General features: G+C 50.2%; 3 protein-coding genes across 4 annotated transcripts; 1 reads left to right on the top strand and 2 right to left on the bottom strand.

Annotated features, from left to right (window-relative positions):
- Positions 1–2,647: 2,647 nt before the first annotated feature.
- Positions 2,648–118,954, bottom strand: OLFML2B (olfactomedin like 2B). Its single transcript, XM_065408945.1, has 8 exons — positions 118,775–118,954; positions 117,018–117,281; positions 68,450–68,557; positions 37,458–37,634; positions 18,503–18,728; positions 10,573–11,193; positions 4,654–4,830; positions 2,648–3,249 (listed from the first exon to the last, which is right to left on the bottom strand). Exons 1-8 carry the CDS (start codon positions 118,952–118,954, stop codon positions 2,648–2,650), a joined length of 2,355 nt encoding a protein of 784 aa, XP_065265017.1.
- Positions 118,955–140,532: 21,578 nt separating this feature from the next.
- On the top strand, positions 140,533–144,799 carry CCDC190 (coiled-coil domain containing 190). Its single transcript, XM_065409000.1, has 3 exons — positions 140,533–140,707; positions 141,967–142,096; positions 144,190–144,799. Exons 1-3 carry the CDS (start codon positions 140,533–140,535, stop codon positions 144,797–144,799), a joined length of 915 nt encoding a protein of 304 aa, XP_065265072.1.
- A 29,509-nt stretch (positions 144,800–174,308) lies between these two features.
- Positions 174,309–186,949, bottom strand: HSD17B7 (hydroxysteroid 17-beta dehydrogenase 7). 2 transcript variants are annotated; one of them, XM_065409023.1, is made up of 9 exons: positions 186,817–186,949; positions 186,434–186,637; positions 184,779–184,871; positions 182,341–182,455; positions 181,559–181,753; positions 180,269–180,373; positions 178,210–178,266; positions 177,660–177,758; positions 174,309–174,714 (listed from the first exon to the last, which is right to left on the bottom strand). In XM_065409023.1, exons 1-9 carry the CDS (start codon positions 186,849–186,851, stop codon positions 174,613–174,615), a joined length of 1,005 nt encoding a protein of 334 aa, XP_065265095.1. In that variant the 5' UTR covers positions 186,852–186,949; the 3' UTR covers positions 174,309–174,612. The 2 variants fall into 2 exon arrangements, with proteins under 2 accessions (XP_065265095.1, XP_065265096.1); XM_065409024.1 differs by lacking the exons at positions 174,309–174,714; positions 177,660–177,758; positions 178,210–178,266; positions 180,269–180,373; positions 181,559–181,753 and having other exon boundaries at positions 182,347–182,455; positions 184,759–184,871.
- Positions 186,950–232,486: the final 45,537 nt, after the last annotated feature.

The raw sequence follows: 232,486 nt of genomic DNA, 5'->3' as shown, positions 1-232,486 counted from the left end.
GGAGGGAGTCCAGCCATAATCTGTCTCCAGGGGACTCTCATGGGGTCACTGCTGTAGGGCTGGACCGAGGTTCCATATTGCACCTTCTGGGACTGCCCCCTCTGCATAATGATTGTGCCAACCCTACAGCCCCCCTTCCTCCCCCCCCCCAGGCCTAGCATCATTCCCTGGCTACTGTCAGCTCAGCTCATGGCCTTGATGACCGTGTCAGCACATATGTGTTGGGGGGGTTGGTGTCACATTGAGCCTTAGCGCCTGGCTGCTGCCATGGGCTGGCTCAGTCTCATTTAGTGCAGGGTGGCCCCAGGGACACATGGGTGCCATGGGACTGCCTGGGCAGCCGGCACAGGACTGGCAGGGATTACTTCCTTTGGGGCACAGCCTGATAACTGGTGCTCCTGGGCGGGCAGATGGCAGCAGCCACCGATGGGCCTTTCCTGCCCTGGGAGGTGCCCGATTTCCTGCCACTGCCTACGTATGGGGTGGCTGTCGGTGTCATTGCCACTCCCTATTTGTGTGCATGTGTTCCCCAGTCCTGCAGCCATGTTGTGTGTGGTCCTGTGCGTCTCTGCTCAGCGCTGCTCCCTCTCCTTGTCCTGTGGCCCTGGGATTGGCTCAGGCTCTGCTGAAGGACACGGGAGGATGCTGCAGATGTTCTGTTCAGCAGCCACCACCTGTTCATAGCTGGCATCAGTGCTGGTCTAAGGATGTTCGCAGGGCAACTGGCTTGGGAGGGCGCCTGCTAGCGCTGAGCCTGGCAGCTTGAGGGGCAGCGTACTTGTGTCTCCAGGGGCTCTGTGCCCAGCAGTGCTCCTTTGCAGGACCTTTTTCCTGGGCTCAGGATACAGACGACCTGGACGCCGATTGCAGGTTGCCTTGACAATGGGCAGCAAGCATAACAGTCCATCTGCCCTGGCTGTATGTGCCCAGCCCTGAGATGGGGGCTGGACTCTCAGGCCCGGCACCCATAGCGCTGTTCAGAGATGACGGGGCTGCATGGAGAAAAGTGCCAGGCCCTGAAAGGCATAAACATTTGGAAATCCTACATCTGCATCTCAGGTCTGGAAATTGTGCTAGGGATAAAATCATTGGCAAAGGCACCAGCAAAGCCCAGGCCTGGAGCATCTGACTGGGGGCCTGTTCCCAGGGGCCTGTGCACCTGCTTAGCCCAAGAAAGTGAATTTTCAAGTAAGCAAACAGAAGGGCCTACTGCGGTCTCTGTGATGTTAGCCAGGCCCTGGCCTGATGCTCCCTGCTTCCTTTGCACACCCCAATATCTGGCAGGGCCGTGACTGTCAGCCACTGCTAGCCTGGAGGTGAAAGGATGCCCAGCATCTGTTCCCAGCTCCCTTGGCCAGCCCATCCCCAACCTGCGACCTGTACCTGGGGAGCATTTTCCGTTTATTTTTTTGCCACCCGAGAATATAACAAAGCCCAAAAATGCCCCCAACAATTGCAAAGGTACAAGAATGTTTATTACTGGATGTGTATAAATACAACAAGCTGCTGGCAGAACTGTGAGCGCGTGTCTGACAGGCTGTAAATGCGCCACAAAAGCTGAGTGGCAGCAGCAGGGGGGATGGGCCATATAAACAGGGACCCCCAGGCCAGGAGCAAACCTGAAGCCCAAGCTACTCTGCTAGGATGGAGCATTTAGTGCAGGTCTCCATAAAGCAGACATGAGAGCTGTGGGGCAGTGCTGCTCTCAGGCTTGGCTCCCACATGCATGGCGCTCCCTGGAAGTGCAGGCAGACGACCACACTGAGCATCTCCAGGAAAATGCAACCAAATGGCAAAGCTGAGCTGCTGCCCAGGGAGATATAAGTAAAAACAAATATTGCGGGGGTCTCCTCTGGGTGACAGAATCAGCTACATTTATTTACAAAACGACAAGGCATCCCACCGGTTTCTCGCAGGGTAGCTGCCAGCGTGGCTCCCAGCATGGCAGCGTCTGGTCATCTACGCGCTCTCAATAGCAGGACAGACGTGTGAGAACTTGTGCCAAGGGAGCTCTGGTCTGCATGTGTGGGCACGTCATATGAGCAAGGGGCAGAGCTACAGCGACAGCTTATGGCAGCAAAAGCAAATAACAGCACCGCCAGCTCCCAGGATGCCATTCACACGAAAGAGGCTGCAGAGCAGAAAACTGATGCCCCAGCTTTCAAATGACTGTCCAATTAACACCTGTGGCTGTTCGCAGGCCAATGGGACTGTCACCAGCCTGACTCAGTGCAGACAGAACAAACTGAGCACTCCCTGAAAGGAGAGGCCTCGCCACCGCTGCATGCTAGACATGTTTGTGCTGAGCAAGAAGGCTGCTTTGATTGCTTTTTTATTATTTATTGATTAGCAAAAAAGCAACTATCTGTATTTGTATTGTCCCTTTGTCTTGATGGTGCCACAGCAGCCACCCCACTGCAGAGGGACTCATGAAGCAATAGCCTGCCCATCCTTCCCGCTCGGCGTAGGAGGCAGCAGTGTCAGTATAAAAGAGAAGGAAGGTTACACCAAAAATAAAGGGTTTGATTCTGGCCTGTGGACTGATCTACAATCCACTTTAAAAACAGCATTTCCTCTTGGATTTGTACAAAATAATAATAATGATAAAAGGTGCTAGTGGTCCTTTCAGTGGCCAGTGGCCAGGGTCTCAGTAAGCAAAGATCACATGGTATGTGACCTGGTGCCCATTGTCCCAGGCATAGAGCAGGCGGTCCTTGGGGTTATAGTCTATCTGGGTGATGTAGGAGTACTCATTCTCGAAGAGTAGCCGCGGGATGATCTGTGTATTGGTGTGGGTGTCAAAGGCGTACGAGATGTTGGCGTTCCTGTGGTTGTAACTGTCCACAGCGTAGAGCACACCGCAGATAACGAAGCAGTTCCCGTAGAAGTTCCTGCGCAGGCCTGTCCGCCACGTGGTCTCCTTCTGGGTGCTCAAGTCGGCAGCATTCAGCTTGCTCAGGACGATGACCTCCTGGCTGAAGCCTTCGTAGTTGATGGCTGGGTAAATGATCCACAAGCCATTCTCGTCCACAGCAAAGTCCACGTCAGAGTGGCCCTGCCACCGCCATGGTGTGGCCTCCTCATAGGCCACATCATGCAGCATGGCCCAGGCAGCTACGTACCTCTGCTTCAGGTCGTATTTAATGATGTTGCGCGTGAAGGCCCGGTTGTAGTAGAGGGAGCCATTGTAGACAGCATGTCCTGTCCCAATCCAGCTATACGGGAGTTTGTAGGAGTTGCTCCAGCGCCCTGGACAGCAGAGACATTGCACCAATTAAACCCTTGCCCCTCTCTCTCCAGGTTCACCGCTTTCCTGCCCCCACCTGTCACTCAGCACCCTCCTTCCCTCAGCTCTTGGTGGCCCTTTTGCCCCATTCACAGGTCATCTGCATCCTCTCCACTTCAGCTGCTGGCACCGATTAGCACTTGCTGTGCCTGGGATGTGGCAAACCCAGGTCATGCTCTGCTGAGTCACCCGGCAGGGCCAGTTTCTCTCTTCCAGGCAGGTGACCCGTTGCTCCCCCACCACTTACCTTCCTCACCCAACCTGGCACAGAGTTTGCTGGAGTAAGTGACACCAGCCCAGCTATGACACCCAGACTATGTTCTCCAACCCACACTGTTCTAGTGCCTTCAGGTGCGTGCATGGCCCCCATCACCATGGTATATGGGCGCCATATTGTTCCTCAAGCACACAGAGGTGGGGCCGGGCCCTTTCACAGAGGGGGACTGAGGCCCAGCTCCTCCCCATTGGCTTTGGTGGAGTTAGGCACCTAAATACGTTTGACGTTCTGGGCCCCAGTTGCACAGGGCACCTGCCCCAGCAGGGCACTGAACCTAGGTCTCCCGAGTGATAGGATAGAGCCCTAATCGCTGGCCCTTCCTTCCTCTCCATCCTTCTCTAGCCCCTGCTCCCTCCCACACTCCCCTCCCTGGCTCCATCATGGAGCTAATCTGAGCTATGAACCGAGGCTCCTTCGCACTGGACCTATACTGCATGCTGCCTCCGACCTACTGCCCTGCATGTCTCCACCACCAGCCCTGCTGCACCTTTCCCTGGCTCTCTCAGAGCAGCAGCTATCACCTTCCCCCACACCCTGGTGACTTTCATCCCTCTGTCTCAGTGATCCCAAACACGCCCCCTACTGGCTAACTCTAGCTCGGCTTCTGACCCTTCTCGGGACCAAACCGTCCCTTTCCCAGGTGACTGCTGATCTGCAGCTTGGCTCTGATCAGAGGCTCTCTCACCAACAGCAGGGAAATCTTAGTGCTTCCCGGCAAGGAGCCAGGGCAATTGAGCTTGGCCTCCTGCCCCTGTCTGGAGCTCACAGGAGTCCTGTCATTACCAGCAACAGCAACAAGCAGAGAGCTGGATCTGTGCCACAAGCCATGGCTCATTATTATTGGGTGTATTGCTGTAACACCTAGGAGCCCAGTCATGCCCAGATCCTGTTGGGCTAGACACTGTACAAAGAGACATCCCTCATTCTCTGCTCAGCGGCCGGGACACAGACTAGGGACTAGGCAGACTGGTCCATGCCCCTCATGCACCGCTGGGAGAAGTACGTTCGTTTGTGCAGAGATGCTCAGTGACATGGTTCCAGCACAAGTACAGAGACTGGGGAGGACCAGGCGAGCAGCCGGAGAGCGTACCTTGTTTGAAGTTCTCCAGGTTTCGGAATTCTACCAGCGTGTTTCCATAGTAGTAGTTTGTGACATAGATCCGCTCATCTTTGGCTAGCGGATCCTTCATCCAAGCGCCTTCATTCCGCCCATAAGTGTTCTGGGTGGTGGGGCCCGAGATGGTGGAAAGCGTATCTTTGCAGCGTCCTAGGGCAGGGGAAAGGAGCAATCACTCACTCTGCAGTTACTGGGGATGCAGGGTCTACGCTGAGCCTCTTCTCTAGCCACAGACTGAGGCATCAGCCCACTTCACACAGCTCAACAAGTGCCATTTCCCACCCACCCCAACTGCTTCAGAAACCATATCCTCGAATTGTTCCCCATTGCCAGCCCTGTGAGGCCAGCAGATGTCCTGCCATGCCACGCTTCATAGGCACTAGCAGCCCTGTGCCTGGGTCCTGCAGGGTCCTCTATCAGACAGCCCCACTGCATTGAGCAAAGCCGACTCCCTTTGGTAAATTATCCCTGTCTGCTCCTGGATGAGATCAGCCCATTCCCCTGCAGCAGGGATGGCAAATGTGCCCAATGCCATTGCAGCATCCAGCGGGTGCTGGCACAGGAGCCAAACTCAGGGCTAGTGTCACTGCACAAGCTGCGGAAATTCACAATGCTTTCAGGGGAACCTTGGCCATGTCACTTGCCATCGAAGCCCAGAGAAATTTGCAATTTCTTGGGGTTCTCCAAAAATTGCTGAAATTCAGAGGGTTTAACTCTTAAATCCCCCCAGCACCAAAGCTGCAGTATGAGCAGAGCTACATTTGCTGTGTCTCAGCCATGGCCTCAAAGGGATGTCTGCCTGCTAAATGCTGACAGGCATTTGCGCAGGTGAGCCCATGGCCTGGACTGGCGGGACTGGTTCAGGACCAGAGTGGTAGAAGGTGTTGCAAACCAGGATCCAGGGGCGACAGTCACAAAGGCACTTGGGCCCCTAACTGCCTCTTTAGGCATCTAAGTCCAGCCGGTAGGCACCACTGACTCTCTCAAACCCAGACTCAGCTGCCACCCAGCCCTGCAGGCACTTCAGTGTCCCCCCAGAGACTGATGCTAAGGCCTGACATGACTGGTGCTAAGGACCATGTCCTTCAGGCCTGCCTAGAGAGGCTACAGGGAAGCAGCCACTCAGAGCGCAGCAGGTCCAGTTAAAAGGCGCTGCAGGGGCTGAGCAGGGCAGTTGCTGGCTGGGCCCAGAAGGGTAAGGAAGGAGTGCAATTGAGATCTTCAGCCCTGAGATGAGGGTGAAGACGAAGGAGCTACATGGGAAGTGGCCCGAGGAATAGCAGCAGCAGCTATTAAATGAAGCAGCATGTGGCTGCTATTTGTAGGGTCCCTGGGTCGGGACCTGGAGTAGTGGGCGGCCCGGGTCCCCCCACTGGCAGGGTGGCTTGAGCCCCGAGAAGGGGGTAGGGACTGCTTAGAGGCCCAAGTGATGGGCAGAACTTAAAGAGTCTCCAGGGAGGAAACCTTGGGGCACTGCTACCAGGGCAGATACGGACTTAGAACTAGGACAGAGACAGGACTACTAACAAGGGCACAGGTGCAGGCCCTGTTGCACTGCCTTCATGTGTTTAGACAGTGTGTGACTCGGCCAGAGGGCTGAGCCACTGAAAACCCACCTAATGAGGGCAACAGCTGACAGTGGGCACCACAAGCAGTGAGCACAGGTTCTCACCCAGCCGACAGGAGGCACTAACGAGAGGTATCAGGCAGCTTGGTATCAGAAGGGGGATCTTTACAGATCAGCCCCTGAAACAAGGGGACAATGGAGGAGGCAATCTGCCTGTTAGTGGCAGAACAGCAGCAGAACAGGACCCAGAGGTGAGCGACAAAGCTGATCAAAGGGATGGAATGCAAGTCATATGAGCAAAGGCTGAAGGAACTGTGTTTAGTTATGTTTAGTTTGGAAAAGAGGAGATTAAGGGGTGATATGAAAGCGGTCTTCAGATACTTGAAAGGCTGCCATAAAAAAGACGGAGAAAAGTTGTTTCTTGGCACAGAGGGCAGGACAAGAGTCAATGGGTTCAAATTACAGCACAGCAGATTTAGATTAAATCTCAGGGAAAACTTCCTAACAGTAAGAGCAGCAGGATAATGGAACAGACAGTCTAGGGAAGTTGTGGAAGCTCCTTCACTGGAGGTTTTCAAAAGGAGGCTGCATAGCCATCTGTCTTGGATGGTTTAGCCACAACAAATCCTGCATCTTGGCAAGGGGTTAGACTAGATGACCCTTGCGGTTCATTATAATCCTCTGGTTCTATGAACTACAGGGGGTATAGGTACCAACAGGAACCAGAAGAGACCTGCTCGTCATGGGAAAGGATCGTAGAGAGCAAGAACTGATCTGCCTCAAAGTTGAAAAGGAGTCTGGGGAACAGCAGTGTTTTCTGCTGCAAAAGGAGCTGACTAAGCTCCAGAACTTGCTCAAGGTCCAGCCAGGGTCAAAGCCCAGCTTGGCTAAGGAGAAAGATCTGGGAAGTCTCGAGGCTGAAGTGGCCTCACTAGAAAAAGAGCTGGAATTGTGTGGACTGAGGTCAGTACAGAAGGAAGATGGCTTGGACAAGGACATACATCCACCTGCTGAAGAAGAGAGCTACCCAATCGTGGGTCTAAAACCCCAGGATCCTGATATATTGGCAAAGCAAGGCCACAAGCAGGACCCTGTTTAAAAGGAAGGGGCCTACCTTGAGGAAGGAGAAAGACTCATATTGTTCTACGGCCCAGAATATCAGCCACAAGGTACTGTGGATCCAGCAGGAGAAGTGGGTGCAGCTGAGTGAAGCATTGAGACATGTTGGGAACAGGATGCCGTCCTTAGTGTTTGGAAGACCTGGACGGAGGTTGGATGTGGATAAAGACATTTTTAATTCTGAAGGCTGTGCTTGTGTTTGCATCCAGGGAGGCGCTTCTCTGAGACCAGGCAGCAGCCTTAAGTCAGTTCAACCTTGGTGAAATCCTGGTGTTGACTACATCAGAAGTTGCTGGGAACCAGATATTCACAGGGCGCAGCATGTGGTGAATTATGACATGCCCCAAGATATGAAGGAATATACCCACCATATGAAACACCTACAACAGAATTGAGCCCAAGTCCTGGTCATGTCAGATGATGTAACTGAGAAGAACAAGCACATTACCAAGAGTTTAGTAGACTTCCTGACTGCTGCTAATCAGGAAGTTCCCCCTTGGCTGCAGGACTTGGCCAAGTGTCGGCTATTGTAGAGCCCACCTATGGGTACAGTTTGGCTCTGCAGGAGAAAGTGTCACAGGGCTAATTAAGGAAGGACCCTGAACTGTAAAAGCCCTCCATAGTAGAGAAGCTGGAGAGAAGAAGACCTTGAGAAGTCAGGGCACAGATTGTGAAAAGCTCTCCAGACAGAGGGCTGGGAGAGAGAACCCTAAGGAGAGCAACAACTGTGAATAGCCCTCCAGGCAGAGAGGTCTGACAGGGGAAGCCCTGACTAACTGGGGCCTACAAGCTCTCCAGGCAAAGAGGCCTGGGTGAGAGACCCTGAGAAACCAGAATGCAGACTGTAAAACCTTTCCAGGCAAAGAGGCCTGAGGGAGAAGACCCTGACCAAAGAAGGGCAGAAACTGGAAGAGCTCTCCAGGCAGAAAGGTCTCAGAGAGAAGTCTGAGCATCCAGGGCAGAAAGTGAAAAGCTCTCCAGACAGAGGCCTGAGGATTGGGGGGCACCTGACTAACCAGGGTGGAGACTGGAAACAGAGTGAGAACCCTAACAAGCAGGGCAAAGTTGGTAAAAAGCTCTCCAGACAGAAAGGTCTGGGAGAGAAGACCCTATCTAAGAAAGGCAAAGCCTGGATAGGAGGGGACATTACCCTCCATAGTATCCCCCACCCCAGTCCTTTCTGCGTGGGGGAGATATGTGATGGGATGTATCAGGCCCTTTGAGGGCCCTCTGCTGGAGGCCTTGCAGTCCTACCACACCCTGCTCCAGAAAAGAAGCAGTGAAGGTGAGTCCTCCAGGCCTGCCTAGAGAAGCTACAGGGAAGCAGCCACTCAGAGTGCAGCAGGCCAGTTAAAAGGCGCTGCAGGGCCAAGCAGGGCAGTTGCTGGCTGGGCCCAGAAGAGTGAGGAAGGAGTGGAATTGAGATCTTCAGCCCTGAGATGAGGGTGAAGACGAAGGAGCTACATGGAAGTGGCCCAGGGAATAGCGGCAGAAGCAGCTATTAAATGAAGCAGCACGTGGCTGCTATTTGTAGCGTCCCTGGGTCGGGACCTGGAGTAGTGGGCACCTAATGAGGGCAACAGCTGATAGGGGGCAGGGCGAGCAGAGTGCAGGTTCCCACCCAGCTGACAGGAGGCACTAATGAGAGGGGAGTGCGCTTCATCACAGAGCCCCATTTCACAGAATATGCACAGTTCTTCAAAGAGCTGCCTCGGTTAGCCCCTGACAGCCCCATCTGGGAGTGGGTGTAGGGCAGAGCGGTCACTCTGGCTGTGTGACGGGGGATTGCCCAGGGGCGTCATTGGCCAGTCTCGTTCCCTGACCATTCAGCGCAGCGCTTCAGCACACGCTTCCCGAGGGCTGCTGTGCCCAAGCTGCAGAGCACCAGGAGACACTGAACCACTGGCTGGTGCCTGCAACTCCTCCGTTGCCCCTCAGAGCCCAGGCACTTGGGGTCGTCCACATGCTCCCCACACAGCAGGGGGCGTGTGTGAGAGTGTCGGGGGGAGCAGGGGACATATGTGATTGTGTCAGAGGGACAGCAGGGTGTGTGAGTTTGTCGGGGGACAGCAGGGGGCGTGTGTGCGGGGGGGACAGCAGGGTGTGTGTGTGTGTGTGTGTGTGTGTGTGTGTGTGTGTGTGTCAGAGGGGCAGCAGGGGGCATGTGTGAGAGTGTCGGGGGAGCAGGGGACATATGTGATTGTGTCAGAGGGACAGCAGGGTGTGCGAGTTTGTCGGGGGACAGCAGGGGGCGTGTGTGTGTGGGGGGGACAGCAGGGTGTGGGTGTGGGTGGCAGGCAGCACGTGTATATCAAGGGAGGGAACAGGACGGCAGGAAGGAGGGCAAGGGACGTGTCTGTGACCTATATGGGGTGGGAGACACACTACGTCCTGGTTTCCCTGCCCCCCATACCTTGTGCAGGAGTCACACTGCTCCCGGCTTGACTATTCATTGGGGACAATGGCAGCATGAGGCATTGTGTAGCCCAGTGGTCAGGGCACTCATGGGAGACTTGGGTTCAAGTCTCAGTGGGGGACTCGAATGTGGCTTTCCCCCAGCGGGGGTGAGTGTTCTGGCCGCTAGGTGTAAGGGGGCACCTCCACCTTGGTTTTCTGGGAGGAAGACTGCCCTCGATTGGTGCCTGGCAACAGGAGAGGCTTCAGAGAGAGTGGCCTCTCTTCTGTACTGAGGGTCCTAAGTCCCTTTGCTGGGCAGGGCTGGGGCCACACCCTCTCCCAGCATTTCCCACTGGCTCCTTTAGGCAGCTCCCTGCTCAGCATGCAGGCTGCTGTGAATCTTTTTTTTATTTTAGGTCCCTCACTTTCCCCATGCATCATACGGGAGCCTGGGCAGCAGGGCCCCTAAAGCCAGGCACCGCAAGACTCAGCCTATGTCCCAGGCCATGCAGGGCAATGCTAGCAGAGTGGGGAACTGAACACAGGTGGACCAAATGCCAGCCCGGTACCCTAAGCACTGGGCCACCCTTCCTCTGCATCCTTAACTCCAGCTGTTGTTGGCATCCTGCTGTGCCAAAATATTGCTGTTCATGCTTCTTTGCAAAAATAGCTTATAACACAAGTCCTGTAATGAGCCCTCCCCAACCCCTGGCGCACACACACATCCTGGGCAGCTCTTCCACACACTGGCCCACAACAAACTTACCTGGAGACCATGGCACAAGAGGAATGGAGGAGGGCAGACTCACCAATGATGCTTCTCAGATCCTCCTCGTCAAGGTTTTGTCTGGGCGTGGCAGGGAGCGTAGGGCTGACTAGCGTCGGAAGGGCAGTAGCAGCTGACTCCTCACTCCTGGAGGCATCCACACTTGTCCCAGTTGTTGTCGAGATGTGGACAGTGGTGGTTGCCACAGCAATTGTAGCTTTGCGGGGGTTGGCTGTGGGTAGGTTTGCTGCTGTTGTGGGTGCCTGTGTACCTGTCTGGGTCAAGATTGCTGGTGTCCATGTGGCTGGCTCATCTACTGACCCACTCATGGTGATGGCTCCAGGTGAAGTGGTGGTCTTCAGAGTGGCTGGGAGCTGGTCTACAATGGTGGTGGGAGCTGCAAGGGTCAGTGCTGGTGTCAGTTCACTGGAGAGGGACGGGGCAGCAGAGGGCAATGGTGGAGTCCTGGTGGCAGTTTCTGCTACTGGAGACCCAGGTATGGCAGGGGCAGCTTGCTCCATGGTAGGGGCGATGTTCGGGAGTGTCAGAGGCCCTCCCACTAGAGCTGGCGTCGTGGTGCTGCTCCGCTCATGGCTGTTGTGCCTCAAGAGCTGATCTTCAATCAGCAAATCAACTGTGTGATCCCCACTGAAAGACTCATCCTCTGCCAAGCAAGCAAAACACGCATCACTGGGAGGTGCACGGCAACCCCCGCCATGGTGGGACTAGAGCTGTGCAAGGGGCAAGGGGAGCCTGGACTAGCCTGTCATGGTTCTTGAGTGCTCCAGAGTCAGGCTTGTCAGAGGACACAGCACTAAGCCCTGTCTCCACTGCTCGCTGAGCCACCCCAGTACTTAGTCTGGGGGGACCTTGGGGATGAGCTGAGCTGCTCAAAAGGAAATCCCCAGGTATCAGCAGTGGATAAGTGGGGCCCATTGTGCAGCGCTGCTAACACTCACAAATAACATGATATGGGCTCCTGTTGAAGGCAGTATTGCAATACATTCCAGCCTTCCTGTGACTTTTGGGGAGCTCCTCTCTACAATGCCCTGTAGCCCATTGGAAGGTCTGCAACCACACAAGCCCAAGAGTTGAAGTCTCAGCTCTGTCATTTAGTGCTATTAATATTTGGCCATTACTATGGCCAAAGTTCATATCATGGGGAGTGGGGGAGGGGGACTGTTTTTCACCAATTTCAGAGATAAGATAGCTGTGATCTTGCACATGGTCACTGCAGACAGAGCTGGAAATAGAATTCAAGGGTCCAATACAGGTGCTGTCTTTGACCACCAGACCAAAACCTTCTCCCAGAACCAGAATCCTGATGCCCAGTGCCTCACTGCAGTATCACAGCTACTGGTGTAACCCACTGGCCTCATGGGTGCTGTGTCTCCCTGTGTGGGCTGGGCTGGTAGAAGAACACAGCTGTAGCTGACGAGGAAGCAGTCTATACTGTGGATTTGAAGGCTACAGGGTCAAACATTGCTAATAACGCATGTAAGTGGGGAAAAAGTACATCTTTATAAGAAAGTTAGTGTAGGGAGTTCAGAGTAATTATTGCAATGCCTCTGTATTGCAAGACATTGATTTAGCTATGAATTTGGATGTTGTGTTAATATTTGTTTTACTGTTGCATGTTTATTATTTGTATTTTGGTAAGGGGGGCTGTCCCTTTAAGAGAAGGGTGCAGTTGTCAGTGGGTTTGAGACTAAGAGCAGCATGGATTGGAGGAATATTTTGCCACTTCCAGTGTGCAGAGAGGAGAGCTCCTGGATGGTGGAACTGCTACACAGAGCAGAGGTCGCTCAAGGCAATCTGCTGTCTTAGGCAGGACATGTGTAATCTTCCCCTGCACTGCTCAGCCTCTAGGACAGAGGTTCTCCACACAGAGGTGCATCAGACTTTCAGGAGGGGAGGGGGGGCACGGTGAGTTGTTATGGTAGAAACGAGGGCCAACTCTCGCAGGTTGCAGCACCACTCAGGTTTGGGCCGAATCTTAGGCAGAATCTACCTCCCTAGGTAGGTGTTTAGTTTGCCTATAGCTAACTCCCATCATCCCCCTCCCCACTTCACATCCCCATCCTCCCAGGCAGCTCAGGGGAAGGGTCGGTGCCAGGATCTGTGGGAAGCTGTATGAACACCAGATTCCCTAGGAACGGCATGCGGAGCCGCGTGTGGCATAGGCTGTGACTGATGGACATCGCAGCTGGGTGCAGGGCCACGGCCTGGGTGTCATCACTTTGCTCTGCACTGGCCAGTCAGCTCTTCAGGGCAGGCACTGGCTCTTGCTCCGTTTGTCCAGTGCCTAGCACAATGCATCTCCAAGCTGAGATGAGCTCCTGCAGCAGGGGCCAAAACCGCCGGACTCGCTGTACATTTGTCAGCGCTGGGCATGTCAGGGAAGGGTAAAAACCAAAAAATGTGACGATCTTTAAAAACACCAAAACACAAAAGCCCCTGATTTTTGAGTAAGACTTGTGATTTCTGACTGTTTGGGGTGTGGGCTTTCAGCAGCTTGGGTTTTCTGAGCCCTATGGGGAATCAGCAGGCCACTTGCTTGTGTTTGCTATTGAGCAATTACTAGGCTGAGTTCCTGGAGATTTCAAAACTAACAAATAGGAACCTTTGTTCAATTCAAAGGCTGTAGAAGCCCCTCCTAGCCTTTGCCATTGTCTCTCTAGGAGGTCATGACCCAGGACTGGCTCTTTGGCGTATGCTCTGTAGAAGCAAATCACTTACCGGGCTGGGCATGGATGTAGGGCTCAGAAAACCTGCATTCTAGTCCTGGCTCTGCGAGTGGTCTGCTGGGTGACTGTGGACCCCTTCTCTGTGCTTCTGTTTTGGGAATAAAGATGCTGACCTCCTCTGTAACCCACTGTAAGAGCTGTGTATAAACCTGCTGCCTATTATATTATCACAAGGAACTGTCTCAGTGTGTTTCCCAGTCTAGTCCCTTGCCCTCCACATACAGTTTTCAATTCCTAGATAACTGCTGGGCACTTTCTTTCAATGCTGCTGGAAAAATCAGTCCTACTCGTTTAGGTAAGCGTTCCCCTTGCTAATTGCTTCCCTAAATAGCCAGTATGGTGTCAGTTTGGGACTTAGCCCTCCATGAGCGGCAGGTGAACCTCCCCTTTCGGGAGACTACCCCTCCAGGTGCACCCCTTTCACCCGAAGCCCCGCCCCCTTCAGCCAGAGGAGCCCTGAGCTGCGCCTGCGGCTGGAGGAGCCCTGGGCCGCCACCCCAGCCAGCTCCCCCAGAGCTGAGCTGGCCGCAGCGCCACACCGGGCTGCTGGCCCAACCCCCTGGGCCAGTCCAAGTGCTGCCCTGTGGTAGCCATGGCTGCTGGCAGGCCCAAGCTCCAGGCTGCAGGCTGGAGCTGAGCCCCCACCCGCTTAAGGGTAGAGGGGGAGGCCTCAGGGTAGAACATGGGCAGGGCCACGGCCTGGGTCAAGGGAGGCTTAGCCTGCCCTGCACTTTGATATCCGCCGCAAATGTAGCCCTGTTCTTTCTTTGGCTGCTCCCTGTAAATCTGTCTATTTCAGGTTATGCGAAAAACCACTCCCTACCCAAGAGAGGTCCTATTCATCAGTGCATTCAATCTGAAATTCTGTGAATTTGGAAAGCGTGCTAGGTGTCACACACAGGAGGTTCATAGTCATCAGTATGGCTGTTAGGTGGTGGTCTGTTTACTGCTCTGCTAATGTGTTCCATATAGCTTTGTAAATTCAACATCATACACTTGATTCATGGGGGTGTTAAACACACAGATTTTTTTTCCAGAAGCCTGTGGTAAGTGCCTACATGTGGTTTTTCTCATACTCATCTATGTGGGATTTAAGACAACACATACATTGCCAGCATCTGCTTTTCAATATGGAATTGGTTTCCTTCTTCCTTGTTTGGGGATCTCAGTGTGAATGCAGCTGGCTGCCCTTCCTGCATAAGGCTTGCACCTGGGCCTTCAGACGATGCCTCTACTTGACAGCACAGATGGCTGAATAACATCCGAGTACTTGAAAACTGGTGAATAGAGACCAGTATTTGATGGCTGTTTGGGTCTGACTTCCCAGGGCCAGAAAAGGTCATTCCCACTAATTTCCTTCCAAGTTTATGATCCACAGATAGTTTGGGCATTAATTTTTCCAATTAGTTTACTAACCTCCTAAACCTACGCAGACCCACTTTATATTGTGAAGCAGGCATTTCAACTCCGCTTTTATTATGTTTGGGTAAGCAGTCAAGACAACCTTGCTCACTTTATGTCCAACAGAGAACATTTCTATTACACCTCTTGCTCCCTACAGAATTTTGCATTGTGCTCGCTAAGATGTTCAGCCCAAATTCAAATACCATCCATTATCATTTAAACTTTTTTAATCCCCTCAGGTAGCTGTGCAAATGCTCTTCAGAATGCCTTGGGGCAGTATTAATTACTGGGACACATTGGTGGTTCAGCAGCTCTTGTCCAGCCTGACATACTCACCACACCTAACACTGGTGTCATAATCTGTATCTAAAAGGTGTTATAGAAGACATTGGAAAACTAATTACTCACTGATCATTAATATTCTTGCATGATGTACGTTCAGGCTGTGTACAAAGAGTTATGGACATAGGCTAGAATTATATTCTTAAAATGTGTTTGGCAAGCAATGCATAAAAAAAACCCAGCATGCCCTAGACAAAGGAATAAACAGTTTTCTGATCAGCCTGGTCCTCAGGCAAGGATAACGAAGGTCCATTTACATATGTAAAAGGTAAACAACTCTATCAAGCTAACAGGTGGGGGAGGAGACAGCATCTACACCCCAGCAGGAAAAAGAAGCGTGGTCTGTGTTTTACTTTTCAGAGCATACATTGCAAAGGTTTACTAGTCTGTAAAGATGGGGGGCTGGAGCTCTACTGATAAGCAATTACATCAGCTGATTGTAGGCAATGTTACTGTATTATCAAAGTGTATCAGGAAAGGGCTTGTCTGAAAGCTAATGACACTGGTAATTAATATCATTGTGAAGTGTCTATATTAGCGGAATAGGAGGAAATACAGATATTCACTGATATTTTGCTTTAAAAGTCTGTGACCAAACATAGGGAAAAATAGGTTCCCACCCAGACCGGAGGGAAGGCAGCTATCTATCTGTCTCCAATGAGGTTAAGCAAGGTGTGACCAAAATCAATGGAAGCACCATTGACATACGAATCATCAGGGGGCTGGGTAGGCCACAGGAAGGGAAGAACAGCACACAAACACTGAGTTTGGGAAGCTATATGGAGGGAAAAGAAGCCATCTTGGCATCCATCACTGGCCAGACACAAGGGGCCAGAGGTCTTGCAAGGTGAGAGAGCTGGGTCTTTCAGCCAAGGGGGGTGAAATCTCTCGGAATGGAAGGTTGGCAAAAGACTAGCTTGTTAATTTAGGTCTTTGCCATTAGAAAGCGTATTTTTACTTTTGATGGTTTACAATCCTTCTAACTTTATTCCTTCTACTTGGTATCCCCTAATCTATGTCCTTTTGTTAATAAACATGTTTTATTTTTCCAATAAACCAATTTCGTCCTGTACTTAAAGGGAAGGGTGTATTTCCCCCAGCTAAGCTAATAAACAGCTATGTGCTTTTGTCTCCTTACAGGGGTGAACACACGGTATTATTCCACTGAGTGTTTAAGCAGAGGGCTGGACACTTCAGGGCAGATGGTTTGGGGGACATTTGGGACCGATGTGTGTGTTGGGGTCACTTTGCCAGGTGAATGAGAGTGTGGCTGGGGGGTGCCAACCTGGCAGCTGGAATCAGAGCTGCTTAACCCACAGACGCTCAGTGCAGGCTTATCCGCTGGCTGGGCATGTCCAGACAAGAGAAGCACAGCAGCAGAGCCTTTGGGACACGTAGGTTCCAGGGTAGGCAGCAACACAACCCCTCATTGGTCTAGCTCAGCGGTTTGCAGCCCAATTAGCACAGAGCTGCAGCCCAGCTCAGCTGTGTGCTAAAGGGCAGTCCACAAGCCAGGGTCCGCAGCAGCCACGCGGTGAGGGTCTGTGGCTGCTGGCAAGCCCCGTGGGGTCTGGGACAGCTACATGGTGGGGGACCGGGGCAACTGCACGATCCCTGCAGTCCAGGTAACACACTGTGGGCCGCATATGTGGCCCACAATGTGTAATAAGTTGAGAACCACTGGTCTAGCTTGCACTCCAGAATATAACAGCCAACTGGCATTTGCTTAAACATGTAATGCAGAGGATATTTTGGCTTCTGAGAGCTTAGCAGCCACCTTACCAATAGTTTACATTGTGTGGCATTGTCTAACTTACCCTTATCAATGCACATCTGCACTTTAACTGCCTTTTTAATTCCACCCATGGCATTTACCCAAGTTTTTTACATTGTCAATTGCTCCCAGCTTTTCATATGTTCAAACTCTGTTTTTATTTCCTCCATTAAAGTCAATGGAATTTCTCTCATTGAATGTATCACTGAAGTTGTTTTGTGATTTGCAATCTCCTTTCAGATACCACAACCCTTGGGAGACAGATGGAATTCTACGTACTGTCTGTTGCCTCTGGTTCATAGTGAGCCATTTGCAGCAAATGTGTTTTTACCTAACTTCCTGGCTTGGCTGGTTTTCTGTCCTAACACAGGTGATGAATTTGCATTTATTGTATTGAGTTTTAAAGCAAACAGTAAGAGTTCCATATTCCCTTAGCTACTGCACTGTAACACTGTATTACTCTCCAGTGTGAAAGTTTAAAGTCATTGTGCCCATCAAATAATCGAGGTTATTGCTTTGCTGTTCTCCCAGTGAACAGACGATCTGGGCTCTAACTCTGTGACACACCTTAGCAAAATGTTTTTTCTGTTCCACGTTCTCAGCCACACCTAGTGTAGATGGATCTTTGCCTGTCAGAAACACTTCTATTTCAATGTTGATGTTATTTCAGTTTCCTTCATTTCTAGCTCTCTCTTTTAGAGAAGGTGGCACATGGACTAGCTGCTTCCTCTGTCCCAGGTCACTTGGGTACGTCTATGCAGCCCACAGTAGCAAGTCTCCCAGCCTGGGTTAATACACTGGGGCTTGCAGGGCTCGTGCTAGTGCTCTATCAATATCTATGTAGACCAGTGGTTCCCAAACTTGTTCCGCCGCTTGTGCAGGGAAAGCCCCTGGCGGGCTGGGCCGGTTTGTTTACCTGCCGCGTCCGCAGGTTCGGCCGATCGCGGCTCCCAGTGGCCGCGATCGGCCGAACCTGCAGATGCGACAGGTAAACAAACCGGCCCGGCCCACCAGGGGCTTTCCCTGCACAAAACGGCAGAACAAGTTTGGGAACCACTGATGTAGATTATGCTAAGATTATCTAAGATTATCTCTGCAGTCCATCACTTTGAGCAAGTCACCCCTCCTTTTCAATCCCTTCCCTGCTCCTTTCAGTGTCTTGTACTCACTCATCTTCACACATCTGCTCCTCCCCACTTCTCTCTTGTTTTTCATTGTCCCCGCCTCCTCTGCTTTGCCAGCGATACCAGCCCTAAATGCCCATTTGGCTGCTTCTCCCACAAATGTGTGGTGCTTTCTTCCCCACTGCTCCATATGCATGGAGCCAAGCCCCGTGCTCCTTCAAATCCCTCCTCACACTTTCTGCAGCGATGCCTGTATGATGTCAGACAGCCAATGGTGGGGGTAGGCTGAATGGCTCGCAGGGAACACAGATTTCATTAGAATGAAGAAGAATGAAAGCCCTGGTGATGCAGAACCTAACTGGCCCATGGAACCCATGACTCTAGCTTCTCTCTCACACATTCACTTATGACTATTCTCTCACATGGTCACATTTTGAAAAGGTACAGTCTTGTACTCAGCTTGGACAGCCAGGCTGCTGAGTGGGGAAGAGGCTGATTGGCTACAGACTTTACCCACCCCATTGCTAAGAGGCCCAGCTGGCCAATTCCATGAAGCCAGCCATGGCTGCAAACACAACTCACGTTCCTCTAGGTCATTTTCTGACTCAGTGGACTTTGCCTTGTAATAAGTGATGCCTCGAATGATGGTGGGCTTGGAAGGAAGCCGGCTCCGCACATGCATCTTCCTCTGCAAGGGCTGTTTTGGTTTCATTGCCTCTGGAGCGGGGAGCAGCTGCTGCAGGGACTCAACAGAGTTGATTTGCTGAGAAACCATCTCATCTTGCAGGAATCTTTCTTCGTATTTTTCCTTTATGAGATAAAAGAGGATGTTACATGATGGCCAAAATACACAGCTGAGTGTGTTTAGCTGGGAAATGGAAGAGTGGATCTTGGGTTACCATATTTCAGCAAGCAAAAAAGAGGACGGGAGGAGCCCCGCCCCAGTCCCGCCCCTGCCCCTTCCACTCCCTCCCACTTCCTGCCCCCCTCAGGACCCCCAACCCTCCCCCTGCTCCTTGTCCCCTGACTGCCCCCTCCTGGGACCCCTGCCCCTAACTGCCCCCCAGGACTCCACACCCTACCTAAGCCTCCCTGCTCCTTGTTCCCTGACTGCCCCCTCCTGAGACCCTCCCCCCATCCTAACTGCCCCCCTAGGACCCTACCCCCTACCTGCCCCCTGACTGCCCCAACCCTTATCCACACCCCCACCCCCAGACAGACCCCCGGGACTCCCACGCCCCATCCAACCACTCCCCACCCCCTGACAGCCCCCCCCAGAACTTCCGACCCATCTAAACCCCTCTGCTCCCTGTCCCCTGACTGCTCCGATCCCTCTCCCCACCCCTGCCAGCCCCCCCGCTCCTTGTCCCCTGACTACCCCTCCTGGGACCCCTGCTCCTAACTGCCCTCCAGAACCCCACCCCCTACCTAAGCCTCCCTGTTCCTTGTCCCCTAACTGCCCCCTCCTGAGACCCCCCCACCCTAACTGCCCCCCCCCCAGGATCCTACCCCCTACCTGTGCCCTGACTGCCCAAAACCTTATCCACCCCCCCCCCAGAAAGCCCCCCCCGAACGCCCAACCCCCCCCCCGTCTCTTGACTGCTCCCTCCAGAACCTCCCTGCCCCTTCTCCGACCGCCTGGCCCCCTTACTCTGCCACTCAGACCAGCGTGCTGGGGAGGAGGAGCAGGGGGAGAAGCTCCAGACTGCCGGTGCGAACGGCCAGCTGGTGATCTGCGAATGCAGGGAGGGAGGGAGTGCTCTCAGCTGCAGGGGAGAGGAGGGGGAAGTGGAGGAGGGGCTCTCTCTGGCTGTCGGAGCCCCATGTAAGTGGCACCATCCGTCCGGCTGCCCTGTCAGCAGCGCGTGCTCTGCAGGGGAGGGGGGGGGAAGTCCGGACATTTACAAATTCCCCCCGGACGCTATTTTTAACTCTAAAAAACGGACATGTCCGGGGGAATCCGGACGAATGGTAACCCTAGTGGATCTATACCATAGTTGGTCAACTTGTTGCCCGTTAAGCAGGATACCTTGTCCTTGTTTCATTTGTCAAGGTCATCAGTGCTTTATTTTGTGGTAGTGGAAAGACTGTTGTGAATAGTAGGGATGAGCAGCACTAGGGGCTTATGTTGCGTATGAGGTACAGTATGGGATGCAAGTGTGACAACAGGGACATACAGTTCCTATGATCTATTCTAAATTATATGTTGTACATACCAGGATGTTGATAGAATGTATGTGTTGTTAGGGTGTTTGCAGGGGCTGGTGCTTAGTGTTAGTGTAATACATGGACTTAGTGCTTGTGATCATGTTTCCATGTAATGGCTCATACTAGCAAATATATTGGCTTCTACCACCTCACAGCTAAAGGAAACCTCCTTTTAGCTCAAGAGGCAGTGCCTGTGTTCCAGGTGCTGAAAAGCTAGGGTTCGATCCCCCATAACGACTGTGACAGCTGTCTGCGTGTGAGGCTATGGTTGGTTACATTAGGGCAAACCAGCTGTTCTGCAGCACATTCATGGCCTACTCACTTTCTCTGATTCAATCGCTTCCCGCAGAATTGGTGCTTTTGTTAAAAAAATATTTCTAGCTTTACAACTGCAAAGACAACTCAATGAATGTGAAGCAATGCAGGGCTATCTTCCTGAGGCTGCAGACAGACACTGACCAAAGCAAGAGCGCTGAGCTATTCATTTTATTGTTCACTCTGAAGCCCAGCAATGACCATTGCAATTCCGACATTGTTAATATTTCACTAATGATCATTTCTGCAGAAACTTCCAGTCACTTGGAGCTGGATGGAGCTGGGGATTGTAGAAAGATCATAAATGCCATGATTTCCCCCCCTAATCTGGCCCTGAGTGTATGCTATGTGTGTGAGCTGAGTATACACTGTATATGAGGAATGCTGTATGTCAACAGTTGTATTGTGTATGTGATGATGGAACTGTATATTGAGTGTGGGTATATATTACACATGGGGCATGTGCTAGGTGTGTAATCATAGACAGCTGGGCTCTATATGATGATGGTACAAGTATGTGGTGCAGATGAGGTTCCAGCATTCCACAGTGTACTTGAGTGTTGGATCATAGAATCATAGAATATCAGGGTTGGAAGGGACCTCAGGAGGTCATCTAGTCCAACCCCCTGCTCAAAGCAGGACCAATTCCCAACTAAATCATCCCAGCCAGGGCTTTGTCAAGCCGGGCCTTAAAAACCTCCAAGGAAGGAGATTCCACCACCTCCCTAGGTAACTCATTCCAGTGCTTCACCACCCTCCTAGTGAAATAGTGTTTCCTAATATCCAACCTAGACCTCCCCCACTGCAACTTGAGACCATTGCTCCTTGTTCTGTCATCTGCCACCACTGAGAACAGCCAAGCTCCATCCTCTTTGGAACCCCCCCTCAGGTAGTTGAAAGCAGCTATCAAATCCCCCCTCATTCTTCTCTTCTGGAGACTAAACAATCCCAGTTCCCTCAGCCTCTCCTCATAAGTCATGTGCTCCAGACCCCTAATCATTTTTGTTGCCCTCCGCTGGACTCTTTCCAATATTTCCACATCCTTCTTGTAGTGTGGGGCCCAAAACTGGACACAGTACTCCAGATGAGGCCTCACCAATGTCGAATAAAGGGGAACGATCACGTTCCTCAATCTGCTGGCAATGCCCCTACTTATACAGCCCCAAATGCCATTAGCCTTCTTGGCAACAAGAGCACACTGTTGACTCATATCCAGCTTCTCGTCCACTGTGACCCCTAAGTCCTTTTCTGCAGAACTGCTACCTAGCCATTCGGTCCCTAGTCTGTAGCAGTGCATAGGATTCTTCCGTCCTAAGTGCATGACTCTGCACTTGTCCTTGTTGAACCTCATCAGGTTTTTTTTGGCCCAATCCTCTAATTTGTCTAGGTCCCTCTGTATCTGATCCCTACCCTCCAGCGTATCTACCACGCCTCCCAGTTTAGTGTCATCTGCAAACTTGCTGAGAGTGCAGTCCACACCATCCTCCAGATCATTAATAAAGATATTAAACAAAACTGGCCCCAGGACCGACCCTTGGGGCACTCCGCTTGAAACCGGCTGCCAACTAGACATGGAGCCATTGATCACTACCCGTTGAGCCCGACGATCTAGCCAGCTTTCTATCCACCTTACAGTCCATTCATCCAGCCCATACTTCTTTAACTTGGCGGCAAGAATACTGTGGGAGACCGTATCAAAAGCTTTGCTAAAGTCAAGGAATAACACATCCACTGCTTTCCCCTCATCCACAGAGCCTGTTATCTCATCATAGAAGGCAATTAGGTTAGTCAGGCATGACTTCCCCTTGGTGAATCCATGCTGACTGTTCCTGATCACTTTCCTCTCCTCTAAGTGTTTCATAATTGATTCCTTGAGGACCTGCTCCATGATTTTTCCGGGGACTGAGGTGAGGCTGACTGGCCTGTAGTTCTCCGGATCCTCCTTCTTCCCTTTTTTAAAGATGGGCACTACATTAGCCTTTTTTCAGTCATCCGGGACCTCCCCCGATCGCCATGAGTTTTCAAAGATGATGGCCAATGGCTCTGCAATCACATCCACCAACTCCTTTAGCACCCTCGGATGCAGCGCATCCGGCCCCATGGATTTGTGCTCATCCGGTTTTTCTAAATAGTCCATTTACACATAGCAAAGGTAAAAATACTTAATGAGGAAAGGAGAATCTAAGCCTGTTGAATGCCTGGGGCAGCCTCCTCTGGGGAGCAAGGAGTTCCCAGGGGCTGGCTTTAGGAGGTGAGTCCATTTTCAAACTGCAGGCTAATACCCATGATTTTCATCTCATTAAAAGGAAATGGAAAGAGAACCGGAACCACTGCAGCAATGGCTAGTTGGCTGAAAGGATGGCTCCAGGGTTCCTTTAAACCCTGGCTGAAATTAACTACAAGAAAAGAAGAATTTTTGGAAGCAAGGTCACTCAGGGTAACAAAAGTGCCGTGCTTTGCACTTCAGCATAGATGGGAATGGAATCTCTCCAGCATTCAACTGGCTGCTATTGAGAGTAACATACAAAAACTCCATTGTGAAGCAGTCTGGGTGGTGTCGCACACAACAGGCCTGACACAAACCCACAAAAGCAAGGCAATGTAAAGCTAAGCCACCTAACCCTATGAACCCTTCAGCTCCAGAGACACAGCATGCCATTACCCTAGACCAAACACCACAACTTTAATTTCACCCCCTTTTACTGTTGGGGATACACCACTTTACCAGAACATTTCCCCCCAACACCAGTAGTTGTGGGTGTTTGGTGCATTATTATGTGGTTGTGCTGGGAGAGGGCAGTTTGGTAAAGGGCTGTGTGCAGAAGGGCTGTGGGCAGGTGGGGCAGAGTTAAGGTTATGATCTGTGGTGCACAGTCCTTGTGGTTATAGCAAGGTGTGTGCCTGTGGTGGGAGGAGTGGAGGGTCAGGCATGCCAGGTGGCGTAGCTTTTTATTGCCTTTTGTGGGCTTCTGTCAGGCACATTGGGAGGTATTGCCAATTCGGAGAAGGATCGGGATATCCTGCAGGGAGATTTGGATGACCTTGTAAACTGGAGTAATAGTAATAGGATGAAATTTAATAGTGAGAAGTGTAAGGTGATGCATTTAGGGATGACTAACAAGAATTTTAGTTATAAGCTGGGGACGCATCGGTTGGAAGTAACGGAAGAGGAGAAGGACCTCGGAGTCCTGGTTGATCGCAGGATGACTATGAGTCGGCAATGTGACGTGGCCATGAAAAAAGCTAATGCGGTCCTGGGATGCATTAGGCGAGGTATTTCTAGTAGGGATAAGGAGATGCTGGTTCCGTTATACAAGGCACTGGTGAGACCTCATTTGGAGTACTGTGTGCAGTTCTGGTCTCCCATGTTTAAAAAGGATGAATACAAACTGGAACGGGTACAGAGAAGGGCCACTAGGATGATCTGAGGAATGGAAAACCTGTCGTATGAAAGGAGACTCGAGGAGCTCGGTTTGTTTACCTTAACCAAAAGAAGGCTGAGGGGGGATATGATTGCTCTCTTCAAATATATCAGAGGGATAAATACCAGGGAGAGAGAGGAATTATTTCAGCTCAGTACTAATGTGGACACGAGAACAAATGGATATAAACTGGCCGTCGGGAAGTTTAGGCTTGAAATTAGACGAAGGTTTCTAACCATCAGAGGGGTGAAGTTCTGGAACAGCCTTCCGAGGGAAACAGTGGGGGTGAAAGACCTCTCTGGCTTTAAGATTAAGCTTGATAAGTTTATGGAGGGGATGGTTTGATGGGATAACGTGATTTTAGTCAATAGGTCAATAACGTGCCGTCGCTGGTAATTAGTAACAATGGTCAATGATGGGATATTAAAAGTTACTACAGAGAACTTTTTTCCGGAGGGTCTGGCTGGAGAATCTTGCTCGCATGCTCGGGGTTCAGCTGATCGCCATATTTGGGGTCAGGAAGGAATTTTCCTCCAGGGTAGATTGGCAGAGGCCCTGGAGGTTTTTCGCCTTCCTCCGCAGCATGGGGCAGGGGTCGCTTGCTGGAGGATTCTCTGCGACTTGAAGTCTTTAAATCATGATTTGGGGACTTCAACAGCTGAGTCAAGGGAGAGAATTATTCCAGGAGTGGGTGGGTCAGCTTTTGTGGCCTGCATCATGCGGGAGGTCAGATCAGATGATCATAATGGTCCCTTCTGACCTTAAAGTCTATGAGTCTATGAGTCTATTGTGTGCATTGCACCCTGCACTGCTTGACAGCCATTTGTATTAAATTCCTAGGCTTTTGCAATGCTTAGCGAAGTTGGGGCTGGTGAGGAGAGTGAGGGATGGACCTCATGGGAATAGAAGTGCTGCTGCTGATGGAGAATATTTTATATGTCAGCAGCTGTGCTTGAGCCCTTCTCTGCTGTATGGTAAAATCAGACAGAGAAGCTCCTGTGAGAGAAGGTTTTATGTGCATCCAGCCCCATCAGTCAGCCTTGTGTGTGCCCATATGAACCCTGACCCATAGAGCACCTGCTCCTAAGCCCACTAAGTGCACCACTCACAATGGAGTCACTGCTGGCGCCGCTGCAATGCCCAGGGACAGCTTCCCTGCTTCACCTCTAAGGGCTTGTCTGCACTGGCATTTTACAGCGCTGCAACTTTTTCACTCAGGGGTGTGAAAAAAAACACCCCTTTGAGCGCAGCAAGTTTCAGCACCATAAAACACCAGTGTAAACAGTGCATCAGCACTGGGAGCCGCGCTCTCAGCACTGGTAGCTACGCCCCTCACGGAGCTGCACCGCAACCACACAAGGCACGTTAAAACACTGCCCTAAATCTACCTCCCAGATCACCAAGCGCACAGCAGAGGCTGCAGCTGAGCACAAAGCTGGGAACCACCAAAACACTCAGGGCAAAATCCACCTCCTCTGGGGGCTGTGATTGTGGGGCCCATGATCCTGGGGCCCGAGGCTGCCTTAGTCACAGACTGCAGCCTGAGCACACTACATGGTGTGAACATCACACACAAATGCCACAGCGCTTGCCATGCTGGGCCTTCCTCAACAGGGAGACATGGCTGCTCATTGGTGGAGTCCCCCAGCAATTCAGCCTCCTGGAGCAGCTCAGTTTGGTCCATTCCTTGGAGCTAGAGCTCAGAGCCTCTACTTGGCCTTGTGGGGCTGCTCCCTGTCCCATGGAGACCCCGTCTCTGCCAGCAGCACCATAACAGAAAGGGGGAGATTCAGAGCCACACTGTTGGCTCTGGGCACATAGTGCACAGCATGGATCAGGCTGGGAATGCTAAATCAAAGGGGCCATGACAGCAACTAGGGATTGCACAGGGAAGCCCCAGTCATGCCCCTTTTCTCCCACGCCCTCTACGACCACTATAGAGTGGGGATGGGGTAGGAACTGCTGTACCAATTCGGCACTGCCCCCTATGCTGAGCAGACCACACCAGCTTTGGGCCTGGCACCTGCCAGCACCAGGGGAGACTTGGTGCCCCCATCTCTTCCCTTTGAACTGAGCAAAATCAAACTGCAGTTTCTCTTAGAAACCCTAACAGCTGAAGCTGCGCTCTGTGCCCACTCAGCTGGGCAGCAGGGCTCTGCACAGCACGGGAGGTGGTGGTAGAGCCTGGCATTAGCTGGCAGGGGAGGATAGTTTCTCTGGATTGCGCAGTACCACGCTGTCCACACACTGGGCCCCCAAGCCGGGTAATCACAGGCTCTGCCTCACTGCAGCACAGACATTCCCAGAGAATTCCACCCGCCTCAAATTGCTGCTCCATGCTGCAAAGTGACATCATGATTTCCAGACACCAACCCTGCCATCCATCTCTGACCTCAAACCAGCACCCCTTGGGAGGGGCATGGAACGGGCTGGTCCTGCTCCCGCCTACACTCTGGGTTTGCTGGATTGTGCTGACTTCAGGAGGATGGGGTCTGAGGAGCGGAAATCAAGTTTGCTGAGCAAGGAGAAAAAGCATTTCAAACTAATTTGTCTCATCGGAGTGGCAACTTGCCCAAGGGAAATGTCCTCATGAAGCCACTACTAGTTCATTGACCCCCACCCTGCTGTTGTCGCACTCCCCACAGACCCAGACTCCACTCTTAGTGGGAACAGGATGGAGCGGAAATTCTCTGACAAAGGTCAAACGCTGGAAGTGACCGCTCTCTGGGATGTCAGCAGCCACACCAGGACAGGCTGGATGGGCCCATGGGAAACAGGGAGTGGGGCAGGGAAGCAGGCGCCAGAGGGGTTATGTAGGGAACACTAAGGGGGCAGGAAGAAGGCGCTGGAGGGGTTGTGTGGGGAACAGGCAGTGGGCAGGAAGAAGACATTGGAGGGGCTGTGTGGGGAGGGGGGAGGGGTGGGAAGCAGGTGCTGAAGGAGTTATGTGAGGAGTGGGGGGCACAGGAAGGAGGCGCTGGAGAGATTGTGTGGAGAGTAGGGAGGGGCACGAAGCAGGCACTGGAGGGGTTGTGTAGGGAGCAGTAAGGGGTTGGAAAGTAGTTGCTGGAGGAGTTGTGTGGGGAGCCGGGAAGGGGTGGGAAGAAGGCACTGGAGGGATTGTGTGGGGAGGGGGAAGGGGTAGGAAGCAGGCGCTGGAGGAGTTATGTGGGGAGAGGGGACGGGGCAGGAAGGAGGCACTGGAGGGGTTGTGTGGGGATCAGTGAGGGGACAGGAAGGAGGGGCTGAAAGGGCTGTGTGGGGAGCAGTAACGGGCAGGAAGCAGGCGCTCAAGGGATTGTGTGGGGAGCAGGGAGGGGCAGGATGCAGGCACTCGAGGGGTTGTGTGGGGAGCAGTAAGGGGGTGGGAAGCAGGCGCTGGAGGGGCTGGGTGGGAAGCAGGGAGGGGCAGAAAGCAGGCGCTGGAGGGGTTGTGTGGAGAGCAGGGAGGGGGCCGGAAGGAGGCGCTGGAGGGGTTGCGTGGGGAGGGGTGGGAAGCTGGCGCTGGAGGGATTGTGTGGGAATCAGTGAGGGGACAGGAAGGAGGGGCTGGAAGGGCTGTGTGGGGAGCAGGGAGGGCCAGGAAGTGGGCGCTGAAGGGGTTGTGTGGAGAGCAGGGAGGGACAGGAAGCAGGCACTCAAGGGGTTATGTGGGAAGCAGTAACGGGCAGGAAGCAGGTGTTCGAGGGGTTGTGTGGGGATCAGTGAGGGGACAGGATGCAAGCGCTGGAGGGGTTGTGTGGGGAGTGGGGAAGGGGTAGGAAGGAGGTGCTGGAAGGGTTGTGGGGAGGGGTGGGAAGCTGGCACTGGAGGGATTGTGTGGGGAGCAGGGAGGGGCAGGAAGGAGACATTGGAGGGGCTCTGTGGGGAGCAGCTAGGGGGTGAGAAGCAGGCGCTGGAGGGGTTGTGTGGGAGCAGGGAGGGACAGGAAGCAGGTGCTGGAGTGGTTGTGTGGTGAGTAGGGAGGAGGCAGGAAGCAGGTGCTGGAGGGGATCTGTGGGGAGCACCAACTGGGCGTGAAGCAGGGGCTGAAGTGGCTGTGTGGGGAGCAGGGTGGGGCGGGAAGCAGGCGCTGGAAGGGTTATGTGGGTAGCAGCGAGGGGGCAGAAAGCAGGCGCTGCGGGGATTGTGTGGGGAGCAGGGAGGGGGCAGGAAGCAGGCGCTGTAAGGGTTGTGTGGGGAGCAGGGAGGGGCAGAGACATTGGAGGGGCTCTGTGGGGAGCAGCTAGAGGGTGAGAAACAGGTTCTGGAGAGGTTGTTGGGGAGCAGGGAGGGGCAGGAAGTGGGCACTGAAGAGGTTGTGTGGGGAGCAGGGATGGGGAAGGAAGCAGGCGCTGTAGGGGTTGTGTGGAGAGCAGGGAGGGGCAGGAAGGAGACATTGGAGGCGCTCTGTGGGGAGAAGCTAGGGCAGGGGTCAGCAACCTTTCAGAAGTGGTGTGCCGAGTCTTCATTTATTCACCCTAATTTAAAGTTTCACATGCCAGTAATACATTTTAATGTTTTTAGAAGGTCTCTTTCTATAAGTCTATAATATATAACTAAACTATTGTTGTATGTAAAGTAAATAAGGTTTTTAAAATATTTAAGAAGCTTCATTTAAAATTAAATTAAAATGCAGAGCCCCCCGTACCGGTGGCCAGGACCCGGGCAGTGTAAGTGCCACTGAAAATCAGCTTGCGTGCCACCTTTGGCACGTGTGCAATAGGTTGCCTACCCATGAGCTAGGGGGTGGGAAGCAAGCGCTAGAGGGGTTGTGGGGGGAGCAGTAATGGGCAAGAAGCAAGCACTCAAGGGGTTGTGTGCGGAACAGGGAGGGGGGAGGCAGCAGGTGCTGGAGGGGTTATGTTGGTAGCATGGAAGGGTTCGGAAGCAGATACTGGAGGGGTTGTGTGGGGGGCAGCGAGGGGCAGGAAGCAGGTGCTGGAGGGGTTGTGTCAGGAGCTGGGAGGGGGCAGGAAGCAGGCACTGGAGAGGTGTGGGAAGCAGCGAGGGGGCAGGAACCAGGCTGTGGAAGGGGTTTGGTGGGGAGCAGGGAGGGTGCAGGAAGCAGGCACTGGAGCACAGTCGGCAAGGTATATGGGTCCGTGGTGCCCATGCTCCAGGAATATTCAGGGCCCAGAGGCCCAGCTCCACTAATGTTTGGGGCCAGGTCTCTCCTCCGACTCCGCCTGCCGTCCCCTCGCGCCTCCCCCGGCCCCACCTGCCGCCCACACGCGCCTCCCTCAGAGCGTATCCCGGCCCCACCTGCTGCCCCAGCCGCCGCCATAATCGCCACCAGTGGCAGTGTAGCGGGGCTAAGGCTGCTTCCTGCCCGCCCTCGCTCCGCGACACTCCCGGAAGCGGCCGGCATGTCCCTGCGGCCCTGGAGGCAATACTGGATTTATAATGGCGCCACGGGTACCATGGCGCCAGGCCCACGGTTGAAAGGGGCCCTGGCGCGCTCTTCTCCGCCCCCCCCACTCTCTCCTGTGGGGTCAGAGTTTGACGCTGCGGGCTGCTGCGGCTTCGTAGCAGTCTCTGCCTGAAGCCTGGCTCCTGCCCCGCCCCTTTCCCCAGCATGCTACGTTCCCTTCCCCCCCTCCCCCCCGATCAGCTGGATCAGCCTTGCCAGCAGGAGGGGGGAAGAGGGAGGAGGGAGCTGCAGCACGCTGCTCTGGGGAGGAGGAGAAGAAGAGGCGGAATGAGGCCTCTCCCCCGCCCCTTTCCCTAGCGTGCTACGTTCCCCCCCCCCCCGCCGGTCAGCTGGATCAGCCTTGCCGGCAGGAGGGAAAGCAAGAGAGGAGCGAGCCACAGCACACCGCTCCGGAGAGGAGGAGGAGGAGAAGAGGCGGGGGTGAGGCGTTGGGGAAGGGGCTGGAATTGGGGCATAGCCTCTCCAGCCCCCTGTGTGAGCACCCCCATGACCCCAGCCCACCTCCCCAGCCCCCTGCCCTCCCTAACCCCTGCACCCCACCACCCCCTGCTCCCCCTCACAGACCCCGAGCCCCCTGCCCTGACTCCTGCACCCCCCACACACCCAGCCCCCTGCACTGCCTCACACACATCCAGCCCCCTGCCCTGACTCCTGCACCCCCCTACACACACCCAGCCCCCTGCACCCCCTCACACACCCTGAGCCCCCTGCCCTGACCTGACCTGACCTGACCCTGCACTCCCCTCACACCTCAGCACCCCCTCACACACCCCCAGCCCCCTTCCCTGACCCCTACACCCACACCTCCCCAGTCCCCTGCCCTGACTCCTGCATCCCCCTCACACCTCCCCAGCCCCCTGCACCCCCTCTCACCCCCTCACACCTCCCCAGCCCTGACCCCCCACACCTCCCCAGTCCCCTGCCCTGACTCTTGCACCCCCCACACCTCCCCAGTCCCTGCCCTGAAACCTGCACCCCCTCACACACACCCAGACCCCTGCCCTGACTCCTGCACCCCCCACATCCCCACCCCCATCCTGAGAACCAAACAGGAGCTGTCCCAGGTAAGTGCTCCACACCCCAACCTCCTGCCCCAACCCTGAGCTCCCTCCCTCGCCCTAGATCCTGGCCAGACCCCACACCCGAACATTTTTTTACAATATTTGGAAAGATCGTTAAGTGGTCCGTCGGGCCCCTCCGTGGTTTTCAAGTGGTCTGTGGAAAAATAAATTAGACTACAAGAACAATCAAGGTACCTCACTTTATTTTCATTTACTTGCTATTACTTATGGGAGGAGGATGAAGAAAAAAAGAATGAAAAAGGGGGGCAAGGGGGGATAAGAGAGAATGTTCTTTTTCTTGACTGGGTCCCAAGGAGGAGCCCCAAAAATGAAGCTGAGCACAGGGCTGGGGGGCCCCACTAACTCTAAATCCACCACTAGCTGTCACGTCACCTGGGCTGGGGATACTGTCAGGGCCGGTGTAACCACTAGGCAAACTAGACAACCGCCTAGGGCGCCAAGATTTGGGGGTGCCAAAAAGCGGTGCCCCAAAATTTTTTTTTACACTACAGTGGAGTCACATCTTACATGGGGGTTAGGTTCTAAAGTCACCGCGTAAGAGGAAAATCACGTATAGTGAAAATTACCATAAAGTACAGTATACACTAGAACAGGGGTCCTCAACCTACGCAAGCCGATCGGCACGCAAGCCAATTTTTTTTTTAATGGCAGGCTGCGGGTCCCGGCTGCCGCTGAGCCTGCTGCCGACCTGGGGTTCTGTTCACTCAGCTGGCAGCGGGCTGAGCAGGGCCAGCAGTGGGCCGGCTCCTGCCAGCTGGGGTCCCAGCTGCCAGCCCCACTCAGCCCGCTCAGCCTCCTGGGGTCCCAGCCAGCTCCGCTCAGCCTCCTGCCGGCCTGGGTGAATGGTCTGGGGTTCCGTTCACCCAGGGTTCCGTCCGCCAGCCTGGGGTTCCATTCACCCAGGCCAGCAGGAGGCTGCGCGGAGCCGGTGGCTGGGACCCCAGCTGACAGCGGGCTGAGGTCCCAGCCGCCAGCCACACTCAGCCCGCTGCCGGTCTGGGGTTCTGGCTGCCAGCCCCTTGCCAGTCGGGGTCCCGGCCACCGGCCCTGCTCAGCCTACTGCTGGCCTGGGGTTCCGTTCACCCAGGCCGGCAGGAGGCTGAATGGATCCGGCGGCCGGGACCCCGTCTGGCAGCGGGCTGAGCAGGCTGAGCGGGGCCAGCGGCTGGGACCCCGGCTGGCAGGAGCCAGCGGATGGAACCCCAGACTGGCAGCGGGCTGAGCTGCTCAGCCCGCTGCTGGTCTGGGATCCCGGCCGCCAGCCCTGCTCAGCCCGCTGACGATCTGGGGTTCCGGCTGCCGGCCCCTTGCCAGTCAGGGTCCCGGCCACCGGCCCTGCTCAGCTTCCTGCCGGCCTGGATGAATGGCAGGAGGCTGAGCGGAGTCGCCGGCTGGGACCCCGGCTGGCAGCTGGGTGAACGGAACCCCAGGCCAGCAGCAGGCTCAGTGGTGGCTGGGACCTGCAGCCTGCCATTAAAAAAAAAAAAATCAGCTCGCATGCCACCTTTGGCACGCGTGCCATAGGTTGAGGACCCCTGTTCTAGTGTAGACAGTGTATACTATGTATACTGTAGTTTATGGTAATTTTCACTATACGCGATTTTCCTCTTACGTGCTGACCTTAGAACCTAACCCCCGTATAAGATGTGACTCCACTGTATTCATTTTTGAAAATTTATAATAAGCGATGCTCTGGAGAGGGGGGCGGGGTGGCACAAGGTGGAAGTTTCGCCTAGGGTGCAAAATATCCTTGCACCAGCCCTGGATACTGTGTCAGCTGATCCCCACAGTCTCCAGCCTACCTGGGCAGTACAGCAGACATGGCCCTGCCCACTAGCTCCTCTCCACTCCCTAGGCCACCCACCACTTGCCCCACCCCTCCTTAAGGCTTAGCCCTCTTACTTTTAAAAATGATTGCTTGCCCCTTCCCCCCCTCAGGCTTTTCTGGCAGCCCTGTTGCCAGGTATCCAGTTTTAGACTGGAAACTCCAGTAGAAAACGGAACCTGAGCGTCCGGTTAGCAGTGCTGACTGGAAACTAAATGTCCGGTTATAGGAGTAACCACATTAGCCTCTGCTCTTCCCACTCCCAACACCCACCCCAGAGGGCTGGAAGAGAACCTGTCCTGCTGCTGTGGGAGGAGGGGCAGCTCAGTGCAGAGAGAGACAAAGAGAATGGGCTAGAACCAGGTAGGTACCCGCTCCATGTGGGCAGGTGTGGGGGGGATCCTGTTTACCCCCTCCCCAGCCCTGCTGCGCTTGCAGTTTACCCCTGACCCCTCCCTTGCTCCTGCCCCACTGTCCTTTTACCCCCGGCCCCTTTTACAATTATTCCCCAGGGGGGCCCACAAATATGTTTGACGCCGGGCCCACAAAAAGTTAATCCAGCCCTGCCTGGAGGGGGTGTATCTCCACGCACTGCCCCCGCCCCAAGCGCCGACTCCACAGCTCCCATTGGCCAGGAACTGCAGCCAATGGGAGCTGCGGGGGCGTGCCTGCGGGCAGCAGCACGCGGAGACCCCCCAGGCCCCTCGCCTAGGTGCCGTTGCCAGAGGGGTGCGTGGGTCGCTTTCAGGAGCTGCCCAATATAAGTGCCTCACCCTCTCCCGCACCCCAACCCCAGGAAAGAGCAAGCTCCCCGCACCCAAACTCCCTCCCAGAGCCTGCACCCTCTATCCCCTCGCACACCCAAACTCCCTCCAAAAGCCTGCATCCTCCACCCCCTCGCACACCCAAACTCCCTCCCAGAGCTGGAACCCCTCACCACCTCCCATACCCCAACCCCCTGCCCCAGCCCAGAGCCCGCACCCCAAACCACCTCCCTCACCCAAACTCCCTCCCAGAGCCTGCACCCTGCACTCGCTCTTGCACCCCAACCCTCTGCCCCAGCCCAGAGCCCGCACCCAGTACCCAAACTCCCTCCAAGAGTCTTAGACAACTGTGATCATTGTTGCAACCAAGGTCTGTAGTGACACCAAATCTTGTATAAAGGGGGTCAAATAAGGTGTCTAAGGTTATGGTTTGCTGGTTATGATTATGCTATCTGAATGCATGTATCATTTTTGTATTTAAAGTTATAAGCATTGGCTCTATACTGTCTGTATTTCAAACGTATGCTGTGCTTCTGGGTAACACCCCAGACAATTTGGTGTCAGCAATGCCTAGCCTGCTTGATGGCCCATTAAGGACCATCAGCTATACAACTGACCCTGTGAGAGAAGGCAAATACACCTTGTGACTCAGCAAGGCATGCAGGGACATGCCTATGGCCAGAACTCTGAGGTTTTTTCATGTCATGTGCTGGGCAGCTTGTCTTTGGAACAAAGAAAGAAAGGCCACATGGCAAGAGACTATAAAAGGCTGCTGCAGCTCCTCCATCTGGTCTTCAATCCTGCTTCTTGCCTCTGGAGGGACTTTGCTACAAGCTGAAGCTCTGAACAAAGGACTGAATGACCCATCCCAGCTGTGGATGTACTCCAGAGACTTGATTTGAGCCTGCAATTTATTCCATCACTGTTACAAGCCTGAACCAAGAACTTTGCCATTACTGTATGTAATTGATTCCATTTAACCAATTCTAGCTCTCATCTATATCTTTTTCCTTTTATGAATAAACCTTTAGTTTTTAGATTCTAAAGGATTGACAACAGCATGATTTGTGAGTAAGATCTGATTTGTATATTGACCTGGGTCTGGGGCTTGGTCCTTTGGGTTCGGGAGAACCTTTTTCCTTTTACTGGGGTACTGATTTTCATAACCATTCATCCCCATAATGAATGTCACTGGTGGTGATACTGGGAAACTGCAGTGTCTAAGGGAACTGCTTGTGTGACTTGTGGTTAGCCAGTGGGGTAAAACCGAAGTCTTCTCTGTTTGGCTGGTTTGGTTTGCCTTGGTGTGCAAAGGAACCCCAGCCTTGGGCTGTAACTGCCCTGCTCTGAGCAATTTGTCCTGAATTGACACTCTCAGAAGTGTCCCACCAAAGGCAGCATTCTTACAGGCACCACCAAAAATTATACAGTACAGAGAGGGGCAGGAAGTAGGTGCTGGAGGGGTTGTGTGGGGAACAGGGAGGGGCAGGAAGGAGGTGCTGGAGGGGTTGTGAGGGGAGCTGGGTGGGGGTGGGAAACAGGTGCTGGAGGGGTTGGGTGGGGAGCAGGAAGGCAACAGGATGTAAGTGCTGGAGGAATTGGGTGGGGAGCAAGGAGGGGCAGAAAGCCGGAGCTGGAGGGGTTGTGTGGGGAGCCGGGTGGGAAGCCGGCACTGGAGGGGTTGTGCAGGGAGCCGGGTGGGAAGCCGGCGCTGGAGGCGTTGTGTGGGGAGCCAGGTGAGGGTGGGAAGCCAACGCTGGAGATTCTCTGTGGGGCTGCAGGGTGAGCTGAGAGCAAGGCAGGGATGGGAGCAGCTGCATGCAGAGCAGTCTGCAAACGGCAGCCCTTCAGCAGGATGCTGCTGTGTGCAGAGCAGAGACAGAGCCGAGAGGGCCTGCAGCCAGAGAGCTGAGTGAGAGGGGCTTTCGGGGACTCTCCACAACACAGAGCCAGCAGCTGGCCTTGGAACCCCAGGATCCAGAAGGATGCTAAAGCTCTGGGGGTCAGCCTAGCAAGGGGGCAGTCTCCTTTGCCTGGGGCTGAATCAATGGTATGTAGCCAGGCATGACTGCAGGCCTTTTGGGACAATTGGTCTATAACTTTTGCCTGCTTAGGAATTTACTATGGAAAGTAGGTCAAGTTATTTTCAATAAAGAATGTTCTAAATAGTGTGATACAGCATGGCCAGAGGACAGTAGGAGAGTGATAGAAAGGAGAGATATGTAAGCCCCAGGATGATGAAAGCCTTATTCCCTGTAGAGGGAAGAGAGGCTGCTACAGTTTAATTAAAGCACCTGAAGCCAATTAAGGCAAATAGAGCACCTGAAGCCAGTCACCTGATAAAAAAACCCTGCTTCAATCAGACAGTTGGAGGAGTTGAAGTAGAGTGGTTTGGTGCTGGAGCAGAGAGCAGTTTGAAGGGAAGCAGAGGAGAGTTTGGAAAAGTGCTGTGGTGGGCCAGAAGACCAAGACCCTAGGTAAAGGGAAACCCAGCTTGTACAGAGCAGAGGGACTCCACAGACACAAAGGGTTGGGAGAAACCTTGCCCAAGCAGAGAGAGGGCAGGAAGCCCCACAAGCTGAAGGGCTGGAGAGGGAAGTAGCCCAGGGGAAGGAGTCGCTAGTTCAAGTGGTTAGCTGTTATCCCTAGGTCCCTTACTGGAGCGAGCTTCACCATTGTGGCAGCCACCCCCACCATCTCCTGGGCCTGGCCCTTCTTTGTGCTAATCCTGAGAGGTGTCCTGACCCGACCAGGCCAGAGAGGGACCCAGATGACATCACCACCTCCACCAGCTGTGGATGAATCCCAGCTGCCACCTGGATTAAGTGGGATCAGACTGTAATAGCAGTGCCAGCCACTCTCAGCTAACTGCTTCTCTCTTCCCCAGAAGGACAGTTCCTACCATCTTGGATCCCATCTAAGAGACACTCCAACAAGGGGCTTTTCCTTCTAAAGCTCTCTCCAGCTAAAGGGAAAGGGACAAGGCCAATTGTTACAATGAAAGCCTGACTTAATACTCTACATTGCAAATGCTTTGCCTGGTTCTACTTCTGTCTTTTCTCTGTAAGAAGAGGTTTAAAGGCTGTATAGTGGAGTGTTTGCCATGGCACTGAGCAGGCTGAGGGCTCTGTATCCCAACCCAGACCTGGTTTAACACTGGAGAGGGACTGGTGTGCAGTAACACCTTTGGCCCATATATTCCATCTCAATTATACACCAGGCCTAGTAGTCTAATGGTTGCTCTGGCTGGAGCAGCCGCTAGCACCAACTGTGCAGGAAGTGCTGTTGTAACTAGAGGGGCCCCGACGAGAAATGCCATGGGCTGATCCTGGGGGAGGCATCTGCAAGTTCCCTGATTGCCTATCCTAAAGGACGAGACTGGAGAGGGCACCCCAGACACAAGAGGGCCTGAACCCTCAGCTGGGTGTCCCCAGGGCCAAGCCACGAATTCTACTGTTTTATCTTGAATTGTAACAGCTGAAGCTATGGCACCCAGGGTGTTTTCAACCCTTCCCTTTCCTGCCAGCCCTAGTAAAATACCCACTCCCCTCAGTCATGGCTCTGGGTGTTTACTGGGCCTAGCAGCTGAAGCACCTTCAGCGCATGCCTCTGAGTCATGGTGCCCATGGCACTGCCGAGTGCCTTACGGGTCTGATCCCACAGCTCTGAGCAGCTGTGCCAGTTAGTCCTGACAAGGGTGAGTGGGAGAACAGCTCTGCAGGGAAGAGAAGGGAGGGATGGAGCCAGCCCCTGCCAGCCTGTCCATGCTAACCCACTTCAGACCGGCAGGTACCAGCTGGAGGCTGTTTGGTGCTCATGGTAAAATCAGATATGTATGCCAATGAGGCCTCATCAGCTCCTCTCCAGTGGACTCAGTCTGAGCAGAGGTCGAGCACGCAATGAGTCATGGAAGTGGAACCCCGCTGTCCTCGGGTCAGAGCTCAGGCTCACATGCAGGGGAAGCCTGCAGTGCTACCTGTCTTGCTCTATGACAGTAAGTCTCCAGAGCCACCAAGCCTGCTCCTCTCCCTAGGGCCTAAAGCCACAGTGCAGTGTGTAGCTGCTGGTGACTCCTTCCCTGCCTGTAAGGGGGACACTGCATGGCAGAGTGGGGACTGACCATACAGAGAGGCCTGAGCTTGAGATGCAAAAGTCAAGGAACCCAAGCCTGGACAAGATGTGCCCCAGCCAAGGCCATGCCTGGTGTGTGGTGGCAGAGGAGGGGGGCTCCGTGGGGAAGCAGCTGTTCTGTCCTGCCACCTACAGGCACCAGAATAACGAGGGGATGCAACTCCCATCACATATTGCCATGTGAGGATGCCTAAGTCCACCAACTTCCAACCCTGATGTTCAGAGTTAACCCTGCAGCTCTAGTACATTTCTCCCTCAACACCTTTCGCCAGTCCTACTGCTGAGCATTGCCTGCACCAGTGGCACTGAGTGCTCTTGAACTGGAACGGGGCTCCTGGGACTTCCATGTGTAGCCAGGAGAAGGCAGCTGGCCTTACCTCAATGTGGGTGTACACAGCTGCAGCATCCCTCTGCAGGGAGCTCCGGATGTCAGGGAGGCTGTTGGAGATACTGCTGGAACAGTTTTCCTTGTCCCTTGTGTTTGGCTCACTCCAAATTGCATCCATGTTCCCTGTTGCATCCATGTTCTTTCTGGTGAGGTTTCTGGATACTTCCTAGGAAATTGAGAGAGAGAAAGAGAGAGCTGTGATTTTACTGCCACTGGCACTTTCCAAATTCAGGCCCTTGGTCACAACGTGCTTGGAGCTTGCATTATTGCTAGCCTGAATGGCACACCTTGACAGTTAGAAATGCCTTCACTAGACAGAGATCTGCTGCCTAATTATTCTTCAGGACCCCTTTCTGGGGCGAGAAGAGGGGACTTCCTATTGTTGTTCTTAACTAGCGGCCACAGAGAGAGAACAAGAAGCCCTAGACAAAACAAGCCACTTTCATCTCTAGTCTCGCCGAGAGACCACTCCCTTGGGCAGCGGGTACCATAGGCTGGGGAGGCTATGCCTCCCCAAACAGCCAGGCATGGTCCCACCCATGCTCCGCCCCCAGGGCTCCTGCTTCCGCTTCCGCTCTGTGGCCTGGCTCCAGGGGCTGGTAGGGCCACCCTGCCTGCGTTCCCTCCCAGTGCTCCAGGACTGGGGGTGCTAACCTGGGGCAAGGTCCAGTGACCACAGTGGGAGGAGCGGGCGGAAGGGGCGGGGCTGGGGGCTAGCCTCCCCCAGCCAGTGGTTCACGCACCACCCATGACCACTCCCCTTTCTGGAACTTTTAATACAGCACAGAGACATCTAGTGCTAAAGCATATCATTATAGGCAGGCCTCTGACCCATCCTGCAGCACCACCCGGCCGGGTGATGTTTTACAGAGAGAGACTGAGACTTGCCCTCAAAGTGCCCTTTGACTTAGTGCAGTGGTTTTCAACCTTTTTTTCATTTCTGGACCCCTAAGAAATTTTGAATGGAGGTGCTTTGGAAATCTTAGACATAGTCTGTGGACCTGCAGGGGTCTGTGGACCTCAGGTGGAAAACCACTGTCTTAGGGGAAAAGGCCCTGGGCTGGGAGCCAGGAGGCCATAAGTTCTAAAGTCTGTTCTTCCAGTGTGCACATCGCTACCCACTTCAAGCCCTTACTACCAAGCATGGCCATAGACCAGGGGTAGGCAACCTTTCAGAAGTGGTGTGCCGAGTCTTCATTTATTCACTTTAATTTAAGGTTTCGCGTGCCGGTAGTACATTTTAACGTGTTTTAGAAGGTCTCGCTCTATAAGTCTATATTATATAACTAAACTATTGTATGTAAAGTAAACAAGGTTTTCAAAATGTTTAAGAAGCTTAATTTAAAATTAAATTAAAATGCTGATCTTACGCCGCCAGCCTGCTCAGCCCACTGCCAGCCTGGGGTTCTGTTCACCTAGGCCAGCAGCGGGCTGAGCGGGGCCTGCGTCCGGGACGCCGGCTGGCAAGGGGCCAGCAGATGGGCCCCCAGACCTGGGGGGGGGGGTGTTCAGGGGTCAGGGCAGAGGGCTGGGAGTGTGGGGGTTTGGGGTCAGGGCAGTGGGGGTGTGGGGAGTGTAGGTCAGAAGGCTGGGTGTGGGGGGGTTCAGGGGTCAGGGCAGAGGGCTGGGGGTGTGTGGGGGTGCAGGGCAGAAGGCTGAGGGTGTGGGGGGGTTCAGGGGTCAGGACAGAGGGCTGGGGTGCTTGGCTCATGGGGGTGCTCCCAGCCCCCTGCCCTGAGCGGCTCATGGCAGGGGGCTGGAAGGGATATGCCCTGTTCCACCCCCTTCCCCATGGTCCCATCCCTACCTCTTCTCTGCCTCCTCTACGGAGGGCAGGGGGGCTGAGTGGGGCTGGGGGCCGGGACCATGGCAGGCAGCAGCATGCCACTCAAAATCGGCTTGTGTGCCGTGTTTGGCACGCATGCCGTAGGTTGCCAACCCCTGCCATAGACTCCAGGTCAGTGGCAAGTATTATTTCCCCTATTGTACAAATGAGTTGACTGAGCACAAGGTCGCTGCAGGGAGCAGAATCCCATTCTCTAATATGGCAGACCAAGTCTCATCCGCTTAGGTACAATGTCTTGCAGAATGAACATGCCAGATCTTGGAAGGTGGTAAGGTGATAGGGAACAGCCAGCATGGATTTGTAAAGAACAAATCATGTCAAACCAATCTGATAGCTTTCTTCGATCGGATAACGAGTCTTGTGGATAAGGGAGAAGCTGTGGATGTGGTATACCTAGACTTTAGTAAGGCATTTGATACGGTCTCGCATGATATTCTTATTGATAAATTAGGCAAATACAATTTAGATGGGGCTACTATAAGGTGGGTGCATAACTGGCTGGATAACTGTACTCAGAGAGTTGTTATTAATGGTTCCCAATCCTGCTGGAAAGGCATAACGAGTGGGGTTCCGCAGGGGTCTGTTTTGGGACCGGCTCTGTTCAATATCTTCATTAACGACTTAGATATTGGCATAGAAAGTACGCTTATTAAGTTTGCGGATGATACCAAACTGGGAGGGATTGCAACTGCTTTGGAGGATAGGGTCATAATTCAAAATGATCTGGACAAATTGGAGAAATGGTCTGAGTTAAACAGGATGAAGTTTAACAAAGACAAATGCAAAGTGCTCCACTTAGGAAGAAAAAATCAGTTTCACACATACAGAATGGGAAGAGACTGTCTAGGAAGGAGTATGGCAGAAAGGGATCTAGGGGTTAGAGTGGACCACTAGCTAAATATGAGTCAACAGTGTGATGCTGTTGCAAAAAAAGCAAACATGATTCTGGGATGTATTAACAGGTGTGTTGTGAGCAAGACATGAGAAGTCATTCTTCCGCTCTATTCTGCTCTGGTTAGGCCTCAGCTGGAGTATTGTGTCCAGTTCTGGGCACCGCATTTCAAGAAAGATGTGGAGAAATTGGAAAGGGTCCAGAGAAGAGCAACAAGAATGATTAAAGGTCTTGAGAACATGACCTATGAAGGAAGGCTGAAAGAATTGGGTTTGTTTAGTTTGGAAAAGAGAAGACTGAGAGGGGACATGATAGCAGTTTTCAGGTATCTAAAAGGGTGTCATAAGGAGGAGGGAGAAAACTTGTTCACCTTAGCCTCTAAGGATAGAACAAGAAGCAATGGGCTTAAACTGCAGCAAGGGAGGTCTAGGTTGGACATTAGGAAAAAGTTCCTAACTGTCAGGGTGGTTAAACACTGGAATAAATTGCCTAGGGAGGTTGTGGAATCTCCATCTCTGGAGATATTTAAGAGTAGGTTAGATAAATGTCTATCAGGGATGGTCTAGACAGTATTTGGTCCTGCCATGCGGGCAGGGGACTGGACTCGATGACCTCTCGAGGTCCCTTCCAGTCCTAGAATCTATGAATCTAAGATGGCTATCCTGACTGTAACCACAGCTCTAACCACTGGACAACACTCCCCCTCCCCAAGCCAGAACACAACCCAGAACTCCTGATCTCTAACATCCCACTGCTATCTAGCAGACAGCTGTGTCACGATTGTGTCACGTCCTCTGCTAGTGGCTAGGCCACACACAGGATAACACACTCCTTTGGCTCAAGTGGCACAGGTCTGTGTTGAGGAGCTGAAGGTCTCTGGCCTGAGCCCTGTTGTCCCATGGTGGGGTCCCTGTGGTTACATGTGATAGAAGTTCTGGTTTCAAGGATTTATATTGCCACTTTCATCTCACTGCATTGTACAGTCTATGGGTAAAATCCTGCATTCATAACGTAAGTCCCTACTCAGGCAAAACGCTCACTGAAATCAATGGAGGTTCTGTAAACCCTGCCTGGTATTTTGCCCTGTGCACACTGACAACAGTGGCTTCCTCCTGACACTTTGCACACACTGATGTGCATGTGTACAACCAATGTTTCCTTAGGTTAACTTTGGAGTTTGACACAGCACTGCCTCTCAGGTCAGGTGCCAGGCAGACATGGAGCTCCCAGCTCTGACAATGCTGGATACACAGCAGTCCTTCCACTGCTCTGAAGCCCCTTATGAGTACTGCTATTGTTGATCTCTGTGTGAGTTCCTTAAAATTGCCAAGTTTGTTGACTAAAACTCCAAGATTGTACTAGATTGTCTTGATGCTATGACTGTCATGCACCAGCTCTGCCTCTTCTATGCCTCTGTCACCATACATGCTCCCATGCTCAGAAGGACCGGGGGCACAGATCCTGCCAAAGAACTGAACTGCTTCATTATCTAATTACATTTTATCAGCTATGAAACTGGCAGAAAACAGGACACATCATCCTCCACTGCCCAGAACACAGACTGGTGGATCTTGGGCCCTAGTTCCTCTGTTACTATACAAGAGTTGGTGCTGTTCATTGATATTAATGGCAGAAGCAGGGCCGGCTCTAGGTTTCTTGCTGCCCCAAGCAAAAAAAATTTTGGCTGCCCCCAACCCCAGCCCTGGGCTCTCCCCCCCCCCCCCCCCCTTCAACTGCACCCTCCTGCCACCCCAGACTTGGGTCACTGGTAACTCGCTCCCAGGGCGGGTCATTCAGCAGGAATTTTGGATGTGCACAGAACACAGACAGGATTGGTTCCCATATGGCTACAGAACTGCAGTAAAGTGGAACAATTTTCAGCTTGTGTGATTGAAGGATATCTGGATGCATGTTATAATACTGTCCTCCATAAATGAGGAAAAGTTGAGGTGCCTTTATTATTCTTTTGTTCCATTCTTTGTTTCTATGGGGAATTTGCCAATGCACTATCACTGTCTTCCTTTTAAACAAATAAAACTTTAAAAAAAAAAAAAGCAATGGCTGTTGAAAATAGCAATTCCAGTCCTAATAACCACTGGGAAGCATTTCTTGCTCAATTTATTCTACTTTTTCTACAGCAAGTTACAGTGGATCAGTATATTTGATTTGGGAGAAATGAAGTAACAGCTGCCCAAATTGAGCTTGAGCACTCCTGAATTTTGAGGGTGTTCAAATCTGTAAGGCAGGTGCTAGATTCCCTCTCTGAATATTAGCTAAATCTGGAAAAAAAAAGTCAATTTCTGCTTCCATGGCTCAGAAATGGAAATCCTCCTACGTGCCTGGTACTGTATCTAAAGCTGTCCAGGTCCAGAGCCTCCCCTCCCTTACTTTTCATTTTAAATTCTAGTGGGATCCACGTACCTCCCTTGCTAGGCTTCAGATAGAGAGGTGCACTGTCCATTTAGTCCACCCAATTCTTTCTTTGGGGGAGAGCCCAGGGCTGGGGCAGCAGGAGGTGCAGGTGGGGGCCAGAGCTGGAGTGGCAGGGGGTGTGGTGGGGGGGGGAAGAGCCCAGGGCTGGGGTAGCAGGGGGTGTGGGCAGGAGAGGGTCCAGGGCTGGGGCAACACAGGGGTGCAGGGGGAGCCCAGGGCTGGGGTGGGGGGCGGCAAAAAAACCTAGAGCTGGCTCTGTCCCTACCATTCACAGCAAGCTGCAGGTTTCAGTTCCATACTCCTTCCCCCTCCCTTTCCTGTTACTAGCGGCCGAGGGAATGCTGGGAAATGCAGTTCTTTCCCTGCTCCAGGGCTGGCTCTATAGGCAGGGAGCTAACCAAGGAACTACAGCTCCCAGGACCCCCTGTTGGTTCTCAGCTCCCATGCCGGATTCTTGCGCCCCTGCAAATGTGCCGTCCCAAGCAACTGCTAGCTTTGCTGGTGTGACGTTGTGCAGTCTATATGGTTTTATAAAAACTTGATAATAAGTCAATATAATGTAACTGGGATCGTTTTAGAGAAAATACGGTAATAAGTGAATGTAACGTAACTGGGATATGCTTCATGCAAAAGGTCTCTTGTAAGGTATCATTACAAAGCTTATAATCTACTGAGTATGATCATCTGATTTGTATAAATGTACCACTCTTGTATCTAAAACTAGAAATATAAAATGTAACTCTGAGGGCCTATTGTAATTATGTAAAGTGTGGGCCATTAATGATGGTTTGGAATCTTGATGACTCCCATTGTCTGCAGAGGGCTGTTTACCTGTGAGTCTCCCTGTATATGTGTGTGCTGGCAAGTGAGTAATGAAGTCTTGCAGTGACATGTGATCATGTCACCTGAACTGGAATCCATCTTTAACCTGGTGCTTTTCCAGTGAGGGGGGGGTGGAAACCCAGAGGGACAAAGGGTTCCCGCCTTATGCAAAAGATATATAAAGGCGTGGAACAGAAGAGAGAGGGGAGAAGCCATCATGAAGAATCCCCTAGCTATCACCTGAGCTGCAACAAGAGCTGTACCAGGGGAAAGAATTGTGCCCAGGCCTGGAAGGTGTCCAGTCTGAGAAAAACTTACTGAAGCATCTCTGAGGGTGAGATTATCTGTATTCAGTTTGATTAGACATAGATGTGCGCATTTTATTTTATTTTGCTTGTGACTTACTTTGTTCTGTCTGTTACTACTTGGAACCACTTAAATCCTACTGTCTGTATTTAATAAAATCACTTTTTATTTAATAATTTACTCAGAGTATGTATTAATACCTGGGGGAGCAAACAACTGTGCATATCTCTCTATCAGTGTTATAGAGGGCGAACAATTTATGAGTTTGCCCTGCATAAGCTTTATGCAGGGTAAAACGGATTTATCTGGGTTTAGACCCCATTGGGAGTTGGGCATCTGAGTGCTAAAGACAAGCAAACTTCTATGAGCTGTTTTCAGGTAAACTTGCAGCTTTGGGACAAGTGATTCAGACCCTGGGTCTGTGTTGGAGCCGGACAGGAGTGGCTGGCTCAGCAAGACAGGGTGCTGGAATCCTGAGCTGGCAGGGAAAACAGAAGCAGGGGTAGTCTTTGCACATTGGGTGGCAGCTCCCAAGGGGGTTTCTGTGATCCAACCCGTCACAGTGGCGTAGTCGAGCAGGATCTGTGCACAGTTGATTGCTTTGTGATACTGGTAGTGATTTTAAGTGAGTTTTAAGTGTGGTGGCTGGAGAACAGACAAAGTGGTTACTGGTTTGTTATTTTCTGTTTGCTTATTTCGGGCAAGGGAAGTAGGGACAGAAAAGGAAGCAATTTAAGTAAGAATGAAGATCAAAAGAAGCTAAAACTAGACAAGTTGTAAATTGCCCAGAAAGACTGAACAATGGGCGCTGGGAATGTCTGTTAACTAAGAAGCCCCTGAGCTAAGTGCATCTCAGTTTCAGTGAACTGCAGATGGGTGTGGCCCAACCTCTGTCTGTGCTGAAGCTGACTGGAGTGTCTAACCTAGCAAGACAGGAGGGGAGGGGTGCCTGTTCTGGCAGGAGGGTGTTCTCTGTGGTATCCCAGCTCATCAAGTGATGGTCTCAAGGGAAGACAAATGGAAATTGATGTACAATTTGCCTGGGAAAAGGCTGACCTGGAAAAAGAAAAGGCTGCCCACCAGCCTGGACTTAAGAGACAAAGCAATTAAGACCCAGAAGCATGACCTGGCCGTAATGGAGTGGAAGAGGTGCACAGAGACATGTATCCTGGAGCTGGAAGTTGGGGTCCTGGTGACTGCTGCGGTGGGAACAAACCCCAAGGACTCTAGCTGGAAGCAAACCCAACCTGAGTGAAAGGGGGGGGATTTTGCCGGCCAGCGAAAGGTCTCTCATAGCTTGGAGCTGTGAGCCTACAGCTGGATCAGGGTCTCTTTCCCTTTTGGGGGACACAGGAGTGTCTGCCCCAGAGGGGAGCCCAAAAACGAATTTTAGGTATACTGCCTCCGCCATGGTCAGTGTCCAAGTCTCTGGCAGTAAGTTCAGGAGGAGGGTGTGACGTTGTGCAGTCTATATGGTTTTATAAAAACTTGATAATAAGTCAATATAATGTAACTGGGATAGTTTTAGAGAAAATACGGTAATAAGTGAATGTAACGTAACTGGGATATGCTTCATGCAAAAGGTCTCTTGTAAGGTATCATTACAAAGCTTATAATCTACTGAGTATGATCATCTGATTTGTATAAATGTACCACTCTTGTATCTAAAACTAGAAATATAAAATGTAACTCTGAGGGCCTATTGTAATTATGTAAAGTGTGGGCCATTAATGATGGTTTGGAATCTTGATGACTCCCATTGTCTGCAGATGGCTGTTTACCTGTGAGTCTCCCTGTATATGTGTGTGCTGGCAAGTGAGTAATGAAGTCTTGCAGTGACATGTGATCGTGTCACCTGAACTGGAATCCATCTTTAACCTGGTGCTTTTCCAGTGAGGGGGGGTGGAAACCCAGAGGGACAAAGGGTTCCCGCCTTATGCAAAAGATATATAAAGGCGTGGAACAGAAGAGAGAGGGGAGAAGCCATCATGAAGAATCCCCTAGCTATCACCTGAGCTGCAACAAGAGCTGTACCAGGGGAAAGAATTGTGCCCAGGCCTGGAAGGTGTCCAGTCTGAGAAAAACTTACTGAAGCATCTCTGAGGGTGAGATTATCTGTATTCAGTTTGATTAGACATAGATGTGCGCATTTTATTTTATTTTGCTTGTGACTTACTTTGTTCTGTCTGTTACTACTTGGAACCACTTAAATCCTACTGTCTGTATTTAATAAAATCACTTTTTATTTAATAATTTACTCAGAGTATGTATTAATACCTGGGGGAGCAAACAACTGTGCATATCTCTCTATCAGTGTTATAGAGGGCGAACAATTTATGAGTTTGCCCTGCATAAGCTTTATGCAGGGTAAAACGGATTTATCTGGGTTTAGACCCCATTGGGAGTTGGGCATCTGAGTGCTAAAGACAAGCAAACTTCTATGAGCTGTTTTCAGGTAAACTTGCAGCTTTGGGACAAGTGATTCAGACCCTGGGTCTTTGTTGGAGCCGGACGGGAGTGTCTAACTCAGCAAGACAGGGTGCTGGAGTCCTGAGCTGGCAGGGAAAACAGAAGCAGGGGTAGTCTTTGCACATCGGGTGGCAGCTCCCAAGGGGGTTTCTGTGATCCAACCCGTCACAGCTGGTGCCTAGAGCCGTCCCTGGGCAGAAGGATCTATAATGACCACCCAGTCTGACCTCCCGCTGTGACAAAGTGGGAATTTTCTGTAATATGTTTAATGAATGGTGTGTATGGTGTGACCTACTTGATACGCACGTGCGACTTGACTAGGGATTGCTAGTGGGTGCAAAAGGGTTAAATGCTCCCTGGGCAGAGCAGGAGACATGAAGTGTGCATGTCTCAGATCTGTCAGGGATGGTATAAATGGGTCAAGAAAGGTTTGGCTGAAACAGACCAAAATCAATGGAGCATCCAGAAAGACAATGGGAGCCCAAGGACTGTACAGCTGACCCCTACCAATTGGAAACTGGCAGGTGACTCATGTGAACTCATGTAAACATTAGTAGGAGCACTGCCAGCAGATTGAGGGAAGTGATTATTCCCCTCTATTCAGCACTGGTGAGGCCACATCTGGAGTATTGTGTCCAGTTTTGGTCCCCCCACTACAGAAGGGATGTGGACAAATTGGAGAGAGTCCAGCGGAGGGCAACGACAATGATCATGACTTACAAGGAGAGGCTGAGGGAACTGGGCTTGTTTAGTCCTCACAAGAGAAGAGGGGGGGGGGGGGGATTTGATAGCAGCTTTCAACTACCTGAAGAGGGGTTCCAAAGAGGATGAAGCTTGGCTGTTCTCAGTGGTGGTAGATGACAGAACAAGAAGCAATGGTCTCAAGTTGCAATGGGGGAGGTCTAGGTTGGATATTAGGAAACACTATTTCACTAGGAGGGTGGTGAAGCACTGGAATGAGTTACCGAGGCAGGTGGTGGAATCTCCATCCTTAGAGGTTTTTAAGGCCTGGCTTGACAAAGCCCTGGCTGGGATGATTTAGTTGGTGTTGGTCCTGCTTTGAGCAGGCGGTTGGACTAGATGACCTCCTGAGGTCTCTTCCAACCCTAATATTCTATGATTCTATGAACTCAGCATGAGTCTGCAGGAGGATGAGACTGGACCAAAAGGTGTCAGATATCTGGGATAAACATTGGCTTTTGGAGAGACTCAGCAGCTCTCACTTAGGACTGACAAAGAAACAGACGGAGAAGGACAGATATGGATTCCACAGCAGCCTAGCTGAGTACAGCACTAGCTTGAGCAGGATGGACTGTGTCTTAACGGTTGCGTCTCTCTGCTAACATGAGGACTTTCTGAGGTTATATCCAGTTGACTAATAAAAATGACTCTGTGTTTGAAAAGGCTTCCGGGTGTCACTGCAAATACTTGCTGAGGTGCATGGGTCCCTGAACAGTTTACACATCTCTGACCAGGAGTGTAGCTCAGTGGGACTCACTAGGCAGCACTCCCAGTGTGAAACGAGTGCTTGAGCCCAGAGTCTCAGTCCTGCCATGGTTGAGGCTCCGTGGCCTGTGTGTAAGGAAGAGTTGGACCCCTTGTGGGGGTCTGGTACACTGAAGGGGTTCCTCCAGGGACTGTTAAGGTGAGGCATAGCACAGATCCTGTGGATCCATGACACCCACACATAACCCATGCCAGAGCATCTCATCCAATGATTCCTGCACCGAGCCCAAAAGCTAATGATTAAACTAGTCTGGGTCAGAGTTGTAGAAAGAGCCATCCAAACTTGATTTAAATCACCATCAAGTGATGAACAAGCCCCAGATTGGTAATCCATAGCCATGGTTAATTATCCCCACTGTTAAAAATTTACACCTTATTTCCTTTTTGAAATTGGCTGGCTTCAGTGTCCAGCCACTGGAATTTATTATGCCTTTGGCTGCTAGAATAAAAAGCCTTCTGATATCAGGTATCTCCTCTGTGTGTTGATACTTACAGATCATAAGCAAGTCACCTCTTGACCTTCTCTTTGTTACTTCTTTAGTAAGAGCTCCTCACAGCAGGACTGAAAGGCCGGTTCCAGTCCTGGATTCATTTTTGGAGCCCTTCTTTGAACTTTCAATTTTTCAAAATCCTTTTTGAAGTGTGGACCCCAGAAATGGACACAGGATCCAGAAATGGTCTCACACCTCCACATTTAATTAATGTAACCTTCCTGCACTTACCTGCTAGCTGTTTGCTTATATGTCTAAGTACCATGTTAGCCTTTCTTGCTGCAGCATCACCCTGGGAGCCTGCATTCAGTTGGTTATTAGTTTTATCAAACTGCTGAAGGGAGCCTGTCCATGCTACATCCTAGCTGTCAAATCCCACTCCCCCTGCAATTTCTCACCCTTGCAATCCCCGCTCCTCATAAGTTTTCACATTCCTGGGATAGACGGTGGGCCTTGCAAAGGGAGGGATAGCTCAGTGGTTTGAGCATTGGCCTGCTAAACCCAGGGTTGTGAGTTCAATCCTTGAGGGGTCCATTTGGGGATTTAGTTGGGGATTGACCCTGCTTTAAGCAGGGGGTTGGACTAGATGATCTCCTGAGGTCCCTCCCAACCCTAATAATCTATGATTTATGAATCCAAACTGCAGCTACTTCAGATCGGGGAGGTGTGGGCCTTCCCAGAGAACACACTGCCAGAATCCCACTTGTCTCTACCAACAGGACTCCAGCTCAAGCACTTCTGCTGGTCCCAGCTGTGGCCATACAGCTCAGAGTGAGGTGGTTCTCAACTAGGCAACCTTTTTAGGCACTGTGAGTTCATGTTCAGCTGATTTCCATCATGCCCCCTATGTCCTTCCCAGGACACAGTCCCTCATTCTGTAGGTATGGCCTGAATTCTTTGTCTCTGGATGTATGTATGACCTTGCATTTGGCTGTATTAAAACACGTTTGACTGCACACACCCAACAAAGCAATCCAGTTCACTGTGTATCTGTGACTTGGACTCATCATTATTCACCAACTCCAACAAGCTTTCTGTCAGCGGCAAATCTTACCAGCAGCAATTTAATGCTTTCTAGTTTATATAGTGAGTTTTTCATCAGAATGTTGTGTGGTACTAAGCCAAATGCCCAATAGAAGCCAAAGTATATTATGTCAGCAGAGTTTCCATTTTTAAACAAGACCTGTGATCTTGTCAAAGCATGATATCAAGTTTATTTGACAAGACCCATTTGATTGGTATTAATGGTAAAGAGCTAAAAGGTGGAAATGTAAAGCCCTGTATCAGCTGTTCCATTATTTTGCCCAGGATAAATGTCATACTGGTTGGTATGAGTGGCATTAACAGACTGGGGTGTGCGTGCCCTTGGAGAAGGCATTCAGATGGAAAGTACTGCAATGACAGGGATGCATTTTGGATGGTGTGGGCAGCTGGCTTGTGGTGTGTGCACAATGGTATCATGCAGCTGTTAGGGGGACCTGGAGGGGGCAAGGGATGTACATTGGCATGGAGGGGCAGTGTACAGCAGGGAATCAGCAGCACAGTAAGCAGACATGGTAACAATTACAGAGGCAACTCTCTACAGGACTAGCCTTTGGTCAGTGACATACAGCAGGTACCAAGGTATACCTAACTCTCAGTACACGGAACAGTAATAACTAAACTATAAATACTTTTCAAATTGCTATATAAATGCTAACACTGCAGTGGCTTCTAGGGCTTCTGGGGCAGGAAGGTCCTTGGATGCCTTGTCAAAACTTATGAGCAAAGCTCTCAGTTCCTGATCTGGGGTTTTCCTTTAAAAGGATATTCCCCTCTGCAAGCATAGCTGTTCGAGGTCTTTTGTCTGAAACCCATCATATGACATATAAACTCTCAATAGCAAGTTTAAACTTTTAACAGCACTGGGTTATGATTGATAAATCCAATTGACCCATGGCATGTAAATCCTGCCACGACTACTCCAATGTTAGGCGGTCTGCAGTGGCTCATGAACGTGGGTGCCAACGTCAGGGCAGACTGTCACAAACCAGGGCACAAACCCCAAAGTGGTTGTGTGTTCTATACTTATATTTCACCAACCGAGTATCAAGTGTCAACTCTTCAAGCACTGTAATACCTTAACATGGAGTCACAGACAGGACCCTCTTCTTTGTTACTTGTCTGTCCAAAATGGAGCACTTATCCTTGACTGGAGTTCCTAACTGCTATCGAAATACAATTAATAAACCCAGATAATACCTTGCTGTTCTATAGTGCTTTTCATCCAGAAGGATCCTACAGCGTTTTACAACCTATGGGCTCAATTCTGCCACCTTTGTTCACCTTGGGTACGACCTTATTACACACACAGGCCCAGTTAAAGCAATGGGAAAGCCAGTAGAATAAGGTATTATTCAGGATGGGTAAGAGTGGCAGAATACCCTTAGTGCCTTTCTTTTACATGCCAGCTGCAGAAGCAGACAGAATGTGGGCCTAACTACACACACACTCCTAGAATGAAGGTTGCTAGTGTGCATTTTCTATTATCAACGTAATCATAAAACTCCAGGAACTTGCCAAGAAATCTCAAGGCTGGATACTCTTGAAAGGAACCTCAGGTCACATGTCCTCCACCAAAATTTAACACCCACAGACTCTTCACCACCAAAACAAATTTCCTTCCCCTTCCCACTTACAGCCATCTACAATGAACATATCTAACTCCTCTAATATCACACCCAACTGCACAGGACTAACTCTGACTTCATGGAAGCTGAGACATTTTGCAGTCAGACACACTCTCACTGTTGCAACCTAAAGAGTCAGCCATTGCTGAGTCCATGACACCATAACTGAGTGGGCTGGATCAGGAAGTTCAGGCTCTGTGTGTGTAGGTTCTGCAAAGATTTTTTTGGGGTTCCTCCCTCCAGAGAAGATCATCCTGTAAACTACCATCCAGGGTAAGCAATGTCCAAGTTAAGTCCAAAGCAGACTATGAAGCACTACAAAGGGATCTCATAAAACTGGGTGACTGGGCAACAAAATGGCAGATGAAATTCAATGTTGCTAAACACAAAGTAATGCACATTGGAAAACATAATCCCAACTATATATACAAAATGATGGGGTGTAAATTAGCTGTAACCACTCAAGAACGAGATCTTGGACATTGTGGATAGTTCTCTGAAAACATTCACTCAATGTGCAGCAGCAGTCAAAAAAGTGAACAGAATATTGGGAATCATTAAGAAAGGGTTAAATAATAAGACAGAAAATATCATATTGCCGCTATATAAATCCAAGCTATGCTCACCTCTTGAATACTGCATGCAGATGTGGTCGACCCATCTCAAAATAGATATATTGGAATTCAAAAAGGTATAGAAAAGGGCAACAAAAATGATTAGGAGCATGGAACGGCTGCCATATGAGGAGAGATTAATAAGATTGGGACTTTTCAGCTTGGAAAAGAGACGACTAAGGGGGGATATGATAGAGGTCTATAAAATCATGACTGGTGTGGAGAAAGTAAACAAGGAAGTGTTATTTACTCCTTCTCATAACACAAGAACTAGGAGTCACCAAATGAAATTAATAGGCAGCAGATTTAAAACAAAGAAAAGACAGTATTTCTTCACACAATGCACAGTCAACCTGTGGAACTCTTTGCCAGAGGATGTTGTGAAGGCTAGGACTATAACAGGGTTCAAAAAAGAACTAGATAAATTCATGGAGGATAGATCCATCAATGGCTATTAGCCAGGATGGGCAGGGATGGTGTCCCTAGCTTCTGGTTGCCAGAAGCTGGGAATGGGCAACAGGGGATGGATCACTTGATGATTACCTGTTCTGTTCATTCCCTCTGGGGCACCTGGCATAGGGCCTCTGTCGGAAGACAGGATACTGGGCTAGATGGACCTTTGGTCTGACCCAGTATGGCCGTTCTTATGTTCTTCGAAGAGACCCGAGATTCAAATTCTGTTAAATTCTTCTGAATTTCAGTTACTGACATGGCCAGTACAATTTCTTCTCCTGCAAAAGAGCAGCCTGAAACCACTGCCACCACTTGCTTATTTTGAGAAATTGTGTTAAATGATATACCACAGGTCACTGCAACACACACAGAGTGATCAAACAAGCCACCAGCTGGAACCTCCTCTTTCTATACCAACAATAAGGCAGCCAGTCAAGACAAAGAAGGTACTTAATTAAAAGTGTGGTGCCACCTATTGTTGGAAAAGAAGTTTGCAAGTAATTAATAGTTAACTTTATCATTACAAAAAAAGCTTTAACCTCTCATTTATTTACATTTTCCTGCACAGCCTCCGCTGTACTTCCCTCTGAAGCCATCAGTTCATGAGACCAGTACCTTGGTACACACATTCATCAGTACATGAGAGCTTCAAAGGGAAATATTTGTGTTTTCCTTGTTAAAAGATTACCTCACTCTCTGACCTGGACTTCTGTATAGTTCTGCTGTAACCTGTTTAAAAGCTACTGCATCCGACCAAGAAGTGGATGTGCTTCAGTGATGAGTTGTCTTCCCTGTATGTGCTGTGCACATTTCTCTACTCTGATTCACAGTGCAGATGTCTATTGTGTATGTTGCACTGGTTGTATTGACGTCAGTGAAAATTCCAGGCACAGAATGAGTGCAGAGCAGAAAATAGGCATATGCACTGTGGTCAGAGAAGAGAATTTTTCCCATAGTGTGCACAGCAGTTTGTACATTTGTCAAATACTTTGGGGTCTTTGGATGAAAGGTGCTATGTACATTTCTGTTAGTATTATATGGGGAGATAATACTTTTTTTTCAGTTGAGTAACTATCCTGGTGTTTCTAACTGTATGATCTGGGGTGAGAAGGTGTAGGGAGTTGGGAATTATGAGACAAATTCAGCAGGGTTGCATGGATGTAACAGAGCGGAATTTGGTCATATAATTTCCCCCAAATTAAATTAACTCCATACTCCTCTTGGGCCAAATTCTGAATTCAGATTTACTCCAGGGGAAACTGACAGCAGAATCTGGCCTTTTGTATCTACTCATAGACTTTAAAGTCAGAAGGGACCAATATGATGGTCTAGTCTGACCTCCTGTACAACGCAGGCTGCAGAATTTCAACCACCCACTCCCGCAACAAACCCCTAACCTAGGTCTGAGCCACTGAAGTCCTCAAATCATGGTTTAAAGACTTCGAGGTGCAGAGAATCCTCCAGCAAGTGACCCGTGCCCCACGCTGCAGAGGAAGGCGAAAACCCCCCAGGGCCTCTGCCAATCTGCCCTGGAGGAAAATTCCTTCCTGACCCCAAATATGGCGATCAGCTAAACCCTGAGCATGTGGGCAAGACTCACCAGCCAGACACCTAGGAAAGAATTCTCTGTAGATCCCACCCTAAGGGAGTGATGGATTCCTCTCCTAGGGCAAAGTTCTGCTCCATCTATCCACATGTAGATCATGTTCCAATATTCTGTTCTCCCAGCAACAGATTAATAGATATCGGGAAAGCAGAACGTGGAGTGGTGATCTGAGAGCACAATTCTGCCCTTTCAGTCAAGCTATTTCTGCCTTTTTAAATACTGACGATTGAGCAGGAAACTCATATGACCCAACTAGAGAATAAGTCAAACCAGATTAAGAGGGAGGGATCTCAAATAGAAATAGAAACATCCATATCCCTTACCCTCCTTTGTAGATCACCATATGTGGTCAGTTCAGTAACCCAAGATATCATATTCACATGCACCATTTTCAGATGCCTCTTTTTTGACCTCTTGGCTGAGTTGTGCAGTGTTCTCCCAAAATGCTTTGCATGTGGAATTTTGGCTTTGTGAATCCACTGCATCTGGCTCATGTTTGAAGTCTATTGGGATGGGTCTGCATTTAAAAGAATGTGGAATTAATCTCCCAGATACAGAGGGAGGGGAAAAGCTCCAGTATTTGAGCTGACAACCTGATGCTACAAAGCTAAATGCAGTTTAGCAAATTGCAAGGCACAATTTATTGGCCAAAACAATATTACACTGCATGAAAGAGAAAATGATTTACTGGGAAATCTACTTTAAAAAAAAATTAAATTGAAGATTTTAGCTTATCTTTTAAGATAAGAGTGAAAATCCTAGGTGGTGTACTCTGAATTCAAGACATAGTGTACCTCCATTGCCATTATTTGACCCTCTCAGGCACTAGTAATAGAGGCTAGCATGCCCTACCAGATGCCCCTTCCTTACCCCCAGCACATCTCAGCCACTTCCTGGATTTTGTGGGAAGCAAGAGTTCCTAATAAAAGGCAATTAGAAATAATAAAAATAAACCATTTTGGCAAAACACCATCCCAAGGAAACTACAAAACCAGAGAGGGCATGCCAGCTCAGTGACATCCTCCCAGAGCAGGAGGAGAGGTCAGTGGTGATTCTCACGCTGTCAGATGGCCTGGATCAGCAGTGTTAGAGCCACAGCACAGACCTTAATCCTTTGAGGTAAGAGTTGTAACCCAAACACCAGCGGGGATGTGACACACACTTTCCCAGTGGGTTACACAACCAGTTGTTAACCAGCAGAAGACTGTTGTGAATCAGGATTCTATTCCTGGGTTTGGAGGGGTGTGGGGGCTAGTGGTTACTGACAACACTGCCAAGTGGATGGATTAGGTACATTGATTCTAAGAGGCCATGTGGCTGGTGGGATGAGCTTTAGACCTGTCACATTAAAGACTTGGGTTCTACTGCCAGCTCTGCTGGGAGTAACCTTGTGTAGCCCCATCTGTCAACTCGAGAGAATGATGCTTGCTTCTTAGGGTAGCACAGAATTACGAACACCAGATAGCAGAAGCACTTAGAGCAGAGCCTCTCTTGGCTCCCCCGATCCCAGCACATCTTTCCTTAGGCCCAGGGCTGCTGTTTAGCCTGTGTACCATCTGTGACAGTGTACCCCATAAGGCTTTATGGGGAGGGGGTGCTTATAAATGTATGTATGACATAACTGGAATATGTTTTGTGCTGCCTGTGCCATGTAATATATCTCCATAAAAGTTATGGTCTACTATATCTATTCATCCTATTTGTACATATATATCATTTTCTACTTGAGGTTAAGAATATGGGCTGTATGCTTGCTTGGTTTCTAAGTAAGCTTTGGGAGGCATTTGGTCAGCTTCTTTAGGAAGGAATTCGCCAGGTTAAGTACCTGATCAGGAAACACTTGGAGAACAATGCATCTTGGAATGCTCCAATCCACATAAGAAGTCTTCCTGGAGACATGCAAGATACCATGTGGACAATGGCTTCGGCCTGTAAAGACTGAGTCATGCAGGGACATGTGACTTGCCCAGGTGACTCCAGAACTCCATCTTGGAGCTGGACTTTGCATACGAGGGAGGAGGGGGGTCTCCACCCACAAGAGAGAGTCTATTTAAACCCGTGTGAGACCCCTCCATTTTGTCTTCAGCTGGCTAAAGAAGGAGCCTCTCCACCCCCCCAGGATACTTGAAGGAAACTGAAACAAACAACAGTAACTACAGGGGGTGTGAGTGATTGCTGGACCCAGGCTAAAAGGAGATTAGCCTGTAAAAGGGAGCATTCTAGAACTGGTGAGGAACTTATCTGTATTTAGTTTGATTAGACATAGATTTGCGCATTTTATTTTATTTTGCTTGTGACTTACTTTGTTCTGTCTGTTACTACTTGGAACCACTTAAATCCTATTTTCTGTATTTAATAAAATCACTTTTTATTTAGTAATTTACTCAGAGTATGTATTAATACCTGGGGGAGCAAACAACTGTGCATATCTCTCTATCAGTGTTATACAGGGCGAACAATTTATGAGTTTACTCTGCATAAGCTTTATGCAGGGTAAAACGGATTTATCTGGGTTTAGACCCCATTGGGAGTTGGGCATCTGAGTGCTAAAGACAAGCACACTTCTGTGAGCTGTTTTCAGGTAAACTTGCAGCTTTGGGACAAGTGATTCAGACCCTGGGTCTGTGTTGGAGCAGAGTGGAGTGTCTGGCTCAGCAAGACAGGGTGCTGGAGTCCTGAGCTGGCAGGGAAAACAGGAGCAGGGGTAGTCTTGGTACATTGGGTGGCAGCTCCCAAGGGGGTTTCTGTGATCCAACCTGTCACACCATCCACTGCCAAGGAGGCGGCCCTGTGGGGCAGGAGGTGAGAGCATGCTCACTGAAGATGGCATGTTCCAAGATTTCAGCAGCAAGTTTCTAACAAGCTCTACTGAGCATATACAAATGTTGATTTTTCAGAGGCTTTTAACTCTGCCAAGTGTGAGTGGATTTTCCTGAGGACAGCAAAAGGCATCTCTCTGATCCCAGGGTTATGTCCCTGTCAAATTTCCTGTGCCAAAGTGTAAAGACATTAGAGCTCTTCAAAGAAACAGTTGTAAGAATTTATCTCAGGCAAAATTACCAATTTTTCTCTTTCTTGGAAACAGCTGAACCATTTTTGCTGAACCTTACTAAGAGAATTGAGACTGAAGCAAAGAGTAAGTATGGAAAATTTTACCCCCAATAGTTGAAATCTGGAAAAGTAACAAGCTACTGAAAAGAAGGGCTTACAATGGAAAATGTTAGGCAGTCTTAACTATAGGTTAAGCTGTCCAGAAGTAAGGTGAAGATTTAATCACAGGTATTTTTAGTAAAAATCATGGACAGTGTGAAGGGTTTGGTCACAGAGACCCCCTTGGGACTGTCACCTGACGTGCTGGAATTACCTCTGAGCCCACTTTCCCTGCCAGCTTGGGACTTCCAGAACCCCGCCTTGTTGAGCCAGACATGCTAGCCTGCTGCAACACAGACCCAGGGTCTGGGCCATGCCCCCAAAGCTGCAGCCTTAACTGAAAACGGTTTAGCAGGTTACCTGCCTCCAGCACCCAGACACCCAGTTCCCAATGGGATCCAAACCCAAAATAGATCGGTTTTACTCTGTATAAAGCTTATACAGGGTAAACTCATAAATTGTCCGCCCTCTATAACATTGATAGAGAGATATGCACAACTGTTTGCTCCCCCAGGTATTAATCACTTATTCTGGGTTTACTAATAAACAAAAGTGATTTTATTAAGTATAAAAAGTAGGATTTAAGTGGTTTCAAGTAATAACAGAAAATAACAAAGTCACCAAGCAAAATAAAGCAAAAACACGCAAGTCTAAGCCTAATACATAAAGAAACTGATTAATCAGTTAAAGAAACAGGTAATATCTCACCCTCAGAGATGTTCCAATAAGCTTCTTTCACAGACTAAACTCCTTCCTAGTCTAGGCCCAATCCTTTCCCCTAGTACAGTTCTTGTTAGTTCCAGCAGTCATCTTAGGTGGAAAACAGGGGCTTTCTCATGACTGGCAGCCCCCTCTGTCCTGCTCCTTTTATAGTTTTGGCAAAAGACGGGAATCTTTTGTCTCTCTGGGTCCCCACCCCTCTTTCTAAATGGAAAAGTACCAGATTTAAGATGGATTTCATTATCAGGTGACATGGTCACGTGTCCCTGTGAGACCTCATTCTTCATCCCTGAGGTAAGTGGGGAAATGGGATCCTGGGAGGAAGCACAAGAAGGAGAGAGCAAGAGGGGAGGACTCCTGTCTCATACTGAGAAAGAGGAACGATCGATGAGTTATCTTAAGTGCCTATACACAAATGCAAGAAGCCTGGGAAACAAGCAGGGAGAACTGGAAGTCCTGGCACAGTCAGGGAACTATGATGCGATTGGAATAACAGAGACTTGGTGGGATAACTCATATGACTGGAGTACTGTCATGGATGGATATAAACTGTTCAGGAAGGACAGGCAGGGCAGAAAAGGTGGGGGAGTTGCGTTGTATGTAAGAGAGGAGTATGACTGCTCAGAGCTCCGGTATGAAACTGCAGAAAAACCTGAGAGTCTCTGGACAAAGTTGAGAAGTGTGAGCAACAAGGGTGATGTCGTGGTCGGAGTCTGCTATAGACCACCAGACCAGGGGGATGAGGTGGACGAGGCTTTCTTCTGACAACTAGCAGAAGTTGCTAGATCGCAGGCCCTGGTTCTCATGGGAGACTTTAATCACCCTGATATCTGCTGGGAGAGCAATACAGCAGTGCACAGACAATCCAGGAAGTTTTTGGAAAGTGTAGGGGACAATTTCCTGGTGCAAGTGCTGGAGGAACCAACTAGGGGCAGAGCTTTTCTTGACCTGCTGCTCACAAACAGACTCATAGACTCATAGACTTTAAGGTCAGAAGGGACCAATATGGTCATCTAGTCTGACCTCCCGCATGATGCAGGCCACAAAAGCTGACCCACCCACAACAGAATCTTCCAGCCTGCGACCCCTGCCCTATGCTGCGGAGGAAGGCGAAAAACCTCCAGGGCCTCTGCCAATCTACCCTGGAGGAAAATTCCTTCCCGACCCCAAATATGGCGATCAGCAGAACCCCGAGCATACAGGCAAGATTCTACAGCCGGACCCTCATTTTACCCGCGATGGCACGCTAATGCCTAATTGACTAAAATCACGTTATCCCTTCAAACCATTCCCTCCATAAACTTATCAAGCCTAATCTTGAAGCCAGAAAGGTCTTTCGCCCCCACCGTTTCCCTCGGAAGGCTGTTCCAAAATTTCACCCCTCTGACGGTTAGAAACCTTCTTCTAATTTCAAGCCTAAACTTCCCCACGGCCAGTTTATATCCATTCGTTCTCGTGTCCACATTACTACTGAGCTGAAATAATTCCTCTCCCTCCTTGGTATTAATCCCTTTGATATATTTAAAGAGAGCAATCATATCCCCCCTCAGCCTTCTTTTGGTTAGGCTAAACAAACCGAGCTCCTCGAGTCTTCTTTCATAGGAAAGGTTTTCCATTCCTCGGATCATCCTAGTGGCCCTTCTCTGTACCCGTTCCAGTTTGAGTTCATCCTTTTTAAACATAGGAGACCAGAACTGCACACAGTACTCCAAATGAGGTCTCACCAGCGCCTTGTATAACGGAAGCAGCACCTCCCTGTCCCTACTAGAAATACCTCGCCTAACGCATCCCAAAATCGCATTAGCTTTTTTCACAGCCACGTCACATTGCCGACTCATAGTCATCCTGCGATCAACCAGGACTCCGAGGTTCTTCTCCTCCTCCGTCACTTCCAACCTATGCGTCCCTAACTTATAACTAAAATTTTTATTAGTCATCCCTAAATGCATCACCTTACACTTCTCACTATTAAATCTCATCCTATTATTGTTACTCCAATTTACAAGGTCATCCAAGTCTCCCTGCAGAATATCCCGATCCTTCTCCGAATAGGCAATACCTCCCAACTTTGTGTCATCCGCAAACTTTATCAGCCCACTCCTACATTCGGTTCCGAGGTCAGTAACGAATAGATTGAATAAAATCGGACCCAAAACCGAACCTTGAGGAACCCCACTGGTGACCTCCGTCCAACCCGACAGTTCACCTTTCAGTACTACCCGCTGCAGTCTCCCCTTTAACCAGTTCTTTATCCACCTCTCGAATTTCATATCGATCCCCATCTTTTCAGGGAAGAATTAGTAGGGGAAGCAAAAGTGGATGGGAACCTGGGAGGCAGTGACCATGAGATGGTCGAGTTCAGGATCCTGACACAAGGAAGAAAGGAGAGCAGTAGAATACGGACCCTAGACTTCAGAAAAGCAGACTTTGACTCCCTCAGGGAACAGATGGGCAGAATCCCCTGGGAGAATAACATGAAGGGCAAAGGGGTCCAGGAGAGCTGGCTGTATTTTAAAGAATCCTTATTGCGGTTGCAGGAACAAACCATCCCGATGTGTAGAAAGAATAATAAATATGGCAGGCGACCAGCTTGGCTTAACAGTGAAATCCTTGCTGATCTTAAACACAAAAAAGAAGCTTACAAGAAGTGGAAGATTGGACAAATGACCAGGGAGGAATATAAAAATATTGCTCAGGCATGCAGGAGTGAAATCAGGAAGGCCAAATAACACTTGGAGTTGCAGCTAGCAAGAGATGTTAAGAGTAACAAGAAGGGTTTCTTCAAGTATGTTAGCAACAAGAAGAAAGTCAAGAAAAGTGTGGGCCCCTTACTGAATGAGGGAGGCAACCTAGTGACCGAGGATGTGGAAAAAGCTAATGTACTCAATGATTTTTTTGCCTCTGTCTTCACGAACAAGGTCAGCTCCCAGACTACTGCACTGAGCAGCACAGTATGGGGAGAAGGTGACCAGCCCTCTGTGGAGAAAGAAGTGGTTCGGGACTATTTAGAAAAACTGGACGTGCACAAGTCCATGGGGCTGGATGCGCTGCATCCGAGGGTGCTAAAGGAGTTGGCGGATGAGATTGCAGAGCCATTAGCCATTATTTTTGAAAACTCATGGCGATCAGGGGAGGTCCCGGATGACTGGAAAAAGGCTAATGTAGTGCCCATCTTTAAAAAAGGGAAGGAGGAGGATCCGGGGAACTACAGGCCAGTCAGCCTCACCTCAGTCCCTGGAAAAATCATGGAGCAGGTCCTCAAGGAATCAATTATGAAACACTTAGAGGAGAGGAAAGTGATCAGGAACAGTCAGCATGGATTCACCAAGGGCAAGTCATGCCTGACTAACCTAATTGCCTTCTATGATGAGATAACTGGCTCTGTGGATGAGGGGAAAGCAGTGGATGTGTTATTCCTTGACTTTAGCAAAGCTTTTGATACGGTCTCCCACCGTATTCTTGCCAGCAAGTTAAAGAAGTATGGGCTGGATGAATGGACTGTAAGGTGGATAGAAAGCTGGCTAGATCGTCGGGCTCAACGGGTAGTGATCAATGGCTCCATGTCTAGTTGGCAGCCGGTTTCAAGCGGAGTGCCCCAAGGGTCGGTCCTGGGGCCGGTTTTGTTTAATATCTTTATTAATGATCTGGAGGATGGTGTGGACTGCACTCTCAGCAAGTTTGCAGATGACACTAAACTGGGAGGCTTGGTAGATACGCTGGAGGGTAGGGATCAGATACAGAGGGACTTAGACAAATTAGAGGATTGGGCCAAAAAAAACCTGATGAGGTTCAACAAGGACAAGTGCAGAGTCCTGCACTTAGGACGGAAGAATCCCATGCACTGCTACAGACTAGGGACCGAATGGCTGGGTAGCAGTTCTGCAGAAAAGGACCTAGGGGTCACAGTGGACGAGAAGCTGGATATGAGTCAACAGTGTGCTCTTGTTGCCAAGAAGGCTAATGGCATTTGGGGCTGTATAAGTAGGGGCATTACCAGCAGATCGAGGAACGTGATCGTTCCCCTTTATTCGACATTGGTGAGGCCTCATCTGGAATACTGTGTCCAGTTTTGGGCCCCACACTACAAGAAGGATGTGGAAAAATTGGAAAGAGTCCAGCGGAGGGCAACAAAAATGATTAGGGTCTGGAGCACATGACTTATGAGGAGAGGCTGAGGGAACTGGGATTGTTTAGTCTCCAGAAGAGAAGAATGAGGGGGGATTTGATAGCTGCTTTCAACTACCTGAGGGGGGGTTCCAAAGAGGATGGAGCTCGGCTGTTCTCAGTGGTGGCATAAAGCATATTCCAGTTACATTATATTCACATTCATAAGCATATTTTCATAAAGCATGTGGAGTGCAACGTCACGTCCTCCTCCTGAACTTACTGCCAGAGACTTGGACACCGTCCATGGTGGAGGCAGTACATGTAAAATTCCGGTTCAGCTCTGGTCATACCCCCATCCAGCACTATTAAACACTATAATGCTATTCATAGGGGTTCTTGCAAAGTTCTGGGTTCCTGGGCCCCAGGTACCCGAAAACTTGTTGGGGTGTAGCATTGCTAACAGAATGCAGATAGCAATATCTGTTAAAGTGTAGGTTTCTTGGCATTTAGCCACCAATGCCATGAGGCGGTGTGCCTCAGTTTCCCCTTCCACACAGCAGTGTACGCCCGTTATGCTTTTGCTGCTGTGCCAAGCTTCCAGCCTGTTTACAGGTATAAGATGAAAAACAACCTGCTTGTGGGACTGTCTTGTTACCATCCCTAGCATGAATGAAAGTTTTTTCCAGAGATCTGGTATGTTACACATCTTCAAAGGGTTTACCATTAGTATTAACTCCTTTGTCTTGACCCATAGGTGAAGTAGCCAAAGAGACAAGATAACCAGCAAATCTATGGCGGACAGGCTCTGTTCACACAGTTTAGCTCGTTCAGTGTCCATTGCATTTTCCAATTCCTTTGTGTACCATGGTAGGGGTTTTGACACAGTCTCCTGTCTCTTTGGTGAAGGCTCTCAATTCAGGTATGTGTTTGGGGTTTTGGCAAGGAAAGGGTGCACTGAAACCATGCCTGCCCTCGGCCCTTCCATCTGGAATCTCTTTCTGTTGGGCCCCACCAGCTTGTGAAGCTTCCCAAATGCAAAGTTTTTCCTTCTCCTGCCTTAAAGAGACAATGTTAGTTTCTACAAGCATAGCAGGAACAACATCTTTTAATGCAGTGCTTTGGATTGGTAAGATCCCCTCGGTCACCCCATTCTCTGTTCCCAAAAGGTCAGCTGGGTGGACTCTTCCCTCCAGGAGATTTGACCACCAGTCTTCCCTTAATACCTGATCCACAGGTGAGGGGTCTGGCATTTCAGATGCAGATCCTTCACCCTTCTCCTGGGGAAATGCCTTCCTACAAAAGGTGGGCAGACCCTCCTGTCCACCCTCACCTTCCGTCTGGACTTCCCTCTCTGGGTTCCCCCCCAAGGCAGACACCCCTGTGTCCTCCAAAAGGGAAGGTGACCCTGATCCAGCTGTGGGCTCAAAACTACCAGATATGACAGACCCTTCACTGGCCAGCAAAATCCCCCCCGCCCTTTCACTCAGGTTCGGCTTGCTTCCAGCTACAGAGCCCTTGGGGTCTGTTCCCACTGCAGTGGTTGTCAGGACCCCAACTTCCATTTCCGGGATACATGTCCCTGTGCACCCTAAGGCAGGGCCTGTCCCGTGCTGACCTGCAACTTCCTGGCAGTCAGCAGCTGGGAAGGCCCCCCTGTTACCAGGTGGAACATCCCTCTCCCCCAGGGAGATGATCACGGGACAGGAGCTGGCTCTATCCACCCCCTCCCGCAGGGACCTGTCTTGAGCCCCAGGGCTACAGGAGCTGGTCTCGACCATCCCTGCCCCCAACGGCACATTTTCCCCTGCTACAGAGGAATTAGACACTCTCCCATTTCCCCAGCAGCCCCTGTGACTTCACCCTCCCCTCTGGGGCTTTCAGCACAAGATTTCTTCTTGCTGCTAACAAACCTTGGGACAGATTCTGCCACATCAAAACAATCATTCCCCAGTAGAAACAGTGCAAAATTATGTGCCACCGCTGCAACAGTTAGTTCAGCCTGCAAATCACCAGTTTCCATGTGTACCTTAGCTAAAGATGCAAGGACTTTGTAACCTCCCACTGATTCTAATTCTGCCATTTTTCTTGGTAACAAATCCTTCTCATGGATCAGGTCTCTCCTGACCACAGAAATCTCTGCACCAGTATCCCTCCAACCTTGGAGCACTTTGCCATTAAGCTTAACAGCATGCATATGCTCACTGCTTGTTTGTGTAGAAGCAACCTTTACAAATCCTGTGTGGGAAGTGGCAGTAACCTGGGATAACCCTGTGTTCTGAAAAGCAGCAGCTTCATGTGTTACCTGGAGCCTGTTCCCACTCAGCCCAGGACATTTATTCCTCAGGTGCTTAGTGGAATTACAATGATAGCACCTTCTGGGCTCCTCTGCTTGTATAGGAGACTTGGGACGAGTAACAGGGAAATGGGGAGGTGAACGCCCAGCCTCCTTTTTCCCAGGAGTAAAATGGTGATTCTGTTTTCCACCAACCCTGTACCTCTCTGCCAGTGATTTATGTTTAATTGCAGCTTGTGATTACTCCTAAGAGTCCGCAAACCCAGCTGATTTACCCACTGCATCCATCTTTTTGTCCCACAAATACTGTTTTATATCGTCACTGAACATATTCAGGAACTGTTCCTGAACAACCAAATCACGCATTTCTTCAAAGCTTGTAATGCCTTTTCCCCTCACCCACTTGTCTAACAAATCTCTCATTTCATTTACATAAGCCACATTACTCAATCCAGTTCCCCTTTTAAGGATCCTGAATTTAACCCTGTAGCTTTCAGGTATAATCTGAAACTGTTTCAAAACCAGTTCCTTAAATATACCATAGTTTGAAGCATCAGCAATAGGCATCTTATTGAATATGTCCAGAGCTCTCCCAGTCAATTTTGCAACCAAAGTAGTCATCTTTTGATCCTCAGGAATTGCATGGAGAGTGCACAGTCTCTCAAAGGTGATGAAATACTCGGCATTATCACTGGATTCATCATATGGTGGACATAACCGCTCCCATTTATGGATTTTGGGAGAAGTGGAGCCAGCTGCTGAAGGGTTCTGTCTCTTCCACTCCATTACAGCCAGTTCATGCTTCTGGGTCTCAATTTGGGTTTGTCTCTTAACTCCAGGGCCTGCTGCCTCTCTCGTTCCTTCTCCTCCTGAGCAGCTTGCTGTGCTAACCTTTGGGCTTCCATGGCTCTTTCGTGAGCAGCTTTTTCCTGGGGAAATTGCGCATTAATCTCCATTTCTCTTAATTCCATCTGTCTTTTATGTTCATTTTCCTTCTCAGCAATCTGCAACCTGTGCAGTTCCAGCTTCTTCTGAGCCTGTCACTCATTTTGCTGATTTTCCTGCCTCTATTTCCCTTACCCGAAATAAGCAAACAGAAAATAACAAACCAGTAGCCACTTTGTCTGTTCTCCAGCCACCACACTTAAAACTCACTTAAAATCACTACTAGTGTCTCAAAGCAATCAGCTGTGCACAGATTCTGTTCAACTACGCCACAGTGACTGGTTCAGTCACAGAGACCCCCTTGGGACTGTCACCTGATGTGCTGGAATTACCTCTGAGCCCGTTCTCCCTGACAGCTTGGGACTTCCAGAACCCTGCCTTGTCGAGCCAAACACACTAGCCTACTGCAACACAGACCCAGGTCCAGGCCATGCCCCCTGTCATAAATATAAAGGGAAGGGTAACAACCTTTATGTATGCAGTAACATAAATCCCTCCTGGCCAGAAGTACAGAATCACTTACCTGTAAGGGGTTAATCAGTTCAAGTAACTTAGTTGGCACCTGACCAGAAGGACCAATGGGCAAAGAAGATACTTTCAAATCTGAGGGTGGGGAAGGTTTTGTTTGTGCTCTCTTTCTTGGTTCCCTCTCGGGACAAAGAGAGAGACCAAGCAGGTAACCCAGCTCCTAAAAAGATCCTGAACTGATACATCTAAAAATTACAGAAATTGAAAGTAATAGCAAGGAAATGTGTTAGATTATCTTTTGTTTTAGCTTGTGAACTTTCCCTATGCTAAGAGGGAGGTTTATTCCTGTTTCTGTAACTTTGAAGTTGAGCCTAGAGGGGAATCCTCTGTGTTTTAAACCTTTTTATTTACCCTGTAAAGTTATCTTCCATCCTGATTTTGCAGGTGTGATTCTTTTACTTTTTTTTTTTAATGAAATTCTTCTTTTAAGAACCTGACTGATTTTCAGTGTCCTAAAAACCAAGGATTTGGTCTGTGCCCACTTTGTTAACCTATCAGTTGCTATATTATTCTCAAGCCCCCCCAGGAAAGGGGGCGAAGGGGCTTGGGGGATATTTTGGAGGAGATAGGGCTCCAAGTGGCCCCTCCCTGAATGTTTGTTTAAATCACTTGGTGGTGGCAGCAATACCGTCCCAGGACAAGGAAAGGAATTTGTGCTTTGGGAAAGTTTTTAACCTAAGCTGGTGGAATATAAACTTAGGCGGTCTTTCATCCGGGTCCCCACATCTGTACCCCAAAGTTCAGAGTGGGAAGGGAACCCTGACACCCCCAAAGCTGCAGATTTAACTGAAAACAGTTTAGCAGGTTATCTGCCTCCAGCACCCAGACACCCAGTTCCCAATGGGATCCAAACCCCAAATAAATCTGTTTTACTCTGTATAAAGCTAATACAGGGTAAACTCATAAATTGTCTGCCCTCTATAACATGGATAGAGAGATATGCACAGCTGTTTTCACTTAAAGCCTACAGCTTTGGAGGCTCACTCACTCTCCCTCACTCACTCTCCCACACCCTCACTCACTCTCACCAGGCTGGGGCAGTGGGTTGGGATGCAGGAGGGGGGTGAGGGGTCCAGCTGGGGGTGTAGGCTCTGGGGTGGGGCCGGGGATGAGGGGTTTGGGGTGCAGGAGGGGGTACGGGCTCTGGCTGAGGGGGTGGGGCCAGGGATGAGGGATTTGGGGTGCAGAAGGGGGCTTAGGGCTAGGGCAGGGTGTTGGAGGGGTGAAGGTGCAGGCTCCGGGAGGGAGTTTGGGTGTAAGAAGGGACTCCAGGCTGGGGCAGGGAGTTGGGGTGCGGATGGGGGTGCGGGGTCCCAGCGGCACTTACTGTGGCTCTCAGAAAGCGGCCACCAGGTCCCTGCAGCCCCTAGGCACATGGGTGGCCAGGGAGGCTCCGTGTACTGCACTCACGCCCACAGGCACCACCCCCGCAACTCCCATTGGTCGCGGACCACGGTTCCCAACCAATGGGAGCTGCGGAGCCAGCACTCAGGGCGGTGGCAGCGTGTGGAGCCTCCCTGGGCGCCCATGCATCTAGGAGCTGCAGGGAATTGGCGGCCACTTCCAGGAGCCGCGCAGAGCTAGGGCAGGCAGGGAGCCTGCCTTAGCCCCAAGCCACTGCTGTGCTGCCATCCGGACTTTTAACAGCCTGGTCAGTGGTGTCAACCGGAGCCACCAGGGTCCCTTTTCGACCAGGAGTTCTGGTTGAAAACCGGATGCTTGGCAACCTTAGCAGCAGCTCACACTGGCTCCAGTTTAGTCCAGTAACAAAAAGGTTAATGATCTAAACATTAAACACTATGTACAGGACATGAGTCACAGGGTTCATAAATGCAGCATCGCCCTCCCACTCCACATCCTCTTCTGAGAGACCCTTCTCATTGACCTGCCTTGACTGAGTTGCAAGATGTCATATCTGTTTGTGTGTGGCTAAAATGTGATCTTCCGCCACACTTATGGATTACTACAAACAGGCTCAGCATGGCCAATCCCCAGTATTCTAAAACCATGAGTCAGGCCCCAAGAAATCATGAAGCTCTTCAAAAGTAAAACATTTGACGCTCTTATTGTTTAGTCTTTAAAATTTTAGGTTACCCACTTAGGTCACATTTCCAAGCTTTTCTTCATAACCACGGGATCTTACTCTTCTTTGAAATGAAAGCTGAGAGTCTCACAAAAATCACATGACTCCAGGAACTGGGGTTTTAAGAAGAGTATGAAATATCTCAAGACTTGTGAGAATTGGCAACACTGGCCAGGTAAAATTTTCAAAAGCACCTACATGATTTAGGAACTGTAGCAGGGTGGTGGTGCAAAAGCACCTAATCAGCCCCTGCCCAGTCAGCTCCAATCAAGGGAAACAGATTGGGGCTGATGGAAAAGGCCTGATGCCGGCCTAAGGATTGACAACACCTGCTGGCCTGACAAGCCAGGGGCTATAAAGACTGGGAGGGAGCCAGAAAGCAGGGGGCAGCCAGGAAGAAGTCAGTCAGGGAGGGAACTGGAGGCCTCCAAGCTGAAGGCTGACTCTGCCTGGAAAGGAGGTGACTAATCCTGTAAAGCTTGTATATAGATGGACAGTGGTGGTGGAACAACCTTAAGTGAATAAAGACAAGGGTGTTGCACAACCCTGAAGCCTCTCTGAGCCTTACTAGGGACAGCAAGTGGGCCCCAGGAAGAGGGGCGGGTCATGAACCCTGTTACAGGAACCTAAGTCCCATTTTCAAAAGTGACTTAGGCACTTAGGAATCTAAGCCTCAGTGAAAGACAACGGAACTTGGGCAACTACAGGCCACATGTTCAAAGGCCTTTTGGCATCTAAAGATACAGCTAGGCATCAAGTAGGATTTCCAAAATTGCCTAGGCACCTATCTGCATTTTTAAGTGCCTAAAGATCTTTGAATATCTAAATCACTTCTGAAATGTTATCCCTTGATCTCTTTTCTCCAAATGTCCAGTCATAGGTCATGATGACAGTGGCCACATAGTTAAATGAAATGGTGGCTAATTACCAGTTCTCCCACAACACCATGATTTGGCTCCAGATGCCAAACGATTAGGTGCCATTTAATTTTGCATGACATCGTCTCTAACAAAACAACCCAAAGAAAAAGAAATGTATCTCATCTTACCTCCTCTAGTTTCTCCACTCGGCCCACCAATTTTGTTGTGACTGAGTGTAACTTTAGAAGGTCTAAGCCATAGAAAGCACTTTCTAGCATCTCTATGATGGAGGATAGCTGTAAAACAAAAGTGACATAATGTTAACAAGATGGGACTTGCATCGTCCCCCACTTTTCTCTGCTATACAATATCAGCTTGGCTTTAAGACAAGATTTTCCATTTATATCTGCAGCCTGGAGAATTTTGGAATCAAGAGACAACATGCAGAGCTAAGTAGAGCATTTTAGGAATTTATATGGATACAAATAGCACCTGCATTTACACTAGCTAGTGTTAAAATTAGCATGTACTGTAAGGATTTATACTGCTCACCAGCTAGGAAAAAATGTCCACAAACAGGAAGGTATTACACAGTTAGGCGCTTTATAGCATGGATGGTTACACCCTCCTCTAGCATCCACGCTGGCCACTGCTCAAGGAAGAACACAGGACAAGTTGGGCCATTGTTCAGTTCTAGTGCAGCAAGTCTTTAAATAGATATGTGGGGAAACGACAGCTACGATAATGGGATATAAACAATAAAACAACATTGGCTGGGATTTTTCATAGATTCAAGGACTGGAAGGGACCTCGAGAAGTCATCAAGTCCAGTCCCCTGCCCTCATGGCAGGACCAAATACTGTCTAGACCATCCCTGATAGACATTTATCTAACCTACTCTTAAATATCTCCAGAGATGGAGATTCCACAACCTCCCTAGGCAATTTATTCCAGTGTTTAACCACCCTGACAGTTAGGAACTTTTTCCTAATGTCCAACCTAAACATCCCTTGCTGCAGTTTAAGCCCATTGCTTCTTGTTCTATCCTTAGAGGCTAAGATGAACAAGTTTTCTCCCTCCTCCTTATGACACCCTTTTAGATACCTGAAAACTGCTATCATGTCCCCTCTCAGTCTTCTCTTTTCCAAACTAAACAAACCCAATTCTTTTAGCCTTCCTTCATAGGTCATGTTCTCTAGACCTTTAATCATTCTTGTTGCTCTTCTCTGGACCCTCTCCAATTTCTCCACATCTTTCTTGAAATGCAGTGCCCAGGGCCGCCCAGAGGATTCAGGAGGCCTGGGGCAAAGCAATTTCGGGGGCCCCTTCCATAAAAAAAAGTTGCAATACTATAGTAACATGTATTTAGAAATGTAAAAAATAACCAGTGAAATACATTTAAAAATTAATTTTTAATAATTTGAAAATACACGAAATACATTATTTTAAAACATTAAATGCTTTAATGGCATGTATACATTTGCAATTACATAATGGGCTGTTGCTGGGTGATGGTTGGTGCCAATGGGTTGTCGCTGCTGTTGCCCAGGGCTGGGCGGGGAGCTGGGCTTTGGGTTGGGGGGTGCCCGGCTCACAGGGGCTGGGCTCAGAGCTGGGGGTCAGGGCTGTGGGGGGATGGGGTCAGGGGGTGCCTGGCTCAGAGGGGCTGTGCTCAGAGCTGGGGGTCAGGGCTGCGGGGGATGGGGTCGGGGATGCCCGGCTCAGAGGGGCTGGGCTCGGAGCTGGGGGTCAGGGCTGTGGGGGGAGTGGGGTCATAGAATCATAGAATATCAGGGTTGAAAGGGACCGCAGCAGGTCATCTAGTCCAACCCCCTGCTCAAAGCAGGACTAATTCCCAACTAAATCATCCCAGCCAGGGCTTTGTCAAGCCTGACCTTAAAAACCTCTAAGGAAGGAGATTCCACCACCTCCCTAGGTAACCCATTCCAGTGCTTCACCACCCTCCTAGTGAAAAAGTTTTTCCTAATATCTAACCTAAACCTCCCCAACTGCAACTTGAGACCATTACTCCTTGTTCTGTCATCAGGTACCACTGAGAACAGTCTAGATCCATCCTCTTTGGAATCCCCTTTCAGGTAATTGAAAGCAGCTATCAAATTCCCCCCTCAATCCCACCTCAGGGGGGTGTCCGGCTCAGAGGGGCTGGGCTCGGAGCTGGGGGTCAGGGCTGTGAGGGAGGTGGGGTCAGGGGGGTGCCCGGCTCAGAGGGGCTGGGCTCGGAGCTGGGGGTCAGGGCTGTGGGGGGAGGGTCAGGGGGTTGCCCGGCTCAGAGGGGCTGGGCTCGGAGCTGGGGGTCAGGGTTGTGGGGGGAGGGTCAGGGGGTTGCCCGGCTCAGAGGGGCTGGGCTCGGAGCTGGGGGTCAGGACTGTGGGGGGAGGGTCAGGGGGTTGCCCGGCTCAGAGGGGCTGGGCTCGGAGCTGGGGGTCAGGGCTGTGGGGGGGGTCAGGGGGGTGTCCAGCTCAGAGGGGCTTACTATGCTGCTTACTCCCGCCTCCCCCCTCTCCCGGAGCCTCAGCGCGCCGCGTCCAGGAGCGGCCCTAGACAGCGCTGCAGCGGCGTGGCTCCACGGGACCTGAGCTCCCGCCGCTCGGCCTGGAGCTCTGAGCCCCACCCCCTTACCACGCAGCTGCAGCGCTGTCCAGGGCCACTCCTGGATGCGGCACGCTGAGGTGCCGGGGGGATGGGGGAAGGCGGAGGCGGAGGCGGGGGGGATCCTCCGACATTCTCGTGGAGGCCCCTGCGGGGCCCGGGGCAAACTGTCCCACTTTCCCCCCCCCTCTGGGTGGCCCTGGCAGTGCCCAGACCTGGACACAATACTCCAGTTGAGGCCTAACCAGCGCAGAGTAGAGCGGAAGAATGACTTCTCGTGTCTTGCTCACAATACACCTGTTAATGCATCCCAGAATCATGTTTACTTTTTTGCAACAGCATCACGCTGTTGATTCATATTTAGCTTGTGGTCCACTATAACCCCTAGGTCCCTTTCTGCCGTACTCTTTCCTAGACAGTCTCTTCCCATTCTCTATGTGTGAAACTGATAGTTCCTTCCTAAGTGGAGCACTTTGCATTTGTCTTTGTTAAACTTCATCCTGTTTAACTCAGACCATTTCTCCAATTTGTCCAGATCATTTTGAATTATGACCCTATCCTCCAAAGCAGTTGCAATCCCTCCCAGTTTGGTATCATCTGCAAACTTAATAAGCGTACTTTCTATGCCAATATCTAAGTCGTTGATGAAGATATTGAACAGAGCCGGTCCCAAAACAGACCCCTGCAGAACCCCACTTGTTATACCTTTCCAGCAGAATTGGGAACCATTAATAACTACTCTGAGTACGGTTATCCAGCCAGTTATGCACCCACCTTATAGCAGCCCCATCTAAGTTGTATTTGCCTAGTTTATTGATAAGAATATCATGCGAGACCGTACCAAATGCCTTACTAAAGTCTAGGTATACCACATCCACCGCTTCTCCCTTATCCACAAGACTCGTTATCCTATCAAAGAAAGCTATCAGATTGGTTTGACATGATTTCTTCTTTACAAATCCATGCTGACTATTCCCTATCACCTTACCACATTTTCGGTGGCCTCCTCTGCATTCAGGAGGATGGTTCAGCTACCGCTGTGTATATCTGTTTCTGTGTGGATGTGCCATGAGAACAGGCTCTCTACTGGCTGTTCCAGCACTTCCAGCACTTCCATTCTCATCCACAACCCAACAGCATACAGGTGCATAAGATGAAACAAAACCTGGCACATTGCAGAGCCTGAAGAAGATTTGGGATCAAGATTTGGGTGCTGGGAATCATTAACAAACCAAGAGGCAGCACTCTACTGAGCTCCACTGTGACGTTATTGACATAAACTGTAACTGTATAGATCATTGTTGCAACCACTGTTATATATTTGCAGCAAATATTTTACAAAGGTTGTTGTGTGAGGTGTCTATGAAGAGGTTACGATTGGCTGGTTATAATTATGCTATCTGTATGTGTGTACCTTTTTTGTAGTTGAAGTTATGAATATTGGCTATGTACTTGTATTGTGTTTTGATTCTAAGTAGCCTCCGTGAAGCATTTGGTCAGCTTCTTGAGAAAGGACTATTCTCAGTAAATGCCCAGTCAAGAAACACTTAACTGACAGTGAACTTTGGGAGATGCCAATCCACATCTGAGATTTCCTGGGAACATTCAAACTAACATGTAAACAATGGCGTTGGCCTGTAAAGAACTGAGTCATGCATGGACATGTGACTTGCACAGGTGACTCCAAACTCCATCTTGTTGCTGTGATTTTGCACAGGAGAACCAAGGGGTTTAAGCCCACAAGAGAGAGAATATAAAACGCCCTGGAAATCCCTCCATTTTGTCTTCAATCCTGCTTCATACTTCTGGGGGAACCTTGCTACAAACTGAAGTTCTGAACAAAGGACTGAATAACCTATCCCAGCTGTGGATGTACTCTAGAGACTTGATTTGAACCAGCAATTTATTCCATCACTGCTACAAGCCTGAACCAAGAACTTTGCCATTACTGTATGTAATTGATTCCATTTAACCAATTTTAACTCTCATCTATATTTCTTTCTTTTATGAATAAACCTTTAGATTTTAGACTCCTAGACTTTAAGGTCAGAAGGGACCATTATGATCATCTAGTCTGACCTCCTGCACAATGCAGGCCACAGAATCTCACCCACCCACTCCTGTAACAAACCCCTAATCTATGTCTGAGTTACTGAAGTCCTCAAATCGTGGTTTAAAGACTTCAAGGTGCAGAGAATCCTCCAGCAAGTGACCCGTGCCCCACGCTGCAGAGGAAGGCAAAAAACCTCCAGGGCCTCTGCCAATCTGCCCTGGAGGAAAATTCCTTCCCGACCCCAAATATGGCGATCAGTTAAACCCTGAGCATGTGGGCAAGACTCACCAGCCAGCACCCAGGAAAGAATTCTCTGTAGTAACTCAGATCCCACCCCATCTAACATCCCATCACAGACCATTGGGCATATTTACCTGCTAATAATCAAAGATCAATTAATTGCCAAAATTAGGCTATCCCATCATACCATCCCCTCCATAAACTTATCAAGCTTAGTCATGAAGCCAGATATGTCTTTTGCCCCCACTACTCCCCTTGGAAGGCTGTTCCAGAACTTCACTCCTCTAATGGTTAGAAACCTTCGTCTAATTTCAAGTCTAAACTTCCGGTTTTGGGACCAATCTTATTTAATCTTTTTATTACTGACCTTGGCATAAAAAGTGGGAATGTGCTAATAAAGTTTGCGGATGACACAAAGCTGGGAGGTATTGCTAATACAGAGAAGGACTGGGATATCATACAGGAAGATCTGAATGACCTTGTAAACTGGAGTAATAGTAATAGGATGAAATTTAATAGTGAAAAGTGCAAGGTCATGCATTTAGGGATTGATAACAAGAATTTTGATTATAAATTGGGGACACATCAGTTGGAAGTAACAGAGGAGGAGAAGGACCTCGGAGTATTGGTTGATCACAGGATGACTATGAGCCGCCAATGTGATATGGCCGTTGAAAAAGCTAATGCGGTCTTGGGATGCATCAGATTTTAGATTCTAAAGGATTGGCAACAGCGTGGTTTGTGGGTAAGATCTGACTTGTATATTGACCTGTGTCTGGGGCTTGGTCCTTTGGGATCGGGAGAACCTTTTTTCTTTTACTGCGGTATTGGTTTTCATAACCATTCATCCCCATAATGAGTGGCACTGGTGGTGATACTGGGAAACTGGAGTGTCTAAGGGAATTGCTTTTATGACTTATGGTTAGCCAGTGGGGTGAAACCGAAATCCTCCCTGTTTGGCTGGTTTGGTGTGTCTTAATAATAAAGTAATTCCAGCTTTGAGCTGTAACTGCCCTGCTCTAAGCAATTTGTCCTGAATTGATACTCTCAGTTGTGTCCCGCCAGAGGCAGCATCATTACATCCACCCACAAACACTGTCCAGAATACCAGAACGTCTAGATAACGCTCTGAAAAAGTGATCAGCAGTGAACACAGTTAACAAGGTGCACATTAGCCAAATTAAAATCCTGCTGAGGCTGAAGCATTTCCTCCAAGTTCACCCTGTAAGATGCTGTCACGGACTGTGGGGGAGTCAGGGCCCTGCACCCCACTCTTCTTGCAATTCATCGTGAGGAGGTGCCGCACCGATGAGTCTCGACCTTGCTACAGGGATGAATGGTTATGAAAACCAATACCACAGTAAAAGAAAAAAGGTTCTCCCAATCCCAAAGGACCAAGCCCCAGTCCCAGGTCAATATACCAGATAGATCTTACACACATATCACGCCATTGCCAACCTTTAGAATCTAAAGGTTTATTCATAAAAAGAAAGAAATATAGATGAGAGTTAAAATTGGTTAAATGAAATCAATTACATATAGTAATAGCAAAGTTCTTGGTTCAGGCTTGTAGCAGTGATGGAATAAACTGCTGGCTTAAGTTAAGTCTCTGGAGTATCATAGAGTCATAGAATATCAGGGTTGGAGGGGACCTCAGGAGGTCATCTAGTCCAACCCCCTGCTCAAAGCAGGACCAATCCCCAGACAGATTTTTACCCCAGTTCCCTAAATGACCCCCTCAAGGATTGAACTCACAACCCTGGGTTTAGCAGGCCAATGCTCAAACCACTGAGCTATCCCTCCCCTACAGCCACAGCTTGGATGGGTCATTCAGTCCATTGTTCAGAGCTTCAGTTTGTAGCAAAGTTCCTTCAGAGGTAAGAAGCAGGATTGAAGACAAAATGGAGAAGATGCAGCTGCCTTTTATAGTCTCTTGCCATGCAGCCTGTGCTTCCTTTGTTCCAAATACAAGCTGCCCAGCACATGGCTTGAAAGTCTTAGGCCTGGTCTACACTACGAGTTTAGGTCGACTTTAGCAGTGTTAAATCGAATTAAGCCTGGACACGTTCACACGACGAAGCCCTTTCTTTCGACTTAAAGGGCCCTTTAAACCGGTTTCTTTACTCCACCTCCGACGAGGGGATTAGCGATAAAATCGGCCTTAGCGGGTCGGAATTGGGGTAGTGTGGACGGAATTCGACGTTATTGGCCTCCGGGAGCTATCCCACAGTGCTTCATTGTGACCGCTCTGGACAGCACTCTCAACTCAGATGCACTGACCAGGTAGACAGGAAAAGCCCTGCGAACGTTTGAATTTCATTTCCTGTTTGCTCAGCGTGGACAGCACAGGTGACCACGCAGAGCTGGCATGCAGACAACATTCATTCCTTATCGCTCTTTGTTATCCTCAGGAGAGTGATATCATTCACGGTCACCTGGTTGAAATGGGGTGATTTTATTAAGGGGACATTCAGAGGTGCCCGTTCCTGCTCTGCTGAACAGAAATGTTCCCCGCTGTTAGCCACGCAGTGGGGGGAGGGGTGAAGTGATCATCCCAGAGAATTGGGTGTGTGTGTGGGGGGGGGTTAGTTGGGTTTGTGCTGCATGTTAACCCGGAAACCGCAGCCCCTCCTTTTACATTGCAAACCCATTTTAAATGGCCAACCCAATGGGTGCTTGATCTGGGAAATGAGGGCGCTGCTGTTTGAAACCATTCCCACATGTTATGAGGGTTAAAAAGGCCAAAAGACTGTGGCTTACCATGGCTGCCTGCAAGCCGAAATCTGTTGCCTGGCACTGCATGAGTGATCTCTCACACCAAACCGGCAGGCCCTCAATATAAGAGGAAAAATGCGACCTTGTAACGAAAGCACATGTGCTGTGTAATGTGAACAGCAAAATTTAACGTGAAAGAGTGTACCCATTGTTTTCTAAAATATGTCTTTTTTAACCACAATTTCTTCTCCTCCACCAGCTGCAAATGTTTCTCCTTCACAGAGGCTAGTGAAGATTAGAAAGAGAAAACGGAGGACGCGGGACGATATGATCACGGAACTCCAGATGTCCTCCCACGCTGACAGAGCACAGCAGAATGCATGGAGGCAGTCAATGTCAGACTACAGAAAAGCACAATATGAACGAGAGGAGAGGTGGTGGGCTGAATCGCGGGATGAACAGAGCAAGTTGCGGGCTGAAGATGATAGGTGGCGTCAGCTTGCAGACAGAAGGCAAGAGTCGATGCTCCGGCTGCTGGAGCATCAAACTGATATGCTCCAGCGTATGGTTGAGCTGCAGGAAAGGCAGCAGGAGCAGAGACCGCCGCTACAGCCCCTGTGTAACCAACAGCCCTCCTCCCCAAGTTCCATAGCCTCCTCACCCAGACGCCCAAGAACACGGTGGGGGGGCCTCCGGCCACCCAGTCACTCCACCCCAGATGATTGCCCGAGCATCAGAAGACTGGCCTTCAATAAGAGTTAAAGTTTTAAACTGCAGTGTGTCCTTTTCCTTCCCTCCTCCCCCACCCATCCCGGGCTACCTTGGCAATTATCCCCCTAGTTGTGTGATGAATTAATAAAGAATGCATGAATGTGAAGTAACAATGACTTTATTGCCTCTGCAAGCGGTGCTCGAAGGGGGGAGGGGAGGGTGGGGTGTTTGGTGTACAGGGAAGTAGAGTGAACCGGGTGGGGGGGGGGGCGGAGGGTTCATCAAGGAGAAACAAACAGAAGTTTCACACCGTAGCCTGGCCAGTCACAAAACTGGTTTTCAAAGCTTCTCTGATGCGCACCGCGCCCTGCTGTGCTCCTCTAACCGCCCTGGTGTCTGGCTGCGTGTAATCAGCGGCCAGGCGATTTGCCTCAACCTCCCACCCCGCCATAAATGTCTCCCCCTTACTCTCACAGATATTGTGGAGCGCACAGCAAGCAGCAATAACAATGGGGATATTCTTTTCGCTGAGGTCTGAGCGAGTCAGTAAGCTGCGCCAGCGCGCTTTTAAACGTCCAAATGCACATTTACCACCATTCGGCACTTGCTCAGCCTGTAGTTGAACAAGTCCTGACTCCTGTCCAGGCTGCCTGTGTACGGCTTCATGAGCCATGGCATTAAGGGGTAGGCTGGGTCCCCAAGGATCACGATAGGCATTTCAACATCCCCAACGGTTATTTTCTGGTCCGGGAAGAAAGTCCCTTCCTCCAGCTTTCGAAACAGACCAGAGTGCCTGAAGACGCGAGCATCATGTACCTTTCCCGGCCATCCCACGTTGATGTTGGTGAAATGTCCTTTGTGATCCACCAGGGCTTGCAGCAGCATTGAAAAGTACCCCTTGCGGTTTATGTACTCGGTGGCTTGGTGCTCCGGTGCCAAGATAGGGATATGGGTTCCGTCTATGGCCCCACCACAGTTTGGGAATCCCATTGCAGCAAAGCCATCCACTATGGCCTGCACGTTTCCCAGAGTCACTACCCTTGATATCACCAGGTCTTTCATTGCCCTGGCAATTTGGATCACAGCAGCCCCCACAGTAGATTTGCCCACTCCAAATTGATTCCCGACTGACCGGTAGCTGTCTGGCGTTGCAAGCTTCCACAGGGCTCTCGCCACTCGCTTCTCAACTGTGAGGGCTGCTCTCATCCTGGTATTCTGGCGCTTCAGGGCAGGGGAAAGCAAGTCACAAAGTTCCATGAAAGTGCCCTTACGCATGCGAAAGTTTCGCAGCCACTGGGAATTGTCCCACACCTGCAGAACGATGCGGTCCCACCAGTCTGTGCTTGTTTCCCGGGCCCAAAATCAGCGTTCCACGGCATGAACCTGCCCCAGTAACACCATGATTTCCACATTGCTGGGGCCTGTGCCTTGTGAGAGGTCTATGTCCATGTCAATTTCCTCATCACTCTCATCGCCGCGCTGCAATCGCCTCCTCGGCTGGTCCTGGTTTTGCTTTGGCATGTTCTGGCTCTGCATATACTCCAGGACAATGCGCGTGGTGTTCATAGTGCTCATAATTGCCGCGGTGATCTGAGCGGGCTTCATGATCCCAGTGCTAGCTATGGCGTCTGGTCTGAAAAAAGGCGCGAAACTAGTATCTGACGGACCAGGGGAAGGAGGGAGGGAGGGAGGGAGGGGCGAGTGACGACATGGCGTACAGGTTCAGGGAATTAAAATCAACAAAGGTGGCTGTGCATCAGGGAGAAACACAAACAACTGTCACACAGAATGGCCCCCCCCCCAAAGATTGAACTCAAAAGCCTGGGTTTAGCAGGCCGTTGATTTGACGGAGGGAGGGGGAAGCAAATGAATACAGAACAAATCTATTTTTTACATCTTAAGCTGGCAGACGACGCTGCAGCATGACTGATAGCCCTCGGCATCTTCTGGGTGCTTGGCAGCAAATACTGGGCGCTTGGCAGTTAATGTACTAAGACTGATAGCCACTGCAGTATGACGACGATGGATACCAGTCGTAATATACTATCTACTGCCAAAAGGCAAGGGGCTGCTGCTGTGTAGCAATGCAGCCCCATGTCTGCCAGCCCCACGTCTGCCAGCACCCAGATCGCCCTCGGCCTCTTCTAGGTGCTTAGCAGAAAATACTGGGCTCTTGGCAGAAAATAGCATACTACGACTGATAGCCATCATTGTCAAGACAGTTCGATAGGACTGAGCATGTCTGCCCAGGTGCCCATGATTGAGAGCCACTGCAGTACGATGACGACGGATACCAGTCGTAATAAACCATTTACTGCCAAAAGGCAAAAGGCAAGGGCTGGTGCAATGCAGCCCTACGGCTGCCAGCCCCACGGCTGCCAGCACCCAGATCGCCGATGAAGGCTACCAGTCATGCTGCACCGTCTACCGCCAAAAGGCAGTTAGCTGCTGCTGCTGTGTAGCAATGCAGTCCCACGTCTGCCGGCACCCAGATGACATATGGTGACGGTGAGCTGAACTGAGCGGGCTCCATGCTTGCCGTGGTATGTTGTCTGCACAGGTAACCCAGGTAAAAAGGTGCGAATCTATTGTCTGCCGTTGCTCTGACGGAGGGGGAGGGGCCTGACGACATGTACCCAGAACCCCCCGTGACACTGTTTTGCATCATTCGGGCACTGGGATCTCAACCCAGAATTCCAATGGGCGGCGGAGACTGCGAGAACTGTGGGATAGCTACCCATAGTGCAATGCTCCGGAAGTCGACGCTCGCCTCGGTACTGTGGATGCGGTCCGCCGACTAGAGCACTTAGAGCATTTTATGTGGGGGGACACACAATCGGCTGTATACAACCGATTTCTATAAAACCGGCTTCTATTAATTCGACCTAATTTCGTAGTGTAGACATACCCTTAGAGTCCTCTCTGTAGGCATGCCTTTGCATGCCTTTCTGAGTCATAAGGTGTATCTGCCTTCTCTCAATGGGTCAATTGTATAGCTGATGGTCCTTAATGGGCCATCAAGCAGGCCAGGCAGTGCTGATGCCAAACTGTCTGGGGCATCACCCAGAAGCATAGCACAAGTTTGAAATACACACAGTATAGAGCCAATACTTATAACTTTAAATACATAATGATACCTGCATGCAGATAGCATAATCATAATGAGCAAATCATAACCTTTTCATAGACACCTTATTTGACCTCATTTGTACAAGATTTGGTGCAACTATAGGACCTTGGTTGCAACAATGATCTATAAGGTCACAGTTCATGTCAATAATGTCACACCCTGTTACCAGATTTGCCCGTTACTTTGGGGTATGCTCATTTATTCGGGTTACTCTTCGGGGGGGGGGGTGTTCTGTAATTCTATCCCTGTACTGCTTGTGTCATGTGTGTTTTCATATGGAGCTCTACTTCTCCCTTATGCAAGGCCCCTCCCAATGGAGCTATCCTGCAGAACCTAGGTTTCCTAGGGCTGTGTTCCTCCAGCCCCAGAACCGGATGAGCACACACACACACATACATTAACAGAGCAAGTCTGAACGGACTGGGTCAATCAGCACTTTCAAGCTGACCCCTTATGTGCCCCTGGACTCAATGGGCTGGGTCAAGCACCACTTTCAAGCTGTCCCCCCTTATGTGCCCCTGGGCTCAATGGACTGGGTCAAGCAGCACTTTCAAGCTGCCACCCTTATGTGTCCCTGTAGCGAGGCAGGACTCACACCTGCGGCGCCTCCTTCTGGTACTGTCTGGGAATTAGCTCGTTTCCAGCCTTGAAGCGCCCTCTGCAGGCCAGTATCCCACTGCCGCTTGGCCCCCGTGTCCCTCCCTGGACTCCAGGGGCCCGTTATCTGGGGTGCTGCCCCCTGGCAGTACACCCCTCAGTCTCAGGGTCTTCCTTCCCCAGGGACCCCCCACCCCCTTCCCCACCTCACCTCACCTCAGTTGTAGGCTACTACCAGTCACCAACTTGCCCCCGCGCCCTGGGGCAGACTGCAGTGCCAGCCACTCATCATAGGCAAGGTTGGGTCTGGACCTGCTGCCTCTCTGCAACCCAGTGCCTCTATGGCCTTGGACAAGGCCCTGCAGCCTGGGGAGTTGCCAGCCTAGAACTCCCCAGCCCCTCTGGCCTTTCCCCAGCCCTGCCTCACTCTAGGCACCCTGAGCTTCCCAGCAGCCAGGCCCCTCCTGGCTCCCAGTCTCTTATATAGGGCCAGCTGAGGCCTGATTGGGGCGTGGCCCAGCTGCAGCTGCTTCCCCAATCAGCCCCACTTTTCCTGCCACAGTCCTCTCCCAGGGCTGATTTCAAGCCCTTCCAGGCAGGAGCGGGGTAACCACCCCGCTACAGTCCCAGACTCAGCACGTCCCTATCCTCACTCTCACATCACAATTGTACTGGTAGTAACCTACTTGATGAGCAAACCCCACAGTATTTTGGGCGCTGCAGGGATCTTTAGCTTAGGTAAAAGCAGCATTGCTGCAGAATACATGGGGGAAGCTAAAAACACAGAAGAGTAAAGTTCAGCAAGAGAGAGAGAGAAGCAACCAGCTTAACCATAAAGGTTATTTATTGAATACTAGTGATAACTACACAAAGAGGTTTCAGAGTAGCAGCCGTGTTAGTCTGTATCCGCAAAAAGAACAGGAGTACTTGTGGCACCTTAGAGACTAACAAATTTATTAGAGCATAAGCTTTCGTCGGCTACAGCCCACTTCTTCGGATGCATATAGAGTGAAACATATTGAGGAGATATATATACACACATACAGAGAGCATGAACATGTCTGGTTATGTGGACTCTCTCCTCAGACCCTACGCTACCAGCACTCCCAGCTATCTTCGAGACACCACTGACTTCCTGAGGAAACTACAATCCGTCGGTGGTCTTCCAGAAAACACCATCCTGGCCACTATGGACGTAGAAGCCCTCTACACCAATATTCCACACAAAGATGGACTACAAGCTATCAGGAACAGTATCCCCGATAATGTCACAGCTAACCTGGTGGCTGAACTTTGTGACTTTGTCCTCACCCACAACTATTTCACATTTGGAGACAATATATACCTTCAAGTCAGCGGCACTGCTATGGGTACCCGCATGGCCCCACAGTATGCCAACATTTTTATGGCTGACTTAGAACAACGCTTCCTTAGCTCTCGTCCCCTAACACCCCTACTCTACTTGCGCTATATTGATGACATCTTCATCATCTGGACCCATGGAAAAGAAGCCCTTGAGGAATTCCACCATGATTTCAATAATTTCCATCCCACCATCAACCTCAGCCTAGATCAATCCACACAAGCGGTCCATTTCCTGGACACTACTGTGCTAATAAGCGATGGTCACATAAATACCACCCTATACCGGAAACCTACTGACCGCTACACTTACCTACATGCCTCCAGCTTCCATCCAGGACACACCACACGATCCATTGTCTACAGCCAAGCTCTAAGATATAACTGCATTTGCTCCAATCCCTCAGATAGAGACAAGCACCTACAAGATCTCTATCAAGCATTCTTAAAACTACAATACCCACCTGCTGAAGTGAAAAAACAGATTGACAGAGCCAGACGAGTACCCAGAAGTCACCTCCTACAAGACAGGCCCAACAAAGAAAATAACAGAACACCACTAGCTGTCACCTTCAGCCCCCAACTAAAACCTCTCCAGCGCATCATCAGAGATCTACAACCTATCCTGAAAGATGATCCTTTACTCTCACAGATCTTGGGAGACAGACCTGTCCTCGCTTACAGACAACCCCCCCAACCTAAAGCAAATACTCACCAGCAACCACACATCACTGAACAAAAACACTGACCCAGGAACCTATCCTTGTAACAAAGCCCGATGCCAACTCTGTCCACATATCTATTCAAGTGACATCATCACAGGGCCTAATCACCCATACCATCAGGGGCTCGTTCACCTGCACATCTACCAATGTGATATATGCCATCATGTGCCAGCAATGCCCCTCTGCCATGTACATTGGCCAAACCGGACAGTCTCTATGCAAAAGAATTAATGGACACAAATCTGACATCAGGAATCATAATACTCAAAAACCAGTGGGAGAACACTTTAACCTGTCTGGTCATTCAATGACAGACCTGCGGGTGGCTATCTTACAACAGAAAAACTTCAAAAACAGACTCCAAGGAGAGACTGCTGAGCTGGAATTGATATGCAAACTAGATACGATCAACTCAGGATTGAATAAGGACTGGGAATGGCTGAGCCATTACAAACATTGAATCTATCTCCCCTTGTAAGTATTCTCACACTTCTTATCAAACTGTCTGTACTGAGCTATCTTGATTATCACTTCAAAAGTTTTTTTCACTTACTTAATTGGCCTCTCAGAGTTGGTAAGACAACTCCCACCTGTTCATGCTCTCTGTATGTGTGTATATATATCTCCTCAATATGTTTCACTCTATATGCATCCGAAGAAGTGGGCTGTAGCCGACGAAAGCTTATGCTCTAATAAATTTGTTAGTCTCTAAGGTGCCACAAGTACTCCTGTTCTTTTTACACAAAGAGGGCTAAACCAACATAACATAGGTATTAACCTTTAAGGTAGAAAGGAAAACAGAGAGAGAGAAAGAGGGGGATCTCACCCCCTCCATGAGGCTTGAACTGGTCGGGGTTCCCAGGTGATGGTAGTAGCTCAGGGTCCAGAGTGCTGGAGACAGGCAGAACCCCCAGCATGATCAGTCAGGAGAAGATGGAGTCCCAGTGGAACTGATGCATAGTTCGAATCTAAGCATCAGAACACTTACTTGAACATAGGTAGGGGTTTTTATAGAGAAACAACAATGGTTCAAGGGAGAACACTAGATTTGTTTATGGGTAAACTGATGACTCAAAGGTTTTCTTTAGGCTAGACAATAGGAGCTGATCACTCTTGGCTATGGGTGGTGTTTTCTTCCAGGAAGCTCACAATGCAACTAGGCTGCTTCAGTATTTTGGATATCAGTCAAGGATTCATTACTAGAATTGGTCTGATAACTGCTGAGCTGGGTGTGGGCAGGCATAAGTTAGAATCATAGAATCATAGAATATCAGGGTTGGAAGGGACCTCAGGAGGTCATCTAGTCCAACCCCCTGCTCAAAGCAGGACCAATTCCCACTAAATCATCCCAGCCAGGGCTTTGTCAAGCCGGGCCTTAAAAACCTCCAAGGAAGGAGATTCCACCACCTCCCTAGGTAACGCATTCCAGTGCTTCACCACCCTCCTAGTGAAATAGTGTTTCCTAATATCCAACCTAAGTTCATTAACATCTGTAGAAGAGATTCCCATGATGCAGTGCTTCCCTGCTTTTCTGGTCCCAGAGTTCAGTGCGTTTCTCTGTTCTTCATTCTGTATGCTTATCCCTGTCCCATCTTTCATGCAGATGAGGCTAGGGGAGTTATCTCTGCTCTCCATTCTGTATGCAAATGGAGATGTCTTAATCTTGTCACCCTTGTCAGGAGGGGTCTAGGTGTGTCTCCCAATGCCCTTTACTGCTCTCTGCAAGCCTTTTCTCTGATCGGTCTTGGTTCAAGCAGAGACCGTCGGGGGGGGGGGGTGTCCCTCATGAGTCAGACAGGCCAGACACTGTGCCCTGGTTCCCCCAAAACACAGAGCTGACTGGTATCAACCTCCAGTGCAAAATTGATGCAGGAAGGGATGATACAAAGATCGCTGACTGCATCCCAAGAGCTCCCCATCCTTGGTTCTGTCTTACTACAGCTAGTATTGGGTTATAAGCCGTACCAGTGTATAACAGAAATGGTTTATCAAAGTCATGTTCAATAACATGATTGAATCTCTTTACAAACTCAAGGTAAAACTTGGTTAGAACAATAGTGGATTGGATCTGCTCTTGCAGCATGGCTTCTGTATGTCTCATGTGATCTTGCCAAGAGCTAAAGAACATAGCTACTTTATTTATACAAGCTCTGGCAAATGTTTGGAACCCAAATAATATCAAGACAATGTATGGTAGTGTGCCTCAGTTTCCCTTTTCATACAGCACATCAGGTCTGGAATGTCTTTTCTCCTGGGAAAAGTTACAAGACTGTTTACAGGCACTAACTGTGCAACATCATCATTACAAGGCCTTTTAACATAAAGTGTGTTCTTATGTATCACTCTTAACATGTTCAAGGGATTTTCCAAAAGATTAGGCACATTGTACATTTTTACAGTTCTTGGTATTAGCAACACATTAGTTACAAAAATCACCATTAGCAATAACAACAAATTCATTGCTATGTCCATCTACAATTATTTTTGTCATGCCACACCTTTGGCTCAATGCCATTAGGGTTTGGGCCTTTTAGGGTTAACCCGTGGCTTCCCTTTGAAAAATTAAGTTCTCTTTTTTTCTCTTTGTCCTCTAGGATCAAACCCTGATTTCTCTTGCTTAACAGAATCTATTAGCTGATTGGGTGTGCTCTCTTTGCTAACTATTAGCAAGTCTTTCTTCCCTCTGTTAGCCAGGTACTTTGCATCAACACAGACAGGAGCCTGTTCACCAGTTTTCAGATCCTTAATTGCTACCAATTCCAAGGCCGGACTCTGTCTTAAAGAAATACCACACAAATCCAAAGAGTCTGAGGGTGAGAGTTTGCTTGCTCTCCCCTGCATCCTTAAGCATTCAGCCATAAAACTGTTCTGCTATGAAACACCAATAATCAAATCTGTCCTCAGACCCTGAAGCACAGACTGCTTACTCAAAGAATCAGCATGGAGACATTCCACTCTCAACAACCTTGTCTCCCCAACAAGCTGGCCAAACACAGCCACTTGGTTATGGGGCTGTTCAACTTTTATTCCATCTGAGACCTTCTTAAAGCTATCCACCCTGGATCTTTCAAAAGGAGTCAGTGGATCCATTCACAACAGAAAATTTCTGGCTGTTAGGAAAAAATGGTTACTCACCTTTCTGTAACTGTTGTTCTTCGAGATGTGTTGCTCCAGCTAGGTGTGCGCACGTGCCGCGTACACGGATGTTGGAAACATTTTCCCTAGCAGATACCCGTCGGGCCGGCTATGGAGCCCCCTGGAGTGGCGCCGATATGGTGCTCTATATAGGATCCTGCCAGCCCGACCCTCCTTCAGTTCCTTGTTGCCGGCTACTCCGACAAGGGGAAGGTGGGAGGGAATGGAATAGATATGAGCAGCACATCTCGAAGAACAACAGTTACAGAAAAGGACCCCCATTTTTTCTTCTTCGAGTGCTTGCTCATATCAATTCCAGTTAGGTGACTCCCAAGCCTTACCTTGGAGGTGGGATCGGAGTCAAGGTATTGCAGACTGAAGAATCGCCCTGCCGAAGGCCGCATCATCACGAGATTGGTGGACGATGGTGTAGTGCGACATGAAGGTGTGCACCAAGGCCCATGTGGCAGCCCTGCAGATTTCCTGGAGGGGTACGTGTGCCAGGAAGGCTGCTGACGAGGCCTGAGCCCTCGTGGAATGAGCCGTAACAGCAGGCGACATTTCCTAGGTTATAACAAGTGCGGATACACGCAGTGATCCATGAAGATATTCGCTGGGAGGAAACCGGTGCACCTGTCATTCGTTCTGTGATGGCGACAAACAACTGGGTTGTCTTGTGGAATGGCTTTGTCCGGTCTATGTAGAAGGTGAACGCTCTTCTGACATCCAGTGAATGCAGCTGCTGTTCTCGAAGATCAGCATGTGGTTTTGGATAGAAAACCAGCAGGAAAATGTCCTGGCTGACATGGAAACAGGATAAAACTTTTGGTAGGAAAGCTGGATGAGGCCTCAGCTGAACTTTATCCTTATGGAAAATGGTATATGGCAGTTCACACGTGAGAACCCGTAGCTCGGAAACCCGTTGTGCTGAGGTAATGGCCACTAGGAAGGCGACCTTCCAGGAGAGGTAGAGATGTGAGCAGGAAGCCAGCGGCTTGAAAGGGGGACCCATAAGACGGAAAAGGACCAAATTAAGGTCCCAGGCCAACAGGCGGTTTCATTGGGGGATGAACTTTTTCCAGGCCTTTCGGGAAGCGTCCCACGATGGGAACACGGAACGCCCGGCCACACCCGAGTGAAATGCCGAGATAGCCGCAAGGTGAACCTTAAGCAAGCCGAAAGCTAGGTGTTGGTCCTTCAAGTGCACCAGGTAATCCAGGATGCACAGGATTGAAGCTTGGAGCAGGAACACCTGCCGTTGAGCACACCAGATGGAAAACCTTTTCCATTTTGCTTCGTACGTAATTCTGGTAGAAGGTTTACGGCTTTCCAGGAGCACCTGTCTTATCAAGTCCGAACAGGCGCGCTCAGCCTGGTTCAACCACGGATCCTCCAAACCATGAGGTGGAGTGACTGAAGATCTGGGTGTAGGAGACGACCGTGGTTCTGTGAGATGAGGTCAGGGGTGAGAGGTAGACGCAGCGGGGCCCAGATGGACAGATCCAAAAGAGTCGGGTACCAACCCTGGTGAGGCCAAGCTGGGGCCACCAGTATGACATCCGCCTTGTCCCTGCAGACCTTGAGGAGTACCTTGTGGACTAGAGGAAATGGCAGGAAGGCGTAAAGCAATTGGCCGGACCACGGGATCAGGGAGGCATCCGCGATCAAGCCCGGGCTGTGACCCCGGAAGGAGCAGAAGGCTGGGCATTTCCTGTTGGTCTGCGAAGCAAACAGATTGATTCAGGGAAACCCCCAGCTGTAGAAAACGGAGTGGATAATGTCCGGACGAATCGACCATTCGTGCGTAAGAAAACGTCTGCTCAAGCTGTCTGCCAGTTCGTTCTGAACACCCGGCAGGTATGAAGCTTGAAGAAGGATGGAGTGGGCTAAACAGAATTCCCACAGTAGAAGGGCTTCCTGGCAAAGGGGAGACGACCAGGCTCTGCCTTGTTTCTTCAGATAAAACATGGCCATGGTGTTGTCTGTCAATACTGCTACACAACGGCCCTGTAGGCGGGACAGGAACGCTTGGCACGCGAGGCGGATAGCCCTGAGTTCCTTGATATTGATATGCAGGGTTAGTTCTTTTACCTGCCATAAACCCCGCGTTGTCAGGCTCCCGAGGTGTGCCCCCCATCCCAGCGCAGATGCATCCGTTACCAGGGTCAGAGTGGGCTGAGGAGGGAGGAATGGAACCCCGGCTCCCAGCATGTGGGGGTCCAGCCACCAGCGCAGGGAATCGAGAGTATGGCTTGGGACTATGAGCACCATGTCCAGGTTGTCGCAGCCTGGGCAATACACGGACGCCAACCACGTCTGTTGGGGCCTGAGCCTCAGTCTGGCATGCTGCACCACGGAAGTGTAGGATGCCATGTGACCCAGCAACTTGAGACACTGCCTTGCTGTAGTAGTGGGAAACCTGCAAAGGTTGGTGATTATGTTCGCAAGAGCCAGACATCGGGCCTCTGGGAGAAATGCTCTCGCTTGGTTTGCATCCAGGACCTCCCCGATAAACTCTATTGTTCGGGTTGGGGTGAGAACAGACTTGCTGACATTCAAAATGATGCCCAAGCGGTCGAACGTATCTGTGACCATCTGCACCTGAGACTGAACTTGCTGGCGAGATCGACCCCGTATGAGCCAGTCGTCTAGGTACGGGTAGATGTGTATGTGATGTCGGTGAAGATGCCACAACCGCCATGCCCATTTGGTGAAGACGCGGGGGGCTGTGCACAGGCTGAACGGGAGGGCTGTGAACTGATAGTGCATCTTGTTCACCACGAAGCGGAGAAAACGTCTGTGGGACGGGGTGATTGAAATGTGAAAGTAAGCATCTTTCATATCGAGGGCGGCATACCAGTCTCCCGGATCCAGTGAGGGAATGATCGTGGCCAAGGAGACCATGCGGAACTTCAAGTTGACAATATGTCTGTTGAGCTCCCTGAGGTCCAGAATGGGCCTTAGGCCTCCTCTTGCCTTGGGGATAAGAAAGTAATGTGAGTAGAAACCCTTGCCCCTGAGCTCCCGAGGCACCTCCTCCACCACTACTAAAGCGAGGAGTGACTGCACCTCTTGAATAAGAAGTTGCTCGTGAGCGGGGTCCCTGAAGAGGGACGGGCAAGGGGGGTGGCAGGGTGGAGTGGAACAGAAGTGGATAGAATATCCCACCTCTACCATGCGGAGGACACATTGGTCCGATGTAATAAGGGACCATGCATGGTAGAAGCGGGATAAACGGTTCAGAAAGGGAGGAGAGCTGACCGGGTTGTGGACAGGTAATCCGTCCTTGTGCGCATCTTCAAAATGGGAATTTAGGGCCCGGTGGGGGGGCTTGGACTGCCCCTGGCCCTGCCCAGGAGGGGGGCATGATGGCCTACGCCGAGAGTATCTGTTCCTTCTGCGGGAGAAGTCCTGCCTGGGTCTGGCAGGGAAGGAGTGCTGTTGGGTGGGCTGAGGCTTGAACGGCTTTCTTTGAGTTGCCGGGGTATGAATGCCTAAAGATTTAATGGTGTTTCACGAATCTTTCAAGGTATGCAGTCTCGAATCAGTCTGTTCGGCAAATAAGCCTTCACCATTGAATGGAAGATCCTGGATCGTCTGTTGTACTTCAGGTGGAAGGCCCGATGACTGGAGCCAGGCATTTCGTCGCATGGCGATGCCAGACGCCAGAGTACAGGCTGCCGCATCTGCGGCATCGAGGGAGCCTTGGAGAGATGCGCGGGCCACTAGTCTGCCCTCCTCAGCAATGGCCCCCAGCTCCGTCCGTGACTCAGATGGGAGGAGCTCCTGGAACTTTAGGATCGCAGACCACGAGTTGTAGTTGTATCTGCTGAGGATTGCGAGTTGATCACCAGTAGAATAAACCTTCCTCCCAAAGATATCCAGTTGTTTCACATCCTTTGATCTAGGGGCGGGCCCCTGTTGACCCTGCCTCTCTTTTTCATTTACCGCATCCACCACGAGGGAACACGGGGAAGGATGGGTAAAGAAGTATTCATACCCCTTGGTGGGGACAAAGTACTTTCTTTCAACTCCCTTGGCTGTGGAGGGAATGGAGGCTGGAGTTTGCCAAATTGTTTTGGCATTGGATTGAATCGTTTTGTTCATCAGCAAAGCCACCCCGGAGGGCCCTTCTTCCACAACCTCCTCCACTTGGAGGTTCATGTTCAGGGCCACTCGCTGGAGAAGCTCCTGTAGAGCCCTGAAGTCCATAGGAGGTGGGCCGGATGTGGACGTGCCCGCCACAGCCTCGTCAGGGGAAAATGAGGAAGATGCTACCGGGAGAGCCGGGTCCGAAATAGCCCCCTGGTCTGTTGGGTCCGGGTCTTCCTGAGCACCAGGGATAGCCTCCACGATAGGTGGGGCTGGTTCCAGAGTTTGTGCTGGGTCTGGAGGGGGGTGGCTGAGGGTTGCCTCAGGAGGCCGGGTACCTGAGCACAACAGCGGAAGGACGACGGGGGGAGGGTGCCCTGGGCCTGATGGTATGCCCAGGGGGTCCAGAATTGCCACTTGTGTTGCCAGTGAGGCACTGAGGGGTTATGTCAGAGACTTCCCGGGCCCGACTGGGGTATGTCCAAAGCCCCTGATGCTCTACCCGACATAATGGAGGGAGACTGGGAGCGCAATGGCCAAGAGGGATGCTCTACCCGACATAATGGAGGGAGACTGGGAGCGCAATGGCCAAGAGGGAGCGGTGCACGAGTGCACCAAGGAAGGCACAGCGTCCCCTGACGAGCGGGATGGGTGCCACAGGGAGTAGCGAGGTGCATGCGGTGATCAGTGCCGATATGGAGAGCGGTGCCGTGAGGACAATAGGCGCCGAGAAGATGGGTCCCACCTTGAAGGAGAGCGACATTGAAGGGGTGACCGCGACCAGTGCCGTGCCGGGGAGCGGTGCTTTAATGGAGACCGGTGCCATGACGGAGACTGGCGTCGTGCAGGGGACCAGTGCCGCGACGATGACCGGCGCCATGGTGGGAACCGGTGCCGGGATGGGGACCAATGCCAGGATGGAGACCGGTGTCAAGCCGGGGATCTGCGCCGTGCCGGGGAGCTGTGCCGCAGTGGGCAACTTGAGGAGTCTCGTTGCCGCGATGGGGAGCAGTGCGCAGAGTGATGTAGGTCCAAGCAGTGCCGCGAGATCTCAGAGCACGATCTGGACCTCGAGCGGGACCACAACCTGTCAGCCGATGACCACCTTGAGCGGGAACCGCTCTGAGGGTCGGGGCTGCGAGACCAGTGCCGCGAGTCGGACTGGCGCCATGAGTCAGACCGGCGTGTAGGGTACGCGTAGTGCCGGGACTCGGAACGGTGCTGGGACTCAGAGCGGCACGATGATGCTGGTCTGGGGGCGGACGGTCCAAAGATAGCTGGTTTGCCCCTCAATAGTACCGGAGCTCGAGCCGGGGAGGCCTTGAGATCGGGGACACAGGCACAGTCATTTCAATGAGCCCTCTAGCGGCCTCGAAGGTATCCGGAGTGGAAGGCAGCGTGACCTCCTCCGCTTGCAGAGGGCCTGATGGTGCAGGACTGCTCCGTGTAGGCTGAGACCTAGTGGAGGATTTGCCAGTCTTAGGGGCCTGGTCTGCGCCCTGCCCTGTCGGGGCCGCGGTGTCTGCTTCAGGCCTCTGAGGAGGTCCTCCCATGGCCTGCTTTTTACCGGCAGCCAGGGAGTGGGAGCGGTGCCAGGGGGAGCGCTTCTGGGTTCCGGGAGATCGTCAGCCCCTAGGAGGGCATGCCAAGTCCTTTTGCAGTGCTGTAGACGGCACCGCTGGGAGGGCGCTCCGCACCGAGGCGCTTGGGCCCGCATCTTGAGAGGGACAGAGGGCAGACGCCATGAGGAGTTGCTTGAGGCGGATATCCCTCTCCTTTCTTGTGCGAGGTTTAAATGCCTTGCAAATTTTACACTTGTCAGCCTGGTGGGCCTCTCCCAGACACCGAAGACAGGAGTCGTGGGGATTGCCCGTGGGCATAGGCTTGCCGCAGGAGCTGCAGGGTTTGAAGCCCTGGGACGGCATGCCCCGGAGCCCCGCGGGGCACTCGTTGAAGGGGAAGAGCCCCCCCCCCCCCCCACTGCTATACTACACTTAACACTAGAGATAACTACTAACAATTAACTAACAAAGGTAACCATATACAGAGATAAGAGATAGCTAGGGAGTAGTGGAGCACTTGATAACAAGAGACCACTATTCCAACAACTGTCACAGGCGGTAAGAAGGGTATGAAGGGGGGTCAGGCCGGCAGGGTCATATATGGAGCACCATATCGGCGCCACTCCAGGGGCTCCGCAGCCGGCCCGACGGGTAGCTGCTAGGGAAAAAGTTTCCGACATCAGTGCACGCAGCGCGCGCACACACCTAACTGGAATTGATATGAGCAAGCACTCGAAGAAGAACTGAAGCTTTCTTGATTAAATCACTTTCACACCCTTCCGTTACAGCAAACTGCTTGCAAAAACTACCATGAGGATTTTTTTCCTTAGGAGCTTCTTTGAGCAACAATTCACCTCTCACAGAAATTCTGCCTTTACCCTCTTCACCTAGGGCCTGCTCTAAAAAAGGAACACTTTCCTGAGCAACCACAGACTTTTTCTGGGTCTCACATTCAGAATCATTTCTGGCCCTTCAGGACAACTTTTACACAATCTCCTTTCCGGCAAGCTCATAGACTCATTCGACAAAAGGTTAGAGGTACTCTTTTTCCCTCTGCAACTTTCCTCACAGTCACTGCAACATGCAAGTTGTCAGGCCCAACACACAAGTTTAGGAATTATTTCCTCCTTGCTGAAAGTTTTCACACCGTCAGTAGGTAACACAATCAAATAACCTTTATGCTCTCCTTGTGCCCTGACTAGGATATCAATCTGATCAGAAAGAGTTGGTACATCCTTTCTCACCAACACACTAGCAACACGCAAAGCAACAGTACCTGAATTGTTTTATCTCTGGGATTTTGCTAGGACACTAACTGGATGCAACCTAGTTACAGTGTCATTCTCCCTAGTAGACACAAACTTAGGACCATTCCCTTCCTGGGCTTTAGTCAAATCCAGAATCAACTCTGGGACCACTGATAAATTGTCAAGTAGCATAAACTGAGAAGCACTTTCTGTCTGCTTCACAGACAAAGAAGAGCTGGAGAAACCTTCCCCTTTAACAGACACACAGCTTGGGATCTCATTTTCCTTGTCCCAGCACGTCTGTTCACAGACAATTGCTTGGAGATTGGGGTAGCTTCCTCCATGGGCAAGTCAATACCCCTAACCGACATAAACACCTAAGGTATAGGGACACTCATCCTCCACTAACCTTGTCTTCCTAAACTGCTGATTAGACAAAGCCATCAGCTCACAAGGCAGCCTAGGCGCCTCCAAAATTTCATTGTCTTCCTCTCCCTTGTCCCAGCACACAAGGCTGGTTACAGACAAATACTGGGAGAGTGGGGCAGCTTCCTTACCAGGTAAACTGCTCTTCTCCACACTACACTGAGCTACTTCCAGCAAATCACAGTCACCTTTTTCAGGTTTACTTTTACAAGCTGTATTAGCCAACAATCCATCACCCATCAAAAATCTACCCTTTCCTTCCTCAGTTAGGGCTTTAACCTGACCATCCACTTTAATCTGCTCCAGAGAAACATTTTCCTGACCAATGAATTCTTTCTGTGTGTGACGTTGCACTCTATATGATTTTATGAAAATATGCTAATGTAACTGGAATATGCTTCATACAAAAGGTCTCTTGTAAGGTATCATTACAAAGTTTATAATCTACGGAGTATGATCATCCTATTTGTATACATGTACAACTCTTGTATCTGAAACTAGAAATACAACTCTGAGGGCCTATTGTTATTATGCAAAGTGTGGGCCATTAATGGTGGTTTGGAATCTTGATGACTCCCATTAACCAGGACAATTGACTGCAGATGGCTCTGTTTTACCTGCAAGTCTTCCTGTATACGTGTGTGTTGGCAAGTTGGTAATGAAGTCTTACAGTAACAGTAACTCTTCTAGACCTGCTGCTCACAAACTGGGAAGAATTAGTAGGGGAAGCAAAAGTGGATGGGAACCTGGAAGGCAGTGACCATGAGATGGCTGAGTTCAGGATCCTGACACACGGAAGAAAGGAGAGCAGCAGAATACGGACCCTGGACTTCAGAAAAGCAGACTTTGACTCCCTCAGGGAACTGATGGGCAGGATCCCCTGGGAGAATAACATGAGGGGGAAAGGAGTCCAAGAGAGCTTGCTGTATTTTAAAAGAATCCTTATTGAGGTTGAGGGGAAAAAACATCCCGATGTGTAGAAAGAATAGTAAGTATGGCAGGCGACCAGCTTGGCTTAACAGTGAAATCCTTGCTGATCTTAAACGCAAAAAAGAAGCTTACAAGAAGTGGAAGATTGGACAAATGACCAGGGAGGAGTATAAAAATATTGCTCAGGCATGCAAGAGTGAAATCAGGAAGGCCAAACCACACTTGCAATTGCAGCTAGCAAGAGAAGTTAAGAGTAACAAGAAGGGTTTCTTCAGGTATGTCAGCAACAAGAAGAAAGTCAAGGAAAGTGTGGATCCCTTACTGAATGAGGGAGGCAACCTAGTGACGGAAGATGTGGAAAAAGCTAATGTACTCAAGCTTTTTTTGCCTCTGTCTTCACAAACAAGGTCAGCTCCCAAACTGCTGCACTGGGCAGAACAGCATGGGGAGGAGGTGACCAGCCCTCTGTGGAGAAAGAAGTGGTTCGGGACTATTTAGAAAAACTGGACGAGCACAAGTCCACGGGGCCGGATGCGCTGCATCCGAGGGTGCTAAAGGAGTTGGCGGTTGTGATTGCAGAGCCATTGGCCATTATCTTTGAAAACTCATGGTGATCGGGGGAGGTCCCGGATGACTGGAAAAAGGCTAATGTAGTGCCCATCTTTAAAAAAGGGAAGGAGGAGGATCCGGGGAACTACAGGCCAGTCAGCCTCACCTCAGTCCCTGGAAAAATCATGGAGCAGATCCTCAAGGAATCAATTCTGAAGCACTTAGAGGAGAGGAAAGTGATCAGGAACAGTCAGCATGGATTCACCAAGGGCAAGTCATGCCTGACTAACCTAATTGCTTTCTATGAGGAGATAACTGGGTCTGTGGATGAGGGGAAAGCAGTGGATGTTTTATTCCTTGACTTTAGCAAAGCTTTTGATACGGTCTCCCACAGTATTCTTGCCAGCAAGTTAAAGAAGTATGGGCTGGATGAATGGACTAAAAGGTGGATAGAAAGCTGGCTAGATCATCGGGTTCAACGGGTAGTGATCAATGGCTCCATGTCTAGTTGGCAGCCGGTATCAAGCGGAGTGCCCCAAGGGTCGGTCCTGGGGCCGGTTTTGTTCAATATCTTCATTAATGATCTGGAGGATGGCGTGGACTGCACTCTCAGCAAGTTTGCAGATGACACTCAACTGGGAGGAGTGGTAGATACGCTGGAGGGTAGGGATAGGATACAGAGGGACCTAGACAAATTAGAGGATTGGGCCAAAAAAAACCTGATGAGGTTCAACAAGGACAAGTGCAGAATCTTGCACTTAGGATGGAAGAATCCCATGCACTGCTACAGACTAGGGACCGAATGGTTAGGCAGCAGTTCTGCAGAAAAGGACCTAGGGGTTACAGTGGACGAGAAGCTGGATATGAGTCAACCGTGTACCCTTGTTGCCAAGAAGGCTAACGGCATTTGGGGCTGTATAAGTAGGGGCATTGCCAGCAGATCGAGGGACGTGATCATTCCCCTCTATTCGACATTGGTGAGGCCTCATCCGGAGTACTGTGTCCAGTTTTGGGCCCCATACTACAAGAAGGATGTGGAAAAATTGGAAAGAGTCCAGCGGAGGGCAACAAAAATGATTAGGGGGCTGGAGCACATGACTTATGAGGAGAGGCTGAGGGAACTGGGATTGTTTAGTCTGCAGAAGAGAAGAATGGGGGGTGGATTTGATAGCTGCTTTTAACTACCTGAAAGGGGGTTCCAAAGAGGATGGAGCTCAGCTGTTCTCAGTGGTGGCAGATGACAGAACAAGGAGTAATGGTCTCAAGTTGCAGTGGGGGAGGTTTGGGTTGGATATTAGGAAAAACTTTTTCACAAGGAGGGTGGTGAAGCACTGGAATGGGTTACCTAGAGAGGTTGTGGAATATCTCCTTCCTTAGAGGTTTTTAAGGTCAGGCTTGACAAAGCCCTGGCTGGGATGATTTAGTTGGGAATTGGTCCTGCTTTGAGGAGGGGGTTGGACTAGATGACCTCCTGCGGTCCCTTCCAACCCTGATATTCTATGATTCTATGTGATCATGTCACCTGAACTGGAATCCATCTTTAACCTGGTACTTTTCCATTGAGAAGGAGGGGGTGGGAACCCAGAGAGGGACAAAGGATTCCTGCCTTATGCAAAAGATATATAAATGGGTGGAACAGAACAAAGTGGGCAGCCATCATGAGGAATCCCCTAGCTACCACCTGAGCTGGAACAAGGGCTGTACCAGGGGAAAAGACTGTGCCCAGACTAGGAAGGCGTCCAGTCTGTGAAAGAAACTTATTGAAACATCTCTCAGGGTGAGTTTTTATCTGTACTCAATTGTATTAGTGTATTAGGCTTAGATTTGCATGTTTTATTTTATTTTGCTTGGTAATTCACTTTGTTCTGTCTGTTACTACTTGGAACCACTTAAATCCTACTTTCTGTATTTAATAAAATCACTTTTTACTTATTAATTAACCCAGAGTATGTATTAATACCTGGGGGGGCAAACAGCCATGTATACCTCTCTATCAGTGTTATAGAGGGCGAACAATTTATGAGTTTACTCTGTATAAGCTTTATACAGGGTAAAACGGATTTATTTGGGTTTAGACCCTATTGGGAGTTGGGCATCTGAGTGTTAATGACAAGAACACTTCTGTAAGCTGCTTTCAGGTAAACTTGCTGCTTTGGGGCAAGTAATTCAGACCCTGGGTCTGTGATGGAGCAGACGGGCGTGTCTGGCTCAGCAAGACAGGGTGCTGGGGTCCCGAGCTGGCAGGGAAAGCAGGGGCAGAAGTAGTCTTGGCACATCAGTTGGCAGTTCCCAAGGGGGGTTCTGTGATCCAACCCGTCACACTGTGCTTGATCTAATTCCAGATTCACTTCTGAGACATTAGACAGACATTCAGAAACTTCATTCACAGACAAACAGCTATTTGCCACCTTTCCCAGGTTTCAATCATCCTCTCCCTGGCCATAGCAAAACTGGTTAAACAGACAACTGTTCAGAGTAATACAACATACCAACGTTGTTATAAATTGGACTTTTAAGACGATACAGTTTCTGCTGTTCTTCCATTGCTTTTTTGACTTGGAGCTTAAGTCTGGCAATTTCTTGTTGCATCTGGCGAACCCTCTCCTCAGCAACCAGCAGTTCCATACGCCCCCATACACTTTTTTTTCCAACTGGGCCAAGGCTTGCTTTTCTCTCATTCGAATTTCTGCCAATTTTTGATTATGTTCAAATTGCAGGCTGTCTCTCAGGGCCTGCAATATCATTGTTTCTGCTGATGCTTTTTGGCTCATGGTCACTGATTTTTAACCCAACAAACTCTCATTCCTAAAATTCAAATTTGGATAGCGTGGGGTTCTGATCCAAAGCTTAATTGATCTGGTTCTGTGGATCATGTGACTATGCCACTGTAACGAAGTGGCCTCTGGAGGGACACTACTGAGAGTATCAATTTGGGACAAATTGCTTAGAGGAGGGCAGTTGCAGCCTAAGGCTGGGGTTCCTTCACTACTAAGGCACACCAAACCAGCCAAACGGAGAGGACTTTGGTTTTACCCCACTGGCTAACCAGAAGTCATACAAGCAATCCCCTCAGACACTCCAGTTTCCCAGTATCACCACCAGCGCCACTCCTTATGGGGATGAATGGTTATGAAAACCAATACCCCAGTAAAAGAAAAAAGGTTCTCCCGATCCCAAAGGACCAAGCCCCAGACCCAGGTCAACATACGAGTTAGATCTTACCCACAAATCACACTGTTGCCAATCCTTCAGAATCTAAAATGATTCTGCCACGCTATTCCCTTCCCCAGAGAGGAGTAGCAGTTTCACTCCCCCTCCCAGGGCTGTATAAATAGGGACATTGCCAGCAGATCGAGGGACGTGACCATTCCCCTCTATTCGGCATTGGAGTACTGTGTCCAGTTTTGGGCCCCACACTACAAGAAGGATGTGGAAAAATTGGAGAGAGTCCAGCGGAGGGCAACAAAAATGATTAGGGGGCTGGAGCACATGACTTATGAGGAGAGGCTGAGGGAACTGGGCTTGTTTAGTCTACAGAAGAGAAGAATGAGGGGGGATTTGATAGCTGCTTTCAACTACCTGAAAGGGGGTTCCAAAGAGGATGGAGCTCAGCTGTTCTCAGTGGTGGCAGATGACAGAACAAGGAGTAATGGTCTCAAGTTGCAGTGGGGGAGGTTTAGGTTGGATATTAGGAAAAACTTTTTCACAAGGAGGGTGGTGAAGTACTGGAATGGGTTACCTAGGGAGGTGGTGGAATATCTCCTTCCTTAGAGGTTTTTAAGGTCAGGCTTGACAAAGCCCTGGCTGGGATGATTTAGTTGGGAATTGGTCCTGCTTTGAGCAGGGGATTGGACTAGATGACCTCCTGCGGTCCCTTCCAACCCTGATATTCTATGATTCTACATAGCCCATATTCATAACTTCAAATACAAAAATGATACACCCATACAGACAGCATAATCATAACCAGCAAATCATAACCTTGTCACAGACACCTCACACAACAACCTTTGTATAATATTTGCTGCAAATATATAACAGTGGTTGCAACAATGATCTATACGGTCACAGTTTATGTCAATAACATCACAGCAGGCATGTGAGAGAAGTCAGGACACGGGGTTGGAGGGATCAGGTGTATGAGAGATGTCGGGACGCGGGGCTGGAGGGAGCAGGTGCATGAGAGAGACATCAGGGCACGGAGCGGAGGGAGCAGGCATGTGTGGGATGTCACAGCGCATATTTGGAGGGAGCAGGCACATGAGACACATTGGGGCGCGGGGCTGGAGGGAGAAAGTGTGTGAGAGTGTTGGGGCGTGGGGCTGGAGGGAGCATATGCATGCAAGAGACCTCGGGGAGTGGGGCAGGAGGAACTGGCATGTGAGAGATGTCAGGGCGTGGAGCTGGAGGGAGTAGGCACATGAGAGACGTCGGGGCTCAGGGGCAGAGGGAGCAGGTGTGTGAGAGATGTCAGCGCACGGCGCCAGAGAGAGTTGGCGCATGTGAGAGACGTTGGGGCGAGGGGCCGGAGAGAGCAGGCGCATCAGAAACATCGGGGCTTAGGGCTCTCACAAAACTAAGTGATTGGGCAACAAAATGGCAAATTAAATTTAATGTGAATAAATGTAAAGTAATGCACATTGGAAAAAATAACCCCAACTATACATACAATATGATGGGGGTTAATTTAGCTATAACGAATCAGGAAAAAGATCTTGGAGCCATCATGGATAGTTCTCTGAAGATGTCCACGCAGTGTGCAGAGGAGGTCAAAAAAGCAAACAGGATGTTAGGAATCATTAAAAAGGGGATAGAGAATAAGACAGAGAAAATATTATTGCCCTTATATAAATCGATGGTACGCCCACATCTTGAATACTGCGTACAGATGTGGTCTCCTCATCTCAAAAAAGATATACTAGCACTAGAAAAGGTTCAGAGAAGGGCAACTAAAATTATTAGGGGTTTGGAATGGGTCCCATATGAGGAGAGATTAAAGAGGCTAGGACTTTTCAGCTTGGAAAAGGGGAGACTAAGGGGGATATGATAGAGGTACATAAAATCATGAGTGATGTGAAGAAAGTAGATAAGGAAAAGTTATTTACTTATTCCCATAATACAAGAACTAGGGGTCACCAAATGAAATTAATAGGCAGCAGGTATAAAACAAATAAAAGGTAAGTTCTTCTTCACACAGCGCACAGTCAACTTGTGGAACTCCTTACCTGAGGAGGTTGTGAAGGCTAGGACTATAACAGGGTTTAAAAGAGAACTGGATAAATTCATGGAGGTTAAGTCCATTAATGGCTATTAGCCAGGATGGGTAAGGAATGGTGTCCCTAGCCTCTGTTTGTCAGAGGGTGGAGATGGATGGCAGGAGAGAGATCACTTGATCATTACCTGTTAGGTTCACTCCTTCTGGGGCACCTGGCATTGGCCACTGTCGGTAGACAGGATACTGGGCTAGATGGACCTTTGGTCTGACCCAGTATGGCTGTTCTTATGTTCTTATGGAGGGAGCAGGCGTGTGAGAGACGTCGGGACATGGAGCTAGAGGGAGTAGGCATGTGAGAGATGTTGAGGTGTGGGGCCGGAGGGAGCAGGTGTGAGAGACATTGGGCACAGGGCTGGAGGAAGCAGGAATGTGAGAGACGTCGGGGGTCTGGGCTGGAAGGACCAGGCATGGGAGAGACATCGGGGCGCGAAGCTGGAGGTATCAGTTGTGTGAGAGATGTCGGAGTGCGGAGCTGGAGCAGCAGGCTCGTGAGAGACGTCAGGGCTTGGGGCCGAAGGGAGCAGGTGCATGTGAGATGTCATGGCATGGGGCTGGAGGGAGCAGGCTCACGAAAGACATCAAGACGCAGGGCTGGAGGGAGCAGGCATGTTAGAGATGTCGAGACGTGGAGCTGGAGGGAGCAGGTGCATAAGAGATGTCGGGGCACTGGGCTGGAGGAGCAGGCGCATAGGGACCTCGGGTTGTGGAGCTGGAGGGAGCAGGCATGTGAGAGACGTCAGAGCATGGGGCCGGAGGGAGCAAGTGTGTGTGAGAGACAATATAGGTCAATATACCAGTTAGATCTTACCCACAAATCACGCTGTTGCCAATCCTTTAGAGTCTAAAATCTAAAGGTTTATTCATAAAAAGAAAGAAATATAGATGAGAGTTAAAATTGGTTAAATGGAATTAATTACATACAGTAATGGCAAAGTTCTTGGTTCAGGCTTGTAGCAGTGATGGAATAAACTGCTGGCTTAAGTTACGTCTCTGGAGTACATCCACAGCTTGAATGGGACATTCAGTCCATTGTTCAGAGCTTCAGTTTGTAGCAAAGTTCCTCCAGAGATAAGAAGCAGGACTGAAGACAAAATGGAGAAGATGCAGCTGCCTTTTATAGTCTCTTGCCATGCGGCCTGTGCTTCCTTTGTTTCAAACACAAGCTGCCCAGCGCATGGCTTTGATGCCTTAGAGTTCTCTCCACAGGCATGTCCCTGCATGCCTTGCTGAGTCATAAGGTGTATCTGCCTTCTCTCAAGTGGTCAATTGTATACCTGATGGTCCTTAATGGGCCATTAAGCAGGCTAGGCAGTGCTGATGCCAAACTGTCTGGGCTGTCACCCAGAAGCATAGCACAAGTTTGAAATATAGACAAACATACATATCTACAACTCATAATACAAAGGAGATACAAACATATAAACAAGATTATCGTATCTGGCAAATTATAACATTTTTGCAGATATCTTACATGGCATATCTGGTTGATTACTTTGTGGTTGTTACCCCAGGAGCCAACATTTGAAACAAGTATAATGCCAATACTTATAACTTTAAATACAAAAAGGACACATGCATACAGATAGCATAATCATAACCAGCAAATCATAACCTTTTCATAGACACCTTACTTGACCTCCTTTGTACAAGATTGGTGCAACTATAGGACCTTGATCTATATGGATACAGTTCATGTCGATAACGTCATAGAGGGGCCGGAGGAAGCTGGTGCATTAGAAATGTTGGGATGCGGAACTGGAGGGAGCAGGCACATGCGAGACATCGGGGCGCGGGGTCCGATGGAGCAGGCATGTGAAAGATGTCGGGGCACACGGCTGGAGGAAGCAGGTGCATGAGAGACCTCGGGGCTCGGGCTTGAAGGGAACAGGCATGTGAGAGACATCGGAGCGCGGGCCTGGAGGGAGCAGGTGCATGAGAAACATCGGGGCATGGGGCCAGAGGCAGCAGGCGTGGGAAAGACGTCGGGACGTGGCACTAGAGGGAGTAGGTGCGTGAGAGACGTTGGGGTGTGGGGCCGGAGGGAGCAGGCATGAGAGAGAGATTGGGCACAGGGCTGGAGGAAGCAGGCATGTGAGAGACGTCAGGATGCGGGGCCAGAGGGATCAGGTGTGTGAGAGATGTCGTGGCGTGGATCCGGAGCAGCAGACACGTGTAAGATGTCACAGGGAGGATTTGGAGGAGCAGGCGCATGAGAGACGTCGGGTCACGGAGCCGGAGGGAGCAGGCACGTGGGATATTGGGGCACAGGGCAGGAGGGAGCAGGTGTGTGAGAGACATCGGAGCGCAGGGCTGGAGGGAGCAGGCGCATGAGAGATGTCAGGGTGTGGGGCTAGAGGGAGCAGGCGTGTGAGAGGCGTTGGAGTGTGGGGCTAGAGGGAGCAGGCGTGAGAGAGATATTGGGCACAGGGCTGGAGGGAACAGACATATGAGAGATGTCGGGGCATGGAGCTGTAGGAAGCAAGCACGGGAGAGGCGTCAGGGCCCAGATCCAGGGCAGCAGGTTCGTGAGAGACACCAGGGCTTGGGCCCGGAGGGATCAGCTGCTTGAAAGACCTCAGGGCGTGGGGCACAGGAAGCAGGTGTGTGAAAGACGTCGGGACGCGGGGCCGGAGGAATCAGGTGCATGAGAGACGTTGGGGTGTGAGGTCTGAGGGAGCAAGCTGTGACGTTATTGACATGAACTAGGACTGTATAGATCATTGTTGCAACCAAGATCCTATAGTTGCACCAAATCTTGTACAAAGGAAGTCAAGGTGTCTTTGAAAAGGTTGTAATTTGCTGGTTATGATTATGCTGCCTGCATATATGTATCATTTTTGTATTTGAAATTATGAATATTAGCTATGTACTTGTATCTCAATGTGTTTGATTCTAAGCAGCACCAGTGAAGCATTTGGCCAGCTTCTTGAGAAGGGACTCTTCAGATGAAGTGCCCAATCAAGAAACACTTAACTGACAATGAATCTTGGGAGACTCCAATACACATATGAGGAGCCTCCCTGGGAACCTGCAAGGTAGCATGTGAGCAATGGCTGCTCTACCTGTAAAGAACTGAGTCATGCATGGACATAAGACTTGCCCATGTGACTCCAAACTCCACCTTGCTGCTGTGATTTTCCAAAGTAAGAACAAAGGGGTCCTTCCACATGGCAGAGGATATAAAAGGCCCTGGAAACCCCTCAATTTTGTCTTCAATCCTGTGTCTTACCTCTGGAGGAACTTTGCTACAAACTGAAGCTCTGAACAAAGGACTGAATGATCGATCCCAGCTGTGGCTGTACTCGAGACTTGATTTGAACCTCCAGTTTATTCCATCACTGCTACAAGCCTGAACCAAGAACTTTGCCATTACCGTATGTAATTGATTCCATTTAACCAATTTGAACTCTCATCTATATTTCTTTCTTTTTATGAATAAACCTTTAGATTTTAGATTCTAAAGGTTTGGCAACAGCGTGATTTGTGGGTAAGATCTAACTTGTATATTGACCTGGGTCTGGGGCTTGGTCCTTTGGGATCAGGAGAACCTTTTTTCTTTTTACCGGGGTATTGGTTTTCATAACCATTCATCCCCATAAGGAGTGGTGCTGGTGGTGATACTGGGAAACTGGAGTGTCTGAGGGAATTGCTAGTATGACTGATGGTTAGCCAGTGGGGTGAGACCGAATTCCTCTCTGTTTGGCTGGTTTAGTGTCCCTTAATAGTAAAGGAAACCCAGCCTTGGGCTGCAACTGCCCTGCTCTAAGCAATTTGTCCTGAATTGATACTCTCAGTTGTGTCCCGCCAGAGGCAGCATCGTTACATCTGCTTCCTCCAGCCCTGTGCCCAATGTCTCTCTCACGCCTGCTCCCTCCGGCCCCATGCCCTGACATTTCTCATGCACCTGCTCCCTCCAGCTCTGAACCTCGATGTCTCTCACAGGCCTCCTCCCTCCAGCCCGCACCCCCAAATCTCTCACAGACCTGTTCCCTCATGCTCTGTGTACTGACATTTCTCATGTGCCCTCATTCCTCCAGCCCCGCGTCCCAATGTCTCTCACACACCTGCTTCCTCCGCCCCGCGCCCCGACGTCTGTCTCACACACCTGATACCTCCGGCCCTGCATCCTGACATCTCTCCCACACCTGCTCCCTCTGGCCCCGTGTCCTCACATTTGTTACGCGCCTGCTCCCTCCAGCCCCACGCTCCGATGTCTCTCACATGCCTGCTCCCTCCAGCTCTGCGACCCGACTTCTCTCATGCAGCTGCTCCCTCCAAATCTGTGCCATGACATCTCTCACGCTCCTGCTACCTCCAGCCCTGCGCCCCAACGTCTTTCACACGCCTGCTCCCTCCAGCCACGCGCCGCGACATCTCACATGCGCCTGCTCCCTTTGGCCCCGAGTCCTGATGTCTCTCACGAACCTGCTGCTCCGGATCTGGGCTTGTCTCTCACGTGCTTACTTCCTAAAGCTCCGTGCCCTGATATCTCTAACACACCTGACCCCTCCAGTTCTGTTCCCCGAAGTCTCTCACACACCTGCTCCCTCCAGCCCAGACCCCCGAAGTCTCTCACATGCCTCCTTCCTCCAGCCCTGTGCCCAATGTTTCTCTCACACCTGCTCCCTCTGGCCCCACACTCCGACGTCTCTCACACGCCTACTCCCTCTAGCTCCACGTCCCGACGTCTCACATGCCTGCTCCCTCCGGCCCCGTGCCCCGACATTTCTGACGCGCCTGCTCCCTCCGGCCCTGTGCCCTGATGTTTCTGATGAGCCTTCTCCCTCCAGCCCCGCGCTCCAATGTCTCTCACATGCCTGCTCCCTCCGGCCCCGTGCCCTGACGACTCTCATGCACCTGCTCCCTCCAGACCAGTGCCCTGACATCTCTCATGCACCTGCTCCTTCCAAATCTGCGCCATGACATCTCACATGTGCCTGCTCCCTCCGGCCCTGAGCCCTGACGTCTCTCATGAACCTGCTCCCTCCAGCTCCGCGTCTCAATGTCTCTCATGTGCCTGCTCCCTCCAGCTCCGCGCCGTGACATCTCACATGAGCCTGCTCCCTTCAGCCCCGAGCCCTGACGTCTCTCACAAACCTGCTGTTCCGGATCTGGGCCCCGACGTCTCTCATGTGCTCACTTCCTTCAGCTCCGTGCCCCGACATCTCACGCAACTGATCCCTCCAGCTCCACGCCCCATCTCTCACACACCTGCTCCCTCCGGACCCGCGCCCAAAAGTCTCTCACACGGCTGCTCCCTCCAGCCCAGACCCTCAAAGTCTCTCACATCCCTGCTTCCTACAGCCCTGTGCCCAATGACTCTCTCACGCCTGCTCCCTCTGGCCATGTACTCTGACGTCTCTCACGCGCCTACTTACTGTAGCTCCGCATCCTGACGTCTCTCAGATGCCTGTTTCCTCCAGCCCTGCGCCCTGATGTGTCTCACGTGCCTGCTCCTTCCAGCTCCGCGACCCAACGTCTCTCAAGTGCCTGCTCCCTCTGGCCCTGCGCCTCGACGTCTCTAATGTGCCTTCTCCCTCTGGCCCTGCTCCTCGATGTCTCTCATGTGCCTGCTCCCTCCAGCCCTGAGTCTCGAAGTCTCTCACGTGCCTCCTCCCTCCAGCTCCACCTCCCAACCTCTCTAACACATTTTCTCCCTCCAGCTCCGCATCCTGATGTCTCTCACATGCCTGCTCCCCCCGGCCCCGCGCCCTGACCTCTCTCACATGCCTGTTCCTTCCAGTTCCGCACCCCGACGTCTCTCACACGCCTGCTCCCTCAAGCTCCATGCCCCGACCTCTCTCACATGCTTCCTCCCTCCAGCCCTGTGCCCCCGATGTCTCTCACGCGCCTTCTCCCTCTGGCCCCGTGCCCCGACCTCTCTCACATGCCTCCTCCCTCCAGCTCCGCATCCCAACAGCTCTCACACACTGGCTCCCTCCAGCTCTGAGTTCCGAAGTCTCTTACCTGATCCCTCCAGCCCTGCCTCCATACGTCTCTCACAGGGGCCTGCTCCCTCAGGCCCTCGGCCCCAACGTCTCTCACACACCTCTGCTCCCTCCGGCCCCATGCCCTGATGTCTCTCATGCGCCTTCTCCATCCGGCTGTATGCCCCGATATTTCTCACAGGCCTGATCCCTCCAGCCCTGTGTCCAGACGTCTCTCACAGGTGCGTGCTCCTTTGGGCCCTCAGCCCCAACGTCTCTCATGCGCTGGCCCCCTCCGGCCCTGTGCCCCAACATCTCTCAAACACGTCAGCTCCCTCCGGCCCCGTGCCCCGACATCTCTCACGCGTGCCTGCTCCCCCCAGCCCCGCACCCTGACCTCTCTCACATGCCTGCTCCTTCCAGTTCCGCACCCCGACGTCTCTCACACGCCTGCTCCCTCAAGCTCCGTGCCCCAACGTCTCTCACGCGCCTTCTCCCTCCGGCACTGCATCCAGACATCTCTCACAGGTGCGTGCTCCTTTGGGCCCTCAGACACAACGTTTCTCACATGCCTGCTCCCTTCGGCCCTGTGTCTCGAACCCTCTCACATGCCTCCTTCCTCAAGCTCTGCCTCCCAACATCTCTCACAGGGGCCTGCTCCCTCAGGCCCTCGGCCCCAACGTCTCTCACACACCTCTGCTCCCTCTGGCCCCTAGCCCTGACGTCTCTCACATGCCTGCTCCCTCTGTCCCTGCACCCCAATGTCTCTCACACACCTGCTCCCTCCGGTCACACGCCCCGACTTCTCTCACGCGCCTTCTCCCTCCGGCACTGCATCCAGACATCTCTCACAGGTGCGTGCTCCTTTGGGCCCTCAGACATGACATCTCTCACACACCTGCTCCCTCCAGCTCCACGTCCCGATGTCTCTCACATGCCTGATCCCTCCAGCCCTGTGTCCTGACATCTCTCACAGTGGCCTGCTCCCTTGGGCCCTCGGCCCCAACGTCTCTCACACACGTCTGCTCCCTCTGGCCCCGTGCCCTGACGTCTCTCACGCATCTGCTCCCTCCAGCCCCGTGCCCAGTCTCTCACACACGGCTGCTCCCCCCAGCCCTGCGCCCTGACCTCTCTCACACGCCTGCTGCTTCTAGCTCTGTGCTCCAATGTCTCTCACACGCCTGTTCCCTCCAGTCCCATGCCCTGATGTCTCTCACGTGCCTGCTCCCTTCAGTCCTGCGCCCCCACGTCTTTCACACGCCTGATCCCTCCGGCCCTGTGTCCCGACATCTCTCAGGCGCGTGATCCCTTCAGCTGCACGCCCCGACGTCTCTCACATGCCCCCTCCCTCTGGCACTGCCTCCCAACGTGTCTCACATGCCTACTCCCTCCGGCTCCACGTTCCGACATCTATCGGATCCCTCCGGCCCCGAGACTCGATGTCTCTCACGTGCCTGCTCCCTCCAGCCCCGTGCCCCAACATCTCTCACACACCTGCTCCCTCCGGCCCCGTGCCCCGATGTTTCTCACGCATCTCTTCCCTCCAGCTCCGCGTCCCGACGTGTCTCACGCCCCTTCTCCCTCCAGCCCTGTGCCCCAGCGTCTCTCACACACCTGCTCCCTCCAGCCCCGTGCCCCGACATCACAAAAACGCCTACTCCCTCCAGCCCTGAGCTCTGACGTCTCTCACACACATGCTCCCTCCGGCCCTGCATCCTGAAGTCTCTCATGCACCTGCTCCCTCCGGCCCCATGCCCTGATGTCTCTCACACGCCTCCTCCCTCCAGCCACGGGTAGATGTGCCCTCCTCAGCATTGGCTCAGGGTGAAATGAACTGGTATTTTCAATACATGTCTTAATGGACAAGTATCCACATAATAAATATACACCTGGAACCACAGCTACAGTCTAGGTGCAGTTGGAGAGTGCAGAAGCCACAATGGTTTAAAGGAACTTCCTCTTTGATTCCAATTCCCACTGATCCACACTCCTCAGACTTTGCTTTGAGTTTTGAATTGAAATGGTCCTAAAAACCCACAGTAAAACTCAGCAACAACTACTGTGTTTCACCCATTTCATGTAGGAATCATACACTGCCCAGAGTCCCTCAAAAGATTCATGCACTACAGCAATTTTTTGGCATAATTTAGGCTGAGTTTTGAGTTTATAACAAAAACGCCAAGTAAGATGAGTTTTGCATGGTCTGGGGGTCTGTAATACAAGATTCTAACAGTTTTGTTCTCATCCTGGCCGGGGGATGTTTACATCCCTCTGCAAAACTGCTCCCTTTGAAATGGGAAAAAATCATGAAAACATCAATTCCTGGGAGGAAGGTCTTCTGGTTAAAGCTCCGACAATGATTCCTTCCATGACCTTGGGCGAATCACTTGGCTGTGCCTCAATTTCCTCCCCTGGGAAACGTGATTTCAAATCTTATTGTGTGGAGACTCACTATGTCACTGTGAGGTGATGAGAGCAGTAGGTTTATAGTATTTTTCCGTTGCTACAGAAATGCAAAATTTTATCATCTTAGGTTCTGAAAAAAGTTTTCTCCCCAGGCCCCTGTACTTTGGGAGTCAAGTGCTCAGCAGACACCCTTGAACACAGCATTTAATACAGGCAGCACTCTGCAAGCTTCTCTCAGGTACAGCTGAGCAGCACCCAATGTCCTTCCTGTCCAGGCTCTGTGGCTACTCTGCTAAGCCTGCCAGCAGGGGAGACTTTCTGCTAAATGACATGGCAGCTTTTTGTAACACAGTCTGCTTTGTGGATATGCATTTACTCTCCACTAGGAACTGGACTGAGACCATCAACAGAGTTTACATAAGCCACCAAACAGCCATCAGATAGTCACATTGTTGATAGAGGCTGGATATGCACCACTGACCTAGCAAAGAAAAGTTGTAGAGTCCATTAAAAGTCCTCCAAGCCATCCAGTCATGCACGACCATACATCTGAAAGCAAAGAATGCAGGCCATAACTAAAAGAGGAGGGCCTGTATCCTGGCAAGCAGTGACTCTGGGAAGATTTAGGAGTCATAGTGGATGAGGAACTAAAAATGAGTGGCGCTGTGGCAAAAACGGCTAATGTGATGCTTGGATGTATAAACAGGAGAGTAGCAGTAGGGAGGTGATTTTACCTCTGCATACGGCTTTGGTGAGACCAATACTGGATTATGCATCCAGTTCTGGTGTCCAAATCTTAAAAAGGATGTTGAAAAATTGGAAAAGGTGCAAAAAAGAACCACTAAAATTATTCGAGGGCTGGAGAAAATGCCTGATAATGAAAGACTTAAAGAGCTCCATCTTTTCAGCTTAATAAAAAAATCAAGAAGTGACTTGATTATGGTGTACCAATACCTTCCCAGGGAGAAAATACTGGATACTAAAGGTCTCTTTAATCTAGCAGAGAAAGGCAGAACAAGAACCAATGGCTGGAAGCTGAAGTCAGACCAATCCCAATGAGAATAAGGCCCACGTTTCTAACAGGGAGGGAAATTAGCCATTAGAACAAACTCTCCAGGGAAGTGGGGGATTCGCCAATCCAACTTTTCTGGAAGATATAAGTTATTGGACTCAGTATCAGGGTAACTGGGTAAAATGTAATGGTCTGTGATATACAGGAGGTCAGCCTAGGTGATTCCTTCTGGACTTAAAATCTATGACTCAATGATCATTTCCCATGGCGAAAGTTTAAAAATCGGAAGTGCAGGTCTTCCCCCTGCCAGGCTTTACAGTGCATGGCTTCCGCACTGTGGCTATATATTGCTGGCCTGTCTGGCACCAGGAAGCATCGCCCATTGTGAGAGAGAGCCTGTTCTCACAGCTTCTGCAACTTGATTTCTTCAGCAAAAAAAAAATGTTTGGCTAACCCTGTTGATGGATCTTTCTGAACTGAGCTGGCGGGGCTCAGCCCATTCCTAGATGACAAGTATCCACGCCACAACTGGCTGTAAATACCTCCTTGGGGGGAGTCTCAGCAGAGGCCAAGGACTGAACTAGCCATGGAGAATGAACTCCTCCTAGAGGCAGGCCCTCGTTGCTGGGCTTGGGACAGGCTGCTGTATGTGGATGCTGTGCGGGAAGCTCACACTGCTGTTAAACATGTCTGTGGATAAAGAGAACTTCAATGTCTGGGTCTGTCACTTGAGTCTCAAACTAATTCACAATAAACAAAGAGACCCAGAGTGAGTTTGCCTTTTATCATCATAATGATTTCATACTTCTCACTTTGTCTGAGCTGTGACTGCAAACACGGTAATGGAGCCATTACAGTGAACTGAGTCACCGTGCAAAACCAAACATAGTACTGTGCAAAAAGCTGGATAACATATAGCTTATCCATGCACTGGGTACTGTTAACTATGCACTGACACCATCCACAGTAACAGCTCCTTGGAGAGGGGTCCCCGTGGCCTATGTAAGCAAAGTTGTAGGTCCAGTGACATTGGACATTGGCTGCAAAGTCTCACAGATTCATAGACTTTAAGGCCAGAAGGGACCAACGTGATCATCTAGTCTGACCTCCTGGACAACGCAGGCCACAGAACCCCCCCTTTCCCTCCTGTAATAGATCCCTAACCTCTGGCTGAGTTACTGAAGTCCTCAAATCGTGGAATAAAAATCAATGACACTTTTTTTAAAATCAAAAAAATCGGATTTTTTTTATTTAAATCTGATTTTTTTGATAAAATGCTTTTTGAGGAAAAAAAACTATCTTTAGATAGTTTTAATTAAGATCCATGATGAGATATCTTTGAGCTATAATGTAACAGGGATTATAAATTCTAATTCTATAGTATGAGACAATATATTCATGTAATGTTTAAGAAAAGTTTTGTAAATGAGTTCCAATAGTTCATGGATTAGGGACCCAATCTTAAGGGGGTTCCAGGGGCTTCTGTATAGATTATTTAGGTTAATCTTTCTATCTACCCAATGGGACTCAGTGCTCAGTCTAGAACGGGGCGGGCAAACTTTTTGGCCTGAGGGCCGCATCGGGTTTCGGAATCTCCCTCCTGCTTCTTGCCCCCTGACGGCCCCCCCTCTGGACTCCTGCCCCATCCAACCCCCCCGGTTCCCTGATAGCCCCCCCAGGACCACTGCCCAATCCACACACACCCCGCTCCCTGTCCCCTGACCGGCCCCGGAACCCTCACCGCTGACTGCCCCCTGCTGCCCCCATCCAACCCCTCCTGTCATTCCTGAGTGCCCCCCTCCCCCCGGGACCTCTGCCCCATCCACCCACCCCTTCTCCCTGACCACCCCCGGAACCCCTGCCCCTGACTGCCCCATCCAACCCCCCCGCCTGCTTCCTGACTGCCATCCGGGACACCTGCACCCATTCAACCCCACCGTTCCCCACCCTCTGACCACCCTGACCCCTATCCACACTCCCGCCCCCGACCACCACCCCAAACTCCCCTGCCCTCTATCCAGCCCCCCCCCTGCTTCTTGCCCCCTTACCGCGCTGCCTGGAGCACCAGTGGCTGGCGGCGCAGCTGTGGCTGGAGCCAGCCTTGCCACCGCGCAGCACAGAGCACCGGGTCAGGCTGCGGCTCTGCAGCTGTGCTGCCCAGCCACCGAGAGCATTGTGCCAGCAGCGCGGTGCGCTGAGCCTGCAGGGGAAGGGGAACAGCAGGGGAGGGGCCGGGGACTAGCCTCCCGGGCCAGGAGCTCAGGGGCCAGGCAAGAGGGTCCCACGGGCTGCCGTAGTTTGCCCACCTCTGGTCTAGAAGATACCATCAGAGATGCTTAGTTTTGCAGTTCTCAAACTGTGGATTTGTGTCTCCAGAGATAACATGCTTGTTAACAGCAAAAATCTTTTTAAATAAATAATATATAGAGGTGAGAAATAATGGACCTCAACCCTATTGTCCATCTGCAAATTTGTGTACACAGAGTCAATCACTTACCTCTCTCTAAAAGTGCAAAGTTTCACAAAGTTCAATGAATAGAAGATTGTTGGGGGTGGAATAGATCTGGACAAGGAGAAGAAATTGGGAGATAAATGTGAGAAGGGAGGGACAGGCAGTTGAAACAAAAGTGAAACTGTTTGAGCAGCATATTCCAGAAGTCTTGAGGTCTTTCTGAGTGTAGCCTTCATTGATTTGAGATCTACCATACCATTCTCTCACTAGAAGGGAAAACCTATAATGGCAACAGGCCGTAAAAGAGACCCAGTTTGGGAATATTTTAATGAAGTTCCTCTACCTGTGGGTAAGACAGGCATGCATGCAAAATGCAAACAGTGCAACAAAGAAATGCAAGGCCTGGTTGCCCGAATGAAACAACATCAAGAGAAGTGTTCCTTCTCAGGAGGAAGCTGCGTTGAAGATGATGAAAGGAACATGTCTGAACATGCAGGATCTTCAGGTTGGTAAACTTTTTTATTTCATACTTCTTTCTTAAGGACTGCCTGTCTTCCTTCTGGACTATTCTTGAATTCTCATGTTTGAGCAAAAAATATAGTTGTTACTCTATGGTACTATCATTTTAGATGCAGTTGTGATAAAAAATAAATAACTGAAGTAGACAGATCTTCCTTTTACAATGTCACCTTTAAAATACACCTCTACCCCGATATAACGCGACCCGATATAACACGAATTTGGATATAATGCGGTAAAGTAGTGCTCCGAGGGGGCGGGGCTGCGCACTCCGGCAGATCAAAGCAAGTTCGATATAACGTGGTTTCACCTATAACACGGTACGTTTTTTTGGCTCCCGAGGACAGCGTTATATCGGGGTAGAGGTGTAGTACTGAGTGTCAGTGAATGCAATGAATAATACTAAATGAGCAGTATGGTAATAATAATTAAATAACAGCATTGACTTATTTTGTTTAGGAGAATCCATCCTCAACATACAGGATTCTGAAGACTATCCACCTTCAAGATCACCATCATTTTCTATAGTTTCAGAGTTATCTGCCAATGATAGTGTTTCAGGCACATCATGTATGTCACATAGCCACAGTATATCACCTGTAGCAAAAAGGAAAAAAAATCTCCATCATCCAGAAACAACCATAGATAAATTTGTGATAAGAACCAGCAGATTACAAAAAGAGGTAATTGATGAAAAAGTTGCCCGGTTTGTTTATGCAACAAACTCTCCTTTCCGTATGATTGAGAAGTTGAACCCACACTTCATTAACATGGTTCAGTCATTAAGACCAGGATACAGTCCACCCAACAGAGCAGATGTCGCAGGCAAATTGCTGGATAAAGTGTATGAAAGAGAAATTGAGCAGTGTGCAAAAGGTCTAGAGGGTGAAATTGTTACCTTGAGTCTTGATGGGTCGAGCAATGTCCACAATGATCCTGTTGTATGTGCTTGTGTGACAACAGAAGAAGGGAATGTTTTCCTTACAGAAACAATTAATACATCAGGAAATGCACACACAGCAGAATGCTTACAAGTAGCAGCAGTAAAAGCTATAACAAACTGTGAAAAAAAATTCAAATGTCTAGTATGCAGGTTAGTCACAGACAATGCTGCAAATGTATCCAAGATGAGAAGAAATTTAGAAGAGAGTGAAGAGAGTCCCAAGCTAATAACATACGGTTGCAGTGTTCATTTGATGCACCTCCTAGCCAAAGACTTCAGTGTTCCAGAAATAAAGGCTAATGTTGTTGAAATTGCAAAATACTTCTGTAACAACCACTTTGCAGCAGCTGCTCTGAAAAAAGTGGGAGGAACCAAGCCAACTCTCCCACAAGACGTGCGATGGAACTCAGTAGTGGACTGTTTTGAGCACTATATCAAGAACTGGCCTAATCTGATAACAGTTTGTGGACAAAATAATGAAAAAATAGATGGCACTGTCACAGCCAAAGTTCTCAACATTGGGCTTAAGAGAAATGTTGAACACATGCTGAGTACCCTGAAGCCTATTTCTGTAACCTTGAACAAAATGCAGGGAAATAGCTGTTTTATTGCTGACGTTGTTGAAATTTGGAAGGAACTGAGTGAGATCTTAAAAAGAGAAATATGCAATGACAGAGTTAAATTACAAGCATTAAAAAAACGAATGGGACAAGCACTATCTCCAGCTCATTTTCTTACAAATATTCTCAATACTCGGTACCAGGGTCAAACCTTAACTGCTGAAGAAGAGGAGTTGGCTATGACATGGACATCCAGCAATCATCCCTCCATAATGCCAACTATAATAAACTTCAGAGCTAAGGATGAACCATTCGTGAAATATATGTTTGCTGATGATGTTTTAAAGAAAGTCACACCAGTGAACTGGTGGAAGTCACTTAAGCACTTGGATTCAGAGACTGTTGAAATGATGATCTCACTTTTAACAGCAGTAGCTTCTTCTGCTGGTGTAGAAAGAATATTTTCTTCCTTTGGACTAATTCATTCCAAACTGAGAAATCGTTTGGGACCTGAAAAAGCAGGAAATCTTGTTTTTCTTTTCCAGATTAAGAACAAACAGGAAAATGAAGGTGAAGACGACTAAGCTAGCTGCAGAATCCAATATTTTAAGTTTCTCATGTTGACCTGGCTGACATAGTCGATTTAATTTTTTTTTTTTTTTTAATATTTCATTTAACTATTTTAGGTAAAAATAATTTTAACAAAAGCAAACCTGATTTTAAAAAACTTGAATGTTTAACTAAATTCAAAAATTCATATGCTTGTTTTGTTAAAATATTATATGTTTGCTGTTGAAGAAAAATATCCAGAATACATAACGTTGTTGTTTTAAATCAAATCCACCCTGGTTTAAAGGCTTCAAGTTACAGAGAATCCACCATTTACTCTAGTTTAAACCTGCAAATGACCCGTGCCCCACGCTGCAGAGGAAGGTGAAAACCCCCAGGGTCTCTGCCAATCTGACCCAAGGGAAAATTCCTTCCTGACCCCAAATATGGCGATTAGTTAGATCCTGAGCATGTGGGCAAAACCCACCAGGCAGACACCCGGGAAAGAATTCTCTGTAGTAACTCAATGCCCCATCTCCAGCCATTGGAGATATTTGCTACTAGCAGTCACAGATCAGCTACATGCCATTGTAGGCAGTCTCATCATTACCATCCCCTCCAGACACTTCACAAACTCAGTCTTGAAGCCAGTTAGATTTTTTGCCGCCACTGGGAGACTGTTCCAGAACCACATTCCTCTGATGGGTAGAAACCTTCATGTTATTTCAAGCCTAAACTTCTTGATGGCCAGTTTATATCCATTTGTTCTTGTGTCAACATTGGACTTAACTTAAATAACTCCTCTCCCTCCCTGGTATTTATCCCTCTTATGTATATATAGAGAGCAATCATATCTCCCCTCAGCCTTCGTTTGGTTAGGCTAATCAAGCCAAGCTCTTTGAGTCTCCTCTCATAAGGTAGGTTTTCAATTTCTCAAATCATCCTAGTAGCCCTTCTCTGCACCTGTCCCAGTCTGATTTCATCTTTCTTAAACATATGAAACCAGAATTGCACCCAGTATACCAGATGAGGTCTCACCAATGCCTTGTTCAGTGGTAAGAACACTTCCCAATCTCAACTGGAAATCTCTCTCTTGATACATCCTAGGAGGACAGCATTAGCCTTTTTCATGGCCGCATCACATTGGCAGTTCATAGTCAACCTGTGAGTAACCAATACCCCCAGGTCATTCTCCTCCTCTGTCACTTCCAACTGTTAAGTCCCCAGACTTGTTCATAACTGTTCACTAGGTCATTTGGAAAGGAAAGGGTTAATATGTTACTGTAGAATCACAAAAATTTGAAATGGGAAAGACCTATTGACCTGTTAAGTCACCTAGCCTGTCCCCTACAGGTCGGCAAGATTGTTCACTGCAATATCAATCTTATATTTACATTGTAGTAACCTTCGTCCCAAAGGAACCCAAAATGCCTTACAGACTGATCTGCCAGGGTCACACTAGCCTCCAATCGAGTGAAATGGACTAGCAGTTTAACAAAGTGAAGTAACCCCATTCAGCATTTTATGACAAGTGACAAATATGCACGCCATCCTTGGCTCAGCTCATTCTGTGTTCTCTGAATCCACAGAGCAGCAAATGAGAATTTCACATTGCAAGAGCTATAGCAAACAGAGAAAACAACCTGACTTAAGGATTGAGTGTCAACTTTAGGAGTAAATCCACTGTGATGTGTTCATTTAAATCACTCCTTTATGGCTCATTTAAGCTAGATTTGTGTATTAAACATGCAGATGAAGAGCAGCCAAGAGATAACATTTGTAAAAAAGTATTAGATAATTAAAGTGCAATAAGATCAGAAAAAGAGAGTTTTAAATGATACTACTGATGTTATTATGAGTTGGCAAAGTTTATAACCGGTTCTTTTTAACTGGATTTTATTTCAGACTGGAATAGGCAACATCTGCTGTGGATACTCTGTGCTTTTCAGGGCAACATTCTCCTCTCCAATCCACTTGTTAATATCTTTTCAACATTGCAGATTTCAGATCTATTGCATATTCTGTACTCTTCTGCATGCATAGCCGGCGCGTGAACCCCCTGTTCAGGGAGGGTAGCCCCCAGCTCTGCCCCTTCTGCCCAAGGACCCTCCCCTACCCCATCCCTTCTGCCCCCTCCTCCCCCGGCAGAGCCCTGAGCCCCAAGCCACCGCCGGCTGGCCCATGCACCGGCCAGCCGGACAGCCCGCCAGCCCACCCAACCCCTAGCCCGCCAGCCCGCCCACCCTAGCCCCAGCCAGCTTTGGGGGAGAGGCTGAGCAAGGGCGGGGAAGAGGAGCAGTGTGGGTGGGGCCCTGGGGGAAGTGCGGGAACGGGGTCTCAGGGCAGAGCATGGGTGGGGCCACACCTGGCTGTTTGGGGAGGCTTAGCGTCCCCTGGCCTAAGATACCCACTGCTCATGTCTGCATGTGCGACTTCCACTGATGTTAGCAGTAGTTCTACACCAGTGGTTCTCAAACTTCTGTACTGGTGACTCCTTTCACACAGCAAGCCTCTGAGTGCGACCCCCCTTATAAATTTAAAACACTTTTTAATATATTTAACACCATTATAAATGCTCGAGGCAAAGCAGGGTTTGGGGTGGAGGCTGACAGCTCGCGACCCCCCATGTAATAATGTCGCGACCCCCTGAGGGGTCCTGACCCCCAGTTTGAGAACCCCTGTTCTACACTGAATAAGTGCAAATCACTGCTTTGTGGATAGGAGCTATGCTGTACATAGTGTTCAGGAAAATATTGCCTTTCTTTCGTCTGTGGATATTTTAACACTTGCCAGCTGGTGGCAACAATTTCCCTAGTGTAGATGAGGCTTCCTGCACATTATCACAGCCAAAACTTGGCACCAAAGTGTTAGCAGCAGCTTTGCCAGCTGAGGTAATCAATCTAGGTTTGTACACCTTATAACGGATCTTCTTCCGGGGCTGAACCTACAAAGGGCAAGCCAAGCCTGTTTCAGCTGCACAACGTCTTTTGCAAACTTGCACTCCCATTGAAAAGGAACTATACTGATACCTTTAAGTCACTGCTCTCTGCTTCCCGCAACTTCTTCAACCTGAAGTCCCCCTCACAAGGGTTCAGAGCAGAAGGTGGAGCCACGCAGGCACACTTGCAATCAGGTCCTGAAGTGATGGTTTCTACGGTGTAAAAATCCTCTGCTTTGGAAGCGCCTTCATTAATCCTTTGGCAGGCGCCTCGGCCCAGAGGTCTGACCAGACACTTACACTGACAGTTGGAGCCTTCAGACACTGCTTTCACCTTGTCATAGTCACCTAGCAACTAATCACAAAAAAATCACAATGCATCAGTTTGCTCCTAACATAAGATTTTACTTTTGCTTTGCTTTGTAAAGTTTCTGAGAAAGGCTCAGATACTCTGAACCTTGCAGAAATAGGTCACTGCTGCTTACACAAATTGCTGACTAACATTTCTTCGAGAGTGCTTGGTTTTTTGCTACTTAGATATTTGGGAAAGAGGGATTTCTGATGGGGTATTTCCTTTCACCATTGGAAAAGAAACTGCTCAAGTCCAAACAGTCCTTATCTACAAAGGGTTTGGCAAAATTAAAATTTAAACAAAGGGACAGAGCCACCACAATTTATATTAAATACACTGATTCTATCAGAGTTAATCCACTGAATTCTTTGCAACTACATACAAGGTGCTCTACGTGGGTGGGTTTTAGGAGTTAAGGGAGTCAATGCGTGGTCTGGAATAATGCATAAAAGTAACCCATATACTTCCTGGTAATATATAATTTCTAATAGTCTCCTACAATTCCACGGGTTTTCTTTATAGACATTCACAGAAATCAGTCATGAAATTGAAATATAAAAATAACTTGACAGTATGTTTTCAATATTCTTCTGTATTAGCCATTTCCAAGGATAGATAATACTGCACAGTACATCTGCCAAATCTAACAGAGAACACACCCTGAACTTTGCTGCTTTACTCCAGATGCACTATTCTTGAGACAAGGTGGGGGAGGGAATATCTTTGATTGGACCAACTTCTGTTGGTGAGAGAGACAAGCTTTGAAGCTTACAGTGAACTCTTCCTCCGGTCTGATTTGCGAATAAAACACGCAGCCACAGGAGCAGCCAGGAGGTCTGGTCTGAAGAAGACCTCTGTGTAAGCTGGAAAGTTTGCCTCTCTCACCAACAGAATACAAGATATGACCTCACCCACCTTCTCTGTCTAATATCCTAGGTCCAACAGGCTACAACACCGCATACATGGAATACTCTTGATTTTCAATCATTTCTTTATGATACAGAGAAGCTGTGAATTGATTCTCCAGTTCCCTATACAGCAGTTCATCTGTATCCAGGGAACAATTATTCTGCTGCAGTTGCAAATAAACAAAAGGATGAATGGAATTAACTATGCAGATTGGCAATTAATTATATGCAGCAATAATCAGAATAATAAACCTCTCCTGCTCTCAGCTCCAATAACTAATCCAGTTCCCAGAACGGGAGAACAAGACAGTTCGGATTCGTAAAGCCACAGGAATTTGGCTCTCCCTTAGCCACTCGCTGCCTTGCCACCTCACGCCTGACCGGGAGCCTCACCTTAGAGCAAGCGGGGCTGGAAGGGTTAAAGCCCCAGCGTCCTTTAGGGAAACTTGGCACCAGAGGGCCAAGTCCCAGCGCCTTTGTGCAGAGCCGGAAGAGTGACACGCCCGCACGCAGCTCCCTGGCGAGGGATCCCCAAGCCCGGTTGGTGCCAGGGCAGCTCGGCTCTGCACACTGGGGGAGAAAGGTTACCTGAGATAAGATGTTCTCCTGGTTGTCCGCCTCGTTTTGCAAGGGCTCCTCCTCTGGGACCCCCTCCGGCTGCGTGGTGCGGGCCGAGCCGGGCCGGGCGGGGGTCGCAGTCGGGGGGGCGCCCCTGCCCGCAGCCACGAGCGCAGCGCAGCAGCACAGCAGCACCAGGGGCTGAGCCATGGAGGCAGCGGGCAGGGCGGCCTCAGCGGAGATCTCGGCTCCGAGCGCTCTCTCAGGCTAGGTGCGCGGCAAGGGCCGCTGCCGGGGCGCGCCGCGCATGCCCCCCGGGGAGGGCGCAGGGTTCCGCTTGCGCAGCCGGGTGCGCTTCCCTGGCGAGTGTCGGCAGAGCGCGCCGGGCTGGCGGCTGGCTGGGCTCGGCTGCAGGGCAGGGGGCGGGAGGAGGAGCCTGGCTATTGTGTCTCCACTCGGCCGAAGCAGGGACAGAGGAGGAGCAGACCGGGCTAGCGGTTGGCACCGGCGCCTGGAAGCTGGGGGTCCCGCGCCCGCCCCAAGGGTCTGAACCCCTCCGCCCCGTGGCTGCCCGTTCACCTCGGGCAGGTGCCGTGCTCCGGGGCTGGCAGGTTGGGGCAGCGTTCAGAGGGCGCTCGGCAGAGCCCAGGGCAGTGAGCCCATCCCCACTGGGGTGCCATCTCCCCAGAGCCCTGTATCAAAGGGATGGGGCACCCTGGGCACGAGGGCATTGCCATCCCTCCCCTGCGCTGAGGGGCTGGGGCTGTCACCCCACCCCAATCCCATCGATGCTCTGTCCAGCCAGGGACCCCTCCCCAGCCGCCCACAGGACAGTGGCAGCTGGTCCCCACACTAGCTGTGCCAGCCAGCCTAGCACTGAGCACTGTGACAGTCACCAGGCAGGCCACAGCTGAGGAGAGGGACTATATGGGTTAATGCAAGAGCGGGTGCAAGAGGCTGTGCCCGAGGCCCTAACCTCAGGCTTGGCACATGGCTCCCCTGCACAGACAGAGACAACGGGCGGGCTCCAGGGGAAGGGAACGGAGAGGGGAGCTCTCACCCATCCCTCTGGCAGAGACTTGGGAGGCACAACAGCATCCATGCGGGAGGGGGAGCCCCAGAGAACCTCTGCGGCACAGTATGGGTCCTGGTGCAGGAGCTTAGGGGTGGCAGGCACTGTGCTGGCCGCCAGCAGAGCGCATTCACACAGCTTAGGGTTCCGGGTGCGATTTCCCCCATCTCCAGGGAAGGTGAGGGAGGCAGCTAGAAGGGCTGCTTAGGGCTGGAGGGAGGCAAGGACTGCTGGGTGGGTGAGATGCTGGATGGGCGCTGTATGCGTAGTGGGGGAACCAGGGTTTCTGGATGGCCGATGGAGGTAGCCAAGTGGTTGCTGGGGGTTACCTGACTGGAGCTGGAGCTGTGTGTAAGAGCTGGGGTAGGTGGGCACTGGTGTGGCTGTGGGTAGCTAGGAAGTGTCTGTGTAACACAGACAGACCCCAGTCATCAGCAGGCGGGATCGAACCAGTGACCTCGAGCTAAATGCATGAGCTAAAAGCCACATGGCCCTTAGCTAAGGCTATAGAGCAGACTCGTTAGTCTCTAAGTGGTCTCAGTGCCACTAGAGGGGACAGAGCAGCATACCCAGAAGGTGTGTGGGTTACATCTGTCAGGGGGTTAGTGCTGTGCTTGTCCCTGCCCGACTGAGGGGTAGCTGGTGGGGAGGTTTCTGAGGGTAGCTCTGGAGAGGTGCTGGTGAGGTTAATGCTGGATTAGTGGGGAGGGTTCTGGGGAAACTGTGCAGCAGCATGTCAGGAGATAATAGTATTAGAACTAACAGCACATAAAGGCCACCTGAGATCCAGGCCCCTTGTGCCAGGTGCTGCACAGATGCAAGATGAGAGGTGATCTCTGCCCCCATACGCTCACAGCCTGAATAGCCGAGGCAGACAATAAGTTGGGGTGGGGAAGGTTACAGTCCATGCAGAGCAAACTAGCATCCTGTTGTGCCTGGGTTTTTTGGAGGGGATGTTTGTTTTTCATGTATGTTAATCAGTTGGGAAGGGTCAGAGACAAAGGAGGAAGGTGGGCCCGGCCTTAGGGGTGGGCCACCCAGGCAACCACCCAGAGGTGCCATGGTCAAGGGGACAGAGGTGTGTGCTGCTGGTGTAGTCAGAAACTGCTCACACCTGGCAGGGGAGTGCTATGTGGGGGGATGCCTAGATTTCTCCCTGATTCCTCCCAGCAGAGGAATGTGGGGGAGGGCGCGCCAGCGAGCAATGACACACAGATACTGCTCGCCTCCTCCCAACCTTCCTCTGCAGCCCCCTAGGGGGCTGTGAGTCGGGGAGCGAGGAGCAACATCAAGCGCTCCATATATCCAGGTCACTTTCCCCACCTGGGCTGTTCTGTGAGGTGAGCATCAGGAACTGCTGTTCTCCTGTCCTTCCCTTACGCAGACCAGGTGGCGAAAGTGACCTGGATGCAGAGAGTGCTGATGTTCCTTGCTCCCTCTCAGAGCCCCCTAGCCATGCACAGAGGAGCAGCATTCAAGGGGGGAGCAGCCAGTCTCTCTGTGCATCCAGGTCAGTTTCCCATGTGATCACAGAAAGGGGATGCAGGGATTAAGGGTGAAGGGGGGTGAAGAGCCCATGGGGGCCAAGGACAATGGGAGGCACCCACAAGGGCCAGGGACAATGGGGGAGGCACAGCACTCATGGGGGCCAAAGGCACCAAAATACAAGTTCACCGAGGGCACCATTTTCCCTAAGGCTGGCCCTGGAGGGAGGGGACCGGGCAGGGGGAGCAGGAGGGAGGGGAGAATGTGGGGCAGCTGGAGCAGTTGGAGGCAGCAGCCAATCTGCAGAGGGGAGCAAATGTCCAAAGTGATCACTGCAGGCAGCACCCTTTACTAGTGTGCTATGGATGGTCCCTGCTGCCCTGCACTGCCAGCTGAGTCTCTCCCCCGAACATGTGGGGCTGGCTGGCAGTGGGAGCACTCAGAAGAGGGAGAGAGAGCCAGTCCCCTGCCTGCAGAGCAGGTCTCAACAGCCCCAGAGACTGGGAGAATCAACTGCAAGCGATCCTGTGGGCAGGCATGACAGACGGTGAGTGTCACACAGGAGGCTGGACATGTGGTGTAGGCCCCACTGTGTGGTACTTCTTGCAGTTTTATCATGTCTTCTGTTTTTTTATGGCTTTTTTAAGCCCCAGCTCCTGGAGTCATGGGAATATACTTGAATCCCAGCTTTCATTTTAAAAAGTCCATTTCTAGCCCTCTTGGTTGCACCATAATGCCTCAAAACACAGCCCCTAAAGGCTATGACACCAGAAGGCAAATAAACAGAACCTAGATGTTTTTTAAAATTTCCTGTTTTTTAAGCCAATCTTGTGTTTTCTGGAACCTGGCTCATGGCTTTTGAATGCTTCAGGTGGGCAACACTGCAGCCCTAAAAGACATGCATTTGCAATACAGTATGGTTTCAGAAAAGGGCAGTGCCATTTTTGGGTTGCATATGCAAAGGCATCACATCATAGAAGGGGGATTTACTCACCTTTTCTCTCTGTGCAGCTACACCTGGACTAGGGTATTTAATGTTGGGCTCCAACAGAAAGAGCTGACAAGTGGGAAGCAGTTCAGAGGAAAGCAACTACAGCCACAGTGTGATAGAGGGACTGAGTGATGAGGACAGATTAAAATATGTGTAGTATGGCTAAGTGAAGACTTCAGTGGGGTGTGTATGGAGGGTGACGGAAATGAAAGCACTCTGCAGATATTTGGAGAGTGAAAGCACCAGCTAGGCTGAAGAGCTATGGAGGGTGAAATATGAGGGCAGTGGTTAAAGATCAGAATAAATGGGGGATTTTCCCAGTGCGGGAGGCTGTATGTCATCATGGGCACTAACACATGGCGAAGTGACCCTCTGTCATATTGTGTGATAGGACACAACACAGGAAGGAGAACAGGGCCAATGGAATAACAGTATCTGAAAAGAGACCATGTCCCCAAACATGCCCATAGTTAGCCTCGCAAAAGTGTGCATGGCACGCACAGAGCAGGGAATACTGGCCCTTCAGAGCTGAGCAGGGAAGTCTCTGAAGCTGTTCTGCCTTGTTTCAGAAGTCGTACTGCAAAGACAGACCCATGGGACAAAAGACTCAACCCTTGGGAGAGAGGAAGTGATCCCAGCATGACAGTTTGGTCTGAGACACAGCTCAAACTCAGATTCTAGGGTCAGGAACCTAGGCCTTGAAGGCAGGTGGGGCAAGGCTCCCCTCTCCGCCACAAGGACTTCTGGGAAGCGTAGTCCCCAGGGGAGTCAGGGACATGGAAAATGTAGGCCTCTACATTGCAAGATTTGCTGGGAACAAGAGCAAGACATAAGCAGTGTCCTCCCTTGTCAGGGGAAGTGTGGAGGGAGCCAGAGCTGTTGGTGGTCTCTTCCAGAGCCGGACAGAGCCCTACCTGCTTCACTGGCCTGAAATTTTGGGCAGCCAGAATCCAGACAGCTAGTGGGAATGTGAGGTGGGTGAAACCTCAGAAAAGGCAATTCTGGGTTCTGTAAAAACTCCATGGGTTGGCCTTCTGCAGCCACTGGCCTGAAAGCAATACCATCTTTTCTGCTTCCCCTCTAGATGCCCTCATACCCTGCCATGGAGTGGCAAGAGAGGGTGCTGGTGGGAAGGCCTGGGTCCCAGAAAACTCCTCTGCCAAGCACCAATGCAGCCTGTTGCTCCCACTGCAGTTCCCCAAGCAGCCCATGAAGAGGCAGAAAGGGGGGTTCAGGGAGAGCTGAGCTCAAACGAGGGAGAAGGGAAGAAACTCTCCCTCTGCTTTTAGTGGAGGACAGGACCTGTGATCTCCAGCATTCCCACTTACTTTAATCACAGCTGAGCCAGGCTAAGCACTAATGGCAGGCCCTGAGAGCAGCTCTCGGTTGCTGGCCTGATATCCAGCACAATTGTGCGAAGGGATATGCTTCTCTGAAGTATCCAGCTCCGCACGTCCGGCTTGCTGGGCTGTTGTCAACGTACAAGCCTCTCCAAGTTTACTGGCTCAAGGCTCAGGCTCTGTGAAGTCACTGACTTAGCACCTTCCTCTGGCTTGCTGGCCTGCTGTCCGGGGACGTCACTAGCTCAGCGATTTCACCACTCTGGGCTGATGTCAAAGCTGGCTTCTGTGCAGGTGACCAGCTCACTCCTGTCAGTGTGAACCTTTCTTGGCTTATGTCAAGGCGCAGGCTCTGTACGGTCACAGGCTCAGCTCTGCGAGCTGGCTGGTCTGATATCAAGGGATAAGTTCGTTGTATCAGCACCTGTAGTTTGTCGTGCTTACATGAAGGCCCCGATTATTAGGGCATCAGGCCAGCCAGAGGACTTCCTGTGGTTAATGATTCAATGTCTCTGGCTTGCTGCTCTCAGGCCTTTGTAGAGATGCTGACTGAGCACATCAAGTTCTCTGGCCACTGTGAGATCCCTGGACAAGCATCTAGACTTGGATGTCATTGGTTCCTCACTCCTTGGTGGCCTATTAGCTAGGCGGCTGTCCCCATTTAACAGATGGGGATCTGAGGCACAAGTGACGAGTGCAAGGATGCACAGGGGTCTGTGGCTGACCCTGGGATTGAACCAGGTCTACTGAGTCCCAGTACACTGCCCTATCTCACCAGGCTGTGGGGAAGACACGAAGCCATTAGCGGCTGTGAGGGGCTCAGCTGCTGCATGACCCCCTGGTGTAGAGAGAGGGGCTGGGCACAGGCCTTGTGTATGGTGCTGGCTCAGGAGTGATGATCCCGTTTTAGCCAATTAAGAGGAACAAGCTATAACTAAAGCCCTCGACTGGCCATGTGAATCCTAGTGCTTTGATTTAAAACAAACCCAAGCCCCACAAAACACCAGTTAGAGGAAGGAAACTTTATGAAAGACAAGGTGGGGCCAGCAAGGGCCCAGGGTATCCTGGAACTGGGTGCAGTGCAGCCACTACAGTTAATCCCTCGCTGTGTAGCTGAGGGCAAGCGTTGTTCTTGCTGAACTAGTCAATATTTCCTCATGAGTTAAAAATATAAACCACAGTCAGAGAATGAACTCCCACCTTCCTGGTATATTGCACAGACTCCTCCTGGATCCTCACACCCCATGCAATCCAATAGGGGGGATAACAAGTTTTTAACATTGTAGGAAAAAAGATAACAGGGCCCTAATACTTCTGCCTGCATTGACCTGATTGCCTTCTTGGTTTCCCACTTCCCCAGTTTTTGCAAAGGGGCAATGCCATTGGGGGAATAGAAGCTATGCTAGGATCCAAACACTTCCCACCATATTGGAAGTAATGTCCTGTTGGACCCTAACATAACAACACACCATTGTGTGCCATTCATCACTAGGGACCCATACATTCTCTACCACACTGCTTGATGGACCCAACAGACCTGTGCTTTAGGGTTGGAGCTGATGCCATCTTAGGGTTGTGCTATAGTTAGCATTAGGGGGCTGGAGCTAAGATGTAGTTCAGGGATGAGTGACAGGGTGAGATTAATGGATTAGTTTGGATCAGAGGTGAGGGGCCGTGTGAATGGTTAGGGTTATCAGGTTAGTGGTTCAGTATAGGGCAGGGTGAGCATTACATACAGAAAAGTTATTTATAAGAGATCATAGCAATCGGAAGCCCAATATCCTGTAAAAAAACAACAAGGAGTCTGGTGGCACCTTAAAGACTAACAGATTTATTTGGGCATAAGCTTTCGTGGGTAAAAACCTCACTTCTTCAGATGCATCAGTATCCTGTGATAGCTCCCACAGACATGAGAGGATACCCCCATTCACCCCCTCCTCTGAAGCTGGGGCCAGGGTCAGCTCTAGGCACCAGCAAACCAAGCATGTGCTTGGGGCGGCACATTTTCAAGGGCGGCATTCTGTCCATCTTTTTTTTTTTCTTCTTTGGGCGGCAAAAGCCTAGAGCCGGCCCAGGCAGCAGCAGCGCGTCGTGCGCGGAGGGCGCCCTGGTGCCGCTGCGGTTCGCACCGCGGGGGAGCAGCGCCCACACCTTGTGGCTGGGCCGGGCAGGCTCCTAGCGGGGGACACTCGGGCTGGGGGCCGCCCCTCGGGGCACACGGAGCCGCCTGCAGATGCCGCAGGGCGGCCGCCCCCCAGTGCCGCAGCCAGGGCTGGGCGAAGCAGCCCGAGCCACCCAGGGACTGCGGCAGGATGGCCAGAAGCAGCAGCAGCAGCGGGGCCATAATGGGCGGGGCGCTGCCGTGCGGGGCCCGGGGCCCGCTCTCTGGGGCTCCACTCCCTCTGGGGCTACCCTGGTCTGGCTCCTCAGCCCCCTGCCGGGGCGGTCTCCCGTCTCTACCCTCCCGGGTCCTGGCCGGTCCTGGAGGTGGGATCCCTGGCTGGAGGGACCCTGGGCTGAGGCGCGGCCCGGGAGCCCCGCTGCTTACCCCAACCCTGCCAGCGCCGGACCGGCTGGAGGCAAGGGGGGAGCAGGCGGGGTCAGCACTGGTGGGGGGGAGCCCAGGGCTGGGGCGGCAGGGGGTGCGGATGGGGGAGGACACTGGTGGGGAGGTGAGAGCCTAGGGCTGGGGTGGGGGGCGGCCAAAAAATGTTTTGCTTGCGGCGGCAAAACACCTAGAGCCGGCCCTGGCTGGGGCACACCTTTCCCCAAACTGGGCTGTGTAGGAGTTCTACAGCAGCCCCAGCTGGCAATAGGGGAGCACATTTTCAGGTCCTGGCTGTCACAGCCCATTGAACACAGGCCAAGGATTATATGCATCCGAAGAAGTGGGCTGTAGCCCACAAAAGCTTATGCTCTAATAAATTTGTTAGTCTCTAAGGTGCCACAAGTACTCCTGTTCTTTTTTTAGGCCAAGGATTGAGACTCCCGCTCTCCCCCAGCTGCTGCTTTGCAGCCCGGTCTCTCGGAGAGTCCCAAGATGAGAGCACAGTGCCACCCGGTGGCAGCTACATGACTCTATTTTACTCACTACTGCCTGAAACCTGATTTTCTGACTTTCTCCTAAGAGCATATGCTGTGATATCTGAGTGCCTGGCTGTAGATAGCAGATTTCTTGGTGTGTTTGGAATGCTTACTGGATCTATGAAGGTAGATGTGGTGGTCTGTGGATTTCTTGTATGTAGTTGTCTGTATGGTTCCATTGTTGAAGCTGATCGTAGTGTCCAGGAAGTTAATGTTGGTGTAGGAGTGGTCTGAGTTTAATGGACGGGTGGTGGTTGTTGAAGTTGTGGAAATCTGTGAGGGAGTTTGGATCATCTGGCCAGAGAATGAAAATATCATCAATGTAGCTCAAGTATATCATTGGTTTCATGTTGCAGTTGTCCAGAAATTCTTCTTCAAAGTGGCCCATGAAGAAGTTGGCACAGTGGGGAATCTTCCTAGTGCTATGGCTGTTCCCATGGTTTCGACAAAGTGTTTGTTGAATGTAAAATTGTTGTGGGTGAGGATGAGTTTGGCAATTGTTTGGGGTGGATATCTGAGGTGAGTGTCCATTATCTGGTAAATATTTGAGGCAAGCAGCTATGCCATCATTGTGAGGGATGTTGGCATATAAAAAAGTGACATCCATGATGGCAAAGATGGTGTAGGGAGGTTGCTAATGTTGCAGAGTTTCCAGAGGAAGTCAGTTGTGTCCTGGAGGAAGCTGCCCCTTTGTGTGGTGAGTGTTTTGAGGATGGTTTCTATGAGTCCCAATATTCCTTTGGTAAGAGTGCCGTGGACAGATATGATGGATCTGCCTGGGTTCCCTTGTTTGGGAAGCATGTAAAAGGTCCATGGGGTGGATTCATGGGGGACGAGGTTGTAGAGTTTCTCTTGGAGTTGTTTGGGGGAAGGATTTGATGAGATCCTTAAATTCCTGGGTGAATTGTGGTCTTCTTTGAGTTCTTTATAGTAGGTGGGGTCAGAAAGGTGTTGATTTGCCTTGTTGCCATAGTCTTCATGGTTAAGGACTACAGGGGTGCCCACTTTGTCTGTTGGTTTGATCACTATTTGGTGGTTGGATTTCAGGGACTCTATAACTGTCCTCTCTGCAGTGGAGCGATTATAGTGGATGTGAAGTTTGTTAAGGATTTCAGTCATTTTTTTCCTGAAGCAATTGATGTAACGATCAAGAGTGTGATTTCATCCACTCTGTGGGGTGTTCAGTCAGATAATTCTTTTTTCTTATGACTGTCGGTCAGGACATGGTAGGTGTGGGTGATGTCGACATTGTTATGAAAGAATTCTTTGAGGCAGAGCCAGCGGAAGAATTCTTCTAATTTTCCACATGTTAGTATGGATTCAGGTTCTGTGGTGGAGCAGAAGTTCAGTCCTTTGGAGAGTACAGATAATTTAGCTCTGGTTAGGGGAAGTCTTGGTAAATTGATGAGGTCGGGTTGTTGTATAGTGCCTCTGTGGAAGGTCCTGGCACTATGGTTTCTCCTGGACGTGGTGTTTTGTGGGTTGTGGAATTGTTGTAGTTGGTTCCACTTTTTGTTTTTGGGTTTGATGGCTGTCATCAGGTTTTTTGAATGGTTGTTTTGGGTTTCTTGCATGATTTCCAGGTAAGTTTCTTCCAGTGTGTGGGAGCTTGTATTGATTTCTTGTCTGACATGATTCCTTCTGGAGTGTCTGAGGTGCAGCAAGTTGTTCCTCATTTTTTCTCAAGGCCTTGTGCAGAGCTGTTCAGCATATTTGGACTTGTATGTAGTGGTCAAAGGGTTATAGATGACAGAAAAATAATAGACAAAAACACCATATCACCTGTGGGTGAGCCCTTCTCACAAAGCGATCACTCTACAGTCCTCATCCTCAAAGGAAACCTGCATGCCTTCAAAAGATGAGCCTGGGAGCATAAATTCATAACTTTGCTAGACACTAAAAATCTTGGCCTGAGCAGAGACACTGGATTTATGACTTATTATAACAAGCCATAACCCACTTAAACCACCTCTCCAGCTTTTTTCCCCCGTTCCCCCTAAGACTGCAGAGGTGTCACTGGGTCACTCCACCTTGAATGGTCTCTTGAAATATATGTTAACTAGGTTTACTAAACAGTCTGTTCCACTTTGTATGTAGCTGTGACAGTGAGTACATTTCCCAGCCCTGCAGAAGAGCTCTGTGGGGCTCAAAAGCTTGTCTCTCTCACCAGCAGAAGATGGTCTGATAAAAAATATTGCCTCCCCCACCTTGTCTTGCTACTCTGGCTATGGCCATTGTCCGAGACACCTATAGATGCACTGGAGAAAAATATGTGGCTGGACGGGCAATGGGCCAGTGGAGCTAACGGCCCTTCACAGTCTGTAGCTGCTGCTTTTGTGATCCAGCATCTGTCTCTGGGACCCTGGCTGGCATACTGTAGTTACTCTTTCCTTCATCACATGTGCTGGGGACTGAGCCGCTAGCTGCAGGCCTTCTTTGGAGGATGCCTCTCCAGAGCAAAGCACATGGTGTTTACAAAGAGACCGATTCCCCTGGGCCCAAGTGTCTCCCACAAGAGGTCGTTAGAATCTGAGCTGAATGTGAACTCCTACCTCTCCCGCCCTTCAGCCCGGCTGCTTTTCCCCAATGGCCACTCACCCACACAGACCCATTCAGCTAGACACACCCTGCACCTGCCTTGCGGGGCAGGGGTAGAGAGAGGACATTGGCCTGGTGTAAAGAACAGGAGCATCTGTAGGTTCCTGCTGCACTTGGCATGGCTCAGTGCACAGGGGCTGTGAGCTGTCTTTGTGCTCTGGGCCCAGCAAGGGATGTATGTCCCGAGGGAGCTGGGATTGTCGGGACCTAGGGATGCTCCTGCCATGGGCTCTGTCTCCCAAGTCCTGGCACGCTCACTGGGCTGGTGGGGTTGCCACACCCACCCAGGGGCATTCTCACGGGGCCAAAGCTGGGCCTTGCCCTCTAGTTTCTCAGCTGACTGCTTCCTATGGATCATTTCTGCTTCAGCTCCTTCCCAAGCCAGCTTCCCATGCAGTAATCTGTGCTGTGCAGCTCCTTCCCAGAGCCCCATGCCTACTGTCTGGCTCTGGCCCAGCCTCCACCTCCTAGGCGATTAGCCATCTCCAGGCAGCAGCAGAGCCAGGGAACAGGCATGCTGGGGTTGGGGAAGGAGCAATAGTGACTTGAGCAGCCCCGCTGCAGGGCGGGGGCAGGCTGGGCTGTGGGGCCAGGCAGAGCTGCTCCTGTCCTGCTGGCAGGGAGACAAAGGGGCTGCCAGCCTCCCAGCAGCTGCAGGTGCTTTGGGTGTTTCCTTGCTGTGTCCTGCGGTCCGGGTGGGAGGGGGGGGGGGGCGTGGGCTCTTCCCTGCAGGCCAATGAGAGGGAAAGGAGTGAACCATGCAAAAGAGGTGTGAGCCTGCCTTCAGAAAACTCCCTGTTCCAGTGCTGCATCTGTGCCCTGAGCTGTGAGCCTGATCCTGTCCAGCTCCCTGCTCTGCTAGGAAACAGCCTCCCTCTGCTAGCTCCAGATCAGGTAAGTACCTGTGCTGTCCCTGCACCCTCAGGCCTGGTTAGTGGTGGCCTTAGCCCAGGAGCAGGGCATAGCAGCACCTTGCCTACTGGGCACTGTGCCTGCGTGTTTCCCTCCCTGCTCTGTAAGCTCCTAACTCCCATTCCCCTGTCCCTTTGGCTCCATCACTGGTCGCCTCTGTCGGGGTCTGTTCCTGCCAGTGGTTCAGGCTTTGCTTTCACAACCGTGAACTTAGGATGAGTAACTAGCAAAGCTGTGGGCTTTACACATGGCAAGAGCAGGCTTTTGCACTGCCTTGGGACTTTGCTTTCTAGTCTGGGCTGGGGCCTGGCAGTGCTCCCCTCTCCCCCCCCCCCCCCCCAGCTCCAAAGTTCCCTGTTGTGTGGGAGGGTTCCTGGCATATTCCTAGAATCCACGTTTCACATTAAAGGAACGGATTGTGGTTAGTGCAAAAGGGCTTTGATCTGCTTTTACCATAGCAAAGGCCGTCTAGACAATGTGAACTAGGGCTGGCTGGAAAACAGGAATTCCATTTCACAAATCCATAGCAGGATGAAATAGAGACCTTTCACATTTTTTTGTGATTAAACAAGAAAATTCCAGACCCTCCTACCTTGTTATAGCTGGTAGCCTAGTGATGAAGGCATTCACCAGACATAGAGAAGACCCAGGTTCTAGCTTCCTATCAGGCCTGCCTGATTTAAATGTGGGTCTCTCACATTCTTGATGAGTACCTAATTACCAAGCTATAGAGTCTGTCTTTCTTGCTGGTCCAATGAATAGTTAATTATTTATACAAAGTGGAATAGCTCCAGCAGGAGAGAGCACAAGAGCCTAAAATAGCTACTAGCCCTGGGTTTAGGGTTGCCAACTTTCTAATCTCAGAGGCCCCGCCCCCACTCACTCCATCCCCCCTCCCTCTGTCACTCGCTCTTCACCACCCTCACTCACTTGCTGGGGCAGTGGAGTTGGGGTGCGGGAGGGGGGTGAGGGCTCTGGCTGGGGGTGCGGGCTCTGAGGTGGGGCTGGGGCAGAGGGGTTTGGGGTGCGGGAGAGGACTCCGGGCTGGGGCAGAGGGTTAGGGTGTGGGCTCTGGCTGGGGGTGCGGGCTCTGGGGAGGGGCCAGGGATGAGGTGTATGGGCTGCAGGAGGGGGCTCCGGGCTGGGGTAGGGGGTTAGGGTGTAAGGGGGGTGAGAGCTCTGGCTGGGGGTGTGGGGTGCAGGGGGGCTCTCAGGCAGGGCCGGCTCTAGGTTTTTTGCCACCCCAAGCAAAAAAAAACCCGCCCCCCCCACCAGTGCCCTCCCCCACCCGCACGCCGTGCCGCCCCAGCCCTGGGCTCTCCACCCCACCCGCACCCCCTGCTGCCCCAGCCCTGGGCTTCCCCCCACCACTGCTGACTCCGCCCACTCCCCCCTCGCCTCCAGCCGGTCCGGCGCTGGCAGGGTTGGGGTAAGCAGCGAGGCTCCCTGGCCGCGCCTCAGCCCAGGGTCCCTCCAGCCAGGGATCCCGCCTCCAGGACCGGCCAGGACCCAGGAGGGCAGAGCCGGAGGACCGCCCCAGCAGGGGGCTGAGGAGCCAGAGCAGGATAGCCCCAGAGGGAGTGCCCCGCCCCCTATGGTCCCACTGCTGCTGCTGCTTCTGGCCACCCTGCCGCAGTCCCTGGGCGGCTCGGGCCGCTTCGCCCAGCCCCAGCTGCGGCGTTGGGGGGCGGCCGCCCTGCGGCATCTGCAGGTGGTTCCGTGTGCCCTGAGGGGCGGCCCCCAGCCCAAGTGTCCCCCGCTAGGAGCCTGCCCGGCCCAGCCACAAGGTGCAGGTGCTGCTCTGCCGCGGCGCGAACCGCAGCGGCCCCAGGGCACGACTCACTGCTGCTGCCAGGGCCGGCTCTAGGCTTTTGCCGCCCAAAGAAGGAAAAAAAAAAGATGGCCAGAATGCTGCCCTTGAAAATGTGCCGTCCCAAGCACGTGCTTGGTTTGCTGGTGCCTAGAGCCGATCCTGCTCTCAGGGCTGGTGCAGAGGGTTGGGGCGCAGGAGAGGGTTCGGGGTGCGTGGTTCTGGCGGTGCTTACTGTGGCTCCCAGGAAGCAGCCGCCAGATCCCTGCAGCCCCTAGGCGCATCGACAGCCAGAAAGGCTCTGCATGCTGGCCCCTGCAGCTCCCATTCATCGCAGTTCCCGGCCAGTGGGAGCTGCGGAGCCGGCACTCGGGGCAGGGGCAGCGCATGGAGCCTTCCTGTCCGCCCATGCGCTTAGTGGCTAAACTACATCTCCCAAGATGCACTGTGGGGGCTCAGCCACAGGGGAAAACTGCAGTGCATCATGGGAAATGTAGTCCAGCCTGGGAGCAACTCCCAAATGGTGAACAGCTAGGGTTACCATACGTCCTCTTTTTCCCGGACATGTCTGGCTTTTCGGCACTCAAACCCCCGTCCGGGGGGAATTGTCAAAAAGCCGAACATGTCCGGGAAAATGGCGGCTCTGCTCCTCCCCTGACTCTTCGGCTCTGTTTAAGAGCCGAGCTGCCCGAGCGCTATGGGCTTCAGGCAGCCCCCTTGCCTCCAGACCCCAGCCACCGGCCGGGCACTTCCCCTCCCGTGCTCCGGCAGCGCATGGTCCGGAGGCATGGGGGCTGCCCGAAGCCGGTAGCGCTGGGGCAGCTCGGCTCTTAAACAGAGCCGAAGAGTCAGGGGAGGAGCAGAGCCTCCAGCCGCGGCGGCTCTGTTTAAGAGCCGAGCGCTACGGGCTTTGGGCAGCCCCCATACCTCCGGACCCTGCGCCGCCGGAGCCCGGGAGGGGAAGTGCCCGGCTGGGGGCGCAGGGTCCGGAGGCACGGGGGCTGCCCAAAGCCGGTAGCGCTCGGGCAGCCCGGCTCTTAAACAGAGCCAAAGAGTCAGCGGAGAAGCAGAGCCTCCGCGGCTCTGCTCCTCCCCTGACTGTTCGGCTCTGTTTAAGAGCCGGGCATGGGGCTGCCCGAAGCCGGTAGCGCTCGGGCAGCCCGGCTCTTAAACAGAGCCGGGCTGCCCGAGCGCTACCGGCTTCGGGCAGCCCCCATGCCTCCGGACCCTGCGCCGCCGGAGCCCGGGAGGGGAAGTGCCCGGCTGGGGGCACAGGGTCCGGAGGCATGGGGGCTGCCCGAAGCCCGAGCGCTACCGGCTTCACGGTTTGCCGGGCAGCCTCCAGACCCTGTGCCCCCGGCTGGGCGCTTCCCCTCCCGGGCTCCAGCTGCGCTGGGCAAGCGCCGGCCGGGGGCGCAGGGTCTGGGGGCTGCCCGGCAAACCGTGAAGCCGGTAGCGCTCAGGCAGCCCTTTCCCCGTGGCTGGGAGTGGGAGGGAGGAGGGGGCGGAGTTAGGGCGGGGAAGGGGCGGAGTTGGGGTGGGGCTGGGGGTGGGGAAATGGGCGGGGGCAGGGCCCGTGGAGGGTACTCTTTTTTTATTTAATAGATATGGTAACCCTATGAACAGCGGCACAAGGGACCTGGACCCACAACAGTTCCCATGAGGCACTGCAGTGTCTCAGTTGGAAACAGAGATTAACATTGATAGGAAATTAAACAAAATATTTGGTGTTGATTTTCCTGACAGAAGATCCCGCTGGGGACGGAGCAGTCATGGCAGACCCCTTTCTGATGGCAGAAGGCCTTGCCCCAACTCTTGCGGCTCTTCTGCCATCAGGGAGGAATTGGCTCCCCTGCAGCACATGCCTGGGCAAAGGGAGAGGGGGTGAGGAGCCTCTGGAACCTCCCCCACACCTTGGCAAGAGAGGGGACCCCATGCAGCCTCCCCTCCCCAGGCCTGGGAGACTGGTGTGAAGTGCCCCAAGAGGAGCAAAGGGGAGGCTGGGGGATGGCTACTTCTGGGGCAAGAGCTCCTGCAGCAGGGGCCAGAAACCCCTGATCCAATATATCTGGAACATTGGCAACACTGTCTTTCACATGCACTGGGGCTGGGCAGGGGGCATTCAGCAACCAAAGGACAGACCACAAATCACCATGTAGTCCTCTTAAAAACAGATCTGGTGGTTTTTTGGTGTCCAGACCATCAGTTTTGATCTCTTGACATTGGCAATACTGAGACTGTTTTGGTAGACATTTTTGGACCAATTTTTTTGACCAAACCAAAGGAAACCACCCCAAAACTTCCATCTCCAGTGGCTCCAAGTCATGGCCTCTCCACACACTCATTAACCCATGCAGCACACACCAGTGTATGGGAGAGGAGAATTGGACCCTTTCGTGTTCTGTCTGCAGGGCTGTCCCTCTGTCTCTTGGAATAACCAATGCTGCTGTGGGTCAGGGCTGGGCTGCCCTGCTGCGGTGCCCAGGGCTGGAAATGCAGGAGGTCATGCAGGAGTCCACAGGCAGAGCTGTTTGTGCAGAAAGCAGGAATAGTTGCTTGTGCGTGGGTGGACTGGGTGAGGGTGGTCCAGAGCTGGACTGGAAGAGAGTGTCTTGTTTACACAGGGAGCATTTTATTGACACCTCGGTAAGAATCCAAGACAACGGAGCTCAGAGAGCCCATTGCTCAAGTGTCTGCAAGAAACTCAACCCCCTGCTACGATCACCTCCACTTACAAGAGCCGGCCTGCTAGGGAGTCCAAGGGAACGCCTCAGCTCAGTGTAAAATAAACACTTCTTAACAAAAGATCAAATAGCCTCTGCATACACTGAAGTGTCTGTAGTATTCCAGAACCAGGAGTGAGGTATGTTGGCAGAACTGGGGGTGAGGGAGGCTCCAACAAGGCCTGATAAAGTCAAGGTAGAGGGTCAGTGGCACTGGTGAGATCCATGACTGGGGCTCCTAGGGGTACCACAGTACAATAAATACATGCTGTGCTTGACTAGCCAGTGGAGCTGAACTGAATTTGCAGCTGCTCTGCGCCCCTCGGGTGGGTGCCTGCGGATTGAAAGTGATACAGTGACTCACTGGCTGTACGTTAGCTCACAGAACTGCATCATTTAACCTGCCTGAAAATGCCCTATTGTCTTCCTAACATACACTGTTGATCTAAGAAGATCAGTGCTCATGATTTACCTGGCTCCCCTTCAGGCTGGCAATGAAACCACTAGACTAGAGAGACTCTAGTCCATATTTCAGCCTTTCCTTGATTAAACCTTCCCCTCCCACCTCCCAGGCCTTGTTCCCTGCGACAGGTAAAACACACAGTACACACATCCTCATGCCTTCCTCACTGCTTCTCTAGAAACAATCTGTAACCAGCATCAGTCTCTAACAACAAATTATAGCTGAGGTGCCAGCTTCCCTGCTTGTCCAGATCTGGCTAACACCTGGCCTGGAGGGGATGGGTCACTTGGAAGGGTTAGGACTTCTCTCCACAGGATTTCCTCTCAGCACTAACAGTGGGCACTGTTGCTACCAGGGCCACAAATCTATACTGCTGGGTTTGGAAGCACCTGGGGCTGCTGCCTGTTCCTTCAGCACTGAGTGGCCATACAGGTTCCAGAATTCAGTTACAGCCAGGAACAAAGGCTGGCTTTCTCCAATGTCTCTCTCACACAGCTTTGTCAGGACCAAGTCTCCTAGTTTAACTTCCACTCAGGTTCAGGCTGCATGCTGACGGTGGACGAAGCCAGCCAAAACCTCTTAGATTTGGCCCCTCTCAGCCTCATATCCTTTAAGCGGGGCCACTGAGGTCAAAGATTTACCGCTAAGGTTGCCAGTTTTTTGATCTGCTGACCCCCAAGTAGAGCTGGTCAGAAAAGAGGTTTTTCCCAGGGAAGATAAAAATGAACATGCTGATATAGATATATAAAGGTCAACATTTTCCATGGAAAATTCAACTTTTCAGTAAAAAAAATCAAACACTTTACATTTATGGCCAAAATCTTTTGATTAAAAACTGAAAATTTCAATTCAGAAATACCACTGCCACAGTGCCTAATGGGCATTGTAGTTTGGATGCCTCACACCCCCATTCCCCTCTATGGGCTGGGCTCCCTGGCCAGATTATGTCTCTCATCATGCACCACATTCTCCCCTCTTACTGAGTTGCCACTGTGTGTCGAGGGAGATGTAATCTGGCTGGGGAACCTGTCTCATATTGGGGATATAAGGCAGCCAAATTAAAACTCCCGGGAAGCACAGCAGTGGCATTTCCAAATTGAAAATTTCCAGTTTTCAACTAAAAACCAAAAATTTGCTGATGTTTGGATGTCCAGCTTTTCGACAAAAAGTCAAAATTTTCCATGAGAAGCAGACACGTAGTGAAAAGTTGCATTTAATTGAAACTTTCCCATCAAAATACAGTTTTGATGGAAAACTTTCAACCAGCCCTACCCATACAGAAGCTTCTGAGCTCAGTTTATTTCAATGAATAAAGTGGGCCATGCTAACGTGGGCGCTTCCTGTTGAAGAATTTTCCTAGCAAGCTGTATTATTCTCTGCACCAGGGTCAAATTCAGAATATAGAGAAAAAATGGAGCTAACCAGCCATGCCCATTGTCCCTCTGGGCACCACGTTTTAGAAAAAATGTGGATAAGTTGGAGAGAGACCAGGGGAGAGCAACAAAAATGATCAAATGTTTAGAAAACCTGACCTTTGAGGAAAGTTTTTAAAAAGGGCATGTTTAGAAGACTGAGGGGGGATCTGATAGCAGCCATCAAATATGTTAAGGGCTGTTTTAAAGAGGATTGTCATCAATTGTTCTCTATGTTCACTGAAGGTTGGACAAAAAGTAGTGGGCTTAATCTGCAACAGGGAGATTTACATTAGATATTAGAAAAAATCTTTCTTTCGATAAGGGCAGTTAAGCTCTGGAACAGGCTTTCAAGGGAGGTTGTGGAATCCCTGTCACTGGAGGTTTTTAATAACAGGCTGGACAAACCCCTGTCAGGGCAGGTCAAGGGTTACTTGGTCCTGCCTCAGTGCAGGGGGCTGGACTTGATGTCTTGAAGTCCTTCCAGCTCTACATTTCATTTATTCTGTGGGCCTTTTGTAGCTCATTGCCTCCTCCCCCCTTCAGATATTTACACGGTGAGCTTGCCAGGCCAGGGGCTGTGTCAGTGTGTTTATATACCTAGCACCATGGAGCCGTGTCCTGTACTGGGGCTTTTGAGCACTACCTTCAGACACACCGATAACTACAGAGAGAGGTGGGGTGGGGGAAATATCTTGTATTAGATCAACTTCTGCTGGTGAGAGAGACAAGCTTTCGAGCCACACAAAGCTCTTCCTCAGGTCTGATTTGTGTATAAAACATGCAGCCACAAGAGCAGCCAAGAGTTGGTGATTTAGTTGGGGATTGGTCCTGCTTTGAGCAGGGGGTTGGACTAGATGACCTCCTGAGGTCTCTTCCAACCCTAATATTCTATGATAAGAGGTCTGGTCTGAGGAAAAGCTCTGTGTAAGCTGGAAAGCTTGTCTCTCACCAACAGAGGTAGGTCCAATCAAAGATACTACCTCACCCACCTTGTCTCACTAATATCCTGGGACTAACAGGCTATAACAACACTGCATAGCTAATGATAGTAATAGGGAGGAGGAGAAGGCCCTGCCCACCACAGGAGAACACTTGCTTTTTTCCTTAGCAAACAAGGAGAAAGGAATAATCTTGCTAAGCTCTTAGATACCCAGGGGACAGGTGCCTTAGAAATACCCACAGCAGGGAGCTAAGCAGGCAGAGTGGGCTGAGCTGGTGGCTGAGCTGTGCTGCCTACGTGCTGGAGAAGCCTATGGCAATCCAATAAGGGTGATGTATGCTGCTGCTGCCCTTGAGCCTCTGCACAGTGGAGCTTCCATTACAAACAAACTGGCAATGCCTTCTTGGCAATATAATACCCAGCAACAGTTTAATAGCTACAGGGAGGCTTTCACAGCAAAGAGGAGGGGCCCAGGGCTGTGGGCACCAGTGTGGAATGTCTGCTTGGCAGAGTGCATGCAGAGCAAAGACAGGCAAAGCTCTCCTCGATTGAAAGGCGGCCTGTTGCTCAGGTAGCCCCACTGCGCCACGGCTGTAAGGTCGGTGCTGGGGGACATGCTTATGGCGATCACACCATAGGCATGTCGTGGGGTTTGTGCATTTAAACATCTCAACATTCCCGTTGCACAAGGTCCTCCTCACCCAGAGTGGCCCAGTGATACTGGGGGCAGTACCAACATTCACTGGGCCAAGGGGGGACGCCATAGGGCTAGCAATCCCAAATCAGTCCATCTTTGGGAGATGCCCCCTGTCAAGGGATTAAAGATGGCCTGCGACACTGGCCTGTTGGGTGAGTCTTCTAATGGCTTTCTGACTTGGCAAATTGAGGGTGGTGAGAATAGCTGCTTCAGCGTGGTGAGGGTGAAGCCAACCAGGTCAGGAAAGTGCTTCAGCTCCTGTGGTGGGAGATGGAGACATTCTCTCATGGCAAAGTGCTCCTTTGCCTGCGGAGCTCTTCCTGTTTCAGGTCCTGTGATAAATGAAGGGAGGGTAGCTTCCTTTAATGGACCCAGCCAGCCAATTAGCTATAAAATCCTTATAGACTCATAGACTCATAGACTTTAAGGTCAGAAGGGACCAATATGGTCATCTAGTCTGACCTCCCGCATGATGCAGGCCACAAAAGCTGACCCACCCACAACAGAATCTTCCAGCCTGCGACCCCTGCCCTATGCTGCGGAGGAAGGCGAAAAACCTCCAGGGCCTCTGCCAATCTACCCTGGAGGAAAATTCCTTCCCGACCCCAAATATGGCGATCAGCAGAACCCCGAGCATACAGGCAAGATTCTACAGCCGGACCCTCATTTTACCCGCGATGGCCCGTTAATGCCTAATTGACTAAAATCACATTATCCCATCAAACCATTCCCTCCATAAACTTATCAAGCCTAATCTTGAAGCCAGAGAGGTCCTTCGCCCCCACCGTTTCCCTCGGAAGGCTGTTCCAAAATTTTACCCCTCTGACGGTCAGAAACCTTCGTCTAATTTCAAGCCTAAACTTCCCCACGGCCAGTTTATATCCATTCGTTCTCGTATCCACATTACTACTAAGCTGAAATAATTCCTCTCCCTCCTTGGTATTAATCCCTCTGATATATTTAAAGAGAGCAATCATATCCCCCCTCAGCCTTCTTTTGGTTAGGCTAAACAAACCGAGCTCCTCGAGTCTCCTTTCATAGGAAAGGTTTTCCATTCCTCGGATCATCCTAGTGGCCCTTCTCTGTACCCGTTCCAGTTTGAGTTCATCCTTTTTAAACATAGGAGACCAGAACTGCACACAGTACTCCAAATGAGGTCTCACCAGCGCCTTGTATAACGGAAGCAGCACCTCCCTGTCCCTACTAGAAATACCTCTCCTAACGCATCCCAAGATCGCATTAGCTTTTTTCACAGCCACGTCACATTGCCGACTCATAGTCATCCTGCGATCAACCAGGACTCCGAGGTCCTTCTCCTCCTCCTCCTTCTTGGTAGCTGTTCTCTACTTGCTTTACCTGTAAAAGGTTAAAAAGTCTGACTGCATGCATAGGTATAAGGAAGTGAGTGGGCACCTGACCAAAAGAGCCAATGGGAAGGCTAGAACTTTTTAAAATTGAAACAAGACTCCACTTTTGTCTGTGTGTGGTTGTTCTCCCGGAGAGCCGGGACAGGGCTGGACTATGCTGTAAGAGCTTGCGCTAGGTATGGAAAATCATTAAATCATACCTAGAAACTACTCATTTGAAACCCCAGATATGTAAGTAGATCAGGAAATGTCTAGGAAGATGTGAATAGGTTTATCTCTTTTATTTCTTTATGGCTTGTGGACTTCTCTGTGCTAACCCCCAAATGCTTTTGTTTTGCTTGTAACCATTAAGTTGGACCTCAAGAAAAACATTTTTGATGCTTAATTATTATATTTGCTCTTTTTAAAATCTAGCAATAGCCTAAGTTCCAGATGTATTTTCTTTCTTTTTGTTTTTAATAAAATTTACCTTTTTTAAGAACAGGATTAGGATTTTTGTGTCCTAAGAGGTTTGTGCATATGCTGTTTAATTAGCTGGTGGCAACAGCTGATTTCCTTTGTTTTCTTTCTCAGCAATTCCCGGGGGGGGGAGAGGCTTGAGGGTACCCCACAGGGAGGAATTCCCAAGTGCGCCTTCCTGGGTCTAAAGGGGTTTTGGGTGGTGGCAGCATCTACCCATCCAAGGTCAGAGAGAAGCTGTAATCTTGGGAGTTTAATACAAGCCTGGAGTGGCCAGTATTAATTTTTCGAATCCTTGCAGGCCCCCACCTCCTGCACTCGAAGTGCCAGAGTGGGAAATCAGCCTTGACAGGTCCCTTCCGTGGTGCTGTGCTGTTATCTGGGACTTCCCAGCCTAGGAGGGGAGCAGCTCTCGGCATCATACATCGGTCTATGGCAGAGGGAGACCCATCCAGGCGCTGGGAGCTGGAGAGACAGGATGTCAAGCGGGCTGAAGCCCGGCTCAGCCATGGGCTGCAGGACTTAGAGGAAGCACGACTCTACCAAATGAATTCAATGATCAAAGAGCAGAGGCAGATCCAGAAGGAGCTACAGAAACTGCAACAAGGTGAGGCTCCTTTCCCATCTCCTCCAAATAAAGCCCCCAGCCCAGCACCAGTAACAAAGAAACCCTCCAAAATTAGACATGCAGTAAGAAGAGATCCTGCTCAGCAATCCAAGCAGTGGGGGAAGTGCAAGTGAAGGAGAGAATCTGTGAGGCAACCTGCAGAAAGGGCCAGTTAAAGAGCCACTGGACTGGGATATTTGGTATCTGTGCTACGTAGCTGTACTGCACTTGCCTGTCTTCCACGCCGGAACTTGCTCGTGTCAATATCGGTTCCATTCATAGGTTAGGTATATGAGTAGATCACGCAGCCTTTGCATTTCCACATCAGGGCATTTTTGCAGCACTCTAAGCTGCTGGGGGGTGTAAGTGGAAAGGGGAGGCAATGTTTCTGGAAGATCATAGACTATCAGGGCTGGAAGGGACCTCAGGAGGTCATCTAGTCCAACCCCCTGCTCAAAGCCGGACCAATCCCCAGACAGATTTTTACCCCAGTTCCCTAAATGGCCCCCTCAGGGACTGAACTCACAACCTGGGTTTAGCAGGCCAATGCGCAAACCACTGAGCTATCCCTCCCTGATGTGGCTGTCAATTAGGTTTCAGGCATGTCGCCAGACCAAGTGAAACCAGGGGTGTGGGGGGTTGGTGGTAACAGTAAGTTTGCTCTACTTTTATACTGTAGCTAGATTTATTTGGGAAGTTTGTTCATGGCACCATTGGTGCCATACACGGTTGGCATAAGTGTCTGAGTTTAGTTATGAATTATCACTTGATTTCAAAATCGCTTCTGTGCCATCATAAATGTTCATGCTACTTTGCAAACATTGGCTAAGCCAGTGCCCAAAGGCACTGTCAGACTGCCCAGGCAAACAATCAGGCCCAAGAGGGAGAGCACTGGCAATGAGAATGGGGAGGGCTGGGACTGTGTGAACGGCTGGGTTTTAAGGAGGAGAGAGCACCTGGCAGGGGAGAACTAGACAGCTGTGCCAAGTGGCTAGGGGCGGCATGGGAAAAAACATACAGCTGAGGGTGGGAGACGCAGGTGAAAGCCCCAGTGACGAGAGAGGATTGCACACAGCGTGTGGAGGTGGCCAAAGGGAAGGGTGAAATGGATGGTAAGATTTCCAGCCAGCCAGCTTGGCCCTCAGCAATGCCTTGGTAGCTGTGCGTTTCTAGGGGTGGCTTTGTGTGGGCTCTAGGCTCTCCTGTGCTGCTCCCCAGCGTTCTCCACGATTAGTGATCAGTGTTTGCTCATGTCCTAGGCAATTCCCGGAAGAAGGCCCATGCGACTCTCGGGGACCTCTCCCAGGAGGTTGGTAAAAGGCCAGCTCTGCCCATGCTCCCCACTTCGTCAGGGCAGCAGCACAGCAAGAGACGAGTGGAGCAACTGAGGTAAGGATGTGTGTAATGTAACCTTTCTCTGCAGCCTGGCAACCCGAGTCACTCGCCACACACAAATGTCCATTAAACCACAGTGCCCAACCAGGCAGGGGCAAGGACTGTACTGAGTGCTGCAGCCATCTCCTGCCCCTGGGTAGAGTAAGCCTCGGGGTGGATGAGGGTGGGTGGCAAGAGGGAGTTAAATGGTTACAAACATGCTGAGCAGCCTATGGCTGGAGATGCTCATCACAAGACGGGGGATAGGGAACAGAGGGTAACTCCCAGACTGGACGAGGTTATCCCAGGCTGAGTGTCTTGTCCTGACGGAGGTTAGCCCCACATGAAACCTTCTGATGGCACTTACTGACTAACAGAACTGGTCAGAATTTGGAAAAGCAAGTTCATGAAACATGTTGAAATGGTGACATTGTCCCTTTGTCACAGGGTGTGAAACGGAGCCATAGTTTTTTTGTTTTTTTTTTAATTTCATGACAGTTTTCAAAAATCTTTGAATTTTTAAAACTTCAAAATTTTGGATTTTTGAAATTTCAAATTTGTCCCCCCCCATTGCCTTCGAGTGCAATAAATTTAATAATGTGGGAGGGGCAGGGTGGAGGCATAGCTGCTTGTCACTCATTCCTGTAGCGTTTTTCCTTTTTCCGCTCACTAATTTCAAAACTTCCCTGATTTTGGCAAGGGACAGAGCAGCAAAGGGCAAACTGAATTCCTGTCAAAGCTTGAGAGTGTTTTGAAGTTACAGAGAGGAAAAAAGGAAAAGAGGCAGCAAAAAGTGACAAGAAACAAACCCTTGATGTTGTTTAATCTGTCACACTCAGTGACCAGAGAAAGGGAAATGGAGGATTTCATACACCCCAGGTTTTCCACTTTTGGGGGTTTTTTTTCTCATATTTGCCAGTGCAAAAAGTAATGAAGTGAAAAAATGTGTTATTTTCTCACTTTCTTTTCATTTTTAACCTTTTCCTCCTTTGTTTCAGTGAAAAAACAGCAGGGAGAGAGTAAAATATACTAAGTGGGCATTTTACAATAATTTTGAAACAAAAAAATGTAGCAAATACCCAAAAATGTTTGTACTTTTTAAATACATTTTTCACTTCAATATTTTTTTCAAACAATGAAAAATGTTACTGTACACAAACTCTCTTTGCAAAAAATGTGTGTGCGTTGCGGATAAGTCCCCATTTTTTGAAAAAAAAAAAAAAATTTTTATTGGAAACATATGGCCTGTCTGGGCTGAAGGGAGCAATGCCCAGCCTGTATATATGAGCATCTGGAATCTTGGCTGAAGGAGTCCTGTTGGGCTCACCTGGCAGAGCACTTGTTGAAGTCCTGGGAAGGTGGTTTGGCACAAGCCCGCCCACAGCTGAAGGTCCCTCCCCCAGCCTAAGGGGAAGAGCTACTGGATCCAGGACTCTAGTGAATGCCGGGGACAACTAATGAAAAACAAGGATGGGAGTGAGGGTCACAGAATCATAAGCAGGGAGCCAGAGAGGGACAGTGAGCAGAGAACCCTGGACAGCGCCCACTGCTCCTCTAAGGCATCGAGGGAGCCAGCGGATGCAGCCCAGAGGAACTCTGCCCAGAGATGTTACCTGAGAGAGGAACGGAAATAGGCCCCACAGGTGCAGAGCACTTCCTCATCCAACAGCCTCCTCCTGGTGCAATGGACGGCCACCTTGGCCAGCGCCAGGAGGTAGTTGGCGAGGTCTCGTGACTTTATGGGGCCACGGATGGGATGTGCATAGAGCAGGAGGTGCGGGGAGAAGTGCAGCCAGAGCCTGAGGAGAAGGTTCTAGAGGAGCAGAAAAAGGGGCTGCAGCGTGGCGCACTCCAGGTAGACATGCATCAGGGTCTCCCTCTCACTGCAGAAGGGGCAGGTGTCAGGGAGGGGAGTGACCCACGCCAGGTACACACCTGTGCTTACGGCTCCGTGAAGGAGACTCACCTGGCAGAGCAGCTAACCACGATGGGTGGGCAGAGCAGCTGGTCTCTGGGGTCAGGATGGCAAGCAAAGGGAGGTGATTAAGGGAAAGCTGCTGGTTAGTGACTGCACAGGTTTCCACCCCTCTCTCTTCCCTCCTTTATAGAGCACCGAGAAGTACTTTGCCCAAGATGGAGGGACCCAGACAGGCAGCCCAATCACCCTTGCAGCATCAGACATGCGACCATGATGTCCTGGATGATGCGGGGCAGGAGTCCTCTGGAAGGCATGGGTCAACTTCAACACGCACCCAGGCCAAAGCTGCAAGCTCCATCACAGACATCAGCCTGTCAGACCTCAGGCATTCCATCGCTAGGCGGCTGAGCACCTCTGCCAATCCAGCAGAGCAGGAAGAAACCAACAGCCAAGGAGACCTGGGTACAGGCCCCACAGTGCTGCCCCGTGGACAGACAGAGGCCAGCGATGTGGATGGCAGTGACACCATGCCCAAGCCCACTAGCTGCACAGAGAGAAGGAAGCCTTCCCTTGGCCACGAGAAGCTAAGTTCTGATACAGATCCATATGCCCCCGACAGAAGCCACCTCAGACCCATGCACAGCAGGCCTGGGTTTCTGGAGTTGTATGCGGAAGCCAGGAAGGCCCGGTATATCCGGCACAAGGGCATTCCAGCCTCAGAGAAGGAACTCAGCCTGCAAGAGATCTTTGGGCATGAAAACAGCTTAGACCCCAGCCCCCCAGGAGCAGCACAACCCTGAATGATGGCTCCTTCCCCTAAGGGAGGCTTGTGAGGGTCAGCCACAGGAAAAGGTGGTCTGCCCTGCTGTCTGGAACAGCCAGCTAGCCGGGGTTATAAAGTTGTAGATTGTAAGTGTTAGGGGGCTTATTCCTTCACCCGCTCACTTCCCTGGTCGTTCTCGCATGAACAGAGAGCAACAATACCCGAAGTCCGAAGGTGCAAACAATTCAGTGTTTATTGGGGTGAACTTCCAGAAAGCAATGATTCCAATTTCCTTCCTTAGTGTTCCCCATTCCAGCTCTGACACCACAGAGCCTTGACTGTGTCCCTGTTCCCATTCCCTATTCCCATTCCCCCCCTTAGCAAAACATGATTCCAATTCCCCCCTTTCACTTCCTGATTGACTGCAGACTATGTAGTAAAACTTGAGTTCTGCTTAGCTATACCTTAACCAATCATTTTACTGAAATTTAACTAACCATTCCTAACATATTGTAACAAGATTATCTAACCAATTATCTCCCACCACCTTAATTGGTTTACACCCAACAAAATTAATTATACAGCAGACAGAAACAATCACAGAACCAGACAGAAATTATACAGACAAACAATAGGGAAATGGAGACTACAGTGATAGAACAACAAAGAAATGAGGATTTCACACCCCAACTATTGATAAGTGAGTTCTTGCCAGACAGGATGCTATCAAAATAAGTTTTCTTTAAATCTTCTAGGCTCTTCCCTTTCTCTGGAGGTGATAGATTGGATCACCTTTTTAACAGCCCAAAACTGCCAGTGTGACTGGTGAGGACCGTGACCCTTCGCTTCCCAGTTTATGGTTGCCTCTGCTGCTTAGTTAAAGACTTTAGCCTAAGAACAAGGCCTTAGACTATCATAGTGAGAGAAGGCCTATAAACAGGCAGACTGATTTTGATTCTTGTTTTGTACTTCTATAACTAGCTAAGTGATAAGAATACACCTAAATTCTTAAAGTATAGGCCTTTGCAGACAGGCCTGAATATCTATAGCCACTAAGGCCACTAGGGCATCTAGTCTGACCTTTCTAAGACAGACCAGGGAATTTCGCCCAGCTACTGCCCATAGCTTCTGCTTGAGCTACAGCCTAGCTTTTTGAAAGAGACACCACCTCCTGACGGAAAGATTTCATCTGAGGAAGAATCCACCACAGCCCTTGGGAAGGTGTTTTACCCTCACTGTAAATAAGTTGCCACTTTCTCCCAATCAGAGTTTATCTAGCTTCAACTTCCTGCTCTTGGCTCTCATTTTACCTGTGTCTGCTAGAATGAAGAGCCCTCTTCTCTCAGAAATCATCTCCCCATGGAGGTACTGGTAGCCCATAATCAAGTGGTTTCTTAACCTTCTTCTCTTTGATCAGCTAAAGAGATTGAGCTGAATTTCTCTCACTCACTCACAGGCAGGATTGCCAGACCTCAAATCAGTCTCGCGACTCTTCTCCAAACGCTTTCAGCATCTCAGCATCCTTGTAGAGGTGTGGGCCCCAGAAGGGACACAGTGTCTGGTAATGGTCTCACTGATGCAGTACACACGGTGTATGGCAACCCTGCAATGGCAGAGCAGGGGAGTTCAGACCACCTGTGGATCTCACTCCTCTGGAATGAAGTGGAGCATCTCCTCACTGTTCCCAGTCACCCAAAACCACCCAGAGTATCATCCAAGATCTGGGGCTCTGCAAGTCCCAGGCCACATTCCATGCCCTCCTGGGTGCAGTGTGCCCCATGTGGGGATGCCCATGCAGTGCTGCTCCTACTGGCCTGGGCCCAGGCACAGGGTTCTGCAGGGACTCTCTCTGCGGACAGCTGCAGGCATAGGCAGCAGTTGGAAGGAGCCTGTGGCCGTGTTTAAAAATCTTTCTGTGGCTGGGAGGTTAAGTGACATGCTGAAGGTTACCCAGAGGATCAGCCCAGCTCTCCTGAACCCCAAAGCTCTAACTACTAGGGAAGGCTTTCCCTCCACCCCTAATGATCTGATTCTGGTGTCCAGAGGCAGGACTTGGGCATGCTCTTCTGATGCAGCCATGTTTGTATCTTGTGACACTCTTTGGGGCAGGGATTGACTGTTTGTGGCCTGTTTGTACATTGCCTAGCCCAATGGGGTCCTTGTCCATGACTAGGGCTTGTAGGTGCTATGATAATACAAATAATAAATGATAGAATATTCCTGCCAGCTGAGAACAAGAGTATGGGACATTTCTTTTCCAATCTGTGCCTTGAGTTTTCGCCTCCCTCGGCCCATCCAGGAGACTCAAAATATTAGGCTGGATGTGAATTTAATTGTCTTATATACAACTTAAGTACACTAAACCAATTAGTGTTGCCTCTTTGGTCCGAGGGGGTTCACAATATCTGGGGCCTTGCAGGGTTGTTCGCGTTAGGCTGAGGACTGGCTGCTACAAGTCAGGGGTATTCCTGGTGTCACAGAGTGGCCACACACTCCAGTGTCCCTGAACACAACAGCAGGCAGTTTCTTTGCTCACAAATCCTCACATCTGCCTCTCCAACGAGCTCTGCGCCCAAAATGCCCTGCGCCTCTGCTGCCTCTCAGGGTCATGCTGACAACTCCTTCTCCAGGCTTTCTGTCCCCAGCACACATCGCCTGCAACAGAGAGCCTAGCCCCTGCATCTGCACCCAGGGAAACCCCTGTTAATCTATCTCTGTTACCTCTGGCCTGGCCACGTGGCTCAGTGTCTTGTGCAGGCACCCTCATTGGCTGCGGCTGGTTTTACTACATAGGCAGGCTTGGTTGCTCCATTTGCGGAACATAATAAGGTCTGTGATTGTCTTTGGGTCTGAGACCCACCTGATAGCAGTTGCTAGCATCTTCCAGCATAACAACATCCCTCTGAAAGGCCCTGGAACTGGAGCATGGGAACAAGCTGCTGCCTTACTAATGGATGGCCTGAATGTGTGGTGAACTCTGTTCTACTCGGCCTTTATAGTCTGTGATTGTTGCTATGCTAGCTGTGACGAAGTGGGAATGTTGTTAATGTCTTCTCTGAATACTGTGTGTGCCTCAGTTTCCCCCTATGTGTTACTCAAGTATTTAGGTGGTGGGAGAGAGTGTGTGATCATTGCAGCAGCCCAAGAAGGTGTGTGACTGCGACTGATACTCTGTAGCCTGGCAGTTGAGGGCTGGGCCCCTTCCTCTGTAAGGATCAGCCGGAGGTGTTGAGGTGTTGCTGCAGACCAGGTGACCTGCTGGCCTGGAGAAAAAGACAAAGGAATGAGGAGGGGCAACAGGCATGTCTGGGGGCAGGCAACTGGAACTGGTCAGTTTCCTGTTTGGGACTCAGACTGGGGAATTCAGGACACCAGGTCCGGGATTCCCCCAAGATGGTCTTGGCTGAAAGTCATTGATTTCTGTGCTAACAAGCTCTGCTCTATGCTGTGTGCCTGTCAACTAATAAACCTTCCGTTTTACAACACTGGCTGAGAGTCACTGCTGACTGCAGAGTTGGGGTGCAGGGCCCCTCCAGCTTCCGCAGGAGCCTTGCCCGGGCAGACCCCACTGTGGGCAGTGCACACTGTAATCTCACACCCGTGTAATCTAACACCCATCAAAAGTGATCACTTTGGCAAAGCAGCTCCATCATGCTGTGCACGTAGGCAGAATATCGTGTCTATGCAAATGTGGTCTGTTCCTGAAGCCTTTTATCCCAGTGTGTCACTAGATGTCAGGGGAGAGCTCATTCAGACCCTGCTTACACTGATTCTGTTTTTTCAGTGCCCTTGGCGGGGGGGGGGGGGGGGGGCAGGGGGTGTCACATTAGGGTGACCAGACAGCAAGTGTGAAAAATCGGGACAGGGGGTGGGGGGGTAATAGGATCCTATATAAGAAAAAGACCCAAAAATCGGGACTGTCCCTATAAAATCGGGACATCTGGTCACCCTATGTCACATGTTCCAGGTTTTCTCCACAACTGGGAGAGTGAGAAACTTACTTTTTAAAAGCCAAGTCAAAGTTCTTATGCAGTCACCTGACTCCAGGAGATGTGAACAAGAAGGGGTGATCAGCCTAGCAGCTGGTATATAGGGGTCACTACTACAAGAGGGGAAGGAGAGGAAAGTGGAGCTGCCTTTGAGAACTGGAGCCACTTGTGAGATCAGAGACAACAGGTTCAGCAGGACAGGAAAGGCCAAGGGAGCAGAGGAGAAGGGAGTGAGGCAGCCAGAAAACATGGCCAAGGGAGAAACAGCTTGGGAGGGGGTAGGAGGATGGGAAACAGGTGCAGGGGAAGGGACCTGTTGTGATAATTGGGCTGACAAATTTACCCTGCTTGTGAGCTCATCTGTAAAATGAATGGAAAAGTTGATAAAGTGTCACAGTAACCTATAATACCAAATGTTGATGGGAAAAGGTACGAAAGGGAGACAGACTGAATGAGTCTAAACAAAAAGGTCTATGGATATAACTCAAGGACTGTGTTAAGATCATGTCTGGTAAACAGGAAAATGTGGGTCTGGAAATTAATGAACCAAAATTGTCAAATATTAGGCCTAATTGGTGGACAAAATCACAGGCACTGACTCCATGGGTGCTCTGGTACTGGAGCACCCACAGGGAAAAAATGGTGGGTGCTCAGCACTGACTGGTAGCCCCCTCATCAGCTCCCCACCCCTCCCTACCAGTGCCTCCTGCCCATATGACATCACCACCTCTAGTGGCTCCAGCTTAACCCCAGCCAATACCTGGGATGAAACGGCATCAGACTGTAACAACACAGGCGCCAGCCACTCTCAATTAACTTCTCTTTTCCCCAAAAGGACAGTTCCTACCATTTCTGATCCCATATAAGAGACTGACAAACAGGAGGGGTTTCGTTCAAAAATGCTCTCCAGCTGAAGGGAAAGCACACAAGGGCTGATGTTACATGAAGCCTGACTTAATACCTTACATTGCAAATGCTTTCACACTTTTTCTTTCTTTTCTTTATCTCTAAGGAAAAGTTAAAAGGCTTTTTAATAGTGTGTTCGCCAACGTACTGAGCTGGTCTCTCTGCACCAACCCCAACCTTGTCTAAGCCTGTTTAATGTGGGACAGTGACTGGGTTATGTTACCACCTTTCAATCTATACCATCTAAATAAATACAACAGGCCCAGAGGCTGGCAAGCCTGTGGAGGAGGAAGGGGGTCAGGAGGTTGGTAAGCAGGTGCAGGGGGAAGGGGGTCAGGAGGCTGGGAAGCAGGTGTAGGGGGGAGGGGAGTGTCACGGAGTCACCAGGCCAATGCTCTGGAAACTACTCCACACAAAGCCAGTCAGGACTCTGGGGGATCATGTCTCCTGTCTCTGAACATACTGTCTCCAGGGCAAGAAGCTTACACAGCTTTGACCTTCCTGGATCTGACCTTGGAGCATTCAGCATCCCCTTCCACACCGTGCGCTTCCTGCAATGAGTCTGCCTGGGCAGGGCTCCTGGGGAAGCCAGAGGGCCCTGCACACCAACTCCGCAATCAGACGTGCCTCTCACCCAGCCGGTAAAACAGAAGGTTTATTAGTTGACAGGAACACAGCATAGGACAGAACTTGTTAGCACAGAAATCTGTGACTTTCAGCCAAGTCCATCTTGGTGTGAGGGGAGCCCAGAGTCAGGGCTCTGGTCCTCCCCCTGTGCCCCAAGCCAGCCAAGACTGACTCACTTCCAGCTGCTTGGCCCCTGCCCTGTCCCTTGCTCCCCTGCCGGCCTTTGTCTCATTTCCTGGGCCAAGAGTCATCTGGTCGCATGCCCCTCCTGGGTCTCAGGTTATGAAGGGGCAGCCATAGCATCTTGTGCAGGCAGTTGGAGCAACCCCCACAAAAGTCACACACCCTTATTCCCACCACCTAGACATTGGTGCAATGCACAGGGAAACTGAGGCACACACAGCATTCATGCAACACAGTAAGACTCACATACAACATAACAAGGGAAAATCCCCACTTTGTCACACAGGTGTAGGGCAAAGGGGGGCCAGGAGGCTGGGAAGCAGGTGCAGGTGGAAGGGGAATCAGGAGGCTGGGAAACAGGTGCAGGGGTAAGGGGGGTCAGAAGGCAGGAAAGTAGGTGTAGAGGGAAGGGGGGCAGGAAGCTGGGAAGCAGGTGCAGGGGGAAGGGGGTGAGGAGGCTGGGAAGCAGGTGCAAGTGGAAGGGGAATCAGGAGGCTGGGAAACAGGTGCAGGGGTAAGGGGGGTCAGAAGGGTGGTAAGTAGATGTAGGGGGAAGTGGGGCCAGGAAGCAGGTACAGGGTGAAAGGGGGGGGGTCAGGAGGCTGGGAAGCAGGTGCGGGGGAAAGCGGGTTAGGAGGCTAGGAAGCAGGTGCACAGGAAAGGGGGGGTGATGTTATTAACATGAACTGTGACTGTATAGATCATTGTTGCAACCAAGTTGCTATAGTTGCACTAAATCTTGTACAAAGGACGTCAAATAAGGTGTCTATGACAAGGTTATGATTTGCTTGTTATGATTATGTTATCTGCATGCAGGTATCATTTTGTATTTAAAGTTGTAAGTATTGGCTCTATACTTTCTGTATTTCAAACTTGTGCTATGCTTCTGGGTGACACCCCAGACAGTTTGGCATCAGCACTGCCTAGCTTGCTTGATGGCCCATTAAGGACCATCAGCTATACAATTGACCCATTGAGAGAAGGCAGATACTCCTTATGACTCAGCAAGGAATGCAGGGCCATGCCTAAGGCTTTCAAGCCATGTGCTGGGCAGCTTGTGTTTGGACCAAAGGAAGCACAGACCACATGGCAAGAGACTATAAAAGGCAGCTGCATCTTCTCCATTTTGTCTTCAATCCTGCTTCTTATTTCTGGAGGAACTTTGCTACAAACTGAAGCTCTGAACAAAGGACTGAATGACCCATCCCAGCTGTGGATGTAATCCTGAGACTTGATTTGAGCCTGCAGTTTATTCCATCACTGCTACAAGCCTGAACCAAGACCTTTGCCATTACTGTATGTAATTGATTTCATTTAACCAATTTGAACTCTCATCTATATTTCTTTCTTTTTATGAATAAACCTTTAGATTTTAGATTCTAAAGGTTTGGCAACAGCGTGATTTGTGGGTAAGATCTAACTTGTATATTGACCTGGGTCTGGGGCTTGGTCCTTTGGGATCAGGAGAACCTTTTTTCTTTTTACCGGGGTATTGGTTTTCATAACCATTCATCCCCATAAGGAGTGGTGCTGGTGGTGATACTGGGAAACCGGAGTGTCTGAGGGAATTGCTAGTATGACTGATGGTTAGCCAGTGGGGTAAAACCGAACTCCTCTCTGTTTGGCTGGTTTGGTTTGCCTCAGTAGTAAAGAAACCCCAGCCTTGGGCTATAACTGCCCTACTCTAAGCAATTTGTCATGAATTGATACTCTCAGTTGTATCCCACCACGAGGCCGCTTCAATACAGGGGGTCAGGAGGCTGGGAAGCAGGTGCGGGGGGGAAGGGGGTCAGGAGGCTGGGAAGCAGGTGCAGGGGGGTCAGGAGGTGGGAAATGGGAAGCAGGTGTAGAGGGAAGGGGGTTAGGAAGCTGGGAAGCAGGTACAGGGGTATGGGTTGTCAGGAGGCTGAGAAGTGGGTGCAGAGGGAACGGAGGTGAGGAGACTGGGAAGCAGGTGCAGGGGGATCAGGAAGCTGGGAAGCAGGTGTGGGGGAAAGTGGGTTAGATGGCTAGGAAGCAGGTGCAGAGAAAGGGGGGGTCAGGAGGCTCAGAAGCATGTGCAGGGGGAAGGGGGTCAGGAAGCAGGTGGAAGGGGGATCAGAAGGCTGGCACATGATGGCATTTTATGTTTGTTTATTAACTACAAAAGGCAGATTTTAAGTGATTATAAGGGATAGCAAACATAACAAAGCAGATTACTAAGCAGATAAAACAAAATATGCAAACTAAGCTTGATTCACTAAAGAAACAGGTTACAAAATGTAATTTCTCACCGTAAATGTTGAATTAGGCAGGATGCAGAGTTTCTGTAGCTTAGAGTTCCAGCTATCTCTTCTTATAGCCTGGACCTCTGTCTCAGCCTGGACTCACCCCTGCCTTTCCCCTCAGGTACTTTCAGCAGTCTTTCTTCTTGGATAGGCAATGGAGGAGAGTGCTGTTTGCCTTCTTCCCTAGCTGTGGGAAGAATTTTTTGTTTCCCAAACTTGACCTCCCCCTCCTGTTAGTGGTAAATTACTAGAAGTCCAAGATAATGTTTAGTGTCAGGTGACAGGATCACCTGACCTAGTAGTATCACAGCAACATCCCAACACAACTCTCAGGAAGGAGAGAGATTAGTATTTTCACTGTCTTGTTGTTTCTTCCTAATGGCCCATCAAGGCTGATGGCCTGTTGTCTGTTGCCTGTTACACACCTAGTTGTAATTGTTACATAGTCCATATTCCCTAACTTTAGATACAGAAATGATACATGCATACAAATTGGATAATCGCATTCAGTAACTTATCTTTCCAATGATACCTTACATGAGCCATCTTGCATAACATATATCTTAGTTATGCCATATTCATATCATAATCCTATTTCTATGAAGAATATGGAGTGTAACATCACATCTCTCCCCTTAGTTTACTGCCAGAGGGTTGATCACAGACCAATGCGGAGGCAGTGTGTCTAAAATCTTTTTTTGGCTTTGGTTATACAACCTCCCACTGTTACCAAACACTGTAATGTTATCCATAGGCGTTTTTGCAAAGTTCTGGGTTTCTGTTCCCAGGTTGCCTGAAAACATTTTGGTGTGTAGCACTGTTAACATAATGCAGATGTCAATATCTTTTAAAGTGTAGATGTCTTGGCATTTAGCCACCAATGCCAGGAGGCAATGTGCCTCAGTTTCCCCTTCCACACAGCAGTCTAGATTGGTTATGATCTCTCTGCTGTGCCAAGATCTAAGCCTGTTCACAGGTACTAGCTGAGAAGTAGTAGTCTTATAGGACTTTCTTGTTATCGCTTCTAGCCTGTACCAAAGTTTCTTCCAAAAACCATGCAGGTTACATATTTTTAAAGCATTTACCATTAGTACAAAAAAAAAATTCTTTTTAACCCATAGAGTGCATAGTAAGAGACATAAAATTACCAGAAAATTCATGACAGGGAGACCCTTCCAAGTATGACTATCATACCACACCCTCTGTCTAAACAGACCAGTTTGTTCAGCATATGTTGTATTCCTCATCCCCTCAGTACAGGTTTTTACTTTAATTATGTCTTTGGAGTTTTGGCAAGGAAAGGGTGTATGGGGATTGTGTATATTACTGGTCCACCCCCTGTGGATTTGCATTTCCTCTCCAGGGTTAAGCCCATGTGAAGCATTCATACCCGCCCCGCCCCCCCCCCCCCCGCCAATTCCTTTGGTTTGTCCACCCCCATCACTCAGTGTTTGATACTTAGCTGTTGAGAGGGGTTTACCTGCCCAGGAAATGGCGGACTCCTCCCCTTGTCAGATGGTTAATTAGCATGTTCATTTACACCAGCATGCTTAGAACCCCCCCCCCCACCTTAAAGGGACAGAGTTAGTTTTCACAAGTACAGCAGGAACGTTTTGCAAAAGTGGGACCTGGATTGGGGTACCCTCGGACACCCCTCTCTCCAGAGCTCAGCTGTATGGCTACTCCCCTCAGGGAGGTCAGATACACAGTACCCTCTTAAAACCTGAGCCACGGGTGAGGTGCCCCGGATCACAGATGCAGATCTAGCAAATTTCTCCTGGGCAACTCCTCCACATGTAATCAGTGAGGAGATATTCCTGTACCCCACATTTCTTAACTTCCTTCTCTGGGCCCCCGTCAAGGGCACACACCCCTGGGCTCCCTAGAGTGGAATCTGTCCCCCATTCAGCTGTAGGCTCACAACTAACAGCCAGAACAGTCTTTTCACTGGCAAACACTGCACCCTTCTCCATCTTTGAATTGGGTTTGCCTCCAGCTACAGAGCCCATGGAATCCTTAACAACCACAGTGGTCTCTAGGACTTCATCACTTTTCTCTGGGCTTTCCTCTAGGACACATTTTTCTATGCATTTTAGAGGGGTCAGGAAGCTGGGAAGCAGGTGCAGGGGGAAGAGGGGTCAGGAAGCTCGGAAGCAGGTGCAGGGGGAGGGGGTCTGGAGGCTGGGAAGCAGGTGCAGGAGGAAGGAGGGTTAGGAGGCTGACATTTTTTATTTTAATTAAAACTGAAGATTCTCAACATCACATGACTCCGGGAGCTGGGGCTTTAAGAAAAGCACCAAATATCACAATACTTGTGAGCAACCATGTGTCCACAGGGCAGGGGGAAATCCCAGTGGCCTGAGAGCTGGCCTCTGGCAGACCCCGGAGGAAGAGGTGATCTGGAAGCCTACTTTCGCTGTCTCCGACTCAAGGAATATTTTCAACATACCAGTGAACAGAGCACTGACCTACAGGAACCCTCCTACCAATGCTAAAAGAAGAAGAATTCTGCATGGACTCCTCCTGATGGTCTAAATGACAGACTGGACTTCTACATAGAGTGCTTCCGCAGACATGCACAGGCTGAAATAGTGAACGAACACCATCACTTGCCCCATAACCTCAGCTGTACAGAACGCAACACCATCCACAGCCTCAGAAGCAACTCTGACATTATAATCAAAGGGGCTGACAAAGGAGGTGCTGTAGTCATCATGAACAGGTCGGATTATGAACAGGAGGCTGCCAGGCAACTCTCCAACACCACGTTCTATAGGCCACTATCCTCCGATCCCACTGAGGAGTACCAAAAGAAACTACACCATCTGCTCAAGAAACTCCCTGTGACAGTATGGGAACAAATCAAAACAGACACATCCTTAGAGCCCCAACCAGGGGTATTCTATCTGCTACCCAAGATCCATAAACCTGGAAATCGTGGATGCCCCATCATCTCAGGCATTGGTACTCTTACAGCAGGATTATCTGGCTATTTGGACTTTCTCCTCAGACCCTACGCTACCAGCACTCCTAACTATCTTCGAGACACCACCGACTTCCTGAAGAAACTACAATGCACTGGTGATCTTCCTGAAAACACCATCCTGGCCACCAAGGATGTAGAAGCTCTTTACACCAATATTCCACATGAGGATGGACTACAAGCTGTCAGGAACAGTATCCCTGATGAAGCCCTGGCACACCTGGTGGCTGAGCTTTGTGACTTTGTCCTCACCCACAACCATTTCAGATTTGGGGACAACGTATACCTTCAAGTCAGCGGCATTGCTGTGGGTACCTGCATGGCCCCACAGTATGCCAACATTTTTATGGCTGACTTAGAACAACACTTCCTCAGCTCTTGTCCCCTAGCGGCCCTCCTCTACTTGCGCTACATTGATGACATCTTCATCATATGGACCCATAGGAAGGAGGCCCTTGAAGAATTCCACCTGGATTTCAACAATTTGCACCCCACCATCAACCTCAGCCTGGACCAATCCACACAAGATATCCACTTCCTGGACACTATAGTGCAAATAAGTGATGGTCATATAAACACCACCCTATATCAGAAGCCTACTGACCGCTATACTTACCTACATGCCTCCAGCTTCCATCCAGGACACATCACACGATCCATTGTCTACAGCCACGCCCTAAGATACAACCGCATTTGCTCTAATCCCTCAGACAGAGACAAACACCTACAAGATCTCTATCAAGCATTTTTAAAATTACAGTACCCAACTGGGGAAGTGAGGAAACAGATTGACAGAGCGAGACGGGTACCCAGAAGTCACCTACTATAGGACAGGAAAATAACAGAACACCACTAGCCATCATGTACAGCCCCCAGCTAAAACCTCTCCAGCGCATCATCAATGATCTACAACCTATCCTGGAAAACAATCCCTCACTCTCACAGACCTTGGGAGGCAGGCCAATCCTCACTTATAGACAGTCCCCCAACCTGAAGCAAATACTCACCAGCAACTACACACCACACCACAGAAACACTAACCCAGGAACCAATCCCCATAACAAACCCTGTTGCCTTTTCTGTCCCCATATCTACTCTAGCGACACCATCATAGGACCCAACCACACTAGCCACACCATCAGGCTCATTCACCTGCACATCTACTAATGTGATATATGCCATCATGTGCCAGCAATGCCCCTCTGCCATGTACATTGGCCAAACTGGACAGTCTCTATGTAAAAGAATAAATGGACATAAATCAGACATCAGGAATGGTAACATACAAAAGCCAGTAGGAGAACAGTTCAGTCTCTCTGGACATTCAATAACAGATTTAAAAGTAGCCATCCTTCAACGAAAAAACTTCAAGAACAGACTTCAAAGAGAAACTGCAGAGCTACAATTCATTTGCAAATTTAACACCATTAATTTGGGCTTGAATAGGGACTGGGAGTGGCTGGCTCACTTCAAAAGCAATTTTCCCTCTCTTGTTATTGACACCTCCTCATTAATTATTGGGAGTGGACCACATCCACCCTGACTGAATTGGCCTTCAACACTGGTTCTCCACTTGTAAGGTAACTCCCTTCTCTTCATTTGCCAATATATATTTATGCCTGTAAAATTATCCGTAATTTTCACTCCATGCATCTGAAGAAGTGGGTTTTTACCCACACAAGCTTATGCCCAAATAAATCTGTTAGCCTTTAAGGTGTCACTGGACTCCTCGTTGTTTAGGAGGAAGAGAATTCAGTGAAACTCCTGGCTCTTGGAAGGAAGGATTGAGCAAAGACTGTTGTGTTTGAGAACATCTGCTCTCCTGGATCTTCCTTCAGGGGGGACTTGCTCACTGACAAAAGAGAATTCACATTCTCCCAAGGATCCTGGCCAGGTGGCTCCTTTCACCAGGCTCTGGTGCACTGTTGCCATGGGGAGGTGGTTGCCTATGGGCTTTTTAGCTAGCTAATGACACTCTTCTCATGAAGCCACTTCCTGGTGACTCTTAGGGATTAAGATTGAAACTCAGCTTCATGTATAAACCCAGGACAGCCACCCTGCCATAATTTACAAAAAATGGCTACTTACCTTTCTGTAACTGTTGTTCTTCAGGATGTGTTGCCCATATCTATTCCAGTTAGGTGTGTGCACGTGCCGCGTGCACGGATGTCGGAAACTTTTACCCTAGCAGCTATCCGTCAGGCCGGCTGGGGAGCCCCCTGGAGTGGCGCTGAAATGGCGATCTATACAAGCCCCTGCCGGCCCGACCCCCACCCCCTTCAGTTCCTTCTTGCCGGCTACTCCGACAGAGGGGAAGGTGGGGGGGAATGGAATAGATATGAGCAACACATCTCGAAGAACAACAGTTACAGAAAAGTAAGTAACCGTTTTTTCTTCTTCGAGTGAATGCTCATATCAATTCCAGTTAGGTGACTCCCAAGCCTTACCTCGGAGGTGGGGTCGGAGTCAAGGAACTGCAGATTGAAGGATCGCTCTGCCAAAGGCTGCATCATCCCGAGAGTGCTGGACGATGGCATAGTGGGACATGAAGGTATGAACCGAGGCCCACGTGGCAGCCCTGCAGATTTCCTGGAGAGGAATGTGTGCCAGAAAGGCAGCTGATGATGCTTGAGCTCTCGTGGAGTGAGCCGTAACAGCAGGCAGAGGGACGTTTGCCAGGTTATAGCAAGCACGAATACACCCAATGATCCACGAAGATATTCATTGAGAGGAGACCGGGGTGCCTTTCATCCATTCCGCAATGGCAACGAACAACTGAGTTGTTTTACGAAAGGGCTTTGTCCGGTATATATAGAAGGCAAGTGCCCTTCTAACATTGAGAGAATGGAGGCGTTATTCACGTAGGTCAGCATGCGGTTTCGGGTAGAAAACTGGTAGGAAGATATCCTGGCTCACGTGGAAGCGGGACACCACGTTTGGTAGAAAGGCCGGATGAGGTCTTAGTTGGACTTTATCTTTATGAAGAATGGTATAGGGCAGCTCACACGTGAGAGCCCGTAGTTCGGAGACCCGACATGCGGAAGTGATGGCCACTAGGAAGGCGACCTTACAGGAGAGAGAGAGAGAAGAGAGCAGGTGGCCAGCGGCTCGAAAGGAGGGCCCATAAGGCAGGAGAGGACCAAGTTAAGGTCCCATGCAAGCACGGGTGGCTTCGTTGGAGGATGGATCTTCTCCAGGCCTTTGAGGAAACGCCGCACGACTGGGTGTGCAATCACCGAGCGCCCCGCCGCGCCTGGGTGAAACGCAGAAATGGCCGCAAGGTGGACCTTAAGGGATCCAAAGGCTAGGTGCTGGTCCTTTAAGGACATCAGGTGGTCCAAGATGCAAGAAATGGAGGCCTGGGGTGGCGGCACCTGTCGCTGAGCGCACCAGCTGGAAAACCTCTTCCACTTAGCCTCGTAGGTAAGCCTAGTCAACGGCTTGTGACTTTCCAGAAGCACCCGCCTTATCGAAGCCGAACAGGCGCGTTCAGCCTGGTTCAGCCACAGATCCTCCAGGCCGTGAGGTGGAGCGACTGAAGGTTCGGGTATAGGAGACAACTGTGGTCCTGGGAGATGAGGTCGGGATCAAGAGGAAGGCGTATAGGGGCCTGGATTGACAGGTCCAGCAGAGTTGGGTACCAACACTGACGCGGCCAGGCAGGGGCTATCAGTATAACATCTGCTTTGTCCCGGCGGACCTTGAGGAGCACCTTGTGAACCAGTGGGAATGGTGGGAAGGCATACAGCAACTGGCCCAACCACGTGATCTGAAAGGCATCCGCTAACGAGCCCAGGCTGTGACTCCGGAAGGAGCAGAAAACTGGACACTTTCTGTTGGTCTGCGAAGAGAACAAGTCAATTCGGGGAAACCCCCAGGTGCGGAAAATGGAATGAATGATATCCGGGCGTATGGACCATTTGTGAGTCAGAAAACGCCTACTCAAAGTGTCCGCCAAAATGTTTTGGACACCCGGCAGGCACGAGGCCTGAAGGTTGATGGAGTGGGCTAAGCAGAAGTCCCACAGAAAGAGGGCTTCTTGGCAGAGCGGCGATGACCGGGCTCCGCCTTGCTTGTTCAGGTAGAACATGGCCGTGGTGTTGTCCGTTAGGATTGCTACGCAGTGGCCCCGCAAGTGGGGAAGAAAGGCTTGGCACACAAGGTGGATCGCCCTGAGCTCTCTGATGTTGATGTGCAGCGACAGCTCGCTCTCTTGCCATAAGCCCTGCGTTGATAGGCTGCCGAGGTGGGCTCCCCATCCCAGGGCAGATGCGTCTGTAACCAGAGTTGGTAAAAACACAGGGGGCTGTGCAAAAGCCAAACGGAAGGGCTGTGAACTGATAATGCGTCTTGCCCACCACGAAATGGAGGAAACGTCTGTGAGGCGGAGTAATCGAAACGTGAAAGTACACATCTTTCATATCGAGGGCTGCATACCAGTCTCCTGGATCCAGTGAAGGGATGATAGTGGCTAAGGAGACCATACGGAACTTCAGGTTGATGATGTACTTGTTGAGCTCCCTGAGGTCCAGAATAGGTCTTAGGCCTCCCTTTGCCTTGGGGACAAGGAAGTAGTGGGAGTAGAAACCCTTGCCCCTGAACTCCTGAGGAACTTCCTCCACTGCCCCCAGGGCAAGGGGGGATTGAACCTCCTGGATGAGGAGTTGCTTGTGAGAAGGGTCCCTGAAGAGGGACGGGGAAGGGGGGTGGGAGGGCGGGATGGAATGGAAATGGATAGAATATCCCGTCTGCACCGTGCAGAGGACCCAACGGTCCGAGGTAATATGGGACCAGGCATGGTAGAAACGGGATAAACGATTTAGAAAGGGATAACTGTCCGGGGTAAGAACTGGTAGTCCGTCCTCTGGCGCACCTTCAAAATGGGCGCTTAGGGCCCGGGGGTGGCTTAGACTGTCCTTGACCTTGTCCAGAGGGGGGGTGAGACGGTCTACGTCGAGAGTATCTACCTCTGCGACAAGAAGAGTCCTGCCTCGGTCTAGGAGGGAAAGGACGTTCCTGGGTGGTCTGTGGCCTAAAGGGCTTCCTCTGGTTAGCCGGGGTACGCATACCTAAGGACTTAATGGTGTTTCTTGTGTCCTTTAGGCGGGAGTCAGTTTGATCCACAAACAAGCCCTGGCCATCAAAAGGGAGGTCCTGGATGGTATGCTGAACCTCAGGCGGGAGGCTGGAGGACTGGAGCCAGGCATTCCGCCGCATAGGGATTCCCGACGCCAGAGTGCACACAGCCGTGTCTGCAACATCGAGGGAACCCTGGAGGGAGGTCCTAGCAACCAATTTACCCTCCTCAGCAATGGCCCCCAGTCTGTACGAGCCTCTGCTGGGAGAAGATCTTCGAATTTGAGGACCACAGACCAAGAGTTAAAATTGTACCTACTGAGGATTGATAGCTGGTTAGCGATCTGCAGCGAGAGACCCCCCAGTAGAATAAACCTTTCTCCCAAAAAGGTCCAGCCGTTTTGCGTCTTTTGATTTTGGAGCAGGCCCTTGCTGGCCCTGTCTCTCCCTGGCATTTACCGTGTCTACCACAAGCGAACATGGGGCAAGGTGGGTAAAAAAGTATTCATAACCCCTGGTGGGGACAAAGTACAACCCCCTTAGCTGTGGGGGGAATGGAGGCTGGGGTTTGCCAGAGAGTCTTTGCATTGTTTTGGATGGTTTTATTCATGGGAAGGGCCACCCTGGAGGGCCCTTCCGGGCCTAGAATTTCCACCATGGGGTCCTCACCCTCCACAACCTCCTCAATTTTGAGGTTCATATTGAGGGCCACATGCCTCAGCAACTCTTGGAGGACCCTAAAGTCCATCGGGGATGGCCCAGATGTGGACGTGCCAGCCACAGCCTCATCTAAGGAGGATGAGGACGACTCCACGGGGAGGGCTGGTGCAAATGTAGCATGCTGGTCGGACATGGGTGGCTTCTCCTGGGGAGCTGGGGTAGCCTCTATCGCAGGCGCTGGCTCCACAGTTTGGTCTGTGTCAGGAGGAGGATGGCTAAGGGTTGCCTCAGGAGGCCTGGCGCTCGAGCAAGATGGCGGTTGGGCAACTGGGGGAGCGCCCTGGGCTTGATGGTATGCCCAGGGTGTCCAAAATTGCCACTGGGGTTGCCAGTGGGTTGCTGGTGGAACTTGGCGAGGCTCCCTGGGCCAGAATGAGGGATGTCCGAGACCCCTGAGGCTCTCGCCGACCTGCCAGAAGGGGATTGGGACTGCGACGGCCAAGGAGGAGCGGAGCGGGAGTGGATCAAAGCAGGCACGGAGTCTCTTGGAAGGCGCAGGTCACGCGGGGATCGGTGCTGTGAGGCTGATCACGACTGGTGCCGAGCTGGCGAGCGGTGCCGAGCTGGCGAGCGGTGCCGCGACGTTGACCGGTACCGTGACGTTGACCAGTGCTGCGATGGTGAGCGGTGCCGAGCTGGAGAGTGGTGCCACGATGCTGATCGGTAGTGGACCGCGGACCAGTGTCACGGCGATCGTTGACGCGGGGATCAGGAACCCACACCTTGTCGGTCCGAGCGATGCCGCGAGGTCACCGATCGTGACCTGGACCTCGAGCGGGACCATGTTTGCGCAGTCGAAAGCGACCTCGAGCGAGAACGGCTCCGCGGTTCGAGACCGCGGGGCCAGCGCCATGAGTCAGACCGGTGCCGTGAGTCAGATCGAGACCTGGGGCGGTGCCGGGACTCTGAGCGGGAATGAGATGCTGGTTTAAGGGCTGACAGCCTGAACATCGCTGGTTTGCCCTTGGATGGCACCGGGACCCATGCTGGGGCCGGTGCTGGGACCGGAGGCACCGGAGCCATCATCTCGATGAGACCTCTCGCTGCCTCGAAGGTGTCCGGCGTGGACGGTAGAATGATCTCTTCTACTTGCACCGCCCTGTGTGGAGGGGTGGCCTGAAGAGATCTAGGCATGGTGGCCTGTTTAGAGGTCTGGCCAGGGTCTTGCACCGTCGGGACCGTGGTAACTGTCTCAATCCTAAGAGGGGGTCATTCATCTCGGCGGTTAGCTCTCTGGAGCTAACTGACTGCTTCAGCGTAAACAGATGGTGATTGATGTTCTTCATCCTGGAAAGGCCACAGTTCCCAAAACTGAAATCAGGGAAAAGCTGGCAAAAATGTACAAAACAACGCCAGATGTAATTTTCGTCTTTGGCTTCAGAACCCATTTTGGTGGTGGCAGGACAACAGGCTTTGGCATGATTTATGATTCCCTGGACTATGCAAAGAAGAATGAACCAAAGCACAGACGGGCCAGGCATGGCTTGTATGAAAAAACTTAATACTATAGAAAAACAATTAACACTTACTAACTATTTACAATGAAGATAAGAGAACGCTAGGGATAAGTGGAACACTTGATAAGACAAGAGACCACTGTTCCAACAACCGTCACAGGCGGCGTTAAGAAGGAACTGAAGGGGGGTCGGGCCAGCAGGGGCTTATATAGATTGCCATTTCGGCACCACTCCAGGGGGCTCCCCAGCCGGCCCGACAGGTAGCTGCTAGGGTAAAAGTTTCTGACATCTGTGCACGCAGCGCGCGCACACACCTAACTGGAATTGATATGAGAAATCACTCGAAGAACTGGCTGGTGTATCTGCCTACAAATTGGAGCCTCAGGCCTATGGCCATGGTAGATTTGAAGTACAGTAGATTCTACCTACTAGCAAACCTGATAATAGCAACGTCCGGTTAATGGCAGCATATTGCCAGGAACCATTCCCCGCCCATTAACACCCGTGCTGGCAACAAGCAGGCTGCTTATGCGAAACTTTGTAGGGGAGGGGTCCTAGCTGTAATCAGTTTATTGGTCTGGGCGTGTGCAGCTGAGCCCTTCTGCTGTGTGCCATGGCTTCCCAACCAGTGGGCCTGTATCTTGCTGATGAATTTGGGTCCTGGATGCCCTACCAAATTAATGGCTGTTATCAGCTCCCCCACAGCAAAGCGCAGCCTCTGCCAGCGCCACTCTGCACCTGCCCGAGGCTTGCAGTTTGGGGGGGGGGGCAATGCTGCCCCCTAAATTACACCCATGTTAAAAAGTGGGAGGGCATGGTCCCTGGCCCCTTCAGTTCTGGTGCTAGTGACCGCCCCACTTCTACAATGGTTCTGGCGCTCTTGCCCCCAAATCTGCCCCTCCCTGGCTCCAGGCCCAGTGCTTGGGGGATAAAGGGACTTGGGCTGGCTGGAGGAGCGGAGGTAGAACCACAGCACCCCCCTGACCACTGGACCCTGGCCAGCCGCCCACTTGTAAGGCCAGCCCTGCCCCCCCCCCCGCCCCGAAAGTGATGATACTCCCCATACCATGCAACCCTCTTAAGGTGGTTTGTGAGATTTTGCAACTGTATTCAAATTTTAGTCCTGGAAGCATGAATAGGGGTCAATGTTATGGATCTGCCCAGGTGCCAGTTAGAGTTTTAAAGCTGAAATCTAACAAATCAGACGTGCCAATCTGATACGTGTTGTACGCAACATTAGTAAGGACTCTAATAGGATTACCCCTTTTTACGGAATCCAGGGAGTGGATTTACTAATTCTATGCTTGTTTCTTTTCAAATCAACTTTTACCTTGAACAGTATTTCTTGAATCAGGACACTTGGTTATTTTTAACCAATCAACAATGTTTTAATTCACTCAGAACCACATCAGCATACAATCAACAGTTTGTTGATCTAATGTAGACACAATGAATGTTCTAGGCATGTACTAAATAACACCACTACAGCTTTGCAAACAACTGTCATACACTAGGGCCGAGGCTCAGCAGTTATACCAAAAACCAATGCAAATCACAAAGATTTCTTATAATATTGGCTTATGAACATCAATCATCAGTTCTTTAGTACCCAACTTTTATCACGCTTTCAGTATTTTGTCAATGAATAAGGATGCACTTGTCTTTAAGGCACTTTTAAGAGCTTGGTCCATGATATTTGAATGGTTTGGTTCTGAAAAAAGGACAAGTTGAGAATATCAAAAGCAATTGCTTAAAATTATTGTTTTAAATCTCTCTTAGGCCAGTTTGCTTGGACTTATAAAGGAGGACATGAATATCACATTAGTAAGTTAACATCCAAAGTATGATGACTTGAGGTCTCACTAGAGAGTATAAACTCAATAAACTAACCTTCAGCTGTTTCTGTTAAAGAACAGAAGGGAAATACAATCTTTAAAATGAAATCTCACCACTTCTTCGTACCCTCTTAACCCTGGAATAAGAGAGAGTCCTTGCCACAGGGCCGGTCTTGGCATTGTTCACACTTCTGGCTTCTGCAGCTTCTTCATGAGTTCAGTCACTTCCTCTTAGTCCTGTGATCCTGGATGAGAGGAGAGTCTGTCTGGAAACTCTGTGGTCCCCGTGGTGAGCTCAGATTTACATACCCTGTTTGATTTCAGAGTAGCAGCCCTGTTTGGGGCTCCTAAAAGGAGGGCAAGCCTCCTATTTCTACTGGCCATGGGCTAGATTGCTCTCAAGCTTTCAGCTTAGTTTCTCTGCTGCTTCTATTGGTACCAGTAGATGGTGCTAGTGTATAACAAATGTCTTCAATGAGCCCTTTAGCGGGAGGTTTAATTAATTTCATGGTTCATATTTCAGTATTAGCCCACGTTATTGATTGGAACGCCCACTTTTTAAGCAACTTCTCTTAATATTCCAAAGTTATACCCTAGTTAGGTGTTTATATCTTTCAACATTACTTTTTCCTTCATGTGCTGTACAATTCCTATCACTTCTAGAATGCAACAGTCATTTACAAAGAAAACAAACAAAATCTCTTATACTTCTTATAAGCCTAGTAGGCCTGATCTATACATTCTTTGGTTATATTTAGTACTTTTCACTTCACATCTGTAACAGGACAGATTATTTACAAGGAGAGATTTTATCTGAGTCACAAGGCACACAAATGTACAGTTTCTAAGATGGGATGATATCATACAGTACACTCCCATTCTTTGAGATGTGTTCCACATGTCCATTCCAAGACACACCCACCAATCCCGCTCTCGCAGTGGTTGATAAAAAGAAACTGAGGAGCGCCGGCTCAGTGGGGCCCTCCATACCAGTGCTATGAATGCATGGCACCAGGAGGTGCCAGAGCCAACCCAACAGATACCACTTGGGGAAAATTTTCCAACAGCTATGCTTGGGGCGCGCACACACCTAAATCAGAATGGACACATGAACAACAGTTCTCGAAGAATAACAGTTACAGAAAGGTGAGTAATCATTTTTTCCTGATACAGGGGAACTGTGATGTTCTCTGAGGCCTCAGGTCAGAGAGTTTTTTCAAGACGCTTAGGGCTTTTTCTATATTTTCTACCAGTTCTGGGCTCCTGTTCTTAGATCATTTGCCTGAGAATGGACCAGGGAGTCAGGTGTCCTGGACGCTGTTAATGCTGATAGCCTTGTGAAACTTGTCATCACATGACACCATTTCATAGCAACATTCTGAATCTATAGAGCATACAATTGTGGGCTCCAAGATCTCCATCTCTCGCATCTCTAAGGGCAGATCTACACTACAGCGGGGATCAGTGCTCTGAGATCGATCCACTGGCAGTCGATTTAGCGGGTCTAGTAAAGACCTGCCAAATCGACTGAAGATCGCTCTCCAGTCAACCCCTGTACTCTACTGCCGACGAGAAGAGTAAGATAAGTCGACGGGAGATTTTCTCCCATCAACCCCCAGCAGTGTAGACCCCGAGGTAACTACATAAAGTACATCAACTCCAGCTACATTATTCATGTAGTTGGAGTTGCGTAGCATAGGCGACTTACCACGGTAGTGTAGACATAGCCTAAGATGCAGGACACCGGGTTTGGGCTGCAAACAAGCGGCCTCTGCCTAGAAACCCAGGAGTCTCTAATAATTCAGAGTGAGTGCACAGTTGCAGTAACCATATTACAAAGTCCATGCCCTATGATGGACAGCATGATCTGCTATAGGGAGCTGGAGGCACAGAACTAACATGACATGCTAACATTGGCTATGTCTACAATGCCACTTGCCACATTTGACATCATGGGTTTTTGCCCCACCTCCCCATCAGCCACACTCAAAGCTTTTAGCTGCATGTGTTGAACCCGAGCTGGCATGTGTGTCTGGTGGCATGGGTCAGAACACGTGCTGAGCTGTGACCACCCGTTACCTGCCCAATTTGCAGGCAGCAGTTAGCAGAGGTGCAGGCACCTGGTCTTGGGCCTAGATCGTCCGCCGCTGCCATTCCCATGATTCCCTGTTCCTGTAGCCTTTGGCCATTCTGCCTATTCACGTCCCACTCACCCTCTATGCACCAGAAGCTACCTGCCGGGTCATATACCTTTGCCTGGCATTTAACCCTTCATTTCCCACATGGCCTGCTCCATTTTCTGAATCCAGCCCAGCCCCACCATGCTACCTAGATGCTATCCATCCCCCAGCGTTAACCTTTGGTGTGAGTACACTCCAGCCCATGCACTCAGCAGGCATTCCAGAGCTCTCCACCTCCATGAGAAAATCTTGCAGAGGGGGCTGACCAGGGCATCTGTCAGCTGTTGTGGAATCCAGGGGAGTGGATTGAGCCCAGGAGATCCCTGTACCACCAAGCCAAGGATGTGCATGGATGGCTGGTGACATGCATTCTACATGCCCCTCCCATGATGAGCGCAAGAGGGTGCTTCCACCACCCACAGCACTAGGAGACCCAGATCAACCAGTGCTGCTGGTTGGGCTAGAGGAGGTCCTTGAGCCATTTGCTGAGGACCTGTTCAGGGCTGGCCCTAGGGAGCAGAGCAGGGCACAGGGGACTGATCCACAGCCCAGTAAGAGCCACCTGCCATGTTTATTATTGTCACATGGGAAAGCTTATTTTTCTGCGGGAGAGATTTCCAGGTTCTGAGCAGTACAGTAATTATGGTGGAGACTGCTTGAGCTGTGTTTAGGGTGGTACGTCGCACATTCCCACAGGGCACAATCTTCCCTCCCACTGCCAGAGACCCCTCCCCTGACAGGTGTGATCCAAGATGGATGCCAAGTGGAGAAAATACATGTAAACACACCACTGGGACTCTTTCGAACTACCTTTGCAATTATAGCTTGAAAAACAATTCAAGGCATAGGGGCCTAGCAGGTCTGAGTGCATATCTTTGCAGTGACAGTTCTTCAGTAACTGATGTAATGATATGGATTCATACTTGGACTAGGAAATCATTCTCCCATCCAGCATGGATTATGAATTCATTGGGATACAGCAAGAGTTCAAGTCCTTTGTGGTGATTAATTTTTGTTCTCTTGGCCTGCCCTTTCTTGTGACAATTCCTGGGCTGTGGTGGGGGGGAGGGAGACACCTTGAACCTATGCATCCTAGATCAGCATCCAGTTGATTTTAATGCTAATTTTCTTGCACTCTTGGCAGCTACTAATAGAAGATTGCTCATGCAGCAAGAATGCTGGATGGTCTGTCAGAGTTGTGGGTGGCATGAATTTTCTTGCCTATCCCTAGTCACTCACTAAACCTCTCCACTTGCTGATATGCTGTTCAGTCACAGGGTGTCTAAATATCTCCTTTGCATAGGTAGATAGGATCCCACCAATGGCCTGGAAAGCTACTTCTTTCCTCCATGCTGGAATTTCCAAAATATTTACATCTTCCAGGGCATCCCTGGCCTGAAACAAAGTGAGAGTCAATTAGGGTACCCAACCCTCCAGGACTGTCCTCACAGCTCCAGGAATTAAAGAGTACTCTTTAATGAAAGATTATGTCATGTGATGAAACCTCCAGGAATACGGCCAACCAAAATTGGCAACCCTAGCAGCCAGTACTGCTAACAGGCCTCTCCCCACCCACCACAGCCTGGCCCAGTGTTTTAAAAAAAAAATTCTTTTAAATTAAATTAATAGTTGGCTTTATATCCTTGCTTGGCATTTAGTTAATACACCATTAATCCCATGGTGTGTCTGGACTGTGTCACTGCTGGAATCTGGCATTTCTGAGCAGAATTCATAAAGGAGTCATCTGCGCATTCCACACTGATTAACGTTACAAACTGTGTGCTGATGTGGAAAGCAAAGGGGGAGGGATTCTTTCATTTTTTCCCTCATGACAATACAATTACTAAGCCCTTCCTTTCATTGATTTGGCAGGCACTTCTCCAATAGATGGGCCAATCCCCTGGCCAGGATTCTGCCTATCAGGACTGTCTAGCAGCGGGGTAAGCAAAAGAGGACCATCGACAAGGTGTTCGGAGTAGTGCATGCAGCAGTGAGGACCGCCTCAAGTGCACGAGGGCAAGGGAGGAGATACTCCTGGAGAAGTGTCTTGTGGAAGAGCAGAGGAACAGGGACCAGGCTCAATGGATTGTTCATGGAGTGGCTGCCAATATGTGGGCCAGCAGGGGGTGCATCTTCCAGCTCCAAAGCATGTCCTATGACAGCTGCAGCATCAATGCCAGTGCCAGCTGCAGTCAGGGCCGCCCAGAGGATTCAGGGGGCCTGGGGCAAAGCAATTTCGGGGGCCCCTTCCACAAAAAAAAGTTGCAATACTATAGAATACTATATTCTCGTGGGGGCCCCTGCGGGGCCCGGGGCAAATTGCCCCACCTGTCGTCCCCCCCCGTCCACCCCCGGGCAGCCCTGGCTGCAGTGTGTGTGTGATTCTGCAGGTGCATGCACCAGTGCAAACTACCAGTGACTCTCCTCCATGGAGGCACATGCTGCAGCCAGTACAGGCCTCAGAGAACATTGATGACTCTGTTAGAGTGGCCAGGTGCTGTCAGGGCACTCCAGACCCATGCTTTGTGCAAGGCTGGCAAGACATGGTGCTAGGGGGAAAGCAAAGCAGGGCAGCGTTCCAAACAGCTGTTCTCACGACCACTAACAGTGGCTTTAGAAGCACTTTGACATTTAGCTGTTTTGCATTATCCGTGCTTTTTGCACTTCGCTTCACCAAGCACACTGGTTGTATATTTTTTGTGGTCTTTCCCCCTGCCTTGGGTAATGGTGTTGTTAAAATTGTTTGGTTGTGCACTAGGTTGTTGAGTGTATTCTTGCCAAGCACAGCAGAGACAGGAAGTTGTGGACTGTAAGGGATATACCTGACAAAGAGAGGGAAAAGCATCTTCGCAGGCAGGCTTGGTAGGGTGACCAGACGTCCCGATTTTATCGGGACTGTCCCGATATTTGCTTCTTTGTCCCGCGTCCCGACCAATGTTTGGTCGGGACACTGGACAAACCAGAAATTTTGCCCTCCCGGAGGGACTCTCGCCCGGCTCCGCTCCCACCTTCCCCCATTGGCTCCTTCCCCAAATCCCCACCCTGGCCCCCCTCTTCCCCAACCACGCGGCATTCCTCCTCCCTCCCAGGCTTGCAGCTGCATGGCGGTGCAAGCCTGGAGGGAGGGGGTGGCGGCGGTGCCTGGATCCTGGAGCTGGTGAGTCAGCTCTGGCACCCAGGCACCGGGCGGGCAAAGGGGGGCTGGCAAGGGAGGAGACGGGGGGCTCAGCTCTGAGCCCCCTGCCGCGCCAGAGGGCTCGTGCCCGGGCCACTGCACACGGGGGCCGGGGCCAGGAGCGCAGCTTGGAGGCAGCGCGGTGGGTCCGAGCGGGGGCAGCGCGGAGCGGGCAGGGGCCGGGTGGGCGGCGCGGGGGCATGGGCTGAATCCCCGCTGCTGCCGGGGAGTCCCGCGCCTCTCCTACCCGCTTGCGGCTGCAGCTCCTTCCCGGCGGGACGTGCCCCCTGGCCCGCCCCGGGCACATGCGGCGCGCGTCCAGCGGCTCCTTCCCAGCAGGAGGAAGACTAGGCGTGGGGGACGCGCGCCGCATGTGGCTGGGGCAGCGGGAGGCGCGTCCCGCCGGGAAGGAGCCGCAGCCGCGAGCGGGAGGGAAAGGTGCGGGGCTCCCCGGCAGCAGTGGGGATTCAGCCCGCGCCGCGCTGCCCCTGCCCGGACCCACCGCGCGCTGCATATGCCCATGGCGGGCCGGGTGGCGGGCCGGGGGGCAGAAGGCTCTGCCGGGGGCGGGGCAGAAGGCTCCGCAGGGAGGGCAGCGCACGCGGCTGGGGCCTGCTAATGCCCCCGGCCCCTTTGAAACTCCCCCTTTTTTTTTTTTTGCTCTGCCCCCCCCCCTTTTTTTTGCTCGCCCCGCCCCCTCCATGGCCCGATATTTTATAGTGCTGATCTGGTTACCCTAAGGCTTGGTAACCTAGTGAGGAGAGCTTTAAACTAGGTTCACTGGGCGATGGTGACCTAAGCCCAGAGGTAAGGGGGGAAGTGGGATACTGGGAGGAAACGCAAGGAGGGTACATGATGGGAAGCCTCCTAATTCATACTGAGAAAGTAGGGCAATCAGCTAGTTATCTTAGGTGCATGTACATGAATGCAAGAAGCCTGGGAAACAAGCAGGAAGAATTGGAAGTCCTGGCACAATCAAGGAACTATGACGTGACTGGAATAACAGAAACTTGGTGGGGCAGTTCACATGACTGGAGCACTGTCATGGATGGATATAAACTGTTCAGGAAGGACAGGTATGGGAGGAAAGGTGGAGGAGTTGCATTGTATGTAAGAGAGCGGTCTGATCGCTCAGGTGAGCACTATTTAATAATGGGCTCTTCCGTCTAGCTGACAAAAGTCTAACACAATCAAACAGCTGAAGTTGAAGCTAGACAAATTTAGACTGGAAATAAGTTGCAAATTTTTGATAGTGAGAGTAATTAACCATTGGAACAATTTACCAAGGGTTGTGGTGGATTCTCCATCACTGACAATTTTTCAATCAGGATTGGATGTTTTTCTAAAGATCTGCTCTAGTTCAAACAAGAATTAGTGCAGGGAAGTTCTCTGGTCTGTGCCATACAGGAGGTCAGACTAGATAAGCACAATGGTCTCTTCTGACTTTGGAATCTAGGGAAGAGAGCTAGAGTGGCCCACCTACCAATCATTTCTCACCCTACAGCTCCTATTAAGTTTGGGCAACTGTGTTTCCTCCCATCAGTGGCCAGCGAGATTGACCAGCAGCCATCCTGAAACAATGTGTGTTTGACAATTGAACAAAGCATCAGAGAGAAAAGGGTTACACACCACTTTAGTCTCATCTAATCTTACAGCTCACTACAAGGTAAGTTAGATGGACTTTTCTTTTATTACGGGAGAACAGAACCAGCTTATCTTCTTTTAGGAAGCCAAGGAGCTCCTGGGACCTGACCTCGTCTCAGTTTTGTCTCCCAGACACTCTCTCCTCTCCCAGGTGATCAGTTGTTTCTTTACATCCTCCCACTCTCCCTCCATGTACCTGGTTCAATTACCAGATTGCTCATGGTGTCTTTGTCACAGGGTCCAGGAGTGAGCTCTTCCTTCTGCAGCAGGTTGGTTTTCCCCAATCACCCTTAGTCAGGCCATCTTGTAGAATATGGTAGTTGTTCCATTGCTTGGGTAGCTAGACCTATTCCATCTCAATGGCTTACAATCAGTGGACTTGTGACTGTGCACATCCATGAGGAAAGCAGTGAGCTGTCTGCTCCCCTCTGCCAGGTGAACAGTAACTCAGCAGTCCAGAACATAAACCACGTTGTGGGACACACATCAATGCTCACTACACAGCACCCACACATTTGTCACGATGATTTTGTAAATCTTGTGCCATGGCTGTGGGGGATGCCAAGATCAGGGTCTGTGCTACCCTCACCACACCTGGAAAGACTCAGGCAGAATTGTTCAGGGTAGCAGTCAGCTAGCTTAATCCAGCCTAACTGTCCTTGGTGACTGGTCTCACGCCTTCCTGCTGGGAAGAAGTTTTATGTTACTTTGCAGAGAAACACATGCTAGGTCATCTTGGGTTGAGCTTTGACCAATGTTGGTGTCTGGGGAAACAGAATGTTGAGAATACTTTACTTCACAGCCAGTGTCCTTACTGGCTGGTGAAACCTCATGGGAAAGGACAGGCTGCATGGTAGGTGGTGACTGCAAACCCTGCCCTAGTGCAGGCTGTGGACTTCCAAAGGAGAACCTGCTGCCATATCTCAAAAAAACCTAGTGGACATGGATCATCCAGCCACGAAGCAGCCCGGGTCTAATCCTCCATTTTTTGTGAAAAATTTAGAAGGCTGGGAGTCCCTGAGTATCTAGTTGCCTCTGCTCACCTGGACCCTTAGCACTCTGGGGCCGTGGAGAGGTCCCTGTGGTAACAGTGAGATCTGCTTATTTAATGCTCCATTAAGAGATCTCCGAGTGCTTTATAAAGGAGGTTGGTATCATCATCCCTAGTTGCAGAGTATGATGCAGGCCAGTGACGGTGCCAGCAATGAACCCAGGTCTCCTGAGGCTCTCCAGTACACTGTCCATTAGGCCACACCGGTGGGATGAAGAGCTGCTGTCTGACACCATTTATCATAAGGGTCACAGGCACCTTACCAAAGACAGAGGAGACTGCTCTTCAATGGCTTTGTTATTACACCGAGGCCCTAAAGTGTAAATCTAGGCCATTGCTCTTTTATTCTGATGTTGTTCATGTAGGAGGCTATCTTGTCGTGTTTCTCATTCACTGTCTGGAAGGTCACTGATGCAGAATGGACTATGGCAGGGGTAGGCAACCTATGGCATTTAGACCCCATCATTGTGTGTATATCTAGTTGCGACTGCATTTTCCAATCAGGATTACTTTGCATTCATCAACAATTTCATCTGCCATTTTGGCACCCAGATTTGTAAAATCCCTTTAACTCTTCCCACTTCACTATCTGGAGTTATTTTGGGTCAGCAGTAAAATTTGCCACCTCATTATTCACCCCCTTTTCCAGATAATTTATGAATAGGTTGAACACCACCCATCCCTGTACAGATCCTTGGGGGACCCTGCTCTTTATCTCTCTCCTACCCTTCATTTCCTATCTTCTCACCAGTTACTGACCCATGAGAGGACCTTCCCTCTTATTGCATGTCTGCTTAAGAACCTTTAGTGAGGGACTTTGTCAAAGGCTTTCCAAAAAGTCTTCATATACTATATCAACTGGATCACCCTTGTTGATGCTCTCACAGGATTCTAACAGATTAGTACCAAAAGTGCCTTCCCAAAGGCTGAAGAAGTTATGTCTGAGGTCTGCACCAACTCTATGCCTCAATACAAGATGCTACAACCCAAGGGTGAAAGCAGTACTGCTCCTTTCTTTGTGTAAAAAGCACTTTATACTTTAGGCAGAGGCAGAGCATGGTCACCTCTCTCCATCAAGCTGCAGCCTATCACACATTAAGTGATGTGTGGATCCTGCTGGTGAGCTTTAAAAATTCCATCAGGCACTTTGATCTACTCATGCTTGAAAGATCAAAGCACACTACAGGGCTTCTAGTGAGCAGCAGGAACCACATGGCCATAGTGTGCTGTAAGCTGGGGTGTCAATCTGCAGTACTCTAGCATGCACAGTAAGTGTCCATGTAGACATGTTGATCAGCTTTTGAAGAGTCTGACCTTAGCAGTCACATGTTGCTATCTAGGAAGCCTGGCACCTGAGGGGCCTTCTGCCCAAGAGCAGGCCTTCCACCTCTTTTCACCTTGTGCTCACACTGAGCTCTCAATTCATTCATGCTTTTTCTCAGTAGTTCTTGGAGACTGCAGTTTATTGTAAAGACCGTGACATGTACAGAAACAGAGGCCTGGTTTAGCCAAGTTACTAGAGTGTGTAGAGAGCAATCCTGTACTGGACTCCAGGAGACTAAATAACTATTCAATCCCTCTCAGACCTCCAATTCTAGGAGAGCACTCCTTCCCCGACTGAGCAGAGGAGAGAAGTGCTACAAAGCCACATGTCGCCAAGAAGGCCTCTACTGCAAATGCATAATACCCACTTAAAAGGAACTCCAATGTCACTAGTGTCAGAAAGATTTGTCATTAGAGGCCTTGTCTGGATCTTGTTACTTGGGGCTCAAGGGAGCATTCAATCTTGCTAGGACATGCTTCTCCAGTTCCAACAGCTTTTGATAAAATATTTCAGCAGTTTCTTCCTCCACATCCACCTGCAAAAAAATCAGAGCAGTAATATTAGCCCAAGAGGGCTGCAATGTGGACTGACACAGAACCGCTGGATGTTGCCAGAGATGGGCAAAGCCAAGGACAGGCTCAGTCTCCTCCTGAAAGGCACCCACTCAGCCACTTATGCCATGTGCCCAGGGAGCTAGCATCTCCCACAGATGAGCTACAGCCCCAAATAAAAGGAAGCTGTTTCATGTGGAATAGCATGTGGAGTCACTGCCTTTGGGGGAAGGAAAGCTCCCCCAGCATTAGTACAAGCTGCCAAGGACACAGGGGTAAACTGTAGCCTCTGCAGCGAGGAAACAGCAGCACAAGCCAGGAGGAACTTGCACAGTGTATACTACTGAACGCCCCCTTCACGGCTCCTTCCCAAGACAGCCAGCATTAACCACAGCTGGAGGATGCAAGGGGTGAAATCCAGGCCTTTCAGCTGGAGTCATCACAGCCTAACATCTTTTACTTCACTCTGACTCTGCAGAGGGAATTCTCCTTTTCTATAGTGTAATTGGCTGTGGGTCCTGGATCTGCTGTGTCTGCAGCCCTTCAGCTACCAAGCACCCCATGCCTGCCCACTGCACTCCTCCCTCTCCATTCCAGCCCTGCCTGGCCCCCTGCACTCAACTCCAGCTGCCCACCCAGAAGTAGACCAAGTGTATAATTAAATCAGATAGAACAAAGTTTGCTTTGTAAGCTCTTTGGTGCAGAGACGGTCATATCTATACCATGTCTAGCACAATGGCCTGGTCTACACTATGAGTTTCGTTCGAATTTAGCAGCGTTAAATCGAATTAACCCTGCACCCGTCCACACAACGAAGCCATTTACTTCAAAATAAAGGGCTCTTAAAATCGATTTCTGTACTCCTCCCCGGAGGGAGGGGGAGGATGTACCCAGAACCACCCACAACAATGTTTTTGGCCCCATCAGGCATTGGGATCTCAACCCAGAATTCCAATGGGCGGAGGAGACTGCAGGAACTATGGGATAGCTACCCACAGTGCAACGCTCCAGAAGTCGACGCTAGCCTCAGTACAGGGACGCACACCAACGAATTAATGTGCTTAGTGTGGCTGCATACACTCGACTTTATACAATCGGTTGCCAAAAATCAAATTCTGTAAATTCGGATTAATCCCGTAGTGTAGACATACCCAATGTTACGACCACAATAGATGTATTATCTTGTGTGCTTGCTACAAAGTCAGAGTAAAACTGTACAGTCAGCACAGAGCCTGCATTTTGAGGACCAGTGGAACAGAAGGGGGCTTGTCAGAGCTTCCCAAGGAGAAGGCTACAAAAGGGTGAAAAAAAGAAGAAAATACTCCCCCACCTCACTGAGGTACACGTCTTGGTGGGCAGCAGTGAGAGGAGATCCTTTCTCCACCTCCCAGCAGCAAAAATCCTGCAGGTCTGCTTATACCTCTCAGTGGCTCTGAAGGGAATGGGAAAGGCTGGGCCTCACGCTGGTTTTGTTTGAACTCCTGTGATCCAATTAAGTTCAAGCCAATCCCCCTACTAGTCCATTGGGCTTCCATGTCCTCTTCGCAAGAAGTTGCATCAAGCCTTGTGTTGGTGATTCTGGTCTTGCCGCAGAAGGGCTGGGGACACGGTGCTGTAATGCCTACTCGGATGGCCACCTACCTAGGCACTCAGCTGTTAGTACAGAGGCAATGCATTCATACAGTGAGATGCAGAGACTGGCAGGCTAGGTTGGGCACAGTGCAGTAGAGTATAAATGGCAGCAAGGATGGAAGAATCAGGTCCTCAGGTAAGTGTTTTCAGCCAATATATAACAGTCCATCTCTTACTATTTGTACTCCTGGGGGAATTCTGCATCACTGCATGTGTGCAGAATTTATGTCCCTCCCCTGATTTCTTTGCTTCGCTGTAGAAAAGTGACTTTCTGACAGGGAAGCTGTGAGAGTGGTCATGCACCATTCCCCAGCAGCATGGCCATGTTGTTTAGGGCACCCAGAGCAGCCAGCAGAGAGATAAATCACTGCAGTGGTGGGGGAGGAGGGGTGTTCTGGAGATATGCCAGTGGTGGCTCCTATGATGCACTGGGCTTGCCTGCTACTCCCAGCTGGGCTGGGGGAGTACAGGACTTCCTCTTCCCCTGCAGGGTGGGGTCAGACCCACCCCCAGAAATCTCCCCCAGCTGCAGGAAGCTCTGCCCCCCACCCACTGCTTCTTGCCCCCATCGCTCTTCACCACAGGGGGAGGTGTCACTGTACAGGGAGCCACTCCCCATCTGCATTTGGACCCACCCCATACCCAGAACCCCCCCACCAAGCCTCACCCCTTCCATCTGGAGCACCCGCCCAGCCCCACCGCCCCTACATCCAAACCCCCACCCCTGCTGAGCCCCCCTTGAACCCCAGTGAGCCCCCCCCACTGCACCTGGACCACCCTGAGCCCCTTCCCCCCCCCACACACACACTTGAACCCTGCTCCACCTAGTCCTACTCCCCCAGCACCTAGACTCCCCCAAGGCCCCCACACCCAGGACCCCCCCCTTGTGCATCCAGATCCCCTGCACCCCCACACTGAGCTGCGTGCACCCAGATTGCCCCACACAGAACCCTCTCACCCCACACTTGGATCCTGCCAGGCTAAGCCTGCCTACCCACAGGCCTGACAGAGGGCAGGCCCCCAGGACGTTTCTGGGGCAGTCCTGGCCCTTGGGTTGTGTCAGGGTCAGGTGTAGCCTGAACACCAAGTCTGTGTCCTGGGGGAGGAAGCTGCAGGGTGATCTCCCACTCTGTACAGCCAGGGGCCTGTGTTCCCCCCTGCCATGCCCTGCCTCCACATTTATTTATTGACAAATAAAATTTGCAGAATTTTAAAATATTGTGCACAGGTTTTTTGTTTACTTGGTGCAGAATTCCCTCAAGAGTAAATTGGACTGCAGAGTCTTTGCTACATTTACCTTTCGGGACTCCACATAGTTCTTCCCCATTGGTGAAGTACAGCTGTGATATTTCATTAGTGCATCCAGTGACTCTGGCTTTTGTTTGAAGAGCCATACCTTTAAAGACAATAGCATACTTGTGAGGGCAGGCAGTCCAGCTTGTTCTGACAGCCTTACATTTTAGAACAAAACAGCTTGGCAACATGCAGTCCTTTCTGGCCTTACATCTATGAATACTGATGCTGGTTTCAGTAAGAGCAGAAGAGACCATCCCAAGTGAGATCTAGAGACCACAGGGTCTCTCTGAAGGGGTTATTTATTTATTTAGTAGGTGAGGAAGAAGAGGGTGAAGAGCCATTTGTTTGAAGAACCTCAAATACCAGCTTAGTGTCTTAGCACTTACTATGGAAAGTGATTCAGATGTGCAGGGCAAGAGTAGGGAAACACTGCTTTGTATGTATCCATCTGGCAGAGGAGGCATTCACAATCAGCACCAGACACCCAGGGGCTGGGAGGAGTTACACACTGCAGACAAGCAGTGATTTGAGGTGCAAACCATGCTACATACCTGAGCTTCTGCTCCATTGTATGGAGTTAGTGTGTAAGTCTTGGTGAAAAAGCGTATCTGAAAGAGAATAAGAAATGAGACATGAAACTTACTAGCACCTATACCTTGGAGCAGGGACTCAAGACTGAGCTCCCTGGAGGTCAGCAGCAGTGTCAAGGCACAAGGCCCTCTGCTGCTAGTGGCCCAGCCAACAGCTCTCCCACCCCTTGAGTAAGGCCACCTGCCTATAGCTAGATGACCAGGTGTCCCATTTCAGCCCAGGGCCACTGTAAAATCACTAGAACCATCCAGATGGCCAACACACCACCACCAGGTCGCTCCTTGATGCTGGGGGGGTGGGGCAGGCACAGGGGACCAACTAGCACCCCCCCACCCCCGATATGCCTTTCTTCCAGCCACCTCTTTCCTGAGCTGGCTCTCAAGCAGTGGGTGGAGTACAATTTGTGACAACCTGTCATCCAATGAAAAGTGATTCAGTGAGGAGGCAGCCAGCAGAGAGAGCAGACTTATTTGGGGCTGGCACAGGCAGGTCCCAACAGCAAGCAGGTAGCAGTTTGTGGCAGCAGTGCCAAGGCCAAACAGAGGCAGCTGATCTGGGGACAGATGAAAAGGTGTCTGGCTGACGGACATAGGAAGTCTGGCTGTCTGTAGATAGTGTGTGGAATATTAGCAAGGCTGGAAAACTGAGGGCTGCAGAGGAAGAGAACAGGTACAGGATGAGATAGTAAAGGAAAGAGGCGGGGGGGGGGGGAAAGAGTAAAGGGCGGTGAAGGAAAGTGAAGCGTATGGAAGAGGCCACTTTCCACCAGAGGTGCCAGGGAGAAACAATACACACCTGAAAGCTGGGGACTTCACTGCTGAAGTTTGTATTCTCTTAGGAATCATCTTCCATGTGTAGGAACATTAATTGAGGGGGAGGAGTTCAGAGCCACTGATTATCTAGCTCTGTTTCTACTGGAGCGGGAAGTTTACGATATGCCAATGCTTAGTGCTTTGAAAATACCAGCCTAGTTAGTAACTATGGTTCATGTGTTCAAGAACAGTCTCAGATTTGGGGTCCCTCTGCTTTCAGTTGCCCAGTTTCTGCTTAGTTCCCAGAGGGGCTGAGCACCAATAACTCTGATTGGGGCTATGGGAGTGGTGAGTGCTCAGCACCTCTGGGAAATGAACTTAAGGCATGATGAGGCTGAGCAACCAGAGATCAAAGGCCATGGTTAAAATCTGCTTCCCCATCTAGGGGCCCCCCCACTAGCACTTCTCAGCAGCAATACTGATCTTGGGCCATAAAAGGCGATTGGTGGTAGAGTCCCCTTCCCAGCTCCAGAAAGCCTCACTCACTGCAGAGCATCACCCCCCTCTTGTGCTTTGGGTTAAATTAACTGAAGGGAAATTCCCAGGCTTGGCTGTTTTAAGGTTCCTTTCTCTTCTAGCCTACGCCAGTCCCAGACGCTAGCTCTCGATTCCCAGAGGGCTATCTCTACCTGCTTGCTATCAAAGTGGAGCATAATTCACCTACAGTTCCCTAAGTATTTCAACACCTGCTAACAGAGTGAAGCAGCAGGAGACCCTTGCCATTCTGTTACAACATGCATGGCAAAGGACCCACTGTACCAGGATACAGCTGCTTCTCTGGCTATTGCAGCACATGGCACACAGTAGTATCCCATCACAAGGCACATAACCATGGGACACCACCTAACTGGTAGCACTGGCTTCACACCCATTTACAAACATATGAACAGGGAAAAAATGGCTGGCTATTCACCAGCCCTCTCCAAATAAGGAGCCCCATGCTATCTAGGCATCTCTTTGCTGAAACTCCACCTCCCAGACTGACCCTGCTGGTCCTAAGGGCCAAATAGTCACTTTGCTTCACATTGAGTTGGGAAGTGGCCTTTCGCCAATCTGCTGCATTTCCATTCATACTAGGAGCGAAGGACACTGTACAACTGCTTTGGTGATAAGGCACTGTGTATACCCCTAGGAGTGAAACACCCAAGACCATCCCACCCCAAAGAAGAGTTGAAAATAAACCCACATTTTCAGAGAGATTACTCACTATCCACATGATGGGCATAAGCAGCTTCCAGAAGAAAGATGGCAGAATTCCATAAGTCAGGTTAGTCATCACAAGACCTGGGCAAACGACACTGGAATACAGCCCCTGCAGAAGGGGAAGGAGAGGATACAAGCCAACAGTAAATGCTGCAAATCTGCTTGGAAAGAACACACCAGACAAGTATTTACAAGGTGGTTTGCACCTTCCAAAGGCCTCACAACGTAAAGTCAGCAGATGCCCCTGTGCAGCAGTGATCATAGAATATCAGGGTTGGATGGGACCTCAGGAGGTCATCTAGTCCAACCCCCTGCTCAAAGCAGGACCAATCCCCAGACAGATTTTTACCCCAGTTCCCTAAATGGCCCCCTCAAGGATTGAACTCACAACCCTGGGTTTAGCAGGCGAATGCTCAAACCACTGAGCTATCCTTCCTCCCCCCCCGCGTAGAGAAGTATTACACATTCCTCCTCCTTTATAGTTAAGCCCTCTCCCACCAAACAGCAGTTAGACACCAGTAAGGGATGGCAACTCTTTCCAGAAAGAAGGCTGCCACTTATGGACTGGCACAGAACAATGGAATGAATGCTGCTTTCCCGTCACAGGCCCATGACAGAGAAGGCCCTGCCTCTTGTCTGAGATGGTCAACAGCTCCTACACCAGTATCGGCTGCCATGCCACAGATTTTACAGGCCATCCAGTCACATTAGATAGGGCAAGTATTTTTAGAAGGGCTATCAACTCCTACCTCTGAGCATAAGCCACATCAGTTGGCAGAGGTCTTCCTTACAGGCAGGTTATTCTATAGTTGTCCCATATGAGTTGCTTGCACCTTCTGCTAAAATGTTTCTTAGCCAGTCTTAGGCAGGTTGCTAGACTAGATGGACTGCTTAATTTGTATGACAGAGCAGGCCAATCATCATGTGGATGACTCCACAGAATGGAAGGTTTATTATACATCAATACAATGCAGCCAGCGAAGACAGATAATGTCTGTCCCAAAGACAAGGCTACAGCTTCCAAGTATTCTGAAGGTAAGAGCTCAATTATGCTCAAGTAAGCAACTTCTGCAAACATTCCCCACCACATCCTACCAACCATACCTACTTGAAACTCACTCTAGCTAAGCTCCTTCACATCCATGAGCAATCGATTAAGCAACTGAACACTGCTATGTGGAAACAACTATGCATCAACATACTACTGCCACTGAAGAGCATCCCACCTTATCAACATTTCTGAGGCCCACGTATGACAGCTCTCTGCATCATACCATAGGGAAGACACCCTCACCTGCTTGTTAAAGTGCTTGTTCAGAGCCACACTAGCAAGGTCAGTGGCATATTTGGAGGAACTGTAAGGCTCTTTGCCTTTGCTGTGCTGGTAGTCAGTGAGACTGAAAGCAGATTTCCTGGCGTTGCTGGAAGAGGTCCAGATAAGCAGGGAGGGCTTTTCAAGGCAACATAGCAGAGGCTCAAGCTGCCGAATCTAAGGAGATGAGAGAGTTATTGTCCTGGGATAACTACTGAAATGGATATTTGAAAATAATTCCCACTTCTCAGTTACGCTGGTCTAGAGGGCAGGGGTTTGGGTTAACCGACTGCACAAGAAACAAGTAAGTGGAGAATCATGTCACTGGTGTACCTCAGACCCAGATCCTGGTTGGTAGCATTTTATAGCCTGTTTGCATTCACTTTGCAGAGAAGACAGGCTGCAAAGTAGTGAGAACCAGGTCTGTGTTTCTCTTAGGAGCCAACATGTCTGCTGGCTGTGCAGAGTAACCCTGAAGTAATTCTAACTCTTTCAGTAATCAGTGTTGCCTGCACATTGAGAAATCCCAGACCTGGCTGTCATTCAGCCACTAGGAGACAGCTGACCAGGCCAGGGTATGTACAGGGGATGGTGTGGGCTCCTGCCCTATGCCTGGGCCACTGCACATTACTCAACTACACTCCAGACTGGGTCAATGTACAGGAACATTGGAAGAGAGTTGAAACTGACTCATTTAATTCCTGCTCTACCCAAAATTGCACACTGACCCAGAATCAGGGCCTGACTGCCAGAAGCAGCTTTACCAATATAAAGTGCCCAAAGAGGTTGGTTTCAAACACAGCCTGCAGGCCATCTGCAGTGATGCAGTCTTCTTGAGTTATCAGCCCCTCCGCCGTGCTCAGCATGTGGACTGCTTTCCTGGAATACAAGACGACAGATTTTAGACAGAGCTACAGCTTCTTCAGGTGACAATTTTATTGAACAATTCTAAGGGCTAGTCTTCACTATCCGCCCGGATCGGCGGTAGAAAATCGATCTCTCAGGGATCGATTTAACGCGTCTCGTCGGGACACGATAATCGATCCCCGAATCGACACGCGTACTCCACCAGCCCAGGTAGGAGTAAGCGCTGTCGACGGGGGAGCCGCGGCGGTCAATTTGCCGCCGTCCTCACAGCGGGGTAAGTCGCATCAGATACGTCGAATTCAGCTACGCTATTCCCGTAGCTGAATTTGCGTATCTGAAATCGATCCCCCCCGTAGTGCAGACGTAGCCTAAAACATTCCCACTTACCAGTTTTAGTATTTTGACCAGCTCTAAAAAAAAAAAAAAAAAAAAATTGGAAAACTCCTTGCAGAACCAAATTCAGAAGCAGTTTTTATTTTGAAGGTTCAAAATAGTCTGTTTTTTCAAAAAAAAATCACTTTTTAAAAAGGAAGAATTCTGATAATCTTAAATATTTAACAGCATAAATTTTGAAAAACAAAGATCCCAGTGCCGGAGTTTGTTTGCTTTGTATTTTTAAAAACAAAAAATTGTTTTAAAGTAGTCTTTCAACTGAACTTTGAAAGCCAGCTCCCATTTTTATTCAGATTTGATTTTAGAGATTTGTTATTACAACAGAAAACAGTTTAAAGAAAAAAACCTGATCAGTTTGCTGCTCACAAACTAAATGGGAGCCTGTAACATGGGCTGTAACTCAGAGGAAAAGCAGTCTAGAGTGGTTAAAGCAAATGATAAGAGTCAGGAGTTCCTGGCTCGGTCAGTCACTGAATTTGCACTCACTTAACTTCCATGACTCGTTTTCCCTATAGCTATGGAGAGAGAGAGATAGGGATGACCTATTTCCCTACTTCAGAGGGATACAACAAATCATAATTCATTGCTCTTTGAGAAGTACTTGATGCCCTGCAATGTTGTGGCTGATCTGCTCTCTCCCAGCCTCCTGTGCACACCTACAGGCTGATCCTAAAGACTCAATGAAGGCTATATGGTGACCCATTTCTATTAGTATTTTTGCCTCCCCACCCACAACCCCCATCTCATGCCCAGTAGGCCATTAATACATCTGAGTTGTCTGGTGGAATTCATTCCTCCTTCCAGCTATCAAATCCATAGTCTCCACCTACAGAACCAGTTTTGCCTCCATACTTTTATGCTGTTACAAGACCTGTGTATACATCAGCCTACGTTAAGGGTTTGATTTTTTTACGGAGATGGTTACATTGGTATAAAAATGCCTTATACCAGTATAGCTTACTCCCCCTTCCCATACAGGAATCAACTGTACCAGTATAAGCACTTGTATACCAGTAACGGTCTGCATGATGTGAGCTGTACCGCTCCAACCATACCAGTACAGTTAAAGCTTTCCATGTTTGAGAAGTGAGCACATGGATCTAGGCCTTCTTCAAACTGTTCAAGCTGCCCATCCCCAGCCTTGGCTCACATCCAGTTTCTCTTCTCCTGTTCTCAAGCTGTTAAACACAGATGTTAAGATCCTGTCAGAGGCAGAGACCTGACACTACCTTAACTACAGCATCCCCAGCATGCCTCCACAGCAGTCTCAACTCTACTTTTGATTTTCATCTGCCAATCAAGATCTTGCTGGTCTCTTTAAACAGAGAAGTTGCCTACCACCGCCTCATCCCCCCTACTTCACTAGAGGCTCAAACCTCAGAAGCCCCTTACTTCTGCCTGCTATCCCTTTAATACCATTCCCTACCTCAATACATGCGTCTCCTTCCTTCTCAGTCTCCCCACACCTTCCCCACTGCATTAAACATACTATTCACCCATGCTCTCAACAACCTTCTCTAGACCAGGGGTTCTCACAACAACCTTTTTTGTGACCATGTAATAACCTCACGACTCCCTGAGGGGTTATGACCCCCCGTTTGAGAACCCGTTATAATCCATTGAATCCAGTTTGGCAAGCCTTTCTGCTTTACCTGGACTGTAAACTCTTCTGAGAAGGCCTTTGTAGGCCACCATGCACATTTATGACTTTCTAAGTAATGACTATAACAAAAAAGATCTGTTCACCTTTTAGCTAACCACCCACTCATTCAGTGTTTCATTAACCATCCCTCACATTATCAGCCATCTGAAATATCAGTGAATCACTGGAACATTCATTCATGCCATCATCCATTTCTTATCTCCCCTCCCCCTACTCATCCAAGGACAAAACTAGGAAGAGAAAAGTATCTGACTGTTACTTAAGGATGGTATCTTGTACCCAGAAAAGAGACCAGAGATCAGTGCTTTGAAGCTAATGTGGGTATTTGGCATGATCCCAGCATTCAGGAAGAGATAGTCCAAGCGCTGAAACCTACACAAAGGAAACACAAACAGTATGGTTGGTTATGGCTATTACCTATAGCATATCGTGTAAACACACCACACACACACACACACCCCAACACAGCTAATGCTAGCCCACAATGGAGACAGGAGCTCAGAGACAAGTCATTTCTGTATTCTGAAGTTCAAAGTAGTATTAAGCTAATCATGAAGATGTCATTTCACAAAATAAAACTAGACATGATCCAGAGCTAGGATCCAGAATAAATTTCCCCAGATTCTGAGAATACTTGGATTCAGAGTTCTTGACTGAGCCCATTATAGGGATCTGAACGGTAAAATTCACTCTGAATATAAAATCCCACAAAATCTGGAGTGTTGGGGGGTCAAATCTAGAGTTCTTAAAATATAACTGATGCCCACAAGTAATCCATTTTCCAAACTTCTGTATGCTTCAAATTTCAGTTAGCTATCCAGGATTTTCTTCAAGAGAAAATAAGATTAGGTTAATTCAATGGGATTTAGGCACCTAACATCCACAGGCTAATATCTGGTGGGACTGGGATTTTTAGAACACAGATATCACCACAGTAACTCTGCAGTTACTACTTTCCTACTAACAATCTCAAAGCAGTGTGTAAACAAAACTTCACCACCCCTGAAACATAGGCAAGTGAGGAACTCAGACGTGACTTGACCTGCAATGGAAGAATCAGATTTCCTATTGTTGCCACCATCAGTTCAGCTCCTTTGGAGAGGTTGGAAGCAATACTGGGAGCCTTAGTACATACATCCTGAGGCTGATGCATTTTTGCTGTTGTCGTCTAACCCTCTCAGATCAGATTTAGATGGCTCTCCTGTTTCAGAAGAGCTAGTGGAAGCAACACTGGGGAGTGTCTGACTAAAAAGCCCAAGATAGCCAAAGGCTTTAGAGAAACTTGGAAAGCCAACTCTCCTGTTCAAGATATGACATTGTGGCCACCAACATTAAGGCAAGTGGCAAACAGACCACTTCCTGTCTGGAGCTACCTGTGCTCCTTGTTTCAGGGAAAAGCTTTAGCATTTCAGGCTCAGTGGTGTACTTTTGGACTGTGGTAGGTGAAAGAGGTCACTGCAGTAGCTGAAAAGGTAAGATTGGTGATCGTGGGGGGGGGGGGGGAGGAAGAGGGAGAAGAGAGAGACAACAGCAGGGGATTGGACTAGATGACCTCCTGAGCTCTCTTCCAACCCTAATCTTCTATGATTCTATGACTGCTGCCTGAAACAAATGCAAGCTGGGCAAGGAGTCCCCCCTTTGCCCTATGCACACTAGAGAATGGCATTTGGAAGAGGAATTTGAACAGCACCAGCTGAGCTCAAGGAGGGCACCTCTCAGCCCTTTCCCCCGATTCAGAGTGAAAAAAACTGACTGTGCTTCAGGCTTATTCCCAGGCCTGGCTCCCAGTGCCACAGGCAGCACAGGGTGGGCCGGGGAGAGACACCTGCTGGATGCAGCAGATTGAACCGGAGGGGTCCCTATTGCCCGCTCACCTCAGCCAGGGCTAGGGGCACAGCACCCACCCTCCTCGAGCCCGGGCGGACGCCACACACCTGCGCTGGATCTCGCTGGCTGCCCCCAGGACGGACTCCAGGCTGCTGACATCCAGGCGCACGAGGGTGACCTGGGCGGCCGGGTGGGCGGCCAGCAGCACGGCCTTGGTGGCAGCGGCCTTCTGCATACTCCGGCAGGCCAGGCACAGCCGGACCCCAGCGTCCTCCCGCAGCAACCGCTTGCATAGGGCGGAGCCGATACCACTGTAACAGCCCAGGGAGAGAAGAGCCCGGTCAGCGCGGGGCCGCCTCCAACCCCAACCCGAGCTCCCCGAGCGAGCCCGCTCGCCCCTGGGGTCCCATCCGCTCTTAGAGAGCCCGTCCCACACAGAGACGGGGCCCCGCCAGATAGACGAGGGTGTTCCCGTCTTCCCCCGCCTCACCTGCTAGCGCCGGTGACCAACACCACGGGTTGCATCGCGCGGTCCAGAGCGGGCACAATAAACTAGCGAGCTTCACCGTGCGCCATAATAGACCGCGCACACGGCCTCGCCCCTCGGCGGGCAGAACGCCACTCGGGCAGCCCCGCCCACTCTGGTTCGTCTCCCCACCTCCGCCTCGCTCCCGTAGACACCGCCCCGCACAGCAACCTTCCAAGCAGGAAGCTCGCGGGGGCCCTCGGCCGTGGCGTGACTGTGGGTTCATGGGCGGGCACGGGCTGAGCGGCGCCCAATCATCGCGGGGCTGCTTGGGCGCTCAGCAAAGGTGGAGTGGGCCGAGTGGAGCCCCGCCCGCAATGACAGCGGGGCTCCCGGCCCCTGCCCCATGGCAGGCGCGGGCTTGGAGCTTAGGGTTACCATAGTTCCAGTTCCCCAGTCGAGGTTCTGTGCAGGGCGGGGTACAGTTTCTATTTGGAATATCTAACATGTATAAATAAGTGTAATGGCCTCCCAAGTAAATGTCAATCCCATGTCTCTGCAGACAGGCCACCCAGGCATATTTCTCTGTAGAGCTCATCTTTCCCAGCAGTGGCTGATGGCTCAGCAAGTAGCCATGAAAGTCTTAGGCCTGGTCTACACTACGAGTTTAGGTCGACTTTAGCTGCGTTAAGTCGACTTAAGCCTGGACACGTTTACACGACGAAGCCCTTTCTTTCGACTTAAAGGGCCCTTTAAACTGGTTTCTTTACACCACCTCGACGAGGGGATTAGCGATAAAATCGGCCTTATGGGGGTCGGAATTGGGTAGTGAGGACGGAATTCGACATTAGTGGCCTCCGGGAGCTATCCCACAGTGCTTCATTGTGACCGCTCTGGACAGCACTCTCATCTCAGATGCACTGGCCAGGTAGACAGGAAAAGCCCCGCGAACGTTTGAATTTCATTTCCTGTTTGCTCAGCGTGGAGAGCACAGGTGACCATGCAGAGCTCATCAGCACAGGTAACCGTGATGGAGTCCCAGTCCCAGTCTCAGGATCGCAAAAGAGCTCCAGCCTGGACCGAACGGGAGGTACGGGATCTGATCGCCATCTGGGGAGATGAAGCAGTGCTGGCCGAACTCCGAAACAGTAAAAGAAATGGCAAAACATTAGAAAAGATCTCCAAGGCCATGAAGGACAGAGGCCATAACAGGGACGCACAGCAGTGCCGCGTGAAAATTAAGGAGCTAAGGCAAGCCTACCACAAAGCCAGAGACGCAAACGGAAGGTCCGGGGCTGAGCCGCAAACATGCCGCTACTACGAGGAGCTGCATGCCATTCTAGGGGGTGCAGCCACCAGTAGCCCAAGCGTGTGCTATCAGTCCCTCTCTGGAGACAGGGAAGCGGGTTCGGCGGACGAGGAAGATGAGGATGGAGAGAACATCATAGATAGCTCACAGCAGCAAGGAAGCGGAGAAACCAGTTTCCCCAACAGCCAGGATATGTTTGTCACCCTGGACCTGGAACCAGTAACCCCCGAACTCACCCAAGACCCTGTGGGCACACAGGGGACCTCTGGTGAGTGTACCTTTGTAAATATTACACATGGTTTAAAAACAAGCGTGTTTAATGATTAATGATTAATTTGCCCTGGCAATCGCGGCCAGTACAGCTACTGGAAAAGTCTGTTAACGTGTATGGGGATGGAGCGGAAATCCTCCAGGGACATCTCCAGAAAGCTCTCCTTCATGTACTCCCAAAGCCTTTGCAAAAGGTTTCTGGGGAGGGCTGCCTTATCCCGTCCGCCATGGTAGGACACTTTACCACGCCAGGCCAGTAGCACGTAGTCTGGAATCATTGCATAACAAAGCATGGCAGCGTATGGTCCCGGTGTTTGCTGGCATGCAGACAACATCCATTCCTTATCGCTCTTTGTTATCCTCAGGAGAGTGATATCATTCACGGTCACCTGGTTGAAATGGGGCGATTTTATTAAGGGGACATTCAGAGGTGCCCCTTCCTGCTCTGCTGAACAGAAATATTCCCCGCTGTTAACCACGCGGTGGGGGGGAGGGGTGAAGTGACCAACCCAGAGAATTGGGTGTGTGGGGGAGGGGAGTTAGTTGGGTTTGTGCTGCATGTTAAACCTTAAACCTCAGCCCCTCCTTTTACATTGCAAACCCATTTTAAATGGCCAACCCAACGGGTGCTTGGTATGGTTAATGAGAGCAGTACTGTTTTAAACCATCCCCACTTGTTAACAAGGTTAAAAAAGCCCAAAGACTGTGTCTTACCATGGCTGCCTGCAAGCTGAAATCTGTGGCCTGGCACTGCGTGAGTGATCTCTCACACCAAACCGGCAGTCCCTCAATATAAGAGGAAAAATGCGACCTTGTAACGAAAGCACATGTGCTGTGTGATGTGAACAGCAAAATCTAACGTGAAAGAGTGTACCCATTGTTCTCAAAAATGTATCTTTTTTAAACAACTCTCCCTTCTCCTCCACCAGCTGCAAATGTTTCACCTTCACAGAGGCTAGTGAATATTCGAAGAAGGAAGCGAAGGACACGTGACGAAATGTTCACTGAACTACAGACTGCCTCCCACGCTGACAGACCACAGCAGAATGCGTGGAGGCAGTCAATGACTGATTTTAAAAAAGCCCAATATGAGCGAGAGGAGAGGTGGCGGGCTGAAACGCGGGCTGAAGAGGAGAAGTGGCGTGAGCTTGTACTCAGAAAGCAAGAGTCGATGCTCCGGCTGCTGGAGCATCAAAGTGATATGCTCCTGCGTATGGTTGAGCTGCAGGAAAGGCAGCAGGAGCAGAGACCGCCGCTACAGCCCCTCTGTAACCAACAGCAGGAGCAGAGACCGCCGCTACAGCCCCTCTGTCAGCAGGAGCAGAGACCGCCGCTACAGCCCCTCTGTAACCACCAGCCCTCCTCCCCAAGTCCCATTGCCTCCTCACCCAGACGCCCAAGAACACGGTGGGGGGGCCTCCGGCCACCCAATCACTCCACCCTAGATGATTTCCACAGCAATAAGTTTTAAAGTTTTAAAGTGCAGTGTGTCCTTTTCCTTCCCTCCTCCCCCACCCATCCCGGGCTACCTTTGCAATTATCCCCCTAGTTGTGTGCTCAATTAATAAAGAATGCATGAATGTGAAGTAACAATGACTTTATTGCCTCTGCAAGTGGTGCTTGAAGAGGGGAGGGTAGGGGAGGTTGGGGTGCTTGGTTTACAGGGTAGTAGAGTTATCCGGGTGCGTGGGGGGGGCTGCGATTTCATCAAGGAGAAACAAACAGAAGTTTCACACCAAATCCTGCCCAGTCACAAAACTAGTTTTCAAAGCCTCTCTGATGCGCACCGCGCCCTGCTGTGCTGCTCTAACCGACCTGGTGTCTGGCTGCGCGTAATCAGCGGCCAGGCGATTTGCCTCTACCTCCCACCCCGCCATAAATGTCTCCCCCTTACTCTCACAGATATTGTGGAGCGCACAGCAAGTAGCAATAACAATGGGGATATTCTTTTCGCTGAGGTCACAGCGAGTCAGTAAGCTGTGCCAGCGCGCTTTTAAACGCCCAAATGCACATTCCACCACCATTCGGCACTTGCTCAGCCTGTAGTTGAACAGGTCCTGACTCCTGTCCAGGCTGCCTGTGTATGGCTTCATGAGCCATGGCATTAAGGGGTAGGCTGGGTCCCCAAGGATCACGATAGGCATTTCAACATCCCCAATGGTTATTTTCTGGTCCGGGAAGAAAGTCCCTTCCTCCAGCTTTCGAAACAGAAGAGAGTGCCTGAAGACGCGAGCATCATGTACCCTTCCCGGCCAGCCCACGTTGATGTCGGTGAAACGTCCCTTGTGATCCACCAGGGCTTGCAGCAGCATTGAAAAGTACCCCTTGCGGTTTATGTACTCGGTGGCTTGGTGCGCCGGTGCCAAGATAGGGATATGGGTTCCGTCTATCGCCCCACCACAGTTTGGGAATCCCATTGCAGCAAAGCCATCCACTATGTCCTGCACGTTTCCCAGAGTCACTACCCTTGATATCACCAGGCCTCTCATTGCCCTGGCAACTTGGATCACAGCAGCCCCCACAGTAGATTTGCCCACTCCAAATTGATTCCCGACTGACCGGTAGCTGTCTGGCGTTGCAAGCTTCCACAGGGCTATTGCCACTCGCTTCTCAACTGTGAGGGCTGCTCTCATCTTGGTATTCTGGCGCTTCAGGGCAGGGGAAAGCAAGTCACAAAGTTCCATGAAAGTGCCCTTACGCATGCGAAAGTTTCGCAGCCACTGGGAATCGTCCCAGACCTGCAACACGATGCGGTCCCACCAGTCTGTGCTTGTTTCCCGGGCCCAGAATCGGCGTTCCATGGCATGAACCTGCCCCAGTAACACCATGATTTCCACATTGCTGGGGCCTGTGCCTTGTGAGAGGTCCATGTCAATTTCCTCATCACTATCGTCGCCGCGCTGCAATCGCCTCCTCCTCCTCAGCTGGTCCTCCTGGTTTTGCTTTGGCATGTCCAGGCTCTGCATATACTCCAGGACAATGCGCGTGGTGTTCATAGTGCTCATAATTGCCGCGGTGATCTGAGCGGGCTCCATGATCCCAGTGCTAGCTATGGCGTCTGGTCTGAAAAAAGGCGCGAAACTAGTATCTAAAGACCAGGGGAAGAAGGGAGGGAGGGAGGGAGGGAGGGGCGGGCGACTGACGACATGGCGTACAGGTACAGGGAATTAAAATCAAGAAAGGTGGCTGTGCATCAGGGAGAAATACAAACAACTGTCACACAGAATGCCCCCCCCCCCCCCCGAGATTGAACTCCTAAGCCTGGGTTTAGCGGGCCGTTGATTTGACGGAGGGAGGGGGGAAGGAAATGAATAAAACACAAATCTATTTTTTACATCTTAAGACGACAGTGCAGCATGACTGATAGCCCTCGGCATTTTCTGGGTGCTTGGCAGCCAATACTTGGCAGCAAATAGTATACTACGACTGGTAACCATCATTGTCCAACGAGGACGGTTAAAGGCAAGGGGTTGCTGCTGTGTAGCAATATAGCCCCACGTGTGCCAGCCACATGTCTGCCAGCACCCAGATCGCCCTCGGCCTTTTCTGGGTGCTTAGCAGACAATACTTGGCAGCAAATAGTATACTACGACTGGTAACCATCATTGTCCAACGAGGACGGTTAAAGGCAAGGGGTTGCTGCTGTACAGTAGCCAGAAGGATCGGTAAAGGCGCTCAGGCTACAATAATCTATGAGCATTTCAGGCAACCTCTAAATTTACTTGCTTTCAGACCTGAGGAAAGCTCTTCTTGCAGATCTGCTGAGCACCCAGATCGCCCTCGGCCTCTTCTGGATGCTCAGCAGACAATACTGACAGGACGGTTACCAGTCGTAATAAACCATCTACTGCCAAAAGGCAAGGGGCTGGTGCAATGCAGCCCTACGGCTGCCAGCCCCACAGCTACCAGCATCCCGAGCGCCGATGAAGGCTACTACTCATGCTGCACCGTCTACCGCCAAAAGGCAGTAATCTGCTGCTGCTGTTTAGCAATGCAGTCCCACGTTTGCCGGCACCCGGAAGACATATGGTGACGGTGAGCTGAGCTGAGCGGGCTCCATGCTTGGCGTGGTATGTTGCCTGCACAGGTAACCCAGGTAAAAAGGCGCGAATCTATTGTCTGCCGTTGCTGTGACGGCGGGGGAGGGGCGTGACGCAATGTACCCAGAACCCCCCGCGGCACTGCTTTGCATCATTCGGGCATTGCGATCTCAACCCATAATTCCAATGGGCGCCGGAGACTCCGGGAACTGTGGGATAGGTACCCATAGGCACCCATAGTGCAATGCGCCGGAAGTCGACGCTAGCCTCGGTACTGTGGACGCGGTCCGCCGACTTCATGCACTTAGAGCATTTTATGTGGGGACACACACAGTCGGCTGCATAAAACCGGTTTCTATAAAACCGGCTTCTATAAATCCGACCTAATTTTGTAGTGTAGACAAGCCCTTAGCAAGATGTGGGCCTGATGGTGTACTGTACACGCAGGATCCCTTTCAGCAACGCAGCAGTCTTAAGTTGTTCCTTTCCTTTGTCCACCGGCTTGGCATCAATGAAAAAACTTGCATTGTGAGAGGGAACAGAAAAGAAGCAATCTTCTGCGCAATCTTTAGCAGCAACATTCAATGGTTTTGGACTTCTCAAAATATTTGATCCATTTTTGGTAATTTGCTAGGAAATTATTGAGCTCTTCATCACGGTTGGAACCTTCCATTCATTTCTTGAGAGTGCTGAACTGATCAAAGCGCTTAACGTCATCAATGTGTACCCCCTTTCCTGTCAGGTATTTGACACAAGACTCCACATCATTCCAATTTAGTGTCTTACTCAGGGCAATCCTGCCCACATGAAACGAGAAGTCTCCAAGGATTCCATCCACAGCTCCAAATACTCTAAGCATGTGCTGAACAGACATTCTGCTTTAGCCAAGAATGCATTACATCAAGTCCCTCCTTGCACTTTTGTGACAGTCTATTCCATTTTGTTCACCACTTTTAGAAGACTCTGATAACTTTTGCACAAAGTGATATAAGAATGAGAGACAGTGGCTTCCACTTCACTTCAAGTTCTTCTCCTCGCCCCATCTCTCTGCTCATGACATTAAGGAATACCTGAAGGACAGTGAACTAAGAGGGAGGCAGCCCAGGCTGAGAAGAAGCCAAGCCTGTGAAATTTACTACAGCTTGTGGTGAGAGAAATGCTTTTGCTTTTAAGTTCACTTAACTTGTTATTAAGTTAGGTATTAGCTTGTGTTTTTATCTTTTTATTTTCTTTTGTAATCAATCCTGACTTTTATGTATCAGCACTTGTAGTCACTTAAGTTTATTAACTACAGAAAGATAGATTTTACCAGTGTATTTAGATTAAAGTGCCTGAGAAACTCCACTTCAGATAACAAGATTTGCGCATATCATTTTTCTTTGATAAAATGACAGACTTTCTCGGAGCTTGTATTGTTCAGGAGGTACTGAGCAGTACAAGACATATTTCTGGGTGAAAGTCTGGGACTGAGAATCTGCTGGTATTCTTCTGCAATGTAATTCATGAGTGACTAGCTAGCAACACTAAATACTGTGTAGCTGGGAGCAGGTTACATGCTGGAGGCTGTGTGTGGCGGGACAGGAGTAGCTGTTCATCAGCAAAGCAGTGTAAAAAGAATCCCAGGTTGGAGAACTGAAGAGACAGCTATTCAGCGGTCCAGATTGTACCTGGGGTATGTCACAGCCAGTAGTCCCTTAACTTTCAGCGACATGAGGTTCTGGGTCTTGTGTTCAAGAACAGCGTGCACAGAGTTGAAGCTTTTCACCACTTCCACAATGGAGTTGTTTTCCCTATTTCCTGAATGTGTGAATGGAATGCACTCATGAGTGAGTGCATGTGCCAGAGTAAATCTCGTTGAACTCATCTTCGAAAAATTTCTTAATCACAGTGGGTGGTTTGTCCTCTGACAGGACGAACGACTTCAAGGGCGGAAACATCTGTAATACCTGGAAATAAGAACAAGCCATCGTGTCTTGCTGTGATAAAGCAGCTTTTTGTATTCAATGTCAACAAACGCACAATATTCCTTCAGAAGCTCAGGTCAGCCAGTGTAGATATGAAAATAGTTGTAAAGTTTCAAAATAATGCTCTCAATGTCAACATCAAGTGTGTCTGCCCTGTGAAGGACACAACTGTTCAAAATGTGTGCTAGGCAACCCACACCGATTAAAGTCCCCTTCTGCAACAGCTTCTTTAAATTTGCAAACACGGCCTTACCTTCTACATCATGCCAGAGTCCTCCCAACATTGTACTGCAGTTGTCACCCGCAAATGCGACACACTTCTCAAACAAAGTTTTCTTTTCCAGAATTTTCTTGCTGTACTCATAGGCACTGACTTCCCCTCTTCCCGGTGGGTTCTCACCCCCCCCCCCCCGCACCGCCCCTTGCCCCGCCCCCATTCCACCCCTTCCCCAAAGTCCCCACCCCCTTCCTGCCCCCCATTCCACCCTCTTCCCCCAAGTCCCCGCCTCTTCTCTGCCTCCTCCCAAGTGCGCCACGTTCCCGCTCCTCCCACTCCCTCCCGGAAAGTCCTAAGCACTGTCAAACAGCTGTTAGGTCGTGGAGCGGCGGGAAGTGCTGGGAGGGAGGGTGAGGAGCGGGGACGTGGCGCACTGGGGGAGGAGGAGGAGGTGAGGAGGCGGTGGGGGCGCAGGGAGCTTGGCTGCCGGTGGGTGCGGAGTACCCACTAATTTTTCCCCTTGGGTGCTCCAGCCGTGGAGCACCCACGGAGTCAGCGCCTATGGCTGTACTGTGCAATCATATCTGCAGTCTCATTAGGTGTGTTCTGGACCTTGATTAGCTTTGAGTGTAACTCACTAAACTGCAGTCAAAATACTGAATTATTACTGGAAATATTTTCACAGCACCATGATTGCTTTCATCTGTAGCAACTCCACAGTAAGATATGTCGTTGTCCTCAAGTGCTTTCAGAGCAGTGTCAACAGAATGTGGTGCAAGTACAGAGTTATCTATCACTTCTGTCTTCGTTCAAGTAGTTGAAAATTTTTGGGCTATCTCAGATTTTGTGGCTATTTCAGTAAAACATGTGCAATCCATTGACTTGAAACTATTATGATGCAGGACAGTGTGAAACAATAGAACTGCCTTCTGCTGCAGTAACAGCATCCTCCGATTTGCTGCCTGGTTTAACAAAATAATCTATTAACTTTGCCGATGAACTCTCTCCTTGAACAAACTTCTTGTGTTTCTCAGAATCTTCATGAGCTTGTAAATCAAGAGCACCTTTATTTGCAACAGAGATATATGTACCAGCTCCTGCATATCAAGCACTCAGCTACCCTCTACTCAACCACTATGAAAACACAGAAATTTTTTCTTTAGTTCTTCAGTAAATTTACATTTTCATTTTGGCATTATCTTCAGTGATAGGTCACTTCACTTCATCCAACTCAAAGGTGTGTTTAAGAACATAAGAATGGCCACACTGGGTCAGACCAAAGGTCACTCTAGCCCACTATCCTGTCTTCCGACAGTGGCCAATGCCAGATGCCCCAGAGGGAATGAACAGAACAGGTAATCATCAAGTGATCCATTTCCTGTTGCTTATTCCCAGCTTCTGGCAAACAGAGGCTAGGGACGCCATCCCTGCCCATCCTGGCTATTAGCCATTGATGGACCTATCCTCCATGAATTTATCTAGTTCTTTTTTGAACCCTGTTATAATCTTGGCCTTCACAACATCCTCTGGCAAAGGGGCAAATCAAATCAAACTCAAGAGGAATGAGATGTGTAACACACACAGAAATGCCCCAATCCAGGGCTCTAAGCATCAATGGCATAAAACCAGCAGCTCTCCCCAAATCAAACAGCCAGGCAATAAGCGCAAAGCACATCATGCCCTGAACACCAGCCCTGCCCTCAGACCCTCCCCGCAGGTCTGGTTGACCACATGGGCCCTGCAACAGGCCCTGCCCACGTGCTCCCTCTCCTCTGAGGCGCGTACATTGGGGGGTTGGGGGGGGTGTACATGAATTCTCTCCTCCGGTAGGAATGGCAGAGGTTCAGGGTGGGCAAGGACCCCACACTACAGCTGAGCTGCGCACTGGACACTTACTCCACTCAGCATTTTCTGACTGGCCAATGCTGGCCAGAGCAGCACAAATCACCATGCATGCTTTGGAAATGACTCCCAGTGTCTGGCCAGTTTGGTGCATGGCAAACATCCGCCGGTCTTGCTCCAGATAGCTGCTAACCCCCAAGCATGTTTCCACACATGGCTGCCAGCTCCCCAACAAACCCTCCTTGGTTTGAATGACATCATCAGAGAGTGAGCCCAAAGCATGGCGCCAGCCTTTCCCCATGGCACAGGGAGAGCAGACTCTCTGGTTGTCCAGCTCTGAAGGCAGTGCAGAGGTACGAGTGCAATACCATACCATTCCACCCTTACTGCTGCTGCTGGCAGTGGTACTGCCTGGTTTCCAGAGTGTCTTTTGCAGCGGGGCTCGGGATCACCCATCTTTGTCTTGAAACAAGCTTGTGCAGATCGGGGTAGGTACGGGGGCCTGTGATTAATCACCCGTGGGTCAATCCCATTGCTCAGTGCCATGGCTCCTTTACTCCCCTTCTGAGAAGCAGGTGTGTTGGATCTGCCAAGCAGGAGCCTATAGTTCCCACCAGCCTCCTTCCCGCAGCAACTCCCCTTCCTTCTGCCCATCTAGGAGCAGGGGGCAGAAACTCCATTGAAAGTCCCTGATGCCGGAAGTGAGGGTGAGGAGACACTTTTGTGAAGCAGCATGGCTAGCTCAGTGCTGCTTCAGGGAAGAGTCAAGAGATGCAGGGAGAAACTCAGAAGGGCCTATGTCCAGAGTAGATTTTAGCAGAAGTCAGGGAATCACTGAAGAGCAGGGTGTGACAATGGACATCAGCCAGAACCAGGTCTGTGTGAGACTTGCAGGGAACAGCAGAGACTAGGCAGGGGGCCAGTGCAGAAGGACCCCAATGAGACATACACCACTGACTCTGACCTGGAAGCCTGCAGGGTCCTATTTGCTTGAAAAGAGACTGGATGGAAGAGGCACTAGTATTTTTTCACATAACTCACAGCTAACCTGTGGAACTCATTGCCATGGGATGTTGTGATGACTAAAAGTATAACTGGGTTCAAAAAAGAACTGGATATGTTCCTGGAGGCTAGGTCCATCAATGGTTATTAGCCAGGATGGGCAGGCATGCAACCTATGGTCGGGATGACTCTAGACCTCTGACTGTCAGAAACTGGGAGTGGAAGACAGGGATGGATCACTCCATAACTGCAGTGTTCTGTTCATTCCCCCTGAAGCTCTGGTACAGGCCATTGTTGGAGACAGGATGCTGGGCTAGATGGACTCTGGTCTGACACAGTGTGGCAGCTCTTATGCTGAAGAGCCCTAACCCTCAATCAGACTGCCCCTGGGGCCCAAACAAGTACTGCTGTTTCCTAATTATGTGTTTACTTTTTCTAAGAGTTAATTACTACCTAGAAACCTGACAGGTGGCATTTCGTGGAGCCAGAGCACCTGAGAAAGGAACTGTTATTATTTCATTCATTTAATCAACACCAATAATGAGCTTGACATTTAATAACACAAATATTAAGATGGCGAACTGTGTGGCTTGTGGACTATCTCAGAGAGAGACACAGAGAAGACAAGAGACACCAGGAAACCATTTTTTTTAATGTAATCCTATCTAAGGGTATGTCTACACTACGAGGGTAGTTCGATTTCTCTTAAATCGAATTTGTGGAATCGATATTGCAAAGTCGAACGTGTGTGTCCACACTAAGGACAGTAATTCGACTTTGTGAGTCCACACTAACGGGGAAAGCGTCGACATTGGAAGCGGTGCACTGTGGGCAGCTATCCCACAGTTCCCGCAGTCCCCGCTGCCCATTGGAATTCTGGGTCGAGCCCCCAATGCCTTCTGGGTAAAAAAAAAGGGTAGAGGGTGCTTTTGGGTAATTGTCGTCATCCGTCCGTCACTACCGCCCTCCCTCCCTCCCTGAAAGCGCCGGCGGGAAATCAGTTCGCGCACTTTTCCGGTCAGTGACAGCGCGGACGCCACAGCACTGCGAGCATGGATCCCGCTGCGACCATCGCTGCAGTTGTGGCCGTTGTCAACGCCTCGCAGCTTATCATCCACCTTTCCCAGAGGCAGATGCAGATAAACCAGGCGAGGAGGCTACGGCACCGCGGTGAGGGCCTGAAGTCTGAGAGTGGCACAGACCTGTCACAAAGCACGGGACCCAGCGCCGAGGACATCACGATGACAATGGGTCATGTGGATGTTGTGGAACGGCGATTCTGGGCCCGGGAAACAAGCACGGACTGGTGGGACCGCATAGTGCTGCAGGTCTGGGATGAATCCCAGTGGCTGCGAAACTTTCGCATGCGGAAGGGGACTTTCATGGAACTTTGTGAGTTGCTGTCCCCTGCCCTGAAGCGCAATGACACCCGGATGCGAGCAGCCCTGACTGTCCAGAAGCGAGTGGCAATAGCCCTCTGGAAGCTTGCAACGCCGGACAGCTACCAGTCGCGAACCAGTTTGGCGTGGGCAAATCTACCGTGGGGGTTGTTGTGATGCAAGTAGCCAACGCAATCATTAAGGTACTGCTCTCAAAGGTAGTGACCCTGGGGAAACGTGGAGGTCATCATAGATGGCTTCGCCGCGATGGGATTCCCAAACTGCGGTGGGGCTATAGATGGAACTCACATCCCTATCCTGGGACCGGACCACCAGGCCAGCCAGTACATTAACAGAAAGGGATACTTTTCAATGGTGCTGCAAGCACTGGTGGACCATCGGGGACGTTTTACAAACATCAACGTCGGATGGCCGGGCAAGGTTCATGACGCTCGCGTCTTCAGGAACTCTGGTCTGTTTAGACGGCTGCAGGAAGGTATTTACTTCCCGGACCACAAAATAACTCTTGGGGATGTGGAGATGCCTACAGTGATCCTTGGGGACCCAGCCTACCCGCTAATGCCCTGGCTCATGAAGCCTTACACTGGAGCCATAGACACTGAAAAAGAACTGTTCAACTACCGGCTGAGCAAGTGCAGAATGGTGGTGGAGTGTGCTTTTGGCTGTCTCAAGGGGAGATGGAGAAGCTTACTGACTCGCTGTGATCTCAGCGAAACCAATATCCCCATTGTTATAGCAGCTTGCTGTGTGCTCCACAATCTGTGTGAGAGCAAGGGGGAGACCTTTATGGCGGGGTGGGAGGTTGAGGCAAATAGCCTGGCATCTGATTACGCCCAGCCAGACAGCCGGGCGATTAGAAGAGCCCAGCGGGACGCGCTGTGCATCCGGGAGGCTTTGAAAGCTAGGTTCCACAGTGAGCAGGGTAACCAGTGACTTTTAAGTTTCTGTACAGAGAAGCTGAACCTGCGACCGTTTCTTTACCCAGTTAATGTTGACTATCCTCTCCAGTTACAGACCCCCTCCACCTCCTTCCAAAACAATAAAATCAGTTTTATTTTGTTAATGAACACCGTTGTCTTTAGTACTGTTTTCGCGGGAATGTTTGAAACCTGGGACGCAGACTGTGGTGGGGAGCGGGTGTAGTGTACTGATGCAAATGATCCTTCTAAACTCCAGGAATGACAGGATTCGCAGTGGCGGACTGGTTGTTTCAACGGAGCCTGCCAGCCCTCCTGAGCGGAACTGCGTGTATGTGGGGGCTATGTGAGTTTATGGCAGGGGGAGGAGGGTTACAGATCCCCTGCTGCGTGGCTCTGTGATCCAGGACAAGGACCGCTGCATAAGATTTGTAACTGCCCTCCCCCGCAACAAAGTCACAGTGCAACCCCCCCCCCCACGCACAGAACATGAAAACCACCTCCCAGACTGACCAGGGTAACTAGTCACTGCACTGTGTATTTGCCCTGCTGCTGGACCTGCCCCCGCCTCTGTACCCTGCTAAAGGTGACTGTCCTGTCCAATTACCAAGCCCCTTCCCCCCTTTCAGACAGACTCTCCCTCAAAAGAACATGACTGAAACAGTAATGAACAGAAACGTATTTTTTATTAACAACCACACATGAAACTGGGGGGTGAAACTTGGACGGGGGCTTGGGTGAGGCGGGCAGGAAAGGACTTTTCAAATTTTGGGGAATGACAGCCTTCTGGTGCTTGAGCAGTCTGCAGGGGTGGAGTGAGAGTTTTCACGGACTCTGCCGCCCCTCCTTCTTTGGACTTTGGGCGAGGGGGGTATGGGACTTGGTGGCGGGGGAGTGCGGTTACTGATAGACTGCAGCGGGGCTCTGTCCTCCTGCCTCCGTTCCTGCAGAACATCCACAAGGCGCCGGAGCGTGTCCGTTTGCTCCCTCAGAAGTCCAAGCAGCGTTTGAGTCGCCTGCTGGTCTTCCTGCCGCCACCTCTCCTCACGTTCCATGTGTGTCCGGTGCATTTGGGACAAATTCTCCCTCCAATGGTTCTGCTGTGCTGCCTGGGCTCGGGAGCAGCCCATTAGTTCTGAGAACATGTCCTCTCGCGTCTTCTTCTTCCGCCGCCTAATGTGCACTAGCCTCTGGGAGTGTGATGCCAGGCTGGGTTGGGAGACAGTCGCAGATGTGGCTGTGGGAATGAGAAAAAGGTAGTGAATTCCTCCGAAAGATAAATGTAGTTGTGAACAAAGAACATAGTCTTTCTCTGTGAACAAGACCATGCACCGCACCTATCACATGCGCACTCAGGACAAGGTCGAATTTTCGGACCTCGCCTTCAGTGCCTGGGGTTTTGCACTGCAGATCTGGGAAGCGTGGCAGGACACCGTAATCTCTGTAGCAGGCAAAGATGGTAAGCCGTAGACTTATGGCTGCTTAAAACTTTAGTAGTACCACTGGCCTCCTTTCACATTGAAAGCAATGCCAGTCTCTGCTGCCAGCAATCGGCCAAGCATGAACTCTGGCCCTGTCCCACCCCCTCGCGGATGTCCCAGGGAAAGATCCCTGTATGCTGCCCCTCTCCCGCATCCACCGTGTGGCTGCAAACCAGCGGTTACAGTTCTGTAAAGGAACTTGCAAGCAGTCCCAATACTAACAGTCCCCTACGTAATTCAAAGCAGGTCATCATGAGCGACATAACTATCCTGAGGATCTCGGACACCGAGAAGGAAAGGATGTTTCGAGAAAGCCTGCAAAGACCAGGGCCCTATGCCGCCATGCTGTGCAAGACAATGATACCGGAGTACTTGCTCGTCTCCTGGCGCGGGAATGTCTCCTACTTCGGAGGACCCAGTAAGGCCGCTCTCCCCAGGAACCTGATGAACAGGCTTTCCCATTACCTGCAGGAGAGCTTCGTTGAGATGTCAGTGGAGGACTATTGCTCTATCCCCGGACATATAGACCGGGTTTTCATATAGCTGCAGTTGCAGGGACTATAGAGTGGAGCAGAATCATGCACAGAATCATGCACAACCGGACACTGTTTGATTTTTTTTTAAATAGTTGGAACTGATTACTTAAGCGCCCAGGGTAAAGAAATCATGAAGCACACATTGTTATTATTCTTAATATTCCAGTTTTGTAAAAAATAAATGTTTAGACGTTTAAAGCACTTACCGCTTGATCCTTCCCCTGAATCTGTGTCCGGGTTACATGCTGGGGAGGGTTGGTAGGGGATCTCTGTAAGGGTGATGAAGAGCTCCTGGCTGTCGGGGAAATCAGCTTGGTAAGCGCTGTCGACTGCCTCGTCCTCCTCATCTCCTTCCTCATCTTCCCCGTCCGCTAACATGTCCGAGGAACCGGCCGTGGACAATATCCCATCCTCAGAGTCCACGGTCAGTGGTGGGGTAGTGATGGCGGCCGCACCAAGGATGGAATGCAGTGCCTCGTAGAAACGGGATCTGTGGGGCTGGGATCCGGAGCGTCCGTTTGCCTCTTTGGTCTTCTGGTAGCCTTGTCTCAGCTCCTTGATTTTCACGCGGCACTGCGTTGCATCCCGGCTGTATCGTCTCTCTGCCATGGCTTTAGAGATCTTCTCATAGATCTTTGCGTTCCGTCTTTTGGAGCGCAGCTCGGAAAGCACGGACTCATCGCCCCACACAGCGATGAGATCCAAGACTTCCCAATCAGTCCATGCTGGGGCCCTCTTTCTATTCTGGGATTGCACGGCCATCTCTGCTGGAGAGCTCTGCATCGTTGCCAGTGCTGCTGAGCTCGCCACGCTGTCCAAACAGGAAATGAGATTCAAACTGCCCAGACAGGAAAAGGAATTCAAATTTTCCCGGGGCTTTTCCTGTGTGGCTGGTCAGAGCATCCGAGCTCGGACTGCTGTCCAGAGCGTCAACAGAGTGGTGCACTGTGGGATAGCTCCCGGAGCTATTACCGTCGATTTCCATCCACACCAAGCCTAATTCGATATGGCCATGTCAAATTTAGCGCTACTCCCCTCGTTGGGGAGGAGTACAGAAGTCGAATTTAAGAGACCTCTATGTCGAACTAAATAGCCTCGTGGTGTGGACGGGTGCAGGGTTAATTCGATGTAACGGCGCTAAATTCGACATAAACGCCTAGTGTAGACCAGGCCTAAGTGTAAGCAGAATCAGAATGAGCTCTACCCTGACATCTGGTGGCGAGCTGTGGAAAAGGACTTCAGGGGCTGATCTCATTTGCATGGGCACACCCACCCTGCCTAGCATGATGGGACTGCTTGCCCCAGAGGTCACTTTGCCTGCTGTGGGATCCCCAGTCTCTTTGTTATTAGGGCAGGAGTAATAAAGTGTTGTTATCCTGGTTATGTGAATCAAGGACAGTAGAACTGTACTTGGCATTTTATGACGGAGGAGTTCACCCTCAACTAAGTAGCACTCGCTAGGCAAGGGATATGGGTTCCAAAGCACAGTGACTTGAGAGAGACAGGGGATGAGTATTTGTACCTGGGAGTGTGGTGCCCATCTGAGGGTGCTAAATATCACTTTGATCTCTCCATTGTGTAATAACAGCAAATTTTGATTCCATTAGAAATCTTGTTATATGCTGTAGAACTGAAATAATTGATATCTGGGTCTAAGCATTAGACCTACTTTGGACTAGTGGATCTAAGGGTATGTCTACACTACGGGATTAATCCGAATTTACATAATTTGAATTTAGGAAACCGATTTTATAAATTTGAATGTATTCGGCCACACTAGGCACATTAATTCGGTGGTGTGCGTCCAAGCTACCGTACTAGCATTGATTTCCAGAGTGTTGCATTGTGGGTAGCTTTCCCATAGCTATCCCATAGTTCCCGCAGTCTCCACCCCCCTTGGAATTCTGGGTTGAGACCCCAGTGCATGATGGGGCAAAAAACATTGTCGCAGGTGGTTCTGGGTACAGCCTCCCCCTCCTTCCCTGAAAGCAACGGCAGACAACCATTTCGCGCCTTTTTTCCTGAGTGAACTCTGCAGACTCCATACCGCAGCAAGCATGGATCCCGCTCAGCTCCAGAACGCAGTCATGAACATTGTAAACACCTCGTGCGTTCTCGTGGAGTTTATGCTTACCCAGGACCAGAAAAAAGAGGCGAGGAGGAGGAGGCGGCGACTGCAGCGCAGCGACAAGCGTGATGAGGACATGGACATGGACCGTGAATTCTCTCAGACCGCGGGCCCCGGTGCTTTGGAGATTATGATGTTAATGGGCCAGGTTATAGGCTTGGAACGCCGATTCTGGGCCCGGGAAACAAGCACAGACTGGTGGGACCGCATAGTGTTGCAGGTGTGGGACGATTCCCAGTGGCTGCGAAACTTTCGCATGCGTAAGGGCACTTTCATGGAACTTTGTGACTTATTTTCCCCTGCCCTGAAGCGCCAGAATACCAAGATGAGTGCAGCCCTCACAGTTGAGAAGCGAGTGGCGATAGCCCTGTGGAAGCTTGCAACGCCAGACAGCTACCGGTCAGTCGGTAATCAATTTGGAGTGGGCAAATCTACTGTGGGGGCTGCTGTGATGCAAGTAGCCAAAGCAATCACGGAGGTGCTGCTACGAAAGGTAGTGACTCTGGGAAATGTGCAGGTCATAGTGGATGGCTTTGCTGCAATGGGATTCCCTAACTGTGGTGGGGCGATAGATGGAACCCATATTCCTATCTTGGCACCGCAGCACCAGGGTACCCACTACATAAACCGCAAGGGGTACTTTTCAATGGTGCTGCAAGCACTTGTGGATCACAAGGGACGTTTCACCAACATCCATGTGGGCTGGCCGGGAAGGGTTCATGACGCTCGCGTCTTCAGGAACACCAATCTGTTTAAACGGCTGCAGCAAGGGACTTACTTTCCGGACCAGAAAATAACCGTTGGGGATGTTGAAATGCCAATTGTTATTCTTGGGGACCCAGCCTACCCCTTAATGCCATGGCTCATGAAGCCATACACAGGCAGCCTGGACAGGAGTCAGGACCTGTTCAACTACAGGCTGAGCAAGTGCAGAATGGTGGTAGAATGTGCATTTGGACGTTTAAAAGGTCGCTGGCGATCCTTACTGACTCGCTCAGACCTCAGCCAAACCAATATCCCCATTGTTATTACTGCTTGCTGTGCGCTCCACAATCTCTGTGAGAGCAAGGGGGAGACCTTTATGGCAGGGTGGGAGGCTGAGGCAAATCGCCTGGCTGCTGATTACGCGCAGCCAGACACCAGGGCGATTAGAAGAGCACACCAGGAAGCGCTGCGCATTAGGAAAGCTTTGAAAACCAGTTTCATGACTGGCCAGGCTACAGTGTGAAATTTCTGTTTGTTTATCCTTCATGAAAACCCGCCCCCTTTATTGACTCATTCTCTGTAAGGAACCCACCCTCCCCCTTCCCCCAGCTTGCTTTCAAAGGAAATAAAGTCACTATTGTTTAAAAATCATTTATTCTTTATTAATTGATTATAAAAAGAGGGAGAGAACCTGAGTGGGGTTTGGGAGGAGGATCAGCGGGAAGGAAAAGCCCACTAAAAAAAGGTTAAAAAAATGGCAGCCTTTTGCTTGGGCTGTCCACTGGGGTGGAATGGGAGGGTGTACGGAGTGTTCTTACACGTCTGGGTGAGGAGGCTATGGAACATGGTGAGGAGGTAGGGGGGTTATACAGGGGCTGTAGCGGCACACTGTTCTCCAGCAGCCGTTCCTGAAGCTCCACCAGACGCCGGAGCATGTCTGTTTGCTCACGCAGCAGCCCCAGCGTTGCATCCTGCCTCCTCTGATCTTCCTGACGCCACCTCTCATCTCGAGTGTCTCTCCTCTCCTCACGTTGGTCCCTTCTGTCCTCACGTTGGTCCCTCCTGTCCTCACGTTGGTCCCTCCTGTCCTCACGTTCACTGGCTTCTTTCCTATACTTGCAAACCGTGTCCTTCCACTCATTCAGATGAGCTCTTTCACTCCTGGTGGATTGCATGATTTCTGCAAACATCTCGTCTCGCGTCTTCTTTTTCCGACGCCTTATCTGGGATAGCCTTCGGGAAGGAGGAGGGAGGCTTGAAACATTTGCAGCTGCTGGAGGGAGTGAAAAAAGGAGAGAATTTTTTTAAAAGATACATTTTTCAGAACAATGCTTATACTCTTTCACGGTGACAAATACTATTCACATTACATAGCACATGTGATTTCTGTGCAAGGTCGCATTTTGCCTCTTAATATTGAGTGCCTGTGGCTTTGCTGCTAGAGATCACAGACGCAGGTCCGGGCAACAGAATTCAGCTTGCATGCTGCCATGGTAAGCCACTGTCTTTAGGCTTCTGCGCCCTGCTTTCCCACATACCAAGCAAAGCCCGTTGTGCTGCAGTTTTCCTGTTAACCTTCAGCAGCAGAAAACAAGCTAACACCCCCCGCACCATCCAATTCTCTGGGATGAGTGCTTTATCCCTCCCCCCACCGCGTGGCTGGTATCATGGAAGATCCCTGCAGGAACCAAACTAACACCCCCCCCAACCCGCCATGAATTCTCTGGGATGAGTGCTTTATCCCTCCCCCCACCGCGTGGCTGGTATCAGGGAAGATCCCTGCTAGCAAAACACGAAAAGCTCTGGGCCAATCCTCCCCCCCCCCCTTTGCACTTGGCTAAATGCAGGGAAGGATTTCTTTTCAGCCACAGGCAAACAGCCCAGTAGGAACGGCCACCTCTGTCCCCTTAATTAAATTCCCGTATTTCAACCAGGTTACCCTAAGCGATATCACTCTCCTGAGGATTACACAGCAAGATAAAGAACGGATGTTGCTTGAATGCCAGCAAACACCGGGACCATACGCTGCCAGGCTTTGTCATGCAATGATACCAGATTACTTGCTACTAGCATGGCGTGGTCAAGTGTCCTACCATGGAGGACGGAATAAGGCTGCACTGCCCAGAAACCTTGTGGCAAGGCTTTTGGAGTACCTCCAGGAGAGCTTCATGGAGATGTCCCTGGAGGATTTCCGCTCCATCCCCAGACATGTTAACAGACTTTTCCAGTAGCTGTACTGGCTGCGAATGCATCCCAAGTGCTCAGGGCAAATTAATCATTAAAAATGCTTGCTTTTAAACCATGTTTTATATTTTAAAAGGTAAACTCACCTGAGGTCCCTTCCATGGGGTCATGGTCTTGGGTACTGGCTTGGGAGGCTTGGGAGGGTACTTCAGTCAGGGTGAGAAACAGATCCTGGCTGTTGGGGAGAACGGAGAGCTGGGTGCTCTCTGCCAGCTCGTCCTCCTCCTCCTCCTCTTCCCCTTCCGCGGAATCATCAGGTGTACCTGATGAGATTATCCCCATCTCGGAATCCACAGTCAGAGGTGGGGTAGTGGTGGCGGCTCCCCCTAGAAATGCATTTAGCTCGGCGTAGAAGCGGCATGTCCGCGGCTCTGACCCGGAGCGACCGTTTGCCTCCTTTGCTTTTTGATAGGCTTATCTGAGCTCCTTGACTTTCACGCGGCACTGATCTGAGTCCCTATTGTGGCCTCTCTCCATCATGCCCTTGGAAATTTTTTCAAAAGTTTTGGCATTTCGTCTTTTCGAACGAAGTTCTGCTAGCACTGAATCCTCTCCCCATATAGCGATCAAATCCAGTACCTCCTGTACGGTCCATGCTGGTGCTCTTTTTCGATTATCAGCCTGCATGGTTACCTGTGCTGATGAGCTCTCTGTGGTCACCTGTGCTCTCCACGCTGTGCAAACAGGAAATGAAATTCAAATGTTCCCGGGGCTTTTCCTGTCCACCTGGCCAGCGCATCCGAGTTCAGATTGCTGTCCAGAGCGGTCACAATGGTGCACTGTGGGATAGCTCCTGGAGGCCAATAACATCGAATTGCGGCCACACTAACCTTAATTCGGATTGACAAAACCGATTTAGACACTACTCCTCTCATCGAGGAGTACAGAAATCGAATTAAAGGGCTCTTTAATTCGAATTAAATGGCTTCGTTGTGTGGACGGGTCCAGCGTTAATTCGATTTAAAGCAGCTAAATCCGAATTAAAGTCGTAGTGTAGACCAGGCCTGAGTGCACTAGCACTGAGGGTCCCCTACTAACGGCTAAAATCAATGAGAGCTGTGTTAAGTGGGAGTGGGGGGCTGAAGGTACATTGGTGAGTGGCTAGCAGAGAGGAGTAATCAGCTGGGTGGCTGGTGGAGAGGCATGGCCGGTAGTGAAGACTGCAGCAGAACCCCATGGAGAGGAGTGGCCATTGGCCATTGACCTGAGCAGTGGAGCATGTAAGGTGCCCCCATACCTTCCCCCCCTTTCCACCCTGGCTGGGAGGTAAACTCTGCAGATTAACCTCTAAACTCTGGGGCTGCACTGACCAAGGACAGAAACTGTGGGGGGGTGACTTTTGGGTTACTGGACTCAAGAACCAAAGGGAAAGGACACGGCCAAATCTGCTTGCGGGTGGATCTTCATGGTTTGTGTTTATGAACCCTAGTTGTGGTGTTTTCCCAATTTAATGCTGAGTTGTTTACCTCCTGTTATTAAAGATTCTTGCTCTCACCGCTTGCGAAAGGGGAAGTATTGCCTCTTTGAGGCGCCCAGGGGTGTGTGTGTGTAATTTTCCCAGGTCACTGGGTGGGGGCTCAAGCCAGTTTTGCATTGTATTGTTGGAAGGGAATGCCTATGTACTGAACCTGGCCCTTGTTGCTGTCAACTCTGCCTGGCAGAAGGGTTACATAAGCAAATTCATCCTTAATTTGTCATGATTAAATGTTCCACTTAGAATGGTGCTCAAGGACAGGACAGAGTGAAACTGGGATGATCAGCAAGAAAAAGGCAAACTAGATACCATCAATTTAGGCTTGAATGGAGACTGGGAATGGCTGAGCCATTACACACATTGAATCTATTTCCCCATGTTAAGTATCCTCACACCTTCTTGTCAAACTGTCTGAAATGGGCCATCTTGATTATCACTACAAATTTTTTTTCCTCCTGCTGATAATTGCTCATCTTAATTAATTAGCCTCTTAGAGTTGGTAGGGCTCTCCTGGAGAGCGTTTCGCTGTCTGAATGCCACATCTGCTCAATTCCAAAATTTCAGGGAATGTTCTAGGTAGCAGTGGGCAGAGCCCTAGGGATTTGAGGGGAAATCCAAAAACCAGAAAGGGAAAATGGGGGGCATACAGAGCCCCTGTCATTTGGCTGGCAGAGCCACAGCTTCAAGCACCTCTGCAATTGTTGATAGGTTGAAGTTCTGGGTGATTGCAGCAAGTCATTCTTTGCAGCTATGAACACCCTGTGGCACTATGCCCCCATATTCTTCATAGAGATATTATTATGATATGATTATGGCATAACTAAGATGTATTTTGTGCAAGATCAGGCATGTGAGGTATCATTAAAAAGGTTATGATTTACTGAACATGATTATCCTATTTGTATGCATGTATCATTTTTGTATCTGAAGTTAGGAATATTGTATATTCATCTATTACAAATATGTTTACACCTGGGGAATGCCCACTAGACAGAATGCAATCAATCTAGATGGCTGGTTGGAAAGGGCCATTAGGGAGAACAACAGGTCTTTGAAGATGCTAAACTCCCACCAGGAAGCCTTCCTGGGGACGCTGCAAACAGCCTCTGGGTTATGGCTGCAAAGACATGTGACCAAGTCACCTGGTACTGGACTCCATGATAATACTAGTATTTTTCCACTAACTGGGGGTGGGAATCAAACTGGGAGACAAAGGATTCCCCGCCCAAGAAAGAGGACATCTGGAAACACCTGAGAACAAAAAGACTGGACTAAGGGAGAAGGGCTGAGCCCAGGCTAGAGGGTGTCTGGCCTGTGAAAGGAATATCTGGAGTTTTAAGCTGAAAGTACAGCTTGCCTTCGAGAATTTCTGCAATCTGCCTAAAACAACATTTAGGCTGAGAATTTGCTACTTATAACCAGTTTCTTTAGTATATTAAGCTTAGATTGCATGGTTGTTTTATTTGCTAGGTAATCGGTTTTGATCTATTTGCTATCCCTTATAATCACTTAAAATCTATCTTTTGTAGTTAATAAACTTGTTTTTGTTTTGTCTAAAACCAGTGTGTGTGGAAATCATAACTGAGAAAGCTGTGTATATTCCTCTCCACGTTGAAGGAGGGAGCAAATTTCATGAGCTTACGCTGTACAGTTCTCTGTGCAGCGCAAGATGGTACATTTTTGGGTTTATGCTCCAGAGGGGAGTGTTCACTTGAGTAAGTGGGCAATTCCTGAGCTGAGCCTTCCCATGCAGAGCTGATCTCAGCATCTGTGTGTATAGCTGCAGCTGGGTGTGTCCCTACCTGTATGTGTGCAGGTAAAGTGCAATCTGAAGCCTCGGGGAAGGTGTGGCAGGCTGCATAGCAATACAGTTTAAAAAGGGAAAAAATGGTTACTCACCTTTTTGTAACAGCCTTAGCGGTACCTGTAGGGCTGGCTGTTGCGCCCTCTGGAGTGTCACGCTCATGGCATGGTATATCAAGCGCCATCAGCCCTGCGCCCTCTCGGTTCCTTCTTGCCGACGACTCCGACAGAGGGGCAGGAGGGTGGGTAATAGAATGGACACGAGCAACACATCTCTAAGAACAACAGTTACAAAAAGTTGAGTAACCGTTTTTTCTTCTTCGAGTGCTTGCTCATGTCAATTCCATTGTAGGTGACTCACAAGCAGAATCCCAGGAGGTGGGCTCAGAGTTCACAGTCGTGCAGATTGTAGTACTGCTCTGCCAAAACTAGCATCAGCCTGAGCCTGCTGGACCAGCGCATAGCGTGAGGCAAACGTGTGAACAGACAACCAGGCTGCGGCATGGTAAATTTCCTGGATCGGCACCTGAGCGAGGAAGGCCACCAATGACGCCTGCACCCTAGTGGAGTGGGCCGTCACAATCGGTGTCGGGGCACCATCGCCAGCTCATAGCAGTAGCGGATACAAGCCGTGATCCAAGACGAGATCCTCTGGGTGGACACTAGACAACCCTTTATTTGGTCTGCGACAGCAACAAACAGCTGCGTAGACTTACGGAACGTCTTTGTTCTCTCTATGTAGAAGGCCAGAGCTCACTTAATGTCCAAGGTGTGCAGCCTACGCTCCTCATCCATCGCATGAGGCTTCGGGCAAAGAACTGGAAGATATATGTCCTGACTCGTGTGGAACTGGGAGATGAGCTTGGGTAGAAAGGCCGGGTGCGGATGCAGCTGGACCTTGTCCTTATAGAAGATTGTATACAGGGGCTTTGATGTGAGCACCCTGACCTCAGACACCCTACAGGCCAAAGTTATAGGGACCAAAAAGGAGACCTTCCAGGATAACAGCAGAAGGGAGCAGGAAGCCAGGGGCTCAAGGGGGGGCCCCATGAGCCTGGAGAGCACAAGGTTCAGGTCCCAAGGAGGGACCAGGTCTCGGACATGCGGGTAAAGGTGCTCCAGACCTTTCAGAAACCAAGCCATCATGGGATCAGCGAAGACCGACCAGCCTTGAAACGGAGGGTGGAAAGCTAAAATGGCCGCCAGGTGCACCTTGATTGAGGACAGCGACAGGCCCTGGAGCTTCAGGTGTAGCAAATAGTCCAGGACATCCTGCAGGGGGGCCTCCTCCGCCCAGATACGGTGATCCGTGGCCCAACACGTGAACCACTTCCATTTTGATACCTAGGTAGCTGTGGTGGAGGGCTTCCTGCTGCCCAGCAAGACCTGCTGGATACTGGCAGAACACTGCCGCTCCTTCCCACTCAGCCACGCAGAAACCAGGCCGTCAGGTGCAGTGCTGCCAGGTTCGGGTGCAGCAGATTGCGTGGTTCTGGGACAGTAGATCCGGCCGAAGAGGCAGCTGTAACGGGGTGGCTGCCAATGGCTCAGGAGCATGGCAAACCAGTGCTGACAAGGCCACACCGGGGCTATGAAGATGACCGAAGCTTTGTCTCGCTTCACCTTGAGCAGGACCCTGTGGATCAGCGGCAGGAGTGGGACACCGGCATGACAGGAATGTCCCATGTGTTCCAATACGGCCATTGGTTTGGCCACTGGGTTTGGTGCCAGGTCGGCTCTGAGGCCAGTGATGCGCCCTCTGGAGCCCACTGTCTGGGTGAGGGACTGAATTGCGCCTCTGAGCCCAAGAAATCGTCTCCTTCCGATGACCAGGGCGGGAGTATGGAGCATAATGCGGGAATCCTTTGTCCCTCTGGGTTTCCACCCCGCCCCTTCTCAATGGAAAAGCACTAGGTTAAAGATAGATTCCAGTTCAGGTGACATGATCACATGTCACTGTAAGACTTCATTACCCACTTGCCAGCACACACATATACAGGAAGACTTACAGGTAAAACAAAGCCATCTGCAGTCAGTTGTCCTGGTTAATGGGAGTTATCAAGATTCCAAACCACCATTAATGGCCCACACTTTGCATAATTACAATAGGCCCTCAGAGTTATATTTTATATTTTTAGTTTCAGATACAGGAGTGGTACATTTATACAAATAGGATGATTACACTCAGTAGATTATAAGCTTTGTAATGATACCTTACAAGAGACCTTTTACATAAAGCATATTCCAGTTACATTAGCATATTTTCATAAAATTATGTAGAGTGCAACATCACAGAGGGCTGGCAGGAGTGGGACACCGGCATGACAGGAATGTCCCATGTGTTCCAATACGGCCATTGGTTTGGCCACTGGGTTTGGTGCCAGGTCGGCTCTGAGGCAGTGATGCGCCCTCTGGAGCCCACTGTCTGGGTGAGGGACTGAATTGCGCCTCTGAGCCCAAGAAATCGTCTCCTTCCGATGACCAGGGCGGGAGTATGGAGGCTTGAGTCTGATGGTTCATGGTCACCACCAGAGACCGGGACCAGTCCGACTGGTGCCGGGGGTAGGCAAAGCAGTGTCATGTCTGGGAGCACCCTCGAGGTCTCGGCGACGGTGACTGACGGTAGGATGAGGACCAGTACCGGGGTGATAGACGACACCTAAGGGAACCTCTGCACGACGACGGAGATTGAGATCGCGGTACCGGTGACTCATAGCGGCTAGCCGGAGACCTGGGCCGATGCGGAAACCAAGAACGTGGCGACCTCTGGCTCTGTCTTGGCTCCGGAGACTGGCAGCACTCACCTGATTTGTGCAAGGCCTTTCTGGCGGGCTTGCCCTCACAGGAGCCTTAGCCGGGTCCTTTGCCACACGCAGCAGAGGCACTGAGGACTCTCCCGGTGCTGGGCCCTCGGAGGGGGCCAGTTGTGCCATTTGCTTAGGCCCTTTACCACTCCCCAGAGTTGGTGGCGGGTCCATTCTTGGGGTGGAACCCCCCCGTGGCTGAACCGTTCAACGGGTCCGGAGTGGGCGTAAGGCCCGAACAGAGTCCTTTGCCCGGAGCCCCTTGGTCAGGCATGGCTGATGCCATCTGAGGTGGATGTCGTGCTCCTTTTGAGTCTGGGGACGAAAGTTCTGGCAGATACGACAACACTCCTTTATATGGGTTTCCCCAAGGCACTGCAAACAACTCTTGTGCGGGTTACTAACAGGCATAGGCCTAGGGTGACAAGACAGCAAGTGTGAAAAACTGGGACAGGGGATGGGGGGGGTAATAGGATCCTATATAAGAAAAAGACCCAAAAATTGGGACTGTCCCTATAAAATCGGAACATCTGGTCACCCTACCTAGGCCTGTGTGACAAAGCTCTGTCCTTGACTCCATGGGTCCCGCGTTTCCTGGTGGATTTTGCTAGCCTCAGAGGCTCGCTGTGACCCTCCACGTATCCCTCCTCTCTCTAGAGGCAAGGTCACAGCTTACTGAGCCATTTTCATCATAAGCCAACAAGGGAGGTGAGGAGAAGCAACTCTCCCTCGCACAGTCTCTGTTGTCTCCCAGTCTCAGTGTTTAATCAGGGAGGGGAGGGGGAAGCCCGGGCCCGCCCTCTACTCCAGGCTCCAGCCTAGGGACCCTAAAATTAGCAGCTATGGTAGCTGACTTGTTGGAAATAGGACGTGTACAATTCCCTGGGCCACTTCCCCACAGAAGCCCCCACTCAATATCTCCTTCACCATTACCTCAGGGCCTCCTTCCTTGCACCTGATATGGATTTGTACTGCTTCGTTCCTCAACAGCGCGGCTTCCTCCTATAGCTCCTGACACCCGCACCTCACTGACTAACTGGGAGGCTTTTAACTAGTTCCAGCCAGCCCTTGATTAGCTTCAAGTGTCCCAATCAATCTAGCTATCTCCACTGCCTTCTAGAAGGATCTTAATTGGCCCCAGGTGTCTTGATTAACCTGGAGCAACTGCCATTTGGTTACCATGGTACCAGGGATTTGTTTATCCTGGGGCTAACATACCTGTTCCTCACTACTTTACTGTAGCCATCTGGCCTTGCCCCATCACACCTGTTACACTACAAGCAGGGCTTGAAACCTGGAGATTGGGGCATGCCCAGCAGGGGCAAAGTCCCCGCTGAGACACTATCTAACAAAACACTTAACAGGTACTTAACTACTAACTAACAACACTTCAAACTATTTACAGAGAAGCACAAGGCTAAACAGATGAATCATAGAATCATAGAACTGGAAGGGACCTCGAGAGGTCATCTAGTCCAGTCCCCTGCACTCAAGGCAGGACTAAGTATTATCTAGACCACCCCTGACAGGTGTTTGGTCCAACCTGCTCTTAAAAATCCCCAATGATGGAGATTCCACAACCTCCCTAGGCAATTTATTCCAGTGCTTAATCAGTCTGACCGTAAGTTTTTCCTAATGTCCAACCTAAACCGCCCTTGCTGCAATTTAAGCCCATTGCTTCTTGTCCTATCCTCAGAGCTTAAGAAGAACAATTTTTCTCCCTCCTCCTTGTAACAACCTTTTATGTACTTGAAAACTGTTATCATATCCCCTCTCAGTCTTCTCTTCTCCAGACTAAACAAACCCAAGCTTTTCAATCTTCCCTCATAAGTCGTGTTTTCTAGACCTTTAATAATTTTTGTTGCTCTTCTCTGGACTTTCTCCAATCTTTCCTGAAATGTGGTGCTCAGAACTGGACACAAGACTCCAGTTGAGGCCTAATCACCACGGAGTAGAATGGAAGAATTACTTCTTGTGTCTTGTTTACAATACTCCTGCTAATACATCCCAGAATGATGTTTGCTTTTTTTGCAACAGTGTTACACTGTTGACTCATATTTAGCTTGTGATCCACTATGACCCTTTCCACAGTACTCCTTCCTAGGCAGTCATTTCCCATTTTGTATGTGTGCAACTGATACCTCCTTCCGAAGTTGAGTACTTTGCCTTTGTCCTTCCTGAATTTCATCCTATTTACTTCAGACCATTTCTCCAGTTTGTCCAGATCATTTTGAATTTTAATCCTATCCTCCAAAGCACTTGCAACCCCTCCCAACTTGGTATCATCCACAAACTTTATAAGTGCACTCTCTGTGCCATTATCTAAATCATTGATGAAGGTATTGAACAGAACCAGACCCAGAACCGATCCCTGTGGGACCCCACTCGTTACGCTCTTCCAGCATGACTGTGAACAACTGATAACTACTCTCTGGGAACGATTTTTCCAACCAGTTATGCACCCACCTTATAGTAGCTCCACCTAGGTTGTATTTCCCTAGTTTGTTTATGAGAAGGTCATGTGAGACAGTATCAAAAGCCTTACTAAAGTCAAGATATACCACATCTACCGCTTTCCCCCTGTCCACAAGGTTTGTTACCCTGTCAAAGAAAGCTGTCAGATTGGTTTGACACGATTTAGTCTTGACAAATCCATGCTGACTGTTACTTATCACCTCATTATCTTCTTGGTGTTTGCAAATTGATTTCTTAATTATTTGCTCCAGTATCTTTCTGGGTACAGAAGTTAAACTGACTGGTCTGTAATTCCCTGGGTTGTCCTTATTTCCCTTTTTATAGATGGACACTATATTTGCCCTTTTCCAGTCTTCTGGAATGTCTCTCGTCTTCCATGACTTTTCAAAGATAATTGCTAATGGCTCAGATATCTCCTCAGTCAGCTCCTTGAGTATTCTAGGATGCATTTAATCAGGCCCTGGTGATTTGCAGACATCTAACTTATCTAAGTAGTTTTTGACTTGTTCTTTCCCTATTTTAGACTCTGATCCTACCTCATTTTCACTGGCATTCACTATGAAGAGAAACTGCTGACCACTTGTGAAGCAAGGGACAAAGACGCTCCGACTGACCACCACAGGTGGTAAGAAGGAACTGGGAGGGCGTAGGGCCAGCAGCGCCTGATATACCGCGTCATGAGCATGTCACTCCAGAGGGCGCCACAGCCGGCCCTACAGGTACCGCTAGGGCAAAAGTCTCCGACGGCAGTGCATGTGGGCATGCGCACACCTACAGTGGAATTGACATGAGCAAGAACTTGAAGAAGAACCCAGGCTGGTGGGCCAGGTGGGTTCAGTGGTACCCCAGTCCCAGGCAACACCCCGAAGGGGGGGATACCCATCACACACCCCACCTCAGATAACACGGTGACCCCCTGAATGCCTTGTCTCCCAGATACTCCCAGACAGAAAGACGATAAATAATAGGATGGTGCACAGAGGCACATAGAGGCTCGGTAGGAGGGACAGGGGAGAATGTTGAACCCAGGTGTGGGGGGAAGGGGCACACAGAGCCTCTGGCCTAGGGAATCACACCATGCCCCTGCTGGGGTGGGGTGCAGCAGAGAATGGGGTGGAAGGGAGAAACAGGAGGCATGAGGAGAAAGGGGCATGAAGAGCCCCTGGCATGAGGGAAGGGGTGGGGGAGATGCAGGGAGTCCCTGAAATAGAGGGGGATGGAAGGGTGGCACCCAGGGAGCCTGGGGGTGTTGCAAGGAGCCCCCAGTGTGTGCAATGAGCTATCCTACAGAAGCTGTGACATGAGAGAACCCTTGGTATATGTGGCATGCTACCAAAGTGCCATATCAGGCTGAAAACTGGTGTAGCACAGCATGCCAGCCAGCCTGTGGGGGCAGACAGTGACCAAACCAGACATTGCTAACCATCAGCCCAGCCACTTGCTTTATCCCTCATCTCTGTATCGGATATCCATTCCCCCACCCATCTGTCTCGTCTTGTTAGCCTAACCTCTTCAGGGCACAGACTGCCTGTTGTGATGTGTTTGTACGGGGCCTGGCATGTGGGGGCCTTGATCTTGGGATATTCAGGCATTTTTGCAATATAAATAACCACTCTATGCACATGAAAGAGAAATCTGGCTTGGAAACTTGCGACCCTTGTCTTTGAATTGGCAGGACTTCCAGCACCCAAAAGGGAAACCATTTAACCAGAAGCATCACTATAGAGACAGCCAGAGCAGGATCCTTCATGAGAATCCACAGCTCTCAAACCCAGGTCCATGGGTCCCCAGGCACCTTATGCATCCAGGCCAGCCCCGGCAGCTTGCGCCTAGGGACTTGCGAGGAGACAAACTTGGAGGCTGAACTCAGGAGCTCCTGCCCTGGCTAGCTGGCAGACAAAGACCATATTCACATGGCTTGTCTACACTGCAGTCAGAGGTTTGATTGTGGACTGCGTAGACAGACCCGCACAATCTTTAATCTAGTGAGCACTGCTAAATATGGTAATAAAGATGTAGCAGCATAGACCTGGCACAGGTTAGGAACATGGTGATCATAACCAGCATCCCTGGGGGGATTGTACAGCCTGCGCTAAAGCCCATACTGCTGCATCTGCACTGTTATTTTTAGCCATGCTAGCTAGATTAAGGCTAGCTCTGGTATACGTACCCAAGCTGCAATCACGCTGCCAACTGCAGCATAGACATAGTCATCCCTCAGACCGTGAAGAAGGCAAAACTTGGACGGGTCTGTGTTGATGGGATCTAGAGTGGGCTACAGCCAGCCCTCCAGTCCTCACTCAAAGGGGAAGTAATGGTTTTTTCTCCCTGCTGCAAAGCACACAGGTCCCTAATAAATATATGGAGATATACCTATCTCATAGAGCTGGAAGGGACCTTGAAAGGTCATTGAGTCTAGTCCCCTGCCTTCACTAGCAGGACCAAGTACTGATTTTGCCCCAGATCCCTAAATGGCCCCCCTCAAGGATTGAAGTCACAACCCTGGGTTTAGCAGGCCAGTGCTCAAACCACTGCACTATCCCTCCCACCACAATCCCTGTACTGGTCTCAGTCAGTGAAGGGCAGCGCATGAGAATGGGACTCCCCCCTACACCCATAGAGTGACCAGACAGTAAGTGTGAAGAACTGGGATGGGGTGAGGGGTAATAGGAGCCTCTATAAGAAAAAGACCCAAAAATTGGGACTGTTCCTATAAAATTGGGACATCTGGTCACCCTATACACACATGCCAACGCATGACTTGGACCATCCTGCAGTTTGCACAGATATAACACGGGCAGCAGCCTGGATTTTTAAAGATGATTGTTATTTACAATTGATCATTTTACAGAAGTACCATTCAGGGTGTTCTTACAGAGAATAAATAAGGAACTACAGAAAACTATACATGTGTATCATGTCTCCTTTTCAATTACAGAGCACTTGTAGAGAGCGGTTTTGGAATGAGTATTGGAGTTAGATCGAGCACTATGCGTTAGGAATGAAAGACGCTATTTGACATGCTCTGTACTGGGTTGAGCTATACAGCACAAGGACCCATTAGCCCCAGCAACGGGTCACAACATTGTTTCAGAGACATACTTTCTGCAGTTGGGGAGGGCAGGGAAACAGACATCAAGGTTCATTAAATAGATAAGCTTGGTATTTACAACACAGGCACAGAGCAATAAACCATCCACATCAGTTAGATACTGGCCATATTCTCCTCCTTATCACCTCACTCAAGTCAGTGGATTTACACTGATGATGACTTACTGTTGGGAGAGGAAATCTGGCCTGTTGCCCTTTATGGACCTGCTTTGCAGAGATGCTGATCATGCCGAACTACACCTGGAATCAATGGGAGCTACAGGTGCTCCACACCTCTGAAAGGCAAGCTCTTTTATAAAGCTCTCCATGCTTCACCAATTCAAATTTGGGGCACATTGCCAAGTTGCACTAGGGAGGTCTAGGGCCCGATTTCCCACTACTGTGCACCTTGTGTCAGTATTTACGTGTGCAACGTGTGTGCAGAATGCCACCAACTCCCAGTGGTTGTATTTCACACCCTCTTTGCACGCAGTTAGCACTGGTGTAAATGGCAACACAAGGTGCCAGTAGTGCAGATTTGGACCTGCTGCATGCAATAGATATTTGCTCCATGTTATGAGAAAGGAGAATTTTGCACCTGTGGTTGCTAGGAAGCTTAACAATTATTAATAATACCTACTATATCATTCACTTTTATAGCATCTTTCATCCCAAAGGACCCAAAGAGTTTTACAAACATCTTTACAAACAGTATATACACACGAGTCAGGGAAAGGCAGCAAGTGCTGCAGCCAATATCACATCAACACTACACAATAGTTTAGGTCAGGAAGTGAAGGACAATAACCCCAAGTGAAACTGAAGAGGGAATTTAGGGAGGCAGAATGTTAAGATTTAGCTATTAGAGAGACAAGATCGATGAGGTAATATCATAGATATTACCTCATCTTGTCTCTCTAATATCCTGGGTCTGATACGTCTACAACTACACTGCATACAAGATTTAGCTAGGCTATCAAATCCAGAAATCCCTTTTGTTTATGGCCTTGAAAATGCACCAATATTGCTGGTGATAGCATAGCACAACTTTTCAATCTGGGGCCCAATCCTGTTGCCATGGAGTACTGCCATTGACTTCAATGGCCAAGATTTTTTAAGGGGGGGGGGCAAAGTTAGTATCTTAAATCCATATTTAAGTGCCTAAAGAAGTGGTCTGATTTTGAGAAATGCTACACTGCAGCTAGCAGTTCCACTGATTTCAGTGATTGGTGCTGGGTCCTTGTCACTTTGGGGGGGAAAAAATCCAGCCACTTCTTTAGGTGCCCCAGTATGGAGTTAGAAACCCAAGTGGGACAAGCCATTTTTTAAAATCTTAGTCCATAAGTGGTGATTGGAGTCCAACGTTTACTACTTCATGACTGCTGCTGCAAAGGGAGCCCCAAACATTGCTTGGGCTAGGTCAATCTGACACAGAGGGTCTGCTTGGTTTCATATTAATTTCTTGCAAATAGCTCAGTATATTGTTGATCCTGTAACAAGTTCATGGCTACTCAGCACATTACAGTTATCACCTTGCTGCAAACCATGGTCTCCTGCAGCTTGATGGGAACAGAACTCAGACGGTGGCTAGGGGAGGAGGAAAAGTCGGACTCCCTGTTATTGGAGCTACTGAAGGGTCTCCATTAACTTTCAGCAGTGTCAAATATATGACACATAGTTAATCAGTTTTGATTCTAGGCAGCCGAGGGCAGTGGTGCCACATACACACTAGCAAGTTCATTATGATACTTATTTAGAATCGAGACATTCTCCAGCAATTTAAAGATGATTGAGGTCAGTTTGGGGGCAGAAGTAACTGGACAGTTTCCTAATTAGCTGCTTAAACTTTATCCATTCTCTAGAAGAGTTGGTTTGAGCTGTGAGAGAAACACCAGAGGGGGAAAAATGTTATTTCATTTGCCAACATCTTATTGGTGTGAATGGAAACAACTGTACACATCTAAATCTATGCATCTAAGCATGGGACCAGACCTGGCTCTGACAGTGAAACCAGTACTGGAGGCATTTGCAAGGGTTTGAATTCTATATCACTTGGTCACAACCCCTGATAGTTTGGGGTCCTCTGTGGTCATAGAAGGGACCATAAGGGTCATCCAGTCTAACCCCTAGCCAAGGTGCAGGATTTGTTGTGTCTAAACCATCCAGGGCTGATGGCTGTCCAGACTCCTTTTGAAAACCTCCAGTGAAGGAGCTTCCACAGGCAGTCTGTTCTATCGTCCGATTGTTCGTACAGTTAGGACATTTTTCCTGGGATTTAATCTAAATCTGTTGTGCTGTATCATAGAATCATAGAATATCAGGGTTGGAAGGGACCTCAGGAGGTCATCTAGTCCAACCCCCTGCTCAAAGCAGGACTAATTCCCAACTAAATCATCCCAGCCAGGGCTTTGTCAAGCCAGGCCTTAAAAACCTCCAAGGAAGGAGACTCCACCACCTCCCTAGGTAACGCATTCCAGTGCTTCACCACCCTCCTAGTGAAATAATGTTTCCTAATATCCAACCTAGACCTCCCGCACTGCAACTTGAGACCATTGCTCCTTGTTCTGTCATCTGCCACCACTGAGAACAGCCGAGCTCCATCCTCTTTGGAACCCCCCTTCAGGTAGTTGAAGGCTGCTATCAAATCCCCCCTCATTCTTCTCTTCTGGAAACTAAACAATCCCAGTTCCCTCAGCCTCTCCTCATAAGTCATGTGCTCCAGACCCCTAATCATTTTTGTTGCCCTCCGCTGGACTCTTTCCAATTTTTCCACATTCTTCTTGCAGTGTGGGGCCCAAAACTGGACACAGTACTCCAGATGAGGCCTCACCAATGTCGAATAAAGGGGAACGATCACGTTCCTCGATCTACTGGCAATGCCCCCTACTTATACAGCCCAAAATGCCGTTAGCCTTCTTGGCAACAAGAGCACACTGTTGACTCATATCCAGCTTCTCATCCACTGTGACCCCTAGGTCCTTTTCTGCAGAACTGCTACCTAGTCATTCGGTCCCTAGTCTATAGCAGTGCATGCTTCTTCCACAGCAGATTTGGAACCATAGTTCCATTGTGGGCCCTATCTGTAATCTCATCAGTCTGTGATGCAGATAGCTGTAAAAAAGGGAGCCATCAGATGTGTTAAGAGTTCCTGACATGACATTTGTCTTGTGTTTGGGTTTGTTTCACAGCTGTGCATGTGTTGGGGCGAGGAACAGACATTGAGTGGATTCCAGAGCCTTGGGTACATGGCTTACAGAACCAAGCTTTTTTTTCTGTCTAGCCCATTCTGCATACTCGAACATAAGAACGGCCATACTGGGTCAGACCAAAGGTCCATCTATCCCAGTATCCTGTCTTCCGACAGTGGCCAATGCCAGGTGCCCCAGAGGGAATGAACAGAACAGGTAATCATCAAGTGATCCATGCCCATTCCCAGCTTCAGGCAAACAGAGGGTAGGGACATCATCCCTGGCCATCCTGGCTAATAGCCATTTGTGATAAATGAAGGATAAATTTGATGGACACCCACCCAGCCAGTTAGCTATAAAATCCCTCTTGGTAGCTGTTTTCTACTTGCTTTACCTGTAAAGGGTTAAAAAAGCCCATAGGTAAAAAGAAGGGGGTGGGCACCTGACCAAAAGAGCCAATGGGAGGGCTAGATCTTTTTAAAACTGGGGGGGAAATTTCCCTTTGTCTGTCTGTCTGTTGTTCTCCGGAGAGAGGAGACACAGAGCAGGAACAGGGCTGATCTATGTAGGATGCTTTAAGCCAGGTATGAAAAACCATCAGATCATACCTAGAGATTGCTTATCTGAAACCCCAGATATGTAAGTAAGTAAGGGAAGGTCTAGGAAGACGCGATTAGGGTTATTTCTTTTATTTCTTATTGGCTTGTGGACTCCTCTGTGCTAACCCCAGGTGCTTTTATTTTGCTTGTAACCTTTAAGCTGAACCTCAAGAGAGCTATCTTGATGCTTAATTTTTGTAATTTTTTATTTTTGATCTAGCAAAAAGCCTAAGTTCCAGATGTATTTTCTTTCTTTTTGTTTTTAATAAAATGTACCTTTTTTAAGAACAGGATTGGATTTTTGTGTCCCTAAGAGGTTTGTGCACATGTTGTTTCATTAGCTGGTGGCAACAGCTTTGTTTTTCTTTCTCAGCTCTTCCCCGGAGGGGGGGGGGGGGTGAAAGGGCTTGAGGGTACCCCACAGGAAGGAATTCCCAAGTGCACCTTTCTGGGTTCTCCAAAGGGTTTTTTTTGCATTTGGGTGGTGGCAGCATCTACCCATCCAAGGTCAGAGAGAAGCTGTAACCTTGGGAGTTTAATACAAGCCTGGAGTGGCCAGTATTAATTTTTAGAATACTTGCGGGCCCCCACTTTCTGCACTCGAAGTGCCAGAGTGGGGAATCAGCCTTGACACCATTGATGATTGATTGATGAGCCATTGATCCTTCATGAACTTATCTAGTTCTTTTCTGAACCCTGTTATAGTCTTGACCTTCACAACATCCTCTGGCAAGGAGTTCCACATGTTGACTGTGTTGTGTGAAAAAATACTTCCTTTTGTTTGTTTTAAACCTGCTGCCTATTAAAACCTCCTCCTCTGACCCCACACCAACCCATCTCACACCTAGTGCCCCACCAATCTGCTATCAATTCCTTCTCTGCACCCTCCACTGGCTCCCTCTTCTCTATCACAGCGAAGACTGATCTCGCCACAAATTTGCACCAAAATAATTCAATGGCTTTTAATTTACATATTCTGTTATTTCATGGCAGGTCACTGTGTGAACATTCATATTTCAAAAGAAAAGTATCTTGTTAGAATTTGCTGAAGTTGATCAGAAAGGTGTGAACTGAAACTGACAGGCTATTTCGGTGCAAGTTTGTGTGAAGAAACAAAAGTCACACAAACAGGTTAAGTCTGCTATCGTTGCCTTCAAGTTCATCTGAGCTGGGCCTGACTGCCCTGGGGACAACCACTGTCCTGTGTGGTCATGACATGCCTGCCCAGTGAGTGCTAAGTGAGTGCTTGGTAGCACCCCACTATCAAACCAGAGTGGAAACAGCTTACACGCCCTGTGCACAGAGGCATGTGAGCAAACCAGATTTCAGCCATATGGACTCAAATAGACGTAGAAGGGTGCCCTGCAGGCAGCCGGAGCATCCTCATCAGCAAACTCCTTTGTGGGACCTTATTGCCACTTGGTGGAAAATGCAAGTACTCCCAAGTCACCCTCCGTACATATTTCTTCTAGGCTTCGTCTACACACAGACTTGTAGCCATTTAACCGTATGTTGTTAAACCAGGGGGGAGTTGAAGATTAAAGGAGTCTCCACTGGTTTCACTGCAAATTTCCCCAGTCCATGTCCAGAATTGCTCTAACTCTAGATCCAGCACCAGGTGACTGTGCTGTAGAAAATCAGCATCAATGGGGGTGGGGGTGAGGGTGGGTTGCATTTCTCAGGATTATTTTTATAGCACTAAATGTGCAAATCAAATATGGGACACGGTCCCTCCCCCAGAGAGCTCACAGACAGATGCACAGATTCTGGGCTGGGCCTGATGGGTTCACAGTGCAGCTCAGGAGCTCGGTGCAAAGGTGGCTGGAGTCAGTGAATGCTGAGCTGGTCCCTAGGCACAACCCAGAGCACTCCTGCCTGAAAATCTGGGCTCAACTCTGCCACACTATTTAGCAGAAATACTGGGGGGGCTGAGAAACCGTCCACTAAAATGAAAAGACATAGCATGGACACAGATATGAGGTGGCATGATCAAGGCATACAAAACAGTGAATGGTATAAAGAAGGTAGACCAGGCATTTCTAGTTCCCCATTTAAATTGCAGACCTCATTGCCATAAGAGACCAAAAACTTACAAGGAATATAAAAGGGCTGGATATTTACATAAATCTTGAGAACATCTAAAATTACATTATACAGGTTTAAAATTGATAAAGGGTAAAACCCCTCCTGTTTCAGAATATAAGCCAACCACTAACTGGGAGCACTAGGAAGAAACTTCCCCTATAGGCACCAATACCACCTTCCTTTAATCACACCTGGTGATACAGCAGTTGCCTCAGTTTCCCCTTCCAGCTCTGCCTTGACTTCTCTCTCACCTGGTTGAATAGTTTAACTTAGCTCTGCCTCTAAGTTAGGAAAACTCCAGCCCATCTAGAGCAAACGAGTTCAGTGAGAGTCCAAACACCAAGAGCTCCAGTAAGCCAACTGCACTGCATGGGGCCAACAGCCTTCCCTCAGGTCTCAGCTATCTCCTATTCTTGACACAGGGAAGTAAGGGGAGACTTTCTCCCACCCTGACCCACAAAGCCCTCCACAACAGCCTGACAGGAAGCAGATGCTCACCCTAGGCTTCCTTCAAGCCCTGTGCCAATGTTCAGCATCACTTTCTTCACCCTCTGAAAAGCTCTCTGAACAAACTCCCAGGTAAATGAACTCCCTTGTCCTGGGGTTCCTCCCTCTCCAACAACCTTTAGCCACGGCCTCCACTCTGTCCCAGAGACCCACCAGCCATTTCTGTGTTCTCTGTGTCTCTTTCTTTCTCTCTATGGCAAGCCCCACACAAGTCTGATCTCAGAGATAGTAAGGCCAGAAGGGACCACTATGAGCATCTACTCCAAACCCCAGCACAACACAAGCCATCCACACCCCCCGCCTCCCCGGGCAATACAGAAATCTTTTATTTCCCTTTCCCAGCATGCACTGCAGCCCCACTACAATTCCCATGTGCCCGTGCCCCTCCCCATCTCCCCGACTGCCAGTCCCACAATCCCTTGGTTCTTGAAAAGGGTTGTGCCAAACCATAAATTTGTTGTACATGGGGCCAGAGCACCTTGGTAAAAGCGGCATGTCCCACTCCATGTCCTTGCACCTTCCTCTGAAGCAGCTGGTACTGGCCCCGCCGGGAGACAGGATCCTGGACTAGATGGATCCTGTTGTGCTCTAGTCTCCTGAGTCCCAGGCTAGTGCCCTAAACATTGGACCATCCCTCCTTCATCTGCCCTGCCTTCTTCCTGCAACTGATCCTCCACCATCTTTTCTGCACCATCCTCCCTCCATCATGCCCATCTCTCCTCTTTCCCTTTCCCTCCTTCTAATCTGTCCAGCCGCTCTCACTATAGGACCTTTTTGCACATACCTATTGCCTTCAACTCCCGCTATTGGCCTCCCCAACCCCTTCATGGGATGATTCTCCATGGCTGACTCGTGCCAGCACTTACTACATTCACCTCCACCGGTCCTTGTCCTCCTTGCACTTGGCTCAGATGCTGTCCTTTGCTCGGATTCCCTTCACTCCATTCCCAGGAGTCACATGCAGGAAGAGAACTCACGGCCTCTTGTCCCTGCTGTGAGAGCATCTCACTAGGTCACTGGGTTTGATTTGTCATGGATCAAACCCAGCCAATTCCTCCAGAAGCTGCTGGAGGAATTGGCTCAGTGACGGGAGAGCAGTCACACTTAAAAGCAGTGTTTGCAAATCTTTCCTAGTCCCTGCATTACTCAGAGCTGAGGCCCAGCGACACTAGTGTAAAGCGGAGTTTACAATTCAGGCCTCAGCACCATTTAAATGATGTAAATGGGGCTCTAACACAGATTGGTGTGCCAGTAGGGATGGGGGGAATCTTCCTGTATTCTCTGATACCAAAAAATTCCCCGAGATTCCATTTTGTATTCCTACCCCCCATTCTGTGTCTCTGGCTTCCCTCTGGAATAAGCAGGAGTCACTTCACCAACTATAAGCTGCAGGTCACTTACCATTGGACATTGTAAGTCACATGACCAGACTTGAGCGTAAAATGAGGTATGGCCACAAAGTAGGCTAGATCTGGAACCTGGGCAGTAATGTTGGATGAAGTCATTGTGGCTCTAAGGTAAAAATATTGCAAGTGAGCATATGCAGTATAAGGGTAAGGAACAGTCAAGCAGTGCTAGCCTGGGCTAGCTTGGGGCTGCTTCTGGTAGCTAAGGATGAGGGAATGTTTGATGGTGAGCATGCTCAGTAGAGTTTAAAAATAGACAGTAGAAAAGAAAGTTTGGATAGGACAGTATAAAAGGGAGACGATCAGCAGGCAGTCAGGAGCCAGCGAGAAGAGCTGCTGGAAGGACTGCTAGATAGAAAGAAGGAGAGCGAGAATTTCAAAGGAACGTTCTAAACTGGCAGGTAACCAGAACTGACCCAGCAGCAGCAGACAATGCAGTGAAATCACTAGTGTAGGCCAGTTAGTTTTAATTATAGTAGAGCATAAGTGTAGTTTAGTATTAGTATGTGTATGCTTAAAATGTCTGTATGTGTTTTAATTGTAATTTACCTATGTAAAATGTAAAGTGTAAATTAAGAACTGCTGTCAGCGATCTGTCACAGACTGGCCATCTGTGGCAAAGTGCATCGTTTAGACTGTTTACTACTGCAGTTTAGATTCCCTTTAACTTGCAATAAGGGATTTTTATTCTTAGAATACCCTGTGGCAGGGATTATTAGTTATATTAATAAAAGATACTTCGTTTTGGAAAAATAATATTGCCTGTGTCAATCGTTTTATCGGAAGGTTATATCCGTGTCCTTTAGTGTTTTCCTTAACGGCCCTGGAAACCCATACCTTGGGAGGCATAGAGTAAGGGGGTGATAAGCAGGTTATTCTAGGGGTGCCCAAATCCAATTTTCAGGGTAACACCTCCATTCCCTAACCCAGGAAGGGCCCTGCCTATGTTACCTGATCAATCAAATCATGTTAGATGACAGTTCCTACAGTATAGAAGGGGGCTAGGACACTCTGGGATGTGTCTGTCACCAAAATGAGGGAGGTTTTTGATGAAAAACTGCAAACACCCTAAGCCAGGGGTCGGCAACCTTTCAGAAGTGGTGTGCCGAGTCTTCATTTATTCACTCAAATTTAAGGTTTCGCGTGCCGGTAATACATTTTAATGTTTTTTTAGAAGGTCTCTCTCTATAAGTCTATATATTATTAAATGAACTAGTGTTGTATTGTAAAATAAACAAGGTTTTCAAAATGTTTCAGGTGCTTCATTTAAAATTAAATTAAAATGTTGATCTTACGCCGCCGGCCCGCTCAGCCTGCTGCTGGTCTGGGGTTCTGTTCACCTAGGCCGGCAGCCGGCTGAGCGGGGCCTGCGGCCGGGACCCTGGCTGGCAAGGGTCTGGCAGCCAGAACCCCAGACCGGCAGCAGGCTGTGCGTGGCCGGGACCCCAGACTCAGCCCACTGCCGCTCAGGGGTTCCATCCGCTGGCTCCTGCCAGCCAGGATCCCGGCTGCTGGATCCGCTCAGCCCACTACCAGTCTGGGGTCCCGGCCCTGCCCACCTACAGTGGGTACCTACTTTCTCCCTGGTTCTGGCCCATTCTCTTCCTCTCTCTGCACTGAGCTGAGGATGGGAGTGCACAGAGCACAGGGCTGGGGGTGAAGGGTCTGGCCAGGAGCTAGAATGAGGGAGGGGGTTAGGGCAGGAGGTTTGGGTGTGGGGCACTTACCTGGGCAGCTCCCATTTGATGTGAGGGGTGCAGATAGGAATGTGGGGGGGGGGTGCAGGAGCTCCCGTTTGGTGCTCAGGGTGGGGGTGGGGGATGCATGGGGTGTGGGGGGGCTGGGGATGTGGGGGGTGCAAGAGTCAGGGCAGAGGGCTGGGGGCATGTGAGGGGGTGCAGGTGTCAGGGCAGAGGGGGGGCTGGGTATGTGTGGGGGTGCCAGAGTCAGGGTTGGGGTCGTGGGGGTGTGTGAAGGAGTCAAGGAGAGGGCTGGGTGTGTATGAGGGAGGTACAGGGCTCAGGGCAGGGGCCTGGGGGCGTGCGGGGGTGCGGGGCTCAGGGCAAAGGGCTGTGTGTGTGTGTGTGGGGGGAGGTCAGGGCTCAGGGCAGAGGGCTGGGTGACTGCCCCCCTCAGAACCTCCAACCCCCCCGGTCCTTGTCCCCTGACTAACCCCTCCTGGGACCCCTGCCCCTAACTGCCCCCCAGGACCCCACCCCCTATCTAAGCCTCCCTGCTCCTTGTCCCCTGACTGCCCCTCTAGGACCCTACCTGTCCCCTGACTGCCCCAACCCTTATCCACACCCCCGCCCCCAGGCAGACCCCCGGGACTCCCATGCCTATCCAACTGCTCCCCGCCCCGACAGGACCCCCAGAACTCCCGACCCATACAACCCCCCCCCCTGCTCCTTGTCCCCTGACCACCCCCTCCAGAGCTCCCCCACCCTAACTGCCCCCCCCGGACCCTCCTTGCTCCCTGCCCTGACCCCTATCCACCCCCTGACAGACCCTGGGACTCCCATGCCCCATCCAAACCCCCTCCCTGACTGGCCCCTCCAGAGACCCCCCCACACCCCCAACCACCCCACCCGGGATCTCACCCCCATCCAATCCACCCTGCCGTCTGTCCCCAGACTGCCTCCACCCCTTATCCAATCCCCCCGGCCCCGGCCCCCTTACCATGAGGCTCCAAGCAGAGCCAGATACGCAGCCCCGCGGGAGCGCGCAGCCCTGCCCCTCAGAGCGCTGCACGTGCGGCGGAATAGCTCCGGTTGAGCGGGGAGCGTGTCTGCCTCCCCGCGGAGCCAAACACTGCCCCGCGGGAGCACGCAGCCCTGACCCCCAGAGCGCTGTGTGCGCGGCGGCAGGGCTCCAGGGGAGGGTGGAAGGCGGGGGAGGGTCTGACGGCTTGCTGCACTCAGCCGGGCACTCCGGCCCGGAAGCGCGGACCCCGCGGCTTGCCGCACCGGGAGAGTGGGGCTATTTGCCCACCCCATGCACACGCCTATGCTTCTGCTCCCTGCCCCCGCGGGGGGAGCGGAGGGCAGAGGAAAGTAGGCCAGGCTGGGCAGGATTTTTAATGGCACGCTGGAGTCCCAGCAGGCAGCAGCGTGCCATTAAAAATCGGCTAGCATGCCGTCTTTGGCACGCGTGCCATAGGTTGCCGACCCCTGACCTAAGCAATGCAAGAAAATACTCTATGTTCGAAGTTTATGGGGACCAACCCTTGCAGGGAAACCCTGCCAGAACTCAGGACCCAGCAAGTCAAATTAGCCTTTGAAAGAAATCCCTTAAGTCTTGCTCTTTGTCATTCCTGAGCCTAGTCTCATTCCCATGCTGATCAGAGATCCCAGAAAGGTCCTTTAATTTATTTAAAGAAAACCATTTCATGGGAGAGATTAAACAGCTTTTAGCATGACTAAAGATTTGCCATTTGCCTTAACTTGCCCAAGACTGGAAGTGCTTTGTGCACAGAGACTGATTTTATGGACATGGGGCCTGGGATCGCAGCTAAGGCTGAATGACAGATTTCATTTTAATAGGAAAGAAAAATGCCAAGGAACTTTTCTGTTTTTTTGAATTTCAGGGAATACAGGAATGACAAATTCTGCTCTTGATGCAATTTTAATTATTTTCCTATCATTTCTTTGATGGTACTTGCTATTTGAATGGGAAAAATGAACAGAATATAGTGCTGATTGCTCTTTATGTATAGACTCAGAACCTGTCTCCTCACATCATCACGCACAAAGGCCAGTCTACACTAGCTGAGAATATGTCACCACTAACTCTTGCTAGGAATGCATTAAGCTTGCAACAGCTTAGGACTGCAAACAACAGCCATCCCAAATGGTGATTCTACTAGCTGTTCGCAGTGTCTGGCATGAAGCTGTTAGCTTAGCGTTGGCTGCACCAGTGCAGTCTGCAATATTTGGGTCCCTGTGTAGTTGGGAACGCACAAGCACTGAATGTGCCCAGGTTCAACCCATCCTCCCAACTCCACTCCATAATGCATAATTTCACCCAAGGAAATTACCCACACTCCCAGCAACATTGTGAGCCCCCAGAGGAATCCTAGAAAGTAAGAGTGTAACACTGGCAGACCAGGTGCCAGCTCATGGCGAGGGCCCAGGCCTCACTGAACACTGACAAATACAGAGTTGGAAACCAGTCTGGCTCACCTGTATGTTAGTGTGGTTAAAACAGATATTAGAGTTATAAGAATGTGTTTAGTTTATACTTTATGAAATGCTTGTAGGATGCTGCATGTATTATCTCACTTATAATATCTGTATCCCATGTAATATTTAAGTATTTATTCTGTAACTATGAAAGTGTTTGCTATGAAACTGGGATACCCCCACCACCATCAGGAGAGAAGCATTACCAAAGTGTGAAATACTAGTATACCACAAGAGGTGTCATCTCCTGCCCAACAAAAGATATACAGCCACAAGACAAGCCACAGTGGTACATCAGTGGACTTGTTGATTGCTCCCTCACACCCATGAAGAGGTGACGTGCACAAATGTTTGTCCCATCAGTTTGAACTCAGAGGCAAAGGGAATAAAAATGCTGTTTGGATGGGCTCTGAGGGGCAAAGATTCCTAAACATAAGCAAAGATCCCCAGCTGGGTTAGCCCTAAAGAACATATAAAGCTTGCATATTATAGCAGCTATCATCATCTTTTGGCACCTGCTTTAACCTTGTAAATAACTCTTATTTCTTTTAATAAACCTTTAGACAGTTTATTACAGGATTGGCTACAAACATTATCATTAGTGAGAAATCTAGGGTGCACTTGACCTGGCGTAAGTGACTAGTACTTTGGGACTGGGAGTAACCTGAATATTGCTGTGATTTTTGGTGTAAGGCATCATCTATCACAGAGGCAGGCTTGCCTGGGTGACAAGACAGCCCTGAGCGCCCGAGGGGATTGTCTGTGACTCCAAGTTAAGGCTGTTACAATGGTTTAGGAGTTCACACTTGTTACTTGGTTGATGAAATCTAAGTACAGAACATACAAGGAGTTTGGAGTTCGTGCCTTGTTTTTTAACAGACTGCCCGGAGGTTGGCACCCATATTTGTGAGTCATTCTAGACACCTTGGCAATTGGTACAACTGCAACTGCAAATCTTTCTGGGTGGTGATAGCCAAGATGGTTCTGATGCAAATAGAGCTGCTGTGTTGACATACCAGCTGCTGTCAGGACAAGTGAGGCAGACAACTATTTCACACAGCCCATGTCCCTGCAATGGTTTGCTCACTTAGCATAGGCACAGCACCCATATACGCATGCCCTATCCATGCTAGGTTATAGTATACTGGAAACAGTGCTACAGGTTTGGGCATCTCAGTATGAGCGTATCAGACCAACTGTGTTCTCTGTTGAATTTCAAGGGCTGGTGTGTATGCAAATAACAGGCATCCTTGTAGGAAACAGAGGTGTATTCCATACTCTAGGGGTTTCACTTTCACACCCATTGCATCAGCAAGCCCCTTTGTGTACATTGACTGGAAACGGACAGAGCAAACAGCGCCAGTAGGGACGCTGCCCAAATCATTCATGCAGCAACCAAATCTGGGGGATGCCAGGGGAGCACATTCATTCTCATAGAAGCTCCAACCACGGCTAGATTGGTCCCAAGTACTTTCGGCTGGAAATCCTTCCAGACCACAGCTGGGAGTCAGACAAAGCCCTAGAATAGAACATGCCATGCCAAGGGAGCTTCTGTGTCAAGATGGGGTGGGTAGGAGAGGAGCTATCATTAGTGGTAACTCCAGGCATTGTATTCACAACAAACAATATTATCATGGTACTCAAGGTTACTGCAGGCAGGGGTGGGTGCTAGTGGCAGCCCTCGGTGCTGGCGGATGTCCAGAGCAGTGCAACATCCGGTTCCTTTACTTATTAAATCTCAAGGGGGGGGGGGGGGCATACATGGGGAGGGAACTGGGCGATTATGGCCATTTAACCTTTGAAATGAAATGTTTGTTCTAAAACGTCTCTCTCACCCTGATTCTCAGGAAATGCAGAGCTAGCACCTACCCCACTAATCTGGTAGCTGTAGATTTCCCTACCCTGATAGCATGAACAGCAGATGCAGAATGCATTTCTCAGGGACATGAGGTCCTCTCAAGAGGCCGTGCCTGGGTTAGAAGAGGGCACCTCTGCTGTCCTCTAGATGGGTGGCTTGTCATTCCTCA

This window comes from Emys orbicularis, chromosome 8 (assembly GCF_028017835.1).
Source record: "Emys orbicularis isolate rEmyOrb1 chromosome 8, rEmyOrb1.hap1, whole genome shotgun sequence".
NCBI lineage: Eukaryota > Metazoa > Chordata > Testudines > Emydidae > Emys > Emys orbicularis.
This window is presented reverse-complemented; position numbering and strand designations above follow the sequence as displayed.

Bases quoted from the DNA above. Each gene is read 5' to 3' on its own strand.
- OLFML2B (XM_065408945.1), bottom strand. From the start codon at position 118,954: ATGGCTCAGCCCCTGGTGCTGCTGTGCTGCTGCGCTGCGCTCGTGGCT. The intron at 68,558-117,017 runs GTATCAGTATAG...TTTGTTTTACAG, and splicing joins CAGAGAGCAGTGACTTAAAG to CTATCCTCCATCATAGAGAT. The intron at 4,831-10,572 runs GTGAGTCTGCCC...CCCCTGCCCTAG, and splicing joins GGATCTGAGAAGCATCATTG to GACGCTGCAAAGATACGCTT.
- CCDC190 (XM_065409000.1), top strand. From the start codon at position 140,533: ATGGCAGAGGGAGACCCATCCAGGCGCTGGGAGCTGGAGAGACAGGAT. The intron at 140,708-141,966 runs GTGAGGCTCCTT...CTCATGTCCTAG, and splicing joins GCTACAGAAACTGCAACAAG to GCAATTCCCGGAAGAAGGCC. The intron at 142,097-144,189 runs GTAAGGATGTGT...CCTCCTTTATAG, and splicing joins AGACGAGTGGAGCAACTGAG to AGCACCGAGAAGTACTTTGC.
- HSD17B7 (XM_065409023.1), bottom strand. From the start codon at position 186,851: ATGCAACCCGTGGTGTTGGTCACCGGCGCTAGCAG. The intron at 184,872-186,433 runs GTGTGTGGCGTC...TCCTTTGTGTAG, and splicing joins GCCAGCGAGATCCAGCGCAG to GTTTCAGCGCTTGGACTATC. The intron at 182,456-184,778 runs GTACAAGATACC...CTTGTATTCCAG, and splicing joins ATCTCTGGTCTCTTTTCTGG to GAAAGCAGTCCACATGCTGA.